The 243,793-nt window shown below is 45.7% G+C and overlaps 1 protein-coding gene and 2 long non-coding RNA genes across 5 annotated transcripts; 1 reads left to right on the top strand and 2 right to left on the bottom strand.

Moving 5' to 3' along the window:
* Nucleotides 1–501: 501 nt before the first annotated feature.
* On the bottom strand, nt 502–129,467 carry MRPS5 (mitochondrial ribosomal protein S5). 3 transcript variants are annotated; one of them, XM_050951469.1, is made up of 12 exons: nt 129,385–129,453; nt 117,431–117,554; nt 109,955–110,092; nt 91,979–92,104; nt 90,678–90,911; nt 82,584–82,618; nt 59,490–59,580; nt 53,605–53,651; nt 52,476–52,533; nt 49,303–49,365; nt 32,462–32,598; nt 30,558–30,831 (listed from the first exon to the last, which is right to left on the bottom strand). In XM_050951469.1, the coding sequence occupies exons 3-12, from the start codon at nt 110,049–110,051 to the stop codon at nt 30,607–30,609; spliced, it is 1,113 nt and encodes a 370-aa protein (XP_050807426.1). In that variant the 5' UTR covers nt 110,052–110,092; nt 117,431–117,554; nt 129,385–129,453; the 3' UTR covers nt 30,558–30,606. The 3 variants fall into 3 exon arrangements, with proteins under 3 accessions (XP_050807427.1, XP_050807426.1, XP_050807425.1); XM_050951470.1 differs by lacking the exons at nt 30,558–30,831; nt 117,431–117,554 and adding an exon at nt 502–767 and having other exon boundaries at nt 129,385–129,467; XM_050951468.1 differs by lacking the exon at nt 117,431–117,554 and having other exon boundaries at nt 129,385–129,467.
* LOC127050002 (uncharacterized) lies at nt 113,319–114,877 on the bottom strand. Its single transcript, XR_007774123.1, has 2 exons — nt 114,433–114,877; nt 113,319–113,909 (listed from the first exon to the last, which is right to left on the bottom strand). It is a non-coding gene; the product is annotated as an uncharacterized LOC127050002 (long non-coding RNA).
* Nucleotides 129,468–134,917: 5,450 nt separating the features above from the next.
* On the top strand, nt 134,918–137,655 carry LOC127050001 (uncharacterized). The gene is made up of 2 exons (XR_007774122.1): nt 134,918–134,962; nt 136,499–137,655. It is a non-coding gene; the product is annotated as an uncharacterized LOC127050001 (long non-coding RNA).
* Nucleotides 137,656–243,793: the final 106,138 nt, after the last annotated feature.

Raw genomic sequence — 243,793 nt, 5'->3', positions numbered from 1 at the left:
CATGTTGCATTGCAGGGGTGTGATGGGTTTGGTCACAGACACTCCCTTGGGACTGTCACCTGATGTGCTGGGACTACCTCTGAGCCCATTTTCTCTGCCAGTTTTGGACTCCAGAACCCTACCATGTTGAGCCAGACACACAAGCCTGCTGCAACACAGACCCAGGGTCTGAACCACGTCCCCCACAAAGCTGCAGACTTAACTGAAAATGACTTAGCAAGTGTGCCTGTCTCCAGCACCCAGACACCCAGTTCCCAATGGGATCCAAACCCTAAATCAATCTGTTTTACTCTGTATAAAGCATACACAGGGTAAACTCATAAATTGTCTGCCCTCTATAACTGTGATAGAGAGATATGCACAGCTGTTTGCTCCCCCCAGGTATTAATCACTTACTCAGGGTTAATTAATAAACAGATGTGAGTTTATTAAGTATAAAAAGAAGGATTTAAGTGGTTTCATGTAACAACAGACAGAACAAAGTAAGTCACCAAGCAAAATAAAGCAAAACACGCAAGTCTAAGCCTAATACATTAAGAAACCAATTACAGGTCAATCTCACCCTCAGAGATGTTCCAAAAAGCTTCTTTCACAGACTAGTCTCCTTCCTAGTCTGTGCCCAATCCTTTCCCCTGGTACAGACCTTTTTAGTTCCAGCAGGATCTTAGGTGAAAAGCAAGGGATTCCACATGACTGGGACCCCTTTGTTCTGTTCCTTGGCACAAGGCGGGAGTCCTTTGTCTCTCTCTGGATTCCCACCCTGCCTTCTAAATGGAAAAGAACCAGGTTAAAGATGGATTCCAGTTCAGGTGACATGATCACATGTCCTACGAGCCCCCTTTCATTCCTCCAGGAATGGCCCGCACCTGTGCAGTGGAGACTTGCAGGTAAGCAGAGCCATGTACAGTCAATTGTTCTAGACAATTGGAGCCTCAAGATTCTAAACCACCATCAATGGCCCACACTTTGCATATTTATAATAGGATCTCAGAGTTATACTTCATATTTCAAGTTTTAGCCTCAAGAATGATACATACATACAAATAGGATGAACACACTCAGTAGATCATAAGCCTTGTAATGACACCTTACAAGAGACCTTCTGTATGAAGCATATTCCAGTTACATTATCAATCCACACTTATATTTTTATATAACATATGGAGTGCAATGTCACAAGGGTTAAGTGTTCTCTGGAGTGCATAGGACTGCTAGGTACAGTGGGGCACACGTTGCATTGCGGGGGGGGGGGAGTATTACTCGGAATGCCCAGAGACACTTATTAACATGCACAGGGATGTATCTGGGCCTATGATATTTTTCACGCACTGGGTTAAAACCGTGGTATTGCCCACTGGAAGGCATGGGGATGCGAGGGTCCCAGGAGGCATTTGTTGTGTGTCAGGGCCCTTCTAGGTGTTTCTTCTGCCCTGGCCCTCAGCAGCCTGCCTGGGGAGGAGCACCAGAGTCCTGCAGCACTGTTTGGTGAACACATAGCCAGAGTTGTTTCAGAGCGTTGATCTGGTGACGCATGGCCTAGTTGGAACAGAAAGAGGAAACCTTTTGGTTTCCCAAAATGCACAAGAGCCTGCCCTTGGCCTTCCAGCTGTGGTCTCGGCATGCTCGTCCCACTTCCCCGATGCCAGCAGGACCCTTTGGGTCACTGCAGAGCCCAACGTGGCTTTTTAATTCATTGTCTGGTTATGTTTATAACCGTCTCAGAAGCCCCCTCTTGTGGGCACCTCATAGAAATACATGGAAGGGATGAAGATTGTGCCTAGGTCGTAGCAGTCATGTGAAATACAGATTTAGCAAAAGGACTGAGTGAAACCTCAAGGATTAGCTCTAACTATTAATTATTTAATTATACCCTTCAAAGGAGTTGAAGTTTTACCGTTTCATTTTTGGAGGAAAAAGTGCTTTTTAAATAAATGCTCTTTTTGGTTACTTCAGCTGAAGACCAGTGACCGCAGGTAAAAAATAATATAAAAATCTAAATACAGTCTCAGATTTGGGATAGTTTCAGAGAAAACCACTAATGATAGGGACATCATGACTTTGCAAGACTGCTGCGTCCTTGCTTGCTTTCTTTTGCAAACCATTTGTGTGGTGATACCTTATTTCTATAGCGTTATTCCAACGGGATTAAAAATACTGCTCCATTAGCAGCTTGAAGGCAAGGATAAAAACAGAGGTGACATGACGAGTGGTGGATGTTAAATACCATAAAGCTGAGGTTAAAACTAGAAAACTCTGCCTATCTTTTGTCATGTTCTTAAATCCAATAAGTTAAAAATATAATGCTGAATCGAACACTCCTATTTCACAGTTCAGTAAAGTGGATGAAAATGAACCCTTGCTGCATCCAGATTTGAGATTTTTTTTTTGTCACAAAAGTTAACAGTTTTCTACTCCAAATGCACCAGGTCATGGCCCCAAATGCTCAAAACTTCCCTTTCCCACAACTAATTTCCTTCTAGTGGCCCAAGGCCTGTATTCTATACACAGTACAGACATAGAACATTTTAAGTGTAAAATCTGTTTTTTAGATACCCTGAAAAGTACCTTGAGTTTAATGTTTTTTTGCCATGTGAAAAATGTGATCTATCTCCTAGAACTGGAAGGGACCCTGAAGGGTCATCGAGTCCAGCCCCCTGCCTTCACTAGCAGGACCAAGTACTGATTTTGACCCAGATCCCTAAGTGGTCCCCTCAAGGACTGAACTCACAGCCCTGGGTTTAGCAGGCCAATGCTCTAACCACTGAGCGCTCTTTCCCCTTCACCTTTTTCTCAGACAAAACCTGTCATAGAGATTGTGCTCAAATGTGCCGGAAAAAGTCACCTTTGGCCAGAGACCAAAAGCTGCATCCAAAAGCCCACTGAGCTTGATGGAGCGAGGCCCAGTGATTTCACTGGGTTTGACTCAGGCCCCAAGGGTCAACCTCAGAGGTGACTGCCCTGGAGAGTTACAATCCAGGCACTGCTACCAGTGAGTGCTCTAAGGAGCTCGTATTTCCTTTGAGCACTGCGATGCCTTGTCCCTTGGTTGGCGAGAAGTTGTACTCCCAACTCCATTTCATTTGTGGATAGTTTAACCTCCTGTATAGCAGGTCTGCTCTCTTCTGGCTTATCTGCAGAATTCCTATGACCCCTTCCGGCTGCCTCAAGCTAACACATTTATAATGATCACTTTGCCCCTCTGTTCCCTCGCAGAAGGCTACTGGTTCACTGTTAATAAGTCTTGGCAACTGAGGTCAGTTCCAGAAATTTTAGACGACCAAATTCTAAAATTGCATTCCTATACACGTGCTCTCCCCCCATCCTCTTGGGGAAAAAACGAACTAAAACCCTTCCTCCAGCCGCCCGTATCTGTCTCAGCGCCATGGAGAGTCAGCAGCACAATTAGATCACGGGAATCAGTAGCCATACACTGGCTTGAGACCATGAAGAGCAGAACTCTAGTCCCAGCTCTAGCTGCTCTGTCACTTTCCCTCTCATTCTTTTCTGTTCAGGCTGGGAATGTCTCTCGTTACCTATTTTTACAGATAAAGGGGCCCTGACCTTGCTTGGGGTCTCTAGGTGCTATTGCAATATAAATAATAATCCAATTGTATGACAGTGAGATCTGCTGCCAGTGAACTTCAAGGCAGAGAAATGCCATTTACAGTGAAGTAAAATGAAAGCCCGACCTATTCCAATGCACTGCACCAGGCCACTAGCAATACCTGGCTCTCATCTAGCACTTTCTGTTGGTAGCTCTCAAAGCATTTTATAAAGGATTTTATGTTTTTCCAGATGGGGAAACTGAGGCCTTGCATAGGGAAGTGACTTGCCAGCGGCAGAGCTGGGAATAGACCGCAGGTCAACTCTGTCCCACTCCAAGGTGCTGACAATTCACGTTAGAGCGAAGCACCAGCTGTGCAAATCAAAACGCTGTCACTACCATAGAATTTCTCAGTGTAACAATGGCTATATTGCTCTTACAATGTTGGCTGCTTATGCTTGGAAAAATAAACCAATGCGTGATGTGAAAGGATAACGCCATCCCAGGAGACAACGGCACAGGAATGCATCAGACAAACACACAGGGCCTGCTGCTCAGCTGGTGTCATGCATAGCTCCTGAGACTCCAGTGCAGGCAGCTCTGCCTGTGGACACCAGCTGGGGATCTGGGCCACAGGCTGCAACAGCTCAGGCTGGGGAGAGACTATGCCAACCGGCTCATTTCACTTCTGGCCTACAGAGATAAGCCCATGCTGGGCTGTGGGTAGCTAAGAGGTTTTCTATTGTACCTGTTATCTGCGTACTGCACCTTTCCATGGCTAAGCACCGTCCCTGGATGCAGAGTACAGCAGACTGACCGAAGAGATAAGTAGACAGACTGTGCTCCTGGCTGAATGCAGGCAGCCCAAACAGATTGACACCGTGGAAGAGCCAAGAATTTCTAGTATTCAAATCACAATCATTCTGGGCAAGGCAATGGCAGGTCACAGTGGCTAAGAGACAGGGCTGTTTCTTTCCAGTGATGACACGACACAAAGGAGGAGGCCTTCATGTTCAGCAAGAGGCGTTTCACGATCACAAGGGCAGAGGAATGTAAAAGGTAGAAAACATGGCTAATGCCCTGCGTGTCTGCCCAGAGCACCAGCTGCTGAGAGACTGGCTGGTTCTTGCTCCTCCTAACCAAGGTGATGGCAGCACCTCACTGAAGAAAGTGCTGCAGTGACTAGAAAGCAACAGTGCTGCCCAGAAGGACAGAGACAATTTGGGGCAACACCCCTTACCTCTGACACAGAAATGCAATTGCTGGGTTTTGCATATCTATGGTAGCCACATAACTTTGTATTGCACCATATTTACCTCAGCCCTTCCCTGGCCGGAGACACCCCACCCCATGCTATGAGGAAATGGACCATAAAACCCCTACCAACAAGCCAACACTGACATGGGACTGAGTAAAAACAAACAACAGTGTGCGTGATAAAATGTACGCTATGAAAATATTACCACTGGTCCTGTTGTCTCACTCACAGGGGAAGCATATTCATCGTATGTGTAGAAACCTGCATGGAACTTGGAGGGAGGAGCACAGGTGGCAGGATGGAGAAGATTGGAGGTGGCACTGGAAGTCAGTCTGTGTGCACATGGCTGGCCAGTCAGTTTAGTTTTAGAAGAACAGAACCCTCTCGTGTTATTCCCAATATGCAGAACATGAAACACTCCCTAGAGTCAACTAGTGACACAGACAATTTTGTAGAGACAACTCCCAGTGCCATCACCTGTGTAAATCCTCCAGTGGCGAGAGAAGAATGTCCCTCTCAGCTGGCCCACAGTGGCAAAGAGCTCTGGTGAGCTCAGATCAGCCATGAGAACAGCTGGTGGGAAGTCTGCTCCCTCCTCTGACACAGACTCATTTACAGCCTTGGGCCAGTCCTTTAACTTCTGGTCTTTTCCCACACCTGCTAACTGGCTGAGCCACTCAGGCCTCTGTCAGGGGCAGCCTCTGCTTGCCCTGACCATAACTTCTCTTCCGGCCCTTGCAGCACAGACTGCAGCCAGCTTGGCCTCGTTTCCCATGCAGCCAGTCCCCCTTTTCTTCATTGCCTCTGCAAGCCTCCTGGGATCACCCCTAGCAGCTCTTGTGCTCCTCACCCTACAGGAGCAGAGCCGGTGCCAAACATATCGCACACCACTGCCTGCTATGGGATTTCTTCATCTTCCTCTGGAGCAGTGGGCACTGACCACTGATGGAGACAGGAGACTGGGCCAAAGGGACCTTGTTCTGATCGAGTCTGGTAGTTCCTTCATTCCTAACCCCATGTCTGAGAATTAAAACTACCCTGATATAAAGTAAAAAGCAAACACCCAAAAACATTCATGCAAACTGAAGTTTGACTGAACACAAGAGATTAAAACAAGCATTTACAACAAAACTGGGGCTGAGTAATCATGCAAAACACAGTCATACCTGATCACAGCCTCATTCCTTTTGGAGTCAGTGTATCAGTCTCTCTTACCTTCACAGTGACTTTTCTTTGACAAAACGGAAAAAGTTAATTTTACTCCCCATCTTTATCCGAAGGGCATTCACTTATCCTGTTCTTAAAGAACAAACAGACCCAAGGTGGAAGAGAGACAGGACAGAGAAGGGGAGGGTATGGGGGGGAATAGAGGTTTTGTTGATGTTTTTGGGGCATGGGATCACTGGTGGATGCTTTGACTGGCAAGTTGACCATGACACAAGCTGCTTGAACCCTGGTTAGTTATGGTCTGGTCAGGGCCGTCATCTGGGTGGAGCCTTTCTCCTTAGACAATGCAGGTTTGGATGAATGCAATGTCATTGATTTCAGGATTTGTTGAAAAGCTAAGAACGAAATAGGCTGGGAGGATTAAACGGTGGGGCAGAAACCACCACCACAATGGGAGAGGATGAGACAGGAACTCACGTGCCTTTGTGGTGCTGGTAATTAGGGATCCCCACAGGTGGGCTAGGGGCTGGATGCCTTGACAATGTGACGACTCTCAGCACTCGCTGGTGAAAACAAATTCCTCAAAGGAAGAAAGGCTTTCCGTCTGATCTGCTCTTTCTGGTGGGGCTCAGAGAAGATGAGATGAACTGAGACGAGCTGGGATGCAAGGTGGGATGAGAGATGAGGGAGACAGCTGATGTTTTTTCAACGTTTCTTTTTAAGAAACCCAGAAAGGGGAAAAGTGGGTTGCACAGTTCATCTTCTTCATCACTTTGTCCACCAATTCTTTCACCCCAATTTTGTTTCATTAACTTCTGGCTGTACATCATCTGTTTTTAACAACGTAATTTCAGCAGTCCTTGGATTATATTAATGTTGCCTTTTTGGTTTAGACCAATCCAGTTTCTTTGTCTGGTTTTCTTGTATCTTTTTATAACATTCAACATCAAACAACTTGACCTATTTTTATTTTTTTGCCAAGTAGGCAAAAATTATAGGTTATTGAACATTTTATGAACTTTCACTCACTGTTTACATTGAAGCTTACGATAGGGGTACATTTTGTAGAGCCAATAGTCACAACATAATCCCTCTCTTTTATGAGCCAGTTACACCAAAAGTAGGCCATTTGTTCATAATATCACAATTATAAACAAAACAAACTTAAAACGTAATACTTCCTGGACTTACATTGGCTTGGCCTTATTTTTTGTCAAGTATGAAAAATCGTATCAGTACAACTATTTGAATTTTAGTAAAATCAGAATAAATCGAGCATTGGCGTATTGAGTAACTTCAGCCGAAGGTAGGTACTATGGTCTTTCATGTGCAGGATGGTAGAGTTTAACATTATCATACCAATTCATTTCCCATATTTCTGAAATCAAACTCTGTTTTGAGTAAGACATCTTTTACCTCTAGGGTGGCTTAATATGCAAAAATAAACCTTTAAAGCCAGGTTGTAGCACACTTGTTTTATTTTGCCACTTCATTAAAGAGTATAAAAGGTAGCTTGGAGTAGGAGAGCTTAATGGGTTTATATGCATATGTGGGGAAGTTCCTGGTTCTGAAAAAAAAGAGAAACAAATCTGAAGCACAGAGAGCGCCTGTGTCTCAAGCATCGGAGAGTGTAGTGGCAGAAAATTGTCGATTCAGAGGAAATGTAGGTGTCTTGTAGACAGACTTGGACAGGAGGTTCTGAGAAAGCGACAGGGACATGACTTGGGTGAGACACATTCTGAGAGAGCCCCAGGAGGGACTGGCCAAAGGCACTCTGAGTACATTACCTCCGGAGGGGGTGTGGGAAAGAAGTAGAGGATCAGACTGCAAGTCGGGAATATGAAGAGCTGTTACAAGACCCAGCAGACTTTGGAAAGAAAAGGCAGCACTGGTGTTAGCCTATTTAAACTTGGGAAAGGAAAGAGAGCGACAGACTCACAACAATCAGGCTCTGTCTATGCTACAGATTATGCTGCTGTAGTTTATGTCGCTCAGGGGTGCGAATAAATCACCCCGAGTGACATGTTATAAGAAGATAAGAATGGCCAGAATGGGTCAGACCAAAGGTCCATCCAGCCTAGTGTCCTGCCTGCCGACAGTGGCCAATGCCAGGTGCCCCAGAGGGAATAAATAGAACAGGCCATCAAGTGATCTCTGGCATAAATGCTTGTGTGCACAGCGCTATGTCGAGAGGAATGCTTTCCCCACTGCCACAGCTTCTGCTGCTGGCAGAGGTGGGTTTTTTAATGCTTTCTCCCATTGGCACACAGCATCTTCACCAGATACACTGTACTAGAGACAGACCCTCAGTGTGACTGCAATTAGAAGTGCAAATGAGAGTTGTTCAGAGTGATTTGATCAGTAAAGAGAAGGATGCGATAACGGAAAGAGTGGAGGCCAGAGAAGAATTGCTTGGTATGAGGAAGAACCTGCAGGAGTCTTTGAATGCTTCCGTGATGTTGAAAGGAGACATGAGAAATTGGAAGGGAATTAGACAGTTTAAAAAGTCTGGTGTTACAGGAACAAGGGAACTTTGTTGAAGATCATCAAGAATTTGACTCTGTGTCATCTTTGCAGCCTACTGAAACTGTGCGAGAAAGGAGCCCTGAATTACACAGCAGAGAGCACTGTAGTAAGTGAAGGCCCTGATAAAGGCCCAGTATGAGGCCTGAGGCCTGAACTAAAGTAATGGTCAAGACTTTGCTAACATAAAGCAAAGTGAAGCTGTGAGCCAGAGGCAGGCCCTGCTCACAGAAGCTGGCAAGGAAAGGGCTGATGCTGCAAGAAGATATGTACCTAAAAGGTACTGAACAGTAGAGATCAGAACATTCACATACTTGCACATTCCACACAGATAACAAGGAACAGGCCGACCCATCCCAATGACGGGGGCAAAAGGGTGATATGATGGATAGAGTTGTTTTGATCGAACCAACATGTACAAGGTGAGAGGCGGCACCTTACTACGTAGAGGGGTTGTACCTTGCTACGTGGAAGGGTTGTACCTCAATACATCAGAAGTGATGTGTAACTTGTTTGTACCTGTGTATAAGAATGCATCCCTGGGGCGATGTCTTTGTCCGACCTAGGGGGCAGTGGAAAGTCCCGCCACTGACTGAGCCGGGTCCATTGCCAAGAGGCACTTTCTCATAGTATGCCCTGAATTAGGCTAAGAAACCTATAGGGAACTGCAATTGTGTCCGAGATCGCAATAAACCTGGCCGACGTGCCTTCGTACCTTACTAGACTCTGTGGTCATTGGGGGCTCTCTTCGGGTCTGCTGTGTCAGCTATCTGCGCAGAGCTGGGGCAGCACACAGAGGGAACACACGCATGCAGCCGAGTGATACCAACAAGGAGAGAGCAGAGCAGAGCACCACACCAGTAGCATCTGACAACACACCTCTGACAACACTGGTGACCCCGACCGCTGATCTGGTAAGTAAGCGAGCTGTCCACTGTAAGAATTGCAATCTAACATGACAGAAAACCTCGAGCTAGGGAACCCCCTGATCCCCTCCCTTTTAATCCCCATGGAGTTTTATAACTCATGGACCCGCTGGATTGCCAGTAAGGGGGGTCCATATGAATTGAAGAATGGGGAAACAAGGACTGGCATATGTAGAGCGATGGTAGAAACCGAGGCTCTGAAAAATAGTAATAAAAGTAAAAAAGTAAAAGTAACAGTAACAAAGAAAGAGTTAAAAGAATCAAAAGAAGTTACACAGCCCTGGAATGCTCCCACCGCCCTAGCAGGGTGGCAAGCAGCCCAGAGACAACCAGTACAGGAACAGAGTGAAACACTGGAAACAACTGTAAGGAACCTACAAAAAATACATGTGCCGTCCCCTGTTATAAATATTGGTGGTAAACAGCAGGCTTCAGGTAGCTACCCTGTGCCTGAAGAATGGGGACAGAAGTGGAAAGAGGTGGTCCTAGTAAAATTAAAACATGTAACTGGGTCCACTGCATTGCAACCATCACCTTATGATAAAAGCCAGGTTCCAGTTAAACTTAAACTGGAACCTAGACTGGTGCCTGTCAGTACGGGACAAGTAAGTGCACAGAAGGAAAGAGTAGCAAACAATACTCTCACTAAATTGGTAAATCAAATGAAGGGAAAAATGGAACAGTTCACAGAGCACATTAGGAGATAGGAGCTGCGACTCGATCGCAGGGGAGTGAATAAAAAAGAATTTCAAAGTAAAAAACTAAAATTAAGTGGGTTACCACCTAGAATTGATGCATTAACACATGGAGCTGCCCAAAAACAGTTAACTGCAGCAAAAAAGGGCACTCCCACTATCCATTTGGCATTCACACAAAAGCAACAGACACTGGGGGAACAAATTCAGGTTTTACAAGAGCAGGTAACTGCCCCCAATCTCCTCTCAGAGCCAGGATAAAAACCAGGGGCGCAATCCCCAACTGTGCAGGTTCCCAATTGCTTTGACCCATGGAACCACACTCCGCGCTCATATCTGAAAATAGAACCTTCTTTCTCATATATTTTTACATACCAGTTAAGTTTTGTCCTTTATATGTTTTCTCAGTTTGCTAAACTTGCTGCTGCTGCTGCCTGTACTTTCAAATGCCTTGATAGAGTTAATCTCTCTTGGCTCAGGTCTCGCTACCTATCTAGGTTGCTCTTCACCCTCCCCCCTTTTTCCCCCAAGAAACAAAAAGAAAACAAGGTAAAAACTTTAAATCCAGTAAATTAATTATTTTAACCCTTCAGGAATGCAACAGCTGGAATTATTCCTAACTTTCTTGAAGATATGGTTGCCAAGCAACAGAAATGCACTCTCTGCTTCTAATCCTAACCACTAACTAATATTTGAAACATGGGCTTTTCTTATTCCACACAGCAGAGTTTTAAAATAATGTTAAATATAAAGTAATGCAAAATTCCTTGTTACCAAATTAATACAATACATTTGGCAAATATTAATATATTTTTTATCAAATTCATGCTACAAGTTTTAAATAAGGTAATAACTTGTTTATTCAAATGTTTAACCCTTTTTAATTTTTATTTTTGGTGGTGTTATTCTGTATAGTTATGAATAGAATTCTGGCGTCATTTGTTTTTAATTTTAAGTTTGTCCTGTGTGTGTGTCTTGTGTCTATGTTGTGTGTGTCACGTGACTACTTTAAAAAAAAATTAAATTTATTTTTGTTTTTTTTGTTGCAACAAAAGTCAACTTTATACCCTTTAAAAAAATATATGAGATGTGGTACCACACTATTTTAAAATCACGGTTGGGGTATAACCATAGTATTATTAACACCAATTTTTTGTGCAAAGTTCAAAAAGGTTTCAGTTACAAATATATGTACATATATTTCTGTCTCAACAAATAATGCAATTGCAAACAAAAAGAATTCTCTTTTATCAATCACAGTTTTGTTTTTTAAGTTTTTTTTTAATTGTTATTCAAAGAAAAAATGTAAGGGGAAACCTCAACATTATGGTAAAGATAATATTAATAAAATGTCAATTTCTTGTTTGGGCTTTCTAAAAATTTGTTTGCACTGTTAAATATAGTTATAAGACTGTCATAACCAAAATGTTTTAAAATAATGATTTATGCATGAAGCTAACCAAACAATTTCAACAGGTTTCCACGTTTTTAACAGGTTTCCACCTTTGGCTCCCGAACATAGCAAAGCATTTTGAAAGAATACCCTCAAATACCCTCAAAGTATTTGCATGTATCTGTATTTAACATTTATTTTGGTTTAATGTTATAGTTGGTTTAATTTTATATGCTTTTGTTTTGTTTTATGTTCATGGGGAGCAATGATTGTTAAAGTTTGTGCTTCTAAACAGTTAACAAAAGTAAAATTGGTATCACAAGCAAATTAACTCTAACTCTAAAAAGCTTGTCGAAGTTATGTTACTAAAAACAAAGTGTTCAGCAAGGGAAAGCAATACCCCTTCTCATGAAAGATTGTGAGCATTTATTTTAGCTGTTAAGCATTACATTTAGTATTAAATAGTAGTAATGCGCCCCAAATGAAAATGAATGTCTATACAACAACTGCAAAAGTATAACTTGTGTTATAAAAGGCTCAGTCCCTATTACGTTGTTCTTATCACTTTGTAAACAAACCAAGTTAACTGTGTATTAAGTTTGGGTTACTGAAAACAAACACACAAACAAACAAAACTTTACTATGTTAATTAACAAAAGTTGTTTAAGTTGCATCCCACAGACGAAAGATGCCAAAAAATATCACACCCTGAAGACACCAAATAATATCAGTATACAGTGAAGAAACCTCCAAGCATCAAGAAAAGAAAAATGAAGTGCTTTATAAGTAAAAGACTGGTCAAATACACCTTTATCTACCATATATGGACAATTAAGTTAACAATCAGATAAAAACCACTAGCTGGATCAGAAAAACTGTCATTTAATTTTAACTTGATTACTGTGTAAAAACAACTGAATTATTGCTGTACTACTGTACTATCATTGTACTGCTGTATTATTGCTGTATTGTATTATTGCTGTACAACATCTACAATGTGTATAACCTTGCTAAACTGTTTAACCAACCCACAGGTAAAAATCAACAAACGAATGGCAGCAAACACCATGAAGGCAAGAAAAAAACAAATTGGTAAAGAAATTAAGTTACATAGTAACTATAAATTGGGTAAACAAATTGCCTGTTAGTACCAGTCATAATTTGGGTCGGTGACACTGCATCCTAACTGAGGCACATGTTAGTCAAAACAATCTTGTTCAGTATCTGGGTACCAGTATTAAATCCTAACACAGCAATATTTGATAAATTGGTTACTGTCCATTCAGTAGGTTATCTGGAAGACAGCATCCATAAGAAACAACTGGATCTACATCAACTACTGGTGTATCACAGAGCAGTTCAACCAATGGAACAGAGAAGCTACCCACTTCTGTTTCCTGCCCAGTAAAGCTGACCAGATGGTGACAACCAGCCTTAAGGATAACCTATAATATGAATGGACAGTACTGTGTAGTAACTAATTACAATATAGTTATATATATATAAAGGCCTCAGTGGTAGTATCACTACTCCAAATTTCTGTTTTACTTCTCATATACATAGCACTGTGGGACACACTATCACAATCCTATCCCAGTATGTTAAAACACTTGGCCTACTGCTAATGATGAGAGAGGTGATAACTGGAATTGCCCTAATGGAAGTGTGTTTCTATCTATGTCACCAAAGTAAAAGGGCCACAGTACACCAGCAGCCTGGAAAAACATGGTTACACTTGGATATAAGTTGGTGTCATATGTACACATACATATTATACATATATGCCCATACACACTACAAATATATGCCATATCATATAATTCATATATATTAATTATTTGAAAGTGTCTCTAAGGATCAATCATAATATTACATTCCTCAGTCATGGTCCCGGGCCTAACATTCCCAGGCCCACCATAAGGGACTAAAAAATAATTGGATAATAAAATCTGTCTCTCAGTCATACGAGGGAATGTGCAGACTAAAAAGACAGATGGGGCATGAGTGTATGGATGGTAAAATAAGGTAACCACATAACAGTGTTTAGCCCACTGGGTTATCTTTAGTCCATGCCTTATGCTTTTCCGGGACGATGGGTAAACATCCTCCCCATAAAAAGACAAAAAGTGGGGGAATGTAGTAAGTGAAGGCCCTGATAAAGGCCCAGTATGAGGCCTGAGGCCTGAACTAAAGTAATGGTCAAGACTTTGCTAACATAAAGCAAAGTGAAGCTGTGAGCCAGAGGCAGGCCCTGCTCACAGAAGCTGGCAAGGAAAGGGCTGATGCTGCAAGAAGATATGTACCTAAAAGGTACTGAACAGTAGAGATCAGAACATTCACATACTTGCACATTCCACACAGATAACAAGGAACAGGCCGACCCATCCCAATGACGGGGGCATAAGGGTAATATGATGGATAGAGTTGTTTTGATCGAACCAACATATACAAGGTGAGAGGCGGCACCTTACTACGTAGAGGGGTTGTACCTTGCTACGTGGAAGGGTTGTACCTCAATACGTCAGAAGTGATGTGTAACTTGTTTGTACCTGTGTATAAGAATGCATCCCTGGGGCGATGTCTTTGTCCGGCCTAGGGGGCAGTGGAAAGTCCCGCCACTGACTGAGCCGGGTCCATTGCCAAGAGGCACGTTCTCGTAGTATGCCCTGAATTAGGCTAAGAAACCTACAGGGAACTGCAATTGTGTCCGAGATCGCAATAAACCTGGCCGACGTGCCTTCGTACCTTACTAGACTCTGTGGTCATTGGGGGTTCTCGTCGGGTCTGCTGTGTCAGCTATCTGCGCAGAGCTGGGGCAGCACACAGAGGGAATACACGCACGCAGCCGAGTGATACCAACATGGAGAGAGCAGAGCAGAGCACCACACCGGTAGCATCTGACAACACACCTCTGACAACAAGCACAAGCACCCCAGCCATGACAACACAGGCAGTGAATAAAAGCGCTTTGTGGTGATTCACAAGGAGCTGCTGCAGTGTTCAAACCAACTGATGAGCATGTTTAATCCAGCTAATGCAGATGTTAATGTTTACTTGCACTTAACTGTTGTGGAAAATCACCTGAGCGATGTAAGCCAGAGGGGACTAGCTCTCACAGGCGTGGATAAAATACAATTATCAAAGCAAACGTCCGCTGAGGAGGTTATAGGGTGGATGACATCTCTAGCAACAGCATCAGCAGAGCTTTACACCGACACGGCTTGCTTTGCCAAGAGTGCTGTATCTTTGACAGCCCAATGAAGTGCTTATAATGTTAAACAGGAAGGACAAAGTATTTCTGAATATTATAAAAAGTTAGGGAAAACCTATTTTGCAGGACAGGAGCATCCTCAGTGGGAGAGCATGATTTTTAGGTGCTTTTTATCAGGGGATTAAATTGCTGTGTACAGAACCCACTACCTCAAGAATCCATCAAATCCAGCCCCCTGTGCTGAGGTGGGACCCAGTAAACCTAGATAGCCCTGTTCTAAAAAACCTTCAGTGATGGGGAGTCCACAACTTCCCTTGGAAACTGGCTCCAGAGAGTAACTACCCTTAAAATAGTTTCCGTGCTGCTTGCAAGCTTTTCTCTCTTGTGGCTAGTGGGAGAGAAGTTTCAGCCTGTCTGGGAAATCAGAGGTTGGTTATACTTCCTAGATGAGTAGGGAGAGAGCGTGTGTGGTGCGTTTGTGCAGACAGGTGCGTTGTGGATCAGATGGTTAAGCTGCAAGCAGGAAATGGGAATTTCAGCTGGGCAGGTACAGGGTGTGATCCCAAACACTGTGTTGCGAGGTGCAGAGCGCTCTCAACTCCTGCTGACCTCACTGGGAGAGAGGCGGCCAGGGGTGAAAGTAACTTACATGACTTACCGGTACTGCCGGAGTCCTGAGGGGGGCGTGGCCTCATTCAGAAGAGGCATGGCCTCTCAAGATTTAAAGGCCCTGGGGCACCAGCTGTGGCTGGGAGACCCAGGGCCTTTAAATCAACCAGGGGCTCCCAGCTGAAAAGGTGGCTGGGAGCGCCCCGGGGCTCAGGGGAAAATTAAAGGGCCCAGGGCTCTGGCCACCAGGGGAACCCTGAGCTTTGCGGGGTTGGGGCAGGGATTTAAAGGGCCAAGAGCTCCTGCCACTGAGGGGAGCTCCAAGCCCTTTAAATTCTGGCCCCAGCCCAGCTGCCAGAGCTGCGGCCAGGATTCAAAGGGCTCTGGGCTGCCCGCAGCCGCGGGGAGCTTTGAGCCCTTTAAATCCCAGCCGCGGCCGGGATTTAAAGGGCTCTGGGCTGCCTGCAGTGGCGGGGTGCTCTGAGCCTTTTCAATCCCGTCCGTGGAAGCTGGTGCGGTCCAGCCCGGCGCACTGGCTCTTGCCGGTACCACCGGACCGGACGGGCTTACTTTCACCTCTGGAGGAGGCCCAATTCCATCAGGAGGCACTCAGCACTCGGCCAGCTCAGGCTCCCAGTGTTTGCTTTTCTTGGGGACTGTGTTTTTGATTTGGTTACTTGGCAGGTTCTCTGATTTTCTGGGTGCATTAGCTGGAGTGCGTCCTCAAGGAAACCTAAACTATCCCCTGGATTTCCAGTTGCATGCTGTGCAGTCTGCGCCTTGGTGCCGACACCCCCCGAACAAATGCAGTGTCAGCATGTGTGCAGAGCCCGGGGCTGCTGTGAGCTAGGAAAGGTGGGGGTGGGAAGCTATCCAGCAGAGGGAGATTTACTGTTCCCTCAAACTACAACCCACTACACCCAGCGTTATAATAGATCCACCTACAACAAGTGCTAGAGGTGCTCATGCCCACCCCTCCTAGAGGGGGTATTAAACCTCATGCTTCAGGGCTTAAAACAGAGACATAACATGTCACACACCTGCTACTGCGGGGTTTGACAGGCCTTCCTCTGACGCCGCTGGTGCTGGCTATGGGAGAGACTGGGCAGGATGGACCTAGCTGGAGCCTAGGGCTTCGTTGTGGTAGGTGCTCATAGGAAGAGACAATCACTTCCCTGCAGAGCTTACGGGCTCAATGGACAGGCAGACACCTGTAATATTCATTAAGCCCATTGTGGAAATGTGGGGCTGAGGCACAGGGAAAACAACCACCTCCCAGTGCTCTGCAGCAGGAGGACTCAGAGTGCTGTACGATGGTGTATTGTTATCCTCATTTTACAGATGGGGAAACTGAGGCCCAGAGAGGTGATGTGACATGCCCAATGTCTCTCAGGGACTCTGTGGCAGAGCCACAATCTGAACCTAGATCTCCTGGGTCCGAATTCAAGGCCAGAACGATAGGCTCATCTGCTCTCTCCTCTTGCTGTCCCCGTGTGCTCTTCAATGTGACTAGGGAGCACAGATTCCAATCCCAGGGGACCTCTTTAAGGGGTGCCACCTTGTGAAATTTAACACAAAGCCTTTCTACCTTTGATGTTAATTATTTCCATTTCATTGGATACTAATGTGAGTCATCAGGACATGACAGAATTTGTTCCTCCTGGGCGATGTCTGCGGTCTGATGCTGTCCCGGAGATAATTAGTGACCTCTCCGATCATTGCTGCCTGCACGCTGACACGGAGAGGTAGGTCAGCTGGGTGTTTCTGCCGACGCTTTGCCAGCCTGACCTGTGTTTGACACACTATCGTGTTTGTACGCATCATGACTTTGGGCTCCAAGAATTTTGGATTGCCTGGGATGCTACTGGCGTTTCCTTGCGTTCAGGGTTTGACACAAGTCTTTACTCTCAGCGCTAGCTCTCACAGGAGCGGCACTGCTAGAGGAATTTGATGGATTGGTTTTGACAGCTATGGAACCGTGTCCCCCGCAGATTGGAATAAATGTACCATCCCTGCAGCTGTCAGATTTCAGCCGTCTCGTGTGAAAATGATTTACTCCCCAGTTCTGCCACGAAGCAAGTCAGCAAAAGAAGCCAGCGTTGTGCAGCCAGGGGCAGCACCTACAGGATTCCTGGGCACCGTGAGAAGTGTGGGGGAGCTGGCTCACTACTTTCCTACACGAATCCTGGCCCTAGCTGTGCCTATTGCTGCCTCATTTCCCTGGCTGGGCATAGCAGGCCTGGGGTGCTCCTTGTGGCTGGGCATAGCAGGCCTTCCTCATCTAGTGCCTCTGCTGATGGTCGTTCTGATCCCACGATGGTTTGTCTCCTCTTGTGACTTGGTCCTTGGCCAGGTTGTGATTTAGGGGTAACAAAAGTACAATTAAAAATCCCAAAACATCCCACCACAAAAGATCCTTATGCCCCCTCTGAGGTTATTCCTCAGGCCATCCTTGAGGCTCTCTGCTCAGCCCCACCCCTTCCTCAGGGCTGGGAGGGGAACCCAGGACCACCCACTGCTCTCGGTTCCAGGCCAGGGACCTGGTGTTAAGCAGCAAGTTCTGCTCCTTCAGATGCGCTGCTGTTTCCTTGGGCCAGTGCCTCCTTCTGAGCCCCTTGTGCTGCTTTCCTGCAGCCTGTGCTTAACACGGCCTCACCTCTGGCTTCTCCCTAGGTCCTCCCAGCGCCTCCTTTCTCTGCTGGAACGCGACCCCTCAGACTGCCTCGCTGTGCCCACCACATTGAGTTCTGGGCTACAAATAAAGGCTGAGTGCTGCAGCAGCGATCTCTGCCCTACCCACTTCCCCACCAGCTCACCCTAGACAGCCTGGCAGCGCTCAGGGCTGGCCTGAGCGAGAACTTAGGAGCTGTCACATCAGACCAGCTCCCCTGGGCCAGGAGCAGCACGTCACTGCAGAACAACAGGCTGTGCCAGACCATCACAGACCTCAGAACTTGACAGCTGTGGTCACCAATGGCTGGCCATTGTGTCGTGTGAGAATCCAAGTGCCACTCCAGGGAGAGGTCAGCGCAGGCACAAGGGCGTAGCCTTGCCATGGCCACACACGCTCCTGAGTTTATGGTGTCCGATAGTGCATCTAGGAGCACGGCGGCCAAGCTGAAGTGTGAGCTGCCATGTTAGTGGGTGCTGGGGGCTCAGGTCTGCTCTGGATGGGGCCTGGTGCTGATGCTCCCCCCCGCACATTCTGCTTGAACACGGGCCTGTTGCATCACAAGCCTGGGCTGTGTATCAGAGCTGCCAAACTGCAGTGCCCGCGGTGCTTGGAGAGTGATGGGATGCGGGGGGTCATAGCAGGGAGGGGAGCTCATCACCTGGCTCCAACTGGAGTTGACGGGAGCTAGGCCATTCGAAAAGCAGGCCCAGGGGTCTCACCATGGCCCCACAAGAGGACACACCTGGAGTTGGAGTACTCTGGAAAACTTGCACGATCTCCCAGGCCACTGGGCTGACCAAGGCTCAAGGACATTTGTAAGAGGGACTCAAAAACTTCCAACATCGACACCACAAAGTGGGGAAGATGCAGCCAGCAACAGGCCCTGCTGCACCACGGCGTGAGAGGGTGGAGAGAGGGAGGAAAGCACCGCAGGCCTCAAGCACTAAATGCGCCAGCCTCATCCTCTGGCCCTGTGCTTTCCGCCTGTGGTATTGGGGGCAAGCACTGTCCCTCGAGAATTGGGCTTTTAGCTGCTTGCGATGCTGCAGCACGACACACAGCAAGTGAAGTGCCTGGCACGGACACCACTGTCTTTTGAGATGGGCAGTTGCTATGTCAGCAGTGGCCGCAAGGCCCCGCGGGGCTCTGCTCTGTTCAGTCGCTGTCATGAGGAGTTTACAATCCACACAGCTGAGACAGAGGAGGAGAAAGGAAGGATTATTGCACTCACAGTTTATGGGCAGGGAACTGAGGCACAGGGCAGTGACGTGACCAAGGCCACGCAGGGAGGCAAGAAGCGACCCCAGCTTTCCCATGTCCCAGTCCAGTGCGTTACCCCCAAGCTCTTCCTCCCTCCACTCCAACCCTGCTTGTCTTCTGCATGTGGGAGGAACACCTGCCTGATGTTCTGAGGCTCCAGCCCTCTGCTGTTCAGCACGACTCTGTTTCTCTGGTGGTGTTATTTAGGACGGTGGAGTTTTCCAGGACTCAGGTCCCAAAGCCCCTTGGCAGAGGGATCCCCTGTGAGCTGACTGCCTCTCCTGCATCCTTCTCCTGGCCATCCTCCCTTTGGCTCCTCTCTCTCCTTAGACTGGTGCTGGAGGTATCGCTGCAGATAAATAATCCAGTTACAACTCACTGTGCTGGGGAGAACAGCTGCACCTGCTGGCGGAGCCAGGTCTGGGCTCAGCAATGAGCCTGCCAGCCTGGGTCAGGAGGCCTGTCTGTGGAGGGCATCAAGTCCTTCTGCTTTCAGTGTTCCTGAGGTAGCTGACAATGCAGCTGCTGCCATGGGACGTGCACGTCATGCTGCGTGAGCTCTGGAGATAGAGCATGAGGGCCTAGCAACTTCAAACTGATCCAGCCTGTAGCGAGGTGGCCTGGCTCCCAGCCGTGCCTGAAAGGGCCGAGCCCCCGCACCGGACCCCTACACAGCTGCAGGACAGACATCTCCTAGGCAGTTGGGTTGCTGCTCTTGGCAGGTTTCTGCATCCATCACAGAGTTACAACTGGTTCCCCTGAGACGCAGTGCAGTTATTGTAAAGCTACTGATCTCTACTGTCCAACGCTCAAAGGCTGTTTACAAAAGTCACCATCATTCTGGATTTCCAGAGCCTGTATTTTCTAAATCACCTGCCTACGGGGCTGACTGTTGCTCTCAACTTTGGAGACCTGTAACCATGTTGTAAAGAACCTCCTAATAATGATCATAATCTGTACCAAATGAGCTCTTGATTGGACCACAACACGGCAATGACAATGAATCACATCTCTGGGCTTAGTGAGAAGATTGCTGCTAATTTTGCCCAGCTCAGCTTCAGCTGCATTGGCCTCAACGTTTCCTGGGCTCCCAACTGTCAATGGATGAAGTTCCAAACAGGATACACCCGGCAGCCGGCACCTCGCAAAGTGCCCCCGGCAGCCGGCACCTCGCAAAGTGCCCCTCGCCTGCCACCCCCGGCAGCCGGAACCTCGCATAGCTTATTTATTGGGGACATTCAATCCATGATTTAAAGTTTCCTGGACTCCAGTTTACAAAATCTGAATGGCTCTTTAGTTTGGAAAAGGACTGGAGATGAAACCTTATCTTGTAGCTCCCCCTTCTCTCTGGTGTGTCAATTTGAATATTTGCTAAAAATGGATTATAGATCCAGAGATGGGACCATGGTGATCATTTAGTCTGAACTCCTGTACAGCACAGGCCAGAGAACGGCCCCAAAATAATTCCTAGAGCAGAGCTTCTAGAGAAACATCCCATCTTGATTTAAAAATTGTCAGTGAAGGAGATTCCACCACAATCCATTGTAAGTCATTCCAATGGCTAATTATCCTCGCTGTTAGAACGGCGTACTTTATGTCTAGTAAAAATATGTCTAGCTTCAACTTCCAGCCACTGGATGGTGTCAGACCTGTCTCTGCTAGATAGAAGAGCCCATTATCAAATATTTGTTCCCACGTAGGTACTTACAGATTGCAAACAACTCCCCCCTCAACCTTCTCTGTGTTATGCTAAATAGATTTGAGCTCCTGGAGTCTATTGCTAGAAGGCAGGTTTTCTGCTTTAATTGTTCTCGTGGCTCTTCTCTGAACTGTCTCCAGTTTATCAACATCCTCCTTGAGAACTGCGGGAACCAGACCTAGACACAGTACTGCAGCAGTGGCTGCAAAAGTGCCAAATACAGAGATAACAGAACCTCCCTATTTCTATTCAAGATTCCACTGTTCTACACACCTAAGGATCACATTCGCCCTCTTGGCCACAGTGTCACAGTGGGAAGTCAGGTTCAGCTGATTATTATTAAATCATTCTGTAGGCTTTTTATTTTTTCAATTAGGCACTCTGCTCCACCGTCACTGAATGCCTGGACACAGACAGACAGACGGGTGTGCATGGGGATAAATAGCTAGCTAGGTAGATAGCTTCAATGAGCCTCATGCTCATTTACACTAAGGTCCCATTATACAACTCTCGACAGTGTAACGGAGCCTACGGTTCGATAAATGACAATACCTCACCCACCTTGTCTCCCGAACGTCTTGGGACCAGCACAGTTACAACATGGACAGTCCTAGGGAAGGTTATAGACTTGTGCTGACGCACAGGAACAGTGAGAGCAGCAATATCAGCTAGTTAGGGAAACTCGAAGGGCCCTTTGCATGAATTCACCACTTGGAACACACTCACTTCTATTCTTTTACAGGGTGATCAGGTTTTCTGAGCTATTTTATTTTTTGAAACCAGGAAACAATGTACAGCACATTTTTAAAGTACTGCAAAGCCAGTAACAACTAACATTTCAGGCAGCAGCTCCACTGCTGCAGTGTCTTTCCTGAATGGAATGTGAAATGGTCACTGTACTTAAATTTCAGGGCTCGGCCTTTCAGTAGAGACTGCTTGCAGTTGTTTTGGATGGGAAATGTGATGTCAGCACATTGGAAAGCTGCTGTGATTTGTCACTATGTGACTGGGATTGTAACCCGAGTTTCCTGCATGCTCTGCTTTCCTTTTCTCTTTTATTTGGCTGAATTAAATTGTTTTCTGTAATGCAAAAGGTGGTTCCATTACACTTAAAAGTAACAAATTGTTTTGATATCAGATCTCGCTGCCTTAACATGCCAGCTGACAGGTTGCAGCTACAGAAACCATTAAGTTTGTGCTGATCATTCCCAGAAAATTAGAAAATAGCTTTTTTATTGTAATGTTATACTCACTGCTCCACATAGGTATGCATATTTTGCACCCATAAACACTTTTATTGATAAGCTACCCACTTGAAATACCTTCAGGGAAGGCAGAGTTTGAATTAAGCCCTCCAATCTTCTCCTGAGCCGCAGGTTTGAAAGCGAAAGATTGCTCAGAAAATTAGATCCAGCTCCCCCGGATATTTTGGGGTTATTGCTGAATCTCATTTTACAGTTAGCTTTACCTAGGAATAGCAATTGGCTCATGTTTTGTGCATGACGTTCATAAGTCAGCAATACAAGCTTGGTGCAGTGGAGACCCGACAGAGCAAGAGATTAGCTCTAGGACGGGGCTCAAAGTCCTTCTTACAATTGCCTGGTTCTTTAACATACATAGGGTGGATTCCCCGGTCTGACCTGGCTGCGTTGGGGTGTTCCAGGTAGATGGCACGGCTGGCACGGCACACAGCCACTGGAGCAGGGCAAACATTTTTGGACAAATAGTTTATTCATTGAAATACAGTTTGGGGTTGACCAAAACTATTAGCCAATTCCATGAATAGCTTCAGCCCAGAAGATTGTTTTGGAAAAAGCCAAAACATTTGTTCTGACACTCTCAAAGCAAAACATTGTAACTTTCTGTTTCAAGATGTAGCAAGATTCATTGAAAACAAACACAGCACAAAACCCCCAAAGGGTAAACACCACCCAAAACTGAAAATAAAAAAACTCCACCCCCACCCCCAGCTCTCCTGGATGTTCCTTGGTACTGGGGCAGGCAACTGGAGCTGGGATAGCCAGGAGAGCAGGGGCATGTCTCACTGAAGTCCAAGTGCTTGGTGCATGTTCTGGGCACGGAGGTGCACAACTGCCTTCATCACCAGAACTTCAGTCTGGTCTCCCTCTTTCTTGGTCCGCAACTTAAAGTCTCTACAAATCTGTGACACGATTCCCCTCGAGACTTCAGGCAACTGGTGTGCCGGGCCGGCGCTGGCAACGGCTTTTTACAGACAAGACAGGTTTGAAGCCCCGTGACTGAAGCACGTCCCAGAACCAGAACCTACAGCAGGGAAGGAGAGCTCAGTGGTTTGAGCATTGGCCTGCTAAACCCAGGGTTGTGAGTTTGATCCTGAAGGGGACCATTTAGGGATTGGGGCAAAAATCTGTCTGGGGATTGGCCCTGCTCTGAGCAGGGGGCTGGACTAGATGACCTCCTGAGGTCTTCTATGAAACTGAAGTGTACAAAGTTTCTAAAAGGAAACTTAACACGGAAACACTCAAACTAACAATAAAAGGCACCAACAATGTGCAAAAATGGATAAATGGGAGGAAAACTTACAAAAGCAAGAGAACAGGCTCCACCAACTATTCTGGGCTGTGAGAAGGAACTGAGATGGGTCGAGGTGGCTGTGCCCTTTATAATCTGGCACAGAGGCAAGAAAGGGTGCATATGCTGCCTCAGCAAGTACTGCCGAGGGAAAAATGTACACCCGTCACTGGGTGTTCAACCCCTGACGTGGAATGGACCTGGGCAATCACTCAGCGAAGACGTCTGGATCCTCTTGACTTCCCATTTGCTGCTGAAGAGGAAATGAAGTCACAAGAATCCACAGCACCTGTTACATTTGAGTGTTTTACACAGTCTCTATTATCTGAAGGGGATCAGTCACAGTGGGAGGATGATGCGGTTGGTTTGGTGCAGTGGAAATAGCTGAAGTCAGCTGGTTCGAATAATGTTATTTGTGCAGTGACTGAGTGAACAGTTATTGCTGACGACAGAGGCAAATTAAAGTGCATCCAAGCAATTTTAGCTACATTGCTTGGTCTAATCTAAGGTGAAACACAGACAAATGTTCTCGGTAGTGAAACTAATAGGCATTGCCCTTGCTTCTTATTGTCTTTCCCCAGCAGTTGTTACTTAAAACCTCAGGAAAATCTGTAGTAAATACAATTAGTGCAATATTTACCTATATAGCTAAGCAACGTTTGATAGCGCGGGAAGGATTCTGACTGCAATATCTTCCTTTAGCTAGCAGAGCTTGGAGTCTATCAGGCACGGTGCTCATCCCATAGATTAAAATTCTGAGGAGCGTTCACTGTTCAGCTAACCGGAACTGGAGAAGCCTAGACTAAGAAAACCAAGTCCAAATGCATATATCTCATTGCAGTCTTTAGGAGACTGCAGCATTTACATCATACTCACTTCAATGCCTTTGGTATCAGAACCACAAATATAAATGTGCAGGATACTCTTGAAAGGTGTGTCAAACAACACTGGGGTTGTGGCAGTAAAGACAAGGTGCACTAAAAACCCTCTGGGGGTTCAGTGAGGTCCCCACGACACACACACAGATCATATACAATGGCTGCTGTGTTTCAGCCACGGCGATCGTTCTGAAAGGAACGGACGGTGAGTAAATCAGTTCTCACCTTTTTTCACAGAATGGCTTACAGCAGGTCATAGATGTCTCCCCTTCCATTGACGACTCCGTAAGGGCCACATGGCAGCAGCAGTAACTGCTTACGTGGAAAGGCCACATTACAAATGTGTTTCATGCATTTTTAGCTTCTCGTCTGATTGGGCAATTGGAAAACTAGGAGGTAGCACCAGACAAGCAGCTGGCTCACCATGGATGACAAACTGTCCCCAGAAACTGCTCCCCATGCCCCTTTGGTTGCGAACTGCAGTGGTAAGGGTGGTAATATGCATTAATTCAGAGGCTGGTGTGAGTATTGTACTTTCTCCAATAGGTCTCAGGAACCCATTATTTTTACTGAAGTAGCACCTAGGAGCCTTAGCCGTGAACCAGGCCTCTGCTGTGTGAGGTGCTGTACGAACACAGAACAGAAAGAAGGCCCTGGCCTCAAAGAGCAGGAGCACTGGAAACAGGGAGGCCCACATGGGCTGTCTGGGAGAGCACTATGGAGCATGGAGCTCTGAATATTTCAGGGGCTGAGCCCCAGCAAACAGCTTGGATGGCCACATAGGAGAACGTTTCCCGAGCTGGGGTCCCTAGTCTGCTGGAAAAATATGCCCCTCACTTTTTCTGATTGCCCCAAAGGAGGTCCTGTAAATGTTCCCCTGAGGATACGGTGATGAATCTGAGCTCCACATGCAGGCATAGGATTTTATATTTGTATTAGATGTTATAATGATTGACAGTTAATACATTGAATACATACTACATTATTATAACTTACTAAATCTTGTGACCAAAACAGGTCACATGGGGGCCCGGGCCTTCAACATGCCTCTAATCTCATCTAATCTCTAATCAGTCTGTCAGATGCGTTTCTACCAATGTCCCAGAGGGTCATTCCTTTCTGCTATTCGAAAAGGTTGCTGGCAGGATGATCAAATTAATTGCACATCCATAATTGAAGGGCAGATTGACGACCCTGAGGTGGAGGCTGGTACCCTAAAGACAACTGAGTAAATCGAAACCAGGACAGGATGACACTGGAGGTGCTTTGGAATGTTAACATCAAAAGATAAACACCAATTAAGGATGTAACCGGTCATAAATGACACAGCAAAATGCAGACTTCAATGGAGAAAAAGGACTGTAAGAACAGGGTGCTTTGCCATGGGACTTTGGGTTTGTCTTGCCACAACCCCAGGAGCATCGGATCGTGACTGACAGAGCCCAGCTCCCCTCTGTGACCAACCTGGCTGGCCACTAGATTGATCCAGACTCTGGATTGGTAACATCGACTGGCATGACTGTATGCATGGTGTGTGTATGCGTGTGTGACTGAAAGGCATATGCTAACCGCTGTATGCTCTATAAATGCAGCGTATTGCCTTTTATTCCCTGAAAAAGATCCTGTGTGCTTCTTATAGCGTAACATAGGCCCTGTCACGATGCAGCACATTTAGTTCCATTGTGCATAGTGTCCGTGGGGGATCCTGTCTCATCAGAAATGGCTGAAGCACCTAGAAGTAGAAAGTTGCCCAGGATGCTGCCTTGAGACAGGACAATAGGTCACCTCGTACTCCTGACTGAGGGTATTAGTGCCAGTGTGGGCCACCACCTCTCCAGCTCCTCATCGTACTGCAAATCCAAGAGGATCTGAAGCAGAGGGGATGGTGGGTGGGTAGTGGAATAGAGATGAGGACCACACATCAGGAAGAACTTCCAGTTACAGTAAATAGTAAATAACCTCAGTTTCCTCTTGGAGGGCTGGTCCCTTTGTGTGTTCTACTTGCAGGTGATTGACAAGCAGTGCTCAGACTGGAGGCGGGTGCGAAGAAGCCATCGGCAAAGATACTTGCAGCACTGCAGATCCCATGGCTGCGTCCGCAGCTGAGGTGAGACCTAAGGCACAGTGTGTCACGAACGTGTGACTGGAGCTCCTGGTGGCTGCCCTGCAAATGTCTTGTACTGCGACCTGCTGTTGGGATGCTGTAAAGGCAGCCTGTGATCTTGTGGAGTGAGCGGACACCATCAGGAGAAGGACGTGTGCTAACCTGCAGCACACTCGGATGCATCCCAAAACCCACTTAGAAATTCTTTCAGAGGATATAGCTTGCCCACATGATCTTTCTGCTATGGTGATAAAAAGTCTTGGTGACTTTCTGACTGGTTTGGTCCTTCGCAGGTAGAACGCCAGGGCATGCTGGATGCTGAGGGAGAAGCATGGAGCTTTGGAAAGAAGACAGGTAAGTGGAGACTTTGGCAAATGTGGAATTCAGAAACAACCTGGGGGAGAAATTTAGGATGCAAGATAAGGGAAACTTTGTCCTTCTGAAAAATGGTGTAGAAAGGGTCTGCCAGGATGGCTCCTGGCTCGCTGACACTTCTGGCCGAAGCGATAGTCACCAGAAATGCAACCGTCCTGGACGAGTGGGACAAGAGCATGTCACTAAGGGTTCAAACGGAGCTCTAGTGAGTGTTGACAGGCGAGATTCAGGTCCCACTGAGGTTTGATCAGTGGTCGGAAGGTCCTGGTTAGGCCCTTCATAAAACGTACTATAATTGGGTGACTGAAAGCAATGTCCATCTATTGGAGGGAGGAAGGCACTAACTGCTGAGAGGGGGACTTGCATCAAACTAATGGAGAGACCGGAGGTGTCCTGGGGCAGGAGATAATCTAAAACAAACAGAATCCTTGCAGTAGCTGGAGAGTGTTGACTAATCTATGCCCAGGCAGAGAAACACCTCCATTTGGCCAGCAGCAGATCCTAGTTGACTCTTTCCTACTTCGGGTAAGGATAGCCTGCACAGGAGTCAAGCAGGAACATTCTATTCCAGACACGCATCACAAACCAGGCCATGAGGTGGAGTGAGTCTGGATTGAGGTGCTTGATTCTGCCCCTATCCTTAGTTAGGAGGTTCAGGAAGGTGTGGATCTGATTTGGGAGGGGAGCGGAGGGGACGGGCAGACATTGTCAGGAACTCCATGAACTAAAACTGCCTGGGCCAGGTTTGTGCTAGGAGAATGACGCTGGCTGCGTCATAACGTACCTTTCTTATGACATGTGGAAGCAGCGGAATAGGAGGAAAGGTGTATCTAAGGTCATTTGCCAAGGACAAGAGGAAAGCACTGCCCCAGGAGCTGCAGCCCACGGCCCCTCTAGAGCGGTATGGCCAGAAAGAGGGGCAGCTGGTTGAGGAGAACCCCAAGGGATTCAGTATCAGTGGTCCCTGAGGAAGTCTGATCTGGAGCAATAGGGAGTTTCACTCCTCAAATGTCCATCAGGGCTCAAGTCTCTCCATGGAGACACAGGAGACAGACTCATCCGAGTTTGCAAAGTGCTCCTCCGGTATCGGAGGGCCCATCAGTACTGGAGCACTCCTTTCAGAGAGCTGGGGGTAAGGCGGCTCCTGGGACACTGAAGTAGTATCCTTCTCTGGTGTAGTAACATCCCTCATTAGGGCTGGGCTGGAGAGGAGGGGAGACTGCTGATAAGGGAGGAACATATCTTCTGCTGGTGTGTAAGTCTCCATACGTCCTCGTGTCCGGGAGGTTCTGGTAGTCAAGTCTGATGGAACTACTGCACCCTTGGAGGCAGAATGGTCCTTGAACAAACCAGGTGGCAACAATGATGAATCTGGACCTGTACTTGTAGACAGAACCAGCAGATGTTGGTCCTTCCGCTCTGGTGCCGGTATGACTGATAGAAATGGAGGATCTTTCTTTCTAGGCACTTCACCCTTCTGTCCAGGTGTTTTCAGCAGAGCCAGTTCCTTAGGGTCTGTGCACGAAGGCTCACTTGACCTCAACAGGAAGAAGCATGTCTCTTCAGGACAGTCCTCAATGAGGCTCTGTGCTCAGAGTGCCCTCTATTCTCATGGGAAGCCCTAGATGAAGTGTCTTTGGACTTAGGTATTGGAGGGTACACTCCTAAGCACATACTTAGAGGGGTACTGATTGTCAGTTCAGGCTGATGTACTGGGGGGGCGGGCGGGGGAGTGTGTCTTCCCGGCTCGGACTGAAGAAGAGTCTCAAAGCCTTCTCCATCATGTAGTTTCTCAGGTGAAGCTCAGGAGATTCTCGAGTTCTGGGTAGGAACAAGTGACAAATACTGCACGTTGCAGAGATACGCGTCTCATCCAGACAGTCGAGGCAACGCTGATGTTCGCTGCTGATAGGGAAGGAGTGAGGGCAAAAGAGACAATTCTTGAAGCCTGGGACTCTGAGCATAGTCCCAGACCTGGGAAGGGAATCTCCAGGAAGGGGGGAAAAATGTACTATACTAACTAAACTATAAACTATTAGTTAACAGGCTCAGAAAGATAAAACTATTGGCAATTGTATTTACAGGGTCTACAAAGGAACTGAAGGAAGGGAGGGACACAGGATTCTGACTCAGGCCACATGGTGGTAATGAGGAACTGGAGATGCACTGGACTGCCTCTTATGCTCTCGGTTGGGAGCAGAAGACCAGCTGTGTATGGGAGGGCGAATAGACACTGCTTGCAGGAATTACCGTACTCAGGCGCATGTGCATAGCCATGTGTGGAATACAGATCGGGACTAGCACTTGAAGACCTACAGACTGTCAGCCCGTGCTGGCGAACTCGGAGCTCCTCTGCGGCCATCCTCACTGCACCCAGGAAGGCTTGGGCCAGGCTGGGAGTGGACAGTGGGGTGGGCTGTACCAATTCAAGCTGCATTGCTAACGCCAGCCAAGCAGGATGCTCTCCCAAGTAGCAGAGGGGAATGCAGGGTGTTTTGGGAGGAAGATTCAACCTCAGACATTTGTACTCTTTACCATGTGGTGAAATGTCCTCATCTGCGTTAATAGTTACCCCAGCTGGTTCCAGGACTGACTTGCTCCCTGGCTGCCTTGCTGGCTGCCAAATGACTTCTCCTGCAGCTCATCTTTGTGCCCCAGCTAGCCTGCCCCATTGCTCTGGTCTAGAGATGTGTTTCTCACTGGTGGTCCATGAAAGGCAAGTGTCAGGAATCGTCAGAAAAATGTATTACAATCTAAACCAAAGAAAATCTGAATTCCCCACTCCACACGCAACCTTCCCCTTCAAGGTCCAACTATTCTTTGTCAACCTCCCAAACCACGCACATAAATCAATTACACTGGCTTAGCACTGATATCTCTATCACTCTTTTATGGTAAATGTCAGGAGGTTGTGAATGATTATTTACTTTGACTGAGGGGTCGACAAGCTTCAAGAAACACTGGCCTAGACACAGATAGCTCCTGCCACTGATTCATCACACCTCACTCTGCAGCCCTCCTCCGATCACCATCTCCCCATCCCCCCTGCCTTCCTTTGGCACTGTTCAAACCATTTCTGCTTTCTCCTGTTGTCCTTCCCCATCCCCCTCCCCAAGTAAATCTTCTGTCTCACCTCCAGTAACTCTGCCCCAGCCCTGGGCCTCCCTTCATCCTACACGCCTCCTTGTCAACACTTCTGCCCCTTTAATTTCACAGCAATCTCCACCCTCCCACTCTGCACTAGATTACACGGTGCAGAGGTGCACAGACTCCATGTACTAACATCTATCCTTGCACATGTTGAACTCTGAAAGCACATACAGAAATTTAAGCAGCTTTGGGGAAAAATGCAGCACATTAAATTATGAGAATGATTGGGTTTTATTTTAGTAATGTTTTTAATAGTTTCCTAAATATCTTTAAAGAAAACACTAGGGTTTCCTGATTACAGACCAGGTCTAGGGATAGCAGCAGAGAACTGGTGCGTATGAAATCAGCATGGCTGCACATCAGCCATTTACATTCAGATTGTTCATTAGCTGAATGTGGATGGCAAGAGAAGTTTGCAGAAAAGCCAACAAGACTGTTGAGCTCCAAGGAAGAGCAGCAGTAGCACAAAATGGTGCTGAAGTGCACGTCTGAGCTGGACTTTCTCTTTTTTTTGGCAGACTATATTTAAAATGAGCTGGGTTTGTGTGGTGGTACCTCTTTGAATATTGGCACGGGCAGATGCCAGCTCTTCACCACACTGTCCTTTTGACATTTGCCCAGGAAGAGCGTTTCATTCCTTGAGCTATTCTCAGTTCGCTCCATTCCAGCTTGGTATTAGGAACCTCATCCACAGGCTCTGGTTCCTTCCTGACATCTCCATTAGGTGAAGCAACTATGATAGGCAGGGGGCCACACTCCTCACGGAATTCTACCACGTAGAGGTTTTTCTTATCTGCTAGCTCTTGATGGGTTTCCTGTTTGAGGGGTTTAAAAAAAAAAAGATTCTATAAATGTCACAAGAAAGAACTGAACTAGGACAAGTTCAGCCTATTTGATCTATCTAAATAATTTCCATTCTGTATTTACCTCCATATCAATGTTGAACATTTTTTGTCTGCTTAAATGGCATAAGTAGCAACAGAAAGTGTCAGTTTTTCAGATGCTGCACGTAAACTAAAGAAATGCTTCCTGGAACACATAAGCATGAGTAGAACATCCAGGGAATGGTGCGAACAGTGGGAATTCTGCTGTGTGCTTCTAGCTGTGATGCAGTAGTCCCAGGACTGCGGATTTGCAAGCACTGTAGGGTCATTCCCAACAGTACTGCTCTGGAAAGGCTACTGGCCTATGATGAAGGCGTGCAGTGGGACAGTAACAAAACGTGGCAACATACCCAAAGCACTGTTTATTATACGCGTGACAGGGCCGAACAGTCCTACCCTGCCAAGAACTGACTGAAGATTAGTTAAATTAAATGAATGTCCCCCAGGAAGTAGATCTCACAGATGGGCAGGTAACTGGATGTTAGATGTCATATGGTAAGCTTCCCATGGCCAAAGTACACATGCCATTAGTCTGAAGACACAAGACAGTTTAACAGAAATCTTGTTACTTCAATAATAACAAAGTAGCTGTGCTGTCCACGGCACACAATTTTCAAGGTGGTAACTTCTGTTCAAAGAAATTCTGTTCATTTGATTTTCAATCTTTCCCCCACCACCAAGAAAAATTATTCATTAAAGCCTCATTTTTCAGAATAGGTATTCACTTATAGCAGCAAACACTTCTGCTGCCCATTCAGTGTACCAAAAATAACTAATTTAATAAACATCTCAAAGCACTGATACCCCAAATGTCCTCTCTTTCCTTTCATGCAAACATTTTGCTACTTTTCAGTCCTGCAAGCTAAGGAACATATTTCCAAAAGTGCTTCAGTCAATAGGGCTAATGCTTCTAAATCACCTGAGCTTGTTACAACTCATGAATAATCTACAACAGTATTGTTTAAAAAAAAGCTGCAAGAAGCACCTGCAATTCTTTAAGTAGATTAGCAACAGATTAAAGCAGACAATGTGAGAATTGTTTTTTTTTTTTTTTTGGCAGACTATATTTAAAATGTCAGCTGCTATGGACTGGACCACAGCAGTCAGGGCTACAGCCTCCTACCCACTATTTCTCAGGCACTGTAGCTACACTCTCAGGAGAGGCAACGATTGTGTTCAGTACACCAACAGAGACAACCCAAAATGTGACTGACGAAATAACAGCAATACAAGTAGGATTAAAGCTTTATCCGTTTGCGCTTTTTAAATGTCACTGACCAAAGCAAATTAATCCCACAAATTCAGATTTCCCCTTGAGGCACTTTATGCTTGAATGCACAAGAGTTGCTGATGGACAGCTGTAAGTGACTGATGATTGCTGAGGGAGTGGAACGAGGAGATTGAAATTCAAACTGTTTTCTCCTGGAATTGTAGAATTCAATTGAACTTTGTTACTTTTGGAACCTAGAATTTATTCTGTTCTATATCACAAAGTATAGATTATATTTCACCTTCTGACCACTGCGCAAATACGACTGCAAGTACAGACTGTAAAATTTACCTGTTTTGCTAAACCCTTAAAGAGAGCTCTGGTGAGGTTAAGTAGGTTGTTCGATCCAGAAAGTTTGGCATACAGGTCTGTAATGCCAATTAGTTTGCAGATGGTAATGATGGCTCGATGGCAATGAAGACCATGCCCTGGAAAAAATCAGATGTAAATGACATGTGAAAGCTAGTAAAATAATTACAACTTTAATTAAAAAACTAGGATACCGCAGACCAGCCAGTGGTAGCCTGAAAATGGCATGCAATTAGATTGTGAAGAGTGAAAGCATTCAGAATCTTCTTTTGAAGATAAAATATTGCAGATTTATTATCCTCCACATTCTTCATAGTCATGTTGATGTAAATAAGAATATAAGAACGGCCATACTGGGTCAGACCAAAGGTCCATCTAGCCCAGTATCCTATCTCTGTGTGTGAATAGAATGGGTAATCATTAAGTGATCCATTCCCTGTTGCACATTCCCAGCTTGTGGCAAACACAGGCTAGTGACGCCATCCCACCCCATCCTGGTTAATAACCATTGATGGACCTATCCTTCATTAATTTATCTAGTTCTTTGAACCCTGTTATACTTTTGTCCTTCACAACATCCTCTGGCAAGAAGTTCCACAGGTTGACTGTGCGTTGTATGAAGAAATACTTCCTTTTGTTTGTTTTAAACCTGCTGCCTATTAATTTCATTTGGTGATCCCTAGTTCTTGTGTAATGAGAAGGTGCAAATAATACTTATTTACTTTCTCCACACCAGTCATGATTTTATAGACCTCTATCATATCCCCGTTTAGTCCTCTCTTTTCCAAGCTGAGGAGTCCCAGTCTTATTTGTTCCAGATCCCTAATCATTTTTGATGCCCTTTTCTGAACCTTTTCCAATTCCAATATATCTTTTTTGAGATGGGGTGACCACATCTGCACACAGTATTCAAGATGTGGGCATACCAAGGATTTATAGAGGCAATATGGTATTTTCTGTGTTATTATCTATCCCTTTTTTAATGATTGCCAACGTTCTGTTCGCTTTTTTTAATGCCACTGCACATTGAGTGGATGTCTTCAGAGAACTATCCACAATGACTCCAAGATCTCTTTCTTGAGTGGGAACAGCTAATTTAGACTCCATCATTTTACATGTATAATTGGGATTATGTTTTAAAATGTGCATTACTTTGTATTTATCAACACTGAATTTCATCTGCCATTTTGTTGCCTAGCCACCCAGTGGAGATCCTTTCGTAGTTCTTCACAGACTGCCTGGGACTTAATTATCTTGAGTAGTTTTGGATCATCTGCAAATTTTGCCACCTGTTTACCTCTTTTCCAGATCATTTATGAATATGTAGAACAGCACTGGTCCCAGTACAGACCCTGGTGGACACCACTATTTACCTCGCTCCACTACGAAAACTGACCACTTATTCCTACTCTATTCTTGCTATCTTTTAACCAGTTACTGATCCAGGAGAGGATTTTCCCCCATATCCCACGACTGCTCACTTTGCTTAAGAGCCTTTGGTGAGGGACCTTGTCAGAGGGTTTTTGCTGACCCCTTTAAAGAATTCTAGTAGATTTGCAAGGCATTCAAAGAAAAACAAGCTGGGTAGTTGGGTGGATGTAAACTTTGTATTAATTCTATTGCATAATAATAAATGTTTTAGTACTAATTGCAGATGTTTTACTAAAACTTGCTGTATTTTACTGAAAAGTTTTTTCTTTTTTTAAATTTTGTGCTAGTTCACCAGTAAGATCTGTTTCATGTGACCTAGGTCTATAAATCTCTAAAAATCTGTGTGCAATAGATTTAAATATTTTATTTAAAACCTGCAAAGACAGTTCTTATAGATTACTCCACTCTGCGGGACAGTCTTGTTGCTGAGTAAATGGGGGGGGGGGAATCTATTACAATACTGCAGGCTTTACTACATTAACATTTTCTTCTTCTTTTAACCTATAATTGGAGAACAAATTATAATCATCTGACGCTATTCTTCCCGCTGTTTGAGAAAGCGTTGATTTTATGCTCAAAGACAGAATCAAGTTTTCGATACAATTATATCTGAATGGTCTTTGAAAGGTTATAAATCCTTTTCATTTGCTAATGGTCCACAATATTCCATTTCCATGGCTTTGCTTCTTGTCCTTCTCCCACCTTAGTCAAAACACAGTTTTCTGCAGGTTTGCAATGGATGAAAATCAGTCTCGCAATTTACACAATCAACCACAGGCCAAGATTTGTTCCCAATATAAATCGAGCACAAGTATTCCATTTGCAAAGCAGCAGCTCTGTAAGCGTGAGGGAGCGGTGGGCTCGGAGAGCTCCACGTTACGTTATCATAGTTTAATCAGTGGAACCACTTAAAAGCATAGCTTTTACAGGAGTCTACAAACTACTGAACATTTTTCACATGCCACACAAAGATATAAGCTCGTCATAAAACGAAGTCATCTGAAGTTAATTCCTGCTAAGAAAACAAACGTTCAGGGCTCTATCTAATAAAACTCAAGTACAACATGTTAATGGAATAAACTGTTACATTCTCTGGGTAACTAACCAAATACAGATCAGAAGGTAAGAAAATACTGGCACCCTCAAATATAACTTAAATGAATTTTTTAAAGCAAAGTTTGCATTTACATTTTAACTGTCTCCATAATAAAAAGTTCTCTTTAACCAGAAACTTTTGATTGTCTAATATTTACTATTAGGCTATGAGAATTAGATGTTACGTATACGTTATAACAAATTACAGTTATGAAGGTAGGTTAGCTAAGGAAAGCAAGAAGTTAAGAAGAGAAAAAACTAATATACTCAAAAAAATACTGAGCTTAGTTTTACAAATTCTGTACTAAAAATCTCAAAATCTTTGTCTTTTGTGACCATTTATTGAGAGAAATCCTGTAAATTAATGGGGAAGGAGTTTATAAAGTACCTCATCAATTTTAATACTGCAAAACAAGAGGCTTCAGGACACAGAAATAGGAGCTAGAGTGCTGTTACCAAGTCAGGAGAAAAGAAACCTTAGCGGAAGATGAATCTGTATATGCCTTGCCTCATGGCATTGTTATTACAGTGGAGGTTTTGAAGTGTTGTAACTTCTCCTGTATAGTAAAGATTGCCATAGGATACTGTTATAGTGCTTCATGGCCATATTACTGCATTTTACAAATTATTTGGCATTTTGCCTGTGCAGTTAATCTTACAAATTAGCTTACAAATCATGCACCTACTTCACCGTGACTATTTCTGTAGTTTACAATCATGACTGTTTTAATGGGGAAGACAGCTTACTCTGTTACAGCTTTGGATTTAGCTTCTGTAATGCTAAGCACGGGTTGAGGTAGCATATGAATAGTAGGACTTTAAACATTTATAGACCCCCCCAGATACCATTAGCTAATATGGCCAAGGAACCGGCATAGACATGGGATTTGTAAAACTGATTTACAACAACATTCTGACAATTTAACTATATATACACACATTTATATTTTAAATGTTAAATTAGAATTATACTTCTAATTTAATCCCAAATAGAGTTTGTCCAGAACATAGTAGTCACTAGTATGAATATTCCATGCAGCGTTGAAAATGCTTCAAGAAATGTGTGACCTAGACCAATCAGTTAAAAAACAGGAAGAGGAGTTTGTTTTCTCTAGCAAAGAATACTTGAATATGTATGAATGTTTTGTGCAATTAGAACTGCTGACACAATACAAAGCAAAGATATAACACAAAGCATATTGTATAGAAAAAAAAAATCAACAAATGCTATAACTGGATGAGAAAGAAAATGAAATCTTGTGTATTCTAAAAATAATCAAAGAGCAGTAAATGTCCTTTTAGGTAACGTTTCAGAGCAAAGAATGGATACTGTATTGCTAGAGTAGTAATGAAATCAAACACTTGTGTACTGCAACAAGCGACACTGTCTGACAGCTAAGGGAATACTATAGAAGTTGCCTGGCTGTGCATACTCACATTCCTTCCAGGATGCTATGTCACACGGACAGGCTAAATATAAGAGAAACATTCTGTAATCTTTGTCTGTCTTCTACTGCCCTAGAGACACAAAATCAGAGCTCGTTTTCATAAGCTGGATGCTAAAACATTTCTTCATCAAGTTTTTATTTCTGGTATATTTTCTACTCTGTAAATTGCCAATAAATGCCATTTTTGCTTACTATAAACAGAATACAGCTTTGATTTTTATAACCGGATATAGAATTCTTCTAGAGAAGTGTTATGGAAGGACTGGTAGGTACCATTCTGGGGTCAGGAGGAAGGCCAAATGATCTAAAGGCACAAAGCATTATTATGGATTCCTGATCTCATCCTATTGGGAAAGAACAGGCTATACAGTTTAATGTGGGACACAGGCAGAAGTATACATTTAGGGGGAGGTTTTTAAGGACACAAATGGGAATATGGCATCCATCTCCCCCTTACAAACATACGTACACAGAACAAAAACCATACAGCTACATTTCCTGCTATAAGCATGATCAGTCAGGGGTTCTCATATATACGAAGAATGGGGAGAGACTACTGGGCAGGGTGTCAGTCAGAGGTTAAACTACTGGAGGACCATTTCTCAAGAATCGTTAGATGGAGAAAAGGCTAGGCTTTGCATAACACAGGAGGACATCTGAGACAGCTTGGGGCTGACAGCCAATGCATGAAAAGCAGTGTCCACGTGGACACTGCATTGCTCCAGCTACACTGACAGAAAGTGCTATGCTGCTCGTGGAAGTGGAGTTATAGTGTTGGTGTAGAGTGCCACTAACTTCGGAGGAAGCAGCATTGTATGTAGACACTCACATAATTAGGTCGCTGTAAGCTGCCTTATGTTGACCTAACTCTGTAGTGCAGACCAAGCCTGACTGTAAAAGATAAAACAGGGTCACAAGAGAATTTTTCAGCTCTGCTGTTTGAACTCTTACAGGGCCAGAGACTTTAAATTGAACCGAGAGGTCACCCAGGTTTATCCCTGGATTTGCCCTGAAAGTCATTTCAAATTGACAGATCATTACAAATCTGTCACTCCTAGGATTTGGATCACAACTCATTTGTGTGTACGTGTTCGCTCTTTGTAAAGAATACTTCTTTTTCCTAGTTAATAAACCTTTAGCTAGTTTATTGCAGGACTGTCTACAGGCGCTGTCTTTGGTGTGAGATCTGGGGTACCAACTAACCTGGGGGAAATGACTGGTCTCTTGGGACTAGAACCTGAGTGCGGGGTGATTTTTGATGTAAGTGATCATTTATCACTAAGTCCAGCTTGCCTGGGTGGCAAGACAGACTGGAGAGTCTAAGGAGACTGTTTGACTCCAGGGTAAGACTGCTATAGTGATCCGGAAGTTCCCATTTGTTACTGGCTTGGTGAAATCTAATTACAGAACACATCACCAGTTTGGGGTGTCAGTCCTGTTTCTGACAGTCTGCCCTGAGATAGGCACTCGTAGCTGTGAGCCACTCCAGACAGCATGACAGAGATAAGGAAGGAATGTCTTGTTTTGTTTCTCATAGGGAGAATCTAATTGTTTCAAATGAGAGCTTTACACTGATATTTTACATTAATAACAGCATTTGTTCATAACAGTTTGCTCAAGTGTATACTTCAGTAGCATTACCGCTGGTCTTTGGATATTTTTGCTTTAAAACACTGCAAAGGCTATTGAGATTTCTTTGCACTGACTAGCCTGGAACACTACAGGGAAAATTTTACTTATTTATTTATAAACTTATAGCCTCATTCAATTCAATGGAGCTGTAGGAATCTAAATGCAGGGGATGATTTGACTCTGTATCTGCTGCTTTCTAAATAATATTCTAACCCACATCAAGATTTCACTTTCACATTAACAGAAGTCTAACTGAAAAAATAAGCATTTTTCACCCTAGAAAAGTAGTATAGGATTCACATTAATATTTAGATGCTAACAGAATGCATGGTATGCTAATAACTTCATATATTAGTAACTGTTGTAAGATGACAGTACAGAACAAACATGTAAAGCAACAAAATCAAATGGTCCTTGCAAAGCTTCAGCGTACCAGCCTACTAAAATATTGTTAATCTGTGAATATTGAAATAAGTGAACACAATGGGCAGTATTTCTGGACTACTGCAGCCTCTGGCTTACTGTGAACCAATCCCTAAGTGATTTCTACTACACAGGAAACATAACAACCCTTGAGAACACATTGTTAGTTGGAAACTTATTGCTATCATGAAATTGGGGTTATAAACAAAGAGGGGACCATATAGCTGTATTTGTATCCCTACTGCCTATTACAGTTAGAGCACTGATTAGTCACTCAGCAGTAGTCTAAACCTGTCCTCTGTGAACGTGATTTCCTTTACTGACTGTATTTGTTCACCTCTGAGAGCAGTCATAAACAACTCATAAATTATGTCCTTCCAGATGAAGTCAGGTCTATGCTGGAAACTATAAATTTGGCCTTTACTGCCAACTTATGACATAATGAATGTTTGTTTTTAAAATAGAAAGTACTTAGAATATAAAACTAAATATGTTGAAAATAAACCACAATAAGCTGAATGGCTGCATGTTAAAATGCTAAGAGTTTAAACCAGTCTCTCCTAAAGATATCTGTGTTACAGTCTATGTTAGTGAGACATCAGAACATATGGCTGGAGTGCATCCAGACATGGTCAGGGGTTGGTATAAGTACACTAGGTCTGGGAATTAGGTAAGTCATTAGAAAGAATGGTTACCCACCCTACAATAAAACTGTGGTTCTTCAAAGTGCTGCAGGCAGCGTGGATCCTGTAGCAGGTGTGCACACACCTCGTGAACGCGGTATCAGAGTCTTCTGAATAGCAGTGCATGTCTGGCTGTACATGGCCTGTGCCTCCTGGTGGAGGGCAGGCCTCTCCTTCAGCTCCCTTGCAGACTGAAGCCCGGTTAGCTGAGGACTCAAAGCGGGAATAGAGGGCAGGTTGTGGGATCTACACTGACAACTACATCTTGCAGCTCTCGTAGGGTAAGCAACGTTTTTTTCCTTCCAGCATGCGTGAGCATGGCTCTCCAAAGGGTCTCAGAGTTCCATCTGAATCAGTCAGCTAAAAGAAAGGGGCAAGGCAGCTCCAGAGGCGGTGGCAGCTTTCGCCAGCACTGCCATCATCTCCACTGCCCCTGTGAGGGCACAGGGTGTACAGTGGAGGACAGTGACAATAGGTGGCCTCTGGCGTACCGGGGTCTCTCCTGGGTCAGTATTTGGGCCGTCAGCCCCAGCACTAAGGTGATGTCCTCTGGATCTGCTTGGTTTATGTGGTTTCTGATGAGGAAGTCGGTATTCCTAAACACCTAAGACTGGCACAGCCCTTGAGTCTTTCAGCGAATGGAGAGCTTTGTCTGTTCTCCTGCTAAAGATCTCCCCATCCCTTCAAAGGGCAGATCCTCTCTGGTGGCTTGAACTGCCGTTAATATGCTGGACATTAGAACCCATGATCTTGCCTCATCATGACAGACATGGGCACTGACCTCACAGCTGTGTTGGACAATGGTCATGATTTTAGTGACTATCTGGCCCACTCATGGTATTTTTTAGTTTCTCTCTGTTCTCCTGTGGGATCAGAGACAGGAAGGGAGAGACCCTTACCCAACTGAGGAAGTTGTTTTGCAAACAAGGCCTGGTAGTTTGCAACCCGGCGCGGCAGAGAGGCAGGGGAGAATGCTTTGTTCCCAAAGAGGTCTTTACCCTTAGCCATGCCGTTTGCAGACTTTGATTTCTCTTGCACTGATGATACCACTGGGGATCCTGGGTTTGAGTGGGCCTAGAAATGTTCAAAGTCCTTTACGACACTTGATATCTCTTTTCCACTCATTGAGAGTCAAGGATCTCTGAAATACGGGACAGGAGATTTTGGAATGCCTTGAGTTCATCGGTGCTCAGCGTAGGGGCTGGTGCCACTGCCTTGTCCGGCAATGTGGCTGGGTCCTCAGGAGGAGATTGGGGTTGCGGCTGTCTTCTGCTTCTGTGGAGCAATGGCTGGCTCCTGTGTGGGTGGCCTTGCTAACGATGCCCCTGGAGAACAGGGTCTCCTCCTTGTCCGGGATGTGCAAAAGGCAATCTGCTCCAGGACACCTGCACCAATGGTCCCTAGTAAGACCAATATGGCCAAAGAAGCATACTGTGGGGTACTGGCCTGGTTGAGGCTGTGGCTGGCCCAGTGCAAATCTCACCTTATCTACTGAAGGGCCCTTGTTTAGAGCCCTGCAGTACTCTCCTTGGGGGTCACCCTTTAGCGGTAGGGGAGAGGGACTCCCACTTGATGCTGGTGAGGAGGAGTAGGGTGGCAGGGTGAAGAGGAGCATGTCACTGCAAATTCTAGTGTCAGAAAGTGACACAGACTCAGTGCTCGCCCCACTCTGGTGCAGAGGATGTCCCCTCCAGAGACCGATTCCTCCACAGACAGCTCCTTGGCACTGGGCTGGATTTGGCCCTCTTTTTTTGGAACCATTCTAGTGTTGATGGAGCGTCTCAGATGTTTTGTTCTTCGGAGAAGCAGTGTTTTGTACCCTTCTTATTAGATGATTCTGCATGGTCTTTACGCTGTCTGGCTTGGCCTCTCGGCATCAGTCTTTCCATCATGGGCATAGGTGATGTACCTACAGTTGGGGCTTTGTTGATGACCCTTTTGCTGCTTTTTCCTCCCTGATCCCAGGATAGGGTGTATGTTCCAGGGAATGCAGGTGGATGCTCATTCTAAGCTCTACTTTTGTGCTTGCTATTTCCTCTGGATCCAAAGTGACTCACATGGATTGTTATAGCAGGTGTAACTTGAGCTGAGTGTCCCTGGATGTGTGGGTCTGTAATAACCTTAGTCCCAGATTTGGACCTTAGCGTCCAAAATATGGGGGTTAGCATGAAAACCTCCAAGCTTAGTTACCAGCTTGGACCTGGTACCTGCTGCCACCACCCAAAAAATTAGAGTGTTTTGGGGCACTCTGGTCCCCCTGAAAAACCTTTCCTGGGGACCCCAAGACCCAAATCCCTTGAGTCTCACAACAAAGGGAAATAATCCTTTTTCCCTTCCCCCCTCCAGGTGCTCCTGGAGAGATACACAGACACAAGCTCTGTGAAACTACACAGAGAGACTCCCCCTCTCTGTTCCCAATCCTGAAAACAAAAAGTACTTTCCTATTCCCCCAGAGGGAATGCAAAATCAGGCTAGCGATCCAACACACAAATCTCCCCTTGATTTCTTCCTCCCACCAATTCCCTGGTGAGTACAGACTCAATTTCCCTGAAGTAAAGAAAAACTCCAACAGGTCTTAAAAGAAAGCTTTATATAAAAAGAAAGAAAAATAAGTACAAATGTTCTCTCTGTATTAGATGATACAACACAGGGTCAATTGCTTAAAAGAATATTGAATAAACAGCCTTATTCAAAAAGAATACAAATCAAAGCACTCCAGCACTTATATTCATGCAAATACCAAAGAAAAGAAACCATAGAACTTACTATCTGATCTCTCTGTCCTTACACTTAGAAACAGAAGACTAGAAAGTAGAACTACTTCTCCAAAGCTCAGAGAAAGCAGGCAGCCAGAAAACAAAGACCTTAGACACTCAATTCCCTCCACCCAAAGTTGAAAAAATCCGGTTTCCTGATTGGTCCTCTGGTCAGGTGCTTCAGGTGAAAGAGACATTAACCCTTAGCTATCTGTTTATGACACGCCCCCCAAATTGCAGACAGTGGGGAAGCTCACTGGCGGCGATTTCCTTCTAGAACTTGAAAATAAACAGATTAATACAACACATACACCTTTACATATACTCCTAAGTATATAACTAACAGACTTCTACATTTTAAGAACACTTTTTAACTACTGAATTCTGGGAAACTTTCACGGGAGAGTGCATCAGCTACTTTGTTAGAAGCTCCTGTGATGTGTTGAATTTCAAAATCAAAATCTTGGAGAGCTAAACTCCAACGAAGAAGTTTCTTGTTGTTCCCCTTGGCAGTATGAAGCCACTTTAGTGCAGCATGGTCAGTTTGTAGTTGGAACCGCCGTCCCCAAACATATGGGCGTAGCTTTTCCAGGGCGTACACAATGGCATAGCATTCCTTTTCACTGACTGACCAGTGACTTTCCCTCTCAGACAGTTTCTTGCTGAGAAACACGACAGGATGGAAGTTGTGATCTGTTGCTTCCTGCATGAGCACTGCTCCTATACCACGCTCAGATGCATCTGTTGTTACTAGGAATGGCTTGTCAAAGTCCGGGGCCCTGAGCACAGGGTCAGACATGAACGTTGCCTTAAGTTGGGTAAAGGCCTTTTGACACTCATCAGTCCACTTAACTGCATTTGGCTGGGTCTTTTTGGTCAGGTCGGTCAGTGGGGCAGCGATTTGGCTGTAGTGTGGTACAAATCGCCTGTAGTATCCGGCCAAGCCTAAGAAGGATTGGACCTGCTTCTTTGACCTTGGGACAGGCCACTTTTGGATAGCATCCACCTTGGCCTGTAGGGGGTTTATGGTTCCTCGACCCACCTGGTGCCCCAGGTAAGTCACTCTGTTTTGGCCTATTTGACACTTTTTGGCCTTAACAGTTAGTCCGGCCTGCCTGATGCGCTCAAAGACCTTTTCCAGGTGTAGTAGGTGTTCGGGCCAGGAGTCTGAAAAAATGGCCACATCATCGAGGTAGGCAACTGCAAATTCTCCCAGTCCAGCTAGTAGACCATCTACCAGCCTCTGGAAGGTGGCGGGTGCATTTCGAAGGCCGAAAGGAAGGACATTGAATTCATACACACCCGCATGGGTGACGAATGCTGACCTCTCCTTGGCAGGTTCATCTAGTGGTACTTGCCAGTACCCCTTGGTTAAGTCTATTGTAGAGATGAAATGGGCACGTCCCAACTTTTCCAATAGCTCATCGGTACGTGGCATTGGATAGTTGTCCGGACGAGTTACAGCATTTAGCTTATGGTAGTCCACGCAAAAGCGTATTTCCCCATCTGGTTTGGGTACCAGAACCACTGGAGATGCCCATGCACTGGTAGATGAGCGGATTATACCCATCTGTAGCATGTTCTGGATCTCCCGTTCTATAGCGGCTTGGGCATGAGGAGACACTCGGTAGGGTGGGGTTCTGATTGGGTGAGCATTACCTGTATCAATGGAGTGGTATGCCCGTTCAGTCCGTCCTGGGGTGGCTGAGAACAGTGGGGCGAAGCTAGTGCACAGCTCCTTGATTTGTTGCCGCTGCAGACGTTCCAGGGTGGTTGAGAGGTTGACCTCTTCCACGCCACCGTCTTTTTTCCCGTCGTAGTAGACACCGTCAGGCCACTCAGCATCATCTCCCTGGACTGTAAACTGACAAACCTGTAAGTCTCTGGAATAGAAAGGCTTGAGAGAATTAACATGGTACACTTTAGGCTTTAGTGAGGAATTGGGAAATGCTATGAGGTAGTTTACAGCTCCCAGGCGCTCTTGGACCGTGAAGGGCCCTTCCCATGATGCTTCCATCTTATGGGCCTGTTGCGCCTTCAAGACCATAACCTGGTCTCCTACCTTGAAGGACCGATCTCTGGCATGTCTGTCATACCAGGCCTTTTGTTCTTCTTGAGCATCCTTTAGGTTCTCTTTAGCAAGGGCTAAAGAGTGTCGGAGGGTGCTTTGTAGGTTGCTTACAAAGTCCAGAATGTTAGTTCCTGGAGAAGGCGTAAACCCCTCCCATTGCTGCTTCACCAACTGTAATGGCCCCTTAACCTCGTGACCATACACAAGTTCAAATGGTGAAAACCCTAAACTGGGATGTGGTACAGCCCTGTAGGCAAACAGCAACTGCTGCAACACTAGGTCCCAATTATTGGAGAATTCGTTGATGAATTTTCGTATCATGGCCCCCAAAGTTCCATTGAACCTTTCCACCAGGCCATTGGTTTGATGGTGGTACGGGGTGGCAACCAAGTGATTCACCCCATGAGTTTCCCACAGTTTTTCCATGGTCCCTGCCAGGAAATTAGACCCTGAATCTGTAAGGATGTCAGAGGGCCAACCTACCCTGGCAAAGATGTCTGTTAGGGCCAGGCACACAGTGTTAGCCCTGGTGTTGCCTAGAGCGACTGCTTCTGGCCATCGGGTAGCAAAGTCCACTAAAGTCAGTACGTACTGCTTTCCTCTGGGCGTCTTTTTTGGGAAAGGGCCCAGAATATCCACAGCTACTCGCTGAAATGGGACCTCAATTATGGGGAGTGGCTGGAGAGGGGCCTTGACCTGGTCTTGAGGCTTTCCCACTCTTTGGCATACCTCACAAGACAGGACATACTTGGCAACGTCCTTGCCCATCCCCTCCCAGTGGAAGGACTTCCCCAACCGGTCCTTGGTTCTGTTCACCCCAGCATGGCCACTGGGATGATCATGGGCTAAGCTTAAGAGCTTCCCCCGGTACTTAGTTGGAACCACCAACTGTTTTTGCGGCTGCCATTCTTCCCGGTGTCCACCAGAAAGAATTTCCTTGTACAAAAGTCCTTGGTCTATAACAAACCGGGATCGATTAGAAGAGCTGAGAGGCGGTGGGGTGCTCCGTGCCGCTGCCCAAGCTTTCTGAAGGCTGTCATCCGCTTCCTGCTCAGCCTGGAACTGTTCCCTTGAGGCTGGGGTCACCAGTTCTTCCTCAGACTGTGGACTTGGGCTTGGTCCCTCTGGAAGCGATGTAGGTGATGGGGTTGTTTCCGTTGCTGGTGTACCGCTCTCCGCTGGTGCACCTGAGGGTATTTCAGGCTCTGGCTGAGCCTTTTGGGTATGGCTGTCTTGTGCTTCTGCCAGTTTTGGCTCGCTGGCGCCCTCTGGCGTTGAGTTTGAAGATGTAGTTGCACTTGCTGGTGCTGGTTGCTGTTCCAGTTCCGGGCCTGGGACTGGAGATGCTGTGGCTGTTTCAGTGGTAGGCATGGAATCCGGGTCCACTACCTCTGTCTGGGTCTCTGGTAACACAGACGGGGCCTCTGTGGACGGTTCAGGAACAGGAATGGGTCTGGAAGCTTGCCTGGTTTGGCTACGTGTAACCATTCCCACTCTCTTGGCCCGCCTCACCTGGTTGGCCAAGTCTTCCCCCAGTAGCATGGGGATAGGATAATTGTCATAGACTGCAAAAGTCCACATTCCTGACCAGCCTTTGTACTGGACAGGCAGTTGAGCTGTAGGCAAGTCTACAGCTTGTGACATGAAGGGGTAAATTGTAACTTTGGCCTTTGGGTTGATGAATTTGGGGTCAACGAAGGATTGGTGGATAGCTGACACTTGTGCCCCCGTGTCTCTCCACGCAGTAACCTTCTTTCCGCCCACTCTCAAATTTTCCCTTCGCTCCAAGGGTATTTGAGAGGCATCCGGGCCTGGGGATCTTTGGTGTGATGGTGGTGTAATGAATTGCACTCGCATGGTGTTCTTGGGACACTTGGCCTTGATATGTCCCAGTTCATTACACTTAAAGCATCTTCCATCTGATGGGTCACTGGGCCGAGGTGAGTTACTGGAGACTGGTGAGGTTGAAGGGTAGGGTATCTGTGGCTTTACTTGGGTGGTATGTGGGGTCTTTGGCTGTCCTCGGTTGTAGGGTTTATGGTCTGTGTGCCCCCTGGGGTAATCGTTCCCCTTGACAGTAGCTTTCTTGCTTTCTGCCAGTTCCATCCATTTGGCTCCAATCTCCCCCGCCTCAGCGATATTCTTGGGGTTTCCATCTTGTATGTACCGCGTGATGTCTTCAGGAACACCATCCAAGAACTGCTCCATTTGTATGAGGAGGTTCAGTTCTTCCAAGGTTTGAATGTTGTTTCCTGTTAGCCAGGCCTCATAGTTTTTTGCAATGTAGTAGGCGTGTTTGGGAAATGACTCCTCTGGTTTCCACTTTTGGTTTCTGAAACGCCGACGGGCATGATCTGGGGTTATCCCCATCCTGTATCTGGCCTTGGTTTGAAAAAGTTTATAGTCATTCATTTGGTGCTTAGGCATTTTAGCTGCCACCTCTGCTAAAGGTCCACTGAGCTGTGACCTCAATTCTACCATGTACTGGTCTTCGGGAATGCTGTACCCAAGACAGGCTCTTTCAAAATTTTCCAAGAAGGCCTCGGTGTCATCACCTGCCTTGTAGGTGGGAAATTTCCTGTGCTGTGGAGCAATAATGGGCGCCGGGTTGTTAGGGTTGGCTGGCACATGCAGCACAGCTTTTGCCAACTCCAGTTCATGTTTTCTCTGTTTTTCCTTCTCTTCATTCTCTTTTTGTTGTTTTTCCATTTCTTTTTGTTGTTTTTCCATTTCTTTTTGGTGCTTTTCCATTTCTTTTTGGTGCTTTTCCATTTCTCGGCGGTGGGCCACCTCTTCTTCTTCTAGTTTTCTTGTGTGTGCTGCCTCTTGGGCTGCCTGTTCTCTTTGGAAGGCTGCCTCTTTGATCTGTTCTTCTCTTTCTTTCATCTCCATCTCTTTTTGTTTTATTTCCAGTTGTCGCCTGTGTTCAGCTTCTTTGATTTGCTCTTCGGCGTCAATTTTTGCCTTAGAAGTCATGATTCCTGTTTTCTTGTGTTGGAGTGCCCTCCGGTGTTTATCTTCTGCACTGCAGGTTCTCTGTTGCCTCCTGAAGTCTGCCTAGCAACAGTGCCTTTAGCTAATTTTCCTTTTCTCTCTCTAGCTAATGTTCAATGAAGGGAAACCAGAAAAACCACTTTATTTGCATGCCTATAAGTGCTGGTACTTGACTCCTAATGGGAGGGCTATTGCATGACAAAAGACCCTTAACATGCAAGCCACAAACTGCGAGAGAGAGCAGAAAAAAAAATTCTCTCTGGTTCCCTTTTAAAACCAACTGCTTCTCTCTGCTAAAAAGCCCTTAGCAGAGAAAAGAAAAATATAATATTTCTACTGGCTTCTGGATTCTGTCTCCCACCAGCTGCCACTCATGTAATAACCTTAGTCCCAGATTTGGACCTTAGCGTCCAAAATATGGGGGTTAGCATGAAAACCTCCAAGCTTAGTTACCAGCTTGGACCTGGTACCTGCTGCCACCACCCAAAAAATTAGAGTGTTTTGGGGCACTCTGGTCCCCCTGAAAAACCTTTCCTGGGGACCCCAAGACCCAAATCCCTTGAGTCTCACAACAAAGGGAAATAATCCTTTTTCCCTTCCCCCCTCCAGGTGCTCCTGGAGAGATACACAGACACAAGCTCTGTGAAACTACACAGAGAGACTCCCCCTCTCTGTTCCCAATCCTGAAAACAAAAAGTACTTTCCTATTCCCCCAGAGGGAATGCAAATCAGGCTAGCGATCCAACACACAAATCTCCCCTTGATTTCTTCCTCCCACCAATTCCCTGGTGAGTACAGACTCAATTTCCCTGAAGTAAAGAAAAACTCCAACAGGTCTTAAAAGAAAGCTTTATATAAAAAGAAAGAAAAATAAGTACAAATGTTCTCTCTGTATTAGATGATACAACACAGGGTCAATTGCTTAAAAGAATATTGAATAAACAGCCTTATTCAAAAAGAATACAAATCAAAGCACTCCAGCACTTATATTCATGCAAATACCAAAGAAAAGAAACCATAGAACTTACTATCTGATCTCTTTGTCCTTACACTTAGAAACAGAAGACTAGAAAGTAGAACTACTTCTCCAAAGCTCAGAGAAAGCAGGCAGCCAGAAAACAAAGACCTTAGACACTCAATTCCCTCCACCCAAAGTTGAAAAAATCCGGTTTCCTGATTGGTCCTCTGGTCAGGTGCTTCAGGTGAAAGAGACATTAACCCTTAGCTATCTGTTTATGACAGGGTCCCTGAGGACAAGGACAGGTATATGGTCCTTCCCAGGCAGGAGAAGCACTGGCTGTGCCTGCCAGTGAGGGTGATGAGTTCATCTCAAGATGGGCAGGAATCCCGATGGCTGAGACAGCCATGAGATGGGGCAGCCAGCACGAGGCCCCAAACCTGTTGTACGGGGGTACTGGAGAGTTTCTGCTTCTTTGTTTTGGAAACATCCAATGTGCAGAAGAAGAGGGGTGAAGACAAAGCTTCTTGACCAAATTAGTGACAAAAAGGAACAAGTTTTGAAGCTCAAAAGAGAGTATCAGGTTGCACACTCACCAGGTTCTTTCTCACAGTCACGGGCAGTAAGAGGGACCTGAGGAAGGGTCGCAGCCATCCCATCCTTTATGTCCTTGCATGGAAACACAAGGAGCAAGGTGCACGCGTGGCCCGGATGGACACTCCTATTCAAAAGACTCCAATCTCTCATGCACGAGGCACATCCAAATCTCAAAGAACACTTCCGGAGGTGGCTCAGGAGAGCACCCCCTAAGGCAGGAGACAGGGGAGCAAACAACTGTGGTGAGATATTACCAGAGCACAAACCAAGTGGGTAAGGCAAGGAGAGCATATCACCTACACTGGCTCTAATTGTCTTTGTCGCTAATCATTTCCTGGTGGAAAATGGTCCTGAACTCCAGCCAGCATCAGAGCAGCTCCCACACCCAGGTAGCATGGAGGAGATCCTGAGGAAGGTGGAGGGAGAGAAAATTGAAGTAGCTGGGGGAGACAAATTGGGTGCCGAGAGGAGGAAGAGGCAGGGATGGTGGGAGAGAAATTGGACCAGGAGGAGAGGAGACCAAGGATTTAAATATACGATAGTGATATGGCAACGGCTGGTAGTTTTAATGTACGTAATTGGCAACCAACAGCAGTTAAAATATAATGGCTGTATTTTTATGACGGCATTGTATCAAAGAACAATTAACTTCAGTATGTATGTTTTTCCTTTGTCAAAGGAATATGAATGAGCTGGTAAATAATGCTTAGAAGCGCCAAGCCAGTTTTTAATTACCTTTGTTTTGCTTTTTCATCCGGATGGTTGTTCTTTTAAAAGTTGTTGAAATATCATGGTAAACTGAAAATAAAAATAATATTGTTACAGTATATATCTCTAACAATTATTCAGTTCAACTAAATTACAGAATATCAACATATACAGAGTCCAGAACGCTGATAAGGAATTTATAGCTTACTCTCTCTAAGGAATTTTAGCAGATGGGCATATCTAGATAAAATTCTAAAACAAAACGACCTTTTTACAACAGCAAATATTACTGCAATATTACACAGACAGAATCAACAGTCACTTGCAAAATACAGAGAGTTAAGAAGCAGGTTATGATCCCATCCTGCTTTGCACAGTGTTTATATATGGCGCAAACTTACCTCCTTCCTGGGATTTAGGTTCAGTGGTAACAAACAAACCACCTCCCACCCCACCCCACCCAACAAAACAAAAACAAAAACAAAAACCCTCAGCCTAAGATTTCTCTCCAAGCTTGCCTGTTTCTAGGATGTCCCTGCAAGTTATCCACTGTCCCAAGTCCTTACGTTGCTTTATTCCTGAGACACAATCCAAATCCCCTTAGTGCTTGGCTGGAGCTAGCTGGACACGTAGGACCTAACCTCAGGGGATACATCTGCACTGCATTTTAAAATCTGTGGCAGCGAGGATCAGAGCCTGGGTTGACAGACTCGGGTTCGCTGGGCTCATGCTGTGGCACTGAACACAGTTGTGAGAACAGCCAGCTCAGTGCTGAAGCCCAGTGATGAAGGGTGGGTTTCAGAGCCTGAGCTTCACTGTCTACACTGCTGTTTTTAGCGCCGTCCTGCATGCCTGAGTCGGCAGACACGGACTCCAAGACTCGCCATCATGGTCTTAAAACGCAGTGTCAACGTTCCCAGAGCGACTCAGCATCTCCAGGGAAGGTTCTAGTGCTTGGGCTAAGATGGTTCAACGGAAGAGCCCTGTGCTGCTCTGCAGGGTGCTAGAACTGCCAGCAGGTAACATGGCTCCAGACAACATCTGTGGAATTATCACTGGCCTGGAATAAGCTCCATGGGGACCCCCAGAGCTTTATTTTATTGACTTAAAGGGACATGGTTAACTTAACAAAATCACTTCGGTCTGAAATGTTTTTTTAATGATACTGGACACAAACAACACCCGAGATTATTACAACTGAAAGAAAGAGAGTATTCCATATTTTCGTGTTGCTTCCTTTGGACATTCTGCAGTGCTTGATGTATAGTCCTTACTCTTGCTCCCAAGGGCCTTTCACACAACATATTTTGGAGAAAAATATTTCTTACAAGTAAACGTGACTGGAAAACCATAAAAAGAGTGGCAGGATGAGAGGGGGAAAGGAGTTTCAGCTGGATGCTTTTGTACCCGACACTCTTCCCATTCTTATTAACTAGACCATCTAATACACCCTCCAAAACCCTGCTACTCATCTCCATCTGTGACAGGATGATGCACAACTAGGTTTAAGGAACTAACACTGATGTCGGGTGCCAGACTAGTAAGTAGCTCCTGTGTCCTAAAACTCTGGGTGCGACGCCATTGCTGATCCTTTTCCATGATACAGCAAGACCCTTAGTGAAGTCTGCAGAAGGGCAGCTGGCAGGGAGCTACAGGGATCCCCATCCCTCGCAGAGGCTAGGAGCTGTGGGGTACCCCCACTGCCCATGGTGGCTGGGAGCTGGGGGACCTACCGCCTCAGGTAGCGGGGGTACCGTGCAGCTCCCTGCTGCTGTGGGAGGCATCAGGACCCTGTAGCTCCCAGCCCCGGGGATGGAAGTCACGGATTCTGTGACTTCTGCGACCTATGTGACAAAATCGTAGCATTATGTATAATGCATTGTGTAACAATGAGGTGTTCTACAGAGCTGTATAGTAATGTTTTTCACTGACTGTTTGGTATAAAGAGAGCAGTACACAGTACTAGAAGATACTACATACATATTTAAGGTTAGAAAACATTTTATATGTCATTAAATTGAATTATTTGAGAACCAACAACAGTGAAGCCTGTTTTGTGGGCAACCTGAGCTTTGGCTTTGTATTTTTATTTGAATGTTCACCTACGCAACATTTACGTTCTCTTAATGTTGTTTTCTGTCTAGAATTCCTTGGGTCTTTTAAAGAGAAAACAGAACGTGAGGAAGCATCACACATTGATTCACACTGGAAGACTCTGAAACCTGCTTATTGCAAAGCGATGGCCATAGTTCAATGCTGTAATCTGCAACGGTTTGCCTGGACAGCACCAGGACTCCTTTCTGCACACTCAGGAGCTCTGCTGGACGCAGTCTCTCCCTAAGGTGGCAGGAGGTGTGCAGGAAGATTATTTTTCTTCATAGTAATGCCCAGAGCCCCAATCAGGATCAGGCCCACTGTGCTAGCATGTGACACACATATAAGAGGACACTCTGCCTGCTGTGGAGCTCATCTCCTGAAAACCTGAGTTACTTTGGAGGTACCAAAGACCTGAACTCCTCCTGCCCTAATGCCTCAGCTGCCAACATTTTCGAGAGGCCTGCAGGAAGAGACTGTGACTTGCTGGGGTGCTTAGGAAAAGTGAAGTGGTATGAGAAGGGCACGGGGCCAGCAAGTCAGCTCTAGGAAGTAGGCGGCTTATACAAGGTGCCAGCTCAGCAGAGGTAAAACTGTGCGCGCACAGATCTAAACGAGCTGTAAACGCTGTAAGAGTTTTAAAGAGTCTGAAAGTCTTGGCATCTCTTAGGTATTCAGGATTCAAATTTTAAACTTGGGGGGGAAAAAAAAACTACTTTAGTGCATGGGGAAGAGCAACCATATTATGAGATCAAGCCACGACTTCTCTTTGTTGATCTTCCTGTAATTGTTGATTTGAGACTGAATGAAAATAAAGGGTAAACTGGATATTCATCCCAGATAAAGGTGACTATTTCTGCACAGCAATTGGCACGGAACTATCTGACGGGATCAATATGTCTAGCCAGAACAGTCTGGGTCTGAGATTTAAGAGCGCACACTGAAGGAATGAAACAACACAAGCGGAATTACAATGTAATACATTCAGGCAAGAAAAAGTTTAGTCATTATGTTTCCTTTTGTAACAGCTGGCTGCTGGTTGGTGTTTTTAAACACCAGTTTGAAACTTTTAAAGGAGGAGTCTAAAAAACCACCTTCATACTTACTTGTGTGGTTTTGATATCGCTCTACATAGTGTAAATAGTGAATTGCTCTGTTCTTTGCCTAGAAAACAAACAAGCACAATATTTCTTCTTACAATAATTGTTAAAGTTACTTTGACTGGAGTACCTCAAATCTACAGCTGTTCATCCAAACAAAACTACACTCAGGAAAATGATAGCCACTTTTCGTCCACCTCATTGCCATACTGAATTTCAACAATTCTAATCAGATAAAATGTTTTCAACTAAGTGGATGCAGCCCTACATAGATTTATCTTCACTTAGTAATAGTGGTATCAAAGTTTGGTTATTTTACCATTACCGTTTGATGACAACTGAGCTGGGCGTTACAACACATGAGCAGGATTCCTGGAAACAACATGTCATTTTAAAACCTAGGGAAGACTTGAGAAAGCCACTATGCTTCAGAGAAAAACAGAAAACCTATGCTGACTGGGGTGCCTGAGCATTAGAAGTCTTAAATTGTAACCTGGAACTCCACAGACAAGGGTATTTGTCCTAAAAAAAAATGAACAACAAAAACCCCTAAACAAAATAAAAACACATACAAAAAAGCAGTTGCACAAAAAATTAAAAATTAGATTTTTAATAAAGATTTTTCCTTCTTTCAAAGATACTGGAACTCTGAAAGGAAAGTAACTGGAAACAAGGTATATAAAGTTACCAGAGCCATCCCTGCTCATGTATTTCTTCAAAATACAACATGTCAATTGCAAGAGATAAAGTGTGTATCAGTAGTATCCAATTTGGAAGGGCCATGAATAAGTGAGCCAGAGTGTACAGTACAAGAGCTGTTGTATTACTAAAATGAACAAACGATTTATTTTGTATCCAGGCAAAACCCTATTAACAGTGTGTACTAAACACTGATACACCTCTACCCCGATATTATGCGGCCCAATATAACATGAATTTGGATATAATACGGTGAAGCAGCGCTCCAGTGGATCAATGTAAGCTCGATATAATGTGGTTTCATCTATAACGTGGTAAGATTTTTTGGCTCCCAAGGACAGCGTTATATCGGGGTAGAGGTGTACTTACAAACATTTATATATTTGATAACTATAATAGGTATGAAATATTTACATTTACTTTTAAAATTACATACTTTTCTTAAAGCTGTCATCCTGTCACTTGCTTTCCCCACTGCAAAACCTGAGAGACACAAGTAGATGTGTTATTAAAAACAAACATACAGTGTAAACAGTACAGGTGTTCAGTGAGAGCTATGTGATTAAACATGTCATTTCTACTACTCTAACCTCAGCACCTGTTATTTCCACTCCACTGAATTAGACATATGAAAGAAATGGACCAGAAAAAGACCCATAAAAATGTAACATTTACAACTATCTAACAACTGGATGCAGTACTGTTGTAACAATCAAAGTCAAATCAGATTGGCCAAGGAAAGAAATTTCCCACATCCATTTGTTCCAACCAATCCCTCAAACCTTACTGTTGCGTCCAAGACGAACCCGTTTTAAAAAACTTCAAGACACCTGCCAACTTTTTGGAGGCAGGGGAACAGAAAACAAAACAGGCATAATAGCTGCAATAGTAAAAAAACAGTGGAGCCAAAAACAAGCGGTAAGTGTGGCTAAGTACCAGGGCCGCTCAGAGGATTTGGGGGCCTGGGGTCTTCGGCAGTGGGTCCCGGGGCAGAAGGACCCCCCCACCGTCAAATTGCCGCTGAAGCCCAGGAGCAGAAGCAGCTCCGGATGCCTGGGCCCCACGAGAGTTTTCCAGGATCCCCAGAGCGAGTGAAGGACCCACACCAGGGGCCCCAAAAAAGTCTCGTGGGGGCTCCTGCAGGACCCGGGGCAAATCGCCCTACTTGCCCCCCCCCCAGCGGCCCTGCTAAGTAGCAGGGCGATTGTACAGAGCCAAACATGGGGAATACGAAAATCAAGTTTTACCAACAGAGAGAAGCAGCAGCAAAGCACATAAAGAGGTTAAGATAAGAAACGCTGAACCTTCATCTTACACTCTGTGTTACTACAGCGAACAGAAAAAAATTAGTACAGGAACTTCACTGCATTCTGGGATCTAGTCATATTGTTATTAGCACTGTGGTAGCACACAAGAGACAATGCTTGTCCCAAAGAGCACAGAGTCAGCTTAGGAGTGTGACAGAGAACAGGCGAGAGGATGAGGGTTATAGGCTATGTTACAATTACTCAGGCTGACAATGTGCACCGGGGTGGTTCCAAAGTAATGGAATTGGGGTATTTTGGTTTTTGTTGTTGTTTTGGCAGGTGATGGGGGGGTTGTATCCCTGCTCTAGGACCTGGCACAAAGCCCACTGAAGTGATAGGAGAATAACACCTCAGTGGTTTGAGCACTGGCCTGCTAAACCCAGGGTTGAGAGTTCAATCCTTGAGGGGGCCATTTAGGGAACTGGGGTAAAAATGTGTCTGGGGATTGATCCTGCTTTGAGCAGGGGGTTGGACTAGATGACCTTCTGAGGTCCCTTCCAACCCTAATATTCTGTGATTCAGTGTGATCAGGCCCACCACTCATCATTAGTTGACTGACTTCTCACACGAATCACAACAAAGGTGGATCTTGAGAGAGGATCTGAAGCAGGCTATAGCATTGTGGACTCAGGAGAGGGTAGCACGGAAGGAAGTGTGGAGATAGGCATGGGAGAAGAGAATAATTAGATGGGCAAAGTTGGCCTCATTGACACAGAAAATCGTACAATCACTATCTGATTCCAGATGGCTGTAATTCTGTGCAGATGCCATGGATGCACCTTACTTCTGACATTTCCTAACTTCTGAGTGCTGGACTTTGCTACCTTAATATTCATGTAATGTAGTTTTGTATATGTATATTAGACATACACGCATGAAGGTTGCCAAGTCAAGGATTCAAACGCTAGGAAATGCCAGAACCAATGGCGCTATGGTGTGTATGCATCACGGAACCATCTTTAATTGACTGATCACATACTATGTTTATCATGGAAGGGCTAGAGCAGGGAAGGCTGGTAGAATATTTCAACATGGGCAAAACTAAGTATTTTCCTTTAGCCTTGATCTCGGAAATGGCTGAAGCACTTTGGCTGTAATTTTCAAAAAAAAAAAAAAATATTCAGCCTGAGATGGACACCAAGCATGGAAAATGTCATCCTAGCCAAGTTATAAGCAATTGAAAATAAGGACTTATACTGGGACGTATCAGGCAACCTTAATAATAGGTGGTGCTACTTGCTCTGCCCATAATAAAATGAACTATTTACTTCTGTGACATGAACTCTTTGCGTATGTCTCCAAAACTGAAACGCTTTTATTGCAGCCATATAACAACACACTTATATGTAATGTCCTATCCACTGTCACCCTTACAATACACCCCAGGTTTCTAGTTGCTAGTGTGATAGACCCAGGCCAGTTGGGTACAGCAGAATGGCAGAAGGCAGATATAATGGCCACTGGATTAACAGTTTTCTGTTCCCTGACTGACCAGAGCAGGGGCTGCTCCAGGCTGATGAGAACACCTGACTCTAATTAACCTGCAAAGAGTCAGGTGAGGCCAGTTAATGTGACCACCTGACTCTAATTAAGGCCCTGCTGATACTATAAAAAGGGCTCACTCCAGTCAGATAGGGAACAGCCAGAGGTGAGGAAGTGTGGCTGAAGGGCTGGTTACTGAAGACACCCTCAGACCATCGTTAAAGGAGCCCTAAGGTAATGGTGAAGAAAGGAGAAGCAGGAGAGCTGTGGGGAAGTGGCCCAGGGAAATGTAACAATTCTGGCAGTGAAAGGTTGGCTGCCAACAGCTGCTACCAGTAGGGTCCCTGGGCCGGAACCCGGAGTAGAGGGTGGGCCCAGGTTCCCCCCAACCCACCACTACAGGAACATCTCCTGGAAGGGGAAGTCAGGCCTCTGTCAGGACAGGAGGCTGAACAGAGACTGTGGGAGTTCTCTCACCAACCTCCTTGCAGACCTATGATGAAAAGGGCTCCGTAGACTGTAACCCTGGCCCTAGAGAGAGAAGGGCTACGTGGAGGGTCACAGTGAGTCATTGAGGCTAGCATAAACCGCCTAGAAGTGCAGGACCCACGGGAGCAAGGTCAGAGCTCTGCCACACTAGGTATGAGTATTTTGTATTATTTACCAAAACCATTAGCTTGCATTTTCCAGGCTGAATCTCAGTTTAATTCCTCCCATTTCTATTGTCTCCAAGTCCCTTTGGCATTCCAGTTACAGCCCAATGTACAGGGGTAACCACCCACAAGATGGGGAGGAAACAATTTTTTTTTTAAAGAAAACATCTGATAGCATTATATTTTCAAGAATTCTTGTTAAATAAAGCTTGTCCTGCATGCAAAAGTTTAACTCTTTTATTACATAATTTAGAGACAGTCAAGCTGATTCCCATGAAGCAGAACTGGCAAAGAATAAAAAATCTCAGCGTAACAAAGGGCAGCCGTGCAGTTTGTTTGGAGATCTCCTTATGACAAAGCGCTAAGTCTGTCTAGTATTACTTTGTCTTCACATTTAGTCCAATGCTTCAACAAATGTCTCACACAAACCCTGGTTACTGAAGTGAGCAGGCACTGTTAAATTTTTGTAACTGCCCAGATAAAACAGAACCTTTAGAGATGAAATTTGCATTTATTTAGAGAGGATGAGTAGTTTTCTGGCTCAATCTTATATATCCAGTGCACATTTACTGTCTGCTGGCATCTAAGTTTTAAAATACAAAGTAAAAAATACCAGTGTTTATAGGCCTAGCAGCCTTATGGAATGTTTTCCCTTTGTTTTACATTAAAAATGTGCTGTAAAGAATCTCTGATTTATTTTTCTCTTATAAAATAATTATTTTGCTGGGGCAAAGCAAACAGGCTAGGAGGGCCTGTCTACATAAGAAGTTGAATAGTGGTATAGCTAAAGTAGTATAGTACCTTACTGTGCATAGAAAAGGTGCACAAAGTTGCTTTATATCAGTACAGCTGTTCCCACATGGGAAAGGGAATAAGAATAAACCGGCATAAGGCACTTCTAGACAGGTATAACTAAATCCACACTACGGATTGGATTGTTTTAACTGTATCAGTAAAAATCACCCTCCTACATGACAATTATAACAGTACAAAAACTGTGTGTTCACCAGGCATCAGAGGTCAATTCTATTCACTAGGCAATGACATCATCAGCACAAAGGGGAGTTAAATGGGAATATTTCTTTAGCCATTTTTAATGATTGAAAGAAGGTTATGAGAGGGTTTTTCATGATGCATGGTGCCGGATTCCCAACACACCCATTCACATTACATGAAGTGCTGGGCACATTGCTTTTGCCTACCCTATATAATTTTGGGAACAGATTTGCTCTCTAGTCCAGTTGAAGTAGCAGGAGCTCAAGTGTAGACAAGTCTCTGGTGGATTTCAGCATTTTTTAATTAATTAATTAATTAATTATTAAGTAGCCCTTCTCTGCAGTAAGTTCAATGCAGTGTTGAAGACATCAGAAACCACTGGAGCCTTGTCTACATTAGGGCTCCCATCAGTGCTAACACTGGTTTAGCTGAACTGGTTGGATATTTTCCCCAAAATTCCCTCATTTGCATATGGCCACACAGGGAGACTTAAAACACTAGATCTCTTCCCCTTTTGTTTGCAAAGACAATGTACGTGTGATTGGGACCCTGTCTGACTTTGATTGCTAATGTCTCCTTTTAAGAGGGAATCTTTGCCAGGACTTTAATGCAGCATTTCCCAAATGTTCAAAAGCTGAGACCTACTCTGAGGAAAATTAAGCCAATCACACTCCTCTAGCCAGCCTTGAGTCTTTCCTTCTTCTTGTCTTGAGAAGCTTGTAAAAACCTGTCTTCAAACGCACTTGTCCACAGTCAATAATTATTAGAGCCTTCACAATCTGAGGTTTCTATTTTTTTCAGTTTGCTTTGTGCAACTGACAGCACTTTATTTACAGTTAGTTTTGCTGATGCCCTAATACATAGTAATTTTCTTCCATGTTGAAGAAACCGATATAAATATCTGCAGGGGAGAAGAAAAACAAAACTGGTAAAACCCTGAGCTGCTGATGTGAATGGAAGTCTTGCCATTGACTACACTAGGGCCAGGATTTCATCGAAGTATTTTATTTTCCAATAACATTCCTAGATGTTAAAGAGAACTCCATCAGAAACTTGATTTTTTTTTAAAGAGTAAATTTCTGTAAAGTAACAGTTTACTGTGAGCAAGAAGGTAGCATAGAACATGTTACAGACTTATCCTACAATGAAGTAAATCAGGCATGAAATTTCAGCTGGAAGAAATAATACTTTGGACAGATTATACTGAGGTACAAGGTGAGAAAAACAAAAAAACAACCTTCTATCCAGTTGGCTAGCTGGGAAAAAAATCGTGAGGGTACAGGAATCAGTGCTACCACCCTGTCATACACTGGTTACAACAAGTGTGGCATGTACTAGAGAAGATAAAACCTATTTTCAGAACATGGAAATTGACATCACTTTGGTCCCCCTTTCTTAACGACTTTAACTGTTCTAATGTTCACTCCAAACCATTCAACATCATAAAGCTTTGGAGGTTCTTTTTAATAATAATGTGAAGTCCCAAAGCAAAAAGGAACAGCATGAAACGGAAATCACATACTCCATTTTGATCTGTCAGTGATATTGCCTTTGTCACTCAGGAATTAAATAAGAGTTACTGTTATAACTGACTATTATACTCTTATTAGTATATTACTTTGTTTTGTGTAAAAGAAAACAGAAGTGTCCTTGATGGGCATTTTTTTCGTAATCATCACTGATTGTACATTCCCATTGTAAACCTTGATTCTACTGTTCTTTCTCTTGGTATATTGATATGTATGTTAATATTCCACCCCCAAAATGAATCTGTTATTTAAAACAATGAGATTAACAACATCCCTTTGAACAACATGCTTCCCACAGCCTCATCCCAACATCATTCACTTGGCACCTTTCAAATACATTATAATTACACTGACCTGCAGCCCCGTTTCCATTTCCAACAACCACAAGGGCACTAACTGATCTTCTTCTTCCCTCCTTTGCTGTCATATTAAATACATTTTTCACCTGATGGAAAAAACCAAAGCAGTTTGCTATGAGGCACTTTGTCTTCTTAAAAAATAAAATAAAAATAAAATAAAAAATTAGTCACTGCACTAAAAAGACAGATTTGTAAGAGAAGATCTCAGACACATACTACATTTTTGTGAATAAATATTATATGGAATGAGAACTGACTTTAAAGATTTAAGTCTGCTAAGAATTCTGTTACTGTATTATCCAGTGCACAACAACATCAAGTAAGCATTACAGTGTGGCTTCACTAAAGCAAAAGGAATATTTTCTGTGATCTTCTTTGTACTGTTTAGTTACATAATAAATGAACATCCTGTATTACGATCAGCTTCACACTTAATTTCAAGCACCCCGCTTCAGAAATATCACAGCAAAGAAAGAAAATTAATGAAAATGTAAAGCGATGTTAACATCTTGCCTCTCACCTCAAAAGGACACGTTAGAAGCTCTCTCATAGAAACTGCTCAAGGCAGGTTATTGCTTTATACCATCTGAAGACTGGGATCCCAAATTACTTACTGAGGCAGTGGCAGCTAATCTGATTTCCAGGGGCAAAGATACTAATACAAACTCTACACATACTTCCATGTACAGTGAAAATACCACTGATTTTGGAAGAGCTGGACACAAAAATCCATAGGGGAAAGACGACCTTGTGGCTAAGCATTGCAGTGGAACCCACTTCCTGGCTCTGCCAGACTCCCTCTTGAAATTACTTCATGTCTGCGCCCAAGTTCCCATCTGTAAAATGGGGTAATATTTCCTTTCTCCCACCCTTTGCTACTTGAGGTTTTTTTAAATCACCTACCGGTATTTCCTGATTTAGTACCTCAATATTACCATATTGCACGGAGAGAGATTTTTTTTGCAGTTCATTTCCCAGGATAGGGTTTCTTTGTCCTTTTTTAAAAAAAAGGGGTGGGAAAAAGAGATACCCTGTACGAGGATACACTTTCTGGAAACATCAATGTGATTCCTTTACAATATAGCACCGACAGCTGAATTACCATTAATACAAGCATATTTCATGAAGCACAATCCTTTTAATAATTGTACTAGTGTCTCAAGAAGTCAGTCTCGTAGCAGCAACATTTGGGGGAGGATTTTCAAAAAATCTGCGTTGGCCTCATTCTGTTCCCTGACATACAAAGGAAAACTCTCATTGCCTTCAATGGGAACAGCCCAAGAGTGAGAACCTCTGAAAACCCCTTGGTTTTCATTACAGTAATTATGTTAAATTCAAGATGCACACATTCTAGAGATGCATCATCTTTACATACTCTAAGCTTTACTAACAGCTTGTTACAAGTTAGTAGTTTTTCCCTTGACTTATATTTGGCATGAATGGCCTGATCAGCAAAGACCTTTGAAAGAAAGACAGAAATACAGACACCATGCAGGCAGTTTGATATAGGAAAGAAACCCTGTAATAATATGGAACAACAGAAAACAAGCTCAAGTAGAATGAAAGGGGCATCTCAGCCCCTCTTACTCTCTCTCTCTCTCTGTCACATAATAGCCTATTTTCCTGTGGGCTGTAATACTTCTGTCTAATTTTGGTTGTTGGGCGTAGTGAGTGGGTGCTGGATGGTGTTGGAGATCTGTGACATACAGGAGATGATTTGGTGTTCCTTTCCGGCCTTAAATGCTATGATTCCAACTACGAAAGCTGCTCTTCAAGCTGTATCTAAAATATACGTTTGCTCTGCATGCAATCCTATGTATGCTTACACCACATTCTCAACATGTGCATGCACATACAAAGGTGGATATGCATAGGCTCAAAAATCTGGGATTCTGGGATTACAAGGATCTATGAAGACCTTGTTTTTCTCCCTTATCCAGGAGATGGCAATCACAACACATGGAATGGGCTCCTTAAGAAGAACAATTTTGAAAACAACTGTACTTGTCAGCTGTTTCTGAGCAGCTCTGAAGGAAAATGTGTTCAGTCACCCATCAGAATCAGAGCTATCACATCTTTCTTCAAACTCTGTAAAGGCCTTTCAAGCTTGGTAATGTGAACAGACAGCCATGACTGTTAGAACATCAGTGTCCTTAGATTCTATCTATCTTTCTCCCTTTGCCTTATTAAATCAAAGAACACATCCCTTTTCTGGAACACAGTCCACAGTATTCCCCTTCCCACTTAGGAATTAGACTATGAAGCTGAAAGCACATCATTATAAAACAATGGAATTAATTAATACAGAATTAACAGCTTGTCACTTTTATAAACAGAACAGCTCAAAAAAGCAACTGAAAATCAAGTCACAATTACCCAATTATTAGACCTTGATTCAACCCAGTTTGAATGCTAACCTTTAAAATCTGTACACTGATATACTGTCAACCTTGGTCACAGTGTATGTATCTTGAATTGATTCTCCTCACTTCATTCATTATTCAATGCTAACAAATTTAAATTCAGCTTTCTCTGGAGAAATGAAAACAACAGAGCACCTCTTTGAAAAACCAAACCAAACCACATAAAATATTTATTTATAAAAAGGAAGGAATAGCAACAGTTTCAAAGGAGGAATAATGGCAGTACAAATCGGGTTGCTATAGCCTAAAGAGAAGCTGCAGAAGTAACTCATGCTCTTATTTGGGTCTTGCCTCTGGCTCCATCCACAGAATAAACTTCTGACCCAAGTGTGGTGGTGTTTTCCACTCAGGCTAGTTGGCCTGACTGGTAATATAGGCTAAAGTCCAAGTGCTGCTTTCGCAGTGAGGATGCAGGCTAAGCTACTCGAATGCTGACAGTCCTCCAATGCCTTCCTACAATTCCCGCTGTGTGCCCAGGACAGACAAATTCTCCCACAATTCACTCAGAAAGAATCAGAGTGTCTCAGCTCACTGCAGCACTAAAAACTATATCATGTGCCCATGTAAGTCCTAGAGAGACACATGAGTAAGTGCAGCACCAGAGTGGACCCAGTAACTTGAGTGTGGCTGGCTCACACCTGAGCTGGGATAACCCAAGTGTTGATTATCTGGGTTACCACTGCAATGGAGGCATAGTCATAGAAGTAATATCAGAAATTGTTTTTATTTTCATAGGAGGGTCTGTAAGCCAGAACCACATTCCAGGCTACCAAACTGTAAATTACTTCATAGCTTAATGTTCCACTTGCAATACATCAAACATCCCAAGCCAATGATTTATAGGCTGGGAGGCTGAATGATGAAGGTAGGAAGATTTGTTTATAAAAATACAAATTGCAATTGGCATCAGAAAAACCCTACTTTACAGACAGACCAAATTCTAACCCCCGAACTATCTGAAAAAGCTTAATTTATAGCTCTGCCCTCTCATTCTCTTACTGGTAACATTCGAGTGCTGTTCTCAAAGGTGGTTTAAAAAAAAACATAGAAAATGCTTTTCACTCTATCTGACGCACATTGTCAACATTATCCAGAGAAAAGACGACTTTTCATTTATTCTGAAGACAATGCCAAAGCTATGATATTTGAAAAGCACGTTTGAGCCAACATCTCATTTAAAGTGAATTATTACTCAAGAAATTTCATGTGTACCTTGTAATTTTTCAGTCAAAAATGTCAAACATTGCAGACACAGCAATTTCATGCCACATTTCACTTTTGCAATATTTTTCTTTCATTGTGCCATTTTTAAAAGCATTGTCTATAAAACCTTAACATTCAGTGACTTGCAAAGAAGTTAAAATCTGTGATTCTATGCATTAATAGTTAATAAGAAGTTTCATTTTTGTCAGAAAAAAATCCTGTTGTGGGAGGAGCAGTAATAAAATTGGTTAAAAACCCCGCCTAGTCTACCAGAGAGATTAAAATGCATGTTTTCAGTTTTTAAATAAACAAATGCTAATTATTGCTAGGTGGCTCAAGGTTAATTGAAACAATGACCTTTAAACACGAACTTACATCACAGTAACAATCTTTTATAGCGTAGGGAAAATGTATTTCTAATTAGAAGATGCAGACATGAATGATTAGAACAATGCAGGATGCAGGTTTTATTAGCAATATTATGCAGATTAGAGCAGTATTTCTCAATGAGCAGTCTGTGGACCAGTGCTGGTCCCAGAGGTCTCCCTGACACAGTTTAGGAAGGCAGCAAGCCAGTCCCTAGTACAGCAGTCCCCAACGTGGTGCCTGCGGGTGCCATGGCGCCTGCAGGGGCATCTTAATGCACCCGCGTCCTGGCCCCTGGGAGAGCACCCGCCGAAACGCCGCCGAATTTCAGTGGCATTTCGGCGGGGACGCCTCTTGATGACGACGCTTGTCACCAACAAGTGAAGTCATTGAGATGAGCCGCCCCCCGAATTTCAGCGGGGATGCCTCTTGATGATGCCGCTTGCCATCGACAAGTGACGTCATAGAGAGGTGTTGCTCCCAAATTTCGGCAGGGACGCCTCTCGATGACGTCATTTGTCAACGGCGAGCGGCATCATCAAGAGGTGTCGCTGCCGAAATGCTGCCGAATTTCGGCGGCATTTCAGTGGCTGCTTCACTGCTGCAGTGGACCTTTGTCTGCCACTTGCCAGACAAAAAGGTTGGGGACCACTGCCCTAGTATCAAAAAGGTTGAGAAATACTGAATTAAAGCATGCTGACATTGATTGTATTTTCATGTTGCAGACACAGACTACTCAGCTTTGTGTTTCAAGATAGTCCAAAAAACTACAAGAATTATGCATAAGGGTCTCTTGTAGCAGTTTTCTTCAAATTCCAGCTGCTGTACTATCACCAGTGCAGCTCCACGGGTGTTGACATGCTTCCAGTGTCTGCTGAGCAGGGGACATGCTGGTTAAAATACTGGTGTTTGGCCACTGTTGCTTCCACCAGTGGAACTGAACCGTTGATAGTGAAATTGTGGGATATTGGGAACTTTTAGTGCGTGCCAACAGGTTTCACACTGGCCAGTTCGTGTGCAACATGCTAGCATGCACTAGAATTTACACCCTTTCTAGTGCAAACTAATGTAGACAAGCCCTAACTTATGCCGCACCAAACTCCATATACAGACTGTAATATTTGCATGTTCGCTTTCTACCATATACAGGGCTGGCTTCTTGCTTTGAGTGTGTTATTGTTAATATCCTTGTGTTGCTTCCTGTGTACCTTATTTTCCTGTATAATATTAGGTATATTCTGTGTACCAAACCGCTTATTCAAATACATACCTTCCTGTAACTAACCCTCTGAAACATACGTCACTGGTTAGAAAAGAAACATCACTGTGCTTTGCTGAAACCTTCAGATTTGTATCTCACTGAAAAGGATATTACATGTGTAGAAAGAATCCAACATTTCGGAGGGTTGCATTATTGATCTAGGACCCAGCCAAAAGGTGGCCAGACCTATACAAAATTCCTCAACTGAACTGACAATGATCGAAGAGATGCAACGAAAACAAGAGTAAATGACCAGAAGGCAGACAGTTTCTACAATGGCAGAGGCAGCTTCAGTGTCAAGCAAAACAACTGGTCTGCCCTCGATCAAGGGCATTTATTACTACTCTCTGGTTCCTCCTAAAGCTTCCCTTTGCCTGTGTGCAAGAGTCAACAGAACTGACTTCACCTTACAAGCTTTGACGCCACCCTGATTTATTTCATGCATACGAGGTCTCGTTTTCTAATTCTGACCGTGCTAAACTGCAAGGCACTGCAGTACTGCAGAACACTCTTACGCATTCCATTTACCAAGTGGCCACATGGTTCACTGAAAGCCCCATGTTATGAGGAAAGAAAATGAATTAATTTTATACAGGTGACAAAAGAAAAGAGCTCTTGCATGTAAAGGTGTAACAACAGCACATGTGATCTCTGTCAAACATAACTGTAGCTATTGATCCTCAATAGCTCAAAACTTAAGTAATAAGCACCATTGTCACTTTTGGCTTTTTTTGAACCTTCCAGTCTGGGATCTCAAAGCATTCAGCAAACAACGAAGTGAGTGTGACAACATCTCTGTGAAACTAGAAGTATTAGCGGCAGATGGGGAAAGTGAGGTACAGGGAGGGAGTTTAAGTCACTAGCTCAAAATTACACAGGAGGGCCAGGACTAGAAATCACATCTTGCAACAACACCCAGTCCTACCCTTTAATACTCGGAATAGGCCAGTATTTCTTTGTGACGATCTCTGAGCCGGCTCACTGAAAACCTCACCACGTTTGTATCTTAATTCACATTTAGGGAAAAGTTAAGCCAGCTTTTTCTTTTGCTAAATGGCACTACCTCCAAATATTACTACTCTCCTTTGTAGCTACACACAGCCAGGGTTCACAGTAGGGTAACATTTTATTGTTGTTGTTGTTCACAAAATATTGGTAAGGCTGCATCTTTGTTCATAAATAGGTTCTCGCAAAGCAATATATTTAACTTCCAGAGAACTGCTGACAAAAGCATGGCAAATGCAGGATAAAATTAAACAGCCTTGTGGGTTAGCTTTCACCCTGACAGCAGCAGCACAGGATAATACTGAATGATAAAAACAGAAAATGCATACAAATGAAGCACTAGCTATGCCATCCATTTAAAGTATGAATACTAACAAGACTTGTTTATTTAAAAACCCAGGCTCCTTACCATATAAATGATGGGACTCAATTATCTACTTCAGTTTATAGCTGGTTTGGATACCAACAGTCCTTGCTGCTGATGACAGATCTCTTAAATGACCCACCATTCTTACTGTTATCAGCTCAAATTCATAATACTCTATTAAAACCACACAGCCTCCTGCTGCTCCTAAAAACATTTTTTCCTGTTCAAATGAAGCAGATATAAACAGACTTTAGCTGCTACAGTACTGTATGGTGCAATGGCTAATTTTAGAATTTAATCTAATGGCTATACTGTTAAAAAAAACAAACAAAAAACTCATCTAACATACACGGAAGGCCCCAACATTACCTAAAACCTTCTCTGTAGTATCCAAACTGGCAATCAGCTGGAACATGGAACTGTAACAGCAAAAGCCACTTGCAACAGTACACCATGAAGCTAAACGAAAGCAAAGAACTCTCGGCTGCTGTCAGAATATTTTAGTTTTAACTACATACTGCAACAGAGGTGTGACTACATTAAAATACATTTTATTCTGACACACTCGTTAGAAAATAAACTTTGAAATCCACAAACTTCCACCCACAGTTTTAAGAAAAATGTATCTCATGGTTTTTAAGAATTCTGTGCTTTGCCGATCCCCAGGATATTCATGAACTAAAAGCCATATGAGAAGGCATGGTCTATTTCGTTGCTACAGAGGAGCTCCATCTGGGCGGTGACGGACCAGCAAGGAAAGTGAGATGATGCCTCTCCCGCTCCCCGGCAATGCTGGGAAAAGTGTTCCTGACTTGGTAGCAGGGGCTTCCATTCCATACAGAACTGTGCAGAGAGCACAGAGAAGTCAGTAAAGGGTTCAGCTGTGTGAGCACAAAGGGGAGGATGCTTCCTTGTGCTCTCTTCATTTTGGCTGCTTGGGTAACTGTTCAACTCTGGGGACAGAAAGGACATTTCCTACCAGGTATTGTTTTGGTTTTTGTTAAGCTGCAATTCACCCTGTCAGGGTAGCTCCTCTTAGTGGGGTTTCGACCTGTCTAAGGGATCCTGGTTTACCTGAAGTGAAATTAGGGCTCAGCAGAATGAGAATATGTTGTTCACTGTTTCATTACTTTCTGCAAAAGTATAAAAGAGTGGCGCTACGGGAACGCAAAGCTGAGAAGCAAGACAACACGTCATCACCGTGGAGAGCCCTAGTGCATGAGCTCCCCTTACATAAGGGTTGTGCAATCACACACAGGTGAACAGAGTCACAGAAACTGAGATACTGCTAGCATGGAGATGGATCTTCATTCACTAGATAAAGCCTTTTAGACCACACATTCGTATTATTTTCTCTCAAAAGCATTAGTGCTCTCGGAGGCAATCCTAATCAACTGCCATGACCAACGTGTCATGTAAATTTATTCTCAGGAACAAAGTCCATTTATTTCAGGCAACCATGTAGGAGCAGGAATTGCCTTCACAAAGGAATAGATGACATGGAAGTCTTAAGTCAAAGAGAACTTCCGCTCATCCCCCTTCCTTTCGGAGAAAACAGATGGAACTTAACTTCTAGCAATTATAACCCAGAAAAACAAGTCTAAAATCTGCACTGAGTGGTGTAAAATATGACTTCACATGCAGAATGACGACATCTGGCATATGATTTATTGATTACACCACACTCTATGATGAATCCTCAGTTTACTCACAACAGCACAGATGAAATATCTTCAGAAAACAGCAATTCAGCAAAACTTCACAAGGGCTACGTGAATTAAAACTCAGCAAAGCAACACTCTTTAGACACACATCATCTATCTAAACAAAGCAAAAAACTATTTTGTGTAACCCGACAAAACATCACAACACTTTAATCAATCAAGATATTTCATGTAAGTCATATAGGCTATCTGTGCAGCCTAATCATTTGCAAACTTTTATATATACATAAGCTTATTTTTTTCTTAGTGAAGAAAGAGGAATGGAACAATTCTAGTGTTATTTCACCACCCATCAGTAAAGACTTTGTCAACGTGTCCATGATAGAGCTCCCTGTCTAGAGTTGAGAACACAACTACTGAAGCTCATTTCAGGTGCAAATCAATTCTAAAATGTTTCCAACTCTGGAGTTATTGATTTTTAAATTTCCTCCTTTGAAACAGAGAAGGAAGAAGCATGGCCCAGTGGCTTATTATTATAGTGCCTATGAGCCCTGGTCACAGACCAGAACCACATCACGCTAGGTGCTGAACAAACAGAACAAAACGATAGTCCCTGCCCTCAAAGAGCTTACAATCTAACTAGAAGAAAGACAGATGGCCACAGTGGGGAATACAAGTAAACCAGGATACAATATCAAGTCAGGATTCTTAGGTTCTATTCCCATACTCTGCCACATACTTCCTGTGTGACAATAGAACAGTCACTCACATTTTCAAAAGTGGGCTCTGATTTTGGATGTCCAACTTGAGACAACTTGGGCTGGCTTTTCAGATGTGCAGAACATTTATAATTCCAAATGAAGTCAAAGAGTGCTGTGGATTCTAAGCACGTCTGAAAATGCAGGGCCCAGATCCCCCCAGGAGACCTCACACAAGAACAGACAATCAGTCTAATAGCCAGGGTAGCTGATGGCAATAAACAGATAGCCAGTCACTTTCTTATTGGATGATTCTCTCAGCAAGGGCAGGAGGAGGAGATAATTAAGTCCAAAGAGCAGTGACCAATTTATCAGAGGAGGACAGGGACCATTGGATGGCTGCTCAGGAGTACAGCTGTCATAACACCTTCAGTTAACTGCACATTTGGTTGAAGAAGGGGTTGGTGAACCAGTGTGCACAGTCTCGGGAAGTGCTTTTGTCCCTTTCTTTGTAAAGCTAAAGCAGGCTGTAAAGTTGATTGAAATAACATTTTAAATGGGACTGTTATAATTGTATATCATTTTCAGATTAATGAACAATCTTCTGTCAGTGTGTTAACTCAGATGTAATTTCCAGTGTGCCATCCCTTCCCCCTTTCAATCACACAAGACATTTTTGTTAGTTGTCAAGGTGGTTCTAAAATGCTATTTCAATATTAGCAAAAAATCCCAGTTTCCCCCACTCTGTCCACCCAAGGTATTTCAATGGAGTCAAAAAGAGAGCTTCCTATTTTCACCTCAAATTTTCCTCTCTTTATTTTTCAAATGTTGATGAATATGGGTTCCGAATTCAACATTTCCGTATGGAAAAATATATCACAAGATGTGCCAGTACCATTACAACCAAGAGGCAATTAGCTATAGATTTAGAAGAGGTGACACAAATGGACAAGACAGGGAAGCAAGAGACAGCTAAAAATAATCAGATAGAAAATTGCCTCTTGCATCCACAGATGGTACAACAACAAGTATTTGAACTTCTGCTTCCAGGGTGTTTTTTTAAACCACTAGATAAAATACAAGTAACATTTAGAAGTCTGTGTGAAAGTATTGTTGTTAAAAGACATTTTGTATTCCCTATCTCAGTGGTTCTCAACCAAGGGTACGCGTACCCCATGGGATACGCATAGGTCTTCCATGTGGTACATCAACTCATCTAGACATTTGTCTTGTTTTACAACAGGGTACATAAGAAGAACTAGCAAAGTCAGTACAAACTGAAATTTCACACAAACACTGACTTGTTTATACTGCTCTATATACTGTACACTGAAAGGTAAGTACAATAGTTATATTCCAATTGGTTTATTTTATAACTCTATGGTAAAAATGAGAAAGCAAGCCATTTTTCAGTAACAGTGTGGTGTGACACTTCTGTATTTTTCTGTCTGAATTTGTAAGAAAGTACTTTTTAAAAGAGGTGAAACTTGGGGGTACACAAGACAAATCAGCCTCCTGAAAGGGGTACAGAAGTCTGGAAACACTGAGAGCCACTGACCAATCTTACAGTAGCTATTCCTCATTTAAATGAGACAGTAATGGGGCCATATAATTCATGCATCCTGTCTCTTACCCCTAAACTGTGCAGGAAGCATGAGGATTATTGCAGGGCCGGTGCTGTGGTAAGCCCTGAAGAGCTGGCAAAAGGCACAGAGTTAGGAGCAAGTCTCACTTGGGACCTCCACCCAACACACTACGTACCTTTTCAAGGTGTGTCAGGATTGGGGAAGGGTGTCCTCCTTCCCTTCCTAACTGACAGGTGTTTGGTGGCCAATATTTGCCTTCTCTTCCAGCTGACATCTGTAGGTAAATTCCTCTAAGAGCTTTTCCAAAAGATGAACAGTCTGAAGGCAGGGAGACTGCATCATCCAGCATATTGGGTTTCTTTACAAACTCGCTTGTCAGCCTGCTGAAGCTGCTGTTTGTTTTTAGAGACTTGCATGAACTAAGGGAGGTGGCCTGAGAATTGGGAAGCGAATATGGCTCCAGGCATAGAGACAGCATGGAAAAGTGCACAGAAGAGACATGAAAGGAAAAGAACAGGACATCGAGAACAGCGTCCTATCTGCCAGTGTATAGCATTTCAGGACATATGGTGGAAGCTCCTAGAAAGAGCATTCTGCACTGAGGTCTACTATCTACATGACTGTGGGGCTGATTTATATGCTTAAACTCCACACTAACCATTTATGCTTCTTTTCTGTGTTACATGGGTTAATGTGTACAGGCCTGCATATTTACTACCCATACAAACTTTTTTCTTGTTAATGGATGCAGCTGAATCAATGTTATCCTAAATAGCTGTATGTTGCAAAATGAATGCACTTCCTAGGAAGTTTAACCTAGCACTGGGTCACCTGCCTTTTTCTTCAAAGACAGTGTTAAGAGAAAAACAAAAAAGGCATTTGTGATGAACTAGGAATGTTCTTAATGTTTTCTCTGAATATTGTGTTGGTGCCTCAGTGTCCCCACAGCAGTTCCAGAGCATCGCCCGGGGACTCCGTGACAGCATTACAGTGGGCAATCAGCTTCTGATACTGCAAAACTGTTTACTGTACTACCATTTTAGGAACAGGTTAGATTATATACTGCCCGAGTGCGGGGGCCTGACTGGACGATGACCTCTCGAGGGTCCTTCTAGCCCTCTGTCTCTAGGATTCTATTAAAACAATGGTGCTCATAGGCAATAACTTATGCACCAGTGCAAACACTCATTTGATTTACTGGGGTGGTTCCAGGACAGGTACAGAGTCTGCTGAATCTCAGCTTTTATTTAAAAAATATTCATAGTGTATCAGTCCTAATGGTTGTGAAGATGACTTCTCAGTGTGAATGGAGTTTACACCAATGGAGTGTTGTCATCAGACTCAGCAAACACCCTGAAGCAACAAACTGTGTGAGGCACTGCCTTACCCTGTTCATCTCCTTGGGATAGTAATTGTAAAGCCTACTGTGGATATTTAACTATTTCACTGCTGATTATATTAGCATACAGAATAAGGGAAGAGTGCAGGAGGGTAGCCTATAGGAGGGAAGTGGAAGCTGCTGTTTTGGGGGAAAGTGTTGACAGAAGACGACAGACAGGGAGGAGGAAGGGAAGAGAAACAAAGGGCAGAAACACAGTGATGGTCCTAAAAGCAAGCCTTGTTTACCACTGAATGTGACAAGACACTTAAATAAGTAAAAGTTCAGTTACAATATAATCAGAACACTACTACTTCCCAGATCTTATAGATCTCAAAATGCTATACAAAGATGATCAGAATCATTATTGTTTACAGATGGGAAAACTGAGGCACAAAGCAGGTACATGACTTGCTGAAGCAAGCCAGTGGCACAGCCTGGACTAGAACCCAGGTATAAGAACCACACGTCACACTTGAGCTCTGTGCAAATCTCCCAAAGTCTTCAGAGAGAATTGCTGTGGATTAAGGGGTGTGTAATGTCCTAATGTCCTAAGCTTATTTCCGAGCCCTCAGATCATGATTAGAAATGGAGTTAGAAATCTACTGAATTTAATAATGAAACTACTGGATACTTATCAAGTGGGAATGTTCTTGTAACAAAAACTACGATAGCTCTGGGAGAGACACAAGCTTTTCATTGGGCTTACAGTCTAAGAGGCTGATGCATAACTCTATAGTTAGAAAACATCTCAGCTGCAGAAATTCATATGTAGTTAACTGGCCAGAAGTCACTGACAAGCACCACCCCGACGCAGTGTGTTCAGGCCTATCTCTGGAAGATGCATCAAGAGAACCCTTAGCTGCAGCCTATAGCCGGCTTTCCAGAATGACATGCTATCATAAAATATTAGATACATTCTTGGTACTTCTATTATTATTTATATGCCAAAGCTATGCTAGTCACATTCCGCAGGGCCCATCCAGCACCAAGAACCTTCCTGGCTGCTAGCTCTGCACAGTGTTCTGCAGCTGCCTGAGGCCACCTGCTTTTTAACAACAGCATCAGAGACTCTGCTGAGACCCCTTCACCATATACGGAAATCACACTCAGTCCTGGGAATGAGAGTGTCCCTCCAGCCCTGGTCCAAATGGGAAAAAGCTACTCACGCGGGGAAGGAAGCACTCAGTTACAGGAAACCCGTCAGCAGCAGCAGATTACTATTTTATGGAGAGGAGATGATATCAAAGACTCTGCTCTTCCTTCCCAGGTAAATTTGTCAATTACATCGATCTGATCTGTCTTCCCATTGGAGTCCACATTGGAGATCTGCACTATACCTACTGCAGGTGCTCCAGGAGCTGGGTGCATTGGGGAACTGGAGTACAAGCCTTCTGGCAGGCAAGGAATTTGTTCTATGGATTCGTTTTCCTCTAAATGTGTGTGCCAGTCCCAGCTGCAGGACAGAAACAAGGCTCTCTATAGGGCGTTCCACAGTGCCAGAGTTTGCAGATGTCCAATGGTGATGCATCTTAAAAAGTTGCATGTTATATTTATATTTTGGATCAGGTCATTAGATTAAATTCTTCTGAAAAAACACAGAGTGTGAAATTTACAATCACATATAGAATTCCAATGGAGGTGAAGAGAACTTATTTGCAATTAAAAATCAGAGATTTATGCATGAGCACAAATCCTGTTACAGGCCAGTCAGCTCCATTGTACTTCAGAGTCAATTTTAATTATTCAACTGTGTTCTGAGTTGTTTATAATTGATGTGTAAACATCAGTTAGCTTGGAATTGAAGCAACTTGGTTAATAAGCACTTTTACCTGTTTTTAAAATAACATATGAAAGTTTGTTTTACAGTGTCAGTACAAAGATTATGCTCTTGAAATTATGCAGCATTTTAAAATATAAGATTTCAGAGACCATTGTGATGGTTTATGCCAGGGGTTGGCAACCTTTCAGAAGTAGTGTGCTGAGTCTTCATTTAGTCATTCTAATTTAAGGTTTTGTGTGCCAGTAATACATGTTAATGTTTTTAGAAGGTCTCTTTCTATAAGTCTATAATATATAAAAGATGGTTACTCACCTTTGTAACTGTTGTTCTTCGAGACGTGTTGCTCATATCCATTCCAGTTAGGTATGCGCGAGCCGCGTGCACGTTCGTCGGAAGACTTTTTTACCCTAGCAACACTCGGCGGGTCGGTTGGGTGCCCCCTGGAGCGGCGCCGGATATATACCCCTGCCGACCCAGCCACCCTTCAGTTCCTTCTTGCTGGCTACTCCGACAGTGGGGAAGGAGGGTGGGTGTGGAATGGATATGAGCAACACATCTCGAAGAACAACAGTTACAAAGGTGAGTAACCGTCTTTTCTTCTTCGAGTGATTGCTCATATGCATTCCAGTTAGGCGATTCCCAAGCCTTACCTAGGCGGAGGGGTTGGAGTGAGACGTGGCAGCATGCAGAACTGCTGAGCCAAAGGCTGCATCATCTCTAGATTGTTGGACCAGAGCATAGTGCGAAGCAAAGGTGTGGACCGATGACCAGGTCGCTGCGTGACATATCTCCTGGATAGGCACGTGGGCCAGGAAGGCAGCTGACGAAGCCTGAGCTCTGGTAGAATGCGCTGTGAGATGGCCCGAGGGGACATGAGCCAGGTCATAGCATATGCGTATGCACGCAGTTACCCAGGAGGAGATCCCCTGGGAGGAGATGGGTAGACCTTTCATCCGTTCAGCTACTGCCACGAACAGCTGGGGAGATTTCCGGAAGGGCTTTGTCCGCTCGATATAAAAAGTGAGCGCCCTACGGACATCTAAGGAGTGTAACTGTTGCTCCCGTCGAGAAGAGTGGGGCTTCGGAAAGAAGACCGGGAGGAAGATGTCCTGGTTGGTATGGAAAGCCGACACTACCTTAGGGAGGAACGCCGGATAAGGTGGCATTTGTATCTTGTCCTTGTGGAAGACAGTATACGGTGGGTCCACCGTAAGCGCCTGGAGTTCGGAGACCCTTCTGGCCAATGTAATGGCCACCAGGAAGACTGTCTTCCACGACAGGTATAGGAGCGAGCAAGTCACCAATGGCTCAAAGGGCGGATGCATAAGTCTGTTTAGGACTAAGTTGAGGTCCCAGGTGGGGGTAGGGTAGTCTAAAACAGCGAGGATCGAGACCTCAGAAGGAGTAGCATTCTGCGTTGCACACCAGCAGGAGAAACGTTTCCACTTGGCCAGGTACGTAGACTGAGTGGAAGGCTTTCTGCTGCTTAGGAGAACATGCTGTACCAGAGCGGAACAGCGTAACTCCGATCTGTTTAGCCATGCAGGAGCCATGCCGTGAGGTGAAGGGCCTGCAGGTCCAGGTGGCGAAGACTGCCGTGGCCCTGCGTTATGAGGTCTGGAAGGAGGTAGGGTAATCGGGCTGTCCAGGGACAGGTTGAGCAATGTGGTGTACCAGTGTTGTCTGGGTCACGCTGGCATGATCAGGATCAGATGCGCCCTGTCCCTGTGGAGTTTTATTAGGACCATGTGAACCAGAGGGAATGGTGGAAAGGCATAGAGAAGATGGTGCTCCCATGGCAGGAGGAATGCGTCTGTGATCGATCCCGTCGAAAGACCCTGGAAAGAGCAGAACGCTTGGCATTTCCTGTTCGTGCGAGAGGCGAACAGGTCTATGAGGTGAAAGCCCCACCTCTGGAAGACCGAATGAATAACATCCGGTCTTATCGACCATTCGTGACAGAGGAAGCATCTGCTCAGCTGATCCGCTGGAGTGTTCCGAACCCCTGGGAGAAAGGATGCTACCAGGTCTATCGAATGGGCTATACAGAAGTCCCAGAGTCGAATAGCCTCTTGACACAGGGGAGAAGAGCGAGTCCCTCCCTGTTTGTTGATATAATACCTGGCCGTTGTGTTGTCCGTAAACACCGAGACACAACGGCCATGAAGGCGTTGCTGAAACGTCTGGCATGCGAGGCGGATTGCTCTCAGCTCCCGGACGTTTATGTGGAGCGACAGCTCCTGTGACGTCCAAAGACCCTGCGTGCGAAGGTGACCGACGTGAGCCCCCCAACCGAGAGATGACGCATCTGTCGTTAGGGACAGCGAGGGCTGTGGTGGATGAAACGGTAACCCTGCACACACCAGGGAGGGAGTCAGCCACCAGTCGAGGGAGTGTAAGGTGCTCGGAGGGACGGTCATCAGAGTGTCTATTGGGTCCCTGCCCGGACAGTAGACCGAGTTGAGCCACGTTTGAAGGGGCCGGAGGCGGAGCCTGGCATATTTGGTCACGTAAGTGCAGGCGGCCATGTGGCCTAGTAGGCCAAGGCACGTGCGAGCCGAGGTGACCGGGGAGTTCTGCAGACCTCGAATGATTGCCATCAGTGTCTAGAAGCGTGGCTGAGGTAGGTAAGCTCTGGCTCGAGTGGAGTCCAGGGTTGCCCCTATGAAGTCCAGCCTCTGTGTGGGAACCAGTGTGGACTTTTCGGCATTGAAGAGCAGCCCCAGCCAAGAGAATAGGTCCGTGATTAAGTTCATGTGCCGACTGACCTGAGTCTGGTAGGTTCCCTTGATGAGCCAGTCGTCCAGATATGGGAATACATGGATTTGCAGCCGGCGGAGGTGGGCGGCGACGACGGCCATGCACTTCATAAACAGCCTCAGGGCCATAGAGAGGCCAAAGGGGAGGACTGTGAATTGGAAGTGCCGGTGACTGGCTATAAAGCGAAGATACCTCCTGTGTGGAGGGAAGATGGCTATATGGAAGTACGTGTCCTTAATATCGAGGGCAGCATACCAGTCTCCAGGATCCAAGGACGGGATAATAGTCCCCAGGGAGACCATGAGGAACTTCAACTTGACTATAAACTTGTTGAGGCCTCGCAGGTCTAGGATGGGCCTGAGGCCCCCCTTGGACTTGGGGACCAGAAAGTAGCGAGAGTAAAACCCTTTTCCCCTCTCGTCTGGTGGTACCTCCTCTATTGCTCCTGCGGCGAGGAGAGACTGCACCTCTTGTAAGAGGACTTGCTTGTGAGAGGGGTCCCTGAAGAGGGACAGGTTCAGGGGTGGGAAGGCGGGGATGAAACAAATTGGAGGCGGTATCCTTGTTTCACCGTCCGTAGGACCCAGATGTCTGAGGTCAATTGAGACCACACCAGAAGGAAGTAGGAGAGGCGGTTGGAGAAGGGAGGAGAAAGATCCTGTCCTGAAACTGGTACGCCGTCCTTGTGCGTACCTTCAAAAGGTAGACTTAGGTCCCAGAGATGCTTTTGTGGGGCTGTTGTTCTGACCTCTTTGGGGTCTGGACTGGCGCCTATGGCCACCTCTCCCACGCCTTCTGCTGAAGTCTTGTATGTGCCAGGGCACAGAGTAAGGCCGGTGAGGTTGGGGCCGGAAGGGTCTGTGCTGGGTCACAGGTGTATGCATGCCCAACAAGCGCATGATGACCCTGTTGTCCTTTAAACTCTGGGGTCAGTCTTTTCAGAGAACAGACCAAATGGATCAAAGGGTAAGTCCTGGATGGTGTATTGGAGCTCGGGTGGCAGGATGGAGACCTGTAGCCATGAGATATGCCTCATGGTGATACCTGAGGCCAGAGTTCTGGCTGCCGAGTCGGCCGCATTGAGAGAAGCCTGGAGGGAGGTTCTAGCTACCCTCTTCCCTTCTTCAAGGAATGCGGCAAATTCCTGGCGAGAGTCCGGTGGTAGAAGATCTGTGAATCTACCCACCTCTGCCCAGGTGTTGTAGCTGTAACGGCTCAGGAGGGCCTGCTGGTTGGCTACCCTGAGCTGCAGGGCACCCGCCAAATACACCTTGCAGCCCAGTAGGTCCATCCGCCTAGCCTCCTTTGATTTGGGGGCTGGCGCCTGTTGGCCATGGCATTCCCTCTCGTTGACCGATTGGACAACTAACGAGGAGGGAGGAGGGTGAACATATAGATACTCGTACCCCCTAGAGGGCACCACGTATTTTCTCTCAACTCCCTTTGCCGTAGGGGGAATGGAGGCTGGGGACTGCCATAAGGTGTCAGGAGTGGCCTGAATGGTTTTGATGAAAGGCAAAGCCACCCTAGTGGGGGTATCTGCCAACAGGATGCTGACAACTGGGTCCTCGACCTCCGGGACTTCCTCTACGGGAAGACTGATGTTGAGCACCACTCTCCTAAGTAGGTCCCGATGGGCTCTGAGGTCTATCAGCGGGGGTCCTGATGACGAGGTCCCTGGAAGAGGACGATAGACTGGGAATGAGGGGGTCCTGGATGGCTGCCTGCTCCTGGGTCGGTTCCTGCTCCAGTGGTACCGGGGAACCTGGTGGATGGGATATCAGCTCCTCCATCCCAGCTCCTCCGTCCCAGCTAATGATGGCCTCTGGGGCTCGATGCTCTGAGGAAGCGGAGCGGGTCTGGAGCAATGGGGCACCCTGGGCCTGATGGTACGCGCAGGGTGTCCAAAAGGACCACTGGTGAGGTTCCGGGTCCTGAGACCGGACCTCCTGGAAGACCCCGGTAGGCACCTCCATATCTCGTTCCAGGCCGTAGAAACTGTCTGCGTGGGAGGACACAGATGACTGCCTGGACGGCCATGAAGGAGCAGAGAAACCTTGGGCTGAGGTTCCGACGGACCTCGCTCCCTTCTTTAATGGGGACCGGTGCCGGTATTCTTAGCGGCACTGGGATCGAGATCGGGACCTGCGACCAGACCGGTGCCGGGAGGTCGACCGAGATCTCGAGTCACTGCGGTGTGAACAGCTCTGAGAAGTACGGTGTCTGCATCGACACTGAGAGCTGGAGCGGTGGCGCGAATAGTGAGGCGGAGAGCAGGAGTCTGACCAGTGCCATGAGTCCGACCGGTGCCGTGTAGGGGAACAGTGCCGGGACTGCGAGCAGCGTCGAGAGCGGGAGCGTTGTCTCGACCTGGAGCGTCTACAGGACCGCGATCTTGAGCGGTGCCAGTCTGCTGAGCCAATGGACAGAGGTCTGGGCAGGGTCGGCTTGCCCTGAGAGTGGATTACCCGCACCGGCGGTGCCGGGGGTAGAGGCAGTGCTGAGTCCATCAAGGCAATTAAGTATCTTGCTGCCTAATACGCCTCAGGCGTGGATGGCATAGCGAGCTCTACCACGGCATGCGCCGGGGAACTATGAGGCGCCGGACTCGACAACCCTTGCGGAACTGGAATCAACGGTGCCGATTTAATTGGTGCCGAGGTGGGTATCGGCGACGGGCGGTCCGCACTGGGCGTGCTCTCTGGCTGCGGCATAGTTGGTGCCAAGGCAGCAGGAGTCTTGGCCTTCTTCGACCTCGGGGAAAGGGAGCGACGCGGAGTCAACGCCGGTGTCGGCCGGTGCCGAGAGTCCTTAGGCGTACCAGTGTGATCCGGTGCCGTAGTGGTGCCTCTGTTCACCGACTGACCGGCGCTCGGTGCCGAAGGTGTCGGTGTCAAGGCCGCCTCCATGAGAAGCTGTTTTAGTCTGATGTCCTGCTCCTTTTTAGTGCGCAGCTTGAAAACTTTGCAAATAGGGCACTTAGCTGTTAAGTGCGATTCCCCGAGGCACTTTAAACAGGAGTCGTGTGGGTCTCCTGTTGGCATCGGCCTGTGACAGGCCGAGCCCAGTTTGAAACCCGGGGAGCCAGGCATGAGCTCCGGCGCCGGGTGTGGGGAAGGGGCTACTCCCCTAACCCCACTAAGTAATACTAAACTGTACTATTAAAGTAAGACCTTATAACTGAGTTTATCTATATATATACACATAAGAACAATAACTATGTACATGATAACGAGAACTACGAGTAGCTAGGGAAGGTGGAGGTCAGCTAACCCGCACTCCACTGTTCCAACGACCGACACGGGTGGTAAGAAGGAACTGAAGGGTGGCCGGGTTGGCTGGGGTATATATACGGTGCCATAGCGGTGCCACTCCAGGGGGCGCCCAGCCGACCCACCAAGTGTTGCAAGGGTAAAAAAGTCTTCCAACGTGCACGTGGCGCGCGCATACCTAACTGGAATGCATATGAGCAATCACTTGAAGAAGAACTAAACTATTGCTGTATGTAAAGTAAATAAGGTTTTTAAAATGTTTAAGAAGCTTAATTTAAAATTAAAATTAAAATGCAGAGCCCCTCGGACCTGTGGCCAGGATCTGGGCAGTGTGAGTGCCCCTGAAAATCAGCTCATGTGCCGCCTTCAGCACACGTGCCATAGGTTTCCCACCCCTGGTTTATGCCTTTGGAGTACATTTTCCTCTCCCAATTTCCTGCTGGAAACTCCCTCTGAAGAATTCTCTTCAGAGCTGTCTGGTCCCACTGTGCAGCCCTACAAAAGGGTCACTGGCATGGTTTACTGCTTTGAAAAGCTGCTAGAACCTGCCATTTCATGTGGCCCCAATGGCTGGTTCACTGGCTTATGGTAAGATGCCACAATCAGCACATAATTGACCCTCCCTCCTTACTTACCCATGAAGGAGAAGCAGGACTATTTTTAAAGGAATAAAAATGGACTGTGATTTTCAAAAGCAACTAGTGATTTTGTGAGCCAAGTTTTTGGGTGCCCAACTTGAGACACCTTAAAGAGGACCAATGTCAGAGGAAGGTGGCTCAGGCCCTCTCAAGAGGTCTGAGACACTAAGGGCACAGATGTCCAAGAACTACTGAGCTCTGATGGAGATCCAAGTGGCGAGGTTGCTGCCGCAGCTCCAGCCTCAGCCTCACTGCAGTCAGAGGAGAAAGGAGGAACATGCTAACAGAAGGCAAAACATTTTTGGCATTCAGACAGTTGCTATCCATTCTGAATGACACAATACGTGCATGTGAACTGGTGGCAAATGAATCACAGACATCGACTTTGTTCTGTATCTAAGGATATCACTAAATACTGCCTATGCAATGTCATTGTTTCCATAACAACTAAAGCATTTCAAATGGAACAGAGAGAGACTAAAATAAGACAAATGGGGGGCATAAACATGGTATGTGACAGCATGGTGTTGTGTGGTGTTAACGTCCACTATTTTTGGAAGAATTACATAATTCATCAATAACTTCACCATTGATAAACAATGAGGTCATTCCAGACCTGTGCAATAAAAACTTTATACCTCCCCACCACAAAGTCTCCATTTTTGTAAAATTTTGTTTTCAAATTGAAATTAAGTTTTAAATCTTTTAAAATCATTTTCTCCTACCAGTTCCCTAAAACCATGGCTGGTGAGGAACTTGGATGGATAACCCTTAGCCTAAAGTTTTGCCATCAGTTAGAGAATATTTCAATAGCAATATGGGTTTAGTAACTAATACCACTTCTCACTACCTCCTCATTTTGCACACAAGGATTACAAAGAATTTTGCAAATGTTAATTAAGCCTTACAACAACCAACAATATTTTCCATAGAAATACACACACACAAAAAATGCACAAAAACAATCTAACAAATGTACACATTTCACGCAACTTATTTTTGAGAACCGTATTGAAAATAGCTTTTAAGGCTCTTCAAGTTGAATTCTTGGATATAGGTCATAATGGCAGATAGCACACGTAATTTTCCTCATCTATAACATTCTCCAATCACACACAAAATTTCAGATGCGAGAATCTTTGATCTATAGAATATGACGTAGTGCAGAAGGCTCAATAAGTGTTTTACACTTTCTGTATTTCCCTGATCCCCAACATTAGACTGTATTACTGTTTTTGTTTCTATCTTCCTCGCCAGTGTTAAAATGCTGCGGCATGAACTCAATAAGATTATACATGAGTTTTTGCTCACACATGCTTTTGGATCACTTTATTTTTATAAAGTAACCTGAACTCAGCTGCCACGCTAACATTCACCGTTATCAAAAACTGCCAAGGCAACCGGGGAAATGTTTCTAACATTTGCTAAGGTGGTTCACTGACTTCATAAAGTACTTATGACATACAGGATGCATTTTAATGTAACTACTCTTAAAAAAAGTCCAAAGATGTAGAAAAAAGCAACCAGTCATGAAACTGAAGAAGATTCAGAATAATTCCAAAATATTTCACTATGATCAAAGACTGAGAGGTAGGTCTGAGGGAATCTACGGTGTCAGGACTGAACTAGATAGTGGGAACTACAGCCAGTGTTGTAGCTTACTTATCAAGAGGACATAAAAAGACCAGTGGAAGTAAATATAGTTAAGTGTTAACATCTTTTCCTCAACAAATTTAAAAGGTACTAAAATCTTATCCAATTAGAGAATATATGCTGACAGAAGAACATCTCTATTATTAAGGTTGAAGGCTAACCTTCCATTATCAGCTTTAGGATTGTGGTTACCAACACCACCTTAAATCAACCTGAAATTTTCGCATGCTTGGGTTTATTCCAGGTTAGAGTTTTCCCTAGAAGGTCTGAGGTACATCAGGTAAGGCATCTGGGAGATTAAAAAATAACAACAAAACTTCATGGGCTTTTCTGGTTTTAAAAAGAGGGAGGGGACCAACCATGCACACCTCTTATAATTGACTTGTCTGTTTTGCTTCTGCTTCTTCACAAATGGAGCTATAGTATTTGTCAGCAGTTCTCAAACTTCACTGCATCAGAACTCACTTCTGATGACAAGATTACTACATGACCTGGGAGGGTGAGGGAAGAGGGAGGGAGTCCGAGCCCTGACACCCGAGGTGGGGGTGGAGATCGGGCTTCAGCTTCAGCCCTGGGTCCCAGTAAGTTTAATGCAGGCCCTGGTGACCCCATTAAAATACTCTGAGTTCCTGAGCCACAATTTGAAAACCGCTGGTATTTGCTATATGGAGCTTTGTTTTGTAGTAGGAGATAATAGGGGACATGAGGAAGTACTCTCTTCAACCAACTTGTGTTGGCTTAAGGAAGAACTATGCACAAGCCTTATCTTCAAACATTTGTCTTTTCAATGTCATACAAAGCTACCGCTGAATTAGATACTATCTGTATAGTACAGAAGATCAAACATCAGTTAAAAGAATGGCAGATTTTATTGTGTATCTGAAATAGAACATTGTTTTATATTTCCCTCAGTCAGTCTACCTTCCATCACAATAAAGCTGATTTATCAGACGCCAATAATTAAAGTGTAGGATTTAAACATCATTATTTTATATTTAAAAATAAGTCCTTGAAGATTTTTGCAACACTTACCTCAATTATCCTGGAGTCAAAGTCTTCATAAGTTTCTGTTGGGAGAAAAGAAACAAATATGTACTTCATTTATTTGCTCCTAATTATCAGTACAGCACTAGGGTGACCTGTGATGACAGGTGATATAATATTACAAAGGGACAAAGCTTCTTATACAAATCTAATTTATAATCCCTGCAGCATGTAGACTCTGTGAGCATGGCTTGCAATTTATATACACTAAACTCTAAAGTCCATTGCTTGTTTTCTTTACAGTGATCTGCAAAGATATTTTTAAATTATCAAATTCATTTAGAAATGTATGCCCCCTAAATTCACAATAAGACAGGCATTCAGCACATTTATAGAGTAATAACAGCGAGAAGTCCTTGTGGCACCTTAGAGACTAACAAATTTATTTGGGCATAAGCTTTCATGAGCTAGGACCCACTTTATCAGATGCACCTTTAGTTTTCCATTTCAGGGTACACAAAGTTCAGGTTTGCTGTGGATTATTGGCCTCTGCCCTTTGGGAAGCCCCAGCATGCATCATGCTGATGACACATTTGCCATGCTTATCAAGAGAAGATCAAGCCTGGGAGGTTGTGCTGTTTGCTTGCAATACAGCATAATTCTGTAAGTTTCTTAATATTCTTATTTTATATCCCATTGGGTAGGATAAAATATCAAGTTTTGGACCAAGCACTGTTGTTAAATACAACATGGAACTTGCCTTGTCAGCAATGTTCTGTAGTGTGATGTATCAGAGGGGTAGCCCAGTTAGTCTGGATCTGTAAAAGCAGCAAAGAATCCTGTAGCACCTTATAGACTAACAGATGTTTTGGAGCATGAGCTCTTGTGGGTGAATACCCACTTCGTCAGATGCATGTGACGAAGTGGGTATTCACCCACGAAAGCTCATGCTCCAAAACGTCTGTTAGTCTATAAGGTGCCACAGGATTCTTTGCTGCTTCTGTAGTGTGATGTCAGAAGCAAAGCACATCCTGGGGTATCTTACGAGCCGAACAGGGGGATGCATAGTGAGTCTAGACTTCATGGAGTTACAGTATAAATGGAACAGAGGTGTTATAAACGTACTAACAACTTATCTCATTCCAATTATTTGGGGCACTCAGCACATATTTCTACACTGAGGAGAGCAGCTTCCTCCTGCAGAGCATGGAAGCTCTACAGGTGCACAAGACATCAGTACGGAATTAGTTTTGCACTGGACTCAATGGCGCATTGGAACTATGGTGATAACTAACTACAGTACTGCGATGTACTTCAACTTCAAATATCAGCATTACATGTTTTTGTAAATCATGGAAAGTTCTAGTCCTAAATTATCTTGAAAATTTAAAATTAGAGAGTTGTGAAAGTAAAAAAAAAAAAAAAAAAAAGTGACATTTACTTAAATGGAACAAACATTTTCCACACCCCACCATACTTGTAACAATTCAAGAGTTAAACAGATCTGGTTCAAACTTCTTACCTTTTCCTTCACCCCTTCCCCAGAAACATCTGGACTGAGACTAAGCTTGGAAAATGCCAGATCAAATGACAAATGTGTAAGTTATTGTAACTTTAACTTCTATAATTAACAACAGATCTCTCTCCAAAACAATTATTTGTTTTACACTAATGCCGTGAGGCTCCAGCCAAAGCCAGGATCCATTGTGTAACTAAGAGATGGCCCCTGCCACAAAGATCTTATAAATCAAAATAGCCAAGACAGAGTGGAAGAAGGAAGTAGAATTATCTCCATTGTAGAGATGGGGAAAAGTGGCTATCTACCTTCCCATAACTGTTGTTCTTCAAGATGTGCTGGATATATGTCCATTCCACTATAGGCGTGCATGCACCCTATACATGGGTGTTGGGCCAGTGGATGCTGCTTGTTAAAATCTCTGGATTTGGGTGCAAGCGTATCCCACATGTGGGATTCATATAGGGACCAGCACTCGAAGAATTTTATTTTCTTCAGGAATTTGTTCAGATCTCAGATCTAAACTAGGCCTGAGACCCCCTTTTGCTTTGGTGACCAGGAGGTAGCAGGAACAGAAGCCTTTTCCCCGGGAGAAAATGGAACTTCCTCTATGGTCCCTGCCTAAAGAAGAGAGTGGACCCCTGCTGAACAGCAATCTCGTGACAGTGGTCCCTGAAGAGGGATGGGGAAAAGGGGCGGGATAGAAATGAAGTGGATGGCAGGCCCCCATTCCACCACGTTTGAGACCTGCCAATCTGACGTCATGTGGCCCCATCACTTAGGAAATGAGATAAGCGATTGGTAAATAAATGATGGGGAACAGGTGGCTGGTACACTGTCCTTGAGTCAAAACGCCTGCTTGGAAGGGGGTGGGCGGATGGTTTGAGCCCACTGATGCTGAAGAGGGCCATGGGAGGCACCTCCTATAATCCCTTTCCATTTTTCTTGGTAGATTTTGGGATCAGAGAGCAAAACTCTGGTGTCTGAATGGCTGCTGTGGAAGAAATTGCTTCCTTCTCCGTCACTGGAGTATAAATTACAAGGGATTTGAGTGTTGGTTGTCCTGGAATCTCTGAAGCTATGAATCTTGTTGTCCATTTTCTCTGAAAACAGACAGGGACCTTCAAAAGGGAGGTCTTGGATTGTGTGTTGGACCACTAGGGGAAATCCAGTTGACTGCAACCATAAACACCTTCTCATATCCAAACTGTTATCCAAAACTGTTTTGGAGGGCAGTTCTGGCAACCAGTTTACCCTCCTCACTCATCGCTGCCAGCTCTTGTCCACACTCCTCGGGTAACTTGTCTTTAAACTTCTTAACGTTCTTCCAGAAGGTGAAGTCATGGTGACTCAGGGGTGCCTGCTGGTTTTCAATCCTGAGCTGCAGCTTCCTGAAGAATAAAGTTTGCAATCAAACAGATCCAGCCTCTTTGAGCCTTTGCTTTTTGGCCTGGAAGCTCAATGTCCCTGCCTTTCCTGCTTATTGGTGGCTGCCACCACAGGAAAGCCTGGAGAGTGGGTGATGACAGTAAAAATGTGCATACCCCTTAGAGTGGACAAAGCACCTCCTCTGGGCTCGGTGCTGCCAAAGAGCCATGATTGGCTCCAGGATGATTTCGTTAACTGGTAGAGCCACCCTAGCCAGGGTCATCGATATCAGGATGTCCATCTACTGGTGAGACCTTCTGGACACTTCTTTTGCCTGAATCCCAAGTAGAGAGGCCACTTTTTAAAAGCTCTTGATGGACTCTGTGGCCCTCTGACATGGTGAGTGATTTGAGGGCCCAATAGCCTCAGCTGATGATAAAGATGAGGAGGCAGCAGGCATCTGACGTGGTTGCTGGTCCGTAGCTTGTGGTGGAGAGGCTGCCTGCATGAGTTCCAGGTGCTCGGTACCTGTCTCAGTAGCAGATATCGGAGAACAGTGCTCTTGGTGCCCGAAACCAGTCTCTGCATCGGGTTCTGGAGGGTAGTGCGTTTGGTGCCTGCATCTCCAGTGCACCAGGAGGGTTGAGAGCAGGACCTCGCTGAAGGAGGAATGCCCCCGTGGTGACCAGAATGGCCACTGGTATGGGCCTGGGACCCTCCTTATCCATGGCATTGACCTTTAGCTGGGGCCCGTTGGGTTTGCCACATGGCACTGTAGTACCAATGACTCTGATGGGGGGAGGGGGGGGAACGTGCTATGTCCTGGATGGGACAGAAATAACCTCACCTCTGATCCTCAGGAGTCAGATGCCTCTGACAGAGGAGGGGCTGAAAGACAGCCTGAGCCCGGGAATGGGCAGTAGCGGGGAAATAGAGGAGGCTTTCCTCTTGACACGACAAGCTTCAGGGGAGGCTTAGGTAACCATGCTGCAGGATCTCAGTGCAGTGAGCTATGAGCCGCAGGCATCGACATGGGTTGCAGACCTTCTACTGCCACGATACCAGTACTGAGTGACTAAACATGTTTCTTGGGGCTGCTGGGGTGTTTCTGGGGTGGCTGGGTGCAACACTGCCTGCTGGCTCTGTTAATGTCCTTTACGGGAGAGCTTGACAGACCTGACACAGGTTCCGAAGGTGGAGATCCCCCTTGGGAGGTGATGAGCATTCCAGGGATGGCCTTTCTCCCAAATGCTTTGTGGAGTGTCTGCCTCTGTCTTGCTTTGGTACTGACACAGAAGAACAAGAGGCAGAACCTGAGGAAGGTCCAAGTCTTTTCTTCAGTACCAAAGAATGGGACCAAGGAACTGCAAACATGTCTGGTGGGGTGCTCTGTACCAAACTGATGTAGTTGGGATGCTTTCCCTGTGTGATGACTCTGACGGGGGTTGAAGTGCTGCTTCCATGAGCAAGTCCTTAAGCTTCACCACACTCTCGCTTTTTGGGCAGGGCTTGAAGCTTTTCCACATGTGACATTTGTCACTAATGTGGGATTCTCCCAAACATTTCAGGCAGGATGGATGCTGGTCACTGACTGGCACAGATCCTGCAGAACTTAAACCCCGACGAGCAAGGCATCATTCCAGTACAGGTCCCAGTACCAAGAAAAAAGGGTCAAGAGAGACCAAAACCAGACACCTAGCCCTAAAACTATCAAAAATGACTAAAACTAACTATACCCAACAAGTTACTAAAGTACAGATACGTAGAAAGCAGAGTGAGGGAAGTACGTGAATCACTCAAGCCTGGATTCGCTCCGACAATCATCACTGGCATTAAGGAGGAACTGAGGTGAGTGGCTCCGCTCTGATACCAGCCTGCAGTGGTGTATGCTAACAGAGGGTGCTCGAGCCACCTCAACAGATACTGCTGAGGAAAATAAATCTCCGATGTCTGTGCCTGAGGTTTGCGCACACCTGCCGTGGCACCAACCTGTGCAATCTCTGGAAGAAGTAGTGAGGCACAGAATGGTTAAGTGACTTGCTCAAAGGCACTCAGTCTGGGGCAGAGCTGGAGAAAGAACCCAGATATCCTGAAACTCACTACAGTGCCTTGATGACAAGACCAGCCTTCCTGTCTCAATTCAGTCTGAAACTCTTGGGGCACCACTACTCAATTCTTGATAGGTCATAACTCTGTATTTATTCCAGGACAAAAGTTACACACTCTATTCTTCCTAGCTCTTCACTGCTGAAGAAGTGCTGGGGGGAACAAACAGTTGTGCACAGTATGTTCCAAGCGATGATCCATTTGTGTATTTCATTATTTGCATGCATGAGCTGCCTACTTGTGTAACTGTTACTCAGATGACTACCCTAAGTGAACTGAACATATATGCATTGATTGGAAACTGTCATATTGCTAGAGGATGTAACAATTCTATAAATGGCTCCCTTCCATCATGTCTACACTATTCTCTAGTATTATTTTAGAATATATTTTGAATGATATTATATTAGACAATCTATGATGATTCAAGCAAACAAGCAAGCAACCATGAGACTTATTTGATACAGATTTCTATACAACTACAGGGAAAAAAATCTTGCCACTTCAAATCAATCATAATATGTTAGTGCAATACTTTAAAGGGTATTCAATTTAAAGGGCTGCCTGAAAAATTTCTCTGTAATCAGTCAAATGCAACTATAGCATCATTTTTCTGCCCTGTAAGAGTCAGGAAGCAATCTTTACAAAACTAAACCTTTCACATAACATTCATGATTTAGTCTTTTCATAATGGTGATAAGAAAACACTGGCCAGGTATATGCTACACCTGGGGTACCAAAGGGCATGACCCTTCTTTTCTCTATATAAATTATATGAATAAATGTAAGCTTTCCCTCTGCAAGTTACTTTTGAAAACAGAATTCCATTTCAGAAATGTCTCATAAGGGACAAAAAGCAAATCCAAGAGCATGGCAGAATTTTAAGTATTCGGTACCACTATCCTTTGCTACTGCTCATTTGGCTCATGAAAGCTATGGCAGAAAGGATACAAATTAAGCAGAAACGCAGTCAGATCCTTTTGACTGGCCTGTGCTCTAACACCCACTTTGGGAAAAGGAAAATAAGCAAGTATTTTTGGCACAGCCTTTGGCAAATGCCAATATTTACTTTATAAACTCTAACAAATTCTCTTGGTGATGGACCTTGTCAATAGGGCTGGTCACATCTTTGCCAAGGTTCCTGTTTCAGAACGTACTGAACACTAAATTAACTCTCTTATTTGACTATTTTAAACATTAATAATAATTTGTTTCTGGTCATGCTCACAAGCAGCTGTATGCTTCCTAGCCAGGAAAGACGCACTGTTCCTGCCATGAAGAGCTTACATTCTAAAGGAAAAGGAGTCAGTAGGCCTCATATGGCAGGCGAGAGAATTTTCAAATACCAACAACTCAAAAAACATACCGCTCTTAAACAAGCATTTGTGGCGCTAAGCTTCTATAGATGTGAATCAGACAGCACAGTGAACAAGATACGTGGGGAAGAAGAAAGTTGCTGCTTACCAACAGCAATTCTTGTCCTTAATGCATTGCCTCCATAGAGTCACACTGCACATACCTGGGTGCAGAACATGCAGAACTTGGCAATGAGGGCGAACACACGGCCCTCCATCCCTGCCTTCTATAGAAAGGTATAAATAACCCACCCCGCCTAGCCTTCCCTCAGGAAAAGGCCTTGCTGACTGAATTATTTTTCCAGTTGAGTCATTCCACCACCTTACATGGCGGTATGAAAACGTATACATGGCCAAAACAGATGCTGTCCCAAAGATTAGCTGTGAAGTTTGGATTAGGCTAGAAGTGACCATTCTGATAATTTAGGATGATCCGCACATCACAGGTCTGAGAACGTCACCCAAGGGGCCCTCCATTAAGCCTTGTGATTGAGCTAGAGTGTGTATTTTATAAAGACATCTAATCTTGACTTAAAGTCTCTGAGTAATGGAAGATCCACCATTACCTCTAAGGCAGTGGTGGGCAAGCTATAGATAAGTCTGAACAGACAGAGGCATAATGTCACAGAACGGTGAGGTAAAGGTTCCAGTTTCCGTGGCTTTGGTGCAAATGCACTCTTGGAACATTATATGGCGTTCCATGCAGCATATTACTGGAAAATATTGGCAAACTGGAGGGAGTTTATACAAAACAAAAATCCACAAACTGATTTTGGGGGGTGGGGGGGGGGGGGCTGAAAGAAGTGACTTGAAAGAAGATTAGAAAACTTCAATATGCATTATTTGGGAAGGGCTCCGTGTATTCTGCAGCCATTAAATTTGCCACAGAATCTATCCTTTGCTGCAGAAATATGCTCCAGAAGCTAGACTTTAGTTGAGGAAAATAAATTATGCTACTGGCTCTTATGGGCGTGAAGAAAACTTTGAAAACATCAATCAAGTGTAATAGGTGCAATTACATCTGAGCCTGCAGAGAGCCTGAAACAATCCTGCAGAGAAATGTGAACTGTCTGATAAATCTCAATGGAATATTACCAGAAAAACCTAAACATGACAATATAAATGTCGACGTTAACTGTTTCACAGACATTACTCTGCTGACTGTTACTTGTTTTCACATTTAATTTGTTAAAAACTTTTTTGTTCTAAATGAAGCTGTCGTAGAATTTCTAGTTACCACAAAAGACTGTTACAGAGACTCTAGGAGAGAGGTGGGCAACCTGCAGCCGACATGTGGCCTATTAGGGTAATCTGCTGGCGGGCTGAGAGACATTTTGCGGACGTTGACCGTCTGCAGGCACGGACCCCCGCAGCTCCCAGTGGCCGTAGTTCGCCGTTTCCGGCCAATGGGAGCTGTGCAAAGTGACGGCCAGCACTATCCTGTGTTCTGCTGACTTCTTTATTTCTGTTATTAAGCTAACAGGAACACTGCAAATATGGCTACATCTTGTACTCAGGGCTGCTGATGTAAGGCATACAAAAAGTGTTTTCATATTTTAAGACTCACAAAAGTTTAACTGAGAAGCAGTCAACTAGTGCTCAGCTTTAATATAACAACTGTCAGTCCAGTTAAGATTACTAACTCTTTAGTTTAACTGCCTGGGTTTTTTGTATAGAAATTCTTATAGTTCCTAGTATAGAGGAGAATAATTATAAAGAAATTTAAAATGCTGCGAAAGTATGGATTCTTCTTCCCCTGCCTCTCTCTATGAAGGTAATTACATTCAGTCTTCTTACCTCCATTAGGACCTGGATCAGGGGGCCCCAGACTGATGCCTCCCCAGGAATTTCCAGTCCAGCCTCTCTCTCTCTTCACCTTTGTTTTTCTTCTCTTCTCCCACTCATCCCTCTGCCGGATAATTTCAGACTGCACCTTCTCCTGCTCCTCTTTGTCTCGCTGACCAATTGTCTGGACTGCCCCACTTTTCATTACAGGAGTATTAAGACCAGGCCAAAGGAAACCAGAACGTCCTTAAGAAAAGCAAAATGTGAAAAGATTTCGCTCACATTTAATGTAAAATTAAAAGTTAAAACTCAACAGTACATAAGGTGAATCTAATAAAATGGAGGTTTTAATGTTCACTTATATTTCAACTGCTTTTCACAAGACAGAATCTGTATTAAAAGCTGGAAATGGAGCTATGTGAAATGGAGCATCATTATCAAAATCACCTAAGAAAAAAGGAGAGAGAGAGAGCGCTTATCTCACGCTGTCAAAACTCTACAGAAATTAATGCTAATGTGCTAACTGCACTGTTTATAAAAAGTATTACAAATAGATAGGGTTGTCAGGTGTCTGTGTTTTGACTGGAATGCCCTGCCCTGGCTCCACGTGGCTTTTGAAAGCAGCCAGCATGTCCAGCTCCTAGGCGCAGGGGCGGCCATGGGGGCTCTACGTGCTGCCCCTACCCCAAGTGCTGGCTCCGCAGCTCCCATTGGCTGGGAACGGCTGACAATAGGTGCTGCAGGGGCAGTGCCTGCGGGGGGTGGGCAGTGCACAGAGCCCACTTCCCCCTTCACCTAGGAGCCAGACATGCCAGCCACTTCCAGGAGCTGTCAGAGTTAAGCATCGCTGGGCCGGAGCCCGCATGCTGAATGCCCTCCCGCACCTCAACACCCCATCCCATCTGTGAGCCTTCTCCTGCACCCAAACTCCCACCCAGAGCCCACACCCCTCACTCCCTCCCGCAACTCAACTCCCTACCCCAGCCCTGAGCCCCCTCCCGCACTCAAACCCCCTCCTGTACCCCAAGCCCCTCATCCCCAGACCCATCCCAGAGCCCACATCCCCAGCCAGAGCCCTCACCCTCCTCTTGCACCCCAACCCCCTGCCCCAGCCTGGTGAAAGTGAGGGTGAAAGAGAATGAGCGATGGAGGGAGTGGGAAATGGAGTGAGTGGGGGTGTGGCCTGGGAGGGGTGGGGAAAGGGTGTTCGATTTTGTGCAATTAGAAAGATGCCAACCCTAATTACAAACCAAAAACACCATGAATGGTAAGAACACCACATTTACCAGTCCTATGGTTATTTATGCATTTACCTTCTCCAATGATCTGGCCTCTATTGAGATCCCTCCTGAACTTTTTCTTGGTTCGCTTTCCTCTTCCTTTCCTTGCTCCAGCACCGGTCTCTGCCAAAACCCCTTTCCACAGCTCATCAGCTGTCACTGTAATGAAATGGCTATCATAAGTATGGCACCAGAATAATTAACATTGGTAACATTACTGAACAAAATATTCAAGATGCTAACCCTTAGTTGATCCAGGCTGGGAATGCTTAACACCCCTCCCCCCCATTAGTACCCGTTTAAGCAAGCATGTATTCTTCTGCCTGTATCCTTATCTCTCTCTCCACTACTCTCTCTGCCCCCATCTCTTTTTGGCCCTGGGTGCATTGGGTCTCAAAGCAAATTAATGGAACTCTGTTTAAACAATGTTCAAAGCAACAATGGTTTCTAACATGGTTCGCATTGCCACTGCAGAGGAGGTGAAACCACTTAAGTACTGTGGTAAGGAAGGTACCCAGGTGAACACAGGGTTTAAAATCTATTTTGAATTTTGTTTTTAAATCAATACCGTTCCTAGACAGTGTAATGTTTTAATGGCCTTGGTAGCACAAGACAGGAACACAACAAGATCATTCACTAGTAACTGACATTGGCAATAGAAGTCACTGCTCTCTGTGACACAGCGACTCATTGGTGCCAGCTGGCAAAGAGTTCACTGTTTTGTAACAGCAACGCCTAGCAGGCCTTACCAAATCACTACACCTAGCACACCACTTCCATAGCATTTATTCATAAATTATGTCATGTGACAGCTCTCAAAAAAGCTTGTGGCACAGTGATCCTCTCAATCATTGTGAGATATACGTACAGATGATATTTAGGGAGCTGTTTATGATGAGGCATGATTTCCCTTTACAAAAACCATGTTTACTCTTCCTCAACAGATCATGTTTATCTATATGTCTGATCATTCTATTCTTTACTATAGTTTCAACCAATTTGCCTGCTACTGAAGTGAGGCTTACAGTAATTACCAGGATCATCTCTGCAGCCTTTTTTAAAAATTGGTGTCACCTAAGTTATCCTCCAGTCATCTGGTACTGAAGATGATTTAAGTGATAGGTTACACACCACAGTTGTTAGTTCTGCAATTTTATATTTGAGTTCCTTCACAACTCTTGGATGAACACGCCCTGGTCAAGATGACGTAACACTGTTTCGTCTATCAATTTGTTCCTAAATCTCATCTATTGACCCATAAAATCTGGGGCATTCCTAATATTTGTCACCTAAAGAGAATGGCTCAGGTATGGGAATCTCCCTCACATGCTCTGCAGTGAAGACTGATGCAAAGAATTCATTTAGCTTCTCTGCAATGGTCTTGTCTTCCTTGAGTATTTCTTAAGCACTGTGATTATCTAGTGGCCCCAATGACTGTTTGGGAGGCTTCCTGCTTCTGATGCACTTAAAAATATTTTTGCTGTTAAATTGTGCATCTTTACTAGTTACTCTTCAATTTTTTTGGCCTGCCTAATTACACTGTTATACTAGCCTTCCAGAATTTATGCTCCTTTCATTGTATCAGTTAATGCTTTAATACACTGATGAAATACAGGGTTCTCCCACCCTTTACATCCTTCCTTCCACCCCTCGTTGAGGTGTGATGCTTTACATAGCATCATCATAGAACTGAAGAAGACACATTCAGAAAACCAAATTAATTTCACAGCCTGCTCTATATCTTGTCTGGGCACATCTGCTGTGCCATAAGGCATGGGAAGTAACCATCTTCACGTTCAGACCTGACAACATGCTTGCATGCATATTTACTAACTGAGGTTACTATGCTACCACTACATAAAGCTGAAACGCAGGTCTTTTCTAAAAGTCAGGATTTTTTTTTTTTAATTAAAACTGAAATGATGTGATGAAGATATTCACAGCATGTTATAAAGCCAGTTTTTCTCCCAACTAGGCCAGAATCCAGTAAAGAAGATAATCAGGAATACAGTCAGACAATTGCTTCAGCTCCTGAGAATGAATGAGCCTGAACATCAACAGTGACCTGGAAACATCTCTCAAATGTCTCAGCCCGCAAGAGAGATCACTACTGTAAATTACATCTCCTGTCTCAGGCTGGACCACATTCTGGGTTTCTCTCTCTAAAAGTAGCAGTCTGAATCCCAGCAATCAGAGGAAGAAAAATAGTTCAGTTGGACAGAAGTGACTTGTCTAAAAAGCAACACAAAATAACTACTGAAGATCCCCAATCATGAAAAGAGATATCCTGCCTTATTCTCAATATGGGCCCACAGAGCCCCAGACAATGGCACCAGTGAAGTTCTGCAATGAAGAAAGAAAGGGTGCAGCCAGCACAGAACGTCTATAACCTTTACTCATACAATGAATTTGTAATTCCTGAGGATACACATGCATCTTCCTAATGATTATCTTTATTTTGTATTTATTTAAATTCAGTAAGATAAGGCTAGTATGTGCCAGCTTCACCCTCCTACTGCTAAAATAGCTCCAGTTGCAAAGCTACATATTTTCACAAAAACGTTGATGGATGCAATACCTAGATATGGTATGCTATAAATATTGGTTTATTGCATATAAAATATGGTTATATTGCCATGGGCTGCGAAAGGGTGCATTATTCATTTGTGGTTTTGTGCAGGTCAAATTTTATAATACCCCATCTTGCGACACTAGACTGTCCTTGGACCACAAGCCCAGCTGTACTTACTTTGGAGGGAGATGAAAATTAGAGCACAAATTGGTAACAACCAAACATTATCTAAGATGGCAGAAAAACTAACATCATCACAATTTTAAAGTCCAATCTCTAACAATCTGCCAAGATTAAAGGCCTATTTCTTAGCTCATTTGAAAAGGAAGAATCCCAGCTCCCCCAAAGCATAAACAAGGAAGCAAGATTAGTTGGAGATGTGGAAGGAACAGGGGCGACTCCAGGCACCAGTGCACTACGCGCGTGCCTGGGGTGGCAAGCCGCGGGGGGCAGCTGGCCGGTAGCCGTGGGGGTAGCAGTCAGGCTGCCTTCGGTGGCATGCCTGCAGGAGGTCTGCCGGTCCCATGGTTTCGGTGGCAATTTGGCGGTGGGTACACTGAAGGCGCGGGACTGGCAGACCTCCCACAAGCATGCTGCTGAAAGCCACCTGACTGCCGTGCTTGGGGTGGCAAAATACATAGAGCCACCTCTGGAAGGGAACCACACATGTATCAAACATTAGTATTTGGGAGAGAAGTAGTTAATTTCATAGAAAGATTAAATAGTTTAATAGGCAGAATTTTTTCCACTTGAAAACAACTTTTGCTGAATACTGTCTGATGCCAAATCAGTCACGTAGCAGATTTTAACACCAGGGATTCAAAGAAACTAATATTGTTGATACATTTTTAAAAAGGTTAGTGAACATGCCATGATAAATGCGATTTATTCTAGAGTAGTAATGCTTGCTAGTGCCATTATAGTTAGAAATCTATATTCTCTTTATAAACTCATCTTTATAGGGGTTCTATAATAAATGTTTATTTCTAGGCCAACCATATCAGCTTCAGCTGAGAATATATTTTTATGGACAAATTTACTCTAAGTGTACAAATATTTTAGCTATTTGTAAGTCATCACACGCACAAAATCCCCCTACATTTTTTCATTCCAAATATTTTCCCCCATCTCCCCAAGCAAATAAAAGGGAATTCAAAAAAATTAAAATGTGCAAGTCGTTAGCTGAAATATGACATTGTGTCTTTAGAGACAATGGATTGCCTGGATGTTTTGTAATGGGATACAGAATCTTCAGGTAACTGATACTGGTTTACTCTGGGTCCAGATGTAGAACAACAAAGACAAGACAGAGCTTTTTCAAGGGCTGACCCAAGGCTGTGGAATGAACTCCCACAGGAACGAAAGACCTTCCCCTCTAAGTGCAAGGTGCATTTGTTTGACCTTGCATTCTTTAAAAAACACATAGTATTGTGTGTACACACACACACACACACACCACTGTGCAACTTCTTCCACCTAGGCAGAGGAGGAGAGAACACATGATAGATGTTAGTCACATTGCTTAATGCACTAGTGAAAGGGGCTTAGCTGCTACAGTGCTGAGCATGGTATAAGGGCATACACAGAACAGAATTACCAGAGATTGTTTCACTGTGGTCACTGAACAAAGTGATGGACTCATTCTGCTTCCTAGTAGAATTGGTTTTCACAGTATATCACCACAACTGGCAGCCTTGCTGACAGATTCAGAAAAGGTCATGTACTGCCAGAGTATGTAATGAGTAATTTACTCATCTACAGAGGTGGCCCTCTAGATCAGAGCTGAGGTTACAAATTGGAAAAAGTGGGGAAAGAGGACTGTATTTATGCTATAATGACAAGAGGATTTCAGCCTCCAAAGTGGTAATGGCGCCTAACAGGAACACTTAAAAATTCATAAATCTTTCTAAAACAATCCACTGAGATTTAAATATTAGCTAGTATACTTAACCTTTCTACCAATTACATTACATACCTGCAACTTACTATGCATATGTGCAATTAATGAGACCATTATACTGCATTTAATTTTTAATATACACATTCTCTCTGACACAATTTAATTGCCCTCAAATCAATAATCTGCATTCAAGGAAGGTGCTGAATAAACAAAGCACGGATGCACAGATAGCGTGAGACTATTTCAATCAAAGAGAACTGTTACAGTCTCAATGTCAGAAAAAATGATCTTCAAAAGATGGTAACTTTGTCCTACCAAAGCTAACCAGTCAAAATAATTTGTGGTGGTTCTAAATATTAGCAATTCCTTTCACCAGGAGTCTTGAAAACCCCTACTCATTTGTTCTTAAAGCAAAACACACCCAATTTGCATGATCACTTCTTCAATTTGCACTTATAGTATTTCCCATAACTGTGACATAAATGGCAATTTCCTGCAATAGCTTTGAGAGATGTTACTGTATTAAGGGTATGTACCATTGTGGGCCAGGGACTGTATGTAATTCCCTGGGGGAGGAAGACCACAGTTCCTCCAGGAACTAAGATCAGTGGAAGGTGATTAAACTAATTCACTCAGGTTGTAACACTTCCCAAGAGGTACCATCTCCTGAAAAGGTTGCATATACTGCTTCAAACTGGATTCCCCAGAGACCAAGAGACAAAGAAAGGACTTTTAGGATAAATAGGCTCTTTTGGATATGCCTCCTTGAGCTGGACTTTATACACCTTACAGCTCTAGTGAAGACATATCCCAAGAGTTACAAAACAGATACAGTAGAAATGACAACAACAGAAAAATTGCACATAAATATTACCACACATTTCCAGCTTCTGCTAAGAGGTGATCAACGATGGGCTCCTTTTCTGTAAGCACATAATCCTAGCTCCCATACTTTACCTTAGCAAGCTAATAGTCAGAGCCATGGTGGGGTATTACAGTGTTGGCAAATGTAAAGTGCTGTATTTCACAGAAATGGCGTAATGTTTATGGTCTGACAAAATTAAATTACTGTGTCTCAGTGTTAATGATTCTAATATACATGGATATAAACTAGCACAAAAGTTTACAGGTACAATTTAAAGTTGGTGTCCTAGTTACAAAAGGTTCCATAAAGGTTTATGTATGCATCAAATCTGATACCTAAAAATATTCTGTCATAACGCTTTTGGTAAATCACCTCAATAAATAAGTTCTCCCAATAATTACTGTAAATGCTCAAAAATTCAAAATGGCTTCTCCATAATCAAGAGTCGTTTAAAACCAATGATTCTCAAGTACAGGGGCATATATTCTACTTCAAGGAGAAAATGTAGGGGCAGGATGAACTACAGGATATATTGCAATATCCTCCACTCTTAACAACTGATTTTTCTGTATCCATCACCATTCTATTTAAGACTATTATAAGCACACCGCATCTATGCTGTTCTGCAAGGCTCTATCTTCAAAAGTCTGAAATTGTGGCCATTTTTAATCTTCGTATCTCTGGAAAGCTTTCCGCAGCAGTGCAGTAGGTTTTTATTGTACAGCACAGTATTTCAATGGTCCAAGCAGCACTGTACATAAGAATGCTTCTATCATGCACCATTTAAGAATACAGAACACATAACTGAAGTCCCATGCACTGCAATGAAAACATGCTTGACAGAGAGAATAAACCTTGGGGCAACGAGGGAAGAGTACCTATTGTTTAAATTGTCCTAGTCTTTTAGAAAAGAGTAAACATCTTTTGTGCACAATTATTCCATATAGCCCCTCCTAATTCTCCTCAATTCTGTGAACAATAATTCTCTTTATGTAAAAGCAGCAAAGAATCCTGTGGCACCTTATAGACTAACAGACGTTTTAGAGCATGAGCTTTCGTGGGTGAATACCCACTTCGTCAGATGTGCGTCTCTCAAGTGTCTTCTCTTCGCCCAGCAGTTCTCGGTTGGCTTCCCCAGTTTCTCACACACGTTCTCAACTCCCCAGAACTACTATGAAGCTCTGCCTCATTTTCCCTTTCAGCAATTGTGAACTTATTTCCTTCCCTTATCAACACAGCTACTTCCTCTTAACACCCCTGCATGCTGTATCCACAGATCCACTTGTCACACCACCTGCCATCTCCTACATGAATCATCACTAAAAACAATCGATTTCCTCTTTATTCTACAGTAACAAGCCTATAAGAGAATCTATTCCCTCTAACAGTACACTGTCACAATAGGAACTGCTCCAGGTCTGACAAAGCACTTCCTACTGCGACAGGACAGAGTGCTTTAAAGAATATTGATTCTCTAATCTAATACCTGAGAATCAGATCTCCTAGCCAGCTACAAAGATTGCAGAAGGTCCTGATTTTTTCCATGCAGACTTAAGTGTATATGAGCTGTGATTTATTTTTCCACTTGTAATTAGTTTCTTATTGTTATACAACCAACATACAATGGACTGAAATATCAGATTTGCAATATAAATAGCCAAGAACCACAAAAGATTTGGTATATAAAATTTTGCAGTTAGGAAACAAAGCAACATCATAAGAGAAGCATAAACCAAAAAGCAGAAGCTAAGATAAGGAATTGATTGAGTGTACAATATAATCCTGTTAGAGAAAAATGGAATCTACTCAAGCAAAAGGGAAAAAATATCACCACAATTTAAAGAGTGTCAACATTTATAGCTTATATAGTCTTGATGCCCAGAGATAAATAAAAAACCCAAATTAGAGGCAATTTCCAAACTTCCTGTAAAACTAAAATTGGAGTTAAGGTTGAAATTAGGGTATAACACTTGCAAGTATGGAAATGAACAGTCAAAGTCACCAAAACAATCTTATTTCTGCCTCTGTATTATCCTTCACATAACATTCAAAACCAGGAGACAACCCGGCAGTCCTCAACACCGCAAACAAGTCAGAAAACAAATTCTGAAATGTCTCATAACAGACATACTAAGATGCTAGTGAGCCAAATCAATCTCAGGTGCGACACTGGGAAAGCCAGTTGATTTATACCTACAATTAGTTTAGTTTAGTCCAGAATGTCCAAAGTTTATCCTCCCTTCACAGGAGAGGAACTCTGGAGTCTTGCCTACTGAAATTCCTGAAGAGAGCTGGAAAGCACAAAGATCTCCTGACTGCTCCTGGTTAGAAAAGCAGTTAGTGAAATGCCTCTTCCCTTTCCTCACAGAAGTTGCTGACAGTGTGCCAATAGAATTCTAAACCTAGATCTAGACAGATAAACATATAGAAGTTACAACAGATACAGCAATCAGAGCAAAATTTCTAATATTTAAATCAGTAATTAAAAGCTCTCTGTCAGGGCAGCCCGCAGGTGGCAGCAAATACAGTAAAATTATATTACCAAACAAACCAACAATAGTACTGAAGAGATTACTGTACTTGCAAGAAAAGGCAATAAAAAGCAAAAGCAAAGCTTGAAATGGAAATCAAAACAGAGCTAACTAGGGCCACCCCAGTAACATGTCAGATTTCTAGTCTGATTTTTCAGTAAGCCAGAGCCTGCCCTACTACAGGAAAATCAGAGCAAGAAATGCAGCATTTTCCATTCTTAGCACAAACTAAGGGTGTAGTCAGAGACTGTATTCCAACAAGCAGCAATAAAGCTTTTTATCAGATTAATGCAGAGAACACCATACTACAGACCTCATTAAATGACTCCAGGAAAGGCACAGATGAAAAACACTTGACTTTAGAATGTTTAGTTTGAATTTAACTGCATTAAACAAATGTAAACTGTGGAAATGTTCCATTAACACGCACATTTAAAGGGAAAAAAAAAAGTTTAAAAGGAAATTTCCATGAAAGATATGATCATTTTAAAATCCAGTTGACACTTTCCCACTCCTTATTGGTACAGCTTTTAAAAACCGTTTCAGCTAACATGGATTTGCCAGCAGTAAACACCACACAAGAGACTACATCTCTAGACTGATTTTCATTCTAGATGATCATTACATAGCTGCCAAGTTTTGCACAGCCCCATGTGTAACATTTTATACAAATTACTTAATGAACTAATTTGCATATTTTAAAGTTTGCCTATACTAGAACTGAGGTTAATGCCAACACATCCTGCTCCAAGCAGTGACTTCAGCATGGAGCAGTTCAAAGATGGCACTGGTGAGTAGGGTTGCTGGGGGAGGGGGAAGGGGAGGCAGCTGTGTGGGTGGGATGCTAGGGTAGAGCGAAGTGTCTGGCTGTTAGGGCATGGGTAGCTGCTGGGGTGGTGCTGGGACTGCTGCTAGGGACTGGGAATGGGGGGGCGTTTCTTGGGGAGAGCCAAAGGCAGCTGGCTCAGGAGGCAGCAGACAAGGCAAGGGAGTTGGGTGCCAATACTGGACAGAGCTCACCCCTTCACTTCCTCCAGCCTGGGATCCAGCAGGGGGAGCAGCATGAGAGAGAGCACCTACCTGCCCGCTTGATAGGTGCTACTGTGGCTTCTAGCAACCAGAAGACATAATTGAAGCTCTGGTGTGACAGGGCTGTCAAATGCATGACACTTGGGAGCCCAGTTTACAATACAATATGCCAGTCCACATAAACCAACACATCTATGTTAGCTGCAGCTATTTTTAATTATGGTTTTCTAAGATGGTGGAAATTAGTGCTGATGGGGCCTGAAACTGCTTGCAGTCCAAGTAAGGTGACCTCAAAGCTACTGAAGCTGGCTAGATCACTTGAATTCTAGGGTACATTAAACCACACACTAGTAACAAAGCTGGCCAGAAAAAAAAAACCTAAACTTTTGCTTCTATTTAAGTCCTACAACAGGGAAGAATCAGTAAAGGAGAGAGTAGTGTTTGATTCTCACTATTAGTATAGCATATGAGAGAGCTGCATGATTAGAAAATTCTGTTTTCTATTCTTTAATCTGACATTAGCTTCATGTGTGACTGTCAGCTAATCATTCAAATCCAAGTTTCTAAAATCTGAAGCACTGTTCCACTCAGCATTGCAAAGCCTGAGTGAGTTAGATGGCTAAGTACTATTTTCAAGACTGACACAAGCACTCAAGAACCTAAGCCTAAATCACTGAGGTCACTTCTGAAAATGGAAGTTGACCACCTAAATCACTTAAGGTTTGCAATGTTGAGGAAATGTAGAATGCCTTCATAATCTGGGCCTTTTCTTCTGTGCTTCAGTTTCCCCATTCCCACTCATGAGATGCCCTTTATAGTCACATTGGTAAAGCATTTTGAGATCTTTGGATAAAAGGTGCTAAGTAAACTCAAAGCATTATACAGATCAGCTGGCAGAGAACCAAATCCTACATCTCTCAACTGAATAGACAAGAAAAATTCTGAAGCAAATGATTTAAGTGTCATTTTAAAATTGCACATGAAATGCTTATTTGCAAGCACAATACTTAGCTTTATCATTACACTAAACGTCTGATCCCAGAACGGAAGCCTATCACTGAAAACAGACAAAGATGTGGATTGATTCTATTTCCCTCCATAATCTTGGGGTAATAACCCAAAATTGTTTGCAGAATTCCCCGTGGAGGTTTGAGGAAGGATAAGCACAGATTTACCCTTTAGAGGATTTTCAAAAACGTAGCCAGCTGCATTCATAACATTAACTCTTCTTGATTGCTTTAGTCCCAAAGGCAGCATTAAGTAGAAATCTTTACAATTAGATTCTTATAAAGTAGCAATCGAATTGTGAAGCTATCTCAAAGGCTATTTAAAGATGCTTGTGGAAATCTTTTAAAATACTTTTGCAGGTTGAGAGGAGACTCTGGAGGCATGTGAGTTGAAGAGCAAGCACACAACGCACTCACCTGCAGCACTAGGTCCTAGTAACAAACTACTCAAGATAGTTAAGTTCCAGGCAGACTGTGAAGAGCTACAAAGGGATCTCTCAAAACGGGTGACTGGGCAACAAAATGGCAGATGAAATTCAATAAATGTAAAGTGATGCACATTGGAAAACATAATCCCAACTACACATATAAAATGATGGGGGCTAAATTAGCTGTTCCCACTCAAGAAAGAGATGCTGGAGTCATTGTGGATAGTTCTCTGACAACATCCACTCAACGTGCAGCAGCAGTCAAAAAAGTGAACAGAATGTTGGGAATTATTAAGAAAGGGATAGATAATAAGACAGAAAATATCATACTACCTCTGTATAAATCCATGGTATGCCCACAGTTTGAATACTGCATGCAGATGTGGTCGCCCCATTTCAAAAAAGATATATTGGATTTGGAAAAGGTTCAGAAAAGGGCAACAAAAATGATTAGGGGTATGGAACAGCTTCCATATGAGGAGTGATTAATAAATCTGGGACTTTTCAGCTTGGAAAAAAGATGACTAAGGCGGATATGATAGAGATCTATAAAGTCATGACTGGTGTGGAGAAAGTAAATAAGGAAGTGTTCTTTACTCCTTCTCATAACACAAGAACTAGGGGGTCACCAAATTAATGGACAGCAGATTTAAAACAAACAAAAGGAAGTATTTCTTCACACAACACGCAGTCAACCCGTGGAACTCCCTGCCAGAGGATGTTGTGAAGGCCAAGAATATAACACGGTTCAAAAAAGAACTAGATAAATTCATGGAGGATAGGTCCATCAATGGCTATTAGCCAGGATGGGCAGGGATGGTGTCTCTAGCCTCTGTTTGCCAGAAGCTGGGAATGGGCAACAGGGGATGGATCACTTGATGATTACCTGTTCTGTTCATTCTCTCTGGGGCACCTGGCTTTGGCCAGTGTCAGAAGACAGGATACTGGGCTAGATGGACCTTTGGTCTGACCCAGTATGGCTGTTCTTATGTTCCCCTCCAAACACCCTCTACCCCCGGAGGCTTTCCTCCATACCAGGCCAGGATTGGGGTGCAATGCCAGGGCAAATATGTGTAATTGTGAATCACAAAGAGAGACAAAATGCAATTGATTGGATGCCTCAAAAAGTTTGGGAACCATTGACTTAGAGAGTTCCTCAGATGGAAAATGCAAAGTTCAAAAAAAAGGATCCAAAACACACTCAAAATGGCCTTGTTCCTTTTTTCCTCTGGTAACTCCACTCTCAACTTCTGAAGCTTTCATTGAATAGCTTTGGAGATCTCTGAAGAGCTCATCTTTGCCCATCTCCCCTACTGTCTATCCTAGAAACTTTGGAATGTACATTACATTCTAGACAGCATGCTACCAAATCACTCAAAAATTGCACTTAGGGATAGCTCAGGTATACCCAAGGGGCTGGCAGAGCTTCTGGACATTCAGAAAGTTTGAGGAAGCTGGTTTCAGAGTGGCAGCCGTGTTAGTCTGTGTCCCCAAAAACAACAAGGAGTACTTGTGGCACCTTAGAGACTAACAAATTTATTTGGGCATAAGCTTTCGTGGGCTAAAACCCACTTCATCAGATGCATGGAGTAGAAGATACAGTAGGAAGATCTCTCTCACACACACCATGAAAAGATGGGGGTTGCCCTGTATATACGTTTTGTTTGCGGGCAGGGTGGAGGCACACACACACACAGAGAAAAGATGGGGGTTGCCCTGTATATACGTTTTGTTTGCGGGCAGGGTGCGGGGTGGAGGCCCACATCAAATCCCAGACACCAAAAGAACTCTGAAAGTGCTCAAACTGTATTTAAACAGCATACTTTAACTTCACTTCAGTCCAAACACCCAGGAGGACTCTCTCCCCCATACTGAAGTCAATGGGGCACTGCTCAGGTGCAATGTCTGCATGCACACAACTCTTTGCAGCTTCAGGACACTAGCTTCTATTCCTCAGTGTCACATGCTGAGCAACTGCTTCTGTCTCTCTGTTTTCATTCACTGCTATACTCATTGCCAGGCAGGAGGTTCTGTGGGGGTGAGAATGCCTGCACTCTACACCTTGCAGACTCAGAAGATACTTTGGTAATTACATCTACCCTGATTACCAATGGCTTCGCACAGACAAACCTGAGTTGCCTTCTCTGCATCCTGATGATGTGTCATGGAGACAGTTTATAAACCTGCCTGTTTATAAAACTTTAGTGATGTCACTTTTTTTTTAAATGGATTTCATTATTGATTTACTGAATAACTATAGTTTAGATATGGTTGCTAATGTGTTTAAAACAGATGCATTCTATACAAATCTAGCTGATTATTGTTCCTACATTACCTATGGGAAACTATTCTCACTGAGTTATGGGCAATTTCCTGATGCCCAGGAGCTACTTCCTACTTATAATTGTGCTGTTTTATGGTATCATGAGAAGATTTTAGAGTTGGAAAAAGCTATCCTGAAAGATGCTTTCCTGCTCCTGTATGTAGCACAGTGAATAATCTTGCCCCACTGTAGATGAACAATACTTTGCACTTCAAAAGCATGTTCCATCTGAGGACATCAAAGCTTGTTATAAACATTAAAGGTTCGGTGATCTGCCCAAAGGGAATGCTATTTAGAGACTGAATTCTTAACCTAAACATTTAAAGACTGGAACCATGATCTAAACACTGATCAAATCCAACTATAAGCCTATCTAGCTATATACTAACCCTTGTCACTTTAATAACAAATGAAAACTGCTATGAATACTTCACTTTGTCAAACAGTGGAAAAATATTATTTCTGAATAGCAGCTTAAAATAGAAAATGGGATCCTGAACTTCACTAATGGATGATGTACTCATGGTACAATACTTTGAAGGTCACTCTGGTCGACCTCATTACAAAAAAGATGGTGAAAACTTTCCAGTGTTAAGATTTATTTATTTTTTTTAAATAAAGGGGGACAAGGAAGTGTACTCCCTGACACCAATAAGGGAATTCAGGCACTGTAGCATTAGTTAGGTCTGCAAATAGGGTCTTTTTCCTTTTAAAAAAAATCTGAAATGCACTCAGCTGTTAAAACAAAGTTAGCTTGCATAGGTAAAGATCAGTCAGGAAGTTCAAGATTCCAACAGCATAATTAACTCAGCTATAAACATGGGTCCCCCCCCCCATTCCTGTTTTTCTGACTAAACATATAGCATTTAAATCAATACATAACAAAGCAGGCAGGTTGTGAAACATCACTGTTGAAATTTAACTCTGACTTTTCCTGATTTTAGAGATCTTCAGTGTTGAACAAATGTTATATTATTATTACTGATAAAAGTAGTCAGTAAACTGTCTCTCTCCTAACTGGAGCAATTTAAGTCCATCTGGAGTAGACATGCTCTGTTCTCAAAAGAACTTTCCACTTTTAATATGGAAAGGAATGATTACTATTTTCCCAGATTCTGTTCCTTATTAAGTTGGGTCAGACACAAATGAAAGAATTAGCCCAAAGAAAACTCATCTGGATGAAAAGGAGATATTTAGAGTATAAGCTAATAAAAAAGTAGACATGTGAACTGATGTTTCTAGAAAGAATCCAAATGCCAAGTTTTATACCAAATAAAATTCTTTTTAGTTAGCACAGCCTCCTGAACCAGTGATTGGTATATTCAATATAATTTTACGTTACTGGGCTGATTTATTCCCATTTGATTTAGAAACAAGGGAAGTGGCCACCTTTCTCATGTATTACATAGCCTAGGACGGTGGTATACTCTAGTAAGGAAAAGCTTTAAGTTTTCCCCTTTCCCATATCCCATAAGGATGACAGAGCAATAATTTTATATACAAACAGAAAAGCACATTTTTATGTAGCACAGTTAAACGTGAGTGTTCACTGCAGTATTATACTTTGATACATAAGCAGATGTGGAAGATGTGTTTGCTGAAGCAACTGAAGGGGTATGGCTGATTGGGGTTGAAGTCACTCTGCACTGGTATAATTCTGGATAACAGGTTGATATTCTCTCTGGGTGTATTGCCAAGTAGTTTTTGTGTTTAGGCTGCAGTTACTTGTCTTTGCTGCCTATAGCTCCATCAGCTCAGGCCCCATGGTCTTTGAACCAATTCTCAATCATATTAGAATTGTGACTTGTTAAAGAAAATACAAGATATGAGATCATAATTCAGTTGTAGAATTTTCTTCATGGTATAGGAATGCATTTGCTTGCAATTGTTAACTTATCACTCTTTTCTGTTATGAAGAGCTGCCAGGGGGAAGTGTCCCCCAGAATGTAACAGGCTGAGCTTTTATTGATCTATGTCAAAGATTTTTCTGTAAGCTTGTGTGCATACAGAGTGTTTGAGTCTCTGGGCTGTTCCAGAATGCGTATGTGTGGTGACCAACTAGATCACATTCTCCATAGCAGAAGTTGGGTTGAGATCAGCGGAGCTCCATGTGGGTGCAAGAGGGTCTGCCAATGCATTGTAATAAGGTACAGAACTGGGACCATATCAAGCAACCTTGTTTCTGAACGATCTGCTTTCTATGCAGCCTGACAAAATTTTGAACTTTTTCCTCACATATAATCAGCTTTAATACTTAAATTACTATCATATTTTGAATTTCTATAGCTCTTTCACCTAAAGATCTGAAAGCACTTTACAATGAACTGAGTATCACAGAATACCCCTGTGAAGTAGGTGAAAATTATTTCCCTTCCTTTTACAGATGGGAAAACTGAGGCAGAGAGAAGGTAAGTGGTTTGTTTAAAGTCAGACAGCCGTTCATACTGCTGATCCCTTGTCTTGGTTTCTAATCACTGGGCCAGGCTTTCTCCTTATTGTTGCCAGAACTGTGCTCCAAGAATGGCTAGACTAGGGGCTGGCAACCTTTGAGAAGTAGGGTGCCAAGTCTTCATTTATTTACTGTAATTTAAGGTTTTGCGTGCCAGTAATACATTTTACATTTACAGGGGCCAGCGGACGGAACACCAGATCGGCAGTGGGGTTTCCGGCCACTGGCCCCTGCCAGGAGGGGTCCCGGCCACCAGCTCCCCTGCCGGTCCAGGGTTCTGTCCATCCAGGCCAGCAGCAGGCTGAGTAGGGCCGGCGGCCAGGGTCACTGCTGGCAGCAGTGTGCCACTAAAAATCAGTTTGCGTGCCGCAGGTTGCCAACCCCTGGGCTAGACTATGCCTTGTAATTATTATAAAAGCAAATTGTGTTCAAGTAATAATTTCCATTTGGTATCCAGATGGCACCAACAACAAAGGCTTTGAAAGGGTTACCATCTATGAACTCCAACGTATAAAGCACACAGATTTTGGCCCATAAGGAATATTTTTTAAAACTTTGTTGATACAATTCTCTTTCTATTTTGAATAAACAGTCTCAGATAGCTACAGGCAATCTCTGACTCTGATTTGTACTGATGTCTAAGGGTATGAAAACAAATTGTTTCAAAGGATTACAAACATCCTCCTAAACAGATTCTATCCATTGACAGTCAGGATGGTGGTAACCTAAGCTCAGAATCCACAAAGCCAACCCACAGTACAGGAGGAAACCAGAGACTGTTGAGTGCCTTGCACTGACCTACATCCCAGCAGCCATGATGGCTAGGTAAAGTACTATATACAGAGACTGCTATCTAGAGTGGCTCAAATTTTGGGAGCCCAGCATAAGGTACTGTACAGGGCCCTGCTTTCCAGAGGGCAGAGGTTCAGCACTTTCTGAAAATCAGACACTTCCAGAATGTCTCAAGCTGGGCAAACACAGTCACTAGGCACATTTGAAAATTAGACCTAACTGCTTTCCAAGAGGAAAAGGCAAAACTTGGGACAACACACCATAGCTTTTAAAATTACCTTATTATAAACTCACTGAGATGTGCCAGTGGACAGGAAGAAAAACTCTAAATGCTGTGTGATCAGAAAGGGGTATTTGGAGTTGGACTTCAAGCTGTCTAAGATAATTGCAATTCCTCTTTCTTAACAGGAATTACTCTTTTTAAAAGGTTAATCTGGAGGTACAAATTATCTTGCTACTAGGTTGTTAATGTTTTAAAAAATACGTAGTGAGAGAAGTAACCCTTTAATGATGAGACAGAACAGCAGTGACAGTCATTTTGGTTGACATTTCACTTGACAAGTGTATTTTACATAAAGTGTTCATATTTGCATTTTTAATATTATATCTAACACACCTGAACTGCCAAAGGACTTGGGCACTGTACAATGTTAAATGTACAAAGCACATTAATCAGTTTGAATGTTGAAGGTGTTTTGATTAAGCTAATCAAGGAAGTCTTCTAAAGAGAAAGAGGCAAAATGGTTTAGAGGGAGAACTACAGGATCAGCAGACGTCTACTTTCTTTTCCAGAAACAACATTTTAGGGACATTTTAAAAGAAAGGAGAGAAGGGTTAGGATGAATATGAAAGGAGAGGAAATTTCAAGCCCCCATGCTACTGAAAGCCCAATGATATAAGTAGCAGCAAAAGTATCCCTAACATGCAGGCAACTCTCTGGAAGAGGCAAAAGGAAGCAATCTGCAATATATCCAGGGCCTACAGCATTAAGGGTCTTACAAACTGACAGGGCCAACTAAAAAACTCAGTTCACCACTTTTTACAGAACCACCAGACTTCTGGCATCTCATGTGACACCCACACATGCAGCTACCCTTCATATTTTATGCAGTCAGCTGGCCTGTAGGAATGACTGCAACTTTGGATGCTGGCTATCAGAGGCACCCAACAGCTTCCGTTTCATCTGATGCCTGAATAAGATATATGCTTAAATTCTTGCGAATCAAGAGAAGATTATCCCTTACTCGATATTAATTACATTATTTTTTCAAAATAGTCAAAGTTCAGTTTGTCTAAGAACATACAGAGTCAAACAATAAGCTGTCATAAAAGCAGCGGTTTTTCTAATCCAGTCACCTAAAGACTGAAATAGCTGCTGGTGAAAAACTGTCTATCCTAGAAACCATCTAATCATGGATTTTTATGGAATCAATATGCAGGCAACTAAGAAAATATCTAATTCACAAAATAATCACACTGTAATAGCTTGTTTTGCTACATCTTTATCATATTAATTCACTTAAAACAGCTTAAAATAAATACATCATTTTACCAGCGGAAGTGTGTACAAATTAGAAGAATGGAGATAAGCCAAACAGTTACTTAATACCCGATCCTGCAAACACTTGTGCAAGATTAACTTAATGCCCTGCGAGCAGTTCTCCTGGCTCCAGTGGGACTATTCAGTGTGCACAGTTAAGTACATGTGTAAGTCTTTGCAGGGTTGGGATCTAATATTGTAGCTGGGCAGATGATTAGATGCATATTGTCATCTTTTGTTTTTTTCATTGACTAAAAAAAATCCAAAGACTCCACTGGGAGATGGACTGGACCCTGACTACATAGGGAAAACTATTAAACTGACTCTATCAACAAGGCGCTGTCAAATGTACCAAGCAAATGGAGGTGGGGGGGAGGGAAAGAAAAGAAAAATGTTTCCAGTCCCCCATTAGCTTTTCAGCTGTAATAATCTTAGTTGATGTTTTTAACTATTGTAGATGCAAAATGTTAATACAAAATGGGATTTTCATGTTGACAGAGTCAGTATAAAAAACAGAGGAGAGTTAGACAAACTGCTCATGTTATAAAAAAGTGGTCTTTTTTCAAGACTTACATTTGTTGAAAAAGCTGCTTTGCCTGCATTGTTGTATTGTCACGCTACATGGAGCAGAAATGTAAGAACGAGTCTGTAGAGCCCATGCCAGGTTCATATAGTGACAGCCACTCCTATTCACTGGTAACGAGAGACAGCCTGTGGAAGAAGATGCAAAATTGTGAAGATATTTTTATTTTCAGGTTGAAAGAATCAGCCATAAAAACTTTAAAGGGTTGATTTATTTAAGAAACTCATAATTATCTCAGCAGACTTCCACCTTCTGTCCCCAGACTGCACAAGGTAAGGTACTTGAGGAGAAGGGAGAGTAATGATAAGTGCCACACAACACACATTGATATGTTTAAAAATAATCGGTGGAGGACTTCTTCCATATCACTGGCAGAGATTACAAACAGCCTCTAGAAAAGGAGGGATATTCTCCATCCATCAGATATGTGACAATGGTAAATAATGAACACATTCCAAGATATATGCACTCTCTAAAGAAAATCTGAAGACAAAGTCAGCCCATTGAGGAATGCTATTTTAATTTTCGCCTAAAATGTTAATGAGGATCATATCGCAGTTTAGTAAGAAATCCTATAGGTTACATAGAATAAGACAGGTTGAGAGGAAACATTTAGAAAGTGTGGCAGGAGACTGTCTCCCTATAACTGAAAGGCCTTTCCCACCTTTTGTCAATTTTGGTTGCGCTTCCAGATCCACCTGTAGCTCAAGTGGCCAAAACTGCCTCCCCTCCACTACGTTTGGTACAAAGGCGAGCATTTCTTTCTCATGCAGACCTAGCCAATTATTCTCGTCCTTGTCACCTGCAGACTGGATTAATGCAATGCACTACACAAGGGGTTATATCTTGAAGATTGCTCAGAAAGTGCAGCTGATGCAGAGTACAGCAGCTGTTTTATTAATTGTGCTAGCTACAGAGAGCATATTAAATCAGTATCCAGGGGCTGTTCTGGCCTCATTATCTAGTTTTAGCTGCAATTCAAGGTGCTGATACTGACTTTTAAAGCCCTACATTGTTTGGGTCCTAGGTACAAGAGAAGGTGTCATACAGCAACTGACAGCACCTGATCTACTCTAGTTCTCTGGCTTGGTCTACAATTACATCGATATAGCTACATCACCCAGGGGAGTGCAAACCCCCGAGTTACTGATTGACATAACCCCCAGTATAGATGCAGCCATGCCAGTGGAAAAGTGCTTCCGTTGCCGTAACTAATGTCTGTGGAGGTGATGCTCCTACACGGACAGAAAAAACTCTGTCGCTGTATGCTGCATCGACACTACCGGGCTATGCCTATATAGTATCCGCTGAACAGACTTGCCTTCATGCAGAGCCTCTAGATGTGAATGGCTGGTATAGGGGGCAGAGCGTTTTCAAAAGGAAGGTATATGACTTGAATTCACTTCCTAAGTCTGCTGACCTTCAGGGTACAGGACACATTTTGTTCTCTCAGGCTTTTGCCCAAAGTAATGGAAGTTGAGCGTATTTTTATTTACATCCTAGTGTGGGGTTACGTGTCTTTAAATTTGAGCTGACATAGATCATTTGAATTTGCTGCTGTTTCTTACTAAAATAAACCACTTACACCAAAACAGTATGCATTTTGAAAAAACTACACTACGGGATAATACCGATTTTACAGAAACCGTTTTTTTAAACAGATTATATAAAGTCGATTGCATGCGGCCACGCTAAGCACATGAATTCGGCGGTGTGCGTCCATGCACCGAGGCTGGTGTCGATTTCCGGAGCGCTGCACTGTGGGTAGCTATCCCATAGTTCCCGCAGTCTCTCCCGCCCTTGGAATTCTGGGTTGAAATCCCAGTGCCTGATGGAGCAAAAAACATTGTCGCGGGTGGTTCTGGGTACATCCTCTCCCTCCCTCCGTGAAAGCAGCAGATAATCGTTTCGCGCCTTTTTTCCTGGGTGAACTGTGCAAACGCCATAGCACAGCAAGCATGGACCCGGCTGAGCTCAAGACAGCAATCGTGGACGTTGTAAACACCTCACGCATTATCATGCAGTCTATGCTGAACCAGGACCTGCAAAACCAGGTGAGGAGGCAGCAGCTACGGCAGTGCAGCGACGACTGATGAGGACATGGACACAGAATTCTCTCAAACCGCGGGCCCCTGCGCTTTGGAGATCCTGCTGGTAATGGGGCAGGTTCTAGCCATTGAACGCTGATTTTGGGCCTGGGAAGCAAGCACAGACTGGTGGGACCGCATAGTTTTGCAGGTGTGGGACGATTCCCAGTGGCTGCAAAACTTCCGCATGCTTAAGGGCACTTTCATGGAACTTTGTGACTTGCTTTCCCCTGCCCTGAAACGCCATAACACCAAGATGAGAGCAGCCCTCACAGTTGAGAAGCGAGTGGCAATAGCCTTCTGGAAGCTTGCAACGCCAGACAGCTACCGGTCAGTCGGGAATTAATTTGGAGTGGGCAAATCTACCGTGGGGGCTGCTGTGATGCAAGAAGCCAAAGCAATCATTAAGCTGCTGCTACGAAAAGTTGTGACTCTGGGAAATGTGCAGGTCATAGTGGATGGCTTTGCTGCAAAGGATTCCCTAACTATGGTGGGGCAATAGATGGAACCCAATCCCTATCTTGGCACTGGGGCATCAGGGCACCCAGTACATAAACCGCAAGGGGTACTTTTCAATGGTGCTGCAAGCACTGGTGGATCACAAGGGATGTTTCACCAACATCCCATGTGGGACGGCCAGGAAGGGTTCATGACACTCGCGTCTTCAGGAACACTACTCTGTTTAAACGGCTGCAGCAAGGGAATTACTTCCCAGACCAGAAAATAACAGTTGGAGATGTTGAAATGCCTGTAGTTATCCTGGGGGACCCAACCTACCCCTTGATGCCATGGCTCATGAAGCCATACACAGGCAGCCTAGACAGTAGTCAGGAGTTGTTCAACTACAGTGTAGAATGGTGGTAGAATGTGCATTTGGCCGTTTAAAGGCACGCTGGCGCACATTACTGACTCGATCAGACCTCAGCCAAACCAAAGTCCCCTTTGTTATTGCTGCTTGCTGTGTGCTCCACAATCTCTGTGAGAATAAGGGGGAGACCTTTATGGCAGGGTGGGAGGCTGAGGCAAATCACCTGGCCACTGATTACGCGCAGCCAGACACCAGGGCGATTAGAAGAGCACACCAGGAAGCGGTGCGCATCAGAGAAGCTTTGAAAACGAGTTTCATCACGGGCCAGGGTACAGTGTGACTGCTGTGTTTGTTTCCCCTTGATGAACGCCCCCCCCTCCCTTGATTGACTCATTCCCTGTAAACAACACACCCTCCCCCTTCGATTACAGCTTGCTTAAGGAAATAAAGTCACTAGCGTTTAAAAATCATGTATTCTTTATTAATTCATTATAAAAAGAGGGAGAGAACTGACAAGGTAGCCCGGGTGTGGTTTGGGAGGAGGATAGGAGGGAAGGAAAAGGCCACTAAAAAAATTTCAGAGTAATGACAGCCTTTTGGTTGGGCTGTCCACGGGGGTGGAGTGGGCGGGTGCACGGAGCCTGCCCCCACGCGTTCTTACACATCTGGGTGAGGAGGATGTGGAACATGATAAGGTGTGAGGGTGGTTACACAGGGGCTGCAGTGGCACTCTGTGACCCTGCTGCTGTTCCTGAAGCTCCACCAGATGCTGGAGCATGTCAGTTTGATCACGCAGCAGCCCCCGAGTTGCATCCTGCCACCGCTGATCTTCCTGCCGCCACCTCTCATCTCGAGCGTCCTTCTTGTCCTCACGTTCACTGACATCTTTCCTGTAATTTGATACTATGTCCTTCCACTCATTTAGATGAGCACTTTCATTGTGGGTCACTTCCATGATTTCCGAGAACATTTCATCTCGCGTCTTCTTTTTCCGCCGCCTTATCTAAGATAGCCTTTGGGATGGAGTAGAGAGGCTTGAAAAATTTGCAGCTGCATGAGGGAGGGAAAAAAGGGAGAGAAGTATTTAAAAAGTTACATTTTAGAGAACAAGGCTTATACTCTTTCACCGTGAACAACACTATTCACCTTGCATAGCACATGTGATTTCACTACAAGGTTGCATTTTGCATCTTAATATTGAGTGCCTGCGGCTCTTGTGTTAGAGATCTCACAGACGCAGGTCCGGGCAGCAGAATTCGGCTTGCATGCGGCCATGGTAAGCCATTGTCTTCTGCAGCCTTCATATATCCAGCGCCCTCCTTTACCAAATAGCAAGCAAAGCCTGTTCAGTGCTGCTTCTTTCCTGTTAACATGCAGCAGCAGAAGCCATCCCCCCATCCAATTCTCTGGGATGATTGCTTTACCCCTCCCCCCACCGCGTGGCTGGTATCATGGAAGATCACGGCTAAACCCCCTCCCCCACCGCGTGACTGGTAGCAGGGAAGATCCCTGCTAGCCAAACGCAAAAAAGCTCAGCAGCAATTACCCGCCCCCCTTCTCCCTGCCTGGCTACCTGCAAGGAAGGATTTCTTTTAAGCAACAGGCGAACAGCCCAGTAGGAATGGTCATCTCTGTCCTCTTAATTAAATTCCGGAATTTCAACCAGGTTACCATGAATGATATCACTCTCCTGAGGATAACACAGTGAGATAAAGAACGGATGTTGCTTCAATGCCAGCAAACACCGGGACCATTCGCAGCTAGGCTTTGTCATGCAAAGATACCAGATTAATTGCTATGTGCATGGCATGGTCAAGTGTCCTACCATGGAGGACAGAATAAGGCTGCCCTGCCCAGAAATCTTCTGCAAAGGCTTTTGGAGTACCTCCAGGAGAGCTTCACGGAGATGTCTCTGGAGGATTTGCGCTCCATCCCCAGACACGTTAACAGACTTTTCCAGTAACTGTACTGGCCGCGAATGCATACCAAGTCCTCAGGGCAAATTAATCATTAAAAAAACGCTTGCTTTTAAATCATGTTTTATATTTACAAAAGGTACACTCACCAGAGGTCCCTTCCATGGCTTCATTGTGTGGGATAGTGGCTTGGGAGGGCTGGGAGGGTAATTCTGTCAGGGTGAGAAAAAGCTCCTGGCTGTTGGGAAGAACAGAGTGCTGTGTGCTTTCTGCAAGCTCGTCCTCCTCTTCCTCCTCCTCATTTTCCCTGTCCGCAGAATCCTCAGCCATGGCTGAGATTACCACCCCCACCTCGGAATCCACGGACAGGGGTGGGGTAGTGGTAGCAGACCCCCCGAGAACTGCATGCAGCTCAGCGTAGAAGCGGCATGTTTTCGGCCCTACTCGAGACCTTCCGTTTGCTTTTTTGGTTTTCTGGTAGGTTTGTCTGAGCTCCTTAACTTTCACACGGCACTGTACTGAGTCCCTGGTGTGGCCTCTCTGCATCATGGCCTTGGAAATTTTTTCAAATGTTTTTTCATTTTGTCTTTTGGAACGGAGTTCTGTTAGCACAGAATCCTCTCCCCATACAGCGATCAGATCCTGTACCTCCTGTGCAATCCATGCTGGAGCTCTTTTTCGATTCTCAGGAGACTGCATTGTTACCTGTGCTGATGAGCTCTGCGTGGTCACCTGTGCTGGTGAGCTCTCCATGCTGGCCAAACAGGAAATGAAATTCAAAATTCACAGGGCTTTTCCTGTCTACCTGGCCAGTGCATTCGAGTTCAGATGGCTTTCCAGAGCGGTCACAATGGTGCACTGTGGGATACCGCTCGGAGGCCAATACCGTCGAATTGCAGCCACACTAACCCTAATTTGACACAGCAATACCGATTTCAACACTACTCCTCTCGTCGGGGAGGAGTACAGAAATTGATTTAAAGAACCCTTTATATCGATATAAAGGGCTTCGTTGTGTGGACGGGTGCAGGGTTAAATTGGTTTAACTCTGTTAAATTCGGTATAAACGTGTAGTGTAGACCAGGCCTTAAATAAAAATGGGACACAGTGTACTGATCTTGAAAGAGACCATTCAAATATGGTTATTCATTAACCAGTTAAATCCAAAACAAACTATTTCCTCATAAAGAAATTGGATTCTTAAATTCAATCTTTCCTACTAGATTTTAAAAGTACAAAATAAGCATTGATTATTGCCATATACTGTTATCTTCCAATACTATTGATCCAGTGATCCATTTCTCAAAAGGTAGGGTAATTAATTCACCTAGACAAATGACAATTTATTAATTTAACTGGGCCCTGTATTAGCAGTAGATTTTTAAAAAATTACCTTATATTAATGTAAATTAATATTTTACTTTGTCTTATTTAAATGAAAACAAGTTATTTCTGAGGAAAGTTCGTTTGATTGTGTTAGCCCTGAATAAAGATATTGCAGACAAAACCAGGTATGCCAACCTGACCAAAGTCAGGCTAACAGAGGTTTTTGGGTAATTCCTGAGTGGAAAACACTGAGAAGCAGCAGCATGTCTCACAAGCGCTGGGAAAAAGTGAGATAAGAGAGAAGCTGCGTTCCTGGCATAGTACCAGATGTGCTGTGTTCGGGCAGCTCCTTCAAAGTGAAAAGAGCCCTAGTTTCCCAGCCTCCTTGTTTTCACTCCCTGGTTTTGTTCTTTGTTTATTTTTAACTCCCCTACATTTCTAACTTTAGGCATGCATGTATACTAAAGGTGTCTACTTTCTAGTTGTTAAAAGAAGGGGGTGGGTTGTTCCAGTGAATAATTTATGATGCGACGGAACTGTCTATATAGGCTTATACTAAGATGTAAAGAGTGGGCTGGTTCTCTCTGGAGACGAGCTGCTCTCTATTGATAAAGAGCTTTTGATCGGACCTTGCTGGTGTTGCCTGTCTCTCTCGCGGTCAGACAACGAACTCTGCCGTCTGGGTTAGAGTCCCTGACAATTGCTAAAAAGTCCATTATGAAAATAGTCTGAGCTCCTGTAAATTTCTACAAAATAAAAAGTTGCCCACAAATAGATACTAAAAAAATAATAGCAATAGAAAAGTGACCTGTTTATTTTTAAAATCCTGGTTAAGTCATTAGGGAATCCAGTATAAGTTAAACAAAACAAACCATTAAAGCATAATGTGAAATGCATACAAGATATATTGGCTACCATTCAAATCCTGCATTCCTTATACATTCCAAAGTCCCACTGAATGAATAGGTGTGTTGGGTGTGTAAAGAGACTATTCAGTTACATTTGGTCTAAAGTTTTGTATTTTCAAGCTGCTGCATCTTCCTCTCCCCTCCCCCACCCCTTTTTTTAATAAATCTACATTAGATGAACAATTCCTCTTGGGACAACTGTTCATGGCAATTATACGAATGATTTATTTTATCTTTGAGTCTCAAGCAACTTAGAGAGATTACTTTTAAAAAGTTAGTCATTTAATCTACAAACTACTTTAATTTCATATTATGTTGTAATATTTCTAATTTCCCTTGTTACACTCCTAAATCTTCCACAGCTATAACCTATCAATAAAATCATTTCAAAACGGTTTGCAGTACCATCCTGTCCTCTTACCTCGTTTATGAATCTTGTCACACCTCAAATACTACTTCACCAATAGACCAATTAATTCTTCTCCAAACTTTACAATTCTTCCAATTAAGTAATAATGAGCTTTCCAAATACCTGAGCACATTCCCTACCGATAAAAAAAAAAAATCCTCAGTAGAAATGATGATCAGCATTTAAGTAAACTCCGATTTTTCACTCTGCAAAAAAGCTGCCTTATTCAGACAGTTTGTGGGAGCACAATCAAGAGTATGTGATGTTTAGTCACACTAAGAGGGATGTCCAACCAGTAGATTAAAAAACAGCTTTTGGGCTCTCAGACAGCACAGATGTTCTGGGCTAGATTTTCTTTTTAGATTGCGTATCAGCAGGGCCGGCGCTACCATTTAGGCAGCCTAGGCAATCGCCTAGGGTGCCAGAATAATTGGTGGGTGGCATTTTGCTGGAGGGGGCGGCAAGCAGCTCCGGTGGAGCTGCCGCAGTGGTGCCTGCGGAGGTTCCGTTGGTGCGCGCCTCCGATGGAGCTACCGCAGTTGTGCCTGCGGACAGTCGGCTCCTCGCGGGGCTCCGGTGGACCACCTGCAGGCATGACTGTGGCAGCTCCACCGGAGCCGCGGGACCAGTGCGCGGGGCGGCGAAATTGCTGTCCACCTAGGGCGCTCAAACCCCTAGTGCCGGTCCTGTGTATCAGAGTGAATAAGCTGCTTTGTGGTACTGGTCATTGGCATCTTAACTAATTTGATTGTAAATGTCCTTCATGGATCAAAATGATCATGATCACACAATATGACACTGTACTGTAGAGCACAATAAGAAAAATGAAAAGCATTCATTTGAAAACAAATCATAGAAGAGCAAAGGAAGCATATTCATTAGCAAAAATGTCCCTGCTACGTTTCTTTGCTTTTGTAGATCTTAAGTTGATTAAAAAAAAATTCCACACACTAAACAGTCTACTTCATTCTAACTCTAAAGGGCTTATGGTAGTCAAAGAAAGTGAATGCAAAGACAATGAGATCAGGGAATAACAGTGTTTGATTATTTAAAAAAGAAAAGTTCAAGAGGGATTAACAGTGAACAGGGGAGTTAGCCCAAAAACGAATCTCAAAAACTAGATTAGCAAGAGAAAGCAGCAGGCAGTGGAACCAGATGGGTTATCAATATGGAAACTAAATTCAGTTAGGATGAGAGCAGAAGATTGTAGATGAGTAGAAAGTCATTCAAGCATCAAAAGAGGGAAGAAAAGAAACCAGACGAACACTGGTATCACAGCAATAAAAGGAAGCTGGACATGAGAGAAGTCTGATTGGTTTCAGAAGGACTGGTGATCGGGAGCCAGCTGTCAGGGGAGAGAAGGCACTACTATTTCTGGCCCTTCCTAGTCCTAGCAGCACTTTTTAAGCATCCTGGGTGAAATTCTGGCTCCCCTGAAATCAAGGTCAAAACTCTTATGGTTTTGAATGTGGACATTTCATCCCTGAATGCTTCATACAGAGGCAGCTAGCTACCAGGGTGCAATTTATGATAACTAAGCCTGGTCTACACTAGGAACTTATGTCGGTATAACTAAGTTGCTCCAGGGTGTAGAAAATCCACCCTCCTGCAGCAACGTAGTTATACCGATTTAACCCTGGTGCAGACAGTGCTATGTTGACGGGTGGCCTTCTCCTGTCAGCACAGGCATTATCTGCACCAAGTGCAACAGCGGCACATCTGCAGCACTGTAAATGTAGACAATCCCTTACATCTAGAGAACTCCGGTCTTGAGTTGAAAATCAAAATTAGCTATCTAGGAACCCAAACTGGCTTTGATGACAATATTCTGAATATTTTGGTCTCTGAATTGCAGTGGAACAGAGGAAGATGCAGCAGAAAAGCATCATTGCCACATCCTGAATCTCTGAATGCTGGTATTTAACATACCCACATACTCCCGTGCACATACTCCCACTGAGGGAATAGACATTTTAAAAGCAGAGACAAACAGGAAAAATATTTGTGGAGAGGAAATAGTTTGGAAAGTCACATCTCTATATAAAACCAACATTTTGAAATGCAGATATATACATTAGTTGCCATGTCGTACACACTACTTCCTGTAACTTTTCAAAAGAGCACCACCTATGTCTGGATTTATTTTTTTAATTATTCCAGACTAATGCATCTCCTACGCATAGTCATAAGCTATTCAGAATTTAATTGGGACCCTGGCTCTCTTGAGACAAAGGAGACACATGTCAAGAAAGCAACACCAGCAGAGGACAAGTCAGAGCAGAAAGGAATGCATACTTAATGGCTCCGCTCTATAATAAAAAAGCCAAAAAACATGCTGTCACTGCATACTTCTAGATTGTAAACATACTGTACAACAGCTAAGGCTGTGCACTAATCTTAAGGCCTGTCTTCACAGCAACAGTTAGTATTCTCTAGATCAGGGGTGGTCAGTAGGCGGAGCATGGGCCAAATCCAGACTGCCAGATGCTTTTGAACAGACCGTGAAATCTTTTTATGTACTTATTATCATTACTGTTATTACAGTGTGAAAAATGTGTCTCTGGAGTCTGGACCTTGACTAGGAAATGTGGACCTTGACAAAAAAATAAAACTCTGCTCTAGTTAGTCCACTGGAACTAGCCTAGTGAGTGAAAGGGACCACACTACAAAAAAACCTCTTGGGTACGTTCCCAGTGTAAGCAAACAGACACGTGCTAGCTCTGCGCGTGCTAGCGTGCTAAAAGCAGCAAATATGGCTGCAGTGGTTCAGGCTAGCCCAAGCTACCATGACCACTCTGCTGTGTCTAGCCCACTACCTCAAGCAGAACTTGTGCATGTAAGTTTACTGGCGTTGGGAAGCATCCTACCAGGCACTTAAATTCACTTGTTAGTATTTAGATTTCTAGTATTAGTATACAAGCGCATACTAAATATTGACACATTTTATAAGTGCTTGTATACAAATAGTAGAAGTCTAAATACTAAGATGGGTGAATTTGAGTGCCTCGTATGAAATGAAGATATTGGTATAAAAGGCATCACAGAACCTTGGTGGAACAATGATAATTAACAGGACATAGTAATGCCAGGGTACAAAATATATAGCAATGACAAAGTAGTTGTGCCGGTGAGGGAGTGGCACTATGTGAAAGAAAGCATAAAGTCAAATATACAAAATATCTTAAATGATTCAAACTGTACCATAAAATCTCTATGGATAGAAATTCCATGCTTGAATAGTAAGAGAATAGCAGAAGGAATGTACTACTGACCACCTGATGGGGACTGTGAAATGCTCAGAGAGATCAGAGAGGCTACAAAAATAAAAAACAATAATAATACAGGATTTCAATATCCCCACGTTGACTGGGAACATGTCACCTCAGGACAGGATGCAGAGATAAAATTTCTAGACACCATTAATAACTGTTTTTTGGAGCAGTTAGTCCTGGAACCCACAAGGGGAGAGGTAACTCTTGATTTAGCACAGGATCTGGTACAAGAGGTGAATATAGCTGAACTGCTCAGTAACAGAAACCATCATGTAATTAAAATTAACATTCCTGGTGGTGGGGGATATCAAAGAAGTTCACCACAGTAGCATTCGACTTCAAAAAAGGGAACTACACAAAAATGAGGAAGCTAGTGAAACAGAAAGGAAGAGTTACAAAAGTGAAATGCCTGCTAGCTGCATGGAAACTTTTTAAAAACACCATAACAGAGGCTCAAATTAAATGTATACCTCAAATAAAAAAAGGAGTGAGAAGACCTCCCCAAAAATGCCACCAGGGCTGAACAATAGAGTAAAAGAGGCAGTTAGATTCCAAAAGATATGCTTTACAAATTGTAAGTAACATCCTAGTGAGCTAAACAGAAAAGAGCATAAACTCTGACAAGACAAGTGTAACAGTATAAATAGGCAGGCCAAGGAAGAATTTGAAGAGCAACTAGCAAAAGACACAAAAACTCACAAAAAATTTTTTTTACATACATTCAAAGCAGGAAGCTTGCCAATCAATCAGTGGAGCCTCTGGACAACAGAGATGCTAAAGGAACATTCAAAGAAGACAAGGCCATTGCAGAGAAGCTAAATGAATTCTTTATATTGATCTTCACTGATATAGAGGGTGTGAAGGAAATTCCCGCACCAGAGCCACTCTTTTTAGGTGACAAATCTGAGGCTCTGTCCCAGAAAGGGTTGTCAACACTGGAGGTTTTGGAACAAATTGATAAACTAAACAGTAATAAGTCACCAGAACCAGATGGTATTTGCCCAAGAGCCATGAAGGAAGTCAAATATGAAATTGCTGAACTACTAACTGCAGTACATAACCTATCCCTTAAATCAGCCTCTGTACCAGATGATAGCTAATGTAACATCAATTTTTAAAACAGGCTCCAGAGGTGATTCTGGCAATTACAGGCCAGTATACCTAATTTCAGTACCATGCAAACTGGTTGAAACTATTGTAAAGAACAGCATTATCGACACAGATGAACACAGTATGTTGGGGAAGAGTCAACACTGTAAAGGAAAATCATGCCTCATCAATCTATTAAAATTCTATGAGAGGGGTCAACAAACATGTGCACAAGGATGATCCAGCAGATACAGTGTACTTGGACCTTCAGAAAGCCTTTGACAACGTCCCTCACACTAAAGGCTCTTAAGCAGAGTAAGCTGTCATGGGATAAGAGGAAAGGTCCTCTCCTGGATCAGTAACTGGTTAAAAGTTGGGAAACAAAGGGTAGGAATTAAATGGTCAGTTTTCACAATGGAGAGAGGTAAATAGCGAGGTCCCCCAAGAATCTGTACTGGGACCTGTCCTATTCAACGTAATCATAAATGTTCTGGAAAAGGGGGTAAACAATGAGGTGGCAATGTTTGCAGCCATACAAATTTACTCAAGACAGTTAAATCCAATGCTGACTGCGAAGAGTTACAAAGGGATCCCACAAAACTGGGTGACTGGGCAACAAAATGGTAGATGAAATTCAGTGTTGATAAATGCAAAGTAATGTACATTGGAAAACATAATCCCAACTATGCATACAAAATGATGGGGTCTACATTAGCCATTATCACTCAAGAAAGATCTTGAAGTTACTGTGGCTAGTTCTCTGAAAACATCCACTCAATGTGCAGTGGCAGTCAAAAAAACAAATGGAATGTTAGGAACCATTAGGAAAGGTATAGATAAAACAAGAGATATCAAAATGCCACTATATAAACCCTTACTACTCCCATATCTTAAATATTGTGTGCAGTTCTGGTCACCCCATCTCAAAACAGATATTGGAATTGGAAAAGGTACAGAGAAGGGCAACAAAAATGATTGATTAGGAACATGGAACAGCTTCCATATGAGGAGAGATTAAAGGGACTGGGACTGTTCAGCCTGGAAAAGAGATGACTAAGGGGAAATATGACTGAGGTCTATAAAATCATGAAGAGGATGGAGAAAATGAATAAGGAAGTGTTATTTACCTCTTTGCATAACATAGGAACAAGGGCTCACCCAATGAAATTAGTAGGCAGCAGGTTTAAAACAAACGAAAGAAAGTACTACTTCTCACAATCCAGAGTCTACCAGTGTAACTCATCAGGGGATGTTGTGAGGACCAAAACTATAACTGGATTAAAAAAAAGAATTAGATACATTCCTGGAGGACAGGTACATTGGCGGCTATTAGCCAAGATAGTCAGGGATGCAACCCCATGCTCTGGGTATCCCTAAGCCTCTGACTGCCAGATCCTGAGACTGGACGACAGAGGATGGATCACTAGATAGTTGCTTTGTTCTGTTCATTCCCTCTGGAGCATCTGGCACTGGCCACTGTTGGAAGCAGGGTCACCAGATCGCAAAAGTGAAATATCAGGACACAGTGCGCGAGCGGCAGGGGTGGGAGAACAGACACAGGTACACACCCCCGACCGGAGCCAGACGCATACTGGTCCGCCTGGCCCTGTGCTACCAGCGTGCTCCTTTCTGTTGGGGGTGGGTGCATGCTGCGCCACACAGCTCCCCTGCCCAGCACCCCTTGGATCCACTATGCCCAGAGTCCCTCTACAACCTTTCCAACACAAATGCAGTGCTGTGCACACACCCCCCACCCAGGGCCCCCCTGCCCACAGCCCTACCACAGCTGCCCAGCACCCCACACAGATTCCTCCACTTGCTAGTTTCCCAATACACACAGATTTCCCCTCCCTCCCAGTGCCCTTCCCCACAGCCCCACCACAACTACACAATGCCCCACACAGACCCGCGCTGCCCAGTGCCCTGAAACACACAGATCTCCCGCACTGCCCAGCACCCCCCAACAGGCCCCCACTGTCTAGCACCCCAAAACACACAAACCTCCCCTCTGCCCAGCACCCTCCACACCCTCACAGCCCAGCACCCCACACACACCTCCCAGACACTCACCATCACACCCTGCCCCCTTCCCTGGCTGCACTCACCAGCCCTGCTGGGAGGTCTCTGGCTCCTAGAGCGAGAGCAGCGAGGGGAGTCTCCAGACTCTACACATGCTGCGCTCGCCACAAGCGTGAGCTCTGTGGCTCCCATTGGCTGGGAAAAGCGCCAATGGGAGCTGCTGGAGCTAGGCTTGCAGGTGCCGGCAGCACGCAGAGCCCCCACACCCAAAGAACCAGAGGGACCTGCCGGGGGCGAGGTGGGGAGTCCCGGCGATGCCTACCTGGGGTGGGAAGCATCCAACAAGCTGGTCCCTCTGGCTCCTAGGTTTGCAGGTTGGGTCGGGTGGGTGGGTGGTGGAGGGCTCTCTGCCCGCTCCCTGCACCTGCAAACCCTGTCCCCACAGCACACAGTGCTCCTGCCGGTGGACAGGTGCTGGGAGCTGCCCTGGGAAGCAGTGAGCAGCGGTGCCATAGCTGTGGTCCGGACGGTCCCCAATATTGGCACAAAGGGCGTCCTGACCGATGTAAGGTTGGCAAGCAGGACAAGTCCCCTAAAATTGGGACTGTCCCAATAATATCGAGACGTCTAGTCACCCTAGTTGGAAGACAAGATATTGGGCTAGATGGACCACTAGTCTGACACAGTATGGCCGTTCTTATATTCTTATGCTGTGTTTGTATTAGCAGCTGATGAATTGTAACTCAAGTTGCTGCATCCACAGTGCACTATAAACTTCAGTCAGCAGCACTTCAGCTTCAACCCATACGCCCTTATGAACCAGCTAACTCTAGCTTAAAGCATCATTTAACTTGAGCTACAGACTTTTATGTGTGGACAGGAATCAGGTTATGGGAAAATATTGTATAGGTCAGGCTAACAATGCAGTGAAGACAAGCCCTTATGCACCATGATTCCTCAGTAGAAAAAGCATTCCAGGCTAAAAATTTACTTAATAAAAGCATGGCTACTCAATTTTTCTCCCTCCAAAGTAACAGCAATGGCTGGATATCTAGTCTTGAGATACGTACAAACATGAGTAAAACTAAAGATGAATAAAAATATTCTGATCTGGATAAGGGAAAACATACAGAAAATAACTATTATTTATGCAAAGTGACAGCCACAAGAATCCGCTTTGTAACACAGCTGTCTTTCTGATGAAAGGCTGTTGTAACTCCACACCCACTTACTGTAAACTATGGCAGCAGTTCTCGACCAGAGGTCCAGGGCCCCCAGTGGGGGCCATGAGCAGATTTCAGTGGGTCCACCAAATAAACCAGAGAGCAGGGCCAGCATTAGACTTGCTAGGGCCCAGGGCAGAAAGCCAAAGCCCAAGCCCTGCCAGCCGGGACTAAAGCCAAAGCCCAAACAACTTAGTTTTGCAGGCCCCAGCCTGTGGCGTGCGGCCCTGGGCAACGACCCTGCTTGCTACCTCTTAATGCTGGCTCCAGCTTTTAATTTACTGGATATGCAAAAGAACAGTTGTGGCATAGGTGGGCTGTGGAATTTTTATAGCATGTTGTGCGACTCTCAGAAAGAAAAAGGTTGAGAATCCTTGAGCTATATAATATCTGCCTTTACTTTAACAATACATCTGTTTAACACTTAGATCTAGGAATTTGGTCATAAGGACTATGTAATGTCTGCAGATTGTAAATCGCTTTCCATTCTAACTAGCATCTCAATATATTCTTGAGAGCAAATGTACTCAACATTCAGGAAATTTATTTCATTATGGAATGTGGTGTTCTGCAGAATCTGAGTACTAATTAATTTTTACAGTCAGCAGCAGTTTAATAATCCCCTCTGCTACTGTAATTATTTTCTATACAAATTAAATACAGAAAACCATTCTTAACAAAGTCTATCATTGTAAGAAGAAATGGTTTAAGCAGCATGATCTGCATTGGTAAGATTTATTTTTCAAAGAGCTATCAATGCTTGGTTAAAATTGGCTAGGTGTTATTCCAGGGTTCTGAATGGAAAGCTCCAGTCTGAAATAACTCCAATGATCAAGAAGTTAATGTACATGGAAATCTCAGATGTACTGATCAAATTCCAAGACAGCTATTTTGAAAATATCTAATCTTACATAACTTTTGTTGGTAAACAAACTCGTTTACCTTGCGTTTTCCATTCCATATTTCATCTGCACAGAAACCAATATACAAACTGTTGTGTTTTGAACAGAAAGAATATACTAAGCACGGAAGTCCCAAAGAAACACCCAGTGCAGTTATCCACAACTGTGCAGTTATTTCACAATAACTTGCAGTTTTTTACATCATCTCATACACTCCAGAAAGTCACAAGTGCTCAATCAACGTGAAGCTCTGAAGCCCACTGGTACAACTATTCCTTTTTATTAAGAACGTGAACTTTTATGATGAAACTTGACCAATTTGCCTTCTCCTTAGGAAATGCAAGTTTAAAACACAAGCATGTGACAGGGTACACCACCTGTGTGGGCACTCATGGGGACAGGAGGATGGTCAGGTCAGAAAGCCCGGGAGCTCCACAATGAGGAGGCAAGTGTTAATCAGCAGATCTAGGAAGCAGCTGCAGCCTTCCCAGATCACCTCTAGGGAAGAAGTCTGTTCCTACAAATGGATGAGCAACCCAGTGTGACCAGATGAGGGGAAAGGTTTGCCCCAATGAAGGAAACACAGTTGGCCTGATTGTAAGTCTCCTGGTGGATCTGAGGTTATTTCTAGCTTCGCTACAGGATAGGCATTACTTTATTTTACAGCGTTCTGAGGAAGAAGAAGCAGAAATTCACTAACATGCATCTGAGGAAGTGGGTATTCACCCACGAAAGCTCATGCTCCAAAATGTCTGTTAGTCTATAAGGTGCCACAGGATTCTTTGCTGCTTTTACAGATCCAGACTAACACGGCTACCCCTCTGATACTAACAGCCTCGTTTTGTTTTGTTGGAAGCTTCCAAAGGACTATGGCTGTAGCCAGGCTAGTTGAAAACTTAACTTTGCCTTTGACAAGGTGGGAGAAAGCACTCTCAGAAAGGCAGGAAAGTATCCACCGGCTGTCCAGCTTTCTGAGTCCAAACTGGGATGCCAGAGAGAAAGGTGTGCTGGAGCCTCTTCTCAAGGCCCTCCCTTGGATGCTACCTCCTGGGTCTTGGTGCTCACCTGTTTCCAATACAATGGGGAGTGCCCAAGAAAGGCAGGGTGGGCCTAGGGGGTAGAGACAGTGGGGAAGGGTGGGACAGGGCAGGGGGAAGAGAAAGGGATGGGAGAGTAGGAGGTGGGGGATGCAGCAGAGGGTAGTGGGGAAGCAAAGGGGGATGGGATGGGGAAGCGATGGGGATATGGGGATGGGGATGGGGATGGGGAGCCCGGCACGTGGTAGAGTGGCCACAGCTCCCATGCTCAGATCGCCACAGCAGACAGTAGCAACTGGCCTCCCCCAATAAACTGTCCCGTTCCCAGCCAGCATCAGCACCCCAGTTACCAATCCAGGTGGGGGGAGACAGCCAGTGAGCCAGTGCCCCCCCCCCCCCCAAAATATGGTAGTCAAACTATGCCTATGCTCCTGCCTTCACTTCCTTTATCTTCCTCACAATCTTCTCTGGGTGCTGGATGAAGACATTTTTGTCTTTGTCCCCACACTAAAGCAGCTGCTTTATGTCAATCTAATGGCGTAGTGTACAGCAGGCCTTAGATTATAGTAACTAGCATATCACACCACTTTCCTTTCAAGATTAGCCAAGGCCTTGATCCTCTACTGAGATCAATGCAGGTGGACCCTTTTGCCCCACATGGAATCCACTGCAGGATCTGGGTCACTGTTCTTTGAAAGGATTCCTTCATGCCTAAATTTGAAGTTTCAAAGTTTAAGATGCATGAGTTATCTTCACACAAAATAATCTGATTTTTTTCCAAGTAGAAAAGATGTCTTCTCAGCCACATGTAATGAAACACGGATGAAGGTTAAGGAGCTGGTCCCTCAAGCCAGGGTGCACATGTACAGCATGCCATAGCACCCAATGGGGCTCCGCCTGTATGGATTACTTCCAGCATCAGGGCTCAAGCATGGAAAATTTCAGCCCCAATAATGAATGGTTGAGAAAGCAGGAAAAAAACACAGGACCGAATTAAAACAGCAGTGGGCACTTCTCTATACTGGTCACATAAACAGTGCAAATCTGGAAGAACTCTGGAGTGCACACCAACCTAAGCTGGAGTACATGCGAGCGCAAGTCCGAGACGCAGGGCTGAGGTGCAGGCGGGCAGGGTGGGCACACCGCAGGCACTGCTCAGGCACAGGTGGGCACCACCGGGGCTCAGGGCTGGGGCACAGGCAGGCAGGGCCGGGGAGAACTGCTGGGGTGCAGGGCCTGGGTGCAAAGGGGCACCGCAAGGGGGCAGGCAGGCAGTGGGGGCACAATGTGGGCACTACTGGGGCACAGGGCTGGGGTACATGCAAGCAGGGCTGGGGAGCACTGCTGGGGCACAGGGCCAGGGTGCAGAAGGGCACCGCCGGGGCACAGGTGGGAAGGGCTGGAGCGCACGCAGACAGGGTGGGCACACCACAGGCACTGCTCAGGCACAGGTGGGCACCACCAGGGCTCAGGGCTGGGGTGCACGCAGGCAGGGCCGGGGAGCACTGCTGGGGCGCAGGACCAGGGTGCAGAGGGGCACCGCTGGGGTGCAGGCGGGCAGGGCAGGGGCGCAGGCAGGCAGTGGGGGCACGCTGCGGGCACAACTGGGGCACAGGGCTGGGGCGCAGGCAGGCAGGGCCGAGGAGCACTGCCGGGGCGCAGGGCCAGGGTGCAGAGGGACACCGCCGGGGTGCAGGCAGGCAGGGCCGAGGAGCACTGCTGGGGGCACAGTGCCAGGGGGCAGAGGGGCACTGCTGGGGAGCAGGCAGGCAGAGCTGAGGCGCAGGCAGGCACATCGCAGGCACTGCTCAGGTGCAGGCAGGCATGGCCTGAGCACAAGGCTGGGGCACAGGCAGGCAATGGGGGCACACTGCGGACACCGCTGGGGCACAGGACCAGGGCACAGGCGGGCAATGGGGGCACACTGCGGGCACTACTGGGGCACAGGGCGGGGCGCACTGCTGGGGCGCAGAGCCGGGGCGGAGGCGGGCGGGGCAGAGCACAGGGCTGAGGCTCAGGGCGGCGAAGTATAGCAAGTGGCGCAGGCGGGCAGGGCCAGGGCGCACTGGGGGGCGGGGCCGGGAGGCAGGGCCGGGGCGCACTGGGGGGCGGGGCCGGGGCGCACTGGGGGGCGGGGCCGGGAGGCAGGGCCGGGGCGCCCTGGGGGGCGGGGCCGGGGCGCACTGGACGAAGCGCGGCGAAGGGGGGCCCGTTACACCCCAAGTAAAGCGGCTCCGCGCGAGCAGCAGGAGCGGGGCAGTAGCCGCACGCGCGCCTGGGGACCGGCCGCCGCTGGCCCCGCTCAGCCCGGGACACCGACCCCGCGAAGAGCGGCGGGGAGCGACTCGCCAGGGCCCGGTCCCCGAGCCACGCACCGACAGGGAGCCGCTGCCATCCCGCCAGTGCGCGGCACGAGGGCCTTACCTCGCCACACCGCTCTCAGGGCACCAGAGCCACACAGCCAGCTCGCCGCCATCTTCCTGCCTGCTCGTGCCCCTCTCGCCCACCGTAGCTAGTGGCCCTACCCAGTGCCTGACAGGAAAAACACCTCAGCGGGAGGAGAGGAGCTAATGTGTGTCGCAGCGAACTGTTCCCCCGACCGATGAAAGACAAAGGGGTTAAACGACGGCCCGCGTCCTCCCTGGCTGTGCCCGCACGGGGGCTACAGGCAGCATGACGGACAGCCCTACTGGGGGCCTTGCATCAGGACCCCACCAGCCCCCCACAGGAGATGGTTAATCCGCTTCCACGTGACTCACGCAGCGGCCGGCCCAATCACGTGACTCCGCTGGGAGCAGGTGCAGGGCTGAGCAGGCTTAGTCCCGCCCCGCCCCCCGTTCTCATTGGGTGCGAGGGTCGTGGGGCGGGGCTTCACTCTGTGGAGGGAGGGGGAGGGGCTGTGTGGTGCCCTGGGCCTAGGGATGCTGCCATGGCCTGGCCCACCCCCTCCTCCTGCTTCCCCGCCTGCCTGGTACTAGAACGTTCCATGGGTCCGGGCGCGCGTTGCCACCCCGTTCCCTGGGCCCGACCTGCTCGTCTAGCCACGCTGGGCTCAGGCCATGGGCCCAGTGAAACTCGGGAGTGGGGGCTCCCGCGGCCCATGGTCTGGTATTCCAGTAGGGTGACCAGATGTCCGATTTTACAGGGACAAGCCCCATTTTTGGGGCTTTTTCTTATATAGGCTCCTATTACCCCCCACCCTGTCCCCGTTTTTCACATGTGCTGTCTGGTCATGCTGTATTCCATCGAAATCAGCCCACGTGAGGAACCTCAATTACTTTGAGGATCTGGGTCCAAAACCTTGAATGTGGCTCAGTAGTCTGTGGAAGCGAGTACAGAGCATGGAGGACGGATTTGAAGCATACGCAGTGGCCCTTGTTGCTGAAGTCCTGTGAGGCTGCATTCCTTCCTCAAGGGACCTTCCTGATGGCTGCATGCCCAGGTGTATGGCATTGCTGTGGTTCAGACAGGAGATGACAAAGGCCTGTGCATAACTGTACAGAATCTCCTACCCAAGTGGAGATAGTAGAAAGTACTATTCACAAATCCAGACCTTAGGGTGAGCAAAGGAATCTAGGAGCTTCTTAAACTACAGGCTGAACTGACCAGTTTGAGGTTTGCACTTTCAGAGAAGATATTATGAAATGCAGAAGAGAAAACTAACAAAAACCCGATGCTAAGAAATCTAGACATACCCACATAAATATAAAAATTCAGAAATTCAGTAATCTAGAAATCACACAAAGAAATCTAGACATCCAGGAGAGAAATCAAAGAAAACCAAAAAAAATTTTCAAAAAATCCAGAAAAGAAACCCAGCATGAGAAATGCAGCGTGAGTTCAGCAATGGTAAGTTGCAGCAGTTTTTCTTGGGTTTTATCAAATTAAATAAAGAGATTATTCTGGATACCTAACATTTCATGTGATCAGTAATGCCCACTGTGTCCTGCCCTGTTCCTACTGAAGTCAGTGACACTGATCTCATTGACTTCAGTGGAGCACCATTTTACCCACAGCGATTGTTCATCCTGCACTCATTTGAACTGTCCCTGAGTCCACTGGGATATAATTGTGACTTTGTTAGGACAGCTACTAGTATGTGTATTTTATACATTAAAGACATTTTTAAAAGAGGAATTAGTTCCTACTTTTTTAGATACATTTTTCTGCTAGGAAAAATGAGCTGAAATTATTCAGATCAGACACTTTCCATACTGCTTTTCCTAACTGATAATCAATGGATTTATCAGTCAAGATCCCGTTAATAAAAAGGCATTTTCTTATACAGAGCTACTGTACTTATCAATTACATGAGAGATGTGTTAAATAGTAATAAATAATTTGTTTTAGTGAATAGAAGCGAATGCCTTAAAGATTATCTGGAATGTGCCAAACAACCACTCATTCCATTATTTTTCAATGCTCTATTCAGCGAGTAGCATGATGATTGCTTTATATGTTGGAGAAAATATTGAAAAAGTATAAGAAAAATGTCTTGCAGAGCAGTGACATCATATAGGCTGGCAGAAAACGGAAGACATTTTATTAATATAAACAGGATTTCTATCCATCCTAGGTACTTTTAATGTGCCCATTCTTATAGTATCTAGATGACAATACTTCAGTCCTTAAATACTTACAATGCAGGTGAATATAAAATAATTTCTAATGAGCAAATTTGTATCAAATATTGTCACCTCTGTACTTCCTTTATTCATTTGGATATATACAATTAATTTCCCTCTCTGATTAATAGTGCACAAGATATCCAACTGGGAAATCCACTTGTTATACATAATTTAGTTACAGGAGAAAAATAAATTGCCTGTTGCTAAGTAGTTACATAACAAAATCTTGCTGCTCGCACAATGGCTGCTCAACTATTCTGCACCTTGTTATATTGCTACAACTGCTGTCAGGAAAATGGAGGTGACTATATTTTGTCCTTTGTCAAGGAGAATTACTGAATATTGCTTTGCTAGCTGGTCTCTTGTTGTCACACTATAGATTGTATGTGAAAAAATGGAGGAAGAGCATTGTTCAGCCTGGAAATCCACTTCCTTGAACGGTCCTCTGTACATTCAATGCCAAGATGCAACTTAAAAGGAGCAGACTGTCTCTTGTATGAGATTTATTAGTAAAATGAATATTTCTGCTTGTGTAGTGTGACAGCACTTTCCTTATCAACAAAACAAATACTGCACAGGCAACAACCAGGCAAACTCCCCACACCTCGTCCTACCAAAAGGCTACAGTTTAGACATGGAGGGAGGACAGCTACGTGGTGAAAGGCTAGTCCTTTCTCCATGCCTGTGGAGATGAAATATTTGCATGATAAAAAAGGGTCCCCTGGGACAAAGAAAATCCCAGTGCATCAGTATCTTGTGAGATTACCACTGGAACACATTGCCATCCGTGAGTTTGGGTCCTTGCCTGAGACAAGGCAAAGTGTAGCAGCACATCTGTGGATTCTTAAACTCTCACAAAATTCACAGCTGGCAGGCACACCCCCCCACTGCTGGACTGGTTTAACATGACTCAAGGGCCCTTATTGGAAGGGCAGAATGGTTATCAATTGCAGTCGCTCAATCGAGTTAGCTTAGCATGCTTGAAAAGCTCCCTCAGGACATCGGCTAACATGTATGAAGCCATGCTTTAGCCTAGGAGAAAGGTTAGGTTCATTTGGCTAACCCCGCAGAACCACACCTGGGGGATGGGGAGCAGTATAATTCATTCCATTTCACGTCCATATAAATGGCAAAGAATAGGAGTATAGCTTCTATCCCTGGGGAAGCCTGCTGAGCACTCTGATGCTGTCAGGGCAGGGTGTGTGTGGGGACCCTGAGAAGCATTCAATCCCCATTGTAAGAACAGAATCTCTGATATGGGGATTATTATGGGGCAGTCAGAGGGGCTCAATGCACCTGCAGTCTCTCATCCATGACCACCCAATTATAGTCATTCTCCACCCCCCGCCCCCCATACCTGTCCACCTCCATTCATGTCTCTCGGCTTCAGTAATGTCAGCCTTTCGCTGGGCTGTTGGACTTTCTGTTGTTTGTCAGACCAGCCAGCTGCAGGACATTGACTGGATGAGAGCGCCACCTCCAAAACATCAAAAGGTGGGCGGTGGAAGGAGAAGGCAGATTTGCAGTCAGAGCTCTCTGATATGCAGAGACGCCTGTAAGGCACAAGGAGAGAAGCTGGGGATGTTTGGCACCAACACTCTCTCCAGCCTTTTGTCTGGTGAATACTGAAACAGTGTTAGCACAATTACGTTATCAGCTATTTATTTTCAGTAGCCTGATAGATGGAAATTCAGTTACAGTTGATGACCTGACAGTATGAAAAACTAAATCAGTTACAGTAGGGTTGTTGTCTGGGCATATAACTTTTGCAGTTTAGTTTGATCTATTTTTTTTTTAAGAGTGAAAATTGAATTGCTATACAAATTTAAAACAGTATTAATGATTGATGTCTGAATTGTATTACCCCAGAGAGTAAGACAACAGAGTGTGATAACGAAGGCTAGAAAAACATTCAAAGACAGACTGTCTTTTCCATTAAAGGATGAAGAGTGGAATTTCTAATGCCAGCACACAAAATATTCAGTGTAATTTGGATTAGGTTTTTGTATCTCTTAACTCAAATGTTTCTCTCTCTGCTCTTTGTTCTGGCAATACGGTAATTTTTTAACAGCTGCTAACATTAATGCTCATTTGTATTATGTATTGTCTGTAAATCTGTATGTTGTTTTAAAGCTATTTCCTGAATAACACTTTTCTGTCATCATTGTATTGCAAACTAGATGCGTTATGCTGCCTTTGTTTTTCCTTAATAGTAATTTAAAATGTGCAAGAAGAAATGTGGTATCTCTAAACTAGGGCTTGGGCTAACATCCACTCCCATTGATGCCAACAGGTTTTGGATCAGGCTGTTAGGACTTTAGATGGGGATGAGAGAAGGTTCTATTTCTTTCTTCCTAGGGAAAGTTGCTGGATGGAGCAGGAATGCTTTAAAAGTTTTTTGGTTTTTGTTTCCACATCAGTTTTTCTTGAATCTCTTACATGACCATAAAGGCTTATAGAATGGCTCAATAGATAAACATTTGGATTACCATCTAGAAAAGAAATTTAGGGTCTTGGAACATCTAAGCATTGCTCTCAACATCAAGGCAAAGGGAAGGGAAGGAGGCAGAAGCAGATTCCATGCTTACCTATGCTGAGCATTCCATTTAGAGCATTGTTGCAGGTTTGGAAGAAGGTTCCATCTGTGAATGTGAGCTGATGACCTTCCAATGACTGAAACTCAGCTAACTCTGCCTCAGCAGCACTGCTGATAAATTGTTCTTCAATACCTTACTAAAATCTATTTTGTCAAAGTGACAGGGACATTTTAAGTAGATATAATGTAATTACCTGGGACCATGTGGCACTGGAGTTGCCAATTTTGATTGGACGTACTCCTGGAGGTTTCATCACATGACAATTTTTAATTAAAGATTATTTTTTAATTTCTGGAAACCAGGGCAGTCCTGGAGCGTTGGCAACCTATGTGGCACCATCAATTTTTAACCAGAAATGCCACATGGATTTTAGTGGGGAGTTCTGTTGGGAGGGGGAATAATCAATGGCAGAGTATGGCCACTGAACTGGACGATATCAAGATACTATAGCTAACAGTGGATTTCCTGTGAAAACTCATGGCATTTTAATGGCCACAGGTTATCAGGACCTTGATTATAGCCACTATTAAAGCAATGGCATTTGCGAGTACTGTAATGCTTGTGATGCTGAGACATGAAACCTGTGTAATTCTTTGCAGCTATTTAGAATTGCAAGGTTTTTAGCCAAAATAATAATAATAATAATAATAAGAGAGAGAGAGAGAGGTTTTATTTCTTATATTCTGGCAAAATTCCAGAGAGCTGATTATGTTCTACTGACCTACACAGTATCCCTCCATATTCAAAAGGCCCTCCTGCACCCACCCAGACAACAAAGTGAGTTCAGCTCAGGCAGGTTTTCTATCTACAGCTGATACCGACACTGTAGGGAATGCTAAGAAGGGGTTAGTAAACAGGTCTTGCAGGTCACAATTTTTGAAAACATTGACATCCCTCATGCACATGACAACATTCTGTCTTGGGATTTATACTGCTGCCTACCATGAGAGCGTCTGAATGCTTTCCATATAAACTCAAATGCAATAGGGAAGTCCCTAATGGACTTCATGGAGGCTCTGGCACTTCTGTGTGTTTGGTGCATAACCTCTTGTTGGGTGGGGTTGTTTTGGTTTTAGGTTGGTTTCAGGGTTTTGGTTTTTACAGATGGGGAAGCATTTGGGTAGATGGAGAAGTTAGCGTTGTGCCATTCTGACTGCCGTGCAATCAGCACTGCATGCCATAAACACGGGGAACTTGAGATTTGTATCCAACACCCTGGAAGGGTCTGAATTTGCTTTCCTGTGCTTCCCCCAGAAGAGAAAGAAGCCCTGTCTGTAAATTCTGTTTCTCTGCAGGTGTTTGGGGGGAAGGTGTAATATCTTGTGCGTTAAAATCAGTGCACTTGCTGGGTCTCATCCAGGCCCACTCTTTGCAGAATCCTTGGTTCCTCTCTGCCCTTCCCTCGAGCACAGGGTAAGAGGACAGGGCACTGGGAGTCTCTCTCCATGCTGAGGCACTCAGCACTGTGGCAGAAGAGGAGGAGGTCTCTGTTCCAGCTTTCGGGGTTGTGATGGTGGCTCTAGGCCCTCCAGTAATGCTGATCCCTAGGACTTACCACGCGAAGGAAAACCATTTGACAGTGCAGGACTCTTGGTGCCACTGCCCCTGTACTTTCCACCTACAGTGCCCCTTTCTTGGGGAGGAACTCAGCGGAGGTTCTTTTTCAGATCTAGAGGAGCTACTTGAGTTCCTGGTCCAGGGCCGCCAGAGTTGCGATGGGCTTTGAGGCTACTCTTAGCAGCTTACAGAACAAGGGAGCTGCAGCTTTCCAGGTGTCACGTTCCCCCAGCCTACAGCAGGGTTCTAAGCCTGGAGCAGTTTCTTGCAGAGTTGCTTTCTGCGCCATCTGTTCTTTAGCTCTCGCACTCTGCAGCCATGAGGGGAGGGGGGGAAGAGGGGCATCCCCATCAGCTTCCAGATGGGGAGTCAGGAGCTGCAGCTCAGGGAAGAGAGAAGGATTCCAGGCCTGGAGGAAGTCCTGAGAACAGCCTGGGTACGAGCCTGCTTTCTAGGAAGAGGATCTGGGTGTAAGCGTCTAAGCTACAGAGATCCCTCCCTCAGATAGTCCAGACTAGCTCCGGCTCTTCAGCATAGCAGAGACGGGATCTCCTGTTACTCAGGGTACAGTGAAAACACAAACTCTTCAGAGTGAAGGAACTAAAACCAACAATTCCAAACAGTTCCCCGGCCTCTTGGGAAGCAGCATAGACAGGAAAGAGAATTTCTCTCAGCTCCAGAAGCAGCCTGGAATCACACTGGCTCTTTCCCTTTCTGGTGTGCATTAGCAGAGCTGCATTACCTCCCTCCCTGCAGGGATCCAAGCCAGACTTAACCCTATTACAGAAGGAAAAAGGATGCAAAGTGGTTCTGCAGATACCCTACCCAGGCTTCCCACTGTCACTCAGCAAGAGCTTCGCATGAGAAAGCAAAATATGATCTCCATGGAAACCCAGACACCACCAAAAGCAAATATCAGCCAGACATCCTTGAAGAGGCAGTTCAATGCCACTGGAAGAAGACTATCTAAGGAGGAAGCAACATACGTCCACCCTCCTTGTGTAGCCATTGAGGATTGTATTTAACAATTAATAAAACTCTGGGACTCTGGTGCTCTTTTAGCTGTTTTTTTTTATTCAAAGAAAGGGAGCCAAACTATAAAAACCAAAGTCACTGGGCCCTATTTTCAATCACCACACTGAGCATCGTAGTACCTGCTGCGTTTTCCATCATGAAAGTGTCCCACAGCCTTCTGGTGGCTTGCTCAGTTCCAGCTTATGCTGCAGTCTCAGAAGCACCCTCTTGCAAGTCTGGACAGAACACGCATGAGAGCACCCTACCGAGGAGAGGACGTCTGTGAGAGCAAGGTGACCGTGTCAGACAATTGCATTTCCTGTCTGATGTACTGTCAGCAGAGACACAGCATGATCCCATAGATAGGGCACTGAGCTGGAAGTCAGGAGATCTGGGTTCAGCTTCTGCAACTGACCAGCTTGGGTGACCATGGGCACATTGCCCATCTCTGTGCTTGTCAACAATTCCTCCCAAGCACCCCTTGCAACTAGGTACCCTAACACCAGGGTTATCACCCCACTTCCCTCTCAGGCTCCTAAGGACTCCATGCCAAGCCCCATTGACACAGTAAAACCCTAGCTTGGGGCTAGTTTGTAACAAAACCTCGTGCAAAGAGTCCACAGCAAAAGCCTCAAAACATATTGTCCATCTATCACACCCAGTGCAAATAACCTTTAGCTTTCAGTTTGTCACCATAGCACAGCGCTTCTCAAACTTTTTTCCCGTGGACCACTTGAAAATTGCTGAGGGTCTCAGCAGACCACTTAATGATCTTTCCAAATGTTGTTTGTACCATTAGCTAAATATTGTAAAGTGCTTTGAATAAAAGCTATGTATAAAAAAAATTATACTAATTAATTTTTTTTGTTCTACAAATAAAAGCACAGAACTCATTTTAATATCTGTAGTCTTATCTTTCTAATGGATGGATGTGCCCACTCTCCCCCACTGCAGCAGCCACCAAGCTGGACTGGGAAGGGTCTCTCCTCCACCACAGCAGCCACAGAGCTGAGGCTGGGGAGGTGGGGGGGTCTCTCCCTCACCACAGCAGCCACAGAGCTGAGGCTGGGGAGGGGGTCTCTCCCCAGCTGCTGCAACTCTGGAGCTGGGGAAGTCACCTCTTTCTCTGGCCACCACAGCCCTGCATGTCCCAAATTCCCCCAACCCCTCTTCTCACCCCACAGCCCCCTTCCACCTACCCCCTATTCCCTCCAGGGCCACCACCTCACCCTACATGTGTGTCTTCTCCAGGGTCCAGGCACCTAATTAGTGGAGCCACACCTGCTCGGCTCCACTAATTAGATATACAGCCACCCAGGTGTGCATCTTGGAGGGAACTATCCACAGACCACCTGAATGGAGCTCACAGACAACAGTTTGAGAACCTCTGCCATAGCATATACCACACTCCAGCATTTTCAACCCCCTAGCTCTTCTCCAGTCCTCTCCTGGCCTTCTATCAGGACACCCAACCCAGCCCCTCCACCTGGAGCGCATCCCTGCCCTTCCCAACAGGAACCCCCAGCTGCTCTGATGGCAGTTCCCCCCCAGCCCCCAGGGAGCACCCATCACTCCTCCTGTGCCTCTCAGCCCAGTCAGCCAGGGGCCCTGAGCCCACCCCAGTGCAGTGCTTCTATATTGTGATGCCAACTTTTCCCAACCTAGCTCTAAAAATTTCCCAAATCTGGTGAACAATTCCCAGATAAAGATTTTTTACAGTGCTTCTATATCCTGGGAAATTTCCCCAAATCTGGGAAAATGTGAGTAAAATGTTTCAACTTGGGAAATTGGGCATTTTCATTCAAACATTTTACTCAAAAGTTTCCAGACTTGGGGAAATTTCCCAGGATATAGAAGCACTGCCCCAGTGTGGAGAGTTCAGCAGTAAGTCACTCCTGCTTGTAGCCCTCTCTGGCTTGGAAGCCAGCAGGCACCTCTCTGCTGCCTTCAGCTCAATCTTCTCCTGCCCGCCAGCTTAGGGAGATCACACCACAAACCCTTCAGTTACCTTCTGCCTTCCCCAGGGGCCTCCTCCTTCCTCAGGCTCCCTGATCCTGTGTAGCCAAGTGCTGCTCCAGCCCTGCCCTCTTAATTGGCCAAACTGGGAGCACCTGCCCTGGCCCAGGACACTGGGCCTGCTTCCTTTAAAGGGCCAGCCACCCTGTGACAGCACTTCTATTCACTCCTCCCCACCAGTGTTTTCTGGCTGTCTCATTAGCCTGTAGGGACTGGCTCCACAATGGTACTTAACTTTAGGTGCCTATGTCCCATTTTTAGGCACCGCTGCAATCCACAAAACTCCCGTTCGGCTGCCACCTCACCCTGTGGGCACCTAACCTCACTCGGCACCTAAGGGTTTGCAGGAAAAGTCCCCTCACTGTCTGCGTTTCTCCCTCTGAGCATGCACACTGCTGCCTCCCTCTAGGAACCCAGAGTCCTATCTTCTGCCTCAGCCCCAGAGCAATCCAGGAACCAGGGGATGACAGGCACTGGGTGGCCCTGATGCAGTTGGCCTGGCCGAGGCCATCTAGCTCGACACAAAACAGCCAAAGGGAGTGGCAGGCATGCTCCCTTATAGCCCGGGGTTATGGTATCCCCTGGGCTAGGGGAGACCCTATTTCAAAGCCCCCTCTCCCTGGCCATGGGAACAGGCTGGTGTGGGGCTGCCTCAGTCTCTCCTGCTGAACTTTTTTCATTTGAATTGACTGATGGAACATGAATTGGGCCAGAGAGCAGGAGTCACTGTACAGCCCAGAAGGCTGGGGCATACACCTGAGAGGCAGCAAATCCCTGTTCAAATCCCTTCTCCCCCTCAGGCAGAGGGGGGAGTGGTACTGGGGATCTCCCAAGTGACTACCATCACCATTGGGCTTCCTTTCCCCCCCTCTCTTGGCTGTTTTATATGGAGCTAGGCAGCCTCTGACTCCACCCAGCAGATTGGGCCCTGCCCGTGCCCTGGCTGGGGGAGCACCTATCTTCCCCCAGGTTGTGGATCGCTAGCAGAGATAGGCACCTGAGGCCAGGTTGCAGGAACCCCCTATCTCCATCACACTCCTCTCATCAGCAGCCCCAGTGGCTCCCCACCTTTGTGAATTGCAGTCTCAGGCACCTCTCTGCCCATTCATCGTATAGGGAGCCCAGGTGCTCAGCTCAGGCTTTGTGGATCCCAGTGTTGTTCCTGGGATTTGCTAGGTGCCTAAAAGTCAGGTGGCACAATGCTCCGCATCCCAAGTCCCTTTGTGGATCTGGGCCTAAGCTCTATAGGGCAGGGGCTGTCTATACGTACAGCACCTAGCACAAAGGGGCCTTGATCTCAGGTAGAACCTCTCTCTAGGCATTAGCATAATACAAATCATTCATAAGAAGAAGATAGTGAAACTGACTATATACCAGGTGCTGGTAAAGTGCACAGAGTAAAGTAAAGAACCTCCATAAAAGAGGATGTGGTGTGCTCCAGTGGAGGTTCTTATGCAGGAGAGGAGGCAGGATTTGACCGGTCATGATTCATTTGTAGTCACCAACCTAAGCTTTGAACTGAAGCAGGGTTCAGACATGTGCAGACATTTTATGTTAATTTAAAAATAAACAAAAGTCACCAGTAAAACAGTCTTCCCTGGAAAGTTGTCCCAGCATTTGTGAGCTGTGATGAATCTGCAGGCCGGTATAATTCCATCCCTTTCTCTCCCCCAGGAACTTGCAGTCAGTGGGTTTGAAGGTTTCCATAGTTACACATTACATTTCCTACATTTAACAAGAGAGAAAAATCAAACCTTTGGGTGTGCTGAAATAAATGATAGCTATTAATATTCATACAATCCAGTTTGCCCACTCACAATCAAATATAGTGACATTTCATCAACTGTTTAGTAAAGGAGGGCTGCTAATGACGATTCTTAGAATGACAGTTCCTAGAATCTTCCTGTTTGGATGTTGGATCTTGACTCAGTATTTAAAAGATGCCTCTACAACAGTTCACTGGTAATATGGTGCTGTCGATGCCTGGAAAGTTAATAGGGAGCTATTTTCAAAGCTTAATACCCAACAGAACATTAACCCATACAAGTAATGACTTATCCCCATCTAAGTGCTTCTTAGCAGATACAGTATTACCACTTATTACCATGCAAAATGCCTTTCCATGAATCCAACAGAAGAAAGCTAATGGGTAGCTACCAAATGGCATGAAACACTTAAGACTTTTGTCATTAAAAGCTCCGAGTCTTGCTCTGTTATTTACTAAATCCTGAACTTTGTACAATGTCTTCATTACAGGAAAAACACATGCCAGCCGGGCTAAAACAATAATTGCCAAAGGACATTTATTATGAGAACTTAGACGTGACAAAGCTGTGACGTACCAGCTCAGATTCTGACCTCTGATACAGTGGTGTCAATCCATAGTTCTGCGGGGCTTTGCGTCACTCTTGCTCTACACCTTGTGCAGGCATTTGCATCAATGTAGAGTGAGTACAATGCTACCATTCTGCTCTGGGACTGTTTCCACACACTTTACCATGGTGTAAATAATTGTACAAAGATGCTGGGAAAGAGTGAAAGGGGGTCCGGAAACTGCATTAAATCCAGTGGGGCTACCCTGTATTCACAGTAGTGCAGCCCACAGAACTGGCTAGGAATTCTTTGTCAAAATGTCGTTTTGCTGAAAAATGTCAATGTTTTCCAAAACTGGGGGTGTGGAGGGGTGGGTTGGGGTGGATGGTGGGGAGGTTGACTTTCACAAATTTTCCAGCTGGAAAAAAGTTGGAAAATAGGTTTCAGACTGTCAAAACAAGATATTGAACTTTTGTTTTGAATTTTAACTTTTTGTTAATATAAATAAAGTTTTAAAAAAAGAAAGAAACAAAGAAAGGTCAAAATTGAAACAAAATGTTGTGAAATTAGAAAAACAAAATGTGGCCCAAACGAATTTTTTTTTTCCAGTTTGTTGGGTCATGAACATTTTTGAGGTTCCAAATTTTGTCCTGATTCTGGTTGGGAAAATTTTTCAAAATCTTGAAAATTTTCATGGGGTGGAAAAAAAAGTTCTCTGCCCAGCCCTAATAACCAGAGTGCAGAATCTTGTCAATCAGCTACACTTCCCTGACTATTAACATTGAACAATACACAATGAGCACCATCACAAACGGGTATTGCTACACACATGGTACTTTCAGCACTGTGCCTTGGGGATTTTCCATTGTAAGTACGGGGCATACCAGCAATACTGCGGGAAAGGTGGTTATTATGGTACAATATAATATTCCATTTTTGAAATAGTAACCCCTAGATCACACAGCTGTTTAGAATGAATTAAACCAATGGAGGATAATTTATGAACAATAAAAATGACATTAACAAGTAAGAACCTCTATTTATTATGGAGGCTCCATAGCTAGGTGCAAGGATTCATCTCTCCTTAATATACAAACAATAAAAGCGGGTCCCTCCCAAATGTATAGTACTGACTCTCTGAGGACAGCATGAACTTTCAAAGAGTTTACAAGTAAATCCATTGATTTACAAGTAAATCCCTCTCCTACCTCCCCACAGCAGCTAAGACGGGCAGGGAAAGGAAGAAGGGGAATGAGGGAGGCAAAGGGGAAAAGCACTGAAAGAACATGGTCAAGGAGGTAAAAACACAAGACAGGACAAGTAAAAGAGGGACAAGGATAGTGGGAGAAGAGCTGTTATTCTGCAGTACAGTCAGGTGAAGCTGGAGCTAGGCCAAATCCCTCAGACTCTGGGTTTATCTATGCAGCAGTCACTGGGGTCACACTTGCATCGTGTCCGCTTGTCTCCACCAGCAGCACCTCTGAGTCAAAATTAATTTAAAAATGGGTCCTTTAAGAAATTAGCATCTGTGTCAGGTCTCTGTAATGGATTACGACAGTTTCAATATAGTTAAAATGGATTGATATCTTATGCATAGGCTGCATTTGAAGAACTTAACTTAGTTCAGCCAAGTGTGAATTTTTTTTCTACTGGTTATGAATATAGAGGCTATAGGCAGTGCCCGGGCAATTGCCGCTGTTAAGGCACCTTAATTCTGGCCTGTGAGTGACACCATGAGGGGAAGAAACAGAGGAATGCCTTTAAAAGTCATCTGTGTGGGACCACAAACCCTAGAAAGGTCTCCATCACTGGGCTATTAAAAGGCAAGATGTCTAAAGGGAGCATCTTCCAGCCACATGCTGGGTCTGGATATTGATAATATCCTGTGTTACCGACTCTAGTTTTCCTCTTCTGCACTCAGAAATGCTGCAGTCTGAGAATGGGGCTGGTTTGATTCAAGGCAAAAACTTCATCAGTGATATGGTCAAGAAAATGGAGCCTGAAGAGAATGAACTCCAAGCCTCAGATGTCAGAGTTACTGATGTGACCTGGAGCTTGGCGGGAAAGCTCTGTGCATTAATGAAGGTTTAATAAATCCATGCTAGCTAGGACGGATGGCTTAGAATCTGAAGCCCATGCCAGCAATTGGAGATGAGTAGGATTATCTGAGAAATTAGAAATGAGGCCATTGGACAGCTCTGCTCCTGACCTGCTGTCTGTGCTCCTGAAAAATCTCCCTGTGCAAGGTGTCTGTCTGGTCTCTGCTCAAAGATTCCTGGTGTGTAACCATGTCTCCCTCTCCTACCTCCCCACAGCAGCTAAGACGGGCAGGGAAAGGAAGAAGGGGAATGAGGAAGGCAAAGGGGAAAAGCACTGAAAGAACATGGTCAAAGAGGTAAAAACACAAGACAGGACAAGTAAAAGAGGAACAAGGATAGCGGGAGAAGAGCTGTTATTCTGCAGTGCAGTCAGGTGAAGCTGGAGCTAGGCCAAATCCCTCAGACTCTGGGTTTATCTATGCAGCAATCACTGGGGTCACACTTGCATCGTGTCCGCTTGTCTCCACCAGCAGCACCTCTGGCTGTGATGGGGGAGCCGTGGAAGACCCGGGGATGCTGTCTCCACCAGCAGCACCTCTGACCTCTGGGACGGGTTCAGTAGCAAGGGGAGGGAACAACCTGGGAGCAAAGTAGCTGGGGTACCACCACAGGAGGGAAGGAGGAGCAGGAGGGTGCAGGAGAATCCCAGAGAGAGTTGTGCCGGGCTGAACGTGGGCCTAAGTGTGAGAGCTAAGGGGTGCACCGGGCAATTGGCAGGTGCCCAGCATTGGTGGGTACACAAGAGGTAGGATGCACTAAGACTGAGCAAGGGGACAGAGAGAGTGAGGGGGAAGTGGGAGGAGAGGGAGGGAGAAGGCAGGGAACGGAACACAGCGCTGGAAAGGAAAGTGGGAAGGTTCTAAGTGGGCAGTGGCGGAGTGAAGGAACAAGCCGGAAAGACCCATGATTTGTGTTTGAGGGAGAGGAGAAGAGGGCAGAAGTAGGGAAAAGGGGATCCAGCACAGCATCTGGCCAGCTGCACACGTTACAGCTGCTTGCGGGTGCTGTAGTTATAGAGGTCAGCTCCTCCACCAGCTGCTTTTCATCGCGGCTAGTTGATTTACCCTGTGGGCTAACGGGCTGGGAAAATCCCTCCATCTCTATGTTGATTGTATAACAATGTGAGATTGAGATGTATGATTAATGGCAGACACACTAGAAGCAACGTTAGTCGAAAAGGCTTATCACACATTTGGTTAATTACTAAGTGAATTGCTTTAATGCTGCACACAATATACAGCTATGTTTAATAAGCTGCTAAAATATTCTCTAGGCAAACTTTAATAATATCACTGGTCTAGTTCAGGGCAATTGCCACTGGGGAAATGGGTCTCTTCGCTCCTAAAACATTTTGACGGACACCGCGGTCGCCATTCTCTTTAAGGCTCCCAGAGTCAGTTTCATTAACGTGAATTGTTAAAATATTTACTCTTATCACTCGTGTGCAGCCTCCAGGGTGCACTGCGAACCCAGCTTTGCTAGCTGCAGAGAAAGCTGCTCCCAGAAAGATGGATGGGCAAAGTCTATATCCCCATCTGCAGCCTCAGATCCCATGGGTGCCTGGAACTCCACGCAGGGAGCCCGATGGAGAACAGAGCCCTTGTCCTCATGCCCCTGTGGGAACGAGGGGCAATACCTCAGCCTGCCTCCCCCGCACATGGGCCCAGGGCAGGATGTGGATGGGCTCCTGGCAGGTGCTGAGAGACCTGTGGTTCAGAGGGATACGGAACTGCAGAGGCTGGTGTGGGCACCCTGTGAACACGTCAGGCAGTCTTCTGGAGAGGGTTCAGCACAAATGTATGCTCTGACAAAGCTCCAGTTTCTCATCTCTGCCTATGATCTAAGAGACGGGGAGCTGTTTCTTGGGGCCAGGCAGCTTCGGTGCCTCGCTCCATAGAAAACAGCCAGAGGAGGAGGTGGGTGAGGGAGGGGCCACATTATATCTTCCAGCCCAGTGGTTCGGGCACTTGTCTGGGATGTAGGAAACCCACGCTCAATACCTGCCTCTGTCTGAGGTCCAGGGGCAAGTCTGATGTGGGACTCCCTCTGGCCTGCCTGCTGAGTATTTATCCACATCAGAACAGCTTCAGGAGTCACTGGGGCAGAGACCGAATGCGAATGATTCTGCATGCTGGTGTCCAGGGCACTCATTTTGGAGGTGGAAGACCCAGGAGTGGGACAGGCTAGTCTGTGCCGGTGCTACTCTTTCCCTGGCGGGTGGGGAAGGTGGCGGGCAGGTTGCTCCTCCTCCCTCGAGCACTGGCTGGTGGGGTTCTGCGGGACCCGGCCTGTCTCCCCTTCTGGATGCTGGGTCCCTAGGAAGCTTGGAGGCACGGGCTGCCAGAGAGCTGATGTCACTCAGTTCTGCATCTCCGTCACCCATGCCCCAGCCAGCGGTGATGAAGGATGCCTGACTGCGTCTGCAGTGTGCTGGGGCATGCATGCGGGCACGTGGGCTGATGCGCAGTCCAGGTAAGGCAGAGGTGATGCTGGCCAGAAGAGATGAGTAGGCTGAGGTTTTTCTTTCCTGCCGTTTGTCACTCACCTTCGCACGCTGGGGTTGTGCTGCATCTCCACGTTGCTGTTCAGCAATCACAGGGCAGCAGTGTCCAGGGCAGGCAGCATTGCCTGCCTATGCCAGATGAGGCAACTGTGCCCATTTCATTCGGCTCGTGGCCATGCAAGATTTCTAGCAGCAAGATGGGTCTGGCCCTTGGCGCTGGCCCGGGGCCACTCAGAAGGATGCTGTAACACCCTGAGGCCCTTCAGTGCTGCCACTCAGCCATGGGGGTGCCGTTGATGGTGGCAGAATAACACCCACCTATTTGTTTTGGGAGCAGGAGAATATCATCTTTCTGGCCCATAGGACAAGCAGGAAGCCACTGGCCTGTGCATGCTCCGTGGGAACAGGCATGTTGCAAAAATACAGGATAAAGTACAGCACAATGCGAGAAATGAGGTCCTGGCAATGTATGTGGACACCTGACTCTGAAACACCAGGGCTTCTTTCCAGCCTGAGGTCAGGAGACAGGACCCACTGGACACCAAACCACATCCATATGTCAGCTGAGAGCATTTAGGGTGCCCAGGGACCCTTGCCATGCCAACAGCAGTTGTGTGAAAGCAGCAGTCCAGTTGTGAGCAGGGGCTTTGCTGGAGCGTGGAGGCCTTTGGCTGTGAAAACATTGTCGCCAGGTTCCAGGATTCAGCTGGGCGAGGGCTCCACAGACAGACCCCCACCTGACTGTCCTGGCGGCATTAGAGTGACGTGGCTGGTCCTGCTTCTGTCATCTCCCTAGAGCATGCAGCGAAGATTGTCGCCAGGCCCACTACAATCCTGCTGTGGCAGGGCAGTGAGTTGGGCCCTACTTTTAAAGGTGCCTCAATCAGTGTTTCCATGTTTTCCCCTCTGTTTTGGGTGCTCCATCATTTACGTTCCCATCTGGAGGCTGTTTGCCAAAATTTGTCCCAGCTGCCCTCTTGCAACCTCTTGCATTGCTCTAGTCATGATGGCATCAAATACTAATAAAGGCCTCCAGGTAGCTTAAAATCCTTGGGGCTCCCAGGGCACTGTGATCAATTACCATTATCGTTATCCTTGGACTCCGAAGAAACCCAGTTATTTGGGCAGCTTGGGTCCAGGAGAGGTTTTTAATCATTTTATAAAAGGATGAGAATATTTTCTGACTGTGGAGATTCAACGACTGCCATGTGTTACCAATATAATCAGAAGCATATTCCACCTTGCTTACTGAGCATCTGATCCGTCTGACTGATACTCAGTCTGTCTGATATCTTGTGACTCATTCAGAATAGCATGCAAATGCTCTGCATATAAAGTCTGAATGTATCGTTCTATTTTCTGCTCAATAAATGCACTTGATTTTTTCAAAGTTCTTTGTCTGGGCTCTTGTTTTCTTTTTCATTTCTTGAGTGAACTTTACCAATACCAACAAACATAAAATCATAGGAATGCAGGGCTGGAAGGGACCTCAAGAGGTCATCTGCACCATCCCCCTGTGCTGAGTGCGTTCTATATGCATAGTGATATCTGTGGCACACCATCTTCCTCTGTTGTACATGGGGAAAATAGTTTCTCCAGCAGAATTATTTTGGAAAAGAACTAACATGTCCCATGTCTTCAGATACAGCTTTCTTACCCGCATCATGAAGGGGGCTTGAGTTGAATTGTGCAGCAGTGATGGACAAGCCTCCAAGACCTAGTGCATTTGTATATTGCTAAAACAGTTTTGTAGCAAGCAAATTCTGCTTTATGGTCCTCTGGCCAAGCTGCTATAGCTCACATGTGGCTAAAAGCAACGAATGCTGATGTTGCAACACAACATCTGACTTTACTATCGGAATAATTCCTCTTCCCCTGGTAGTCTTGGCATCAGAATTATCATCTGCGCAACCCCAGCCGCATCAGCTCCAGGAGGAGGAGGAGGAGAAAGCTAGTTTAGCAATTCCCATCCAGGACAAGGGAGTTAGTGGTGCTCCTTGCTCGGCCTCTCCTCACCCTCCATACCTTTCCTATCACCCACTCGCTGCATTCAAGTTCCATGACTGGCCTCAAAGAAGAGCATAAGCCTCTTTTCAGAATCCGCCCACTGCCAAAATATCTCGGCTCTCCTTGTGTCACTTCACTCATTCCAGAGAGAGAAGGCGCAGGAGGTGATATCCCTCATTGGACCAACTTCTGTTGGTGAGAGACACCACCTTTTGCGCTTACGCAGAGCTCTTCTGGGCAGGGGCAGCCCCAGGCATCAGTGCAGCAAGCGTGTGCCTGGGGCGGCAAGCCACGGGGGACGGCATGCCAGTCACTGTGAGGGCGGCAGTCAGGTGGCCTTCGGGGGCACACCTGCAGGAGGTTCGCCAGTCTCATGGCTTCGGCGGCAATTCAGCGGCAGGTACGCCGAAGGTGCGGGACCGGCAGATCATCCGCAGAAATGCTGCAAGATCCGCATGACCAGTGGACCTCCCGCAGGTGTGCTGCCAAATCGGCGTGACCAGTGGACTGCTGAAGGCTGCCTGACTGCCGTGCTTGGGGAAGGAACTCCCAGCGTCACAGCAAAATGCAAGGTGGAATGGATTGTTTAGCATGAGTAGTTAGCACATGTTCTAAGGGACGCTTCAAGGTGGAGTGGCCCGTTAACACCTCTGCCGTTATAGACAAAAAGGGGGGGGTTAGTGGGTTACAGATTGTTGTAATAAGCCATACATCCAGTGTCTCTGTTCAGTCCATGACTTTTAGCATCTAGCAGAGTAATAAATTTAAGCTCCCAGGCTTGTCTTTTGAAAGTGCTGTGCAGAGGAGCCTGTCATATCTGGTGAGGCTCTGCAGAGGTCAGTCATGGGTCTGGTACTAATTAATACTTTCATTAATTACGCGGATGATTGAGTGGAGAATATGCTTATAAAATTTTGCGATGACATCAAGCTGGGAGGGGTTGCAAGCACTTTGGAGGACAAGATTAGAAGGTTGGAGAATTAGTCGGATGTCAACAAGATGTAATTCAGTAAAGTACAAAGTATCACTCTTAGGAAGGGAACATCCCATGCATAAATACAAAATGGGGACTAAATGGCTTGGCAGTCGTACTCCTTAAAGGGTCTGTGCCATGCCCAACTCCGGAGCCAGCCTGGCGGGCCAAGGCCAGCCTGGGCCTCTGGGTACTGTGCCATGAGAGGTCTCTGTACAGGCTGAGCCAGGAACCGAGGATGGATTCTGGGTGACAGTTAGCCAGGTTGCCAGCCACAAGTGCTGCTTCCTTGAGTGAAGCTGATGCCTGCTCCTATCTAAGGGAAGCATGGACAATCTCCACCAACAGTGATCCCAGCACTTCCCTGCTGCCTTCGCCATCCCAGAGGGGCATGGATCCAGGGGGAGGTTGCGGGACAAAGCCCCCCCTCAGCACACCCAGTGCCACAGGGAATGCTACTGGCCAAATCTCCTCCAGAGAAATTGGTCTCCTCCAAATTCCACTCTGCAGCCAGCTCAGGCCGGAAACATGAAGTCTTAATGCTTGTGTGAGTTCCCCTGCTCCTGCTGCTTACCCTGAGCCACACGTCGCCCTCTGCCATGTGAGATGTCGGCATCACAGATACCTATAAGCAACAGGAACAGATGTACTCTCCAGAATAAAGAAGCTATTTTCATGTAAATATCACTCGTAACAAAAGGAGGGGCTAGCAACTTGCAGTCAATATGCAATATAAGTGAAGAGTCTTTCAACGTTTTCCATGAGACACCCATGGGTCTCTAACCAGAGTGACAGAGACAGCTGTGCATGTAGATCTTGCATGTTTATCTATCCCCGTTGCTTGTTCTTCAGTGAAGAAAACATACTGTGTTATTCTCTGTCTGCCCTGCTGTTCCCAGCCATTACAGATGATGCTGCCTGATTGATCTGCCACAGTGATTTGTGTCTAGTCTGCTTTGAAGAAATCCCCTCTTCCAGACAATGCAGTGAGAATGGGACGGACGGGGCAACCTAACTTAAAAAAACTCAGCGTACGCACCAGTAATGGAACAACCACCTTGTTCACTGGAAATGACTCAGCTCAGCATTTTAAACAGCTACATTCATCCGCCTCCTACAATCTGCCACAGGCAGTGTTACCAAGTGCTAGTGTTCGGCTGCTGGCGCAGGACATTTTGGGCACAAGGCCATGGGTGCTCTGTGACCTACTCCATCACCCTAGCTCCAGAGGCAGGCAGGTCCCACCTTCTATCTCACATAGATGCTCAGCTCCTAGCTTCCTCTCAGCTGGGAGTGCCCTGCTCACTGGCCACTTGCGGGTGAGTTCCTTTGCTAATCTACCTGTCAAATATGGGTATGGCAGCAGGGAAGGCAATGAGCACATGGGACAGGTACGCCCGAGAGAGCTGGAGGTTAGGAGTGTTGGCCTGAGAGAGGTGGAGATGAGGGCAAGGATGCGGGTGGAGGTATATCACTGCATGCAGAAGGTGATCAGAGTGTACATGTCTTTGATCCATGCGGCCGCAGTGGGGAAGGCCAATGAACATGCCAAGAGATGACGGAAGTACTGGATCCTGTTCTGCCTTTGCATGCTAGATAAATAGCCCTCTACTCTCAGCAATTTTCTTCCGGTGTAGGTAATTATAGACTGTGATCAAGCTGCCTTCACAAATCTAAATACGCTGAGCTGTTTTAGTCTCTCATTGTAAAGCATGTTTCCCTGACCTTGAATCGTTCTTGCACTGACTTCACTGGGACTACTCACACATGAAGAGAGGCAGACACATAGCTGTCGGCAGGACTGGGGCCTAATTTGGTATGCTTTGAATTACGTCAGAGCACCTGCAGCCATGCCCTGCAGGTATTTTGAATTAAATACATTAGTTGTATGCTGCACAGACTACTGAAAAGTGTTTTTTCACTGCAAGGAAGTGTGTGAATGTGTGCGTGCGATTGTTATTATCCTGCAGGGATATCAAGGTCATTTCCATTACAAATATATTGATCCCTGCACAGAGGAATTTTTGGCAGATTCATTTCCGATAGGTTATTTGGAAAGAGGGAATTTGAAAGAGGGAATTTGAAAAATCCCTTAGTGGATAATGAGGCAGGTTTTGAAGACACATTTTAGCTGGCAGCTCATTTAATTAATGTATTTTGGTGATCCTGCCACTGAGGGTAATAAATACCGTAGCTTAGTTATCCATCTCACTCAAAAGCATATTGTCATGTAGTGAGGAGCACGCCAGCCATTATACCCTGGGGCTTTAGTACATATCACAGTAAATGACTTTAACGTTCATCTTCAAACCCAATAAACAATCATTTGAATTTAATCTGGTGTGAAACCTCTCAGGCTCATGAAGCAGGTCCACTGTCAACCAATCTCAGACTAGAATACGCGCTGCTTCTCCCTTCCCTAGCCGGGGCCATCATGATCCCTCTGTAAACAGGAAGGGCCTGCAAAAGAATAGTGTGAACTTTTCCCAGTTCCTGAGTGACACATAACCCATGAGACAAGTGAACTGTCCATCAGACTGTGCTCCATACCATTAAAGGGGTCTGAGTTCTCTTGGGTCAGTCCTTTCCTCCTTTGAGACTGTAGGGTGACGGTACAGACACATAGAAAGGGAAGTTATAGCTAATCTGACTGTTAGGAAATCAGGACTAGTCTTTAGGTTTTGTTTTGATTTTGATATTGTTTTATTTGTATATTACTGTATTAGATATTTTTTAAATTGTATTTTGGATCATTTTACAAAATACTAATATAAAATACAAAAATAAAAATATATGACTGAAATGAAAAATCAAAATGTTCTGTTCTGGTAAGGTTTTAATCAGCCTTATCAAATTTTATCAAAATCGGCTCATTCCCAAGGAATATTTCGATTTTGACATCAACCTTTCCATTAGAAACATTTTGACCAGTTCTAGCCCTTAGTTTTATACACAAGCACTCACTAACAGTAAAGTCCCAATGGTGGATACTGCTCATTTTCTAACCTTTAAAATGAATAATACATGAATTCTTGAAACTTGTGTATAGTTTTCAGTCATGCCCTTCTGTATCCTAGTTAGGCCAGCCCATCCTGTCTAATGTAGTGACATGAAATGTTAATTTTTTCAGTAAATAATGCATGCCTGAAAATCACTTTTAAACTCATTCAACCAACAGGATGGGAAAGGCTCCAAGAGAGGTAGCGGGTTTAGTCATAAGGGGCTTGTTTTAGAACCTTTAATAAAAAGATTTTGTCTTTTAAGGTCTTTGAAAAGAGAACAACCAAAAGGATTTAACAAGGCTTCCCTAGCTACATTTTCTTCTTCTTTTCTATAGTCCAGACCTTATGAACCTTTTGGAAAATGATACTTTAATATCTACAAGCACGCAGCATCTTAAATTAATAAACAGCTTCTGACTCTCAGCTGATGGCTGTTTCCAGTTCTGCTTTCCAGGGCAAACGGATACAGGGTCAATAAAACCATAACAAATGTTAAAGTGCTGATGGTTTAAAACTTTCACTTAATTTGTTCTCCCTGGTCCATTGTTTGAAACAGGAGCTGGCAGCCAGTAGCTGAGGATATGCCTGACATGGCAACCCCTTACTTAAATGAGTAGTAGGTTTATTCTCTCCAACGGGATTACATGCATGAATAAGAGAACTTACACATGCCAGGGCTGCAGGCCCAGACTCTCGAAAGACAAGACTCAAACACATGGAATGATCCTCAGAATCTGTGGCACTTTCCTTATTCTTTAAAAAGTGAAAAAAATATAAGAACTTAAAAATAGGTATGTTAAAATTCACATTTAGAAAATCTCTTTACAGTTATGATAATTTAAAACTGTGTTTTCCCTATGAAATGGTTATAATTAGTTTGAAGTCGGAAAGCAATAACACCTGGCACGTACTGTGTTGGCTATTCAGTGTGTTTTATGTTTACTGTGGTAGTGCTGAGGAGTCCCCATCATGGCCCAGACTCCACTGCGCTAGGTGCTGTACAAACACGTGCTCTCTGCTCCAAAGAGTGGACACGCTCTATATATAATCATATCCTTTGGCTCAGTGCAGCCATGTGGCCATCTGCCCTATAGCTCCTGTTAGAGAACCAGATGAATGAAGGTCATAAGTAATTCTTCCTACTGTAACTTTCAGTGGCAGCCATGTACCTAACACTTGGCAAAGCTACCCACATTCTTTCATGTATTTACCTGCTCCTGTATCTTTTACTGCATACATCTGATGAAACAGGCTGTAGCCCACGAAAGCTTAAGCCCAAATAAATGTGTTAGTCTCTAAGGTGCCACAAGGACTCCTAGTTTTTTTTGCTAATGTAACTTGACCTTGTACAGCCTCTTCCCAAGCACAGAAGGCTCTCGCCCCAATTGAGCATCTGGAGGGAGCGAGAGAAGGCAGATGGAGGGACCAGCATGAGCTCAGCACTGGACCCTGAGCATGGGGGCACCATCGACAGGACCAGCAAAGGGAGTGATTCCCCTGCTCACATACACACACTGGTGCTAGGTCTCAGCAAAATAACCTGAGGATGAAGAGCAGTCTAGCTGCAGCAGCCCGCCTGGTGGCAGCGGAGACACGGCTGAGTCGTGCCAAATACATACCGGTTGGTTTCAGGCAAGTAAATACTTGGCCCGGCTCAGCTGCTAGCCCTGCCACTACAGCTACTTTGTGACTCACACTAGCTCTCCACAGGTGTGTGCACAAGCAGGGGAAATCACACCCCTAGCTGGGAGCATAGCCACAGCCTGACAGATTTGCTTTGTTTCACTGAGTGGGCTCCGAAGGGCTCTAATGGGGAAGAGTGTCAGAGACAGAAAGGGCAGTTAGGAGGCCAGCTCCCATGGGCACTGGGCGCTCACCTTCCACGCATGTCTTTGAAATTCTCCCCCGTGGTCCCTGTTCATAATTATGGTTAGAAAGGGACAGCGGAAACCCGAGTCAGCGCTTGGGAATATTTGCCCAATAGACCTGTTTCGGAGATGTACCTTTGCGTTGCATTGCATTGTACCCAGGGTGTTTTGAACATGTCCCCACTGATACAATTGCAAGAGGACTTGGTGTCTTGCTAAAGCCCAGGAGAAACTGCTTCAGAAGGAACAGAGATAAAAAACAACAACATAAGGCTGAGGTTAAAGCTGGCTGGTCTGAACTACAGCAGAGCTCACTGCTGGCAAGCCAACGGTGCAGAGCAGATGAGCACCGGGAAAATGATGACGAAGGCAGCAATGATGGTGCTATGTCTGTAATTCGTTCATGACAAGCGCACCTGCACTATTTATGGGTCTTTTCTTTACTGGTGGTTTTTGTGATATCTGATAATATTTCAAGGGAAAAGGCGTGATATAGGGTAATGGGAAACTTGGCAAGGCTAGAATAACATTAGCTCAGGACCATGCAGGGGTCATTATTCTTCCTGTAAACAGTTAGCCAATCTGCACGCGTAACCAGCGAGAGAAAGGACAAGAAACGCGTTTTGTTCAATGTTCAGGGTGAGCTCTAAGTGCTTGAGATAATCTGTCAGTGCAATCGATCAGTCTGAATGGCAGTGAGCTGTATAACACCCCTGCTCACAAAACGTGGGGTACCTGCTCCGTAGAACCAGCTAGCAGTAACGGAAAAGTATTTTGGAAATGCCCACTCCACGCTTACCAGGCAATGTTAAGTTGCACCTTAATAACAGGACAGACTCTATTCGTAGCAATGTAAACTATCCAGGCTTTATTATTAAAATTCTTTATCAACATTTAAGATACTGTTTAGGAAACCAAGTTGTTAAGATCTGATTTTCATGGCACTGAAATGTACAAAATCAATATATACTAAAAACCCAAGCTACTTCAGAGTCATTTCCCTCTTCACTTACCTGCCAAGACCCAAGCTCAGATTTGTGTGTGTTTCAACTGCTAACATGAGGCCAAATGATCTGGTCTTTAATGGAGCAAACCAAGTGCCATTGGAGCAGATGTGGGCTGGTGAACGTGGCTCCTTGTAAGGAATGCTAGGAAAGCGGTGCCAGCCCTGCTTTCAGTGTTAGCGATGCTATCAACTTGAGCTCTGAGCCACAAACAACTTTGCAGTCACCCTGAAGCCACAGAAATCCTTGCATGTGCGTTTCCCGAGGAGGAAAAGCAACATTCTGGAGACTGGAAGTAGGAATATTACTGGGATAAAGTGAAAACAAGTCTGGAAAAACTTTTCCCTCTATTTGTCAAAACATTAAAACTAACTATTCCAGTAGATTCCCTCTTGTGATCTCAGTCTGCTGAGTTTACGCTTTAAAAACATGCAGTCAGAAATAATGATCACTAGGCACCAAAGTCCTCCTTCCCTGCCCAGCAATCACAACAGCTTTCTCCTGGGCCGCTGGTGCTGCCGTGCTGGTTCCCAGAGCTGCACAAGGAGAGGGCCAAGGCCCTTTGCAGCCTGTTTGTCTCCTCTCCCCCCTCCCGTCCCCTCCAATCATCATCTTCCTTACCCCCAACCCCTACAGACAGGTGAGTCCCAGGAACACCGGGAACCCCCCAGCCCCACTCCTCTCCCTACATCCTCATGGTCTCCATCCCTTCCCAGTGCCTCAGGCTCTATCTAGTCCGCTGCCAGACGGCCGCCATTGCCACGGTACCTCAGCCCTGCACAAGCCTTCGCACGTTAGCCCCCCAGCACCATCGGACAGGTGGAGAACGAAGGCGCAGCTGTTGTCCCACAAACTTACACAGGATCGTTCTAGGGGTCAAGACAAAGATGCCACATTTATTATTAATCCGTAACTATTAGCAAATACCTTAATGCTTATACACATACACTCACACACACACACACACACACACCAAAATATTCTGCAGCTGCTGGATAGTTACCAGTCCTGATTGCAGTTTGAGTTTGCAGCTTGGGATCGGAGCTCGTGGCAGCTAACTGGCCAGGAAAGCTGAGCACGAGGAGGAGCCGGGTCTCTGTCGGGCGCGCACCGATGCTCCTTGATGTTGATAGCAGAACGTTACCCAAAGTCTCTCATCTCACCCTTCCCTTTTTATAGGAGTTTAGTTTGGATTCAAAGTTCCTAGGTCTTGCTGTGTCACGCCGCCTCTGGGTTTGCTTGATCACCCGTTGATTGCAGGCGTGACTGTCAGCCTGGGACCTGGCTTTGATCTTCCCTCTGTTGTTCTGTTGTCCTTTTCTTTTTAGGGTGGATGCTTCTTACTTTGTTTAGGGCTGTTGTCTAGGTCTTCAGCCGTTGGTATTTGAACTTTATCTTACCAGGACAGGCTGGGGCTGGAGGTTGATTCTATCACCCATGCATACCTCATTCACACATGTAAACTAAACTAATAAGATTACAGCAGGGTTTGCAGAAATGAAGGTTGGAGGAAGCTTTTACAAAATGGAGTGAGTGTTTTAAAATGGAGTTTGAATTACACTATGGAACAGAAGTTACAGTGTAGGCAAGTATAGTGAATAGTGAACAGAAGTTACGTTAATAAAGTGAACAATTAAAAACAGTTTCATTTATCAGTTCTACACAGCGAGGCTGCGTCCCTGCTCAGGCCACATGGGAAGTCCAGTGCAGAGCAGGGGATTGAACCTGTGTCTCCTTAGTCCCAGATGATAGCCTCCCTATTGGGCAGTCCTGCCTTTCAAGGGAAGGGGAGTCCAAGGGACTTTCTTGTCTCTCTTTGCCCCATGCTGCTAGGGGCTGGGATGTAGGGCCAAAGGGGGCAAGGAGAGGAGGGAGCTGGCAGGAAGGTCCCCGCTAAGCTGAGATCCAAGCCCCTGGCTCTGACAGACAAAGCACTAACAGGTGCTTGGACCAGCGAGAACTGTCTCTGGTCTCAGAGGGCTGTGACTCAGGAACTCCTTCTTCAAACCCTTCTGATCATCCAGGACAGCCCTCCTCCTCCAGGTCCAGCCCTGGCCCTGTGTGTGCTGAGCCGGGGCAAGGTGCTAACCCTTGCACTCAGAACAGAAGCTGCCCCACCAGAGCACCTACCGTCACTGCATCTGCCAGCCCCACCACGTCCCGAGAGCATCAGCCGGGCTCCTGCCTGAGAACAGCCTCAGCTGGTGCAGCAGGGGCAGGTCATTCCTGGGATCAGCACAAGGCACACAAGGCTCTTAGCGCTCCGCCCCTAGAATGCCAGCTGGGTTTTTTATCTGCCCCCAGAGCAAGCTGAGCCTGTCCCTGATCTGCTGTCTCTTTGCAGCCTAGGGGGGGACAGAGTTAAAATGAGGGCAGCTCATCTCTACAGAGCAGGACCTTGGAGGAGATTCAAGCGGGGAGCAGATCCCTAACTCACTGCAAGGAGGGAAAGGCTGAGCAGCACAAGGCAGGGACCTTGCACCTTGGGAGATTCGGCTGCACTGCACACTAGTGCAGGGAGAGAGCCATGCGGTTGGCTCACAGCTGTGCCATCCGCACAGCCGCAGCCCAGAACAAGGGCTGCACATAGCGAAGATGTGCTGCTACCGGAGTGCTAGCCGCTATCTGCCCCGTAACCGCCCACTGCTACACCGAAACATATACAGGTGACCTTAAAGTACAGCTACACATTGCCCTGACCGCAACCAAGGGGCTGAGTGTATGAGTCAGTCACAGGAGGGCTATGAGCCACCAGCATGCTGTGGCTGTGAGAAAGGCTAATGCAAGCCGGGGACGTATCAGGCCAGGCATTTCCAGCAGAGAGAGGGAAGCGTTAATGCCATTGCACAGGCACTGGGAGGCAGAGAGGGGATCGGATGCTCTCTGTAAATACATCAGGGGAGGAAGGGAGAAGCACCAGGCAGGGTGAAAGGCTATTGAAGTGAAAAGACAGTGTTGGCACAAGAACAAATGGATACAAACTGGCCTGGGTAAACAGGCTAGAAATTAAAAGAAAGATTCCAGCCATCAGAGGAGTGAGGGTCTGGATCAGCCCCCAACAGGAGCGTGCAGGGGGGTGAACAGCATAACTAGCGTTAAGATGGAGCTTGCTAAGTGTATGAATTGGCTCATAGGCCGGGGCTGCTTGTAATAGTGTGACACTGGCAGGGCAGATGCCAGCTCTACCCCAGGCTGCAGGCATTAGCTAAGAACTGACACCCTCGTCTCTGGAGCCCAGACCACATCATCTGGATGTTACTCTTAGAAGACTGTATTTAGTGTTCAGACTCGGAAATGCTGGTAAGTTGGTTCCTGCACTAATCTCACGTATAATGTTGCTGTTCCTGGTTAGAGGGAAATATGTACGGTTGGCTTTATAACTTTGAAAATATTTGCTCTGAACTTGTGAACCCAGGCACAGGAATCCTCCCCCCGCCTCTCCAGAAGGCTCATCAACATCAGATGGGTCATCAAGGATCATCCCAGGACAAAGGGTTGGTTAATGGCCCTGTGGTGCCCATGGGAGTGCGTGCAGAAGGTCTCGTCCCATCACTTTGAATGCTGGAAGAGGAGAATAAAAATAATTGATGGGAAGATTTTTTATCTTTTTGGCTGTTTGAACTCTGAAGGGCCAGAGACTTTAAACTGAAGTCAGAGATCCCCAGGGCTGCCTCCTGGGGCTGCCCTGAAAGACACTTTGGGTGGACAGATCACTACAGCTCTGTCACTCGGGACTGAATTGGTAACTCATTGGAGCGTATATGTTTTCTGGCTTTAACCTGTAAATAAGAGTGCATCTTCACTAGCAACGTTAAAGCACTGCCGCGGTTGTGTAGTCTCCCAGCGCTGTAAAAACCCACCCCCACGAGGGGAACAGCTCCCAGCGCTGGTGCACTGTCTACACTGCCGCTTTACAGCATTGAAACTTGCTGCGCTCAGGGCGTGGTGGTGGTGGTGTTTTTTCACATCCCTGAGTGAGAAAGTTTCAGTGCTGTAAAGTGCCAGTGTAGACAAGGCCTAACTCTTATTCTTTCTTCTTAGTTAATAAACCTTTAGCTAGTTTATTACAGGATTGGCTATAGCCACTGTCTTTGGTGTAAGATCTAGAGTACAAATCGATCTGGGGTAAATGACTGACTGGTCTGTTGGGACTGGGAGCAACCTGAATGTGGTGTGATTTTTGGTGTGACCATTTATCACAAAGTCCAGCTTGCCTGGGTGGCAAGACAGACTGGAGAGTCTAAGGAGACTGTCTGACTCCAGGGTAAGACTGCTATAGTGATCCAGGAGTTCCCATTTGTTACTGGCTTGGTGAAATCTAATTATAGAACAGGGTGTCAGCCCTGTTTCTGACAGTCTGCCCTGAGATTGGCATTCACAGTCAGGCAGCCGGACAAGCAGGGAGAGGCCTCCCTGGCCCCAGAGGTCCCTTGCAGCCCTCTGTTCCTCTATGTTCCTATGACCATTTCTGCAAGCTGACTGTACTGTCAGACGATGTGTTGTGCTCTTTACACACCCACTCGGGAGTGAGGGATGCTCTCTCCAAATGGCTCAGCACAGTAAATCCAGTCTGCCCGCCAGGTACTTTATAAGGACCAGGAACATGGCTATATAATTAGCTTTAAGGATAGATCCTCAGCTGATGTAAATCAGCGAAGTTCCATTCACTCCATGTTGTCCTATCTCATCTTTCAAGCTCACTGTTCACTCTGACTAATGCATCACCCTGTGTTTGCATTGAACCGTTGGCTTGGCTGCAATTTTGAAGACAGTCTTCTTGGGCTACCAAAGAGCACGTCTGATCCCAGCTAGCTCACCTGAAGCGCTTCTCTTTTGTCTGTGAAAGATTTCAGCGTCCAGCGTTATCCACCTTGGTGCGTGATTGCTTGGAAAAGGAAATCTTTAAATCAACCCTTAACTGTTCTCTAGGATACATCCATCTCTCTTCACCACAACAGCAGTTAAGTAAATCTCGCCGTTAGTGCTGCAGTTAATGAAATATGCCCTGCTGTGCCCTACCTGGGACTCAGAACACACTCTCTGAGCTGCTTGAGCAAGGCACAGAGTGCATCCACAGACGGATGCTCTCTCTACTGTTGTCAAATATTTTCCCTTTATGCTCTTTTATCAGTGTTGACATTCAGGTGACCTGTCTCCATCTCACCTTATTCCATTCACCACTGGAAAGAAGCTGGGAATGCACATGCGTCAGAGGCCCTTGTCAATTTCCATTGAGAACCAGCCCTTCCTCCAGTTAGTGATTATATCCCACAACACACAGTCTCCAAATAGTGACTAAGTATCAGAGGGGTAGCCGTGTTAGTCTGGATCTGTAAAAGCAGCAAAGAATCCTGTGGCACCTTACAGACTAACAGACGTTTTGGAGCATGAGCTTTTGTGGGTGAATACATCTGAGGAAGTGGGTATTCACCCACGAAAGCTCATGCTCCAAAACGTCTGTTAGTCTATAAGGTGCCACAGGACTCTTTGCTGCTTTTACAAATAGTTACTGACTCTCTTGGAAACGATGGGCTGATTCTCACCTACACTGAGGCCCCTTTGCACCTTCCTGGCAAGGCGATGTGGAAGTAACAACCTTGCATGGACAGGGTCACTGTTTTCAAGCACATAAAAGGTTGTTACAAGGAAGAGGGTGAAAAATTGTTCTCCTTAACCTCTGAGGACAGGACAAGAAGCAATGGGCTTAAATTGCAGCAAGGGCAGTTTAGTTGGGACATTAGGAAAACGTCCCTAGCTGTCAGGGACGTGGTTGTTTCAGTGTTTAAATACCTGTTTTGCATCCTGGACTATAATCAAGAATCAAATGGTTTAGGCTGTGAGCCCAGAACCCCAGCAGGGACTGCTGTTATTTCTGCAAGGATCCCTCTGGCTAAGTTTGTTCTGCTGCCTGTGGTGTGGCTTGGCCTCACATCTCCTTTTGGCCTGTCTCTTTTCTGCTGACTCTCTTGTACTTGGCCGAAGGTCTGGGACAGGCATTTCCAGGCTTTGGGGCCATCGCCAGCTCTTGGGAAAATCCACGGGTGGGATGGAAGCTCCTCTGGCATATAGCTCATCTGTCCGTGCATCCCACGGGAACCCACCTTATCTTGGGGCTATGCTGTGGAATGAGTTATCGCTATGCTGATGGCGACCATCATTAGCTGCTTCACATCCTGGTTCGAATGGGGTGGTTGTCCTGCCTTTATCACCTGACTGGGCAAAGTATCAGCCTTTGAGATTACAAGCTAATGTTTAAACCTTGGAAATGGAGCCTGCTGATTGTCCAGTGATTGCTTAGCTTTAGGATGACACCCTGGACAAGATCCTTCATTGGCATAAATCAGGATACTGCCATTGAAATCACTAGTGGCTATGTTCCAATGATTGTTATTTGTGTATTTATGGCCGGCCCCCGCCCAGCGTGCTGGGCACTTCCACACAGACAGGAATGCTGTATGGCTATTTTATAAATCATCCATTGCACCAGGTTCTACTGAATCCAAATAATATTTGCAGTGTGAAAATCATCTCTTGGGGGTTCTCCTAGCCCATACCCTGTTCCTTTTTGTTCAGATAGACACCGCCCCTGAGGAGCCCCCATAAATATACAACTTGACAAAGGTGTTGTAACAGGGCACTCTCTTACTGCTCTGGTGCCTCCTAGTGTCCCAGCTGGGGCTTAGCTCCCCACACAGTCTGACGTCTCTTCCTGCAGTTACTCACCCCGTTGTCCAACCTGCTCACTCTGTGCCTTCTCTTGTGCTCCCGGAGCTGCAGCGCTTTCCTCTTCGGGGCTTAGCCCCATGGCCAAGTCACAACCAAGTCCCTCCTTCCCGGATATTATCAAAGTCTCCTTCCAAACCATCCCAGACACCCCCCAGACAGGCTGCCCCACTCCTACGTGGCTTGTAGGGGAACCACATGGGCCTGCTCTCTACACCAGGCTCCAATCCAGGGACCCTGTCCCAGCAGCTCAGGTCTTCCCTCTCCCAGCCATTAACTGCTCCTTCCCTGGACTGCTCCCCACACTCCTGGGACAGGCTCCTGCTCTCCCCCTTCGTACCAGGGAGTGTGTCTGCAGCTTCCTCACTGGGGGCCCCTGCTCTGCTGCTGGCTCCCTGCTTTATAGACACCGCCTCTGTTCCTGCCCAGGTGAGCTTCATCCCCAATTCAGCCTCACTGTGTCCTCACTCCCCTCCAGGTGCAGCCTATGGCTAACTGGCCTCTCTTACCTGTATTAACCCCTCCAGAGCTGGGGGACGGGGGGTGATGCCCCATCACAGCTGTTTGATAGCAATAATAATCATCAGCAGCTACAGCGTCTAATGGCACCTGCCATGAGAGAATCTCTAAAGAACTTTACAGACATTAATGAATTAGCGTTTATGTTACTGAAGCTCCATTTGGATTACACCTTAGCAGTAACTTGTAATTGGGACGGGTGGAGTTTTATTATTGTGCTTTTACACAGAGTCATAGAGTGTAAGGTCAGAAGGAACCATCAGATCATCTCGTTTGACCTCCTGTATATCACAAGTCATCCACACCACCCAGCATCCCCACACTCAACCCAACAACACAAAGTATTGCAGCCCACAGGTGACTAAGCTGTTTTGTGCCACAGAACAGAGACCACATGGTGGCTCTGAGCTTTATTATCCATATCATGCATAGACACAGTTCTTCTTTACTGCACATGGATAGCTGATCCACTATTTAATTTTTGTTTTAAAGTTCCATGCAAGAGTTTAGTGGCTGCTGCTTTGGGATCACATGCATGATTTTCTAATCTATCAGCAAGCCCACCCCTGTCATCAGCCAGTAATCAAGCCATCCTTATTACTGCAGCCATGTCTTTCAGCTTGCCATTAGAATTCAGTCCCTTATACCTGTGCAAGGCACGAGGTTAATGCAGAGTGACGGTACGTCTGCCTTGCAGGTTTAGGGCAGATTAAATGTAATGGAAACCGTGTCTGCTTTTGAGTAGAAACAGACATACACACAATTGAGAGTGACAAAGTTTAAGTAGCTGAGTGCTTCGTACTGAGAGATACAGGGCCCAGGAAATGCTGCAGTCAGATGGAAGCAGCTGTGAAGAATGCAGGGTTTCTCCATGACAAAGGCATCCACTTACATCCCAGAACGAGGGGATTGTAAATAAGGGTCACAACTCCACTGACACAGAATTCTCTTTGCACCTGCTTCACCCAGACCCCAGTTCAGATGTTCTGCATTCCTCTCTCTTTCCCTAGGCCTGGTCTACACTATGCGCTGATACCGATTTTAGCAAAGTTAAACCGATTTAACGCTGCACCCGTCCACACAATGAGGCCCTTTATATTGATATAAAGGGCGCTTTAAACCGGTTTCTCTACTCCTCCCCGACGAGAGGAGTAGCGCTGAAATTGGTTTTACAATATCGGATTAGGGTTAGTGTGGCCGCAAGTCGACGGTATTGGCCTCCGGGAGGTATCCAACAGTGCACCATTGTGACTGCTCTGGACAGCAATTTGAACTCGGATGCACTGGCCAGGTAGACAGGAAAAGCCCCATGTACTTTTGAATTTCATTTCCTGTTTGCCCAGCGTGGAGCTCTGATCAGCACGGGTGGCGATGCAGTCCCAAATCCAAAAAGAGCTCCAGCATGGACCGTGCGGGAGATACTGGACCTGACCACTGTATGGGGAGACAAATCTGTTCTATCAGAGCTCCGTTACAGAAGACGAAATGACAAAGCATTTGAAAAAAATCTCCAGACTATGATACAGAGTGCACAGCACAGTGCTGTGTGACAAGCATAATGGAAAGCCAAAGAATCAAATGGACGCTCACGGAGGAAGGGAGAGGGTACTGAGGACTTCAGCTATCCCACAGTCCCCGCAGTCTCCAAAAAGCATTTGCATTCTTGGCTGAGCTCCCAATGCCTGTAGGGTCAAACACATTGTCCGGGGTGGTTCAGGGTATAGCACATTAATTTACCCTCCCTCCCCCCCGTGAAAGAAAAGGGAAAAAAATAGTTTCTTGACTTTTTTCAATGTCACCCTATGTCTACTGAATGCTGCTGGTAGACACAGTGCTGCAGCAGTAAACAGTAGCATCCTCTCCCCTCCACTCCCCGGTGGCAGATGGTACAATATGACTGCTATCCGTCATCATCATCAGCCCGTGAGTGCTCCTGGCTGGTCTCAGGTGAGGCTGGCCGGGGGCGCCTGGGTAAAAATAGGAATGACTCCCGGTCATTCCTAGTAGATGGTACAGAACGGCTGGTAACCGTCTTCATCATAGCAACTGGGGGCTGAGCTCCATCAGCCCCCTCCCTTTCATGTGTACAGAAAAGATGCTGTACTACCTGGACTATCATAGCAGCGGGATGCTAGGCTCCTCTCCTCCGCACCGCTTAATGTCCTGCCTGGACTATCACAGCAGCTGGAGGCTGCCTCCCCCTCATTTTATCTCACTAACAATCAGTGTTTCTTATTCCTGCATTATTTATTACTTCATCACACAAATGGGGGGACACTGCAATGGTAGCCCAGGAGGGTTGGGGGAGCAGGGAAGCAACAGGTGGGGTTGTTGCAGGGGCACCCCCCTAGAATAGCATGTAGCTCATCATTTCTGCGGGATCTGACACGGAGCGGCTGTGCTCTCTGGTTCTCTAGTACACTTGCCCCATATTCTAGGCAGGACTGACTCTATTTTTAGATACCATAAAGGAGGGATTGACTCGGGGAGTCATTCCCATTTTTGCCTTTGCGCCCCGTGCCGACCTCAGCCAGGGGCACCCATGACAGCAGCAGACGGTACAGAACAACTGATAACCGTCATCTCATCGCCAATTTACAATGGCATGGCAGACGGTACAGAACAACTGATAACCATCTCTGCTATCTTGCAAAGGCAAATGAATGCTGCTGTGTAGCGCTGCAGTACCACGTCTGTTAGCAACATCCAGTAGACATACGGTGACAGTAAAAAAAAGCTGAGCGGGCTTCATGGTTGCCGTGCTATGGCGTCTGCCAAGGCAATCCAGGGAAAAAGGGCACAAAATGATTGTCTGCCGTTGCTTTCACGGAGGAAGGAATGAGTGACGACATTTACCCAGAATCACCCACGACACTGTTTTTGCACCATCATGCATTGGGATCTCAACCCAGAATTCCAATGGGCGTGGGAGACTATGGGAACTATGGGATAGCTACCCACAGTGCAACGCTCCAGAAATCGACGCTAGCCTCGGACCATGGACGCACACTGCCGAATTAATGTGCTTAGTGTGGCCGCATGCACTCAACTTTATACAATCTGTTTTACAAAACCGGTTTATGTAAAATCGGAATAATCCCTTAGTGTAGACGTACCCCTAGAGAGGCAGGCCACTCAGTGGCTGGCGGCTCTGTCACTCCTAGCTGTAGCCCCTGTCGACTGATGCTCTAGGTAAGGAGCTTTCTTCTCCCATCTGTTGGTGAACAGGGGGAAGTACAGCTGCAGAGAGACTGTGGTTTGCCTAAGGCCTTGGCTACACTGGTGCTTTACAGCGCTGCAACTTTCTCGCTCAGGGGTGTGAAAAGACACCCCCCTGAGTGCAGCACGTTACAGCGCTGTAAAGCCTCTGTGTAAACAGTGCCTCACAGAGCAGCTCCCAGCGCTGTAAGCTAATCCCCTCGGGAAGGTGGAGTACCTGCAGCGCTGAGAGAGCTCTCTCCCAGCACTGCCGCCACAACCACACTCACGCTTCAAAGCGCTGCCGTGGGAGCGCTGTGGGGTTTCGAGTGTAGCCAAGCGCTAAGTTTTCTACACAGAATTCCTCCAGGGACACTTTGGGAGTCACCCTCACTATACACAGCACAGAGTTGGCTGGCTAGAGGAGCTGAACTAAGGGAAGAGAAAAACGTATGAAGGACTTTGCTTACGTGTCCTTAGGTCAGTGGTTCTCAACGAATTTACCGTTGTGGGTCACATATGCAACTCTCTATGGGTCGCATCCACTCATTATATAGACACTATCTGAATGGCTCTGAGGATGTTACATGGGCTGCAGCAGCTGTGTGCTGACTGGGCTGCATATTGAGAACCACTGGCTTATACGCTAGGGGCTTCTCTCCAGTGAGGGTCCTATGCTGTTGGGAAGACTCTTAAATGGGAGGTGATGCAGAGGCAGTGTCTTGGCAGGGTACAAGAGTGTACTCCAGTGAGGCCTCTTCTATCCAGCTGCTAACTAAAGCTGACACCTCTATGGCTGGGTGAGATGGTTCAGCCTGGGGACTGGAGAGCGGCCCGGCAGAAGGCACTTCAGCACTGCGGGGCTGCACCACCCATTGCCCCACACTCAGCAGGGTTTAGTGACTGGGGAAGGGCAAAGGACATTTGTCTAGTGGATGAGGACCTAGGGGAATAGAGTTAATAGACTGCTGTCAATGTTCTCTTTACGGGGGTGTGTTTATCATTGGTTTAGATAGACTGTGGCCTTGTTTTCCCACATGGATGCAGTGTACTTTCCTCCCCGCCTCCCATACAGTTTTGTTTCATCCACAGACCCAGGCGTGCATGTGGGGAAGTACTGCCTATCACGGGCTGCCAGGGAAGGGATTTAGTGAGTCCAAAAATGCTGTGTGGGGCTCTAGCTGGTGGGATCCCTGAATATCCAAACCCAGCCCTTTTTGCTCCTGACTACACCTGGTAAAAGGGTCACGTAAGTAAATAGCTCACAGATGCACCACAGAACTGCGTACACCCCCCCACCCCACAGTCAGCGTTTAAGGCCAGAAGGGACAACCGTATCACCTACTCTGACCTCCTGTATGTCACAGGCCACCTCTACCGCCCAACACCCACCCACTAAACCCAACTGGGAAGGGGCTTTGTTCCTTCATCCTTTAACCCAGGGGTTAGGATACTTTGGCCCTTTGATTGCTCAGTTTCCTGGTCTCTGCCAGCTACTCCTTCCCCCTATAATAGTCTCGCCAAGGCCTGACAATATGGGCCTACAGGATCCTGGCCTCTTCCTTACATCCTCATGGAGTAGTAGAGAAAGAAATGTCCCTCTGTCTATTAACCAGCAATCTTACCCCCTTTCCTGATGGCAGGCCTCCGGCTCTGTCCTGCGGTGGCTTCTGGCCAGGCTACTGCTGAGGAACGTGCTTGGGCTAGTCCCTGGCCTCTTTGGCAGCTGCCCCACTCTGCAGCCTGGCTGCTGCTAGTCAGCCACTCAGTCATTGCTGGGGAAGTAACTTTTCATTAAGCCCTATGTGGCTGCTACAGGGTGGGTTTTACACACCTCCTCACACATAGGGAAGAGGTACATTAAAATAATATTCAGGTTGCAAAGTCAAGAGCTCAAAAATTAGGAAAGGCCAGAATTAAGATTGATTGTGACGAGATGAGATGATCAGAGCTGCCTGGAGCAAAGGAAGTGATGCACTGCCCGAGTAGTCTGAATGATTGCCAAGGGGGAGAACGGGGACTTGCACTAGCACCAGCGAGAGGAAATGGTGCTCCTGTAAGTCAACACTGATGGAAGAAGTTTTGCAAAACTTAAAATTCATCCTTCTCGTTAGGATACAAGCCTTTTACATAATAAACTCAGCTTCCATAGCATAGGAATTCATCATGTACTACAACAAGTCCTGTCCTCTGGCCCAGGAGAGCTTTGCTTTGGAGCCATCCTTGAGCAGAATTAAACTACAAGAAGAACAGCAGTACACCACAGGGATTAAGCCTTCCACTAGATCACAGTTAAATGCACCATGCAGCAATCACATTAACAGAAACTCCTAAAGGGCTGATCCTGCTCTCCTGACTCATGCAGGCTTCCCTCGACCTCAGTGGGAGATTTGCTTGAGGGCAAAATGCAGGATTCAGTCCTCACTCCCTTTTCTTTTATGCTTGTTTAAGTCTGTAATCAGGATCAAAGCTTGGGCTCTTGGTTTGTGTAAACACGTGTGAGACAGGGTGGCGTTCTGACAGCCCCCCCCCCAAAGACAGACTGCTCAGACACTGCTGTGTAGCTCAACTTCTCCAAACCGCAGTCTGGGGAGTAAAGTATCTAGTCAGAGGCCCCCCTTTGCCAGGCCTCCTAGCCCTCTGTGTCTCTCCTTCTCATCTCACCCACCACTCCTTCCTGTGCCCTTTTGTACATCTCCCTTCTTCCGGGGCTCATGGGCTCACTGGCCCCAGCCTGGCCTGGTAATCAGGTACATCTCTGTCCAATTTGGCCTTCTCCAGGGAAGCAAGCAGGTCCTAGCAACACAAGTGCGGGCTCAACTGCTAGCCCTCAGCACTCTGTTATGTATGTCCCCTCCTTTCTCAAGGGAAAGGCGTTTCTTCCCTTCAGCTCTGCTAGGCCCCATCTTGCCCTCAGGGTGCTCATCTTTGTTTCTGTTAAGGGGTCCATCCCTTCGCTACCCACAAAGATCTCCTTTAGTGTGGGGGAGGTTCCTCTTCCCCACACTTTCCTGCCTGAGTTGGACTGGTACAAGATGCACCTCTGCACCTCTCATTCACACTCACCGGGGTTTTATATTCTCAGTCTGGCTTTTACACTCTTTGGTTCTAAAATAGCAGGATCTGATTTTGCATGCAGCCCTGCTGGTTAACGCTGACCCGCTGTGCTCCAGCTGAAGTATAATGTGTTTTCTTTTCCACTACTTAACTACCTAATTGCTCTTCTCCTACCCTTGTGCAGGCAGAGCCACATTCAGCAGTGGAAGAGACAGACGAGCATTCTTGGGGTGAGCCAGGCACCCCCAAGCAAAGTCCTTGTGGGTGTGTACTGCAGGGTGGCATGGCTCAGGAACCCAGTACACTGTCTGTAGCCTCTCTTTCTGGGTGGCTATGAGAAGAGCCAACGGCTCCACAAAGATGTGTCTAAACGTTTCCTGTGCAATAAGTCAGTTTGCAGAATGCAAGGACATTCACGTAGCAGCTGCCTGGCAATGCTGCACTAGCTGCACCAGGCCGGTGTGAGCCCCAGGTCCCAAACCCACGATTCTGCAATGGGAGGTGGGCCTGTGCAGAGCACCATTAACATCCACAGAGACCCACCCATGCACCTCCCAGTTCAGGACCAGGACCCAGGTCAGTATCCAGCTCTGGAGAACGGCAGGGACTTTCGTTTGTATGTTGCCCTCTGCTGATGCTGGTACAATAACAAGGCAATGAGTCAGTTTATTCATTTGTTGGTGAGTGCCTGGATATTTTGTCTTTTAACAGCATATTGTCCAAAATGTATCAACTTGTTTGTGAAGAGGATTTCCAGGTCCTTTGTCACATAGCATTAAATTGTTTGTGTCACACACTGGTAGGTTTGTGAGTCGCGGTGTGTGATGTCCCTGCCCCACTCAGACAGCAGCCGGGAGCTGGTAACACGCCTGTCCCTGCACAGGGAAAGAGGAAAGCCACTGGAGTCCTGAGCAGTCACTGTGGATGCAGAACACCATTCCCATCTACAATCGCTGTCAGCGTTCGATTGAGAGGGTCCTTGAAGCATAGAAACTCCTCTTAGATCAACCCTCCCTTCCGGACCCCAACAAACAATCAGAACAGAGCCAAGCCACCACTCCAGAACCCTAGTTTGCTTCAGTAGCAGAAAGGAAACTAGCAGAGCCCCTGGCGAAATATCTGGCGTTGTTGGCTGCACAAGGCTCAGGCAGGCGGCTGCTGTCTCTGCTCCCTCCCACTCAGGGCTACTTGTCAGCTCGACAGGATGCTCCGAACTCTTTCTCAGGTGCAGTGCAAGACTCCGTCCAGGACCCTCTGCTCTCTGCATTGGGTGCCTAGAACAAGACACTGCAAGCTCCTGACCCCCACAATTACTTTGGGCTTGAATACCACGTCTGAGCTCACTGTGTGTTTAGATCAGGGTCCAGCTTGCCCCATGGCGTCTCTCTGTATTCCCCCCTTTCATGTATTTCCCTTCCAGTCCAGTTTAACATGCATCCCCACAGATGACACCTAGAACGAATCCAAATATGGCTAAAAACCACTCAGGGGCTGCATTAACATTTAGCAGCTGAAACCAGTCTGGAGCAGAGAACCGCTTCCTTCTCCCCTTTCTCCTATAGAGGGAGCCAAGGCCCCTAGCTCTGGGGCTTGCATCTCCAAGGCCATGAAAAGACCAGGCACCTGTACATGCACTCTCATCCACGGGGCACCGACACAGGGAGATACAGCAGTTTAACAAACGAAACGGCTAAGCTGCTCAGCCAGGAGTAACTTTTCTTGCGAGTACGGCAAAACTAAAGTAGATACACTCAGACAACTGGATAAAGGAGCAAAGCGAATTCTCATGCAAAGAAATAACCCTACATATCTTGCTGGAACAAACCACAGAGTGTGCGTCCCTGGAAAGCTTTGTAACTGAAACTCACATAAACAAAATCTAGAGCTTCCTCAGAATAGGCACCAGGTGAACCTGGGCTATGCTGGAGTTAACTGGGAGAGTTTGTTATTTCAGGAGGAAACCACTGAAAAGGCGTTGAGTTCACCTCGTTTGGGTAGGAAACCAAGCAGAACTTGAGGGCGAGTTACACATAGGGATCATTCAAAGCTGAAATTGAAAGCACCATTCTCATAAGCCATTTATACCATTGGTGCTCATCCCATTTTAACTCCAGCTCTGCCAGCAGCCTTGGGAGAGCTCAGACTGTGTCTGCACGAGAGACACTACAGAGGCACAGCTGCAGCTACGCTGGGACAGCACTGTCATGCAGACACTTACCACAGCCTCAGAGGGGCTCTTCTCTCACTGCAGTCAATCCAGGAGCAGAGACGACCTGTGCTGGCCAATAGTGGGGCGGGAGGGGGGCAGAGTGAGGGCAGTTGGCTTCAGCAGTGTTACCGAGCACGCTCAGTACAGGCCAAGCAGCAAATCTGTGGTGGGGATGTGACCCCCCCGCCAGTGCCACCTCTGGACAGTAGCTAGGTGGATGGAAGAATTCTTCCGGTGACCTAGCAGTGTCTACACTGGAGCTTAGGTCGGCGTACTACATTGCCTGGGGCGTGACATTTTCACAGCCCTGAGCACTGTCGTTAAGCTGACCTAACTGTACCATAGACCAGTCCCCAGGCAGCATCCACTGCTTAGGACTGTGGCAAAGCAAGTGGAACCAAAATGGTGTTAACCAGCCAGGATTTCCAGGCTTTTGATTAATTTGCTTTCAGCGAAGAACCCTCTTTGGAGTCAGACACCTATCCTCTTTTAGCGAGAAGTCGAGGAGGAATCGGGGCTGCAGCCACCTGCCTTATAACTTTCACCCAGTGGTTACAGCACTCAGAATCATCCTCTATCTCCTTGCCCCAATGACTTTTCCATGGTGCGTAAATACATGAACAGTTCCCTGGGCCGGCGAGAGACACTGACTCCATAGCCCAGGGCACCCACTTGGGAGATGGGAGATGCAGGGTCAAGCCCCCCTGCTCCAATCACTCTGTCGTTAGTTATCCAGAGAGGAACTGCTTCAACAGGAGAGACGGAAGGAGCCCCATATCAGACTATCCCATAGTTCAGTGGTTAGAACGCTCTGCTGAGAGGTGGGAGCCTCCTGTTGAAATCCTTTTCACCATCTAGCAATGGGGGGAGAGGGAACTGAATCCGGGTCTCACACATGCTCTGACCATTGGGCTACAAGTTATAAGTGGGCCCCACCTCCTCCTCCAGCCAGATTCTGAAAGACCCCATCCCCTAGGTTATCACTGAGTATGCCAACTGGCTTAGGCCCCATCTTCCCCCAGGTTGTGAATCGGTCTGGGGCTTAGATGGGAGATCGCGTCCAGACGCCAAGGCAGCGGCAGCAGTGCACATGCACAGAGGGGAAAATATAGGTGTTGCTGAGGGAGTTTAGGCACCGACAGGGGCCAATGTGGGAGTTTTGTGTTTTGATCCTGAAACTGGGACTTAGGTGCTTAATTCCTTTTGTGCATCCAGGCCTTTGTGAACAACATATCTAGCCATGCCTCCTACCACTGCATGTTAATTTTCTAGTGTTATGAACAGTTGGGCAAACAGGTGATCTAACCAAGGTCACCAAAATCAGTAGCTGCGCTGCAAACAGAATGCGAGAGTCTGTCTCCTAGGCCTTCCCTCTAGCCCCCAGAGCACACACTGTCCCAGAGCTGGGTGTCGATCTCGCTGCCAACACACTGCTCTACTCCAGTGGCTCTCAGCCTTTCCAGACCACTGTACCCCTTCCAGGAATCTGATTGAGCTTGTGTACTCCCAAGTTTCACCTCACTTAAAAAAACTACTTTCTTATAAAATCAGACATAAAAATAAAAGTGTCACAGCACATTATTACTGAAAAATGGTTTACTTTAATTTTTACCATATAATTATAAAACAAACTAAGTGGAATATAAATATTGTGCTTACATGATACATTTCCATGTATAGAGCAGTACAAACAAGTCATTGTCAGTATGAAATTTCAGTTTGTACTGACTTGGTTAGTGCTTTTTATATGGCCTGTTGTAAAACTAGGCGAATATCTAGATGGGCTGATTTACCCCCGGAAGATGTCTGGCTGAGAGCCACTGCTCTACCCAATAGGTCACATTCTGTGAAGCAATGCATGAGGGGAGGGTCAAGTGGGGGTCGCATGCCCCACCAACCCAGCCAGGCTGGGTGGTGCACTGAGGTGAGTCGGGCTAGAGGTGGCACTCCTTTCCAGAGCCCTGCCTGGCGTTGCTGGCTTGAGCCGCCTGGCATGGCCACTTGCCTCCTCCCTCCACAATGTTCCTCCACATCCCCCGGAGTGGGGGGGAAGACATGCCCCAGTTTGAAAACCTCTGTGGGGCAGTCACATGCCATCCCAGAACCTTTAAATTGTGCCCCTCTGCTGTGAACAGCTGCAGGTCACCTATGCATTCTGCCCGCCCCAGAGGCAAAGGGAAAGGAAACGTCAGATCTTATGTTCTCGCTCATGACCCCACAATTGCAGACAACACTAAGAGGAGTTCAACATCCCCTTCAAGAAAAGGCAAGTCTTCTAAGGCATCTAGGACGTAATGAGACAAGGTGGGTGAGGGAATATCTTTTACTGAACCAGTTTTCCAGCTCCATTGAGCTCTTCTGCCGAAGTTGGTCCAATAAAAAAATATCTCACCCACCTTGTCTCTCTCCTATTTTGGGACCAACACAGCTACAACAGTGCAAACTATTTGAGAAACCATGCTAATGAACCAGGACACAAGCCACTGGGTTCTCCCCTCACTACCAGATCAGGTGTATGGACACTACCATTGTGTAACTGACGTGTCAGGCAATACCACGAACTCTTTTTGCTGTAGTATCCCTGACCCACTGCCTTTTAAATTACGTTAGATATTTATCTGGCTTTGGCATTATCAGGGGGTTCACTCACCACTAGAGCATCTCCTTCTAGCAGCTCTGGGGACTAGCTCCCTGTAGGTCCTGCCACCTCTCTCCGTGACTATGGGTGCTCTTTCTTTGTGGCTTGGCCCACCAGCCAGGTCACTACAGTCCTGCTCTTCCAGGGCAGTGAAGTCCTATCAGACGATTGGCCCAGGCAGGCTTCCACTTCGCTGCCCAGTGTGTGCCACTTCCCTAGTGGCTGGAGGGGAACCCTGGCCTGCCCACTACTCCGGGTTCCAGTCCAGGGACTCGGTCTCCCAGATCCTGTCGCTGTTTCCCTGGAATTCCTTCCTACATCTTCTGACTCCCCCCTTCCCTGGGTTTACCAGCCCAAACTCCCTCCTCCCAGGGAGTGATCGCAGACTACTGCCCCTGCAGTTCCTTTCTGCTGCCAACTTCCTGGCTTTATACCAGCTTCCCCCTCTTCCCCCCACCCACTCCTTCTCATCTGGGCTCCATCCTCCATCAGCCTTTCAATCCCTGGCTCTCCCCAGATGCAGCCTGTCAGGTTAATTAACCTAATTTAACCTGCTCTGCCTTGTGTGCAATGAATACCCCATCTCAGGCATAAACACAGATTTTTGTGTTGTGTATTGAGACCTGAAGCACATTTCCTTTTTCTAGTCTCCTGATGTAAGAGGAAATTGACAATTGGCTACACATTCACAGCCCTGGATACTAATATGTCTTGTATTTAGATATTTGGTAATTAAGAACATTGGCTAATTATACACCATTTACTCACTGAACATTTTTAAGTTTTAGTCCTTTGATACTCTGTCAAAACGTTGCAAATACAGTGTCTTGTCTTGGTCCTTCTGCAAAATCTTTTCTAGAGAATGCTAATAGCAAAATCCCTACTTTATAATTAGGCTGTTCTCCATCATCATCATCATAAAAGCAGGTATTGTGTATGTTTACACGTTGCAAATCCTTACCGAACATTTCTTGCTTCCTCAAGAAAATTACCAAAAGCACCAACCTCTAGTGAAGTGTCATGCAGAGTACTATGCAGCCACTTTGTGGTTGTCAGAATTTCTTATTTCAACACCTCGGCGGGAGTTCACATTGCACAATATTCAGATGTAATACGCCGTTAGCTGGGAAAAAACCCACAAATTTCCTCCATAAGAAACACTGGTTTTTTTTCCTGTGGGAACAAGTAATATATGTTATTGCAATCAAAACCTGTATCAGAATGCATACGCACAAGTGGAAGAATGAAGGTTGCTCAGGCTACCTTACTTCTGTCATTGCTTCACTTTTGAGTGCTCGACTTTGCAACCTAAATAACCTTCTTTTAATGTAGTTCTCAGTGTGTATTTACTATATAGAGCCAAGATTTACGCTGTACCAGAATTGCTGTTGCACTGTGCCATCATTTACTGCAGAGCAAAGTGAGCATAAAATGCTGCTAGGGGTTGGTCTCCAATAATAAGTTGCACTGGTTGAACTACTTTGATTCAGTCAGTCTATATCACCTCATGCTAACCCCTAACACAGATGCACTTAAACTAGCTCCCTTAACATTGGTTTCGCATAATTAGGTTTCAAGGTTAAACCAGTTTAATTGTGGCTCTGGTAGGGGTTCGCACTGGTTTCAGAAGATCAATTTTGAATCTGTTTAGTTAAACCACTGCCACTCTTTGAATATAGGTCATTCAGAATGGTCATAATTTACGTGCCCTTTGCACGGGTGCACATGAAAACGCAAGGATAAATCAAGACCAGAGTGTTTAATTCTACTGCTGCAGAACCTAGAAGGGATTAAATAACCATCATGTAGCTATTCACGTAGTATGTGATGGTCCAAATGATCAGGAAATTTTCTTAATGACACCTGCAAAATTTGCAAGTGCATTTGAGGAAAACCACTGAAAATTAGGCCTGCAATTTCTAGCTTTAATTGAGCCTACACAGTGTCATAACATTAGCATATCTCACATGTGCTATGCCTTTAAATGCTGGCAGATCATTTCATGACATTCTAGCAATAGAAAGCACTCATGCCTCCTGTAGACCATCAGGAATATGGAGTATTCATTCCAATTATTTTTACCACTAAAATATCTTAGAAAGCATTTTGTTTACGTTCCCAACCAGATTCCAATCTACTCCAGGATCCTGATGTGTATTATTGAAAACATAGTGAAGAAGTAACAAACAATCAAGTCACACGCTATTCTAAAAATGGGCAAGAGATTCAGTTAAAACTATTGCAGATGTGTCCAGTGCTTCAGTCCTTTCAAACTTAGGTACAAAACCCAATGTATAGTTAGATCAGGAGCTGAGCAGGGGAACACTGATGCTGGGAATTGCTGCAGTCATTTCCAGCTAATTTTCTCCAGGCTGCAGGCAAGTTTACATTTCTTGGAAAGCAGATTCTCTACTGATAAGCACGCTCAGGTTGGATATAAATTGGCCAGTAAATAATGACACAAATTAATCGATGCACTGCAAGTGCACTGATACTCATTCCAATTCTGCTTTAGATCATTCCATGGAGACAGCAGCAGACAGAGACCGAGACAAACTAATGCACACCTTTTAGCGGCTGGGCTACAGGTTGCAAAAAATGCAGGGTTTGGCGAGTTCTTCAAAGGAGTCTCCTCCTTTCTAGGGGAATTTGGATGAATTCAAGCAGCATTTTGGATGAATTCAATAATCAGGTTTGGGAAATTTCCCCTGATTTTAACATGCAGCTGGGTTACGAGCACATAGTAACTAAGAAGAGGTTCCTTTTCCAGTCCTTCTTACAGGGCTAACTGGTGAGTCACCTTAGCTGGTGACTCACAGGAGCAGGAGCCCTGGCTTCCCCCTCCCGCACAGCAGGGACCCAGCGAAGGGAGGTGAGTTTATGGAAGACGAGGGAGGCTATTTCCATGCCCCTGTAAAGGCAGGAGCAGTTACACACTGACAGAGCGATGAGGATGTTGCGGAAGACACCGGGTCTCTCTGGGCCCAGCCTTCCCTAGCTACCCCTGCCCCATATTGCAGCACGATCCAGCCCCAGATGGTAAGGTGTGTAAAGGAAAGAAAGTGCAGCAGAGAATAAACTCAGTGAGAGCTCCTGGTTAGGCTGCATCGTCCTCCGGCCCACCACACAATGGCCCAGACTGGTGGTGCGGCCAGCTCCACCACCTCCTCTGACTGCAGCCAGGGATGGGTATTCTCCCCAGACCCCTCCTCCTGGGGGCAGCCTTTGCCCCCAAACAGGGTCTGGTAGCAGGCTCGGCACCGGGACTCAGCAAAGCCCTATAGGAACCTTGCTGCCAGCCCCCAAGGCACTGAGTCGCTCCCAAATCGACCTCTGGCATCTGCCTCCAGCCCCCACACTCCTCCAGCGCCTCAGACCCCCCCACCCAATGACCTCCCCCCCACACTCCTGCTGTCATCTGGTTTCTGATCCCCCCTCCACTGCCTCCAGCCCCCATGCTCCTCCTGAACCCTACATACCTGGCTCCTGCTGTGACCCACCAACCAACCACCTCCCCCCACTCTCTCCTAGACATCTGGCCTCTCAGAGACTCCTCCCCACCCCCAAATGCAGCCAACCCCCATGCTCAACCCAGGTCCAAACCCCAGTCTCTGTGCCCCCACTACTTCCCCCAATCCTCCTACTCCTCTGCCAAAGACTGCAGGCCTTTGAACCAGTCTTCACAAATTACTCTCAGGGCTTCCACAGATCCACCCCTTCCTGGCAACCTATATTGCTCCTTAGCAGGAGGGAAAAAGCCACAGCAGATTGTCCTGCAGCAGACTCATCTCACTGCCGGCCTGCTAGTGCTTCGCTGATCTGTCGCGCTGTACTTCCTGAGCAGGGAAAAAGGCCATGTGATGCCGGGAGAACTAGGTGAAGAAAGAGCCTAGGCTGGGCCATAACTTCAAATCCAAGGTATATTTTTACAGCATGCCAGAGCTTTGCACTCTCTGCAGTTCACGGGTTTAATAGAATCCAGGCCCTGGATTCTGTACGGGCTAGTTCACACACATCTCAGAATAACAGAAAGAAATTGAGGTGCCCCAGTGTCGGGGGTCAACGAGCTGTCTGCATGCATGTGTTGTGACTGGAGCATGCGTTCACGTGTGCATCTCACAAACACACTCTTTAAAAAATGAAATAATTGAAAGCCACTTCACTTCCCAGCTCAGACCAAGTATGGGAAATTTTGGCTGGAAAGGGATTTGATAAAGTTACAAATCATGGAAATTGGGCTGTTAGACTGGAAACTGGAATTCATTCTGCTGCCTCGCCTGTTGCAATACAGCAAGAACCAAAAGCATGTGACCCTGACAAGGTTTGGAGATTCATGACACACAGAGAAGTATTGAAAAGCTTGGAGAAGTTCGCACGTGCGTGTGTGCACACACCCACACATGCTCACCCCTCTCACAAAGCTGGCCTGGTTAATGAATTTCCATCAAAATGTTCCCAAACTGGTGGTTTTGCAGGGTTTGGATGTGAAACCAGGTAAAATACGATGGTTTCAGCTGGGATTTGCCTGGAGACCTGGGGTTGACGCTCAGGATGGTGGGAAAGAAATAGCCCTGGAGAAGCAAACTTCAGAAAGGGAGCCTCACCCCCATGTCTGGCAGGGTTCTTATTGTGCATCGTAATGAATTAATCTGAGGAAGGTGCTCTGGGAGTTTGGGATGAAAGGAATAAAAATAGGAAATTCTAGTAAACAAGTCAACTGAGGAAACAGCGAGTGAAAAAGTAATGAGGCTGGGGAGATGCACATTTGCACAAACCAAGAGCCTGCTCTTTGATCCTGAGGACAGGCTTAAACAAGCAGAAGAGAAAAGGAAGTAAGGGCCCAATTCTTTGTTCAGCACTCCGGCAAATCTCCCATTGACATCCACGGGAGCTTTGCATGATCAGGCCTTTAAGAGAAACTCCTACTGCAATCTCTGCATGGTGCATTTAATTGCAATCTAGCTGAAAGCCTAATCCCTAGGGTGTGCCATTCTTCTTTCTTTTTAGTGAGATGTTATTGTAGATGTGAGAATAAAGGGTTGCATACGGGACCTTTCTCAAAGATGACTCCGAAGACAAGCGCTCTCAGGCCAAAGGGCAGGACGTGTTTCACAGGAGTACGTTGTCCTACGTTACAGAAGCTATGGCTTTCATGCACCAGTTTTGTATCCTCTTGTGAAGGATGAATTTCAAGCTTCAAAAAATTTCTTCCATGTGTGTTAAGCTACTGGAGCTTCGCAGTTACCAGTGAGCCCCTTGGGCATCAGGCAGCAATTCCTGCCTGTAGATCTCAGGGCCCCCACCCTGCCAGCAGATGCTGGTGTATGGTAAACCATCTGCAGCTGACCAAGCCTGTCAGAGATCCACCCTTTTCAATACCACTTCCTCTCTGCAGTGAAACAATCCCAGGGCATGACTGATCAATCCCCCCCGGGGAACCCTGATTCAATGGATTTAGGTGGCCCAGCCTCAGCCAAGCCCGACACTGGTGTCAGGGCAGCACATCCTGGAGCTGCTAATGGGAGAAGTGAGATGTGAAAGGATGTTCCGACTTGCTGTAGGCTCCTTTTGTTTCTCCTGCCCTTTGAAGAGAAGTGGGTGGTGGATGAGCAACAAGATGACTGTGTCAGACAGGTCAACATAAGACACTTAAAATATTGGCTTCTGCAGCTAACTCTATCGTCTTCACCTTCATTTTCCTGTTTGGTCATAATCTGGAAAAGAAAAACAAGCTTTCCTGCTTTTTCAGGTCCCAAACGATTTCTCAATTTGGAATGACAGAGTTAAATTACAAGCACTTTAGAAAACGAATGGGACAAGCACTATCTCCCGCTCATTTTCTTTGTGGAAGGACTAAGTAGAAGACAAGAGACAACAGGCATATGAAGGACAAACAGACACTGCCATCAGCATGATAAGTAGTAGTCACAACCGCTCCCCAGCTACCTCTTTGACTCAATTATTATCTTGAACCTTGCTGTTTACCCTACCTTGTTGCTTGACTTCCTGCTTCCTTTTGCATTCTGAGGAATGCATGCGTTTTTTCCTGGATGGTCAGTCTTGGAAGGATTAGGCTTTTCTTGGTAAACGTTGATTTCGCTATACACTCGCAAATGAGGAAAAATATTTCCATAGATAATAAAATTTACAAATAAGCAAAGTAAGAAAAATGTTGCTTAAGAACTCATTAGGATTTGATTAACTTTGTATACTTTGACGTGATGTTGACAATTTGTGTTTTAATGATCATAAAGCTTTTTGAATGTGTCTTTTCTCTCATTGAATAATTGTCTGACTGCCCCATAATTTCCTGCAACTGTGAAAGTTTAAATAAAATGTTTAAAAATAAGCAATTTGTATTATCTGTTGGAATAATAAAAAAATGTAAAAAAAAATCAAATTCTGACAAGTTTAGTTATGGCATCCTGAGGTAGTCTGCAAGCCAAACATTTAAGGATTTCAATATCTGAGTCTAGGGCCTTTTAAGACAAGCATCTTCATTTGACTGACCTGCCGCTTTCTAGCATTTAAAGAATAGGAGCACTCGTGGCACCTTAGAGACTAATAAATTTATTTGAGCATAAATTTGTTAGTCTCGAAAGGTGCCACAAGTACTCCTGTTCTTTTTGCGGATATAGACTAACACGGCTGCTACTCTGAAACCTTTCTAGCATTTAGTGTCACCCTGTAGTTTTTGGTACCTTTCTTACCATAAGGACATTGAACTTCAGTATACTGTGGCTACAGTTTCTTTGTGGTTCAGCTGAAACAACTCCTGTACGAAAGGCAGCAAATGACTCTGGTATCTGATTATTATCATTAGCAGAATTTGATGAGGGTGATGTTTTATTACTATTTGTTACCAGCTCACAGCATGTGTTCTCTTCAGTATTGAATACAAAATACTGTACAGACAAGCCATGTTCCAAGGAGCTTACAATTTGTATCTCAGTAAGGTAATTGTGGGTATATGCTGTCATTTTACGGGTCACCACAATAGATACTGGTCATAAACAGATAGTTAAGGGTTAATGTCTCTTTTACCTGTAAAGGTTAAGAAGCTCAGTAAATCTGGCTGACACCTGACCAGAAGACCAATAGGGGGACAAGATACTTTCATATCTTAGTGGAGGGAAGTCTTTATTTGTGCTCTTTTTTTTGGGTGTTGTTCGCTCTTGGGACTAAGAGGGACCAGACGTCAATCCAGGCTCTCCAAATCTTTCTAAACCAGTCTCTCATGTTTCAAAATTGTAAGTAACAGCCAGGCAAGGCGGATTAGTTTTATTTTTGTTTTCTCAACTTGTAAATGTCCTTTGTTTTGCTGAGAGGATTTTACCTCTGTTTGCTGTAACTTTGAACCTAAGGCTAGAGGGGTTTCCTCTGGGCTATACAAATTGACATGTTCCTTCCCCACTCTGAACTTTAGGGTACAAATGTGGGGACCTGCATGGACACTTCTAAGCTTAGTTACTAGCTTAGATCTGGTACACTGCCACCATCCAGAAGTCAGTGTCTGGAGCACTTCCTGTCCCCCCAAAACTCTCCCCTCCCTGGGAGGCCTTGGGGGACTTCACCAATTCCCTGGTGAGTCCAGATCCAATCCCCTTGGATCTTAAAACAAGGAAAAATCAATCAGGTTATTAAAAAGAAAGCTTTTAATTAAAGAAGAAAGGTAAAAATCATCTCTGTAAAATCAGGATGGAAAATACTTTAGAGTAATCAAATTCGTATAGCCCAGAGGAACCCCATCTAGCCTTAGGTTCAAAGTCAGGTGTCAGCCAGGTTTACTGAGCTTCTTAACCCTTTACAGGTAAAAGAGACATTAAGCCTTAACTATCTGTTTATGACAATACAGAACACTTCTGGAGGAATAGGAGATATTTATTTTTAAGCCCATAACTTCTCAGAAAAGATTCTGCTTTGAGCTGTCTTTTTTTTTTCTTGCCAAGGAAGCAGCAGATGTTATTAAGCTGCATCTGTGAGAGATTTCAGGAAATAATCACAGTGATTTTATTCTTTGTTTTGCTAGATGCAAATGCAAAAATTGTTTTGGGTTTGGTTCATTAAACTGATTTAGTCCAAGATTAGACTTTACTTCAAAAAAGATCTATAAATGCCTTTTTGAATAGATGCCAGAAATAAACACTGGAATGCAGCAGAACATATGTTTCCTTTAGAAGCACACAGTATTTGCTTTTGAATGCTTCTTACAAACTTAGACTTTCAAAAGGTTAGCAAAATTTTCTACTGACTTACAAGATCCACATACTCTTCCTTTCTTCTCATTGCTTCCATGTTTTTCAAATACTGTACGTATTTTCACCTCTGGGCATTGCAATGGACACAGATCAGAGGTTCCATTAAATAACACATTCTTTTGCTGTATTTTCTTGCTAGCTCATGTATTAGAAATGAAGTTTATTAAATGGAGGAAAGAGATTGTAATTAAGGGTGAAATTTTCAAGCGTCGGCCCTGCAGAGCTCGAAAGCTTGTCTCTCACCAATGAAACATGGTCCAGTAAAAGATATTCCCTCACCCACCTTGTCTCGCTAATGTCTGGGACTGACATGGCTACAGTTACAGCAATTAGAGTTTGGCAAATAATTTCCTATGATTAATTTGTCCAAGGAATTCAGCCTCCTTTTCTGCTCACAAGTCCAGGAACAGATTTCAATTTCCTTAAAGGCATTCAAATAGCTTGTGATTTTTTTCCCTTAGTGTCTGAACTGATTGCAGAGTTCACTGTGTTTTCAGATATTCCACATTTGATAATAAAGTGGTGTTTAGTTGTGATTGGCCACATAAATCACATGGTGGTGCTTCTGTTCTCTGATTGGAGGAGTGTAATTTCCATAGGTCCTGATCCTGCTGACACAATTGTGCATAAGTATTTGCAGGATCAAAGCCACAGTGAGCACTTCCATGTTGCATCCGGGGAGTCTTCATGTCAGAAGTTTGCTTTTCAACCAACATTCAATTTTAAAATGTCGTCATCCAAAATTTGCAGGAAGGAAAAATGCAAGATCATGTGGACCAAAACACTTGAAAACTGGAATAAGTATACCTAGAAAATGTTCTGCAGTGTTTGCCCTTTCCACATGCTGTAACTGGAAAGGATGCCAGGGAGGTTATAAATGGGAATGGATTTAGAAGAATTTAAAACAATGGCTTTGCTCTAACTGAGACTAAAAGGAGACAAGATGCAATATATTCCTGCAACAGTACAGATTATCCTTTTCCATGTGCCATCCAGGCACAGAGTAAAGGAGCTCATCTTGGCTTGTCAACAAAAGAATACTGCTGCCAATGTTGTTTCCCTTACCAGTTCCCACAGCAGCAATGCTATGACAAGAAGGGAACATTCCTTTTTCCTATGGTTTGGCCTTGCTCTATATCTTACCATGCCTGCTCCTTGCCCTGGGCGAGTCCAGCAAGAGCAGTGAGATCTGGAAACATCCAGAACAGCACAGTGGGCAAAATGCAGTGTCATGTGACTGCAGTTGTCATCTCTTATGAGAGACAGAGCCCTGAACTCAGATGGCAGCTGTGCTCTGAATACAGGGAACAGCTTGAAGTGCTGTGTAAAGAACTGGGGTGATAAAGAACTGGGGTGATAAGCTTCTGTGTTGGTTTCATTCTCCCTTAGATGTACAAATGTTTGCTTGACAGATTTTCTTGAATCACCGAGGAGGTTTATTTCCTTGTGCTGGCAAATAATAGCATCTATTATGGCTTTGCTAAAGAATTCCCAGAAAGCTGTGCAAAAAGTTATGCTAAGGCAGACAACATAGAACTGCTATCAAATAAAAGCTAAACTGCCTGTTAAATGGAAATCTCTTTAAAAGCATGACCTTTATATGACCTATTTTTACAACCTGCTTAAAGTTGTAATGGAAACCACAAGAAAGGAATAAGTGGATAAAAACAACAAAAAGACAAACATAACGGAATACGACATTTAATAAAGATTGGTTCAAGACTTGTTTTAAACCCATGTTAAAGTTAAACCCATGTTAAAGTAGGTCGGAACAGTTGTGACCTTTTGTACACTGGAAATTTGGACCGTATTAGGGCATAATAAAAATGTTACTGTCTAGACCAGGAGTGGGCAAAGTTTTTGGCCCAAGGGCCACATCGGGGTTCCAAAACTGTACGTAGGGCCGGGTAGGGAAGGCTGTGCCTCCCCAAACAGCCTGGCCCCTGCCTCCTATCCGACCTCTCCCACTTCCCACCCCCTGACTGCCCCCTCAGAACCCCCAACCCATCTAAACACCCCTGCTCCTTTTCCCCTGACTGCCCCCTCTCAGGACCCCCACCCTCATCCAACCCCTCTTCTCCTTGTCCCCTGACTGCCCTCCCAACCCTTATCCATATCCCCACCCCCTGACAGGCCCCCATGGGACTCCCACTCCCAACCCTCCCTGTTCCCCATCTCCTGACTGCCCCCCCAACCTCCACCTCATCCAACCGCCCCCTCCTCCCCAAGTGCCCCCCAGGACCCTCCGCTCCCTTACCGAAACCCCCTGCTCCCTTACCAACAGCAGGAGCTTGCAGACGTGACATCTGCCAGAGCCAGCCGCGCTCCCCAAGCTGCCCAGTGGGAACAGTGGGCCAGAGCATGGCCCATGTGGCGGCATAGCTGCGGGGGACAGCGAGGGTGGGGGTGGGGACTAGGCTCCCCAGCTGGGAGCTCAGGGGCCTGGCAGGACGGTCCCACAGGCCATAGTTTGCCCACATCTGGTCTAGACAATTGCCTGCAAGGTAGACATGTACTGGTGAATGGACTAATCACAAAAAGCATAATCTAGGACAAACAGGAAAGAAGGAGTCTATATAAACCCTTTGGCTAGAGGTTGGCTCCCCAGATAGAATGGTGATACATACCAGTTTGTGCTGTTAATTGTAGACTTTAATTAATAAACCAAACCTAAGGTAGATGATTTATGGCCCACACTACAAATAGTCTAAGGGATCCATTATTTACACTTGATGTCCTAGCTTTGGACACAGTGCAATTAAAAAATAATAAAAAAAAAAGTCATTCTGTGTGGTCCAGTCCATCAAGTATGTGTCTAAGATGGACAGAGGGAAATGTTTACTGTGTCAGAGGAGGGAAATATTATTTTAGGTGGCGGCAGAACATGTCTATGGTAATGGTGCTTTCCTGTAGTCGGGTTTCCGTGTGGGGGAAGGAAGCATTTACTGTCTTGTCTCATTTCAGTACAACAGCAACCTATAAAGAAGGGACAGCCGAATTCTCTGAGTGGGAATGGGGGTGGGGAGAAAGGTGAGAATGTTGAAGAAATGCCTTTCCTTTCCGGTTGTATCTGCAGTCAGCATTTGTCCAAAATGGGTGTCGCTTGTGTGGCAGCAGATTTGGCGACCCTCTTTTAACTGGTTAAAAGACAGGAAACAAAGGGTAGGAAGAGTCAGTTTTCAGAATGGAGAGAGGTAAATAGTGGTGTCCTCTGGGGTCTGTATGGGGACCAGTACTGTTCAACATATTTATATATTCATAAGAGATCTGGAAAAAGGGTTGAACAGGAAGGTGGAAAAATTTGCACATGATACAAAACTGCTCAAGATAGTTAAGTCTAAAGCTGATCGTGAAGAGTTACAAAGGGATGTCACAAAACTGGGTGACTGGGCAACAAAATGGCAGATGAAATTCAGTGTTGATAAATGCAAAGTAAGGCATATGGGAAGACATAATCCCAACTACACATATAAAATGATGGAGTCTAAATTAGCTGTTACCACTCAAGAAAGAGATCTTGGAGTCACTGTGAATAGTTCTCTGAAAACATCCACTCAATGTGCAGCGGCAGTCAAAAAAGTGAACAGAATGTTGAGAATCATTAAGAAAGGGATAGATAAGACAGAAAATATCATATTGTCTCTGTATAAATCCATGGTATGCCCACATCTTGAATACTGTGTGCAGATGTGATCACCCCCTATCAAAAAAAAGATATATTGGAATTGGAAAAGGTTCAGAAAAGGGCAACCAAAATTATTAGGGACATGGAACAGCTTCCTTATGAGGAGAGGTTAACAACACTGGGACTTTTCAGCTTGGAAAAGAGATGACTAAGGGGGGATATGATAGAGGGCTACAAAATCATGACTGTTGGAGTAAATAACACTTCCTTATTTACTTTCTCTTCTCATAACACAAGAACTAGGGGATCACCAAAATTAATTATGCAGCAGGTTTAAAACAAACAAAAGAAAGAATTTCTTCTCACAACACATGGTCAACCTGTGGAACTTCTTGCCAGAGGATGTTGTGAAGGCCAAGACTAGAAAAAGGTTCAAAAAAAGAACTAGATATATTCATGGAGGATAGGTCCATCAATAGCAATTAGCCAGGAGGGGCAGGGATAGTGTTCCTAGCCTCTGTTTGCCAGAGGCTGGGAATGGATGATGGGATGGATCACTTGATGATTACCTGCTCTGTTTATTCTCTCTGGGGTAGCTGGCATTGGTCACGGTCAGAAGACAGGATACTGTGCTAGATGGACCTTTGGTCTGACCCAGTATGGCTATTGTTATGTTCAGACTGCATCCTTCCAACTTGTCCTCATTAGGTTATGTTCAGAGTATGATCTTGAGAATGGTGTTAACCAACTGTGACACTCTGGGAACATGTCTGGACAGCTTATGAATTCTGGTTGGTATTGAGAAGTTGAATCATGAAAAACAGCTGTCTCATGGATACCTGTATGTATGTGGATCCTCCATTGCTGACTGGGTCTGTCTGCCAAGCACCTAGGCAAAGTGGGCATATCTATGCAAACCGAGTCTGCTCCCTCAGTTTATCATCGGAGGAGAGCTCATTCAGACTCTAGGTTACAGACTCTGGAGCTACTGGGTCCACTGACCCAGGGTCTTCACTGTGATCCATAGGGGTGTTTTACACTGAGATCGCTAACTCAAGGTATCCCAATGTAAGTTCCTAGTGGAGACCAGGCACAGGTAGCTCTTACTTCTGGGTAGCCAGTCGAGGTCAATCCCAGGTGTGTGGGGGGGTATGGTGCTGACCATAACTAGCTACACTGAGCCTCATCTCCACTGGGGCTGTACCCTCAGAGAGCTCACTCAGTGGGAAACACCCCCCTCTTTCTGCAGCGAAGATATAGCCAGAATGATAAACACTACCTGCCCCGGACTGCTAAGATGCGCTTACCTCTGTCAGTTAACAGCACTCCTTAAAGTCGTGCTCTGACACAACCCAGATCTCTGGCGAAGATGAGACCACACTAGCTGGCGTAGTTCCATCTTTGCACTGGATGGAACTACAACCCACGTCACCTCTGAACGAAGGCCTGTGCCATCATAGATCTCCTACTTCGGCCTTCCCCCTCTCTCTAGAGCTGCAAACACTGTTCTCTAGCTAATGCCCTGTCCAACCAATTCTACTGGTCTTAAATCAAAAGGGTACTCGGCCTATGGCCAAAAATAAAGAGAAAAATCACAGAATAAATGACAGCTGGAAATAAAGAGTGGGGGTTTCCAAAGCATCTAAGTGACTTAGGAGCAGTATGCAAACCCCACACAAGTGCCTCTATCTATGTTCTAAGACAGAAGTCCCACTGGACAGGCCCCAAGCTTGCAGTGCTGAGTATGAAAGTATTACCTGAGATGTCGCTGAACCCAGTGTCTCGGACCCCTCGAGGCTGTTAGTATTACAGCGTTACTCTGGGAATGCTGTGCATCGAGTCTCAGTGGGTGATGTGGCTCAATGCGCATCTATCCCTTTCTTATAGGGCCTGCTCCTACTGCCAAAGCAACGATCGACTTCAGTGCTGCAGAGTCAAGCCCATACCCTCTGCGTCCTGGCGAGTCTCATTGTTAAGTCTGCCTTAGCACATTGGATGTTCTCTTGGAGACTTGAATACAGTTCTGTTCCAGACTTACAGCTGATACGGTGCAATGTGGCAGATAGATACTGGCGTAGGGCTCAGGTGATCTGGGTTCCAGCCTGGCTTTGCCATTGACCGGCTGTGTGATTTGGGATAAGCTGTTTTCCCCCTCACAGCCTCTCTCCTTCTGGTCTATTTCGATTGTCAGCTCTTCAGACTGTCTCTCACCATGTGTTTGCAGAGTGCCTAGAGCAACAGAGACCTGGTCTAATACTGACAACAATGTAACTGGATATATCGTTAATTTTACTCAGATTTGTCATATGTTTGTGCAGTGCTTAGCACAAAGAGACCGTGGTCTCCAGGTGCTATCATGATAAAAAGAAATAATAATGTATTAAATTTCCTTCTTCTAAGTTGCATTTCTGTGCATTTCAAGGATCTTTCACCCATCTCAGCAGAAATCTTTGAACCACAGCCAGGTGTAAATCCTTGAAGTTGGATCCCACAAAACTGGTGCACAAAACAAAAAAAAGGAAGAAGAATTCTAGTGTCAGAGTAGCAGCTGTGTTAGTCTGTATCTGCAAAAAGAACAAGGAGTACTTGTACTAACAAATTGATTTGAGCATAAGCTTTCGTGGGCAACAGCCACTTCATCAGATGCATAGAATGGAACATATAGTAAGGAGAGAATATACACATGCTCTATATATAGAGAGAGAACATGTATATATCTTTCCATACTATATGTTCCATTCTATGCATCCAATGAAGTGGGCTGTAGCCCACGAAAGCTTATGCTCAAATCAATTTGTTAGTCTCTAAGGTGCCACAAGTACTCCTCTTTCTTTTTGTGAATTCTAGTGTGCATCGTATGGTCAAGGCGTTCTGCAGAGCAGTTGTTCTGAGCACACTCATGAGTCCTTCACTCTAGGGATTTTATTTGTTTCCTGGATGAATACAGATTTGAAAAAAAATAAAATTGCTGTGTAGTTTGATTTATCTAAAACCACTGCTCAAGCAGTGACACTTCAGATCATTTCAGACAGCAAAGTATCAACCATCCCAATTGCAAGAAACCTGCAGACACCACGTGCCACTAGTGTTGCACAAACCTGTCTTAGCTGATCACCCGTGGGACTGACAAAAAAATCACTTGCTTAATGGGGGTGATCTTCCGTTGGAGCAGAAAGAGGAGCGAGACAGCCTCTTAGAGGCAATCACTTAATAAGGGTGACCTTCTGTCTAGAAACCTGCCACTGTCTTGTTCTAACAATTAATGGTGTGTACTGAGTAATTGTGACTGTCTAAAACATTCTGCACTGCAGCTTGTCATATTTCAATATGTTCCTAAAGGCATTATAACTAGTCTTAGTGCACAATATTTATCTGAAGTACGGCTTAGTTCTAATCATACCCTTGACACCAGCAGTTCTGTCTGTCTCAGGTTTCACTTGCTGGAGAAGTTCAATGGCCAGAGAAGACCGTCTGTTGCTTCACTTTTTAGAGTACATCGTGCACTACAATTCTGAGCCCTCGACATTCCAGCTGCCCTGCAGGGCGAGTTCTGCTAAAGAACACAGAGTTCCTTTAAAGACCTTCAGTTCTTCCAGCACTAATAGGCATTTCACAGTGACCTACAGCAGATGGCCCCTACTATTTAAATCTCCCTCAGCATGTGGCTTTGTAGGAAAAGTCACAGAATCATTGAAGCGTCAGACTGCAAAGGACCTCGGCTCAAGAGGTCATCCAGTCCGGTCCCCTGCACTCAAGGCAAATGTTGAAAGAAGGACAACAGCAATAGGAAAGGAATCTAGAGTCTCTAGATTTTTTCTTCCTTCTCCTTCCCACTTCATACCACCCACCCCTTCTATTCATACCACACACACACACACACACCCCTGAACTAATGCTAATAAAAGGTGAATGTTATCTTAGCAGGGGAAAACCAGCTGACTTTAATTTATGGAAAAAATCAGGAGAGTTTTAGTTATGAAAACATTGAGGGAGATTTCAAGAAAAGCCAGCTTTAGGTATTTTATGAAGCCAGAAAATTATTTTTTGATTCTCCAGGGATTTCTAAGGTCCTCATCACTATAGTATATGCTGGCATAAGACTGAAGAGAAGTCACTAGTTTTGCACAGTTCAACAGTTTTCCCCGCCAGCCCCGCATGGTATTTGCTCTACTCACTGTTCTGCTCTCTTCTCACACCGCAGTCATTTCTCATTTCCATTATTTAATGTTCCCTTTTTGCTCATAATACATGACATCAACCCAGCTCCTGTATGTAAGAGAAATGATCTTCCTCACAGATCTCTGAAGTGCTAAAGAGCAGCTGTGAATGCGTGTTCCTACCAGACCGGTCCCTCCTGGTCTGTAAAGTCTTATCACTATGGAATGGAGAGAAACACCTTGTAAGAGAGAACTGGCAACTTGACACATCAGACGTCCCATTGCTCCACTCTCTGGCTACACACGTTTAACACGGATATAACTGATTGCAACAGAAAAGGGAGTCCACAGGGTCAGGGCTTTTCATGGCTTTGTAATGCGAGTTCTGATTTGATGAGTTTCACAATCACAGCACACCAGTGAAACATAAGGGCATTATTCCGCTGTGACTCGGGGGAACAGGGGAACCCCCACTTGGCATCACTGAGCGGCTTATCATTCCTGTTAAAGTTTATTTGCTACATTGGCTAGTGTCATTTCAGTTAGCTCTGTCCTTCAATAGAACAGCAAAGGAATATGCATCCATTTTGCTCCGCATCACAATCAAAAGAGTTCAAACATCAGAAGATCAAATCATAAAATACAATTTCCCCAAAAAAGCTAACTATGATTGGCATTTTGGGAGATAGCGATGGAATTGGGCACCCTGTGGACAAGTGATGTCACCGACTGTGTGAGACTCCAATGGAGAAGACCATACAGCAGTTCCTGTCCCGTTAGGGGCTTAGTGGTCAGAATAAAACCACTGGTGTTTATTATTTAAAAATCCAGCCTTTTTTAAACATCAGAGCTCTTTGCCAGAATTGCTAAGCCATTGGTAAAGCAGGCTGGAAATCTGTTTTCACTCTTCACCATTGGACTTTCACAGCTGGCCTCACTTTTCAGCAAGATGGCTGCCCTGGCACTATCACCACAATGGCACCAGTGACCAGGGCCACCCCACTGCAGTGAGATCTCTACAAGCGCATGATGAAAAACACCCCCTGCTCCAAGGAGTCTGCAGCCTCAACAGAGGGGAAGCTGCAGGTTCAATATCATGCAGCAGAGCCCGGAATAGAACCCAGGTGCTTCAGGACCTTGGCCACGAGGCTACCCAAGTGCTCTCCTAGCCACAGGGATACCAGCTATCACAGTTCCGCTGCTCTACAGCCTGCGTGAGCCTGTACCAGAGCCCACCCCCGGGAGCCACCTCTGGGGTTTGAGGCCACAGAAAAGTTCTCCTGCATTTACTGACTGCAGTGCTGTGAATGGCCCTCAGCTCCCCTAATCCCAGGGGGCTGCGACCGTCCAGGCAACCTCACACCCCGAGCGGTGGGTTGCCTCCCTTTACCGGGCGGATGGTCTCTTTGCCAGGTGGCGACTGCACAGCGGCTGAAGCCATTCGGAAGCCCCACTCACTGGAATGAGCAGCCAAGCCCGGCAGTGGCTGTAAGAACCCTCAGCCTGACTGGGTGAGGGATGGATAGTTTGCAGGGTCGCCCACCTAGGCTCTGAAGGAGGCTGAATTTCATAGAGCGTAAGGCCAGATGGGGCCATTTGATCATCTCGTCTGATCGCCTGACTTGCACAGACCATTAGACATCACCCAGCTACGTCCGCATTGAGCCCACAAACTGTAGTTAGACTAGAGCATTTCAAGTCCTTGGGAGACTCACCTGCCACAAGTAGAGAACAGGAGAGACTGCGGGATCCCCCAGCCCCCTGTGATGGCAAGAAATGGAGTAGGCTAGAGAAAGCTCAGGTTATCCTAGAAGATGATCCATGCCCCTTGCTGCAAAGGAAGGTGCAAAAATCTTCAAGGTGTCGGCCAATCTAGCCTGGAGGAAATTCCCTCCTGACCCAACATCTGTTGGTTGGCATGACCCTCACCACCTGAGCAGGACACAACCACCAGGCATTGAGAAAAAAAAAATTCTCCTCACCCTTTCAGTGTAAACTCAGCACAGACAAATCCAGACTTAACAAGAAGAAACCTGCAGATAATAAATATCTGGTGCAGACTGGAGAGGAGAATATTGCCCTAAGTGAACACTGCCCTCCCAGCAAGGGGAAGGAAAAGATGGGGAGGTGCTCTCTGCTGACTAGATAGTACACGGTATAGGTTACCCCAGCCTCACCCCCACTGATATTAGGTTAGTCACTTGAGTTTTGCAACAGTGGCATTATTAAAAAAATAGGATTTTTGTATCTAAAGCCCATTGAATGAGAACAGTGACAGCATCCTGACCCCAAAAGGCTCCTGGTCCGTAGGAGAGAGTCTGTAAAGTGACCCCCTTCACTTCACACATACATTCTGTGGCTACTGCCAGTTTGACCTACGAACATCTGCTGCAGGGCACTGCATGCTGCAGCATGTTAGCAAAACAAATCTCGCATAGATGAGTCCCCAGTATATAGTCCAGCTCCCTCCCGCGTGAGCACTGCTATAAAACTTCTATTGTCACAATCCATGAATCAGCCCGAGCCAAGAAGAAATTGTTTGGTTTTTTTTTTTTACTTGAAAGCTTTCTTTCTTGGACCACCACAATTTGATGTACATTGTTAGAGGGCATCTGAGGGTTGTTTTACTCCTTCAAGGTTCAGTGTGCTGGGGGGTTATTATATTACGTTACTGCAGTCACACCACCCAGCGCAATGGGTCCTGGCCCCTGGCTAGGGCTCCTAGGTGTTGTTGCTGTAATATTATTATTTTGTTCAGTGGGAAGAGTTGTCTGCATCTCAAACCAGCCCGGTTTCTCCCCGCCTACAAAACTAGGACTGAAAACCAGGCTCAGGATCCGTGGGCCTGCCTGAGCCAAGAGAGGAAACTGAGAGGTAAGACTAATCTATTTGCTCACGAGCAGAAGTGCTTCTTCCCCTCCGAGCCACTGGACGGCCTGGCTGAACAGAACGGGTACAGCACCCCTTTGTGACGACTTCACAGAGACTGAAGAAATGTTGCCTTCTGCAGACAGATGTTCTGTAGCAGAACTCGGCTGTGACTGATGCTCTGTATTATCCTTCATTAGTATTCATGGCAGAACAGATGCGGCGGTTCAGAGGCAAAGTCTGACGCGAGACATAAAATGGAAAAATCCACAACTTCGAAGCGCGGTGGTGGACTTTTCCCTGACTGCGCCAGCATTACTTTTTCAATTAGGATCCAAACTGGAGGCAAGAAGGAACACAAGTAAAAACGGAGACAAGGCCTCGGTAACCTCTGTCATATCTGAATGCTTTGAGCAGTGACATCATGCCTGGCGCTACAGAAGCTCCTTACACTCCATGGAGCAGATGAATCAGCAGGATTTCTGATAAGAGAGGAAACAGTTTTTTCTGTTTGTTTGTGGAGCTGCGTGCTCTGCACTGCAGAGCTCCCCTGCTTCTGCGGGGGAAGAGCAGACGTTTATTGCTCACGGTCATTTCCAACGCCACTGTCTTTGTCCCCCATAGAGGGACCCCAAGAACCTCTCCACATTTAGGGTGACCAGATAGCAAGTCTAAAAAAATCGGGACGGGGGGAGGGTAATAGGAGCCTATATAAGAAAAAGCCTCTCAAATCAGGACTGTCCCTATAAAATCAAGACATCTGGTCACCCTATCCTCACTACACCATTTAGGTAGGCAGAAAAGGCCGGGCTCATCTTAGTTTTCATTTTAGCTCCCCCTTCCTCCCCCATCCCTCGCCTTGTTTAGACTGTGAGCTCACAGAGGCAGGGACCGTCTGTTATATGTCTGTACCACACTGAGCACCGCCTGGTCCTGCTCCATGGCAAAAGCTCCTAGCATGTCCTTAAAACAGACCAGTAGATAACCATTAATCTTGTTTCCCCTCTGCCAGAGCCAAGCCAATAGCTAGGGTTGAAAGTTTGCCACTGGTTTATTTTTCCCTCACAGGCCTAACTAGGATTGTTAAATCAAGTTGTGTCCACCCAGCATTAGTTCCTTCACTGTATGAACCAGACTCTGCTCAGCTCTGTGGGGTGTGTGAATGGGCCCAAGAAGCTGTGCTGAGAAAGAATGCGTTGTGCTCTGTCAAGGAGGGGTGCAGCAAAACCATGCTCCCCTGAGCTCTAGAGCAGTCTAGGCTTCTTTCGCCAAGAGATCCTGCTGCTCCCACTGGTTCAGTTACGTGGGTGGTAGCAATGTCTATGTAGACAGGGCTCCAGGATGATACCAGTGTTTTACAGTTCAGGAAAGACTACTTCTTCAGGAATAGCATCTAAACACAGTGCTTAATTTGAAGTGTGTGTTAAATTCCGTTGCTTTCTATGAGAGTTAAAGCACAGGCATAAGTATTTTCCTGAGTTAGGGCCCTATGGTATTTAATTTCTTTGAACTATATTTGTAACTCAAATTAACATTGGCAGAAAAGGTTACAGGATGACAGATTTCCATACGTTACGTCAAACAGATGATGTTGAAAGAAGAGTCTCTGTGTTAAAGTGGTGTTGACCTTTTTGCCTCATCCCTTGACTGTTTCAGGACCTAGAGTATAAATCCCTTTTAATTAAAAGAGGTGGAGGCCAACATGCTTGTGCAAAAGGCCGTAAGCACAGTTCTTCAGTAACCCATCTCCTCGCTTTGTATGAGGGAAAGGTACAGGAGAGTTAATGACCACATTCAGAGAGCCCAAGGACCACTGTGATCCTCTAGTCTGATCCCCAGGGTTCTCCACACAGAGTGACGCTGCATTCTCGCTAGATCTTACATAAAGTATATTATATAAACATTAACATTAATATTTTACCGGGATGTAAGAGTCTGAATGCAACGACCCAAAATGCTAAAGTTGAAATGAAATGTTTTGACATTATTAACATATAACAAGGAGGCCAAATAGGTTTATTGAGACCTTTTCCCATCAAAGACTCTCTCGAAATTGAAACACTGATGAACAGTTTTGATTTTGGTGAAACTGCATTTTCCAACAGAAAATTGTTCTGTTGAAGTTTTAATTCAGCCACATGCAAGGTCATTCATCTAGGAAGGAGGAATGCAGGGCCATACTACAGAATGGGGACTGCTCAATGCTGAAGAGCAGTGACTCTTAAAAGGGCACATGGTGGACAAGCAACTCAACATGAGTTTCTAGGGTGATGCTGTGGCCAAAAAAGTGGTCCTTGGATGTATAAACAGAGGAGTAAAGGAGGAAGGAAATGATCTTATATGGCACTGCTGAGTTTGATACAGGAGCACAGCGTCCAGTTTTGGCGTCCACACTGGTGCTGAGAAATTGGAGAGGGTGCAGAGAAGAGCCACAAGCATAATTCGAGGGCTGGAGAAAATGCATCACAGCGCGAGACTTAAACAGCTCAATCTGCTTAGCTCAGCAAAAAGATGAAGAAGCAACTTGATCAGAGTGTAAAAGTGCCATCACAGGGGGAAAATACCAGGGACTAAAGGGCTTTTTAACCCAATAGCGAAAGGCTGAACAGGAACCAATGCCTGGACATTACAGCCAGACAAATTCAAGTTAGAAATAAGGCACAATTTTTTTTTAAACCAGAGTGTCTCAAATCCAGATGAGATGCCTCCTGAAAGAGCTGCATTACCCAGAGACAAGTTACTGGGCTCAGTACAGGGGTACCTGGGTGAAATTCTCTGGCCTGTGCTCTACAAGCTATCCGACTAGATGATCTAACGGTGCCTTTTGGACTCACTATCTATGAATATTAAGAGAGGGAATAGCTAAGGAAGTCTATGACAGAGGTCTACACAATCAGGAATGGAGTTTTATTTACCCCTTCATATAACACAAGAACCAGGGTCGCCAGTGAAATTAATAGGCAGCAAGTTTAAAATAAACAAAAGGAAGTACTACGGTCAATCTGTGGAACTCATTGCCAGAGGCAGGACAGGTGCTAGGGTTTTGAGCGCCCTAGGTGGATGGCAATTTCGCCGCCCCGCGTGCTGGTCCCGCGGCTCTGGTGGAGCTGCTGCAGTTGTGCCTGCGGGAAGTCCACCAGAGTCGCGCGAGCAGCCAATCGTCCACAGGCACCACTGCGGCAGCTCCACCCAAGCTGCGAAGCACCGGACCGCCCGCAGGCACCACTGCGGCAGGTCCACAGGAGCTGCCTGCCGCCCCCTCCAGTGGCGCCCTGACCCAGGGGGCCCCTGGGCTGCTGCGGAGGCGCCCTGACCCAGGGGACACCCTGGAGTGCGGGCTGCTAGGGAGGCGCCCTGACCCAGGGGACACCCTGGGCTGCTGCCGGCAGCTCAGACTCCCTCTCTGTCCCAGCAGCAGCAGCTGCTCAACCATTAAAAAAAAATTGGGGGGTGCTTTTTGGCACCCCCAAATCTCGGCGCCCTAGGCAACCGCCTAGTCCGCCTAAGTGGTTGCACCAGCCCTGACCAGAGGATGTTGTGAAGTTCAAAAGTATAACTGGGTTCAAAAAAGAATTAGACAAGTTCGTAAGTTCCATGGCTATTAGCCAATATGGCCAGGAATGCAACCCCATGTGTCGAGTATCCCTGAACCTCTAACTGCCAGAAGCAGGGACTGGATAACAGGGGATGGATCACTTAAAATTGCCTTGTTCAATCCCTCTGAAGCATCTGGCACCGGCTAGTGTCAGAAGACAGGCTACTGGGGTAGATTGACTGGTGGTCTGACCCAGTATGGCCCTTCTTATGAATCTATGCTTCTATGGTTGGGGTGTATGTGTGAGTGCAGGGTGAGCCCATGGATAGAGTGGGGGGCTGTGTGGAAACTGAGGTGCTTGGACACAGTGGGTGAGGATTTCTGTGCACCCAACATCAGATGGATTCAGAGAGACAGGGGCACGTTTTGCACCAGTATCACCCCACTCCAGTGTCAGTCTGGGTCATGGGGAGCCTAGTGGAAGGCACAGCTCTCAGGGGCGGAGTCCTGGGGAGAAGGGGGTGGAAGGGAAGGAATTTATGACCCTAAAGGAGTCTGTGAACTTGGCCACGTTGCGGTGGAACAAGTCCGAGAACCCTAGAAAAACACAGCTTCAGTGGCTGGAGCTGTCAGCTCATCTCTTTCCCAGCTCTAGTCACTTGAGCAAAATCTAGTCTCTAAACCAACAGCAGGACGTGTCGGCCAACCTCTGATCTCTCACACTGCATCTGTGCTCAGCCGCACTCCAGCTCACTGGCACTTTGGAACAAGTGTTGTGTTATCAGCTGGGGTGCTATGAAACAAGATGCTGCCTGAAAGCAGCAGCTTTCCAGATAAGAGCAGGCAGCAGGGACTAAGCGATCTACAGTGCCAGCATGTCAAAGCTCACAAGCTCACCCAGCTGTAAGTGTCAGCCCCCCACCCCCACCCCAGCTGGATAGAGAGAAATGATTATGTTGACTCTTGACTGTCTAGCCTGGGATTGAAAAGCATCCCCCAGACAGGATTTACTGCTACAGACCTTTAATGTGCCTGGGGGATTGAACCTTGTGCAGTGCAGATTTTTGTTCCTCCCCAGGAATCAGCATTTTATGATGCATGTGCAAAAACTTTCCTTTGGAAAAGGAGAACCCCTAGGCAATCACATACAGGCAATGTTAGAGCTCTGGGAAAGGGTTGTTTAAGCTACTCTGAAGGCTGAGGGGGGTAAGCACTTGTACACGGGGCCGAGGACAGCAGGGCTGCCAGGCCCATTTCCATGAAGGAGTAAGACAGACAGACCCTGGGCCTAGGAAGTGTGACAGAAAGGCCCAGGAAAGAGTGTCACGGGCTGAGGGAAGCTTAAGGGTGCCAGGGCCCAGTGTGAGGGGCCCAAACACAGTGGGCAGGTGAGTGCTCATCCAGGGCGGCTCTGGTAGGGCTGTGTGACAGAGGAAAACACGGTTTCTTCTAACGAGCAGACTAAGGCAAAACAAAACAGTGGCTGAGAGCAGATAATAGGAACATACACACTGGAAACGAGATGCAGTGGGGGTAATTAGCCATCATCACTGTTTACCAAGGAGAGTGGAAAAGTCTTCACCACTTGAAGTGTTTAAATCTAGAGTGGAGGGTCTTTCTAAAAAGACAGGCTCTGGTTCTACCATAAGTTACTGGACTCGGCAATGTTAACCTGAAACATGGAGAAGAAAAATTCTCTGCACTGCAAAATTCGCTGGGTGCAATGCTTCGGCTTATATTATTCAGGAAGACACATTAGAGGATCAAAATGGGCCATTCTGGTCTTATTCTATGGATCTGTGTTTTGTTTTTAAATCAGCCAATGCAGACAGAGACAGAGTGTGTCTGTAGAGAGAAAGGAAATGGGGAACTCCCAACAGCATTTGTCAGGGAAACTCCAGCCTAGCAACTCTTCCAAAGTGGAAAGGAAACTCTAGAGTCTAGTAAAATGTTGCCTCCTCTTGCACTCCACACCAGACTGTGTGCACGAGCCTCTAGGGCATGAGCTGAAAGCCAGCTGGCTGTTAGCCAAGGCTGTAGAGTAGACTCAGGCCTGGTCTACACTACGCGTTTATACCGAATTTAGCAGAGTTAAACCGATTTAACCCTGCACCCGTCCACACAACAAGGCCCTTTATATCGATATAAAGGGCTCTTTAAACCGGTTTCTGTACTCCTCCCCGACGAGAGGAGTAGCGCTGAAATCGGTATTGCCATGTCGGATTAGGGTTAGGACTGGTCTACACTAAGGGGGAAAATTGATCTCAGACATGCAACTTCAGCTACGTGAGTAAAGTAGCTGAAATTGAAGTATCTAAGATCGAATCACTCACCGTCCTCACGGCACAGGATCAATGTCCGCGGCTCCCGCTGTCAATTCCGCAACTCCGTTCGGGTTGGTGGAGTTACGGAATTGATATATCGCATCTAGATGAGAAGCGATATATCGCATCTAGATGAGAAGCGATATATCGCATCTAGATGAGAAGCGATATATCGCATCTAGATGAGAAGCGATATATCGCATCTAGATGAGAAGCGATATATCGCATCTAGATGAGAAGCGATATATTGCATCTAGATGAGAAGCGATATATCGCATCTAGATGAGAAGCGATATATCGCATCTAGATGAGAAGCGATATATCAAGCCCCGAGCAATCGATTGCTACCCGCCGATACAGTGGGTAGTGAAGACGTAGCCTCAGTGTGGCCACAAATAGACAGTATTGGCCTCCGGATGGTATCCCACAGTGCACCACTGTGACCGCTCTGGAAAGCCATCTGAACTCGGACGCACTGGCCAGGTAGACAGGAAAAGCCCTGCGAACTTTTGATTTTCATTTCCTGTTTTCCCAGCGTGGAGCTCTGATCAGCACGGGTGGCAATGCAGTCCCAAATCCAAAAAGAGCTCCAGCATGGACCGTGCGGGAGATACTGGATCTGATCACTGTATGGGGAGACAAATCTGTTCTATCAGAGCTCTGTTACAGAAGACGAAATGACAAAGCATTTAAAAAAAATCTCCAGGCTATGATACAGAGTCCACAGCACAGTGCCATGTGACAAGCATAATGGAAAGCCAAATAATCAAATGGATGCTCATGGAGGGAGGGAGGGGGGACTGAGGACTCCTGCTATCCCACAGTCCCCAGCAGTCTCCGAAAAGTATTTGCATTCTTGGCTGAGTTCCCAATACCTGTAGGGTCAAACACATTGTCCGGGGTGGTTCAGGGTCTATCTCATCAATTTACTCCCCTCCCCCCCATGAAAGAAAAGAGAAAAAAATAGTTTCTTGACTTTTTTCAATGTTACCGTATGTCTACTTCATGCTGCTGGTAGACACAGTGCCGCGGCACTGAAGAGAAGCATCCTCTCCACTCCCTTCCCCGGTGGCAGACAGTATAGTGCAGAAGGACTGGTAGCCGTCCTCGTCATCATTCCGTGAGTGCTCCTGGCTGGCCTCAGGTGAGGTCGGCTGGGGGCACCTGGGTAAAAATAGGAATGACTTCTGATTATTCCCGGCAGATGGTACAGAATGGCTGGTAACTGTCCTCATCATAGCAACTGGTGACTGAATTCCATCAGTCCCCGCCCCCCTTTCATGTCTAAAGAAAAGATTCTGTACTGCCTGGACTATCATAGCAGCGGGAGGCTTCCTCCCCTTCATTTTATCTCACTAAAAAGTCAGTGTTTCTTATTCCTGCATTCGTAATTGCTTCATCACACAAATGGGGGGACCCTGCAATGGTAGCCCAGAAGGGTTGGAGGAGGAGGGAAGCAACGGGTGGGGTTGTTGCAGGGACACCCCCTAGAATGGCATGCAGCTCATCATTTCTGTGGGATCTGACGCGGAGCGGCTGTGCTGTCTGGTTCTCTGATACACTGGTTCTCTAGTGCACTTGCCCCATATTCTAGGCAGGACTGACTCTATTTTTATATACCATAAAGGAGGGATTGACTCGGGGAGTCATTCCCATTTTTGTCTTTGCTCCCCCGGCCGACCTCAGCCAGGGGCACCCATGACAGCAGCAGACGGTACAGAACGACAGATAACCATCATCTCATCGCCAATTTACAACGGCACAGCAGACGGTACAGAGCAACTGATAACTGTCTCTGCTATGATGCAAAGGCAAATGAATGCTGCTGTGTAGCGCTGCAGTACCGCCTCTGTCAGCGGCATCCAGTACACATATGGTGACAGTGACATAAGGCAAAACGGGCTCCATGGTTGCCATGCTATGGCATCTGCCAGTGCAATCCAGGGAAAAAGGGCACGAAATGATTGTCTGCTGTTGCTTTCACGGAGGAAGGAATGAGTGATGACATTTACCCAGAATCACCTGCGACACTGTTTTTGCACCATCATGCATTGGGAGCTCAGCCCAGAATTCCAATGGGCAGGGGAGACTGCGGGAACTATGGGATAGCTACCCACAGTGCAACACTCCAGAAATCGACGCTAGCCTCAGTACATGGACGCACACCACTGAATTATTGTGCTTTGTGTGGCCACGTGCATTCGACTTTATACAATCTGTTTTACAAAACCGGTTTATGTAAAATCAGAATAATCCTGTAGTGTAGACGTACCTTCATTGTCCCTCTCTCTCTCTAAGTGGTCTCAGTGCCACTAAGTGGGACAGACACCACACCCAGGAGGTGTGTGAGTTACACTTACTCACCTCTGTAAAGTGCTGAGAGAGTCAGAGGATAAAGCAATATACAAAGACGGAGCATTATTGTTGTTAGCCCTGTTTTCTGGTAGGATAACCAAGGTACAGAGACGTTCAGTAGTTCAACTGGAGGCAAGGCGGCTGCTGGCTTAGTCACAGCCATCAACTAACCTGAGGTGAAAGAGGCTTGTGAAGATCTACCTAGGCTGGGTAGAAATATCATTTACTCCACCTTTAAGGCCCTTTGCACTGCGAAAGCGGAGTCAAATGGCCTGAATGTAAATCAGAATCATAGATTTTGCCAGGGACGTTAAGCTAGAGGGCAGTTTTCACAGAGCAGGGGCAGCAATATAGTTGTTGTGTGTGCTACCCTGGTGTCCAGGACTCTAGTCATGGGCCAGGCCCCCTTTGGGCTAGGGGCTCATCAGAGATCAGGGCTGTCCTACAGCACCCTCTCCTGGCTGGGCCCAGCACCTTCCCTGGGTAATGCTGACTAGCACCTTCTCAGAGCCCAAGCAAGGTAGTTTCCAGCAGGGTTAGTTGTTGTGGTTAATTTCTGTTATTTCAAGTCTCCTCAACAAACAAGAACAAAACTTTCTCAGATCTGTCCCTCCCCCCACATGTTCATCACCCCAAAGTTCCTGGCTCTTACCTCAGAGCTTGCCTTCTGTCCCATTTTGTCTCTGGGAGCTGTTCCCAGCCATGGCTCTAGCCTCTGGCAGGAGTTACAGCTCTTCCTCTCCACTGCCTGCTCGTCCCTTGATTAGGCTCAGCCAGTTAAGCTTCAGGTGTTTTCCCAGGTGCAGTGGGCAGTGTTAATCAGCCAGCCACAGGCCTCTGAGCCCAGAGGAAGGGTAGCCCTTATACCTTCACAGCACTGTACAAACGGAACAAAGAGACAGCCCCTGCCCAAAGCGCTGACAAGCTAAATACAAACTAGGGCAACAGAGGGAGACATACAGTTGAGGGAGCACAAGGACGCAGTTAGACAGTAAGAGTCAGCATGCCAGACACCACTCAGATAAAAAGATAATGCACCTGATTCTTCTCTGCCTCACATTTACTTCTGGGCTGAGTGCGGAATGTGTCTCTCTAAAACAGCCAGGTAACAGAATATCCCAAGATAACACTAACCCCTCAGGTGTCGGAGTTTGGAGCACGCTGAGGTGAAACACGCAGTTCTTTCCTCTTCAGGTGAATGTGTTTACAATTCTTCATGGGCCATTCTAAGATTTGTCCTTTTAATTTACATTCCCTGGTTTTACAGTATGCACTTGACTTCTTGAAATGAATCCATGAATATTGCTGTTACTTGCTTTTGGCCTACAGGTTTTTGGACAGAGCTACATCTGCTCTGCCCACCTCATTAAAAAGATTTAAATATTAGATGTGAAGTGACATATCACGATCTGAGCTTGGTTGCACCATCAATAACAAACACGTTCACATATGGCATGGTTTCTGCAAGCACTTCCTTTGTTCAAAAGGGCTTTCTGAAAAACTTCGGTTGCTATGCTACATGTATCTGTTTCTTGATTAGAGTTGCCAATTTACACTGTTGCTTATGATTAGTTTGATCTCCAGTTTAACCCAGTGAGGAAAAAATAAGTAAGCAGTTATGATCTATTAATTTCCTGTGGGAGATGGAAATTTTTTACTACCCTCTGGCATTTGATATTAGATTGCAAGAGAACTTTATATATCTTTAAAAAAATAAAATAAAAATGGACAAAGTAGGGTTAATTATATATCAGTAAACGAGTTTGTACTTCTGTCAAGCTAATGCTGTTTCCTATGGGATATACTCAAAGCAGGTGATGGAGGAGCAGAAACAAGGAGCTTGTTATTAAGAATTTAGTGAAAATATCTGAGAATGTGACAAATGGTTACATTGTTTCACAGTGCTGACAGTGCTGTTCATAATGTGATATTTCGGTAGGCTGAGCCACTGCCGATACACTGCTTTGATTTAATAGGGCACAATCTGTTAAACCAGAATGTTTGGCTTCTAGGTATATGAGCTTTGAAATTTCTGATCATTAACCTCCACAAGCCTGTCTGCCTTAGAAACCTGTCCAAATGCTCCAATCCATTCACGACATTGCCTGGTTTTACTCCAGCTGGCCTCTCATTGCAAACAGTCAAGCCCCATGCATGCGACTAGCCCATAACGTGTACAAATGTTTACTCGCCAGCCATAGATCACCCAGGTCCTCTGGCTGCAGCCTTGACCCAAAACTGCTGCTTTCCAGCAATATTCTGGGACCAACAGGGCTACAACAATGGTGCTTTTAACCAAGTGAGAAAGCTTCCCTTCTCATGGGTGTCCAGAACCTTAAGAATGTGTTAAACAATTCTCACTATTGACTGCCTAAAGTAGTTCTGTATCAGCACCTCTCTTTTGCCCCCTTCAGGGCCCAATCCTATGGTTGGATATTCAGGGCTACTCCCTGCATCTCCCCATGAAGCTTGTGTTTGCATGTATCAAGCAAGCCAGCTCAGCACAGCTGTGCCTATTTTATATGTCATGCAACAAGCCATGGGCCTTGTACCTGCCCTGTAGCCCCTGTCTGCACCTTGGCCAGCAGGACGGGGGGTGCGAGTGTGGGGAGCAGAGCCAGGAGCTCAGCAGCTCCGGTGAAGCTATTTCATGCATTCTGTTTCTGAAGAGGCTGTTTTGCAGACACTTAGGAACTCACAGGTGGAGTAGCTGTCTGGGTGCAGTGAGTCCTCTTGAATATCTACAACTTGGGGAGGAGACCAAGTCACAGTTTCCCCTGGTGCTGGCCCTAGAGTCCTCCTGCATCTTCAAATCATAATGTGACTCCCTGCCTGGGGTGGGCATGTCCCTCCCTTTGAGCTGGTGTGCACAGGAGCTGCAGACGCAGCAGCTCTGACACCCCAGTGGTTAGCTGCATTGCCAGGAGGTTCCCTTTCCCCCCTAGTGACAGCAACTAGAAGAAAAGAAAGACACCCCATCTCCAGCCTGGCTCTCACTTTGGGTCACGAGCTCTCCTTCAAGGGTCTTTATGAACCTAGGAACTCGTCTCCCCTCTCCAGGGCTCAACAGCAACACCTCCCAGTGACACCTCCTAGCCAACTGGAGAGCTCCCATCTCGGGCCCTAGACAGTGATGCAAATGGTCCAACCCCAACCCCAAACTCTGCCCACAGCACTTTCCCCAAGGCTACTTCCGCACCTTAAGTTACACTGAAAAACCTTTGCTGTGTAGCCAAGGCCTCAGATTCCCTCTCGGGCCTGGGCCTTGCCTGGCTCTCTAGCCAAAGCAATGCTGACCCCATCCCATGCAGCTCCCTTAAGAGACTCAGCCAGCCCATTGGCTGTCTCTGTAGGCTCTTTTCCCAGGCGCTTGGACTGGAGAGATCCAGTGCCTCATCTCCAGTTACTACCCTCCCAGTCTCTCCTGCTCAACAAGTCCCACTGATTATATAAACAGCCACAGATCCCTTAAGCCCTGAGAGCAACAACCAGGAGCCAGGCAGTGCTGGAGAGATTGCCTCTGATGGCAGCACTCTGTCACACATGGCAGCCCCCAAACTGCTGCTGCTCACTCGGAAGAGACTCTCTGGATGCTGCTCTTTTTGTGGGGGTGTAGAACAGTGAATGGAGGGAGGAGGAGACGCGTGCATGTGCGTGTCCCAAGCCATGACAAAGACACCGAGATCTCTCTGTGAGCCAATGAATCACACAGTAGGGTTGAATAAAGCAGAATTTATGATCTTTACAGTTTTTGGAGCCCCAAGGTAGCTATAAAGCATTTTCTCATTTAATCCAAGGACAAGGCAGACTCATCTGAGAAGTGGACTGAGCTTTAATCAGGGGTCACCTTGTTCAGAGGAAATAAGTGACCCAAACTTTAGAGCCAATGCTGAGCCAGTCACAGAGCATCACAAAGGGTCAGGTTATTGTGTGGTGGGCTCAGTGTTTGAGCCAATTCACGTTACACTTGAAAGGACAGGACAGAGTCGTACGTAAATAAAAATAAATTGATCTTGTGCCACAGAAAAAAAACAAACAATAAATCCCCAAAGCTCTGCCTCCTAAAGGAGAACATAGGCATGCCTCTGAATGGGATAGAGACAAAAATCGCCAGGCCTCTTCTCGCTCTCAATGGATGCTTGGACCTCATGTCAAAAGGCAAAGGGCACCGAACAATTCCTCCTGGGGATTCCCATTTGTAGTGTCAATGGCAAAGTGACCTGAGGCAGCCCCTCGGCTTGTCAAGCTTGGCATATCAATGCTGGCCTCAAACACCATCTGCAGGACCATGCTGGCAATAAAGAGGAGAATGTCAAAGCGCAGAAGACAGAGATGTCACCAAGCCCAGCCTCCAGCACCCACAGCTTCATTTTTCTACTCATGGCTGCAACGATTCATTCCTGTGTAGGTCACAGAGCAAGTCTCAAATCTACATCAAAAAGATGGGCCAGTTTTCCTCTGCCAACATGAATTTCACATCAACACTGGCCAAAGCAAGCAAAAGAAGTTAATTTGGAGGGAGAGCCTAAGGGATAAATCTAGGGGCCAGCAGAAGCCTCCAATTGTTTTTGCCATATACTGAGGCTTCAAATGATCCCTGAAGGCCATACTAATAATGAGGCCTGACTGTAGCATTGGACAGCTCTTACAACATGGTTTGATATGCTGTACTGGAATAGATTTTTATCCACACTATTTTGTTGCATGAAAATCTCTGTAAATCCACAAACAGCAGAGGGGGAAGATTTCCCAACATGCCAAAGAGATTCAGGAGCACATCTTGGCTTGCCTTTCAATGGGACATGCGTCCATAGGACCCTCAGGTTCTTTTTGACCCCACCCCCAAATGTCAACCACAATAAAAAGCCTTAGAACTCAGTATGTGTAATATTTCTGATGCATGACTAACTAGCACCTGATATGGACATATTTTTACTATCCCTTCATTCAGCAGGGGCCAGACCCAGACCCAGACCCAAAGCAGGGGTGGCAGGTTTGTATAATTTTTGGTGGTGCCCAGAATGGGTCCAAGTCCCATCCCACCCACACCTGTCTAGGCTCTGTGACAGAGTTGGGGTGCAGTAGGGGTGTGGGCTCTGGGCTGGGACAGAGGGTTCGGGCGTGGGAGGGAGTTTGGGGTGCTGAGTGAGAGCTCTAGGAGGAGGTTTGGGTGCTGGGTGCGGGCTCAGGGCTGGGCCAGAGGGTTGGGATATGGGAGGGGTGTGGGACATGGGGCTGGGCTGGAGATGAGGAGTTTGGGATGCAACAGGCAGGCTGCTTTGGGGATGGGGCGGGGAGCCAGAGAGGAGGACTCCTCCCAGCCCTCTCCTCACCAGCAGAAGCGAGCTGCAGGGGATGGGGGGAGAGGGCCTCCTCCCCGACCCCTCCTGCATGACACTCTCCCAAGCCTCCCTAGGCTGCTGCTCAGGGACGTCCAGCCAGGATAAGCCCCATCCCTGGAGTCAACTCAGAGTCACCTGCTGGGGGTGGATTGGGGGGCTGCCATGTGCCTCCTCCCCCTGCAGGCACAGCATCTGTTTCAGCCTGCCCCTGGACCGCTTCCTTGTAGGCAGCAGTGGCCATCAAGGGAGCACAGCGCGGAGCGGCAGGGGGCAGCTACCTGCTGCCCAGGGCAAGCGGGGACACGCAGGGCGGCCCGTGGGGCCGGTGCGCAGGGTTTGGAGATACTCCGGGGGAGGTGTGTGGGGGCGGCGGGCACAGCTGGGGGAGTTACCCAGCCCTGAATATTGCTAAAGCCTGGGCACCATGGGCCCATATAACTCACTACCCCTGACCCAAAGGGCATTACAGTCGGGGAGAGGAGTTTTCCCATTGACCTCACTGTGCTTTGGAGCATGCCTCTGTTGACCAAGCACAAATGAGGTCTTCCTTTCTGGTGTTGTCAGGTTATGCCATTGGAATGGATATGGCTCGGGGGGCATCTCATAACCTGTTGGAGCTTGTGGTTAGTTCTGTACTGACATTCCCATCTCTTACCAGAATGAGCCAGAGGTTTCCAGCTTCTCCTTGGCATGTTTCAAGATTTCCCCTCTTTTCTTTCTTCACTTAAAAACATTTCCCCGTTCACTTCAGCTGACCTCTCCTTAGGCTAGGAAGGTTTGATTATTTATTTTTTTAAAGCGCTTTCTAGCCAAGAGGGTTTTTCCAAAGCTGCCCATTCTCTACTAGGGGCATTCCAATACTATATTCATGCAGCTGTTCAAATGGAAAACCACCAACAGCAGAAAGATTAAGATGTAACCCTCAGATAGATGGAAGTGAAGATATTCATTTTCTGAGTCACTGGTCAAGTTCATGGCCCAGTTTCTCTCTTGGAAGAGGTGTCAGCTGAGAAACATAACCAGCTGAAACCAAGTGTGGCATTACCATTTGTAATAACAACCTTAAACTGCTCTGCAATAGTGACTACAATGTAATTAAATTTAGCATACGGGTAGGGAGGAAAATACCAAAGAAACCCAACACAGTAGCATTTAATTCCAAAAAGGGGAATGACACAAAAATGAGGAAGCTAGTTAAACAGAAATTAAAAGGAACAGTCACAAGGGTGAAATGCCTGCAAGCTGCATGGAAACTATTTAAAAACACCATAACAGAAGCTCAAACTAAATGTATACTCCAACTTTAAAAAACAAACAAACAAACAATAACAGGACTGAAACAACTCCCCCCCCACACCCTCTCCACAAAAACAAAACATAAAAGGAGATCTTACTGATTCTCCTTTTGTACTACTGTGGGATAACCCAAGTCTCAGGATCAAGGCGATCTCCATGCTTAAGACAATTTGGATAGAAAAGGATTAACAAAAATATAGACTGGCTCTTCACTTACATGTGTAACAAATACCAGCTGTTGCTGTCTCACAGTTCTCTCTTTCCGTGACTACGCTCGAGGCTTCCTGCACAGATAGAGGACGGCTGGTTTGTTTCAAATCTTCTCTAGAAGAACACATTAAGAAATATGGAAGCAAAAGTCACTTTGTAGGCATTACTTATAGGTGGCTTAATGCTTTGCAATATGCTCTCAGTCACAGTTTCAAGAAAAAAATGGGAAAAAGAACTTAGCCTTACTATCTCAACAGAAACCTGGGAAGATATCTGGCATCATGTGAAAGATACAGCATGTTCTTTAGTCTTGCAATTCTTGCAGAACAAGATGTTAAACAAGTACTGTACTACTGAACTCCAGAGTGTTTAAATACCTGTAAAAAAAGCATGGCTTCTGGATTCCTGTATTCAATGGTCTCTCAAACATACAGATATGGCGATGGGCATTTGGCTCTTTGCATCTCAGGACTGCTTGCGTTACTGATTTACCAAACTCTAACTCATACTATACCTCTCAAAAACGTTCAGTCTCACTCTTTTCTCTTCTCCAAGCTTGCTTGCTTTTGGGGCACTGGATGAGTGGGTGTTACCTGCTAGCATTCAGAAATGGATAGCAGAAAATATCCTAGTAGATAAAAGATGGAACTCTGCAATTCTTCCCTCATACACAGACTTGCTTAGCGAGCTCTCTGCTACTGCATTAATGGAAAAAATGACTGTCTACTAGAAACATTTGGAAAAAATTAGAGCACATCTGGTCACACATGAAACTACTGCATACCTTTGCAGCTGTGTATATTAATCATTGCTACTTGTAGACCATGTTCTCACTTATTTATCTAGTTAGTCGTTTTAATGATTAATGTCCTGTATGATTGTTCTGGGTTTGGGTGAGGTGCGGAGAATAACAGGCTTCTTTTCAGGTTTTGCAAATAAGAAACATTGAACTTTATTATTTCTATGCTATTTCCACCTTGTTTATGTAGTGAGATGTGGTTTCTTTCATGATATGCTTATATTTTATATAAAAGCAATAAAAATACAGTTTTTTAAAAAAGTACAAGTATCAGAGGGGTAGCCGTGTTAGTCTGGATCTATAAAAGCAGCAAAGAATCCTGTGGCATCTTATAGATTAACAGATATTTTGGAGCATGAGCTTTCGTGGGTGAATACCCACTTCGTCGAATGCATGTATATGAAAGCTCATGCTCCAAAACGTCTGTTAGTCTATAAGGTGGCACAGGATTCTTTGCTGCTTTAAAAAAATACAAAGCTCTCTCCCCGAAACGGGGCTCGTTTGAGTGCAATATTGTTGCCCTGTTGGCCTGAGGGGTTAGCTCACTGAGGAGCCTTGGGCACTGTTTCCATTGGACGGAGCAGTCAGTGATACAAGCCAGTAGGGTGACCAGATGAGAGGAAGAAAATATTGGGACACATGGGGGATTGGTCGGGACGAGGGACAAACACCTAAATATCAGGACGGTCCCGATTTTATCAGGATGTCTGGTCACCCTACAAGCCAGGTACATTTTTTGTAAATAAACAGGTTACACCAAGTCCTGATGCCCTGAATGCAGCAGACACAAACAGCAGGCAGGCTCTTTGCTCACAAATCCCCAGGTCTGTCATGCTTTGTGCCCAAGAAACCCTGCAGCTTTACTTTCTGCCAGGGTCATGCTCACAACTGCTTCTCTAGGCTCTCTGCTTCCCACACCCACAGCATGTAACCGCTAACCTAGCCCATGCATTTGTAATCAGGGAACCCCCTCCATCTGCATGGTTTAGCTCTGCCTAGCCAGGCTGCCCAGAGCCTTAGGAAGCTCCAACCCCCACACCCCCGACCCTCACCTCAGCAATTTTCACTACAGGAAGGGGATTGTTTGCTCCTGCTGTTGAGCCTAGAGGAGGCTGCTTGAGAGAGTCACTGGCTTCAACCAGGCTTGTGGTTGTCTCTGGAGCCACAGTTCCCCTGACGGCAATTGTAGCGTTGCCAGGTGTCTGGTTTTCGACTGGAACACCTGGTCAAAAAGGGACCCTGGCAGCGCCTGTCAGCATCGCCGACTGGGCCATTAAAAGTCTGGACAGCAGTGCAGGCAGGCTCCCTATGCAGCTCCATGCGACTCCTGGGAAGCTGCCGGCATCTCTCTCTGGCTGCTAGGCACAGGGATGGCCATGGAGGCTCTGCGCGCTGCCCCCATACCCAGAGCCAGCTCAGCTGCTACCATTGGCCAGGAACCGCAGCTAATGGGAGCTGAGTGGGTGGTGCCTACAGGCGCAGGCAACACGGAGAGCCACGTGGTCACGACTCTGCTTAGGAACCAGAGGGAGATGCTGGCAGCTTCCCGAGAGCCACCTGAGGTAAGCACTGCCTGAAGCCCACACACCCTCCTGCACTCCAAACCCTGCACCAGCCCAGAGCCCACACCCCCAGCCAGAGCCCTCACTCCCCTGCATCCCAACCCCCTGCCCCAGCCGAGATCCCTCTCCTGTACCCTGAACCCCTAATTTCTGGCCCCACCACAGAGCCCGTAGCTGCAGCCAGAGCCCTCACTGCCACTCCCCACCCTCGCATCCCAACCTCTTGTCCCAGCCCGATGAAAATGAGCGAGTGAGGGTGTGGGCGAGCGAGCAATGAAGGGAGGGGAATGGAGTGAGTGGGGCAGGGAGCGGGGCAAGGACGTTCAGAATAGAAAGTTGGCAACCCTAGCTGTTATAGGGTGACCAGACAGCAAGTGCAAAAAATCGGGATGGGGTGAGGGGGTAAATAGGAGCCTACATAAAAAAAGCCCCCAAAATTGGGACTGTCTCTATGAAATCAGGACATCTGGTCACCCTAAGCTGTTAGCACCGGTCAGCTACTGTCACTGCAGCACCATTTTAAAACCCAGAGATTTTAAGGCCTGAAGAGGCTTTTATGAGCATTTGGTTGGCCTTCCTGTATGACAGAGCCCAGAGCTTTACACCCCAGGATCTCTGCAATGGAAGGAATGAGCAGTCCCGGCTAAGAGCTAGGTATGATGATTGTGTAATAGGCACACTGTCAATCCCAGTGATTTGTGGCTAAACAAGACTCTCTCTTTTAACTACTGCATCTCTTGTAGAGTTCCCAGCTCCAGGTTTGGACTCCATTCACCCTTGGGAAACTCCTGGGACAGTTCCATCCAGAGCATTTCTCTGTATTTCTGTTTTCAATTGAAAAAAAAAAAATTTGAAATTTTTACCACCATTTTTGCCCAAGTTGCTGAAATTTTTTAATTTTCAGTTGACAACCTCCCCAACCAAATATTTTCCATATTTTTGTTGTTTGATCCCCAAAAACCCTGAAAAGTTTCATTAAAAATGAACATTTCCCACCAAAACTGCTGTTTTGACAAAATAACCATTTTTGGAGGTCAATAAAGCATTGAAGACCGAAACTTTTGACCAGCTCTCCAGCTGACAATGCACCTGATCACCCCCTGGTCACACCTTATCATAACCTAGTCCCAGATTTGGACCTTAGCGTCCAAAATATGAGGGTAGCATGAAAACCTCCAAGCTTAGTTACCAGCTTGGACCTGGTAAAGCTGCCACCACCCAAAAAATTAGAGTGTTTTGGGGCACTCTGGTCCCCCCAAAAACCTTCCCTGGGGACCCCCAAGACCCAAATCCCTTGAGTCTCACAACAAAGGGAAATAAACCTTTTCCCTTCCCCCCTCCAGGTGTTCCTGGAGAGACACACAGAAGCAAGCTCCATGAATCTAAACAGAGGGAGTCCACCCTCTCTAATTCCAGTCCTGGAAACACAAGCACTTCCCTCTTCCCCCAGAGATAATGCAAAGTCAGGCTAGTAAATCTAACACACACAGATTTCCCCCTGACTTCTTCCTCCCACCAATTCCCTGGTGAGCTGCAGACTCAATTCCCTGGAGTTCCCCACTAAAGAAAAACTCCAACAGGTCTTAAAAGACAGCTTTATATAAAAAGAAAGAAAAATACATAAAAATGGTCTCTCTGTATTAAGGTGACAAATACAGGGTCATTTGCTTAAAAGAATATTGAATAAACAGCCTTATTCAAAAAGAATACAATTCAAAGCCCTCCAGCAACTATATTCATGTAAATACAAAAGAACGCATAAATCCCTATCTGATCTTTGGTACTTACAACTGGGAAACAGAAGATTAGAAAGCAGGAAACAGAAATCACTTCTCATAGCCGAGAGAGCATACAGGCAGAAGACCCTAGAACAAAGGACTCACACACAAAAAACCCTCCACCCAGATTTGAAAAAGTCTTGTTTCCCGATTGGTCCTCTGGGCAGGTGTTTCAAATTACTTCTTTCCAGGTGTAAGAGACATTAACCCTTAGCTATCTGTTTATGACACGCCCCCTAAATTGCAGACAGTGGGGAAGCTCACTGGTGGCGATTTCCTCCTAGAACTTTAAAATAAACAGATTACTACAACACATGCACCGTTACATATACCACTAAGTATATAACTAACAGACTTCTACATTTTAAGAACACTTTTTAACTACTGGATTCTGGGAAACTCTCACGGGAGAGTGCATCAGCTACTTTGTTAGAAGCTCCTGAGATGTGCTGAATTTCAAAATCAAAATCTTGGAGAGCTAATCTCCAACGAAGAAGTTTCTTGTTGTTCCCCTTGGCAGTATGAAGCCACTTGAGCGCAGCATGGTCAGTTTGTAGCTGGAACCGCCGTCCCCAAACATATGGGCCTAGCTTTTCCAGGGCGTACACAATGGCGTAGCATTCCTTTTCACTGACTGACCAGTGACTTTCCCTCTCAGACAGTTTCTTGCTGAGAAACAAGACAGGATGGAAGTTGTGATCTGTTGCTTCCTGCATGAGAACTGCTCCTATACCATGCTCAGATGCATCCGTGGTTACTAGGAATGGCTTGTCAAAGTCTGGGGCCCTGAGCACAGGGTCAGACATGAGTGTTGCCTTAAGTTGGGTAAAGGCCTTTTGACACTCATCAGTTCACTTAACTGCATTTGGCTGGGTCTTTTTGGTCAGGTCGGTCAGTGGGGCAGCGATTTGGCTGTAGTGTGGTACAAATCGCCTGTAGTACCCGGCCAAGCCTAAGAAGGATTGGACCTGTTTCTTTGACCTTGGGACAGGCCACTTTTGGATAGCATCCACCTTGGCCTGTAGGGGGTTTATGGTTCCTCGACCCACCTGGTGCCCCAGGGATGGTGGTACGGGGTGGCAACCAAGTGGTTCACCCCATGAGTTTCCCACAGTTCTTTTATGGTCCCTGCCAGGAAATTAGATCCTGAATCTGTAAGGATGTCGGAGGGCCAACCTACCCTGGCAAAAATGTCTGTCAGGGCCAGGCACACAGTGTTAGCCCTGGTGTTGCCTAGAGCTACAGCTTCCGGCCATCGGGTAGCAAAGTCCACGAAAGTCAGTATGTACTGCTTTCCTCTGGGCGTCTTTTTTGGGAAAGGACCCAGAATATCCACAGCTACTCGCTGAAATGGGACCTCAATTATGGGGAGTGGCTGGAGAGGGGCCTTGACCTGGTCTTGAGGCTTTCCCACCCTTTGGCATACCTCACAAGACCGGACATACTTGGCAACATCCTTGCCCATCCCCTCCCAGTGGAAGGACTTCCCTAACCGGTCCTTGGTTCTGTTCACCCCAGCATGGCCACTGGGATGATCATGGGCTAAGCTTAAGAGCTTCCCCCGGTACTTAGTTGGAACCACCAACTGTTTTTGCGGCTGCCATTCTTCCTGGTGTCCACCAGAAAGAATTTTCTTGTATAAAAGTCCTTGGTCTATAACAAACCGGGAACGATTAGAAGAGGTGAGAGGTGGTGGGATGCTCTGTGCCGCCGCCCATGCTTTCTGAAGGCTGTCATCTGCTTCCTACCCAGTCTGGAACTGTTCCCTTGAGGCTGGGGTCACCAGTTCTTCCTCAGACTGTGGACTTGGGCTTGGTTCCCCTGGAAGCGATGCAGGTGATGGGGTGGTTTCCGTTGCTGGTGAACCGCTCTCTGCTGGTGCACCTGAGGGTATTTCAGGCTCTGGCTGAGCCTTTTGGGTATGGCTGACTGTTGCTTCTGCCAGTTTTGGCTCACTGGTGCCCTCTGGCGTTGAGTTAGAAGATGTGGTTGCAACTGCTGGTGCTGGTTGCTGTTCCAGTTCCGGGCCTGGGACTGGAGGTGCTGTGGCTGTTTCAGTGGTTGGCATGGTATCCGGGTCCATTACCTCTGTCTGGGTCTCTGGTAACACAGACGGGGCGTCTGTGGACGGCTCAGGAACAGGAATGGGTCTGGGAGCTTGCCTGGTTTGGCTACGTGTAACCATTCCCACTTGCTTGGCCCGCTTCACCTGGTTGGCCAAGTCTTCCCCCAGTAGCATGGGGATAGGATAATTGTCATAGACTGCAAAAGTCCACATTCCTGACCAGCCTTTGTACTGGACAGGCAGTTCAGCTGTAGGCAAGTCTACAGCTTGTGACATGAAGGGATAAATTGTCACTTGGGCCTTCGGGTTGATGAATTTGGGGTCTACGAAGGATTGGTGGATAGCTGACACTTGTGCCCCCGTGTCTCTCCACGCAGTAACCTTCTTTCCGCCCACTCTCAAATTTTCCCTCCACTCCAAGGGTATTTGAGAGGCATCTGGGCCTGGGGATCTTTGGTGTGATGGTGGTGTAATGAACTGCACTCGGATGGCGTTCTTTGGACAGTTGGCCTTGATATGTCCCAGTTCATTACACTTAAAGCATCTGCCATCTGATGGATCACTGGGCTGAGGTGAGTTACTGGAGACTGGTGAGGTGGAAGAATAGGGCGTCTGTGGCTTTACTTGGGTTGTATGTGGGGTCTTTGGCTGTCCTCGGTTGTAGGGTTTATGGTCAGTGTGCCCCCTGGGGTATTCGTTCCCCTTGACTGTAGCTTTCTTGCTTTCTGCCACTTCCATCCATCTGGCTCCAATCTCCCCCACCTCAGCGAGATTTTTGGGTTTTCCATCTTGTATGTACCGTGTGATGTCCTCAGGAACACCATCCAAGAACTGCTCCATTTGTATGAGGAGGTGCAGTTCTTCCAAGGTTTTAACATTGTGTCCTGATATCCAGGCCTCATAATTTTTCCCAACATAGTAGGCGTGTTTGGGAAATGACACATCTGGTTTCCACTTTTGGGTTCTGAAACGCCGACGGGCATGATCCGGGGTTATCCCCATTCTGTATCTGGCCTTGGTTTGAAAAAGTTTATAGTCGTTCATGTTCTCCTTAGGCATTTCAGCTGCCACCTCTGCTAAAGGTCCACTGAGCTGTGACCTCAATTCTACCATGTACTGGTCTTCAGAGATGCGGTACCCAAGACAGGCTCTTTCAAAATTTTCCAAGAAGGCCTCGGTGTCATCACCTGCCTTGTAGGTGGGAAATTTCCGGTGCTGTGGAACAATCATTGGCGCAGGGTTGTTAGGGTTGGCTGTGTTTTGCTTAGCCTTTTCTAATTCCAGGGCCTGCCGGTGGGCTTCCCTCTGGAGTTCCAGCTGTTTTTGGTGGTCTGCATCTTTGGCTGCTTGCTCTCTTTTGTAAGCTGCCTCTCTGTCTTCTTGTTCTCTTCTGTGTGCCGCCTCTCTTTCTCTTAGTTCCATCTCTCTTTGTTTTATTTCTAGTTCCTGTATTTTTTTTTCCATATCTCGCTTGTGCTCTGCGTCTTTTATTTGTGCCTTGGCTTCCATTTTTGCCTTAGAAGTCATGGTTCCTGTTTTCTTGTGTTGGGGTGCCCTCTGGTGTTTATCTTCTGAACTGCAGGTTCTGTTGCCTCCTGGGGTCTGCCTAGCAACAGTGCCTTTTTCCCTTTCTTTCTCTAGCTAATTTTTTCAATGTAAAGTAAACCAGAAAAACCACTTTATTTGCATGAGTATAGTGCTGGTATCTGCCTCCTAATGGGAGTGCTATTGTGTGACAAAAGACCCTTAATAGTCTCTTAATGGTTTCTTGCTTAATATGCAAGCCACAACTGCCAGAGAGAGCAGAGAAAAAAAATTCTCTCTGGTTCCCTTTTAAAACCAAACTGTTTCTCTCTGCTAAAAAGCCCCTAGCAGAGAGAAGAAAAATATAATATTCCTACTGGCTTCTGGATTGTATCTATCTCACCACTGCCACTCATATCATAACCTAGTCCCAGATTTGGACGTTAGCGTCCAAAATATGGGGGTTAGCATGAAAACCTCCAAGCTTAGTTACCAGCTTGGACCTGGTAAAGCTGCCACCACCTAAAAAATTAGAGTGTTTTGGGGCACTCTGGTCCCCCCAAAAACCTTCCCTGGGGACCCCAAGACCCAAATCCCTTGAGTCTCACAACAAAGGGAAATAAACCTTTTCCCTTCCCCCCTCCAGGTGTTCCTGGAGAGAGACACAGAAGCAAACTCCGTGAATCTAAACAGAGGGAGTCCACCCTCTCTATTTCCAGTCCTGGAAACACAAGCACTTCCCTCTTCACCCAGAGGGAATGCAAAGTCAGGCTAGTAAATCTAACACACACAGATTTCCCCCTGACTTCTTCCTCCCACCAATTCCCTGGTGAGCTGCAGACGCAATTCCCTGGAGTCCCCCACTAAAGAAAAACTCCAACAGGTCTTAAAAGAAAGCTTTATATAAAAAGAAAGAAAAATACATAAAAATGGTCTCTCTGTATTAAGGTGACAAATACAGGGTCATTTGCTTAAAAGAATATTGAATAAACAGCCTTATTCAAAGAGAATACAATTCAAAGCCCTCCAGCAACTATATTCATGTAAATACAAAAGAACGCATAAATCCCTATCTGATCTTTGGTACTTACAACTGGGAAACAGAAGATTAGAAAGCAGGAAACAGAAATCACTTCTCATAGCCGAGAGAGCATACAGGAAGAAGACCCTAGAACAAAGGACTCACAAACAAAAAACCCTCCACCCAGATTTGAAAAAGTCTTGTTTCTTGATTGGTCCTCTGGTCAGGTGTTTCAAATTACTTCTTTCCAGGTGTAAGAGACATTAACCCTTAACTATCTGTTTATGACACACCTCCTGGCTCTAATTGGTTGAAACAGCCCTTCCCGGACTACAGCAGCCATTTGTAGCAGCAGCAAGGAATCAAGCCCTTTGTCAGCATCCACATTTATGCAGTATGGAAGAACTAGCCAGCTTCTGTATCCGACACATCCAGGCAGCCCAGCCATTGCATGACAGCTCTTCCCTTGCTCATTTCCCCTCTGTGATGTTGCAGTCTATATGGTTTTATAAAAATATGCTAATAAGTGAATATAATGTAACTGGAATATGCTTCATGTAAAAGGTCTACAAAGCTTATAGTCTACTGAGTGTGATCATCCTATTTGTATAAATGTACCACTTGTATCTGAAACTAGAAATATGAAATATAACTCTGAGGGCCTATTGTAATTATGCAAAGTGTGAGCCATTAATGGTGGTTTGGAATCTTGATGACTCCCATGAACCAGGACAATTGTCTGCAGATGATGTGTTTTACCTGTAAGTCTTCCTGTAGACGTGTGTGCTGGCAAGTGGGCAATGAAGTCTTGCAGTGACAAGTGATTATGTCACCTGAACTGGAATCCATATTTAACCTGGTGTCTTTCCATTGAGAAGGAGGGGGTGGGAACCCAGATAGAGACAAAGAATTCCCACCTTATGTAAAAGATATATAAAGGGGTGGAACAGAACAAAGGGAGAGGAGCTATCATGAAGAATCCCCTAGCTACCACCTGAGCTGGAACAAGAGCTGTACCAGGGGAAAGAATTGTGCCCAGGCCTGGAAGGTGTCCACTCTGAGGAAAAAACTTACTGAAGCATCTCTGAGGGTGAGATTATCTGTATTGAGTTTGATTAGACATAGATTTGCATGTTTTATTTTATTTTGCTTGGTGACTTCCTCTGTTCTGTCTGTTACTACTTGGAACCATTTAAATCCTACTTTCCGTATTTAATAAAATCACTTTTTCATATTAATTAACTCAGAGTATGTATTAATACCTGGGGGAGCAGACAGCTGTGTATCTCTCTCTCTGTGTTATAGAGGGCAAACAATTTATGAGCTTACCCTGCATACGCTTTATACAGGGTAAAATGGATTTATTTGGGTTTAGACCCCATTAGGAGTTGGGCATCTGAGTGTTAAAGACAGGAACACTTCTGTTTGCTGCTTTTAGTGAAGCCTGCAGCTTTGGGGCAAGTAATTCAGACCCTGGGTCTGTGTTGGAGCAGACGGGAGTATCTGGCTCAGCAAGACAGGGTGCTGGGGTCCCAAGCTGGCAGGGAAAGCAGCAGTAGAGGTAGTCTTGGCACATTGGGTGGCAGCTCCCAAGAGGGTTTCTGTGATCCAACCCGTCACACCCTCCAACTGGCTTCTTTCTTTTTATGTGTTCTCACTGCTTGCTGTCTATCACAGCTATTTAACCTTGCTCTAGGATGAATGGGCTAATTTTAATTCTCCAGCTATAAACTGTGGCTTCCTAGGAATGGAAATGGACTGAAACTGAAATTTATCTGAATCACATCCTTGTATTTGCAAGTAGCTCTGGTTTTATTGCTGCTCCACTACTCCATTTCGGATTAACATTGGCTCCGGGCTGATAAGCTAGGGAGGAAGTAGAGGTCCCTTGTCTCATTTCCTGATGGCCTAGTAAATATTGCACTGTAGCAAACTAATTCCGTTACTTAGGTCTTGATTCAGTACAAAAATAAACTTTGGCAGTTGTAGCACCAAAGACTGTGCAAAAAAATGACAGTATAACATGCTGGCAGATTAGATGAGGGATTAATTGGCCTACAGAGCCCTTAGAAATGCAAATGAGCTCTAATTTACCAATGGCTTCCAACATGCAGTCTCACAGTTGCTGAGTGTCCCACATTTTCCACAGACTGCAAATATCCAATCTGAGCATCCCTGATTGGGGCTGGGGGAGCCAGTCTTCTCCATGCCTCGCTGCGTGCAAGTCCACAGGCCGAGTGCACTGTTCCTCTCCACTCCTGTGGAGCCGTTTGCACCAGTGGGAGATGCTGCTATGCTACCCAGGCGAGCACCAGACATCACCCATTTGGTCAACTTCACATACCCTCACTACAAACCTGCACATCAGACATCACTGGAAAGCTCATTATGTTTATTGTAGGATGAGGTCTGATGTGGAGCTGTCAAGTGGGGCTGCTACCATAGAAAGAGGGATAAGCACTGAGACCATCCACATGTTAAAATGAGCACTTTAAACTATGAGAAATGAATGCCAGTATTTCAATGACTCTCTGCATTATTTCAGGACACTAAACTGGGATTTCTTTGGGACCTCAAACCATGACAGCAGCCATCCAAAGGGAAAACAAAATTAACAATAAGTGGTACAGGCCTCTTTGAAATGTAATAGCACTGGTGACGTTTCTAGTCAATCTCATCATCAGTCACTGTTAAGATTTCTATTGCAGTGTGGCTGTAGTGGCATGCTGCTCCCAGGATATTAGAGACACCAAGGGGCTGGGGTAATGTCTGTTGTATGTAGCAGGCTGAGGGCTATAGATGGTGAGTCCACTGGGGAGGAAGTTAGTCCAGTAAAAGATATTCCTTCACCCACTTTGTCTCTGTGACGATCTCTGTTGAGAGTGGGTGGGTTGCCAGAATTTCTTGGCACGTACTCAGTTCTTTGCAGAGAAGATTATTCTGACACCAGACAGTTGATTTTCTCAAGTATTTTTTGTGGTGATTTTGTTCTGGACACATTCTAGGTTTTTCAAATGCTGCTCACTGACCAAGAGATTCTGATTGCCTGGGGAGAGTACCTGACTTTCCTTTCTCACACTGCTGTGATCTTTCTTGTGATGTGGGACTATCTGTTCTTGATGTAGCACTCTGGCCCCTGACAGGAACGTGTTCTTTCCACCCCTTGCAGATACAGTGCATGGCCCCAGTGGCCCATCACTGTCCTCCGGGGGCACCATGTGGTAGGAGCTCCCCCATCTCCGAAGGTGGGGAAAAGGAAAGAGCAGGCTGAGCGCCTCTTGACCACTCCCTGGCCTCAGCAGCCCACTCCCTCCTGGGGGGACACCTGCTGCATTAATTTCAGTGGAATATATGAGCCCAGAGTGTCAAAGGTGTTAAAATGACCCTGTCACTATACAACCTAAACAATTTTAAACAGAGGCCTCAGCCAGCTTAATACCATGGCAAACACACCATTAAAAATTATTCCAACCTTTTAATAAAGCCACAGAAAGAGAAGGAAAAGCAGTTAAACCTTTTGAAGTGTGAAGCATTAAATAAGGCTCTTATTGTAACCATATTCCTTGCTCTCTTTCCCGCTAGCTGTAGAAAGTTTATATAAGAAAAAAACCTCCCTTGTTTGACACTCTCTTGTATGGCATTAAGGTAACAACTGTCCTTTTCGGAGAACAGCTGAGATGGGCTGGAGCTGTTGGTGTTAAAGTCTGATCCTGTGTTCTGGAAGACCACACGAGACAAACACACAAAAGAGACGAGACAAGAACAACAAAGATAGATGATGCAGCTTCTGAGTCGACTGTTGACTCAGACTTGCAATCTCACTGCAGGAGAAACAGAGGCACAGCACAGGGTCTGATGAGGCCCAGTACATGGTCTTATCGGCCACTCTGAGACCTGGCAAACTTGTCCCAGCCTAGAGGCATTGCTTTTAGCTGCCTCGCTGGTCACAGGCTTAGAGCAGCATTGCAAACGATGCACTTTTGGCTGGCTATCCCATCAGATCGGTGGCCAAAGGAGGAGGGCAGCAAAGAGAAGAAATAAGGTGGGGGAAGGAAAAGGACTCATGGGAGTGGGAGGCGTGAGAGCAAGAGACAAAGTCTCACATCCCAGGACATGGTTGGGATTTAGCCAGTGCTGGTGGAGTTGGCAATGTCACTGGCTCTCTCTCTCTGGCCCGCTCTCGCAGTCAAGATCTCGTAGGATCAGGCAGACGAAGGACCAGTGGTGTAATGGCGGATCCCACGTCCCAGAAGACATGACGGTGATGCTGACTCCTTCCTGATCCACCCATCACCCAGCCAGCCCTTGTTGTTAGACAGCTCCCAGGCAGTCCTCCCCTCCCCCAAGTCTGTTCTTTGAAGGACCCCAAAAGGCAATGCCTGGTGGAACAGCCAGTCCTAGTTCATCCACCAGTTTGGCCTAGTTTTTGCCACACCAATTTTGGTCCATTAGTTTCCGGCCCCACATTTCTTCTATTTACCAGGCATGAGCGTAACAGTCCTGGAGTTATCTCAGGAGACATTTTCGCTTGGACTAATTCAGCCTGTTTACCTTTTGCACCTCTCCCTTCAATCCCTCCCCCTCCCCATCAACCTTTGTTGTTGTAGATTTTTGTGATGTCTGATTAACTGTCACTTTCTTCTCACAGCTAGGCTCACAATTATTTGTATTTGTAGGTCCAGTTACACAACACACTTGTTTGAAGGTGGGGCGGGCAGGGAAAGAGAACCTGGTCGGGCTCCCCCAGTCATCTCCCAAACCCAGCGCACGGTATCAGTCACCCAGTCCCTGCCCCAGGAAAACAGCCTTCTCCTGCTGCCAGCTAACATGATGTAAATAGAAAGACCCTGAGTTATATACAGACACGTATAGCCCTGGGTAAGTGATTCCACTCCCTGCCATCAGAGCATAGTGTTGCAGGGTCCCCATCTCTAGTGCTTCATGGGGACCAAGTCTGTCCCCACAATGGCCTGTCTCACATTCAGCCCTTCAGCCAGGGTACATTTAAGCTCCCAGGGTAACTGGAATCCAGCTACAGACTCCAAAGAAACGTCCAGGGATGGATCCGTCTGCCCCTTAGGCTACCCAGCAGTTCCCTGATCCACAGTCCTGAGGCCTGCGGAGTTCTTTCATCTCCCCACAGGAGGAGTACTGCCTTCCGGAGCTTTTCCCTCTAGGCTCTTCTGAGCAGGTCCACCTGCCCCTGGCTGCCCCTCGCCGGGACTCTGGCAGTGTCAAGGCTTATTCCCCACTCTGGCACTTGGAGGGCAGAAGGTGGGGGCCCACATGGATTCTAAAAATTAACACTAGCCACTCCAAGCTTGTGTTTAACTCCCAAGGTTACAGCTTCTCTCTGACCTTGGATGGGTAGATGCTGCTACCACTCAAATGCAAAAACCCCTTTGAACCCAGGAAGGTGCACTTGGGAATTCCTCCCTGTGGGGTACCCTCAAGCCCTTTCACCCCGCTCCGGGGAGGAGCTGAGAAAGAAAACAAAGGAAATTAGCTGTTGCCACCAGACACTTAATTCCCATTTATTTTAGTTTAAATTCTAAATCCCAGAGGCAGCTCTGAAAAGCCCACCCTAAATCTGTATGACAAATGGAAACCAGTAGCAAATGAATTGAAAACAGTGGCTCGAAAGGAAAGAAACTGGCAGTAAGCTAAAGGTATCAGCAATGAGCTAAAACTGGTCTCAGTCAGATAAGTGTGGCTGTAATAAATTACCAATTAACATCTGTGAATTAAAAATGGCAGTGGTTAACCAAATATGGTACAGATGGGAGCTGTGAAATTAGAGCGGCAGTAGTGAGGCTGCAGGCAATTAATAAGATATGGCAGAAATCAGTCAAAATGGCCTAATTTCATTAAAATTCTCCCTGTCTCATTTTAATCATGTTAGTGACATGTCACCAAGATTTAAAACAACTGCTTTCAATGTAAAGTCCTGGCATTGTAAAATGCAACATGTAAATAGTTGTTATGGGTTTCTGCCTGGATGTTAATTACAGTTTTATTCTGACCACCAAGCCCATACCAGAGCAGGCTGGGAACTGGTGTACAGACTTCTTCATCAGGTTCTAGTAGGACTGGAGATATCTGTTGTGCTAGGAGAAAAAATGTTTTTTTTGGTTCAGGGAGCAAACCAACAAATCTGAAGAAAATAAAAAAATCTGGTTTGATTTGAACTGAAACTAATTACAAAACAATTCCTGGAATCCTGATGCCCTAGGCAGATTGTTACCTGTTGGGTTCAAACCTAGGATCTTAGGGTCTTACTGCATGAGCCTGTACTGCCGGACCTAACAGATCCCCAGATTCGCCAAACCCAGAGCAGTTTCACCAATCTCTAGTTAATTCAGCCTTTTGGGGTATTTTCTCACCTTTTTTTGGTGTTTGTTTTTTAATTGACTAGATTTGGATTTGAAATGCTGTTTCACAATGAAAAGTTGAAACAAAAAATTTCAAAATATTTCAACATTTTTTTCAGTTTTTTTCTTGACCAAAATGATTAGTCGACTTTGATCTGAAGCACTGAAAAATTCATTTCTTGATGACTGATCTATTAGCTGAAAAAAACTGGGCAGCTCTAGATGTCACTTGTCCACAAGATGGTTGTTTCCAACAATAAACTCCAAAATGCTGCTTGTGTTTAACTTTGAGGGAGTGGAGAAATGTATTTCATGGTTTGTCACTAGTGACAAGAGCTGCTTATGCTGTGAACTTTTACATTGTGATGCAGAGCAAAATGGGTGCACTTTTCCTTTGCTGTTTTGTTAAAGGCCAGAGCTAATTGAAATGACACTAGCTGATGTAGCAAATGACCTTTCTCAACTTATTTTGGGGCTATCCTGTGGTCTGTTGTACAGGAGGTCAGACTAAATGCTCAGAATGGTCTTGTCTGGCTTAAGAATCTAGTAATATGAACAAGAAACAGGAATGATAAGCTGCTGCCAAGAGGGGTTCCTCTGCACCCCCGAGTCACAGCAGAATGATGCCCTTATGTTTCACTGGTGTGTTGTGATTGGACGCTCTCCTCAGGCCTTATGCTACCAGCGCTCCCAGCTATCTGCGAGACACCACTGACTTCCTGAGGAAACTACAATCCATAAGTGATCTTCCAGAAAACACCATCCTGACCATTATGGATGTGGAAACCCCCTACACCAACATTCCACACAAAGATGGACTACAAGCCATCAGGAATAGTATTCCCGATAATATCATGGAAAACCTGGTGGCAGAACTTTGTGGCTTTGTCCTCACCCACAACTATTTCACATTTGGGGACAATATATACCTTCAAGTCAGTGGCACTGCTATGGGTACCAGCATGGCCTCACAGTATGCCAACATCTTTATGGCTGACTTAGAACAACACTTCCTTAGCTCTCATTCCCTAATGCCCCTACTCTACTTGCGCTACATTGATGACATCTTCATCATCTGGACTCATGGAAAAGAAGCCTTCGAGGAATTCCACTGTGATTTTAACAATTTCCATCCCACCATCAACCTCAGCCTAGACCAATCCTCACAAGCGGTCCATTTCCTAGACACTACTGTGCTAATAAGCGATGGTCACATAACCACCACCCTATACCGGAAACCCACTGACCGCTATACTTACCTACATGCCTCCAGCTTCCATCCAGGACACACCACACGATCCATTGTCTACAGCCAAGCTCTAAGATACAACATATTTGCTCCAATCCCTCAGACAGAGATAAACACCTACAAGATCTCTATCAAGCATTCTTAAAACTACAATACCCACCCGCTGAAGTGAAAAAAACAGATTGACAGAGCCAGAAGAGTACCCAGAAGCCACCTACTACAGGACAGGCCCAACAAAGAAAATAACAGAACGCCACTAGCCATCACCTACAGCCCCCAACTAAAACCTCTCCAGTGCATCATCAAAGATCTACAACCTATCCTTAAAGATGATCTCTCACTCTCACAGATCTTGGGAGATAGGCCAGTCCTCGCTTATAGACAGCCTCCCAACCTGAAGCAAATACTCACCAGCAGCCACACATCATACAACATAAACACTAACCCAGGAACCTATCCTTCCAACAAAGCCCAATGCCAGCTCTGTCCACATATCTATTCAAGTGACTCCATTATAGGACCTAATCACATCAGCCACACCATCAGAGGCTCGTTCACCTGCACATCTACCAACGTGATATATGCCATCATGTGCCAGCAATGCTCCTCTGCCATGTACATTGGCCAAACCAGACGTCTCTTTGCAAAAGAATAAATGGACACAAATCTGACATCAGGAATCATAACATTCAAAAACCAGTGGGAGAACACTTCAACCTCTCTAACCATTCAGTGACAGACTTGAAGGTGGCAATTTTGCAACAAAAAAACTTCATAAACAGACTCCAAAGAGAGACTGCTGAACTCGAATTAATATGCAAATTAGACACAATTAACTCAGGCCTAAACAGAACTGGGAATGGTTGGGTCATTACACTAATCGAATCTATTTCTCTATGTTAAGTTCTCCTCACACCTTCTATGGGTCATCTTAATTATCACTTCAAAAGTTTTTTTTTCTCCTGCTGACGATAGGTCATCTCAATTGATTAGACTCTTCCTGTTGGTATGCATACTTCCACCTTTTCATGTTCTCTGTATGTATAAATATCGCCTGTCTGTGTGTTCCATTCTATTCATCCAAAGAAGTGAGCTGTAGCTCACGAAAGCTCATGCTGAAATAAATTTGTTAGTCTCTAAGGTGCCACAAGTACTCCTGTTCTTCTTTCATCAAATCAAAACTTGCATTACAAAGCCATGGAAAGCCCTGACCCCGTGGGGCTCCTTTTTCTGCTGCAATCAGTTATATCCGTGTTAAACATGCATAGCCAGAGAGTGGAGCAATGGGACGTCTGATGTGGCAAGTTTCTACTTCTCACACATAAGGTGTTTTATCGCTGTGGAACGGAATGAGGCTTTACAGACTGGGAGGGACCGGTCTGGTGGGAACGCACATTCACAGCTGCTCATTAGCGTTTCAGAGATCTGTGAGGAAGATCATTTCTCTTTCATGCAGGAGCTGGGTTGATTTATTATGAGCAAAAAGGGAGCATTAAGTAATGGAAAAGAGAAATGACTGCAGTGTGAGAATGGAGCCTTTGGTCAGAGCAATGAGTAGATCAGATACCAGGTGGGGCTATTGGAAAACTGTTGAATTGAGCAAAACTAGTGACTCTGTCTAATGCCAGCAGATAGTAGAGTGATAAGCACCTTAGATGTGCCTAGAGAAGCAAAATTTGTTGGCTTCATGAAATTACAAAAAGAGTCCATTTTAGCTGTCACCTCGCTAAATGTTTCCAGAATCTAGAGTACTGTCAGAGATGATTTTCCTCCTGCCAGCTGATGAGTGCATTGCTCACCTTCCATTAGTTACTTGAATCATAGCAGCTGGTGTAGGTGAGAAAGGACTTCGTCTTTTCTTTCTCTAGGATCTAAACTTTACCCAATGATCAGCTCCATTCACTGGTACAGCCAGGGCTAGGAGAGGAGGGTTGAAGAGGGGCAGGAGTGGGGGTGGAGGATGCGCTATCTCTGGTTAAGTGACTCAGCGGCAGCACTGTCCTGTGTAGCTAAAGGCACGTCTCTGTCTGCTGCCCAAAGGGAACAAAGCCAGAGCCAGGAAGGAAAGTGTAGGGAGATTGTAGGGCGCAGTGATGAGGGAATGACGCTGCAATTTTTCTACATTTCAGGAGATCGAGGCATTTTGAAACCAAAGTTTTGTGCAATAAAGGAACCCTGTGCCTGACATGCCTTTGGACTCCTGGCCTAGAATAACCGGCCGGGGGCCAGGTCTGCTCCGAAGGCTACACACCAGAGGCTCCCAACTCCGCAGGCTGGCTCCCGGTTCCCATCATGTACACACAGAGAAGCATTCAGGTTGGGATTGTCAAAGGAGGCTAAGGGAGCTGGGTGCCCAAATCACATTGTGTTGAGCACCTAACTCCTAGAGGCTTGTGAAAATCCCAGTCTCAAACATTGACAGAACAAGGAGTAATGATCTCAAGTTGCAGTGGGGGAGGTTTAGGTTGGATATTAGGAAACACTATTTCACTAGGAGGGTGGTGAAGCACTGGAATGGGTTCCCTAGGGAGGTGGTGGAATCTCCTTCCTTAGGAGTTTTTAAGGTCAGGCTTGACAAAGCCCTGGCTGGGATGATTTAGTTGGGGTTGGTCCTGCTTTGAGCAGGGGGTTGGACTAGATGACCTCCTGAGGTCCCTTCCAACCCTGATATTCTATGATCCAGGGTCAGCATGTATAGAAAGAAGCCAGCAGAAAACCAGGCGCATTACCCTCTACCCCCATCACCCACCTCCTGTCCACAACCAGGACACCAAACCCTCATTGCTCCCTCACTAGGAGCACAAACAGCTAATGCGCGTGAGGCTGTAATGGGATGCACTCACCTCTCGTGAGCACCCCTTTGGCCAAGTGTGGGTGCCTGCACTTTCTCTCTGCTTTGTGGTGAGTCTTCAGCCACCCAGCCCTCCCGCCAAGTCACACACAGTCTGTGTGTGAGAGATAAATCAGACCCTTCCAGGAAATACATCTAGCAGGGGGCCTAGCTCAGGGCCCTCTGTAAGGTCCCTGTATCTGCTGCCCTATCCCTGGGCTCGCTCCTCAGTTGGCCACAGGGCCTATCACAGTACTGGGCCAAATGGGGTCTCAGCCCCTTCTGGGCCCCCTTGAACTGTCCCTGCTCTTCAAGAAGTCCTGGCCCTGGTGTAGAGGCACAACTCTTCCCTTCTCCGGGCCTTTCTGGCCCCAGCTCTTCAGCTGGGCCACAAGATGAATTCAGTTCCCCTTCTGGGGTGTATCAGAGTCCAGGCCACTTTCCCAGTGGCTGGTGAGTGGGGGGAGCCCAGCCCATCCTCTGCGCCAGGTCCCAGCCCAGGGGCCCTACAGATAGCAGCCATCCACCACAGTCCTTTAAATAAATGGTGTCACTGCTAGTAATCATAGACTCATAGACTCATAGGTCAGAAGGGACCAATCTGATCATCTAGTCTGACCTCCTGCACAAGGCAGGCCACAGAACCCCACCCATCCAATTTTATAACAACCCCTATCCCAGGACCGAGTTATTGAAATCCTCAAAAATGGTTTGAAGACCTCAAGCTGCAGAGAAACCACCAGCAAGCGACCCGTGCCCCACGCTGCAGGGGAAGGCGAAAAACCTCCAGGGCACCTGCCAATCTGCCCTGGAGGAAAATTCCTTCCCGACCCCAAATATGGTGATCAGCTAAACCCTGAGCATGTGGGCAAGACTCACCAGCTAGCACCCAAGAAGGAATTCTCTGCAGCAACTCAGTACCCATCGCATCCAACATCTCCCCGCAGACCATTGAGCAGACCTGTCTGGTGGTAATTCAAGATCAATTGCCCAAATTAACGATCCTATCATAACATCCCCTCCATATACTTATCAAGCTTTGTCTTAAAGCCAGGAAAGTCTTTTGCCCCTACTACTTCCCTCGGAAGGCTATTCCAGAACTTCACTCCCCTAATGGTCAGAAACCTTTGTCTAATTTCAAGTCTAAACTTCCTAATATCCAGTTTATACCCATTCGTCCTCGTGTCTACATTAGTACTAAACTTAAATAATTTCTCTCCCTCCCTAACGTTAACCCCCTTGATATATTTATATAGAGCGAACATATCCCCCCTCAGCCTTCTTTTGGCCAGGCTAAACAAGCCAAGCTCTTTGAGTCTCCTTTCATAAGGCAGTTTTTCCATTCCTCGGATCATCCTTGTAGCCCGTCTCTGAACCTGTTCCAGTTTGAATTCATCCTTCTTGAACATGGGACACCAGAACTGCACACAGTATTCCAGATGGGGTCTCACCAACGCCTTATATAACGGTACTAACACATCCTTATCCTTGCAGGAAATACCCCGCCTGATGCATCCCAAAATCGCATTTGCTTTTTTAACAGCCGTATCACATTGGCGACTCATAGTCATCCTGCTATCAACCAGTACCCAAGGTCCTTCTCCTCCTCCGTCGCTTCCAACTGATGCGCCCCCAACGTATATCCAAAATTCTTATTATTAATTCCTAAATGCATGACCTTGCACTTTTCACTATTGTATTTCATCCTATTTCTATTACTCCAGTTTACAAGGTGGTTCAGATCTTCCTGAATAGTATCCCTGTCCTTCTCCGTGTTAGCAATACCCCCCAGCTTTGTGTCATCCGCAAACTTTATTAGCACATTCTCGCTCTTTGTGCCAAGGTCAGTAATAAAAAGGTTAAATAAGATCGGTCCCAAAACCGATCCTTGAGGGACTCCACTGGTGACCTCCTTCCAGCCCGACAGTTCACCTTTCAATACAACCCTCTGGAGTCTCCCCTTTAACCAGTTCCTTATCCACCTTACAACTTTCATATTCACTCCCATCTTTTCCAATTTAACTAACAGCTCCCTGTGCGGAACCGTGTCGAACGCCTTACTGAAATCTAGGTAAATTACATCTACCGCATTTCCTTTATCTAAGTAATCCGTCACCTTCTCAAAGAAGGAGATCAGATTGGTTTGGCACGATCTACCTTTAGTAAATCCGTGTTGCAATTCGTCACAATTACCATTGACCTCTATGTCCTTAACTACTTTCTCCCTTAAAATTTTTTCCAAGACCTTACATACTACAGATGTCAAGCTAACAGGCCTATAGTTACCCGGATCACTCTTATTCCCTTTCTTAAAAATAGGAACTACATTAGCAATCCTCCAGTCATATGGCACAACCCCCGAGTTCGTCGATTGCTTAAAAATTCTCGCTAACGGGCTCGCAATTTCACGCGCCAGTTCCTTTAATATCCTCGGATGGAGATTGTCCGGGCCCTCCGACTTCGTCCCATCGAGCTGTTCAAGTACGGCCTCTACCTCAGTTGCGGTAATATCCACTTTCATATCCACATTCCCGTTTATCATCCCTCCATCATCGCAAGGTTCCTCACTAGTCTTATTAAAAACTGAGGCAAAGTACTTGTTTAGATGTTGGGCCATGCCTAGGTTATCCTTAACCTCCATTCCATCCTCAGTGTATAGCGGCCCCACTTCTTCTTTCTTTGTTTTCTTCTTATTTATGTGGCTGTAGAACCTTTTACTATTGGTTTTGATTCCCTTTGCAAGTTCCAGTTCAATGTGGCTTTTAGCCTTCCTCACTTTATCCCTACATGTTCTGACCTCAGCAAGGTAGCTTTCCTTACTGATCCTGCCTTCCTTCCACTCCCTGTAAGCTTTCTGCTTTTGTCTAATCCCCTCTCTGAGTTGCTTGCTCATCCAGTTTGGCCTACAACTCCTGCCCATGGTTTTCTTCCCCTTTCTCGGGATGCAGGCTTCCGACAGTCTCCGCAGCTGTGACTTAAAGTAATTCCAGGCCTCCTCCACATTTAAATCCACTAATTCCTCCGTCCAATCCACTTCCCTAACTAATTTCCTTAACTCTTTAAAATTAGCCCTCAAGAAGTCAAAAAGCCTAATCCCAGATCTACATTTGTTTATCCTTCCATCTAGTTTGAACTGAATCAGCTCATGATCACTCGAACCAAGGTTGTCCCCTACCACCATTTCTTCTATGAGGTCCTCACTGCTCACCAACACCAAATCTAAAATGGCATCCCCTCTTGTAGGTGCTTCAACTACTTGATGAAGAAATCCATCCGCTATCACATCCAGAAAAATCTGACCCCTATTATTCTTGCAAGTACTCGTCCTCCAGTCTATATCCGGGAAGTTGAAGTCCCCCATAATCACACATTTCCCCTTTGTGTTTACTTCATTAAAGACATTAAAGAGGTCTCTATCCATATCCCAATCCGATCCCGGCGGTCTGTAGCACACCCCAAGCACTATCTCAGGGGAAGCTCTAGTTGCTTTTTTACCCAGTGTGATTTTTGCCCAGACAGACTCTGTCTTATCCATTCCATCGCTTCTTATTTCGCTACATTTAATTTCATCATTGATGTACAAGGCTACTCCACCACCTTTGCCTTTCTTCCTGTCTTTTCTAAACAGCACATAGCCTTCAATACCCATGCTCCAGTCATGAGTATTATTCCACCAGGTTTCGGTAATCCCTATAATATCCGGCTTCACTTCCTGCACTAGTACCTCCAGTTCCTCCATCTTGTTACCTAGGCTCCTCGCATTAGTGTACAGACCTTTTAATTTTTGGCGTTTGGTGTCAGTGACATTCTTTCCCCCGTCGTGCACAAACTTTCTACCACCAGCATCACCTGTTAGTCTGGTTTCTACTCCACTATTCCTCCTTGGATCAAATCTTGGGGCCGCAAGGGTATCCCCGCTCACTTTGTTTACTTCCCTCTCCAGGTTATATTCTGGCGTGGAGATCTCCCGAACATCTCCCAACCATCTCCCCCAACCTCCTAGTTTAAAGCCCACTTCCCAGTAGCTCCAGCACATTCTTCACCCTTACCTCAGGCTGAGTCCCAGCAGCCAGCCCAGAGCGCCTTCGCACTCCAGTCTGCCAGTACGGGCCGTCCAGGATCAGCCAGGCACACCAGTCACACTCCTCCAGTTCCAGCCAGGCACTGATCTCAGGCGGGCCCTGCACCTCCTCTTATAGTAGCCTCCTGGGCCCTGATTGGCTGCTTCCCACACAGCCGCTCTAGGCAGTTTGGAGGACCCTCTCCACTGCCCTTTTCTGGGGAGGAGTGTAGCAGAGCCATGAGGCCCCCAGCAGAGGGCTCGGGGTCTGATCCAACCCGTGTCAGAGGCCCAGAACAAATGGCCAACGTTATAAAAATACATAAATCTGCAAAAGCACATATTAAAAAAAAACAGAAACCCACACATCAATATTGTAAAACTCTTAACATGGCTAAGGGTTGGTCCTCTGGGTGTGTGGAGCAGCTGCTCTTGCTGTATAAAGATGTGGTCTGAGGCTGGAGAGATCAAATGAGTTTTTCATTCAGATTTAAGTTCATCTCCTGATCTTGGTCTCTTGTACTGAGGGCTAGGAATGCTGCAAAGGCCATGTGCTGAGCAGGACGGACCTCTCTGAGCAGGTAATGCATGGCACCGATAGGGCAGATCTTATCCACTCCTGAGTCCTGACATATGGGAGTCCATCGCTGCTATCCAGAATGTGGTTATGCGGCAGGCCCTTAGTGCTGTTGGGGGTGGGGGTATCAGCAGAGAATGATCTGTTTCAGGGCGTGCAGAGGATACTCAGAAGGAAGGAAGGAAAAATGCACCTATAATCCCCAGTTTCGCTTTGGTCACTGATATCAGAGCATCCCCCAGCACTGTGATAACTGAGTACTGTACTTGTGGAACAAAACTTCAAAGGAAAGGGTGCCCCTGCAAAACTGCATGCACACTCGTTCCACCCACAAACACCTGTATTTACAACCCTATCTGTATTTGTATGTTGAAATCAGGTAGCTGCAAGCGTACCTGCCCATTTGTGCAGGCAGTCACCCAGTCTGCATGTGAAAATGAGTGTTTGTCACACACGGGTTACACCTTTCTTTGCAAATTTAGCTCTGAAGGTCATTTGGGCATATGTCAGTTCCTGGGAAGAAAGAGATCGAAGCTGGATTCGTTGTTGCGTGACTCAGCCCTGCTAAGCTAGCTTGGGTGCAACATCCACTTCTGCAGAAAGCATGAAAGAAGTGACAAGCGTTGCCAGCAGAGCAACAAACCACAGGTAAGATCCCCAGCTGGTGTGAATTCAGCAAAGTCTCACTGACTTCACTGGAGCTACTCCAATTACGCCAGCTGAGTGTCTGGTCCGTCAGAAAGAAGCATCTTGGCAAACAACATTTCTGGGGACAGTTCACAGTTAATGCCAGTCAGTAACAAAGAAACAAAGGAAACTTACCAATGTTTTGATTTTTCAGTTGTGGTGGGATTAACTCTTTGAAGCCTCTGCCTGGAAGAAATTGCTGGTTGACTGTATAGGGTTTGTAGCTCCAGCACAGAAACAGGATTCTTTCCCTTTTAGACAATAACGTGCACAGAAGAACTCAACCCACTGTTGAGAAACCTAATCGCCTCTCCCCTTCATTATCAGAGTCATGCATTAGTATCTCTCCAAGCCAGGGTGAGATGTCAAAACTCCCTTTTCTTTGTGCTGCAGCTCTCTTGACAAGCACTACGTTTAATGGTTCTAATAATATCCTGCCTTGCATTTCTGATGGCACATTTCACCAGGGCTTAATCACAGCTCAGTTTCCAGATAAAGCTAAAGCCTTCAGCAAAATCCTCATGCCATCTTAAACCTTTTGAAATACATACTGTGCATTTCTGACCGTATTTTTTCCCCCACAGGAAAAAAAAAGTACCCAGCCTTCCAGTAACCATAGGCAAAAGGAATTTATTGTGTTGTGTGGCTATTAATAGTCATATCAAGTGTTATCAAACTAAGCCCCAAGAACAGTTACAGTACATTACAAATGAAGAAAATAGCATGAATGATGACACCTTACATGAAGAGTGAGAGTACATAATTATAGCCTTTAGGATGTTTTCAGGGCATAAAGAGAATCCTTTAAACTAGGCTGTGCTCTATCATGTGTGTTCCACCGCTCAGTGTAAGGCAGGAGGATTATACTGATAGAAACTTTATGCTGTACTAAAATTGCAATTTTCCAAGTGGAGGTTCAAAAACTTAAATGAGAAGCTGGATCAATTTATCAGAAAAAGGTGGAATTTGCAGAAAGTCTTTCCTGATTGTATCAGAAGTCGAATACTTCTTACTCATTTTACCAAGCTGTAAAACTAGCAGTAAGGATGCCAAAATGCATAGGGCCTATTTGGAACCAAACTTTGGGTGAGAGGGAGGTACAGTTGCCTGCAGAGAAATCTGAAGTATAGAGCTGTTTGTAAAATGCAGAACATTTTTTATTGTTATTTTGAAGAGTTTTGACTGTTCCACAAGCCAGTCAAAAAAGAGCAGAGGAATTTTTTGCACATTTTTTGAAAGAATATTGAAAAAAAAATTGCAAAAAGTGTTTGTTGAAAGTGTTTGACCAGCTCTACTAAAGAAATTAGAAGTGGGATTTCCAACCAACCTAAGGTATCTGGACGCTCAATTCCCATTAATGAGGGAACCAGATCTCTCAGGCAGCTTTGAAAATCTCTGCCTACATCTCTTACCTGTCTATAGGGTGACCAGATGGTAAGGGAAAAATATCGGGACCTCTGCGGGGGGGAGGAGTGTTTTTGGTTTTGTTTTTTTAACACTCACCCGTCTGGGAGTTCGGTGGCAATTCGGTGGAGAGCCCTTCAGTCGCAGAGGGTCTTCAACGGTATTTCAGAAACAGGTAATAAACCTTGCCGCCAAACACAGAAGCACCCACCGCTGAAATACAGCCAAAGACCGTCCGCGACTGAAGGACTCTCCGCCGAATTGCCACCGAAGACCAGGAAACAAAATATTGGGACAAATGGTGTCCCATACCCTGGTCAGGAAGTGGGACAAACTCCTTAAAATTGGGACAGTCCCGATTTTATCAGGACGTCTGGTCACCCTACCTGTCTAAATCTTAGGCACTGTCCAGCTATTTATTATCTGTCCTATTGGTCTTGCATGGGGTCTCATGCCATGAGCGGCACCTAACAGTTTGCATTGGCCCTAACATACAGCTCCTGTTATTCAGTGCAACCTTGGTGGTTTTAATTGTGATTGAAATCTCCAACATGGCTTGTACTATCAAGCCCAGACTGGAATTCCCACCTGGCCCTGTGCTGATTGCAACTCTCTCTGGGGAACACAAGGCTAGGAATGGTCAAGGGAAGGTGAAAAGAGGGTGAGGGAAAAGGGAGGAAGAGAAAAGAACCTGCTGGAGGGGACGGAAGAAGATCTGGACTATTTCGGTCCTTGGGAAAGCCCTTGGCACTAATGCAAAAGGAAGGTTCGGACGGCGGGGACCATCCTGCAGGCAGCCCTATTTACTTGTAGATGTAATCATTAAAGAAGGTTCAGAATTAGGTAGGAGGGAGGACCAGCACTTGAGTAAGTTCAATTATTTTTAAATCCATTGCCTCTCTCTAATCAACGCATCTCCACTGGGCACCTGCACAAAAAGGCTGCCGGGGAGCCGTTAATGAGGATGGGTACTATGTTGCTTTCAGACTCTCCTGCACTCCACACAACTCTGCAATAATACTGATGATTTGGCTTGCGATAGCACCTTCAGGCAGCATGCACTGGGTGCTGACAAAATCAGTGACGAGCTGTAGCACCACCATGATTAAACACTCCTGCATGCTCCACAGCCTGAAAACCGAGTCCCCTCGAGTCTCCCCAGGGCCTGGAGTGGAGCTGCAGCTCAATGGGACACAGCGGCATCATGGGAGCTGATGGATCGCTTGTCCTCGTGGGGCAAGTTCCTAGCCGCTGCAGGCCTGACGTGTTTGACCTGCAGTGCTGAATGGGAAAGAGGGACCCCGCTCCACGGTGATTCAGTTGGAGCAGATGAACCAGGAACCCTGTGCAGTGTTTGGTCTAGCCTCCAGGGCTGGCAAACTGGGAAACCAGCACAGTGTTTGGCCTAGCATCCACAGTGGGCAAGCCAAGTCCCTCTGCCATATCTCGTCTGGTGTCCAGGGCAGGTGAGCTCAGGAGAAGCTGTGGCATGTCAGTCAGCAGCCAGGGCAGGGGAGCTGGAGACCTGCCTTCTTGATGAGACTGAGACAAAATGTGCTAGCCCTGGAGCTGGGAATCCTGGCCAGAATTAGACTGGGGGGTTATTACAGCTCCCTCTCCTCTCACAACAGGATGACTAATGAGAGTCCCAAGGTGATCGGCACGTAGCCACCTTGGAGCTAGGCAACAGAGAGAAGGAAAAAGCAGTGAGCCCAGATTCCGTTTCCTTCTGCCACTCAAGGTGTTTCTGACTCTCACCTTACCTTGTATTTGTCAAAATGCAGATACCGTGGTGCGGAGAGTTTAGAAATAAGCCAGATAAATACATTTCCATAACCCCACACTGCAGGCAAAAACAAAGCCTTCCCTGTTCAGTCACTATGCACTTTGCACAGGTCAGGATTCTCCATTGCTTGTGTTTAATAAACCGAGGGTGCCGTGCGAGGATGTTTCGCAGACACTTGTGTAGTGAAATCACCATGAACACGTGAGCATTCCGACTGTGTGAACATTTGTGTTGCGAACCTGCCTGGAGCAGCAGAGAGGTTAGCAAGTAGCTTCGTCATTAGCAGCTGCATAAGAAGCTGGAAAAATCCCCCCAAACTACAAACCTAAAGATCAAACTCCTAATTAGTGCTCATTACATAGCACCAGAGTTTCTGAAGCAGAAAAGCTCTAAAAGAGCAATCATTTACAGCATAGGTAATAGAATGACTGTACCAGCACAACCAGCAGCCATGTGGTGTTCTTTAAAGCTGTGCCTCTTCTCTGGTACTTGGTTCTGGTAATGTCTTCATGGCAGCACAGACAGTGCCCTTGGAATCCAAGAAAAGATTTGCCAAAGAATCCAAGCCTAAACTGGATTTAAGCGTCTTGTCACCACCTGGAAAGGTCTGTGCAGCTCTTCCCTTCTTTATGCTCCCTTGTCTTGTGCCCCCACCCTAGCCCCTTTGCCCCACCAACATTATTGGCCTTATATACTCATTTGTCAGTGCTTCACACACCACCTACCTCATTGCTGTCTTCCACAGAGCTCCTTCTGCATGGCACCATGCGCTCACCTGCGTCCCTGCCTTCACCACATTTACACCCTGCCTACTGACCCAGTTCTGCCAAGCTGCAGACAGCAAATGGAGTTGGCCTGTATCTAAAACTTTCCTGTTGTTGTACTCCCCCCCGCAACCTCGGTCTACTTGTCTGTCTGTCCTTAGACTGTGAGCGCCTTGGGACAGGGAAAGCTCCCAGTACATTGTGGGAATAAACTGTAAAAGTGACTACTTCATATGCCAGCAGCCCTATCGCTTCCACAAGGCAGGGGACCGATGGACTCAAGCTCATCTAATGTGGCAGTAGCTGGAGAGATAGCATGAGAGAGCCAGGTGGCATTTTGTTTACAGAATATCTTGGGAGTTGGTTAATCTGTTTTTTTTAAATTCTGGATGAGTCAATAAGTGATAGTGTCAGAACCTATTTGGATGGGAGGTAGCTGCAAACACACTCTTAAGAATTCACGTGGCATCCATTGCTGGCACGTGTAGCATTTAATTCTGTGCACCATGGAGCACATTTTTTTACCTAGGACACCTTGTAACAGTCCACTGAAGTCAAGAGGTTTGCTCTAGTGTAAGTGCAAGAAGTATTTGACCCAACATTTCATCAAATGGATTATCCTTAAGATGACATTGTCCATGAGATGTAATTAACAACCAAGAGCACTGACTCCCAGAGAACACAATTATTTTTTCTCATCGCAGTAGAGAAGAGAAGCTGTCACTGCCCGTCTATCATAGCATATCAAAGTGCAGTGAGACACAGTCTGAAGGGGACAAGGAATGAAATTCCCTAAACTGGGAACCTTAATATGGGTTATATTGTTCCCTGGATGACAATGCAATGGTCATTGCCATGGTCAATGCAATGGTCACAGCTCCTGGCAGTACTAAATTTGCATGCTGAGCAATAATACAGGATAAAGTTAATGTGCGCATAGATACTAGCAGATGTTTTCAAAGCTAGCTAGCTCACATGTTTTTAAATATTTTTATTTGAAAATGGAGCCTGCAATAGTAATATAAGGTTTAAGGAGATCCAGTGGCTGAAAGATGAGGCCAGACAAACTTAGATTAGAAATAAGGTAGAAATTTTTCACAGTGAGGGTAATTAACCATTGGAACAATTTACCAGGGTCTGTGGTGGGTTCTCCATCACTGGCAATGTTTAAATCAAGACTGGATGTTTTTCTAAAGGATCTGGCCTTGTTCAAAGAGGAATTATCTCAGGGAAGTTCTCTGGTCTGTGTTATGCAGGAGGTCAGGCTAGATGGTCACAATGGTCCCTTCTGGCTTTGGACTCTATGAATCAATTACTATTGTCTGGCAAAATAACTATATTTTAAAAAGTTGAATGCCTTTTTAGCTATTGCTGGGCCAACTCTTCGGTGCAATTCCTGCCATTGATCTTGGTGAAAAAAGTAAAATGGAAGCATAACATAAAAGTCGCCACCACTGAGCAGTTTAACAGGGATCACGCCTTGTCAGTTCCAAGGGGTGTTTTTCCATCTATTAACACGAGTTCCGTTAAAGGGCGATGGTGAGATGATGTAAGAGCAGGAGCGGGTGGCTATTTGTGGAATGCCAGCCAAAAAAGGGAATTTGTAGGAGGGATTTGGAGGCAGCCAGTGAGTTCTTCTAGTGTCTCAGAGTGGGAGGATGTTCCAGGCAGAGCATGGAAATAGTGCAGGAGTTGGAGCCAGTTCTGAGAGGGGGCTGCAGAGTAATGAGCTCTGGATGGACACATTTAAACTAAACCCCAGTGCAGGCAGAGATAGCAGCACGCAGAGCCTTGCAGGAGAGGGTGAGGAGTTACAGCAGCAAAATGGTCCCATCCATTGAGTCCCCAAGAACTGGAATGAGGGCAACATGCTTCGAATGGCAGATAAGGAAGATCATGACAGTGGCAATGTGGTGCAACGGCCAGCATGGGAGCACTGAGAGATGGACAGGCCAGACAGGAACTGGTGTGAATTCCCTGGCAGATCTGTCATAACCCACAGCAGGTCCTTCCATGGGGAGCTAGGACGCTAAGCACCCTTGTGTTCACACACCACCCACCCTGCTCATGATCTTTGTACCAAATATGCCTGGTGAGGTATCATTTGTAAGCTAATAACTTGCTGGTCAATAATACTCTTGTGTGACTTTTAAGAGCTATGGACATACCCTGGAGTGAGAACTAAACCGTGTTCAAGCCAGGCAGGTCAGGGGCAGGGCCGGTGCAACCATTTAGGCAAACTAGGCGGCCGCCTAGGGCACCTAATGGTTGGGGGCACCTGAAATTCCCCTCAGGCGAGGAGGTGGAGTGGAGGTGAGCTGGGTGGGGGGGGCGCATGGGGAGGGCTGCCCGCAGTAACGAGCGTGGGGGAGGTGGGGGAGGTGCACAGGGGAACCGCTCCCCACCCCAGCTCACCTCCGCTGAGCACACAGCCCAGCTCTCAGTCTCCTCCAATCAGCGCCGCACGCCTGGGCGGGGAGGAGAATTAGAGCAGCGCCGGCGTGCTCAGTGGGGGAGGAGGAGCCGAGGTGAGCTGGGGCCGGCTACCCAGGCAGGGTTAGCTTCCGCGGGGGGGGGGGGGGGAAGGGGGAAGTCTCCCCAAGCAGGGTTAGCTGCCGTGGAGGGGGGAAGTCTCCCCAGGCAGGGTTAGCTGCCGTGGAGGGCGGAAGTCTCCCCAAGCAGGGTTAGCTGCCGTGGAGGGGGGAAGTCTCCCCAGGCAGGGTTAGCTGCCGTGGAGGGGGGAAGTCTCCCCAGGCAGGGTTAGCTGCCGTGGAGGGGGGAAGTCTCCCCAGGCAGGGTTAGCGGCCGTGGAGGGGGGAAGTCTCCCCAAGCAGGGTTAGCGGCCGTGGAGGGAGGAAGTCTCCCCAAGCAGGGTTAGCTGCCGTGGAGGGGGGAAGTCTCCCCAAGCAGGGTTAGCTGCCATGGGGGGACGGGGGAGAGTCTCCCCAGCTGGGGTTAGCTGCCGTGGGGGGACAGGGGGGAGTCTCCCCGGGCAGGGTTAGTTGCTGTGGGGGGGATGGGGCAGGAGAGGGGTTAGCTGTCACGGTGAACTTTGGGAGATATAAGCAAAGACTGAAGCCACCTTTAGCATCCATCATGAGAGAGACACAAGAGGCCAGAGCTCTTGCATGTTGATGAAGGTGGGCCCTTCAGCCCAGGGGTGGTTGAAGTCTCTGAACTGAACATAAGTGAGAAACCTGCTTAGGCAAAGGTCTTTCACTTAGGAAGCCAAGGGGAGCCGGCAACTGTTACTTCTGTGGAAGGTCCTGACTGCGGGAAAGTCAGCCCTGGCTGGGAAGAAGAATGACTGGTGAGGGAAACCATCCTGAACAAAGCCTGCATGTTGCTGGAGTAAGTTTTAGAAGCGGGTTTTGTTTTGTTTTACTTGTAACTCTTTCTATCTTCATTCCTTGTACTTGAACTCACTGAATCCTCTGCATGTTTTGTTAATAAAACCTTTCCATTGACCATAAACCAACTCACAGTGCCGTATCTAAAGGGGAGGGTGTATTTACACCCAGTTAAAGATGGGATGTAGTTTTGTCCCTGTACAGGAGCAACACACATTATTATTTCTCTGAGCTTCCCAGGGAGGGCTGGATGCTACAGGACACACGGTTTGGGGAAAATTCAGGACCAGGAGTGTGCTGAGGCCACCTTGCTGGTTGTAACCACGCTGGTAGAAGCCAGAGGGTGGCTGATGTGTTGCTGGCCAGCTGTTGGGGTCAGAACTGCTGGACCAGGGCTGCAGCTGTACACGGAGCTACCCACAGGGAGTGACCCCACGGTTATAGGACAGGTGGTGACAACCCCTCAGCCCAATTCAGTCTGGGCCCAGGCACAGCTGGACTAATGGAAATGGTGCAATAAGTCCAAGAGGAAACAAACTGTAGATTCCAGATGTGGTGTCCCAGCAGCCGGTGATAAGCTGTGGGGGTGGCTTACAAATGCTCCCAATTTGCAGCTGGTACAATGGGGATGACAGCTGCCCATGTCTGAGAGTGTGCAGAATACAGCTACCTCCCGTCTGAGAGACATGGTCTGAGATATGGCTCTCCCCTTTGCCTGCCCATGCCCAGAAGTTTAACATCCACCACCAAAAAGAGCAGAAAACATATTACGTGAGAGCTGAGTTGCTTTCTCAAGAGTGATGCCATCAGCTGTCCACATGCTCTGCGACCTCCATGTGCTAGAGAACAGAATAAAACAAATCCACTGCAGTAATTGTATTTCTCTAGCTCCCAGGGATGACGGGGGAGAAATCAACCAGCTTTAATAATAGATTTGGGAAGAATCTGGAATTGTCACCACAGATATTTTCCAGTGACAGTTTGTTGGAATCATATTTGGCATGGCAATGTAACACATCTCTTGTCACTCGTTTAATTACTCTAGAGTCTTTTAAAAATTAATAATAAAAATATCTCCACTTGGAAGCCAGGAACAAACAAATAAAATATCTCCAGCTGTTGCACTTTAAGTTGCCGATTGTCTTTGTGTTTCTGAATAAATGGTTCATTTTGAGCAAACCCCCAACAGACCATTTTATTTTGCAACACCATAAGAACATAAGAGCTGCCATACTGGGTCAGACCAAAGGTCCATCTAGCCCAGTCTCCTGTCTTCACACAGTGAGCAATGCCAGGTGGCCCAGAGGGAATGAAGAGAACAGGTAAATCATCAAGTGATCCACCCCCTGTCGCCCATTCCCAGCTTCTGGCAAACAGAGGCTAGGGACACCCTCCTTGCCCATCATGGCTACTACCCATTGATGGACCTATCCTCCATGAATTTATTCTGTTCTTTTTTGAACCCTGTTATAATCGTGGCCTTCACAACATCCATTTTAGGAGCTGGGAAGGGAAATTTAACCTTTAAGAATTTAAGGGGATAATAGAGAACCATTAGTTACTATATATCCCATGGAATCTGCCAATTGGATTGGTAACACTTTTTGCTGGTTAACATTTTAAGAAGAAATGGACCCAGACAACAGCTGTCTCTAGCTGCAGGTGGAAATCATTTTCAGGACAGCAGCCTTTGTATGTGGCAAAATGTCTAATGCTGAGACTTTGGAAGAGAGCAGAAATACCAGAGCTTCAAGATTAATACTAAAGCCGAGCAAATAATTTTTAGTGAACAACTTATCTCAGGAACATGGTCTCATTTTCTCATCACATAACATCTTCAAGTGGTTTGTAATTTCCTGGAATTCTATTTGTTCTATGACTTGACTGAGTGTAATATCCTTTCTAATTTTTGATTCTACGAATTGATCTCTAGTTATCCCAAACTCAAGCTTATTTATGATTGGCCGGATACATTCATGGGATTGTTTCCATTCCCTGATTGGATGGGTGCACACACACTTCCCAGATACATGGGTGAATAAGTGGGGTCACTGCAGTGCATTTGCAGAAAGTGAACGTGAAAGAAGCATGCACACGAATGAAGTAAAATTTGTTTAAAAACATGAATAATGTTCATGGCAGTTTGTCTGCATGGTTAGCCCCGCCCTAGCTGAGTGCCTCAGTTAGCCACACCATAGGAATGATAAATGACTTTGGGTGAGATTTCCAGTAGGCCTTAGTTTTGCCCAAAGCCTGCTCTCACTGAAGTCTAATAGATTGATCTATCAATGGAGCTGGCTGCACCAGAACAAAAATGCTTAATGAAAAAATATTCAGAAATAAATTAATTACTGATTCACTACAAATAAAGGATTTGCATTTTTACTTTAACCACAGCAAGGCTGGGCCCAGTGCTGGAGACATGTGGAGGATGATAGGTGATGCACTGGACACTTCTGGGCTAATGGACCTTTAGAATGTGCTGTCAGCCCTTGTTTAATGCCTCCAGTCACCCCGTGCCCCCGCTCCCCTGGTGAGCAAAGGCAGTTCTCCAGGGGATGCAGTCATTGACAGAAGCCGGACAGTGGCGTCTATGATGATGCCAGATGTCTCCTTCCTAGGCATGGCGGGTGCCCCCAGGGAGCGGCAGCAGGGGCTGGCTTGTCTGATCTCTGCTCACAAACAGGAGTCCAGCAGGAGGTGGATGAACATATCTGATCAGCGACATCCCTGATGCCTCACTGCAGTGTGGGAGAAGCTTGAGAATAGGCTGGCAGCGTGGGCAGCACCCTGGGTCTCCAGCCAGCACTAGCGGGGGCTAAGGAGAGCGCTTGCTAACAGAATAGCCAGTGGGCACAGTGCTTCTCTGACACAGGCACATACACGCAGAGCTGTCCGTGCGTCTGCCTAGCTATGGGGTTTATATTCCCAACCCTCCCTGCAGTATCTGAGCACCTTGCGTCTGAAAACAAGAGTCCAGAGGTTAGTGGACTTCATAGAGGCTCTGGCTCTTCTCTTTTCAGTGTCAATCCTGACACTGGGGCAGGGGTTTGTCTGTTTGGGGGGCAGCCAGGGTTTCACAATAAAAAGGGGAATTTTCATTTTGAGCATCACCGAGGGTGTTTTTCCAACTCTGCTATCCAATTGGAAGCAGGAATTAAATGAGGGACCCTTGTGATCCTCTAGTCTGACCTCCTGCAGAACACAGGCCAGAGAACATCTCATTTAATTCCTGCTCCAAATTTGGGGAGGTGGAGGTTGAACTACTGCAGCTCTTTTAGAAAGTAACAGCTAGCACTGCTGTCATTATTAATTTATCACCTGTACGGTAGGTGCCCCAAGACCCTCCTATTATGAATGACAGGTTTCAGTGGTTAGTCTGTATCAGCAAAAAGAACGAGGAGTCCTTGTGGCACCTTAGAGACTAACACATTTATTTGGGCATAAGCTTTCGTGGGCTAGAACCCTCTTCATCAGATGTATGAAGTAAGAGACACAGGAGCAGGTAAATACATGAAAGGATGTGGGTTGCTTTACCAAGTGTTAAGTCAGTCTAACGAGATAAATCTCTTACCACTTCAAAAGTTATTTCTCCTCCCTTAGTATCCTGCTGTTAATTGATTTATTTTGTTATTTTGTTATTACTTTTTGAGTTTTTGGCTAGCTGGTCTTCAAACTCCTCTTTGGTTTTTCTTATTACATTTTTACACATAATTTGGCAATGTTTATGCTCCTTTCTATTTACCTCACTAGGATGTGACTTCCACTTTTAAAAGATGCCTTTTAAAAGAGTGGGGACCCATTGTGCCACAAACACAAAGGAAGACATTTCCAACACAATGATTTTCCTAATGAATTTATCAAGGTTTTCCATCACTCTGTTTCCACCCAAGTGTTTCTTTAACAGTCCCCAGGCCACTTGGTGTTGATTATATCCCAAAATATAAACACAAGTACATACACTCTTTACTTGTGTCCAAGCCACAATACAGTAATAGGCACACAAGGGGATCAGCATCAGATGCTGTCTCATCATGGCATGACTCCAGAGAGGTAAGGAAGAGCTCTGACAAAGAAACCTCTAAAAGCTTTGCCTTTTTAAACACTATGACAAACTAGGGAGGTAATTGCTGGTTATTGGCTGTTCGCTAAAGCCAGTCAAAGCAATTCTGGACTGAACCTGGTTCTCTGCACTGGTCAAGACATAATTAATGACTGGGCACCTTTGATATTCTTATCTCATTTTGTCATATTTCTCCCTAAATACTGCACTAAGCATTTCTTTATTATAGACCCAACAAATCAACTATTTACTGCACCTGGTACCCAATTAACCATATTTTCTTTATTGCCACAACCCAAACCTTGACTACGATAATGCTGGTATTTCAAGGGTCACAACAAGTTTGACACAGACAACTCTTCTTTCCCATAATTTCAAAGTGCTTAGTCACATGCTTTGGGCCGGTCACTTGTGCTAACCTCAAAACTCAATTTAAAACCATTGTTCACCTAGGCTCAAGGTTAGGCCTATAGTCCTACCCAGGTTCTTATTGCCCTGAACCATTTCTAGTCTAATGTAACAGGACCGAGCATTCTAGTGGACACACAAATAACAGGATAAATAAACAACCACCTTTCTCGACAGTTTGGATTTAGTTTTAATCCCATCAAAGACCATTTTGATACTGATTTAGTTGGAAGCAGGGTCAGGCCATTTGTTTGATAATCTTCTTAATGTATGTGCAACGTGCTTCAAGATTCATCACTGACCTTGGTCCGCTGGTGAGATCATTAGCTTCCCCAGCCCGGGCCAGGTACTGTCAGGGAGTGCGACGTGAGCACTGATCCCCGTCTGAATGTTTCTGAGGTGGAATTGTAGGTTAATATCATGGATTCTCCTTTTACCAAGAGTTGCTGAGACCTCATACTCTTATCTTCCAATCACTGATTTCAATGGGACTTAGGCAGCTAAATACCTATGAGGATCTGGCAAGAATGACTTGCCCCATTCATGCCAGAACTGGAACGCGTATCCAGGTCTTCTGAGTCCCATTCTAGTGCACTAACCACAGGACCCTCTTTCCTCAGTTGATTTAAAATGGTATCTG

Source organism: Gopherus flavomarginatus, chromosome 4, assembly GCF_025201925.1.
Source record: "Gopherus flavomarginatus isolate rGopFla2 chromosome 4, rGopFla2.mat.asm, whole genome shotgun sequence".
Taxonomy (NCBI): domain Eukaryota; kingdom Metazoa; phylum Chordata; order Testudines; family Testudinidae; genus Gopherus; species Gopherus flavomarginatus.
The sequence above is the reverse complement of the archived record's forward strand: the minus strand, read 5'-3'. Positions and strand labels throughout refer to the sequence as shown.

What these genes read in the sequence shown, in the direction of transcription:
- MRPS5 (XM_050951468.1), bottom strand. Translation starts at nt 129,436, where the DNA reads ATGGCGGCGAGCTGGCTGTGTGGCTCTGGTGCCCTGAGAGCGGTGTGG. An exon ending in AAATGGAAACGGGGCTGCAG is followed by an intron (nt 53,652 to 59,489) that starts GTCAGTGTAATT and finishes TGTGTCTCTCAG; the next exon opens with GTTTTGCAGTGGGGAAAGCA. An exon ending in GGATGACAGCTTTAAGAAAA is followed by an intron (nt 52,534 to 53,604) that starts GTATGTAATTTT and finishes TTTGTTTTCTAG; the next exon opens with GCAAAGAACAGAGCAATTCA.